At 53.5% G+C, this 288358-nt stretch overlaps 3 protein-coding genes across 3 annotated transcripts; all 3 read left to right on the top strand.

Annotated features, from left to right (window-relative positions):
- Positions 1–19656: 19656 nt before the first annotated feature.
- NSUN2 (NOP2/Sun RNA methyltransferase 2) lies at positions 19657–51427 on the top strand. The gene is made up of 19 exons (XM_078879653.1): positions 19657–19879; positions 23101–23261; positions 23845–23949; positions 25458–25563; positions 27146–27217; positions 28585–28669; positions 29733–29979; positions 31056–31130; positions 31871–32001; positions 33024–33097; positions 34779–34909; positions 35304–35400; positions 36784–37040; positions 37499–37634; positions 39640–39720; positions 42524–42662; positions 43837–43876; positions 45653–45870; positions 50636–51427. The coding sequence occupies exons 1-19, from the start codon at positions 19658–19660 to the stop codon at positions 50800–50802; spliced, it is 2544 nt and encodes an 847-aa protein (XP_078735779.1). The 5' UTR covers position 19657; the 3' UTR covers positions 50803–51427.
- A 31899-nt stretch (positions 51428–83326) lies between these two features.
- On the top strand, positions 83327–274443 carry LOC144949666 (uncharacterized). The gene is made up of 11 exons (XM_078879658.1): positions 83327–84322; positions 158405–158553; positions 183524–185640; positions 192673–192719; positions 224682–224787; positions 249981–250067; positions 250954–251105; positions 256716–256904; positions 262984–263074; positions 263380–269340; positions 271329–274443. Exons 3-11 carry the CDS (start codon positions 183570–183572, stop codon positions 272516–272518), a joined length of 9894 nt encoding a protein of 3297 aa, XP_078735784.1. The 5' UTR covers positions 83327–84322; positions 158405–158553; positions 183524–183569; the 3' UTR covers positions 272519–274443.
- Positions 274444–275638: 1195 nt separating this feature from the next.
- LOC144949667 (uncharacterized) lies at positions 275639–277151 on the top strand. Its single transcript, XM_078879659.1, has 2 exons — positions 275639–276181; positions 276303–277151. The coding sequence occupies exons 1-2, from the start codon at positions 276002–276004 to the stop codon at positions 277098–277100; spliced, it is 978 nt and encodes a 325-aa protein (XP_078735785.1). The 5' UTR covers positions 275639–276001; the 3' UTR covers positions 277101–277151.
- Positions 277152–288358: the final 11207 nt, after the last annotated feature.

Genomic DNA, 288358 nt, shown 5'->3' with positions numbered 1-288358 from the left:
CGGGAAAACACGCATTCTCCAAATATACAGCAGCAGGCGTGAGGCTCGGGATCGAACCCACGACCCCCTGCACACCAGGCGAGGTAGTCAACATCTCGCGAGACATCATCCCTGATCTGACCCTGCCAAGTCAACGTGCAGCGTTGGGCTAACGCCGATCCTCCCTCCCTCTCCCCCTTGTCCAGCAGGCTCCCCGCGGACGAGCAGAAGACGCGAGGCCCCGCACGACCCCGAGGCCCCGGCCGGCCAGCACGGGCGACGGGCGGCCGCCCTGCCGCAACGCAACCGCACGCCGCCGGACACTTCCACCGCCGCCACCGCCGCCACGACAACCGCCGCCCGCCACGTCTCGCGATCGTCCCGTACCAAAGGCCCGGCCGTGACGCAGGCCGCCTCGTCGAGGCCAGGCAGGCAGCGCGGCCGCTCCGTGCCTCTGAGGCCCGTGGGTGTCCAACAGCAGCAGGCGCAGCAGCAGCAGCAGCCGCAGCAGCAGCAGCAGCACAAGAGGCACAGGCAGCGCGGGCGGGAAGGCCGCCTCTCTCCGGGGAGGCCCCCGCACTACCAAGCGCGAGCCGCCGTGCCCGGCGTCCCTGACGCTCAGTGGCTGGAGCAACCTCAGCATCATCATCATCAGCACCTGCAGCAGCAGCAACTGCACCTGCAGCAGCAGCAGCAGCAGCCGGGGGCAATGCAGTCGTCCGTGCTGGTGCCGGTCATGCAACGGCACGAGCACCACCACTACCACGAGCACCATCACCACCACCACTACCACCACTACTATGAGACGTGATGATGCGCGCCGCCCGCCGCCGCTCCGGCTTTTTGATCTCCCGCCTCTCCGCGAGATCGCTCGACCGAGGGCCCCCACCCCACGCCGCCGCCCGACTTAACTCACCCGACCGCACGCACGGCTCCGATCGAAGGCACGGCGGGAGGCGACGACGACGGGGAGGAGCTTCTCCGTTGAGCAAAGCCGCGCGGAAAACCACCGGCCCCCCCCCTCAAGGGGATCGGCTCGGTGACGCGACCGATGACATTGTCGGCGGGCGGGCGCGGCGGTTTGTCAGCGGCAACTTGAAACGACGGAAAGCTCCGGCGGTCCGTTGCAGTGTTTCTTTTTTTGGGCGTCCAAAAGAATAATTTAACATTCATCTGTAAGACGCCTTCCACTAACGTCTGTCGGCTCTCTCACCGCTTACCCCCCCCCCCCCCCGGCGATGATCGTTGAAGGTGCTAACCCTCGGGATTCTCAGAGCCGAAAGGAATTGCTTCCAGCTGTGGTGGATCTCGACAGGGGCGACACCTTCGCCTTGTGGAGATCTATCCGGAGTGAGGGCCCCCGGGTTATTGTCTGGGGCTCGTGCGATAAGACGACCGCACATTTCTCTCTCACCCCCCCCCCCACCTCCCCCACCACCATCACCGCTTTGGATGACCGCTGGACTGTACCTCGCTCATCGTCAGAAATAGTAAATATGTCTCAGGGAGATTGCCAGTGGTCAAGGCCATGAGGGTTGGGCTTGTTCAAAAATATTGCTGAGAGATTTAAAAAAAAATATATATATAGAGAGAGAGGTTACGTGAACATGTCAAGTGCTATTCTAGTGGAACCTGTGCTGCCAGTGTAAGTTTTCTCTTCAGCCACCCTTCGCTCTGCGTCAGCGGCCCCCGAAAACTCAAGACGCTGGGGTCCAACCAGGGAGCAAGAAATACTTTCGGCGCAAAGACCACGGTGGCCTCGGGACATCCGTAGATTAAAAATACGCCCGCAAGAAAAAGCACGAATTCTCTCATTTGTAGCGCGTAATTAAGGATTTTTTTCCCCCCCCAGGGGTTTCTTCTTCTTCTTCTTGAGGGAAATTTTCCTGGGACATCCATCATTCATCCCGGGACGTTCGAAGTCCCGGTTGATGTGTCAGCTGCGCGACGACGCGCCACCCCGGTCACATGCCCTTCAACGAGCCCTTCACGAGCCCTTCACGAGCCCTTCACGAGCCCTTCACGAGCCCTTCACGAGCCCTTCAACGAGCCCTTCACGAGCCCTTCACGAGCCCTTCACGAGCCCTTCACGAGCCCTTCACGAGCCCTTCAACGAGCCCTTCACGAGCCCTTCACGAGCCCTTCACGAGCCCTTCAACGAGCCCTTCAACGAGCCCTTCAACGAGCCCTTCACGAGCCCTTCAACGAGCCCTTCACGAGCCCTTCACGAGCCCTTCAACGAGCCCTTCAACGAGCCCTTCACGAGCCCTTCAACGAGCCCTTCACGAGCCCTTCACGAGCCCTTCACGAGCCCTTCACGAGCCCTTCACGAGCCCTTCAACGAGCCCTTCAACGAGCCCTTCACGAGCCCTTCAACGAGCCCTTCACGAGCCCTTCACGAGCCCTTCAACGAGCCCTTCAACGAGCCCTTCACGAGCCCTTCAACGAGCCCTTCACGAGCCCTTCACGAGCCCTTCACGAGCCCTTCACGAGCCCTTCAACGAGCCCTTCAACGAGCCCTTCAACGAGCCCTTCACGAGCCCTTCACGAGCCCTTCACGAGCCCTTCACGAGCCCTTCACGAGCCCTTCAACGAGCCCTTCACGAGCCCTTCACGAGCCCTTCACGAGCCCTTCAACGAGCCCTTCACGAGCCCTTCACGAGCCCTTCACGAGCCCTTCAACGAGCCCTTCACGAGCCCTTCAACGAGCCCTTCAACGAGCCCTTCAACGAGCCCTTCAACGAGCCCTTCACGAGCCCTTCACGAGCCCTTCACGAACCCTTCACAACCCCTTCACGAGCCCTTCAACGAGCCCTTCACGAGCCCTTCATGAGCCCTCTTCTGGCGTCGAGCGATGATTCTTCTTCCGCCGATACGTCCCGCTTTCTCGCACCGCAGATGTGGCAACACGATGCAGAATACAAGTGTTGGTAGACATAACGGTTGCGTTGTGACCCATAAGGCCCTTACTTGCTTGTGCCTTGCCTAGGGACAGGCTGTAGGTCGCTAATTTTCAAACGTGGCGTTTCATTTGTCAGCGTGCGTGCGTGCGTGAGCTATTTTCCATTTCTGCTTTCCAGATTTATTTTTGTGGAAATCTGACGAAGGTGCCTTCTTGCGGCAAAATGTAGTCGCAGTTACTGCTCGGCGCCCGTCTGTACAGAGATGGCCTGGGGTATTTATTCGCGCGTAACGCTTCGAGCGCCAATTTAATTTCAAGCGCTCCGAGTTCGATTCCCGGCCATGGCCAACACCGGTGGCGATTATTATCCGAACCGGTCCTTGCAGGATCCACCTCTCCCTTCGCCGACCCGCAATGCCCAGCGTGGTGAAGTATGGTCGAAGAAACTCCCAGGTCATTTGGAGGCCGTCATCCAGAGGTGGGTCGACGTTTGGCATTGTAAATTATTATCGTTATTGATTTTTTATTATTATATATTAATCCGCCAAGAGCTACTCTCTGGCTGAAACAGAAAAACATTTTTTTACGTATTTTAGATTCTTTATTGTAACGAAGAACGTAACAAAACTAGAGAAAACATGAATAATGTTCGGGCTTTTTGCGTGTTAATACAAAAAAAAATAGCTGTTGAAATGAATAGGCTGACAACCACTAATGAATATATATTTATAAACTATTGCATAATAATAGATGTATCCTTATTATATTGATAATATATGGCGAAGCAATGAGTGCACGAGACTGAACTCAATGTTTGCCCAGTTAATGAAGAGCCACTGCAATGGGTCCTTGGCCGGGTCCCTTTAAAGTTTAAAGGGACCTGACCATGCCCTGGTTCAAGGAACTTTTGCGACTGCGTGAATTTGCCGGTGAGGAAGACGGTAGAGCATTGATTGCGGCGGGAGTGGTGGCGCAGCGGTCGGCACGCTCCGCTAACAACCCACAGCGGCCTGAGTTCGGTTCGCCATCGGAAGAGAACTTCTTAGAAGCTCAATGGGTTTAACACGTAGGAGGCTTTCACGACCAATATCATCCATAATTCAGGGGTTTTTTGGGGGTTAGATCGCGTAAATATATAAATGTGTCGTTAAACCCGCCAAATCTGGCTGTCGCCTGATGAAGCTGGTTGTAATTACTGGTGAAACGTCGAACTCGGATTGTAAATGTTGCGGCTTGGCTCTCCAACACACCGGTGATGCTGTACTAGTACACTACACTACTATACACTACACTACTATACACTAGACTATACACTACACTGTACACTACACTACTATACACTACACTACTATACACTATACTACTATACACTACACTATACACTACACTGTACACTACACTACTATACACTACACTACTATGCACTACACTACTATACACTACTATACACTACACTACTATACACTACACTACTATACACTACTATACACTACTATACACTACACTACTATACACTACTATACACTATTATACACTACACTACTATACACTACACTACCATACACTACTGTACACTACTGTACACTACTATACACTACACTACTATACACTACTATACACTACACTACTATACACTATACTACTATACACTACACTACTATACACTATACACTACTATACACTACACTATACACTACACTATACACTACACTATACACTACACTATACACTACATTATTATAGACTACACTATACACTACACTATACACTACACTATACACTACACAACTATACACTACACGAAACACTACACTATACACTACACTATACACTACACAACTATACACTACACTATACACTACACAACTATACACTACACTATACACTACACAACTATACACTACACTATACACTACACTATACACTACACAACTATACACTACACTATACACTACACTATACACTACACAACTATACACTACACTATACACTACACAACTATACACTACACTATACACTACACAACTATACACTACACTATACACTACACTATACACTACACTATACACTACATAACTATACACTACACTATACACTACACTATACACTACACTATACACTACACTATACACTACACAACTATACACTACACTATACACTACACAACTATACACTACACTATACACTACACTATACACTACACTATACACTACACTATACACTACACTATACACTACTATACACTACACTATACATTACACTATACACTACACAACTATACACTACACTATACACTACACTATACACTACACAACTATACACTACACTATACACTACACAACTATACACTACACTATACACTACACTATACACTACACTATACACTAGTGACGAATTGGCCACGTTCTGTTTACGTGACAACCCTGACTAGTTGTCTGTGTCGGGTGGTGACGGGTTTAACGACACAACATTTATTTATTGACGCAATCGAAGCTCAATGGGGCTTAAGCGACATAACGCGTCTATCGATTTCCCAGTCGTCGGTGGCGAACGGCTAATATCGGTGGCGAGTGATATCAGAACCGGTCATAGGCCCCCGTCACCAGAACCGGCCCTAGACCTTTGGGGGCCCTAAGCAAAATTTGGTTGGAGGCCCCTTTGATGTATGATTTTTTTCACCCACTAGCTAGCAGTGACTCTAGGGGGCCCTCTGCTGGCCACGGGGCCCTTTGCAATTGCAAGGGTCGCTTAGTGGCTGGGCCGGCTCTGCCCGTCACCCTTCAGCAACCCGCACCGACTAACGTGGACACATCGTTGAACGAGATGTTAACTACCTCGCCACGTACGCAGGAGGTCGTGGGTTCGATTCCCATCCTGACGCCTGCTGCTGTATATTTGGAGTTTGCGTGTCTCTCTCTCATCATCATCACGGTGACTAAGAGATGTTAACTACTCGCCTCTTATACAGGAGGTCGTGGGTTCTATTCCGACCCTGACGCCTGCTGCTGTATATTTGGAGTTTGCGAGTCTCTCTCTCATCATCATCACGGTGACTAAGAGATGTTAACTACTCGCCTCTTATACAGGAGGTCGTGGGTTCTATTCCGATCCTGACGCCTGCTGCTGTATATTTGGAGTTTGCGTGTCTCTCTCTCCCCGTGATGGTCGCGTGGATTTTCCTCCGGGCCCTCTGGTTTCCCCGCCCCCCCCCCCCCCCGCGTTGAGAATCGACATCACGCGTTTCAGAGTATTTGGCTGCAATAAATTTCCACACGATGACGATGAGAAGCCGCTTCGTCGAGCAATCGTTTGTGGCCAAGTCGCTTCCGAAAAGAGCCGTATAGTTCAGTGGGCCTTACCCGGTAAAATAAAAAAGTAGTTCTTTAAGTGGCGCTAACCACTCCACCACCGCTCCCACCTTCCGAGCCAAAAGTATGGTCACAAATATTCTTTGGGTCTTTCGGTAAAGTCGCGTTGATAGGTTCAAAGAAAATAACAAAAAAATTAAAAAACTACGACGTTTCGATCGCTACACAAGCGTTCGTCATCGGGAAGAACGCTTGTGTTGCGATCGAAACGTCGTAGTTTTTTGTTGTTATTTTCTTTTAACCTACCTACGTGACTTTATCGAAAGACCCAAAGAGATGTGAATTCCTGCAGTCATGAAAGCTTCAAGTCAAGATTCATGGTCAAACAGTCACCCCTCACGACTTGACACGGCGTGGGGAGGTCTTCATCCAGCTAGTAAGATCAGAAAAAGGTCTGTAAATGATTTTGTTGCGGTCATGATGAGGTTGATGATTGATGAAGGTGGCGTGAGCCGTGGAGCAGAGGGTGGCTTCTCACAGCGGTGTTTCATATTCAAGGAGCGTTTGGGTGCCCAAGTAGTGTCCTAATACAAGTTCAAGTTAATTTATTTGGTATAGCCCTGTGAGCCATTCGGCTCTTGAATCGGGTGCAACCGCAACAAAAAAAAAACATGAACAAGAAAACATCTTAAAGTAAATATGTGACTAAGTGCAAACAGAAAATCCAAGAAAAGACAGCAAAATATTGCAGAAAAAGCACCGTACACCAACGCTGTGTGCAAAAATCCCAGTGGGATGCAAGTCAAACAACAACAACAACCACCACAAGACAACTTAGATTAAGGCCATTAGTCGTACTCCGTACTACAACAAACAAACATGGCTAAACCAATAAACTTTTCGAAATCACCAAAATAAAGCCATGAAAGCAATGTGGGGATTTAAGAGTTGTGCAGGCTCCTCGTGAAATCGGCGGACTGATCGGATGAAAACGGTGGTGAATTCATTAATTGGTGAAATGAATTGAATGGGCGAATTAATTCATTGGTTAATCAATTGATCGCTCTGCTTCCAAATATTTTACCTTCGCGTGAAATATAAGGTAGCCAGCAAACTTTTCCTTGTTTTCAAGTCGTCCGCGGGAAATGCCTAATTTGAATTGTTTGATCTTGATTTGAAGCTTTCGTGACCGCAGGAATCGACACTCTTTGGTTCTTTCGGTAAAGTCACGTGGGTATAAAATAAAAATAAAAATAAATCGAATTGTTCGGTTGTTTAAACACGTATTTATTAGCGTTAGTGTTTATCTTAACTTGCTAAACATTTCTTTTATAGAAATCGTACTAATTTGCAAAGTTCATCTATATATTATATGCGTCACTAAAGGAATGTGTGTGTGTATGTTTTATAAAGTGTGAACTTGGGCAACTTTTGTACGTTTTTTTTTTTCTAGATTTGAAGCTTTCGTGACTGCAAGGATTCATACTCTTAGGTTTTTTCGGTAAAGTCACGTAGGTAATAAAAAAATAATAAAATTATAATATAAGAAATAATAGATATAAAATAAATATTTTATTTCTATTATTTCTTTTATTATTATTTCAATAATTTTATTATTATGTATTTTTACTATTTATTTTTTTACCTACGTAACTTTTGTACAACTTAAATATTGAAAACGAGGTCACGGTCGCCACGTTGTAACAGTGTTCAGCACTTAAGTCCCCGGTTCACATTACAAACCCGAACAGTATTGTCGACATCTGTACACGTTTTTCCTGCCTTCCTTAAAAATCGAATCAAACAAAATGTGCGGCGGCAGTAGCAGCAAATATTTCCCAGGCCGCGTGTTATTCGTTACGCCTTAAAATCATGAATGAAGAGCGAACGTCGCGAATCACACCCGTGCGTTCGTTAAGCGCGCCGCTCGTGTGTTTTTTAAATTTGTTTGATTGTCGCTGTTACGATCACGTCGCGTTCGACCAGATCAGTATTCTCAGCCGTTGGCGAAAGTTTCGCCGGCGGGGCCCCGTCAAGACGCAAAACACCCCGTCGCAAGCCCCCTTCGCGTAGCCATGGGTCGCGGGCAGGCGGTGCGGCCACCACCCCCGTGCCCACCACCACCCCCCCCCCGTGCCGGCCACCACCCCCGTGCCGGCCACCACAACGGCGGTTGTCTTGTGGGACGCACGCGGTACTGGCTCCTGCCATTGAAATGTGGAATTTACACCGCTGGCTCGAGTCTGCCAGTGGAGGTGTTGCGATAAGCACAACGGCAATGCTAACGAAAGAAGGGCGCCACGGTGGAGAGATGTTAACCGCCTCGCCTGGTACACAGGAGGTCGTGGGTTCGATCCCGAGCCTGACGCCTGCTGCTGTATATTTGGAGTTTACGTGTCTCTCTCTCATCACGGTGGAGAGATGTTAACCGCCTCGCCTGGTACGCAGGTGGTCGTGGGTGCGATCCCGAGCCTGACGCCTGCTGCTGTATATTTGGAGTTTGCGTGTCTCTCTCTCATCACGGTGGAGAGATGTTAACCGCCTCGCCTGGTATACAGGAGGTCGTGGGTTCGATCCCGAGCCTGACGCCTGCTGCTGTATATTTGGAGTTTGCGTGTCTCTCTTTTTCCCCGTGGTCGCGTGGATTTTTTCACCGGGTCTTCCCGTTTTCCCCTCCACATTTGGAACCAACACCACCACCATCACCCGTTTAGAGTATTCGGCTGCTGTAAATTTCCACACGATGAGCCACTTCATTGCGCAAACCATTCGTGGTGGCCAGGTGGTCGCTTCTAAAAAAAGAGCTCTGTATAGCTCAGTGGACCTTACCTGGTGAAATAAAAAAAAAATCGTATTTTTTTTTTACTGAACCTCTTCACCATTCATTTCCTCAAGGGCTGGAAATGCATTCGACCGCTGACCAACAGCGAAGCGTATATGGGGTCGACTCCATCCTCAGCAGGAGAATCACAGGAGGGCAGCCGCAGTTGTGTCCCCATGGGCTGATTTGACAGCGGCATTGAGTCACGGTGGACCACCCTGGACACAGCCGCTTGGCGGTAGCCGCTTTGACGCCAGTGCCGCTCACATGAAACCGTTTCACGCGCAGCCCCATTGCGATGTTTTTTGACCGCCGCGATCTGCGCAGATGTCAGCAGCAGCGGGCGACCGCACTTTGCAAGATGATCACCGGTTCGATCCCATCTCCCGGTGGTGGAGACCGTTTGAAACATTGGTGCCGGTTCTTTCTCAAAGCTCCCCCTCTCGACCCTGTCGACACCGCCTCCCCACACACACAACCCTCCCCCCAAAAAAGCAAGCACACGGGAGAGCGACATTTCCCATGTCATATGCAAATGAATCCACCGCACGTGCCTGATGTTTGGTAGTGGTGGAAACCCGCACCGCGGAGCTTCGTTCTGGGACCATCTCAGGACTCACGTTGTTATCACACAAGGGGCCCCCACACCTCGCGCTGAGATGGCTCCAAGTTTCGATTTAAAGCTTTCGTGACTGTAGGGATTCATCTTCTTGGTTCTTTCGGTAAAGTCACGTAGAAGGGAAGTAATAAAATAATAATAAAAATAATAAAAATAAAATAAAACTTAATAATTTGTTATGTTTTATTTTTATTATTTTATTACTTCCCTTCTACGTGACTTTACCGAAAGAACCAAGAAGATGTCAATCTTGATTTGAAGCTTTCGTGACTGCAGGAAGCCGTACTGTCTGGTTCCTTTCGGTAAAGTCACGTGGGTAGAAGAATAAAAGAACTCGACGTTTCGGTCACAACACAAGGTGATGACGGACGCTTGTGTTGCGACCGAAGCGTCGTATTGTTTTATTATTTTTTTCTATCTACGTGACTTTACCGAAAGAACCAGAGAGTAGACACGATGTGCGTGTATCGCTCGAGTTACTGTTGTTGTTTAATTTACAAACTAATTTGCGCTCGCGTGCCGCGTGCCGCGACATGTCTCAAGGCGCGTAACGTATTCTATATTGACGCTTTAACTTATTCCCTTTGTTCTCACCCCATGCCCGCCCCCCTCTTGTCTCTCTACTCAAGTAACATTGTACACGTGGTAACGAACGAGACCTTGAATTGTCTGTGCAGCTAAATAATAACCGCGTGAGTTGCGCACGGACAAGACTGTGGATTATTCTCTGTGTCCCCCCCCCCCCCCGAGCGCTATCCGACCCCTCCGTGTTCTTTCCGTCGTTTAACCAACGTAGCAGAGCCCCTAACGCCAGGGGCTTGGCATGCCACATCAACGTGGGGACTAATAAACACGATCGTGAAACGCACTTCGCACTCCGCCTGGCTCTCGGATTCTTCGTCCCGTCCGTCGGGATGGGTTACGCGTGGATCTTTTTTTATTCTAATTTTTTTAAACCCCAAACATACAATACTTTTAGGTTTTTTCGGTAAAGTCACGTAGGTAAAAAAATAATAAAATTAAAATTAATAAAAGTAATAATACAAATAAAATAATAAATCACGACGTTTCGGAGGCAACACAAGTCTCCGTCATCAGGTGGGACCGTCACAGCTAGATTTACTGTATCAAGTGAGGCAAAACATTTCAAGATATACGTTCTACAGGGAGGAACAATGTTCCACACTGCCCACCAGGGATTATTTAGCTGTCTGTCTGTCTGACTGTCTGTCTGTCTGTCGTGCATAAATAAATATATAATACACACAGCTCTTTGATTGGTGGAGACCTTACAAACAGCTCTTTGATTGGTGGAGACCTACTGCCGGGTACGGAGAGGGGAGGTGCCTAAGGGAGGAGGGTCAGGGGAGGGGCCTAAGGAAGGGGGGAGTCAGGAGAGGGGCCTAAGGATATGGGGGGGGGGTGCTCAGGGGAGGGGCCTAACACAAGGGGGGTCAGGGGAGGGGCCTAAGGGAAGGGGGGTCAGGGGAGGGGCCTAAGGGAAGGGGGGTCAGGGGAGGGGCCTGAGGATATGGGGGGGGGGGGTGGTCAGGGGAGGGGCCTAAGGGAAGGGGGGTCAGGGGAGGGGCCTAAGGGAAGGGGAGTCAGGGGAGGGGCCTGAGGATATGGGGGGGGGGGTGGTCAGGGGAGGGGCCTAAGGGAAGGGGAGTCAGGGGAGGGGCCTGAGGATATGGGGGGGGGGGGTGGTCAGGGGAGGGGCCTAAGGGAAAGGGGGTCAGGGGAGGGGCCTAAGGGGGGAGGTGCCTAAGGGAGGGGGGGGGGGCGATAGTTAAGGGGGCTGTCTGCCTGGCTACCTAAAGTCAAGTTATCTTGTATACATACAGGTAGGAACAACAGGTTCCACACTGCCCACGAGGGATTATTTGTCTGTTTGTCGTGCACGAATGCGCTGTCCAACCAAGTTCCTACCTGCCCACTCCGAAGGAACGTGTTTAAATACAAGTTAAGGGGGGAGGAGGGGGGGGGAAGGGCTTATCTGAATGTGGTAGCCAATGAATGGAACGTATTGGGGGGGGGGCTAAAAGAGAACACGTGCACATGCTAAAGGTGCACATGCTAAAGGTGCACATGCTAGAAGAGAACGACAATGCAAATGTTGTTTAACCCAGTGTTGGTTGACAATCCAAATACATAAAAAGAGAGTACTGTTAAACGCTGGGGATGTTAACACTCGGTAAAGTAGAATAGTACCTGTCAAATAAGATGGTCCAAAAATGTGAAGTTAAATCTGTTTTGCATGGTTAATAACATCTTTCCAATGATTACTCAGTTTGTACCCATCAGTCATACCCCTTCCCCAGTTATCCGCCCTCCATTGAAATGTTCACCCTCTCCCGGGCGCGATGTCGATCCACTTGCCTAGGGCAGCCGCCTCCCCCCCCCACTACCCCCCCCCCCTCTTAAATGGTTCGGTTTGCGTTTGGGATCGTTTAGGATCGTTTGGGATCGTTTTCCGCAAAGTGCGTCGCCTGGTTGCAACGAGCTCGCGTTCCGTTACAATAAAGCAACAGCAGCAACAACAACCAAACAACCATCCTCTTTGGCTCTTTCGGTAAAGTCACGTAGGTAAAAATAAAATAAAACGAATCACGACGTTTCGATCGCAACACAAGCGATCTTCATCAGGTGGGACAACCACAGCAAGAAAGAAGTGGGAAGCTGAGTGTGGGACACGGGGGGAAAGTTACTCGGAAAAAATTTACCCGTAAAAACAAAGTTTTTCACTATAAATCCTCTATATGCGTGGCGGCTAGAGTCCTCTCGTCCTCTGGCTTCAGATGGCTGCCACCTATGGGTCAGATGATTGCCTGCCACCATTAAGAAATTGGTAATTAAATATAAAAAAAAAATTCCTAAAAAGTGTAAAATTTTGGAAAAAAATTTTCACGAAAATATATTGTCACGCAAAACGAGTCTGTGTGCAAAATGTCAGCTCGATTGGATCACGGGAAGTGGGTTAAAAAACGACCGAAAGATTTGCACGGTCGTAAGCGCGCAATCAAGCAAGCAAGTGAACTTAATATAAAGGATTTAAAAATAGACTAGTAGCCGGCTTTACCTGGTTAATAACATCCTTTCTCCGGGTCTTCCGGTTTTCCCCTCCACATTTAGAATCAACATTGCGCGTTGAAAGTAATTGGCTGCTATAAATGTCCACGCGATAAGCCATTTCGTTGAGCAATCATCTGTGATGACCAGGTCGCTTCTGAAAAAGGCATATAGCTTAATGGGCCTGGCAAAATAAAAAAAGTAGTTAAGTTTATAGTTTAGTTTAAATGTTAAACATTTGCGGTGCGCCTGGTCCGTGAATGTAGAGTCGCTTAGACGCGGGCCAGGAGGCTTAGCGGCCCTTTGCACCACGTTCTAGACATGAGCGGGCACCGCTGAGATCCTTGGCTTCGTGTTCGTGAGTTCGGCCACCCGTGATGGCACGCCGGCTTCTCGCAGTGCATTGGGGTTATATTCACTTGACCGCTGAACTTTTTAAATTGTTTCGCTCTTTGTCAGTTTTGTGACACCCCCCCACCACTTCCCATGGGTGGAAAAAACAGGATTTTTCCAGCGGCAGGCATCGGGTTTTTTCTTTAATACAATTAAACCCGATTTCGGGGAATAAAAAACCTGGTTTAATGAATACGAAACTCTGATCCAAGGCTTAGGCTGCTTCCTCGTCGGTGCTGCTATCGTACTCGGGGGGTCGTCGGGCACGGGGTAGTCGTAGAATGCGGCGGGCAGGTTGGTCTTGATGAACACGAGGAGCTTCTCCTCCACAATCGTGGGCACCGCCAGTGAGTTCCTTCGCTTGGAATGGATGAAGCCCATCGTTGAGAAGTTGGCGAAGTGCGGTTCTGCAATTAGAACCAATTAAACCGGATTTCTCCCAATCTCAGATGATCGGGTTTAATATAAAAAGACAATTAAACCCGATTGTAAAAAACCCGACTGTGCCACCCTTGCCACCTCCACTCAGGATGCTCACCTTTGCAAAGAGACTCATCCTGGTCTCTTGAGTTCTCACCTTAGTTTCACAAAAATCAACTTGCACTAAAAACATTCAACGATGTTTTATTTTTGCCGGGTAAGGCCCGCTGAGCAATATATCTCTTTTTCGGAAGTGAAACATTTTTCGCAGCCAAATACTATAAACGCGTGTTTCTAAATGTGGAGGGGAAAACCGGAGGACCCGGAGAAAAAATCCACGCGACCTCGAGCAGAACATGCAAACTCCAAATATATAGCAGGCATTGGCGGAGCCAGGATTTTCAGGTAGGGGGGAGCAACCCCTCCAGATGTGAAAAGTGATAGCAGTTGTCAGTAAGTAAAGACTTGTCCCTTGCTTTTTATTCGACGCGTGTGCGGCGATGACGCAGCCATCGATCGAGGGTCGAATTCGAACCGCGTCGTGTGATCGGCATCGCGCTCGCTGAAGCTGTTGATGCCTTCAGGGAAGTCGTGTGCTGTGTACGCAACTGCGCACAATTCTGTGAGTCACTGATAACCGCTTTGCCGTTACTTATTGCCAATTATGGACTCAGACTATTGTCCTATCATCTCATAGAGTCCCTGGCACGTAATAATATGCGACACAGTGGCAATGGCGGGCGCAAAATGCCGATTTATCAAAATATATAAAAGGGAAATTTGTGATTATGTGTGATAGCAGGCGTCAGGGTCGAACCCACGACCTCCTGTACACCAGGCGAGGCACTTAACATCTCGCCACCACCGTGGCAAGATGTTAACAGAGTGATGCCCCCCCCCCCTACTGTTGGGTGGTTGATGATTCTGAAATGCCATTACAAGTACGGTACTATTATTTGTTTCATCGTGTTAGCCACCCGTGGATGGCATCGTCTCCTCTGCAGCGTGGCAGTTGCCCCCTCGTGTGGACAAAAGGGAACGTGCTGCAATGTGAGTTCCATTTTAGCAAATCGGCTACACTCAGCAGTCCCCAACCTTCTTGGCACGAGGCACCGGTTTCGTGGAAGACAATTTTTTTCACGGACTGGGGGTGGGGTTCATCATTGGGTCTTTCCCCCTTTTCAAAGAAGCTCTCAAGCGACGTTTGATTTTTACTCAGGTTGGCTACTAGGGGTTAGCAGCTTGTGGGCTCACCACAACTGTGACTGGGACGAGTGCGCAGTGCGGGGAAGAGGCGCGGACAGAAGTGGTGAATAATAAAATAATGGGTGGGTTCCATGCGCGGATTCCTGCGCTACAGGACCAAACTGAGTGAAAGTCTTGGGAACACGCGTGCTCAGCGCGGCTTTGTATGCCCGCGAGACCTGGGCATTGAAAAAGACTGACAGACACAAGATATTGCCACTCGCAATGCGTTGCCATAGAAGGATAATGCGTCTAAGAAAAAGGTTGCGCATAGACGAAGACCTGATGATGCACGCGGGGTTGTGAAGGAAGCTGCCACTGTTTGGACACACGTGTAGGATAGACAACAATAGGACAATTAAAAGTGTGTTAAATTTCGATTTAAAGCTTTCGTGACTGCAGGGATTCATCTTCTTGGTTCTTTCGGTAAAGTCACGTAGAAGGGAAATAATAAAATAATAAAAATAAGACATAATAAAATAAAATGTCTCACGACGTTTCGGCCACAACGCAAGCAGCCGTCCTCAGGTGAAGAACAGGGCTTCACCTGAAGATCAGGGCTTCACCTGAGGACGGCTGCTTGCGTTGTGGCCGAAACGTCGTGAGAATTTTATTTTATTAAGTCTTATTTTTACTATGTTATTACTTCCCTTCTACGTGACTTTACCGAAAGAACCAAGAAGATAAAAGCGTGTTGTTGTTGTTGTGAGAAAAACATGTAAGAAATCAGATGGAGAGGGGAGACCTAACAGAGAATGGTCTCGACGGCGACATCGTCAGAGATCGGTGCCAGCAAGCTGTGGCCACCGCTTAAAGCCACATCGTCGGTCACTTACACAAGACAGACAGAAGCGGACTACTTAAAAATTAACCCGTAAAAACAAAGTGTTTCACTATAAATCCTTTATATGCGTGGCGGCTAGAGTCCTCTCGTCCTCTGGCTTGAGATGGCTGCCACCTATGGGTCAGATGATTGCCTGCCACCATTAAGCAATTGGTAATTCAATATAATTTAAAAACAATTCCTAAAAAGTGTAAAAATTTGGAAAAAAAATTTCACGAAAATTAATTGTCACGCACAACGAGTCTGTGTGCAAAATGTCAGCTCGACTGGATCACGGGAAGTGGGTAAAAAAACGACCAAAAGATTTGCACGGTCGTAAGCACGCAAGCAAGCAAGCAAGTGAACTTAATATAAAGGATTTAAAAATGACGAACTCTTCAGTGGACACCTGCGGCGTGATCTGCCCACGTGGATCGTGGACCCTCGTGACGATCATGGTGGGTGGCTGCGTGGGGCATTTATCTCTGAGCTTTCATCTTTCAAGGGGCCGTTCTATGAAACCGCATCTCGGGTGCGCTCTGCAGAAACGGTAGCCTCGCTCACATTATACAGCAACTGCGTGCAAGTCATGTGTATCTCTCTGGGTCTGCGGGTCTTAGTTGTGGGTATCTATGGGTGATGATGTAAGTATATATTGATGTATTTGAGGCTATGGGTCTCTGTGTTACGTCTGTGGATATCGATGTAAGTAGAGTATATGGGTATCTATGCCAGTCTATGGATCTCTCTGTGTGAGTCTTTGGGTCTCAATCAGTACATTATATGGTTCTATCTGTGTGAATCTTTGGGTCTCAGTCAGTACATTCCATGGTTCTCTCTGAGTGAGTCTTTGGGTCTCAGTCAGCACATTCCATAGATATCTCTGTGTGAGTATTTGGGTCTCAGTACGGTCTATATATGTCTCTGTAAGTCTGTGGGTCTCTGTTAGTATACCCATCTATACGTGAGTCTACGGGTTTCTATGTAAGTTAAAGTTGATTTGATTTGCCACAAGGATTATTCCGTTCAGGTTCCCGGCTATTTTACACGGGGGATACGTGGTGCCTGAGTACATCAACAGCAAAAAAAAGACAAAAAACATCAACATTGTAATGTAAGTATATTTGTCTCTATATGAATCAATCGGTCTCTACGTAAGTCTATGGATCCGTGTGTGAATCAATGGGTCTCCATGTAAGTCTATGGATCTCTATGTAAATCAATGGGTCTCCATGTAGTCTATTAATCTCTTTGCGAATCAATGGGTCTCCATGTAAATCTATGGATCCGTGTGTGAATCAATGGGTCTCCATGTAGTCTATGGATCTCTGTGCGAATCAATGGGTTTCCACGTAAGTCTATGGATCTCTTTGCGAATCAATGGGTCTCCATATAAGTATATTTATCACGATGTGATTCAATGGGTCTCCATGTAAGTCTATGGATCTCTATGCGAATCAATGGCTCTCCATGTAAGTCTATGGATCTCTGTGCGAATCAATGGGTCTCCATGTAAATCTATGGATCTCTATGCGAATCAATGGGTCTCCATGTAGTCTATGGATCTCTGTCCGAATCAATGGGTCTCCATGTAGTCTATGGATCTCTGTCCGAATCAATGGGTCTCCATGTAGTCTATGGATCTCTGTGCGAATCAATGGCTCTCCATGTAAGTCTATGGATATCTGTGCAAATCAATGGGTCTCCATGTAAGTCTATAGATCTCTGTGCGAATCAATGGGTCTCCATGTAAGTCTATGGATCACGATGTGATTCAAAGGATCTCCATGTAAGTCTATGGATCTCTTTGTGAATCAATGGATCTCCATGTAAGTCTATGGAGCTCTGTGCGAATCAATGGGTCCCCATGTAAGTCTATGAATCTCTATGTAAATCAATGGGTCTCCATGTAAGTCTATGGATCTCTGTGCGAATCAATGGGTCTCCATTTAAGTCTATGGATCTCTATGTAAATCAATGGCTCTCCATATAAGTCTATTTATCACGATGTGATTCAATGGATCTCCATGTACGTCTATGGATCTCTGCGCGAATCAATGGGTCTCCATGTAAGTCTATGGATCACGATGTGAATCAATGGCTCTCCATATAAGTCTATTTATCACGATGTGATGCAATGGGTCTCCATGTGAGTCTATGGATCTCTGTGCGAATCAATGGGTCTCCATTTAAGTCTATGGATCTCCATGTAAATCAATGGCTCTCCATATAAGTCTATTTATCACGATGTGATTCAATGGGTCTCCATGTGAGTCTATGGATCTCTGTGCGAATCAATGGGTCTCCATTTAAGTCTATGGATCTCCATGTAAATCAATGGCTCTCCATATAAGTCTATTTATCACGATGTGATTCAATGGGTCTCCATGTAAGTCTATGGATCTCTGTGCGAATCAATGGGTATCCATGTATTCTATGGATCACGATGTGAATCAATGGGTCCTATGCATACTCTTAATGCAGCTGTTGAAACGTCACTGGATTTCGCACCAGTGACGTCACCCGCACGGCCGCACACAAATAATTCGCTTCTTCCAGTGTCAACTCTTCGTCTATACAGATGTAACCACTGGTCATCAAGAAGCACTTACATTCTTTAAAATTCTCATCCGGCCCCACTCTGTCTCTCTATTACTGACCCGTGTGTTATGAAGAAGGGCAATTGCCCGAAACGTCACCAATTAATTATATAGGGTGCTCCAGATGTCTTGTGACCCCCCCCCCCCCCCCATTTCATTATCTGAAGCTTCATATGTTTTGTATGCCACTGGGTGTGAAAACAAAGCTTAGGGGTAAATTCATTTGGGGGTGGGAGGTAAGAAGACATCTGGACCACTCTGTACATTGACTAATGTATTTAGTTCGCAAATATCTCTTTATAGTGATTTGCTTTGCCCTTCCTATCCTGTACTTTTAATTATTTCCTATCTTTGTTATTGTAACTTTACTGACCCGCCCCCTACTGGACAGCTGTGGAAAAAAGCTTTATAGCTCATCGGATTCCTCCAGGATAAATATTCTGATTCTGAATGGAGTGGTTCCCAGTGATGACGTCATAGCAGTTACATACTGACGTCATTTTTAGTTGAGGCCCCCCCCATCCCCGTCACCCTCCTCTACCCCCCCACCCTCTACCCGCCCCCACCCTCCTCTACCCCCCCCCACCCCCCTCTACCCCCCCCCCACCCTCCTCTACCCCCCCACCCCCCTCTACCCTCCCACCCCCCTCTACCCCCCCACCCTCTACACACCCCCACCCTCCTCTACCCCCCCCACCCCCCTCTACCCCCCCCCACCCTCCTCTACCCCTCCACCCCCTTTACCCCCACCCCCTCTACCCCCTCACCCTCCTCTACCCCTCCCCCACCCTCCTCTACCCCCCACCCTCCCCCACCCTCCTCTATCCCCCACCCTCCTCTACCCCCCACCCTCCCCCACCCTCCTCTATCCCCCACCCTCCTCTACCCCCCTCTATACCCCCCCTCTCCCACCTCTACCCTCACCCTCCCCCTACCGCTACCACTACCTCCCCTCCCCCACTACAGTAAATTGGAACCACGTGGATGGGAACCCCCCGCCCCCAGTCTGCATTTCGCAGCACGCATAGGAGGAGGGCGGGGAGGGGTTGGTAACCCCGACCCGCTCATTGGCCAGACCCACCGTCGCACGCGCGTGACCTCGGACCAATGGGTATGCTTCTCCAGCCGGACAAGGGGCGGGGCCTTTGGAGGGGTGGGGGGCGGTGGGAGAGAGGGGGAATGTGGGAGAGGGGGTGTGGGGGGGGAGAGGCGGAAGGGGTGGGGGCCGGAAGGGGTGTGGGGGGGGAGAGGCGGAAGGGGTGGGGGGGAGAGGCGGAAGGGGTGGGGGCCGGAAAGGGTGTGGGGGGGGAGAGGCGGAAGGGGTGGGGGCCGGAAGGGGTGTGGGGGGGAGAGGCGGAAGGGGTGGGGGCCGGAAAGGGTGTGGGGGGGGGAGAGGCGGAAGGGGTGGGGGCCGGAAGGGGTGTGGGGGGGGGAGAGGCGGAAGGGGTGGGGGCCGGAAGGGGTGTAGGGGGGGGGCAATGCAAACGCCGCTGCTGCGCCTCTGGGTCCGCGTGCTCGCACGAGGTGGTGGAGGTGGTGGTGGAGGCGGCGTTTGGACGAGACGCGAATTCGCATCGAGTCTCCAGCTCGCGTCGCCCGCAATCGTCCAGTGCCGGTCCGTCGCCATGACCCGCAGGAAGAGACCCGGGATGAAAAAGCCCGCGGCGGAGAGGCGAGATGGAGGAGACGGAGGCGAAAGAGTTGAGTGGTCGATGGTTATATTCTTTTATTATTTTAAATACAGTTACAGTAGAGAATGCGTGTGCGGTGACGTCATTTAGAACGTTGTGGGTGGGGGGTTTTCGCCGCCATCTTGGTTAGGGGTGGACGGGTGGAGACACGTGGCCGTGTTAACGAGTGGGGGTCGTGAGGGACTGGGGTGGGGGTGGGGGACGTCACGTGGTGCGGTTCCCACAGTGACCCGAGGCGGCGGGTCTCCCCACGTAAGATGGCGGCAAAAAAGTAACAAAATGTTCTCACCTCGGCAGCAGCGTGGCGAGCAAGCAAATTGTGTTGCATGTGTTGCCTTCAGAAGTTGCTCACGCCAGGGGCCCGGGTCTTATTGAGCCACAAGTTGTTCACGGCCTGGGTCTCGGCCCACTCGTGATCTAGCGAGTCTCACATTCGTGGGGTCGTCTCGTGGGGAGACTCAATCCCCCGCCCTCTCTCCCTCCGGCCACAGTAATGTGGAATTTCCACCGATGGCTTTGCAGGGCTGTAAGCGGGAGATGAGCAGCGATATATACTCAATGCTCAGTTGACTAATGATTATAATTCCGCTGATTTACTCAGGAAAGCCTCATTGAGTCTCAAGATTATTTTTCAGCAGGGTCAAGTTTTCACAGTAGGGGAGGGGATGATTGCGGTGTGTTTCCCCAAACATAAATAATTTGTGGATGTAATTTTTCTACTTTGGCCAATTCGGAGGTGCGGGGAAGGACAGCAAACTAAATGCAAAACATGCCGCTTTTTGTTGATTAACTGCGACTAACTCCACCAACATATTCTCAAGATTAACAATCCACTTGATACAGCTATCGTGCTGTGACGGTTCCACCTGAAGACGGAAGCTTGTGTTGCCTCCGAAACGTCGTGATTTTTATTTTATTTTGTATTTTACTTTTACTAATTAAATTGTTTTACCTACGTGACTTTACCGAAAAAAACCTAAGAATATGAATCCTTGCAGTCACGAAAGCTTCAAATCTAGAATCCAAATGACCTCATTCACTCCCCTCTGGTCTTTGATCATGTTCGGGTCACAGCGATGACGTGACCTTTGCCCCCCCCCCTCCCCCCTCTATTTAAGATGGAAACGGGAAGATTTGTGCACAATTCTGGCTCATCGACCTGATGATGCTGGTTTGCAATCACCAGCGAAACGTCACGATACTCGAATTGTGATTTAAAACTTTCGTGACTGCAGGGATTCATATTCTTGCTTCTTTCGGTAAAGTCACGTAGAAGGGAAATACTAAAATACTATAAATATAAACCAATAAAAATTCTCACGACGTTTCGACTGCAACACAAGCAATCATCATCGGGTGTGAAAAACACGGCAAGAAAATTTGAAAAAAGTGTGGATTTTACATCTGATGATGATTGCTTGTGTTGCAGTCGAAACGTCGTAAGAATTTTTTTTGTTTTATATTAATATTATTTTATTATTTCCCTTCTACGTGACTTAACCGAAAGAACCAAGAATATGATACTCAAATTGTAAATGTTGTGGGTTTACTCTCCAACACACCGGTTGTGCTGCGGCAGTGACTAATTGACACGTTTTAATCTAGCTTTGAAGTTTTCGTGACTGCAGGAATTACTATACTCATTGGTTCTTTCGGTAAAGTCACGTAGGTAGAGAAACCTTACTAATTGGCCGTGTCGGGTGGTGGTGTGGCGGCGGGTTTAACGACACATTTTATATTTGCGCGTTCGAACCCAAAAAAAAACGTGAATTTTAAAGTGCCAACAAGATGCCTCCGATGCAGGGCAGCAGCAGAGGGCCGGTGATATGGGAGGATGCGGTGGCACGAGATATGAGGACCGTGTGTTTGACCAGAGAAAGACGCAGAGAACGGAAGCTGGTGGAGAAAGAAAAACCCCGACAAACGACCCCAATGCAATAAATAGTGGGACCTTTTTTTTCTGGCTCAGAAGGGTGGATCGGTGGCGGAGTGCTTAACGCCACTTGAAAAAAACTCCTTTTTATTTTACTCGGTGAGGCCCACTGAGCAATATGGCTCTTTTTTTCATATGCGACCTGGCCACAAATGACCGCTCAACGAAGTGGCTGATCATCGCGTGGAAATGTATGGCGGTTGCCAAATACTCCAGACCCATTTCACTAAATGTGGAGGGAAAAACCGGAGGACCCGGAGAAAAACGCACTTGACCACGGGGAGAGAGGCGGCAGGCGTCCGCGTCGGGATCGAACCCACGATCCTCCTGCATTCCAGGCGTGAAGATCCGAGTTCGATTCCCATCCACGGATCTCAGCGCTACTTGGTTGGACAGTGGAAGGGGGGGGGGGTGTAGGTTTGCTGACTTTGTGCCTCTATGGGACTTTTTTGGCAATATCACAATCGGAGCGCACGTGTGTTTGCATGTTTTGCCGCAGGTATGTGCGGATCGTGCAGATTTGATGCCTTGCAATAGGTATCTATCTTTACTTGATACAGCAATCGTGCTGTGACGGTTCCACTTGAAGACGGAAGCTTGTGTTGCCTCCGAAACGTCGTGATTTTTTATTTTACTTTCATTAATTAATTTTTTTTTTTACCTACGTGACTTTACCGAAAAACCTAAGAGTATAGAGTATCTATTTAGTGTTTGAACATCTTAGCACCTGTTTCATTGTCGGAAAGGTTAAAGCCTTTTCTTATTTTTTCATAATTGTGGCACTGGCAGAAAAGGTCCCATAGATATAACAGCTCAACCCAAGTGGTTCTTACTTTGATATTTGCAAAAGTCGTTGTGGTCTTCGCCTTTTGGCATTGTTTACTGGTCTAACACGGCAATAAAGAAGGCTGTCTCTGGTGTAGGCCAATCCCCTCTGTCTGTCCGTCCGTTCATCTGTTCACCTGTTGTGATTTTCACACCTGATGATGATTGCTTGTGTTGAAACGTCGTGATTTAATGCAGTTTTTTAAATATTTTATTTTATTATTTTTTTATTTTCTTTACCTACGTGACTTTACCGAAAGAACCAAGAGTATAAAATGCAGATATTATCAGAGCATGTTAGCATGTTTTTCCACAAGTATGTGAGGTTAATGCAAACTTCATGCTTTGCAATCGGTGTCTTATTTGTGAACATCTTAACGCCTGCTTTAGTGCCAGAAAGGATAAAGCCTATTCTTATTTTTTCATGACTTTGTCTGCGTGTGTGTGTGTCTGCCTTCCGTCGACCCGGCAGGGTGGCTGGGGAGCTGGTTACGCGGAGATCGTGAAGGAGAACAAGCAGTTTGAGTCGTACTACCAGGAGCAGGCCATCGTGCCCGAGGCCGAGTGGAGCGCCTTCATGGAGGCCCTTCGAGAGCCGCTGCCCGCCACGTTCCGCATCACGGGATACAAGAGGTAGGGGCGCATCGATTCGGCTCCCGTCGCGATTTGGCGAATCATTGCGAGCTCTACCGCGACCCGTTTGCTCGAAGGCTCCCCGATGTGTTTCCAGGGCGCGATGTTAACTGCCTCGCCTGGTATCCAGGAGGTTGTGGGTTCGACCCCGACCCTGACACTTGCTGTATATCTGGAGTTTGCGTGTTCTCCCTGTGGCCATGTGGATTTTTCTTCCAGTCCTCCGGTTTTCCCTGCTTCATTTAGAATCAACGTTGCGTTTAGAGTATTTTGCCGCGATAAATTTTCCACGTGATAAGCCACTTTGTTGAGCTATCATTTGTGGCCAGGTCGCTCCTGAAAAAGAGCTGTATAGCTCTGTGGGCCATTATCTTGTGAAATAAATATAGTTCATAGGGTCATACCGTGCAGTGTTTCGGAATGACGTCGGAATGTTTTGCTACGCACAACACTACCTGCGAGCTTCTTTGAGGATTCGAAGATGCTTGATTCGGTTTTTCTGAAGAAGCTGGCGGCGCGTGGAGTGAAAGGTACTCATTTCCGCGTGGTCAATTGTTGACTCGTGCCGCCCATCGCCTTGCAGCCACGCCGATGAGCTCCTCCGCTGCCTCAAGAGCAAGTTCTTCAGCGAGCTGGTGGGGCTGGAGGTGGACGGGCAGCCCGTGGAGGCTCCAAAACAGCTCGAATGGTACGCTCAACCATCATCCACCTCCCTCCCCTCCGTCCTTCCGTCTGTTCACCTGTTGGTTTGTCTGTTCATTTGTCCGTCCGTTTGTAATAAAGGTCGTGGAAGCGACTTCTGGAATCCGGTCTTTATTTGTCTTTCGTTCACAACCTTCTCATCTTACTCCTTCACGCTGCTGACAGACAGCGTGAGAGGGATAGAGAGAGAGAGGCACGCGCGGCCACGTGGCAGCCTGGACCACGTGGCAGCCTGGACCCCGCTCCAGCGTGGCCTCACCCTCCGTTCGTTCCAGATCTGACCACGTGTTGTCCGTCTCCACCCCTTTTAATACCCGGGTCACGTGGTACCTTTCCACCAATCCTGGTTAACCTCTATGGAATCTTCTTGACTCCATGGTAGGCTCCCGGGACCACGCCCCTGACTCGTCCCCCCATTGGCTGTGGCTAAAGCCAGCAGAACCAATCCTCCACTTACAGATGTCACCTTCCCGTTACGTCAGGGCCACGCCCCTAGACTTCCCCCCATTGGCTATGGGCCAGGACCGGTAGAGCCAATCATCGTAACGAGGTGTGATCCATCAGCAACCCGGGATATATCCTCACATTACACGTTCATCTGTCGCCATATCCGTCCGTTGTTTCGTCTGTGAATCCTTCCAGGTGTCGGTCGGTCCGTTCGTTTGTCCGTTGGTCTTTTCTTCCGTTTGTTCATCCCGAAGTCTATCAGTCCATCCCTCTCGTCCTTGTATCAATCCCTTTGTTCGTCCGTCTAGTCTTATCTGTCCGTCCAGACGTTGTTTTTACACGCTAGGGGGGGTGGTCGGCGACAGAAAATAACAAGAATGATCAATTTCTATTAACTCACTCTGTTGTTGTTGTAGTATCCTCAAATCTTGTAGCCCACTTTCCAATGTGGTATCAACTGCAAACTTGGTATACTTATGTCATACTGATGACAATACTATATTCTATCATACAAAATAATACAAATATTTTTAAACAATCTTTTTTATATGTTATGTTTCGGCTCGGGTCTAATTGTCCACGCTCAACTGACGTTGGCTGTAAATCACCACGGTTCCTTACGTTATGGCAAGCTTCGGGGCCACTTCCTGGAGTCGTGGAGTTCTTCCATTTCTAGTAGGGTACATTTCATTAAAGCGTGTTTAAAAAAATATTTTTTTAAATATTGGGTGATTTGTTTACCTTTCTTGTACGTTGCACTCTTATCATGTTTCTGCAATTGTTTGTTGCGGCAACACTCTTGCCCGTCCCTACCGGACATCCGTGAAAAAGAGCTTTCGTAGCTCATCGGATTTATCCAGTCTGAATAAATTCTCTGATTCTGACAATCATCGTCGTGCGCGTGACCCCGGCTCGTTCCTTGCACGCGACGTCAGCGGCCAACAACCCGGCGCTCTGCCAAGGGCCCCTTTTGGCGCAGCTCGTTTGCGCGGTGGGAGGAAAAAAAAAAATTATTATCGCGATTTCGCCCTCCTCCTCCTCCTCGAGGTACCCCAACGAGTTTGGCTGGCAGGTGAATCTGAGCCGGAAGAGCATCCGCAAGTGCCACCTGCTGGAGGCGTTCCACCAGTTCCTCATCACGGAGACGGAGTCGGTGAGTCCATTTTTGTTATAATTCGGTATACAGGTAGTCCTCTACTTACGATGGAGATGCGTTACGACGACCCCATCGTAAGTCGAAAATATTGTAAGTTGAAGATGGCCTAGCCTACCCAGGAGTCTTAAAGAATGGTGATAATTTAGCAAAATAGAGCAATTTACAGTACCGTACTGTATAAACTATATACTGTATGTATTTATTACTTACAATACTGTATTGCACAGTAAAATGTAAAGTAAAAAAAACCAAGGTGAATTCTTAGCCTACCTATATGAACTGCAATTTAATAGAAAGTTTTTTCAGGAAACAATCCTATCTGCTATAATAACTTTGAACATGCATTGAACGTATCATATCGTATCATATTGTACTGTACTCACCAAGATTCTGTCCGTCGTCTGCATACTTGAACGATGTTAGGTTGTTGATGGCAATTTTGTCGTATCGCCATCGTAAGATCGAAATATCGTAAGTCGGACCATCGTTTCTCGGGGACTACCTATATATATGAAAAAAAAGAATTTCAAGAGCCGCAATGCAACGTGGTGAATACGAGACGGGACGGTGGTCCTTGATGACTAACGTCACGAAGAAAGTTCTTTAAAGGGTCTCGTGCAGCCTCCGGAGCCGCAGGTGGCCGACCCCTGGCTTAGACAAAAAAATATCGATGGTGTATGTTGGCATGAATGTGGAACTTCTCTCGCACTCTAAGGAGCCGACTGCGCTAATCGGAGGTACGGGTGTGGGGGAAGGTGAAGGACAACAAACTAAACAACACAAAGCAGTTCTACAGAAATTAGTTTGTCAAGCTAGATGATGGTTTAAAAGTGCATAGCTCCAGTGGCTTCCTGATATCGTAAGGAAGAGCGTTCCAGACGGCCGCAGAAGTGCATCTGAAAGCGCCGCGATGCGGTGACCATTTGTCTGCTGCTGGTGGTGAAGCGAGCGGCCTGCAATCCGATTGGCACGGTTGGCTACGTGCGCCGCGAAATAAATGCAACGTTCGCGCATACAGTTCAAATCCTCGTCGTGGGTTGACTCGGCTCATCATCCACCCAGGGTCGATACAACGAGTACCACTTTGTGGGGAGGTGAACTGTGGTTCTCAAATGGAGAGACCCCCCCCCCCTCCCCTGTCATAGGAATGTGGAATTTCCACCACTGGCTTTGCAGGAGGTGACCACCGCCTCAATGCTCATTGGAGCAGGAAAACAGAAACGAATTCTTTTGGCTAAGTTTGCACGACGTGTTCGCCAATCTTGAACTCCAAACAAACTATCACCGCTGTACAAAGCACGGACTTGGCCGAAGCCGAGATCCTGTTGCAGTCATATCTGGGGTGGAGTAACCAGGGGCCACCTCACTGCTGCACCGGATAGAATTCTGAGTGAATCGGCAGTCGGGGTGGTAGCAATCATCGCCCCCCTACCCACACCCCCCCTCCCTCTCCTGCGAAAAATTGGCAGAAACCACCCGAGAGAGTCCATGAGACTCACAATTGAGGCCTTCCTGGCTAACCAATCGTAGTCATGATGATGATAATAACAGTGTTGTTTCTCGCCTTTAACCGTAACAGGGAAACATCAGCCGCCAAGAAGCGGTGAGCATGATCCCTCCGCTCCTGCTCAAGGTGGAGCCGCACCACAAGGTAACGCGAGATGGATATGTAATGTGAGGATATATCCGGGTTGCTGACGGATCACACCTCGTCACGATGATTGGCTTTGCCGGTCCTGGCCCATAGCCAATGGGGGGAAGTCTAGGGGCGTGGCCCTGACGTAATGGGAAGGTGACATCTGTAAGTAGAGGATTGGTTCTGCTGGCTTTAGCCACAGCCAATGGGGAGACGAGTCAGAGGCGTGGTCCCGGGAGCCTACGATGGAGTCTAGAAGATTCCATAGAGGTTAACCAGGATTGGTGGAAAGGTACCACGTGACCCGGGTATTAAAAGGGGTGGAGTCGAACAACACGTGGTCAGATCTGGAACGAACGGAGGGTGAGGCCACGTTGGAGCGGGGTCCAGGCTGCCACGTGGTCCAGGCTGCCACGTGGTCCAGGCTGCCACGTGGTCCAGGCTGCCCACGTGGTCCAGGCTGCCCACGTGGTCCAGGCTGCCACGTGGCCACGCGTGTTTCTCTCTCTCTCTCACGCTGTCTGTCAGCAGCGTGAAGGAGTAAGACTGGAGTATTGTGAACGAAAGACAAATAAAGACCGGATTCCAGAAGTCGCTTTCACGACCTTTATTACAGATGGAAGCCTCATCCATAGTAAAGGTTTTATTTTGAATCTTGATTTAAGGCTTTCGTGACTGCAGGAAATCATCCTCTTTGTGTCTTTCAGTAAAGTCACGTAGATACACCTGAGGACGATTGCCTGCGTTGCGATCGAAACGTCGTGATCTGTTATTTTTCTATCTACGTGACTTTCCCGAAAGACCCAAAGAGTTTGTTTTATTTTTAGTTCGATGCCGTAAATATCCAACTCAAAAATACCTCTTTGGATAATATTGGTCACGAAAGCTTACGTGTTAAACGGGAAGCCTCATTGTTCATTCGTCGTCATCATCATCTTTAGTATGTTGCTGCTGATGCTGTTGATACAATGATGCCTGAATAATTTTCAGCCCCCCAGATTCCTGTCGCCCCCCCCCCAGCTACGACCGGGCCTATCCCAACCCCTCCTTATCAACCCATCTTGTTCTGTTGTCATCAAAACTACACCGCCACTCCGCACAAATGATAGCTCAACAAAGTGGCTTATCGCGTGGACATTTATAGCAGCCAAATACTCTAAATGCACATTTCTAGATTTGGAGGGAAACACCGGGATCGAACCCACGACTTATCATGCCGTGTACAATTTGATAATTGCTGTCAAGCCTGTACTGCGTCTGCTGTTGCATTTGCCGCTGCTGCTGCTATTGTTTCCATTGTCACTGCTGTCACTGCTGTCACTGCTGTCACTGCTGTCACTGCTGCTGCTGTTGTCGACGATGACCGTGAAGCTGATCCCCAGGTGCTGGACATGTGCGCAGCGCCGGGCTCGAAGACGGCGCAGCTGATCGAGATGCTGCACTCTGACATGAGCACGCCTCTCCCCGGTATGACGCACAGACACACGCACACACACAAAGACAAAGATCCCTTCCGGTGTAGCCTTAGCAGACTGTTGGCAAGTGCTGTTAGCGAGTAGCACCGATGAAGGACGGCACGGGCACGCGAGGGGGTGGGTGGCCAACACCACGCCCGGCCGCCTTTGTCTCCCCATAGTCGACTCATACGCACGCACACGCACACACACACGTATGCACACAAAAAGACAAAGATCCCCTGTATAGCCTTAAACTATATACGGGGGATCTTTGTCTTTGATCGCAATCGAGTAATTTGCAGGTTACATTCGGCACCTCTGGTTAGCACGGTTGGCTAGGTACCGTGCGAAAAAAGTTCTACAGAACGTAGATTTTTATCTCGCTATGGGAGAAAAACGGAGAACTCTGAATAAGCCCAAGCAGAGCAAGGGGGAGTACCACAAACTCAAACACGGGAAGGTGCCCGAGTCGGGAATCGAACCCAGGTCCTTCCCGCTGTGAGGCACGAGTGTTCACCACCCTGCTGCCCACAAATGTTGCCGGGAATGGGACTCGCGTCACGTTCAGAGTACCGTGGGCTCACCGCTGCTCCACCCGGCAAGAAAATTGCGAGACACTAAGTGGGTTCTGCTGTATGTCGGAAACTGCCCCTGGTCAAGGAGTGACCCGGAGTAGTCTCTCTTACGAATGAGACTCATCCTGATCTCCCCCGAGTTCGCTCCCGGTTCCACAAATAAAACACATTCCTGCGGAGGGAGCTGGTAGGAACGTTGGGCTGCTCGGTCAATGGCCAGGGTCAACGGCGGCGTGGTGTGTTCCGCAAATATGGCCGACTGTGAGGGCGGGCACAAGCCGGCGTGAGTAGGTTAAACGTTGAGTTTTATAAGGGCACCACGGGGTGACCAGCCCTTCCCCACCCAGCAACACCCCTCCCAGCCTCACCCTCCCCACCCAGCCCATCCCGCACGACGGACAGACACAATAATCCCCCGTGGGCTGGTCTAACCAGGAGGTTCCTACCAGTATAAACTTGACGTCCTTTCCACCCGTGTCTCTCCCTGTCTCCTGGCAGACGGCTTCATCATCGCTAACGACTCGGACAACAAGCGCTGCTACCTGCTGGTGCACCAGTCGAAACGCCTGCACAGCCCCTGCGTCATCGTGAGCAACCACGACGCCGGCAGCCTGCCGCTGCTGCAGATGACGCCGCCGACGCCGCCGCCTGCCCCGGCGTCGGCGGTGGGGGAGGCTGCCGCGACCGCCGCCGCGACGCGCCAGTTCCTCCGCTTCGACCGAATCCTCGCCGACGTGCCGTGCAGGTACCGTGCGTCGTGCGCGCCAACGTGAACCGTTCGTGCGTCAGTCGGTCACTTTTAAAAGCTATATGAGACTGCAATTTGCAGGTGGTTTTTCACAATTGGGAATGTGGTTTTGGGACCAATGCCAGTTCCTCTATGGTGGTATGGTGTGTGTCTAAGGGGCACAAGGTGGTGCATCTTGCCAGTCATCTCAGTCTACACTACTATACTAATTTTTATTTTACCAGGTAAAGCCAACTGAGCTATGTAGTTATTTATAGCCCAACGAAGTGGCTCACAATGTGGACATTGAAACGGCAGCCAAATACACAACGTGCACGTTGATTCTAAATGTGGAGGAAAAGTCCACGCAACCACATGGAGAACATGCAAACTCCAAATAATGAACATGAGTCGGGGTCGGGATCGAACTCGCGACCTCCTGGATACCAGGCGAGGTAGTTAACATCTCACCACCGTGGCGGCCCAGTCCCGTCAGTCCATCTGTCCGTCCACCTGGATATCGTCTGTCATGTGTCTTGTCAGTCATCGGTGTGTTGTTCTGTCTGTCGATCGATCGACAAATCGTCCGTGTGTCACATCGGTCGATCTGCCTGAACAGGGAGACCACCCGCACATACGTACGTTCATCATTCGCACACACATCCGTCATTTCTTCCGTCAGTTCATCCGTCCTTCCATTCAATCAATCTTTCCATTCTGTCTGTCCATTCAACCATCCATTCTCTGTTATTCTGTCCATATCTCCATCGATTAACTCTCTCTCGGTCCATCCAACCAACCATCTCTCTGTCTCTACATCTATCCAACCATGCATCCATCCGTCCATCGTTGCAAATCCAGATTCCACTCGCCGCTGATGTTAGCCATGGCCAGGAGTCAAACTCGGGTTGCCAGATTCACGACTCGGTGCGTGAATCACTGGGCCACCTCTCCCCGATGTAACCTAATCCATCATTATAATTACTAGCTCTGGTTTGGGGAATGGGGTAGTGAACACGAGATCGGACACATCGAAAGCCATCTCCTGGACTTGAGATGCCATCGTTTGTTGTTGCTGTTGTTGTTGTTTTTAGCGGCGATGGAACACTTCGCAAAAACATCGACGTGTGGAAGAAATGGACGCCAGGCAACGGCCTCAACATGCACGGGTGGGTGGCACCGCGCCTCCGAGCGTGGCGACGGTCACGTGGGTGGGTGGCACCGCGCCTCCGAGCGTTGCGACGGTCACGTGGGTGGGTGTCACCGTGCCTCCGAGCGTTGCGACGGTCACGTGGGTGGGTGGCACCGCGCCTCCGAGCGTGGCACGGTCACGTGGGTGGGTGGCACCGCGCCTACGAGCGTGGCACGGTCACGTGGGTGGGTGGCACCGCGCCTACGAGCGTGGCACGGTCACGTGGGTGGGTGGCACCGCGCCTACGAGCGTGGCACGGTCACGTGGGTGGGTGGCACCGCGCCTACGAGCGTGGCACGGTCACGTGGGTGGGTGGCACCGCGCCTACGAGCGTGGCACGGTCACGTGGGTGGGTGGCACCGCGAGCGTGGCGACGGTCACGTGGGGGACGACCCGTTGCCCATTTTAGCGCACGTGCGGCAGAGGCGGTTGTTGCTTGGCCCGGAGATTTCCGTCAGGTTTCTGCTCCTGCTTTGCGTTGGTGCCGCCGAGCTGATTGTCGCTGCGTCTGCCCTCGACTTCTCCCACCCTCTACGTACGCGACATTGCCCACCATTAACACCGTTGATGTCGCCCACCCTCGACACCGCTCGGTCCTTCGCGTCTCCCACACGTCACCACGTCTCCCACACGCGACCGCGTCTCCCACACGCGACCACGTCTCCCACACGCGACCGCGTCTCCCACACGCGACCGCGTCTCTCCGTCGCTCCGCAGGCTCCAGCGGAGGATCTCGGTGCGCGGCGCGGAGCTGTTGGCGGTGGGCGGCCGCATGGTCTACTCCACGTGCTCCCTCAACCCCGTGGAGAACGAGGCCGTGGTCGCCTCGCTGCTCCACAGCAGCCAAGGTGCGTCGCTGTCGCCCCCCGCCCGCCCTCGTTCCCGCCCGCTTGTCCCTCCTGCCCGTCGCACCCCTGTCGTCGTCGGCTTCCGTGCCGCCAATTGGAAAGCTTTCCGGGGACGAACGCGAACGGAATCCGCGCGTGCAGGCGTCGTGCTGCGGTGGGCGTTGCTGCCACTCCGCGGTTAGTCTCGACCACGGCCGGCGCTGGTCGTGGTCGTACCTCAAGGGACGTGTCCTGCCCCCAAGCTCGTTTAAAACTATAAAAACTAGAAACTTTTTATTTTACCAGGTAAGGCCCGCTAAGCTGTACAGCTCTTTTTCACAAGCGACCTGGCCGCAAAGTGGCTTATCATCACGTGGAAATGTATAGCAGCCGAATACTCTAAACGCATGTCGATTCTAAATGTGCGGCGAAAAACCAGAGGACCCGGAGATAAATCTACGCAACCACGGGGAGAGAGAGACACGCAAACTCCAAATATACAGCAGCAGGCGTCAGGGTCGGGATCGAACCCACGACCTCCTGTGTACCAGGCAAGGGAGTTAACATCTCATAGCCACCGTGATGATGATGATGAGAGAGAGAGAGACACGCAATCTCCAAATATACTGCAGCAGGCGTTAGGGTCGGGATCGAACGCACGACCTCCTGTACACCAGGCGAGGGAGTTAACATCTCCTAGCCACCGTGATGATGATGAGAGAGAGAGAGACACGCAATCTCCAAATATACAGCAGCAGGCATCAGGGTCGGGATCGAACGCACGACCTCCTGTATACCAGGCGAGGGAGTTAACATCTCCTAGCCACCGTGATGTTAACAGACAAACCAAAAGCTAGACGGATGGACGAGCAAACGAATGATGGTTGAGCGTTCCGTTGTTCTCCGCGGCATGCGTTCCTCTCTTCTGTCTTAACATCAACCATTTCATTGAAACATCGGTACGCTGCATTTCACAATTAAGCTCAGTTCTCTCGTTGATCTCCACGTGACCCCTGACCCCTCCCCCCACCCTCCCCGTGCAGGAGCCCTGGAGTTGGTAGACGTGTCGGAGGAACTCACTCAGCTCAAGCGCATGCCGGGACTCACCGCCTGGAAGGTTTGACTTTTAAAAAAACACTCTTTGGTTCTTACGGTAAAGTCACGTAGGTATAAAATAAAATTAAAATAAATCACGCTGAGGCAGCAGACCACGCTTTCCCACCTGATGACGGACGCTTGTTTTGCGCCCGAAACGTCGTGATTTATTTAATTTTCTACCTACGTGACTTTACCGTAAGAACCAAAGAGTATGGATTCCTGCAGTCACGAAAGCTTCAAATCGAGTTTAAAAAAAAAAAATGTTCCTCACCTCGACCCTTCCGTCCGTACATGCTTCCGTACGTCCATCCGTGTTATGGTTTTAGTGTTTCTTTTAAATCTTCCAATTTCTCACTTTGCCCGTTTGTCCCATGCGTTAAACGGACGCCACCCACGGCCGACGTGAGCCGCGGACAGGACTCAAACTCGGGTTGCCCGGTTTTTACGATGATTGGTGCTGCCGCGTCAAGGGACGGCGCGTCCATTCGGATCTCCTCGGCGAGCCCTTCCACGGCCTGTGGAAGTGGACATGAGAGAGCTGCCTCTGAGATCTCTTCTTCAAGTGACCTCTGGGCCGCACAATAGCGGGGGGGTGGGGGTGCCAGAATTTCTTTATTCAGCCTGCCAGAGTCACGTTTGTCATGTGACTGTCAAAATAATACTTGTAATTCTCACCAGTGGCGAGTGATGTTTGATGTTCGACTAGGCGAGATCTTAACCACCTTTACACTGAGACATCTCCTTTACCAGTGGAAAAATATAGTAATAGGTGTTTACCCTTTCAACTGGTTCAAAAACTGATACCTTTATACAAGGGATCATGTTTGCAATAACCACAACACAACCTTGTATAAAGGTATCAGTTTTTGTACCAGTTGAAAGGGTAAAAACCTATTACTATATTTTGCTACTGGTAAAGGAGATGTCTCATAGTGTAAATGCTTACCCCGAGCTCTCAATACTCTGATAGTGCGCTGTTTTTGAGTTGTACGCCTTTTTGGTGTCATCTGGTCCAACACCAATGGAGACTAGGCTCTAAGAAAAGCTGTCTCGGGTGTGGCCCAATCAACTTCAAGGACAGTGCATATCATTATCAGAGTTGTTTCTATTTGTTTTCACCTTGACTGCTTGTGTTGTGGTTATTGCAAACATGATCCCTTGTATAAAGGTATCAGTTTTTGTACCAGTTGAAAGGGTAAAAACCTATTACTATACTTAACCACCTTGCCTGGTATACAGCAAATCGTGGGTTCCATCCCGACCCTGATGCCTGTATTTTTGGTGTTTGCGTGCCTGTCTTCCCCGTGGTCGCTGGGATTTCTCTCCTTCCACATTTAGAATCGACATGCTTTCGAGAATATTTGGCTACCGCTATAAATGTCCACGTGATGATGATAAGCCACTTGGTTGAGCTATCATTTGTGGCCGGGTCGCTTCTGAAAAAGTGTTAGACGGCTCAGTGCGCCATACCTGGTAAAATAAAATTAAAATTTATAGATTTCGTTCATGAGTACCTGGTGCGCTGTGTCAACGTCAGCACTGTAGGGTGATGCTGCCCACACCCACCCGCTCACGCGTCTGTTCCAGCCTCTGTAAGTCCTCGCTGACAACACTTGCCCCAACGGTGTGTGTAGGCTACGACACGGGGGACCTTTGTAGTTATTGTTGTTGTGTGTGCGTGTGTGTGTGACCACGTTCAGGTCATGACGAAGGACGGGGCGTGGTTCGAGAACCTGGAGTCCGTGCCGCCTGAACGTCGCGCCCAGTTGCGTCAGACTATGTTCCCTCCGCCCGACCCGGCGGTCCTCCAGAATCTCAACCTCCACCGCTGGTACGTGCGTGCGAGCGTGCGTTGAACTTCTTTCGCAGCGCACGGAGCCAACCGTGCTCATCGGAGGTGCGGGTGGAGGACAACAAAGGTGCCCCACCTCTCGTACGTGACCTCCTTCATCCTTAAAAACGAATTATTTGATCGGCTGCCCACCTTTCGTACGTGACCTCCTCCTCCATCCTTAAAAACTAATTATTTGGCCGGCCGGCTGGCCGGTGGTGGCAGCGGTGTGGGGTTGGTGGATCGCCGCGCGCCAATGTCGTGAAACTCGCTCCCCGTGTGGCGCTTCGTGGGGATTAAACGATTGACGGTGATGACGACGACGCTGACGGTGATGACGACGACGCTGACGGTGATGGCGACGACTCTTCCCCCTGCCGTGTGTCTGGGGCAGCGTCCGGATTCTGCCGCACCACCAGAACACCGGCGGGTTTTTCGTGGCCGTGCTGGAGAAGAAGCGAGAGATGCCCTGGAACAAGCGGCAGCGGAACGTGGGTGCCCCACCCCACCCCACCCACCCTACCCTACCCCACTCACCCACCCTACCCCACTCACCCTACCCCATCCACCCACCCTACCCCACCTACCCACCCTACCCTATACCCCACCCACCCACCCTACCCCACTCACCCCACCCTACCCCACCCACCCCACTCACCCCACCCTACCCCACCCTCCCCACCCACCCTACAACACCCACCCACCCTACCCCACCCACCCACCCTACAACACCCACCCCACCCTACCCCACCCACCCTACCCACCCCACCCACCCTACCCCACTCACCCACCCTACCCCACTCACCCACCCTACCCCACTCACCCCACCCACCCTACCCCACCCACCCTACCCCACCCACCCCACCCCACCCACTCACCCTACCCCACCCACCCTACCCCACCCACCCTACCCCACCCTACCCCACCCACCCTACCCCACCCTACCCCACCCACCCTACCCCACCCACCCCCCCTACCCCACCCCACCCACCCTACCCCACCCCACCCTACCCCACCCACCCCACTCACCCCACCCTACCCCACCCTCCCCACCCACCCTACAACACCCACCCACCCTACCCCACCCACCCACCCTACAACACCCACCCCACCCTACCCCACCCACCCTACCCACCCCACCCACCCTACCCCACTCACCCACCCTACCCCACTCACCCACCCTACCCCACTCACCCCACCCACCCTACCCCACCCACCCTACCCCACCCACCCCACCCCACCCACTCACCCTACCCCACCCACCCTACCCCACCCACCCTACCCCACCCTACCCCACCCACCCTACCCCACCCTACTCCACCCACCCTACCCCACCCACCCCCCCTACCCCACCCCACCCACCCTACCCCACCCCACCCTACCCCACCCACCCTACCCCACCCCACCCACCCTACCCTACCCCACCCTACCCCACCCTACCCCACCCACTCTACCCTACCCCACCCTACCCCACCCACCCTACCCCACCCCACCCACCCACCCGATGAGTGTCGGCCGGCCTCGTGAAGTCTCGTCCGCTTAAACAGAATCGCCTCCTCTTGATGACGACCTTGATACGCGATGTTGATTGTTGATTGGTGGCGGCGGTGGAGTATGTCGACTGGGCCTCACGGGGTGCGGCGGATTAGTGCGCTGCGCCACGAACCCAGCTGTCATCCCGGATTTGTGTAAACTTCGCCGCTAGGGAGACAAAGGCGGCCGGGCGTGCTTGCTGGCCTACCCACCCCTTCGTGTGCCGTGCCAGCCTTCATAAGTGCTACTCGCTAGCAGCACTTGCCCCAACAGTCTGTTGAGGCTACACGGGGGAAGGATCTTCGTCTTTGTTTGTCGATGTTTGCCTTGTGACCGTGCAGGTGCAGAACTCTAAAGCGGCCTCCTCCGCGTTGGCCGACGGAGCGGCGATTGCCGACGCGGACGCAGAGGATTCTGGGAAGCCCGCCGCCGATGACGCCGTCGCCGATGCCGACGCGGCCGCCCTCGCCGAGCCGTCGCCCGCGATCCACGACGGCGTCTGCGGCCCCCCGCCGTCGAAGAAGTTTAAGCTGCACGGGTACAAGGAGGACCCGTTCGTGTTCATGCGGGAGGACGACCCCATTTTTCCTTCCATCAAGTAAGGGCCGCGGCGGCAAACCGTGCACCGACCCTCGCCCCTACAGTCTGTTAAGGCTATACGGAGGATCTTTGTCTTTTGTATATCTACGTGCATCTCTGTGTGTGTACCGCTATGTGTACGTGTCTGTGTGTGTACCTCTGTAATGTATCTCTGTGGGGAGCTGTAGTGTCGCGGTTAGCGCGCTGGGGTATGAACCTGGCGACCCGAGTTCAATTCCCGCTCTCGGCCACCAACACCCAGTGACAATTATGGTCTTGGTAGTTTAACCCACTGGGCCTCATACTGCCGCCCACCGCTACGGTCACTACACCCCTGGGCGTCAATCGCTGAGCTTTACCGAAAACACCTAAGAATATGAATCCTTGCAGTCACTAAAGCTTCAAATCTAGAATGAATGGATGGGCCGTTCGCTTTAAAACCCGAGGTTTTGTTGTCGCTGCGCCCCGCTGCTGTAGGGGCTTCTACAAGCTGGCCGCGAACTTCCCGCTGCGCAACCTGCTGACGCGCACGCACGAGGGCAAGAAGCGCCACCTGTACCTGGTGTCGAGCCAGGTCCGCGACATCATGATCCACAACAGCCAGCGCGTCAAGGTGACCTGGTGGGGGTGGGTGGGGTACGGGTGGGTGGGCGGGGTACGTGTTGGTGGGTGGGGTGCGGTTGGGTGGGGTACAAGTGGGTGGGGTACGGGTGGGTGAGTGGTTGGGTGGGGTACGGGTGGGTGGGGTACGTGTTTGTAAGTGGGTGGGGTACGGGTGGGTGAGTGGTTGGGTGGGGTACGGGTGGGGTACGGGTGGGTGGGTGGGTGAGTGGGTGGGGTACAGGTGGGTGGGCGGGTTACGTGTGGGTGGGCGGGGTATATGTTTTTGGGTGGGGTACGGGTGGGTGGGTGAGTGGGTGGGTGGGGTATGGGTGGGGTACGTGTGGGTGGGGTACGGGTGGGTGGGTGAGTGGGTGGGTGGGGTATGGGTGGGGTACGTGTGGGTGGGGTACGGGTGGGTGGGTGAGTGGGTGGGTGGGGTATGGGTGGGGTACGTGTGGGTGGGGTACGTGTGGGTGGGTGAGTGGGTGGGTGGGGTACGTGTGGATGGGGTACGGGTGGGGTACGGGTGGGTGGGTGAGTGGGTGGGTGGGGTACGGGTGGGGTACGGGTGAGTGGGTGGGTGGGGTACGGGTGGGGTACGGGTGAGTGGGTGGGTGGGGTATGGGTGGGGTACGTGTGGATGGGGTACGGGTGGGGTACGGGTGGGTGGGTGAGTGGGTGGGTGGGGTACGGGTGGGGTACGGGTGAGTGGGTGGGTGGGGTACGGGTGGGGTACGGGTGAGTGGGTGGGTGGGGTATGGGTGGGGTACGTGTGGGTGGGGTACGGGTGGGGTACGGGTGGGTGGGTGGGGTACGGGTGGGTGGGTGAGTGGGTGGGTGGGGTATGGGTGGGGTACGTGTGGGTGGGGTACGGGTGGGGTACGGGTGGGTGGGTGGGGTACGGGTGGGGTACGGGTGGGTGGGTGGGGTACGGGTGGGTGGGTGAGTGGGTGGGTGGGGTATGGGTGGGGTACGTGTGGATGGGGTATGGGTGGGGTACGGGTGGGTGAGTGAGTGGGTGGGTGGGGTACGGGTGGGGTACGGGTGGGTGGGTGAGTGGGTGAGGTACGTGTGGGTGGGTGAGTGGGTGGGTGGGGTACGGGTGGGGTACGGGTGAGTGGGTGGGTGGGGTATGGGTGGGGTACGTGTGGGTGGGGTATGGGTGGGGTACGGGTGGGTGGGGTATGGGTGGGGTACGGGTGGGTGGGTGAGTGGGTGGGTGGGGTACGTGTGGGTGGGTGAGTGGGTGGGTGGCTATCGAACATTGACGGTCGCTTGCATCGTGCGCTTTCAGGTGCGCTTCTGCGGCCTTCTGGAATGCTCTTCCGTTATTAGTTAGCCACTGGAGCTGTGAGCTTTTAACTCGTCCAGATTGAAAATGTATTTCTTAACAACAGCTTTTTGTGTTTATTTTGTTGTCTTTCCCCCACACCTCCGATTGGCACGGTTGGCTACGTACGGTGCGAAAGAAGTTCAGTATACACACGTGAATATTTAGGAGTTAATTGTATTCATTGATGATGACGTTGACGACGATTCGGATACGTGCCGAGCGATGAACACAAACGTTACTCTTTGGTTCTTTCGGTAAAGTGACGTATAAAGATTAAAAAAATAATTAAATACTAGCATACGACGTTTCGATTGCAACACATATAAGCAGACAGATAGACATATAGATGTCTGTCTATATGTCTCTGGTTCTGTGTTTTATCTCTCTCTCAAATTTAGCATTCTCGGGAAGAACGTAATCAACCAGGTAGGGTGTTGACTGTTATGTTATCCGACTCTCTGTTGTATTACATTATATTTCTAAGTATGCTAGATTTGTGTTTCTATTTCATTTATACCTGATGATGATTGCTTGTGTTGCAATCGAAACGTCGTATGCTAGTATTTAATTTATTATTTTCTCTTTATACGTCACTTTACCGAAAGAACCAAAGAGTCATTCCTGCAGTCACGAAAGCTCAAAATTAAACACAAACGTTGTTTTGGGATAATTTCTCCTGTAGATCATCAACACGGGCGTCAAGGCGTGGTCGAGGAACGCTGATGGAGAGGAGTTTGGTTGTGCCTTCCGTCTGGGACAAGAGGTGAGCGAGAGAGAGAAGTTCAGGGGCGGGGGGGGGGGGGGTTGGCGCGCAGGGTTCTTCGCTCAGGACCATACTTCGCCACGTCGGGCAGGAGGGCGCGGGTTGACTTAACGGTGTCGCAGATGTCACTCGCGTGGCTCCTGACGTCAAATCCTCTGTTGGGTGAAAGCCTTCCTGCTTGTGCCTCTAGCGGTGGTTTGACCGCAATACCCCACTTCGGTCGGTGCGGTGAAGAGCGGTGGTCCGGGATCCTTTCGCGTATATCGCTCGTCAGCCACGCTAGCCGCGGCCGCCGGGAATCGAACCGAGGTCGCGGGAATTTGTCGCGCGGTGGAGACGCTAACTGCTGCGCCACCACTCTCTGCCTCGATCCTGTGATCAGAAAGAAAAGAGAGGAAAACGCTCCGTCGGAAGCGAACTCGTCGGCGAGTGTTCCACATGCCGTGTCTCTGTCAGCAGAGTCGGGCTTGCTTGAACCAATGGTGGATGTCAGTACCTCACCAGAGTTTGCTTGTGTTGAACCAATGCTGCTGAAACTCTGGCACTCTCCCAGAGAGCCAAATCCCTGATGGGATGTAAAAAAAACTAAGTTTTAATATTTTTTTGTCATGAACTTAGAAGGTCACAAGATCACTTCCCAGTCGGTCGGGGGTCGACTTGGTTCGTCATTGTCGCTCGGCATTCTTCGTTTCACTGTCGCGCCCCTGCTCAGCGATTCGATTCGGAGTTGCGCTTTGATTGAGGAATCAATTCTTTATCATTTCGTTGATATCGCGCACTGCTCCCTTGTCGAGTTACAACCGTCGTGGTCATAACCGTCGTTCATAACCGTCGTCATAACCGTCATCATAACCGTCATCGTCATCACTGTCGTCATAACCGTCGCCGTAACCGTTGTCGTTCGTAACCGTTGTCGTAACCGTCGTCATAACCGTCGTCATCATCACTGTCATCATAATCGTCGTCATAACCGTCATTCGTCATCATCGTCGTTCGTCACCGTCGTCGTAACCGTAGTTTGTCATCGTCACCCTCATCGTAACAGTCGTCCGTCGCGCTCGCCCAGCCTCGCCCGCTCGTTGACAACTTGGGATAACGACGGACACCCTCGCCCGCTAATCTCGTTAGCGGAATTAACGCCGCAGCGCCGCCGATCAATCCGTCTGCCGTGCGTGGTTCACTCGAAGGCCATCGGTCATTTAATTAGCGGTATTGGCCTTGACGGACGCGCGCACTCCAGGAGACCTTCTCCGGTGACTCGTTTGGCTGATTGGGGTCGATTCCAGTTCATGCCGCGCGCCGCAACAATTACAATCGAGCGTCAGGCACGCCCGCCGCTTTCTCCTCTTCTCAGCCACAAGTACCACGGCAACGCGTCGTGTCCGATGTTCGAATTCTCTCGCTCCGTGATATCGTACATTTGGGTAGAGACCCGTAGACTCGCACGCAGACTGATCGACTCGCACTTCTCTTGCTTGCGTAGACTCGCTTGCACTTACGTGATCCGTAGCGGTGAGCGCTAAGCTGCGCTACGAACCCGGCGACCCAGGGTTCGATTGCCGCTCACGGCGAACACCAGTGATGATCATCTGAACCGGTCCTGGGCCTCCCCTAGGTCGACTCAGCCTCAAATGAGTACCTGGTGCGGTGTGTAAAACATCGCCACTGGGGAGACAAAGGCGGCCGAGCGTGGTTGCTGGCCACCCACCCCCTCGTGTGCCGTGCCGGCCTTCATAGGTGCTACCCGCTAGCTAACAGCACTTGCCCCAACAGTCTTGTCAAGGTTTAACACGTCGTAGGCTTTCGCGACCAATATCATCCATAATACAGGTTTTTGTTGGGTTAGATCGCGTATAAAAGTGTCGTTCAATCCGCCACCACCCGACAGCCAAATCTGGCTGTCGCCTGATGAAGCTGGTTGTAATTGCTGGCGAAGCGTCGTACTCAGATTGTAAATGTTGTGGCTTTGCTTTCCAACATACCGGTGTGCTGTACTAGTACACTACACTACTATGCACTACACTATACACTACACAATACACTACACTATACACTACACAATACACTACACTACTATACACTACACAATACACTACACAATACACTACACAATACACTACATTATACACTACACTACTATACACTACACTCCTCACTACACTACTATACACTACAAAATACACTACACTATACACTACACTACCATACACTACACTCTTCACTACACTACTATACACTACACAATACACTACAATATACACTACACTACACTATACACTACACTACTATACATTACACTATACACTACACTACTATACACTACACTATACACTACACTATACACTACACTACTATACACTACACTACTATACACTACACTATACACTACACTATACACTACACTACTATACACTACACTACTATACACTACACTATACACTACTATACACTACACTATACTATACACTACTATACACTACACTACTATACACTACACTACACACCACACACTAGTGCTGTACTAGTGACGAATTGGCCACGTTCTGTTTACGTCACAACCCTTACTAGTTGGCTGTGTCGGGCGGCGACGGGTTTAACGACACGTTTATATATTCACGCGATCTAACCTAAAACAAACCTGTATTAAGTCTGTTAAGGTGACACGAGGGAGCTTTGTCTTTGTACGTTTAACATTTCTCGCGGCGTACGTGGCCAACCGCGCTAATTGGAGGTGCGCGCGTTGGGAGGGGGGTGGCGGCCGAAGGATGTCAAAACTAAAACTCGCTTTGCGTGCGCGACGCAGGCGATCTACACGTTGTTCCCGTACGTGGGCGAGCGCGTGGTGAGCGTGCCCTACACGGACATCGTGGTGCTGCTCACGCAGGAGAACCCCTTCCTGGGCAAGTTCTCCCTCGAGGCGCGCAACCAGGCCAAGCCACTCAGTGAGTTACCGCCGCGCGTCCGGCGAGTTTCGTTCAGCGGCCCCTTGCGAGAGGGGCTCGGAGAGAGAGGGAGAGGACCATCACGGGACCTCCCTTGCCAGTGTAGTGGGTTCGAATTAGGTGCACACACACAGCTTGGAGGCAACACTATTTATTAAACGGTAAGTAATATAACACCGTACATGAGGTGGTGACCACCTTCCTCAACTCACTAACACTCTGGAACACGACACAGAGTGGACCAGGCAGGCTGCGGGCTGCCTGGTCCAGGACGACGACCCGGGACTTGAGGACGAATGATGTCGTCTTCACTTCGGAGTTCAACAGCCCCGTTCTGCGTCCACACCCCGCTTATATCCCCTTCCCAGGCCACGCCTCCCTTCACAGGCCACGCCTCCCTTCACAGGCCACGCCTCCCTTCCCAGGCCACGCCTCCCTTCCCAGGCCACGCCTCCCATCCCAGGCCACGCCTCCCTCCCCAGGCCACGCCTCCCTCCCCAGGCCACGCCTCCCTTCCCAGGCCACGCCTCCCTTCACAGGCCACGCCTCCCTTCCCCCACCTCACGGGAAGGTCTGGGTCCCTCCACCACGTGACCCCTTGGGGCCCCCAGCCCTCGTGCGGGCCGACACAGCAGTGACGTCCTATGTCACTACAGCAGTATAGAAATATAAGAATAGGTTTTACCGTTGCTGGCAATAAAACAGCTGTGTTAAAATACCAAACTGAAATCTTTTACAAGGAATCGTGTCTGCATTAATCGCATATACTTGTGGTGAACATGCAAACTAAAACACTTGCTCTGGTAGCGTGTTCATTGTCTTTGAAACTGATTAAAGAGAGCTTTCTAAGTAAAGCTGTCGAAAGAAAGCTGTCTGGCAAGGGAGGTCCCAAGATGTAGCTGCTCACCCCGAGCTTTCATTACTCTGTTCGCTTTCGGCTTCCTCTAGTCTAACACCGTTTGAGACTAGGCCTTAAAGAAAGCGGCGGTGGTTGCCGCTGTGTGTGTGTGTGTTGTCCTTCCCCCGCACCTCCGATTAGCCAACTGCGCTAATACGGGTGCGATAGAAGTTCACCGTACGTACGTGCAACCCATCGGCATCGCACTGCCTTCTGGGAGTGCGCCGTCCCAGTGGCGGTTCTCCACCGTGACGTTGATTTTGTTTCTCTCGCCAGGTATTGGAAGCGTTGTGCTGAAGTACGAACCAGACCCGGAGTAAGTTTGATGGTCTCGCACACACACACACACAGTTTAACACGTAGTCGGGCTTTCGTTATTAATATGATCCATAATAGAGGTTTGTGGGTTAGATCGCGTAAATATATAAATGTGTCGTTAAACCCGCCACCACCCGACACGGCCAATTAGTAATGTTTGTCGCGTAAGCAAAACGTGCCAATTCGTCACCGGTTGTGTGTTGCAGAGTAAACCCACTACAACATTTACAACTCAAATACCGGTGACGTTTCGCCAGTGATTACAACAACAACAACCGGCATCATCAGCCGACAGCCACAGAGTTGTGGAGAAATCCTCCTCCCGTTTCGGTCTTAAACAGAGGGGACGACATGAGACGTCGTCACTTGTGAGCCATCCAGGTGCGAGGAACAGAGGTGGGGGGCGGGGTGCGGTTAACGTGTGCATATAAAATACAATGGATATCATATTCTTAGGTTTTTTCGGTAAAGTCACGTAGGTAAAAAATTAAAATTAATAAAAATAAAATAAAAATCACGACGTTTCGGAGGCAACACAAGCTTCCGTCTTCAGGTGGAACCGTCACAGCACGCTTGCCGTATCAAGTAAATGAGAAATTCCAAGAGATACTACCCCGTATATATACTGGTTGACGGGGGGGGGGGGGATGGGCCAGGGACGGCCCCCTTATTTTTATTATGGTAAGGTGCGGCTTGAGACTACGGCTAGTCTACATAACAAAGGACTGAGTCTTTGTTATGTAGACTGGCTGAGAGGGGGGGAGGGCGGTGCCAATGAGACCGAGCCTCTGCCATGTAGATGGTAAAAGCACAAAAGCAGGTCAGGAGGAAACAGCCTCCTGCTATGTTTTTACTTTTATTAATTTAAATTTTTTGCCTACGTGACTTTACCGAAAAAACCTAAGAATATGAATACTTGCAGTCACGAAAGCTTCAAATCTAGAAACAATGGATATCCATTGCCGGTTGGGTTATTCATACATAACGGGCACGCACAACGCGCATTTCTCCACAGCTCTGGCTGTCGCCTGATGATGCTGGTTGTTGTTGTAATCACTGGCGAAACGTGACGGTACTTGAGTTGTAAATGTTGTGGTGGGTTTACTCTCCAATACACAACCGGTTAGTGCTGTACTCGTGACTAATTGGCACGTTCTGTTTACGTGACAAACCTTGCTAATAGGCTGTGTCGGGCGGTGGCGGCTTTAACGACATTTATATTTACACAAGCTTAACCCAAAAAACCTCAATTGCACAAACACCCACGGCAAACGCTGCATGCTGGGAAGCTTCTTTCGGGACCGGAACGATTCGATCAACTCTGAGGAAGGTCCCCGACACGTGGCGCGAAACGTCGGACGTGGCGCCGAACGACGCGCGGCACGACTCGTGAGCGCATCGGGAGAGAGACAGGAGAGAGACGTACGGCAGCAGAGCCGCAGAAACGCGCGAGCCCGGTGGCTTTACCGAGCCGCACCGGGAGCATGCCGAGGTGCCGGAGATGGAACAGTGGGGCAGGTTTCTGAAATCTGCCCCAGGATGATTGAGTCCGCGTGTGGTGGGGTAAAGTGTGGGTACGCTCGCCTCTTCCAATGCATCCGGTCAACGTGGAAGAGTAGACCAAATGCCCTTCCGCCGGCAGTGGCGAGAGCCGGCAATTACACGGGGCGCGTTATTCTTTACTTGCTCTGCACGGGGAAGAAAGCTACAACTTGACGGGGGGGTCCGCGATGGTTTTTTTTTTGCCGTTCATTGCTTCCCCCGTCCGTCGCAGGCAGCCAGACTCGCCCCGCTGTCCCATCATCCTTTGCGGCTGGCGCGGGAAGACTTCCCTGCGCTGTTTCGTGGCCAAGAACGAGCGGCTGCACTACCTGCGCATGCTGGGCATCGACGTGGCGCTGCCCAGGCCGGCGGGCGGGGAAGACGCGGACGCGCCGGAGGGCACCGGCAACGGCGGCAATGGCGCCGGCGACAACGGAGACGCGGCCGCAGGCGAGTGAGACGTACGGCAGAGGTCGCAAACGGGTTTTGATTCCTTTCCCGTACCCGTACCCAGCCGCACCAGGGTCGCAAACGGCGACCCGTACCCGGCCAGGTCCTGGTACCCATTCCCTACCCGTACCCGTACCCTACCCGAAATGAGTGACAAACGGTTACTCACCAGTGACTCACGGCCTACCCGTACCCGGCCGCACCAGGGTCGCAAACGGGTACCCGTGTATCGGGTAGGGTACGGGTATCAGGTACCCGATTGCGACCTCTGACGTACGGTGCTGGTGGGCGCCTCGCTTCAGCGGGGGGGGGGGGGCCCCCCCAGCGGGGGAGGGGGGGGGCCCCCCCGTGGTCGGTAGCGATTCCGGTTTGCGGCCGACGGCGTTGGTTAGCCGTGGCGACGGTTACAGTCACATTGTCATTGCCGTTAATTGCAAGTGGTACGCTGACAAGGATCACCGATCCCAGGTCCGCGAAGGCTGCTGGTGCACTCCCCTCTCGGCTAACTCTACCCTAGGAAATGTATTCACGTAAAGCCCACACCGCATTTTATGACTGTCTCTTCTCTGCCTCTCAGATACTAAATAATCACGTGGTTATGGTAATCTCTTCTGGCTCTTTCCTACCTCTCATCTCCCTCCACTCCCCTCCACGCACTCTCCTACCTCTCATCTCCCTCCACTCCCCTCCACGCACTCTCCTACCTCTCATCTCCCTCCACTCCCCTCCACGCACTCTCCTACCTCTCATCTCCCTCCACTCCCCTCCACGCACTCTCCTACCTCTCATCTCCCTCCACTCCCCTCCACGCACTCTCCTACCTCTCATCTCCCTCCACTCCCCTCCACGCACTCTCCTACCTCTCATCTCCCTCCACTCCCCTACACGCACTCTCCTACCTCTCATCTCCCTCCACTCCCCTCCACGCACTCTCCTACCTCTCATCTCCCTCCACTCCCCTCCACGCACTCTCCTACCTCTCATCTCCCTCCACTCCCCTACACGCACTCTCCTACCTCTCATCTCCCTCCACTCCCCTCCACGCACTCTCCTACCTCTCATCTCCCTCCACTCCTCTCCACGCACTCTCCTACCTCTCATCTCCCTCCACTCCCCTCCACGCACTCTCCTACCTCTCATCTCCCTCCACTCCCCTCCACGCACTCTCCTGCCTCTCATCTCCCTCCACTCCCCTCCACGCACTCTCCTACCTCTCCCCTTTCATCTCCCTCCACTCCCCTCCACGCACTCTCCTACCTCTCATCTCCCTCCACTCCCCTCCACGCACTCTCCTACCTCTCATCTCCCTCCACTCCCCTCCACGCACTCTCCTACCTCTCATCTCCCTCCACTCCCCTCCACGCACTCTCCTACCTCTCATCTCCCTCCACTCCCCTCCACGCACTCTCCTACCTCTCATCTCCCTCCACTCCCCTCCACGCACTCTCCTACCTCTCATCTCCCTCCACTCCCCTCCACGCACTCTCCTACCTCTCATCTCCCTCCACTCCCCTCCACGCACTCTCCTACCTCTCATCTCCCTCCACTCCCCTCCACGCACTCTCCTACCTCTCATCTCCCTCCACTCCCCTCCACGCACTCTCCTACCTCTCATCTCCCTCCACTCCCCTCCACGCACTCTCCTACCTCTCATCTCCCTCCACTCCCCTCCACGCACTCTCCTACCTCTCATCTCCCTCCACTCCCCTCCACGCACTCTCCTACTTCTCATCTCACTCTACTCCCCTCCACGCACTCTCCTACCTCTCATCTCCCTCCACTCCCCTCCACCCATTCTCCTACCTCTCATCTCCCTCCACTCCCCTCCACGCACTCTCCTACCTCTCATCTCCCTCCACTCCCCTCCACGCACTCTCCTACCTCTCCCCTCTCATCTTCCTCCACTCCCCTCCACGCACTCTCCTGCCTCTCATCTCCCTCCACTCCCCTCCACGCACTCTCCTACCTCTCCCCTCTCATCTTCCTCCACTCCCCTCCACGCACTCTCCTGCCTCTCATCTCCCTCCACTCCCCTCCACGCACTCTCCTACCTCTCATCTTCCTCCACTCCCCTCCACGCACTATCCTGCCTCTCATCTCCCTCCACTCCCCTCCACGCACTCTCCTACCTCTCATCTCCCTCCACTCCCCTCCACGCACTCTCCTACCTCTCATCTCCCTCCACTCCCCTCCACCCACTCTCCTACCTCTCATCTCCCTCCACTCCCCTCCACCCACTCTTCTACCTCTCATCTCCCTCCACTCCCCTCCACGCACTCTCCTACCTCTCCCCTTTCATCTCCCTTCACTCCCCTCCACGCACTCTCCTACCTCTCATCTCCCTCCACTCCCCTCCACGCACTCTCCTACCTCTCATCTCCCTCCACTCCCCTCCACCCATTCTCCTACCTCTCCCCTCTCATCTTCCTCCACTCCCCTCCACGCACTCTCCTGCCTCTCATCTCCCTCCACTCCCCTCCACGCACTCTCCTACCTCTCCCCTCTCATCTTCCTCCACTCCCCTCCACGCACTCTCCTGCCTCTCATCTCCCTCCACTCCCCTCCACGCACTCTCCTACCTCTCATCTTCCTCCACTCCCCTCCACGCACTATCCTGCCTCTCATCTCCCTCCACTCCCCTCCACGCACTCTCCTACCTCTCATCTCCCTCGACTCCCCTCCACGCACTCTCCTACCTCTCATCTCCCTCCACTCCCCTCCACCCACTCTCCTACCTCTCATCTCCCTCCACTCCCCTCCACCCACTCTTCTACCTCTCATCTCCCTCCACTCCCCTCCACGCACTCTCCTACCTCTCCCCTTTCATCTCCCTTCACTCCCCTCCACGCACTCTCCTACCTCTCATCTCCCTCCACTCCCCTCCACGCACTCTCCTACCTCTCATCTCCCTCCACTCCCCTCCACGCACTCTCCAACCTCTCATCTCCCTCCACTCCCCTCCACCCACTCTCCTACTTCTCATCTCCCTCCACTCCCCTCCACCCACTCTCCTACCTCTCATCTCCCTCCACTCCCCTCCACGCACTCTCCAACCTCTCATCTCCCTCCACTCCCCTCCACCCACTCTCCTACCTCTCATCTCCCTCCACTCCCCTCCACCCACTCTCCTACCTCTCATCTCCCTCCACTCCCCTCCACACACTCTCCTACCTCTCATCTCCCTCCACTCCCCTCCACACACTCTCCTACCTCTCCCCTCTCATCTCCCTCCACTCCCCTCCACGCACTCTCCTACCTCTCATCTCCCTCCACTCCCCTCCACGCACTCTCCTACCTCTCCCCTTTCATCTCACTCTACTCCCCTCCACGCACTCTCCTACCTCTCATCTCCCTCCACTCCCCTCCACGCACTCTCCTATCTCTCATCTCCCTCCACTCCCCTCCACCCACTCTCCTACCTCTCATCTCCCTCCACTCCCCTCCACGCAATCTCCTACCTCTCATCTCCCTCCACTCCCCTCCACACACTCTCCTGCCTCTCATCTCCCTCCACTCCCCTCCACGCACTCTCCTACCTCTCATCTCCCTCCACACCCCTCCACGCACTCTCCTACCTCTCATCTCCCTCCACTCCCCTCCACGCACTCTCCTACCTCTCATCTCCCTCCACTCCCCTCCACCCACTCTCCTACCTCTCATCTCCCTCCACTCCCCTCCACGCACTCTCCTACCTCTCATCTCCCTCCACTCCCCTCCACGCACTCTCCTACCTCTCATCTCCCTCCACGCACTCTCCTACCTCTCCCCTTTCATCTCACTCTACTCCCCTCCACGCACTCTCCTACCTCTCATCTCCCTCCACTCCCCTCCACCCACTCTCCTACCTCTCATCTCCCTCCACTCCCCTCCACGCACTCTCCTACCTCTCATCTCCCTCCACTCCCCTCCACCCACTCTCCTACCTCTCATCTCCCTCCACTCCCCTCCACGCACTCTCCTACCTCTCATCTCCCTCCACTCCCCTCCACGCACTCTCCTACCTCTCCCCTCTCATCTCCCTCCACTCCCCTCTACGCACTCTCCTACCTCTCCCCTCTCATCTCCCTCCACCCCCCTCCACGCACTCTCCTGCTTCTCCCCTCTCATCTCGCTCCACTCCGCTCCACGCACTCTCTGCTCCAGCAACCAAGTCTTGCTGTCGGCCATCTCTCTATATATCTGTGTAGGTAAGAGAAAGGCGGTCCATCATATGCAGAGGAGAAAAATGTATTTAGTCTGGACGTGACGAGTGGCAGGGCGTCTACAGCACGGATGGCTGGGGGAAGGCAGATCCAGACTTACGCGGGGCATCGGGGAATCATGATTGACCTGCAGCACCAGGCCACCCAGAGAAAACTACAACAAACTTAGCACGCAGGTTTTCACGGCCAGTGCGATTCACAATTGCCGTTTGCCGTGAGGGCCACGTAACGATCTGCTGGGCCTGGATGATTTGTGCCGTCAAGATCCCTCCACCACCCGACGCGGCCCAACATTGTAAATCCCGTCGCGTGTCCAAGCGTCTCCACGCGCCAGTTGTTAATATTATTCTTGTTGCTTCGGCTCACCGGTCAGTTGAAGAACAATTTCTCACGCGACCGTATTGAACAATTAGCGACACTTCGTTTGAAAACGCGGCGAACATCATCCGGACAAAGTCGGGAATCCAGGAAGTAAAACTTTTGTTTTTTACTCGCCGCGGCGGGAAATCAATCGCGCACGTGGTCACCAGAACCCTCCCCCCCCCCGCTTCTTGTGCCTTCAGACGCCGGAGCCTCGGAACGTTCCGACACGGGCACCGGCCGCGCGGAGACGGAGCGCGACGGCGCTGGGAGGACGGCGACGACGCTAGCGGCGGACGCGACTCAAGCGGGAAGCGGCGGCGGTGACGCAGCGGGCGAGAGCGGGGCGGCCACGGTGGAGCAGGCGTAGCCGGTGTTGAGTACGCGGCAAGCGGAGCGCCCTGGGGGGGGGGGGATAGAGGGGGGGGGGGGGCGTTTTTGGTTTTTTGCGTCTCGATCGATTTCCCCCGTTGGCTCGTGTCGGAGGAGGCTGGCGTGGAAGCCTCGGGCCTGGCCGGTGCCGGGATGCGCGACCGCCCGCCCACCCGCGTAACGGTTGCTATAGGCGGCGATATGCGTGCCGGTTGGGGGGGGGGTAGAGCGGCGAATGCCGTCGTTGTATTGGTCTTCTATGCTTCCGCGCCTTCACCAACCACCCCCCGCTGACCGGCGTGGTGACGTACGGTCGACTAGCGCCCTGTGTGGCACCGCACGGTGTGGGGCGTGGGCGGTGGATTGACGCAAGGGGCTGTGAGCGAGCGCGTGTAGGTTTGCGTGCCAGTGGAGCGGGGGCACGGTGGTGAGCGCGCCCACAGGACCCGAGTTCGATCCCCAGTCGCGCGGCTGACATCGGCGGCGAGCGATATCTGAACCGATGCGAGGGCACGACGCCTTTCACCAACCAAAACCGCGCGCTCTGACCGGCGTGGTGAAGTACGGTCGAACAAGACCGCCCTTCCCCCCACGACGGACGCAGCATGGGAGGTGTGGGGTGAGGTGCGGGGGCTGTTGGGGGGGGGGGAGGCATTCATCCAGCAGTGGGTTAACGCAGGCCTGCGCACGATTACGTAGGTGCCTATTAATTCGAGGGATTGCCACTCACTTACACGGAGACCCATTACAGCGACACGCAGAGATTCGTTACGGGCTGCCGTTTACTTTTATTAAAACCCATCGCGCCGCCCGACTGATTTACCTCCGTGCATTTAATGTATTTGGCGGAGTGGAAATGTTTTTTTTTTCTTTCCGTCTCGTGGCTCGACGCCTGAGAGCGAGAGAGAGAGCGAGAGGACGTATTCTTCATCGCCAAAACGAGGGAAGTAAGATCGCGCGAGCGAGGGAGCGCATTCCGTAACGCCGTCCGACGCTGCGGCTGTCCGTCGGAAGTTTCGTCGCGAACCCCCCTCCGAGACGCATGGGAACGGCGCGTCGTCGCGCTTTGCGATGTGTCACGGGGCAGGCGGTGCCGCTGGTGCTGCTGGTGCATTTGGACGCTCGTTGCGGAGGGCCGCGGTTCGAACCCAGCGGCCGCCCCACCCTATTCGACGCGGCGGTGCGAGTGGTTAACCGTCCGCTTGCGCGGCGGATGATTGAAAATCCCGTGACGTCATTTCGCAAAGGAGTGGGCCGTCGTGTGCCGGCGTTGTGGTCCAATTTACCAAGTAACAGAAAAAATTACTCATTTGGGATCACACTCACTCAGACAGCTGCAATCATTACCCCCTCCTGCAAAAACCTGGCACGGCCATCCTCAATAAGAGTCGTGATACCGGGCGAAGCTTTGCGGCTAAACCCACGGAATGATTGACACGCTGCCGCCACCTATCCAGGTTAGATGTCCGTGAGCCCCGCCATGAGTTCAACTCCCAGCTCGGGGAGAGATGACACAGCCCCGTTGTCCCGCACAGTTGAGAATAAACTCGCTGCGTTGGGAGCGGTCGGTTTGTTACGCGGCAACACGAGGATCGACGTTGCAGAGGGCAACAGCGGCAGCAGCAGGGGGCAGCAGCAGTAGCAGCAGTAGCAGCAGCAGTAGTAGCAGTAGCAACAGCAGTAGTAGCAGCAGCGGCAGCAGCAGAGGGCACGCAGAAACACTCGTAGCTGTAACCGCTACGTTCCCGCGCAGCGTGGCGAGCGCTGCGGTCGAGCAAAATCCACGCGGCGTGGAGAGACCCCTTATCCAGCAGTGGATTGACAAAGGGGCTGTGTCTGCGTGTGTGTGATAGTGGGGAGCGGTGATGAAGTGGTTAGCGCGCTCCGCAACCGAACCGGCGACCCGAGTTCGATTCCCGCTCACGGGCAAAACGAGTGACGATTGTCTGGACCGGTCCTGGACCTCCTCCCCTAGGCCGACTCGGCCTCAAACGAGTACCTGGTGCGGTGTGTGAACATCGTCACCGGGGAGACAAAGGCGGCCGGGCGTCGTGTTGGCCACCCACCCCCTCCTGTACTGTCCCGGCCTTCACAGGTGCTACTCGCTAACAGCGCTTGCCCAGACAATCTTGTTAAGGCTACACGGGGGTGGGAGGGGGTTGGGGATCTTTATGTTGGGACGGGAGACTGGGGAGCACTCTGCTCTGTGTATAAAAGATCATTTTGGCTCGCGCAATGCTTTCTTTTTTGCGCGTTCCCAGCAGTTTTCATAGACCGGCGGCGGGGGGCACTGCCCCCCCCCCCCCCCCCCCGTTGGTTTGTGCCCAAATTCCTATCGTCGACCCCTCCACCACCCAACCAAACGATGTCACCTTTTTCTTTTAAAATTACAAAGCTCGTTATTCGCAAGTGGCCAATTGCGTGCTGATGAAAATCTCGGACCGGCGAAGCTGCTCCTCTGGCCCGCGGCGTTGGGTGGTGAGGGGCTCGCGGGCGAGGGTTTGTTTGGTGCCGAACTCCTGGCGTGGCGTCGCGCGGCGACGAGCGTCGATCGCCGTGTCGTCGTCGGCGGGGAGGAAAATCGACGTTTTAATTTCCCGCCCCCCGTGGACTCGGGAGTCTCAACGGTTGGATTTTACGTCGGTGGTGTGTGTGTGTGACGAGGCTTTGCAAAAGTGAGCGGCGCTCCCTTGTAAATTGATATCTTTAATTTTAACGAAAGCCTAACTATCCCCCGCCACCCCACCGCACACAAAATAAAGAAGCGGATCAATTATCTATCACGCGTCCCGCCGATGAGCTCGGTTGGCTACACACGATGCGAAAGAAGTTCAACATTACGTGCGTCCCATTTCTCCGTAGAAATTTTGTTTTTTTACGCATCCCAGCGAGCGGCACCACGCGGCCTTCTGCTGCAGCAGCATCCTTCCGAGACGAGCAAAACCCCCGGGGCGACTTACGACACGCTTGAATCGATGCCGGTGAACTGGCGATCCTACGATATCCCTCCAGGCGAGGACTTACGTTATAGGTTCGACGGCAAATCCAAAATGACGACGACGCGTTTTTACGTTTTGGCGTCGACCGTGGCGATGTCACGCCGTGCTTACGCCGGCGCGCGCCGCTTGCGTTCGTGCAGAATTTCTGAAAGTTTCGCATCTCCGCGGATGAAGAGTTGCTTTTTAATTGGTTTTATAATTGTTTCGCGTTGGTCTCTCCGTGTGTGCGCGCGCGCGTCGCTGTATTTAACGCCAAGTCTGTCGTTGTGGAAAGAAATAAAATAAAACGACGGTGCCGTTTGGCATTTATTGCCGATGAGTTCACCGCTTTCAAAACGGTTTTCAATTTCTGATTTTGTAAGTGGGCCCCCCCTCTCCCCCCCCCTCTCCCCCCCCGCCCCCATGACGAGTCTCATCGCGTGTCAACAACAAAAATGCATCATCGTCGTGTCAGCTTCCCTCGTAAACAACCCGCAATTATTCTAACACCAAAAGCACAGCCAATCAACATCTTCGGCACTGTGTGGACATTTTATTTTTTCCCTCCATAAATTCACGACTCCACTGACTTGAGTTGACCCCGTGTCGCTCTGATGTCAGAGCGGCAACCGTTGAGATCCTAGGTTCGAATCCAGGCCGCCCAGCCGCCTGTGATTGAAACCGGGTTCCTCAAGTGCGGCGAGAGGTGATGGTCTCGGGCCGGACACCGCTGACTCGCACAGAGACCCACAGACTCACACAGAGACCCACAGACTCGCACGGAGACCCACAGACTCGCACAGAGACCCACAGACTCACACAGAGACCCACAGACTCGCACAGAGACCCACAAGCCGGCACAGAGACCCACAGACTCGCACAGAGACCCACAAGCCTGCACAGAGACCCACAGACTCGCACAGAGACCCACAAGCCTGCATAGAGACCCACAGACTCGCACAGAGACCCACAAGCCTGCACAGAGACCCACAGACTCGCACAGAGACCCACAAGCCTGCACAGAGACCCATAGACTCGCACAGAGACCCACAAGCCTGCATAGAGACCCACAGACTCGCACAGAGACCCACAAGCCTGCACAGAGACCCACAGACTCGCACAGAGACCCACAAGCCTGCACAGAGACCCACAGACTCGCACAGAGACCCACAAGCCTGCACAGAGACCCACAGACTCGCACAGAAAGGTGATGGTCAAGGCCTGGTCTCCGATAACTCGTACAGAGACCTATAGACTCGCGTAGAGACTCGTAGATTCACACAGAGACCCACAAGCCTGCACAGAGACCCACAGACTCGCACAGAAAGGTGATGGTCAAGGCCTGGTCTCCGATAACTCGCACAGAGACCTATAGACTCGCGTAGAGACTCGTAGATTCACACAGAGACCCACAGACTCGCACAGAAAGGTGATGGTCAAGGCCTGGTCTCCGATAACTCGCACAGAGACCTATAGACTCGCGTAGAGACTCGTAGATTCGCACACAGACACCCATAGACAAGTGTACACTCGTAGATATTCACACACCCATAGATACAGAGACTCAGACTCAAATTTCGATTTAATTTTCGATTTAAAGCTGTCGTGACTGCAGGGATTCATCTTGGTTCTTTCGGTAAAGTCACGTAGAAGGGAAATAATACAATAATAAAAATTAAACAACAAAATACAATTCTCACGACGTTTCGGCCACAACGCAAGCAGCGCTGTCTTTCTGACAGACCTGTTCTTCATCTGAGGACGGCTGCTTGCGTTGTGGCCGAAACGTCGTGAGAATTGTATTTTATTATGTTTTATTTTTATTATTTTATTATTTCCCTTCTACCTGACTTTACCGAAAGAACCAAGAAGAAGACTCAGACTCGCCAAGACTGAGCAGTGATTCCATCTCCACACGTGCAGCGAGTTGATGCTGTCAGCCTGGCCACTGATGACTTGATTTCTTTGTTTGAATCATCGGAATAACTTTGGTTCTGCACCGACACTTTGGCTAAATTCCAGCTCTTGAGATTTGGAATAATGGGGTTGACTTGTCGTGCGACGAACCCCGCTCGCTCTCTCTCGTGTGGCAGGGCGGGTGCGACGGCACTACCCTCTGCTGTGTGTGTGGAGCAGAGTGGCTCACTCCCAAGAAGAAGAATAAGGGGACTCGGGTGGTAGCTCTGATGTCCACTTCCGCGGGCCATTCTCTTTTGCGAAGAGGGGTTCTTGTTTTGCTCTGCCCTGCGAGAGATGTCGGCGGACTCTTCGACTCGTGACGGAAATTTGGCATGACATCCCCCCCCCCCCCATCTGGGGGAGAGTTATGAGAATCGGCGGTGTTTTCCTGGGTGAACGAGCGTAATGAATAAAACATGAAATTTTTTTTTGGTTTAAATAACAGAACAACGTGAAATCGACGCCAGACATGGACAGCTGTTTCGCTCGGGGCAACAACGCAACCATCAACTCTCTTCCCTGCCACCCTCCCGCGCCTTTCTCACGTTACACAGTCACTCGAAGTGTGTCACATTTCACGATGCGACGATTGTCGCGAAATCGGTTTCACCCAACTGCTGCATTTTGCAATTTTCATCGTCTTGTGTTTTGAGCTCCAATTTACCTCCTTAACCTCCTTCTGTTCCTCCCTTAAATGCTCACCTCTTCTCTACTATCGCCCATTCTCTTCGCTCCACACGCCCCTCCACTCCTTCCCGTCCCTCCCCTGCCCTTTCGTGATCCCCTAAATATCCCCCATTGTTTCAGCTGCCGCGCCGAGGTGATGGAATCGAGCCGGCGACCTCTGGCTCGTAAGAAGTCCGATGCGCTAGCCGCAACACCACGGCAGGACCCTTCGTTTCTCGGATCAACATGTTGAAATGATTTTAACAACCCGCGATTTACACAAAACGTGGGCCAAGCTGTCCCGCAGTGGCGTGTGGTGGCATGGTGTGGCATAGGGTGGTGTGGCATGCAATGGGGTGGCATGGTGTGGCATGCAATGGGGTGGCATGGTGTGGCATGCAATGGGGTGGCATGGTGTGGCATGCAATGGGATGGCATGGTGTGGCATAGGGTGGCATGGTGTGGCATAGGGTGGTGTGGCATGCAATGGGATGGCGTGGTGTGGCATAGGGTGGTGTGGCATGCAATGGGATGGCATGGTGTGGCATAGGGTGGCATGGTTTGGCATTGGGTGGCATGAGATGGCGTGGGGTGCTGTGGCGTGGAATGGTGTGCGGGTGGTGTGTCTTGGAATGGGGTGGCACGGCACGGCTTGGCGTGGTGTGGGGTGGCCTGCTGTAGCGTGGGGTGGAATCGCGTGGCCTGGGGCGCCATGGTGTGCTGGTGGTGGTAGGGGTGGTGTGGCCTGACCTGGAGTGGTGTGCTTGCGAGAAACCACCGCGCGTCTCTTGATATGGTGATTAATGTTTAAGGCGCCCCTCTATGTAACCATTACATATTAATGACGGTACATGAATAAAAAAAAAACCTGCTTGCCATTGCATAATTGATTTTCAAATTGACGTTTTCACGTGAAGTAGTTAACAGTCACGGAGAGAGAGAAACAATATAGAATTCCAGGCGCCGTTCGTAAATAATGTATGTGCATCTGCTCATTAAGATGATATTTTGGCGAGCTATAATTGGTTGGCTTTTGTTGTTGTAATTGTTGAAGTATCTGGCCGTTTGCCGCTTGTTACAGAGGTTCGCGGTTCGTGCCCACCCCCCACCTTGGCCGCCCCGGTTAATATTTACGACGAATGCGTGCCGTTTTAAATGTTTGCAGCGGCCGTTCAAAGACCCCGTGGGGTTGTTGGTCGCGTCACGATGCAAATTTGCCAGATTTTAAATATTTATCGCAAATTATTCATTGTTGAAACATTGGAATGTACCGCCACCACTGTGGGTATATACCCTGCCACTCAAGGGGGTGGTGGGTGGGAGGCGACGTTGCCAAGTGTAATCCTCATTGGGTAATTAATTAGCGGTGGAATTTTTTTTTTATTTGACAAAGTTGAATCGTGACCACCAACCCCCCTCCATCCCGTGCCCCGGCAAAGAGCGGCCTGCAAATCGTTGTGACGTCTGGGGGATCTTTCGATTTAAAGCTTTCGTGACTGCAGGGATTCATCTTCTTGGTTCTTTCGGTAAAGTCACGTACAAGGGAAGTAATAAAATAATAAAAATAAAACATAATAAAATAATTATCACGACGTTTCGGCCACAACGCAAGCAGCCGTCCTCAGGTGAGAATTATTTTATTGTTTTAATTTTATAATTTTATTACTTCCTCACCTGAGGACGACTGCTTGCGTTGTGGCCGAAACGTCGTGAGAATTATTTTATTATGTTTTATTTTTATTATTTTATTACTTCCCTTCTACGTGACTTTACCGAAAGAACCAAGAAGATGTCTGGGGGATCTTTAGGCAAAGTTGTCAACCCATCACGGTTCACCCCGTGTTCACGGACAGGGACATTGAGTTTGCATGTCCATACGGCGTGCAGCCGTTTCAATACGGGCAAGACACATTCAATCATTACTTTTTGTTTGTGTGTGTTTCTCCCTTTCGATGGGACTTTGTGGGATGAACGTTGAGATTTATAAGGGCGCGACGTGACCAATACGGTCTGAATTGGTCTGTAGTAAGGTAGGGCATTGATAAGGGGTTGACAGGTATGTAGTAGTGTAGTGTATAGTAGTGTCGTGTATAGTGTATAGTAGTGTATAGTGTAGTAGTGTAGTGCATAGTGTATAGTAGTGTAGTGTATAGTAGTGTAGTGTATAGCAGTGTAGTGTATAGCTGTGTAGTGTATAGTAGTATAGTGTATAGTGTAGTAGTGTATAGTAGTGTAGTGTATAGTAGTGTAGTGTATAGTGTAGTGTATAGTAGTGTAGTGTATAGTAGTGTAGTGTATAGCAGTGTAGTGTATAGTAGTGTATAGTAGTGTAGTGTATAGTGTAGTGTATAGTAGTGTATAGTAGTATATAGTGTAGTGTATAGTAGTGTATAGTGTAGTGTATAGTAGTGTATAGTGTAGTGTATAGTAGTGTAGTGTATAGTAGTGTATAGCGTAGTGTAGCAGCCGCCGCGTATCACGTGGTTAACAATGCACCGCGGGGTGATAGCCAGGCCCCAGCTTGCGATGTCAGCCCATCTCGCTTACGGACAGTAAAAGTCTTGCGCATGCCGGGTTTGATAGTTGTTTTTTTACCCTTCTATCTGGCAACAAAACTGACACCTTTTTTTTACAAGGAGTCATGTTTGCATAGACCACAATACCTGCAGCCATAATGCAAACAAAAAACATAACTCTGATAATGTATGCACTGTCCTTGAAGTTGATTGGTCCACACCCGAGACAGCTTTCCTTAGAGCCTAGTCTCACATGGGTTGGACCAGATGACGCCAAAAGGCGCACAACTCAGAGTTATGTTTTTTGCTTGCATTATGACTGCAGGTATTGTGGTCTATGCAAACATGACTCCTTGTAAAAAAAAAAGTGTCAGTTTTGTTGCCAGATAGAAGGGTAAAATACCAATTATCATATTTTTTACTGGCAAATGAGGTTCCAATGGTGTAAATGCTTACCCGAGCTCTCATACTCTGATGGTGCATTGTCTTTGAGTTGTGCGCCTTTTGGCGTCATCTGGTCCAACACCATGTGAGACTAGGCTCTAAGGAAAGCTGTCTCGAGTGTGGACCAATAAACTTCAAGGACAGTGCATACATTATCAGAGTTGTATTTTTTGTTTGCATTCCGACCGCAGGTATTGTGGTCTATGCAAACATGACTCCTTGTAAAAAAGGTGGCAGTTTTGTTGTCAGATAGAAGGGTTAAAAACCAATTATCATATTTTTTACTGGCAAATGAGGTTCCAATGGTGTAAACATACCGGGTTTATTTCCTTTTATTCACGACGAATTCATTTCGTGTTTGTTTAACACCTTGTGCCGTATCACCATGGTGGCCGTCTCAAGCCACGTCACGAGGTTCTATTCATCCAAGACGAAGGCACCACGATTTGGTTCGAGGATTCCCTCGTTACGCTTTGGTTCTGTCGGTAAAGTCACGTGGGTAGAGAAAATAAAATAAATCACGACGTTTCGGGCGCAACACAAGCGTCCGTCATCAGGTGATGATGATGATCATCAGGTGATGACGATGATCATCAGGTGATGATGATGATCATCAGGTGATGATGATGATCATCAGGTGATGACGATGATCATCAGGTGATGATGATGATCATCAGGTGATGATGATCATCAGGTGATGACGATGATCATCAGGTGATGATGATGATCATCAGGTGATGATGATCATCAGGTGATGACGATGATCATCAGGTGATGATGATCATCAGGTGATGATGATCATCAGGTGATGACGATGATCATCAGGTGATGACGATGATCATCAGGTGATGATGATCATCAGGTGACGATGATCATCAGGTGATGACGATGATCATCAGGTGATGACGATGATCATCAGGTGATGATGATCATCAGGTGATGATGATCATCAGGTGATGATGATGATCATCAGGTGATGATGATCATCAGGTGATGATGATGATCATCAGGTGATGACGATGATCATCAGGTGATGACGATGATCATCAGGTGATGATGATGATCATCAGGTGATGATGATGATCATCAGGTGATGACGATGATCATCAGGTGATGATGATGATCATCAGGTGATGACGATGATCATCAGGTGATGATGATGATCATCAGGTGATGACGATGATCATCAGGTGATGATGATCATCAGGTGATGATGATGATCATCAGGTGATGATGATGATCATCAGGTGATGACGATGATCATCAGGTGATGACGATGATCATCAGGTGATGACGATGATCATCAGGTGATGACGATGATCATCAGGTGATGATGATCATCAGGTGATGATGATCATCAGGTGATGATGATGATCATCAGGTGATGATGATCATCAGGTGATGATGATGATCATCAGGTGATGATGATGATCATCAGGTGATGACGATGATCATCAGGTGATGACGATGATCATCAGGTGATGACGATGATCATCAGGTGATGATGATCATCAGGTGATGATGATCATCAGGTGATGATGATGATCATCAGGTGATGACGATGATCATCAGGTGATGACGATGATCATCAGGTGATGACGATGATCATCAGGTGATGATGATCATCAGGTGATGATGATGATCATCAGGTGATGATGATGATCATCAGGTGATGACGATGATCATCAGCATCAGGTGATGACGATGAGCATCAGGTGATGATGATGATCATCAGGTGATGATGATGAGCATCAGGTGATGATGATGAGCATCAGGTGATGATGATGATCATCAGGTGATGATGATGATCATCAGGTGATGATGATGATCATCAGGTGATGACGATGATCATCAGGTGATGATGATCATCAGGTGATGACGATGATCATCAGGTGATGATGATCATCAGGTGATGATGATGATCATCAGGTGATGATGATCATCAGGTGATGACGATGATCATCAGGTGATGATGATGATCATCAGGTGATGATGATCATCAGGTGATGATGATGATCATCAGGTGATGATGATCATCAAGTGATGATGATGATCATCAGGTGATGATCATCAGGTGATGACGATGATCATCAGGTGATGATGATGATCATCAGGTGATGATGATCATCAGGTGATGATGATGATCATCAGGTGATGATGATCATCAGGTGATGATGATGATCATCAGGTGATGATGATGATCATCAGGTGATGATGATCATCAGGTGATGATGATGATCATCAGGTGATGATGATCATCAGGTGATGACGATGATCATCAGGTGATGATGATGATCATCAGGTGATGATGATCATCAGGTGATGACGATGATCATCAGGTGATGATGATCATCAGGTGATGACGATGATCATCAGGTGATGATGATCATCAGGTGATGATGATGATCATCAGGTGATGATGATCATCAGGTGATGACGATGATCATCAGGTGATGATGATGATCATCAGGTGATGATGATCATCAGGTGATGATGATGATCATCAGGTGATGATGATGATCATCAGGTGATGATGATCATCAGGTGATGACGATGATCATCAGGTGATGACGATGATCATCAGGTGATGATGATCATCAGGTGATGACGATGATCATCAGGTGATGATGATGATCATCAGGTGATGATGATGATCATCAGGTGATGACGATGATCATCAGGTGATGATGATGATCATCAGGTGATGATGATCATCAGGTGATGACGATGATCATCAGGTGATGATGATGATCATCAGGTGATGATGATCATCAGGTGATGACGATGATCATCAGGTGATGATGATGATCATCAGGTGATGATGATGATCATCAGGTGATGACGATGATCATCAGGTGATGATGATCATCAGGTGATGATGATCATCAGGTGATGACGATGATCATCAGGTGATGACGATGATCATCAGGTGATGATGATCATCAGGTGACGATGATCATCAGGTGATGACGATGATCATCAGGTGATGACGATGATCATCAGGTGATGATGATCATCAGGTGATGATGATCATCAGGTGATGATGATGATCATCAGGTGATGATGATCATCAGGTGATGATGATGATCATCAGGTGATGACGATGATCATCAGGTGATGACGATGATCATCAGGTGATGATGATGATCATCAGGTGATGATGATGATCATCAGGTGATGACGATGATCATCAGGTGATGATGATGATCATCAGGTGATGACGATGATCATCAGGTGATGATGATGATCATCAGGTGATGACGATGATCATCAGGTGATGATGATCATCAGGTGATGATGATGATCATCAGGTGATGATGATGATCATCAGGTGATGATGATGATCATCAGGTGATGACGATGATCATCAGGTGATGACGATGATCATCAGGTGATGACGATGATCATCAGGTGATGACGATGATCATCAGGTGATGATGATCATCAGGTGATGATGATCATCAGGTGATGATGATCATCAGGTGATGATGATGATCATCAGGTGATGATGATCATCAGGTGATGATGATGATCATCAGGTGATGATGATGATCATCAGGTGATGACGATGATCATCAGGTGATGACGATGATCATCAGGTGATGACGATGATCATCAGGTGATGACGATGATCATCAGGTGATGATGATGATCATCAGGTGATGACGATGATCATCAGGTGATGACGATGATCATCAGGTGATGATGATCATCAGGTGATGATGATGATCATCAGGTGATGATGATGATCATCAGGTGATGACGATGATCATCAGGTGATGACGATGATCATCAGGTGATGACGATGAGCATCAGGTGATGACGATGAGCATCAGGTGATGACGATGATCATCAGGTGATGATGATGATCATCAGGTGATGATGATGAGCATCAGGTGATGATGATGATCATCAGGTGATGATGATGATCATCAGGTGATGATGATGATCATCAGGTGATGACGATGATCATCAGGTGATGACGATGATCATCAGGTGATGACGATGATCATCAGGTGATGACGATGATCATCAGGTGATGACGATGAGCATCAGGTGATGATGATGATCATCAGGTGATGACGATGATCATCAGGTGATGACGATGATCATCAGGTGATGATGATGAGCATCAGGTGATGATGATGATGAGCATCAGGTGATGATGATGATCAGGTGATGATGATGAGCATCAGGTGATGATGATGAGCATCAGGTGATGATGATGATCATCAGGTGATGATGATCATCAGGTGATGATGATGAGCATCAGGTGATGATGATGATCATCAGGTGATGATGATCATCAGGTGATGATGATGATCATCAGGTGATGATGATGATCATCAGGTGATGATGATGATCATCAGGTGATGATGACGGACGCTTGTGTTGCGCCCGAAACGTCACTTTTTTTTTCTACCCACGTGACTTTACCGAAAGAACCAAAGAGTTATGGATATTCCTGCAGTCACGAAAGCTTCAAATGAAGATTGATTCCCTCGTTATTCGCGAGGCGATGCTGGTGACTAGCAAATGTTCGCGGATGGCGATGATGTTGAATCACCTGAAAGAAATTCCGTAGGCGGAGTTTGACTTTTATATCTGGAGGTGGGCGGGGTGCAGAGGATTGCTTTGTCCCTCACATTGAGAATAGCTGGTGCATGAAATTAATTATTTTTCTTAATTGTAAACTACTGAAAATAAATTAATAAAGGTGTCCAATTTGGGGGGGGGAGGTGTTCCCCTCCCATAAACTCCACCCATGACAAATACATACATAGTCGGTGGGAGAGTGAGTGCGTGAGTGAGCGGGTGGATGAGTGAGTGGATGGGTGAGTGAGTGGATGAGTGAGTGAGTAGATGGGTGAGTGGGCGAGTGAGTAAGTGAGTGAGTGGGTGAGAGAGTGGGTGAGTGGGCGAGTGAGTAAGTGTGTGAGTGGGTGTAAGAGTGGGTGAGTGGGTGAGTGGGCGAGTGGGTGAGTGGGTGAGTGAGTGAGTGAGTGGGTGGATGGCTGAGTAAGTGGGTGAATGGGCAAGTGGGTGGGTGGGTAAGTGAGTGAGTGGGTGAGTAAGTGTGTGAGTGAGTGGGGTGAATAAGTGTGTGGGTGAGTGAGTGAGTGGATGAGCGGGTGGGTGAGTGGGTGAGTGAGTGGGTGAGTAAGTGGGTGAGTGGATGAGTATGTGGGTGAGTGTGTGGGTGAGTGAGTGGATGGCTGAGTGGATGAGCGGGTGGGTGAGTGGGTGAGTGAGTGGGTGAGTAAGTAGGTGAGTGTGTGGGCGAGTGAGTTCAGTTGACTTCATGTAACCATTTGAGAACTCCAGAGACCGGAACGAGTCTCATTCGTAGAGTGACCCGTGTCACCGAAATCACAAAAACAAAACAAGAACGTTAAAGCACTGGAAACAAACGGAAATCGGAACGAAATTTTTTTTTTTTTAACGATCGTACAAGGAATCGGAAATCTTGCAACACATATGTAATAATCCTTCAGGAGACGGCTTCGGAATCAGTCCTTTTATTTCCACTCCACAATACACTTTGCTCACTCACTCTCCGTTGCTGGCAGACAACGGAGAGAGGACAGACCACGCACTAAGTTCCCACCGCGCACGTGGCAACCCGAGCCCCCGTCCGCGCGTGACCCTGCTCTTGTCAGTCTCCAGTCTGCTCCCGATCGTTCCCCTCCACTCGCTCTTAATCCCTTCGTCACGTGGTCCCCCCAGCCAATCGTTCATGGACAGCTTTGACCATTCTCGATGGTTCCCTGTCAATCCCGGGACCACGCCCCTCATCCGGCTCCCCATTAGCTGGGGCCCCGAATGGCTAGGCCAATCACTCCTGATGACATGCCGTGATCACGCCTGGGCCATGGTCCCTATCTCAACCCTTATTGGCTACAAGCAGGACCGGCAAGCCAATCCCCACGTGAACCCTCTGGCTGTTATTACACATACATCAACATCAACTCTTCTTGGTTCTTTCGGTAAAGTCACGTAGAAGGGAAATAATAAAAGAATAAAAATGAAACATAATAAAATATTATTTTATATTATATTATTTGATTATGTTTATTTTTTTATTTCCCTTCTGCGTGACTTTACCGAAAGAACCAAGAAGGGAAATAATAAAATAATAAAAATGAAACATAATAAACTATTATTTTATTATTTTTATTATTTCCCTTCTACGTCACTTTACCGAAAGAAGCAAGAAGATGAATCCCTGCAGTCACGAAAGCTTTACATCGAAATTCAACATCAACTCATTAATTCCCTGTAGCGCCGGTCGGCTCGGGCAAGATTATTTTCAGACCCGACCCTTCGTGCAATCGCATTTACAGTGAAACCCTCCCTCTTCCCCCCGCAACAACGTCCAGTATTACAATGACCCAGCAATCCCGGGATCAAGATACAAATTGGCGAAGGTCCCCGCTCAACGTGACCGTCCGATCACGAGACGGGAAGGCAGAGAGCGCAGTGGCGTTTTAGAACCGAGGGGCCGTGCCGTGATCGCTGCAAAGTATGCAAAGAATGATCTGTGTTTTGATTTAGTGCGCTGATCTTAAAGGTGCATTGGAAAATGTTGACACTCCGACTGATGCTCCTGCTGTTGTGGAGTGACTCATGCAGCCAGCTATGGCTGCAGAGTTTGGTGGTACATGTTGTCGACGTCGTTTATTGTGAAAATTCGGTCACAGTTCCTATGACCTGCACTGTTTCATTGCTTTTATGGCTTTATTTTGGTGATTTTCGAAAAGTTTTTTTGGTTTGGCCATGTTTGTTTGTTGTAGTACAGAGTTAGACTGATGGCCTTAATCTAAGTTGTCTTGTGGTTGTTGTTGTTGTTGTTTGACTTGCATCCCACTGGGATATTTGCACACAGCGTTGGTGTACGGTGATTTTTCTGCAATATTTTCCTGTCTTTTCTTGGATTTTCTGTTTGCACTTAGTCACACAGTCACTCTAAGATGTTTTCTTGTTCATGTTTTTGTTTTTTGTTTGTTGCAGTTGCGCCCGATTCAAGAGCCGAATGGCTCACAGGGCTACACCTAATAAATTAACTTTGAATGTCAACGTTTCGTGGCAAGGGGCTGCGAAGGGAGTCAAGACGGCGGCAGCGCGAAAGCGTCGTGATGAAGGCGGCGCTCGCAAGGAGTCGTACGGGACAGGTCCCCCCCCCCCCCCCCCGTGTGGTTTGGCCGTGCGCGCCGCGACACGAATCAGAGGCCGCCTTTGCTCGGAGCAGCGACGTCACCGCCACGAGTCGCGTCGACTGCGTGGCCTCGCTTCACGCGTGGCGGTAGGAGATGTTGACTACCTCGCCTGGTGTACGGAAGGTCGTGGGTTCGAACCGGACCCTGACGCCTGCTGCTGCTGTATATTTGGAGTTTGCGTGTCTCTCTCTCTCCCATCATCATCATCACGGTGGCTAGGAGATGTTAACTACCTCGCCTGGTGTACGGAAGGTCGTGGGTTCGAACCGGACCCTGACGCCTGCTGCTGCTGTATATTTGGAGTTTGCGTGTCTCTCTCTCTCCCATCATCATCATCACGGTGGCTAGGAGATGTTAACTACCTCGCCTGGTGTACGGAAGGTCGTGGGTTCGATCCCGACCCTGACGCCTGCTGCTGCTGTATATTTGTAGTTTGCGTGTCTCTCTCTCTCCCATCATCATCATCATCACGGTGGCTAGGAGATGTTAACTACCTCGCCTGGTGTACGGAAGGTCGTGGGTTCGAACCGGACCCTGACGCCTGCTGCTGCTGTATATTTGGATTCTAGATTTGAAGCTTTCGTGACTGCAAGGATTCATACTCTTAGGTTTTTTTCGGTAAAGTCACGTAGGTAAAAAATAATAAAATTAAAATTTATAAAAGTAATAACAATAAAAAATGTTATTTTATTTATATTATTACTTTTATTAATTTTAATTGTATTATGTTTTGCCTATGTGACTTTACCGAAAAAAACTAAGAGTATGTATATTTGGAGTTTGCGTGTCTTTCTCTCATCATCATCACGGTGGCTAGGAGATGTTAACTACCTCGCCTGGTGTACGGGAGGTCGTAGGTTCGATCCCGACCTTGACGCCTGCTGCTGTATATTTGGAGTTTGCGCGTCTCTCTCCCCGTGGTCGCGTGGATTTGTCTCCGGGTCCCCCAGGTTTCCCCTCCGACATTGAGAATCACCGTCACGCGTTGAGACTATTTGGCTGCCGCTGTAAATGTCCACACGAGGATGATGATGTTCATGAGCCACCTCCGTTGAGCTTGTCACCTTGTGATGGTCAGGTCGCTACATAGCTCAGCGGGCCTTACCTTGTCAAATAGAAAGTAGAGTTTCGTTGACTTTTTCGCACAACGCCGTTCTAACGTGGAACAACGCGCACCGCCGTTCCAACGCGGTTTCTGGGTGGTCGATGATGACGAACTACTTTCTTGAGCGGCGCGGTGATACGGTACGCGGCGGCGGCGGCCCACCAACTCACTGCGTGTGCGTGCGACGTCGTGCTCACATCGCATCTCGCCAAACGTTATCGTCGCATTTATTTGTAGGGGGGGGTAAATGTTTTCGCTTAGCGCGGCACCTTTCAGGAACGCATCTACCGCGTTAAACGAGGACCTACCTGTATTTATATTTTCGCCTTTTAACTGCCCGCAGTGGCATTGATGGATGTGTCGAGTTATATTATTCTTATTGTGTGTGTGTGTGTGCTTGCGATAGGGGAGCGGTTGGTTCAAGTTCAAGTTCATTTATTAGGTATAGCCCTGTGAGCCATTCGGCTCTTGAATCGGGTGCAACCGCAACAAACAAAAAACAAAAACATGAACAAAAAACATCTTAAAGTGAATATGTGACTGAGTGCAAACAGAAAATCCAAGAAAAGACAGCAAAATATTGCAGCAAAAAATCACCGTACACCAACGCAGTGTGCAAAAATCCCAGTGGGATGCAAGTCAAACAACCAACAACAACCACAAGACAACTTAGATTAAAGCCATCAGTCTAACTCTGTACTAACACAAACGAACATGGCTAAACCAATACACTTTTCGAAATCACCAAAATAAAGCCATGAAAGCAATGAAACAGTGATCATAGTGAAGTATTGGAAATGACGGCAGGAAACTCCTTGACGGGTAACACACTTTTTATTAAATCTTGACTTGTCACGATACAACGTGTGGTCTCTATTCTTCTGACTACTGTCACGATACAACGATACAACGTGTGATCTCTATTCCTCTGACTGCACACTTCACTTAGCTCGTGTAGACTCCGTGCCTCTGGCTACACACTTCACTTAGCTCGTGTAGACTCTATGGCTCTGGCTACACACTTCACTTAGCTCGTGTAGACTCTATGCCTCTGGCTACACACTCATCACTCGTCTCGTGTAGACTCTATGCCTCTGGCTACACACTCTGCATGCTCACACTGCATGCTCACCCTACACTCCGCCTCTGGGTTACACAGAGTCCCGGTCCCCACAGGACAGTGGGACTGGGTACCGCAGGGCCCTATCTCTTCCTCTCCGTCTTCAGTCTTCGCTGGTTACACTCTCCTCGTACGCCTGTGTGCATCACCTTATATAGTCCCTCCTCACGGGAGACGGAGCGGATGCGGACCTCGACGTGAGCATCGCTCCTTAGTTAACCAATCACGACGCGCTATCTCTACGATCCGTTTTTCCCCAGCGCGTGTTTCCACTCGTCAACCAATCACGCCGCGCTGCCACCCGATCACTCCCTCTCAAGCGCGTCACCGGCACACAGCCAATCAGCACCACATAACCCACGACCCCGCGCTGACCCCTGATCCTTCACCGTCAGCGCACGTCACCACACACACAGCCAATCACTACGCGCTGGCACCCGATCCCTACCCCAGCGCGTATCACCACTACATCAGGAACTGTGACGGAATTTTCACAATAAATGGCATAAACAACATGTATACCTGTTAGCGCGCTGCGCTAAGAACTCGGCGACCCGAGTTCGATTCCCGCTCACGGCCACCAACACCAGAAGTGACGATTATCTTGAACCGGTGCTGGGGCCTCCCCTAGGTCGACTCAGCCTCAAATGAGTACCTGGTGCGGTGTGTAGTAAACATCGCCACTGGGGGAGACAAAGGCGTTCGGACGTGGTGCTGGCCACCCACCCCCTCGTGTGCCACAGTGCCGGCCTTCATAGGTGCTGCTACTCGCTAACAGCACTTGCCCCAACAGTCTGTTACAGGCTATAGGGGGGATCTTTGTATTTGTGTTTTTGTGTGTGCCTGTGACGCTGCGTGATGGGCAGGGAGAACCCTCTGACGCAGTGCCGCCTAATTAATGTGTCACGCGATCGCACCAAAACGCTTGCTGCCATTACAATTGATTTGCGATGCGCTGCCCTATTGAGTGATTGGCTCAATACACCCCATCAAGGACAGCGACCAACCGACGCGCGGTTGGGCCTTCATACGTTGCTGCTGGTTTCTTTTTTAGTCTATCAGTCGCTCGCAATTACGCACGCACGCTCGCACGCTCGATCTGTGATTCGCGAAAGGGGTTTGTAGATTCCCGCGCGGATTGACCGGGTGTGGTGAGTTCATCCCGAAGGGAAAAATATAAAATTTGCAAATGTGTTGGGCAATGACCGTTCTTCACATCACATGGGCAATGCCCCTTCATAGCGCACACATTACACACAGGACACAATGTTGTCCCACATCCGAGCGCATATCCGCATGAATATATTAAAACCGCATAATGCAGCTAATTTTGGGTACAAATAGGTTATGTACGTATGTCGAACTTCTTTCACACCCTACGTTACCAACAGTGAAGGGGAAGGACAACAAACTAAGACACAAAAATCAGTTCCTAGAGAAATTACTTTTCAATCTAGATTATTTAAAAGCGCAGAACTCCAGTGGCTTCCTAATGTAATGTCAGCGGAGTCAACCTGCGGTGTGAGTGGACTAGTGGCCATGAGGGGTTATGACAGGGGAGTCAGCCTGCAGTGCGAATGGACTAGTGGCCACGGGAGGTAATGGCAGGGGAGTCAGCCTGCAGTGTGAATGGACTGGTGGCCACGGGAGGTAATGACAGGGGAGTCAGCCTGCAGTGCGAATGGGCTAGTGGCCACGGGAGGTAATGACAGGGGAGTCAGCCTGCAGTGCGAATGGGCTAGTGGCCACGGGAGGTAATGACAGGGGAGTCAGCTTGCAGTACGAGTGGACTGGTGGCTACAAAAATTATCTAGAATAGGAGCGTGGCCAGGTGACGGAAGAGGACGGTGGAGTCTGCTGGTAGAGCGAGCGGTCTAGAACCAGCGAGAAGGTTCGGGAATGGGGGCGTGGCCTCGGACCGTATAAAAGGGAGATGAACGGGACACTCGGGGCTGTCGTAGTGGGGGTCTCCGCCTGTTCGAGTGAACGTGCTTCATCAATTAAAGAAACCATCTGAAGACAAGTGTGTCAAGTCGTCACTACACTGACATCGGAACGGAAAAGCGTTCTGGACGGCCGCATAAGTGCACATCTGTTAAAGTGCCCGCGCTGCGATGCCCGTGAACGACCGTGTTTTATGTTTGATTGGCCGGCCGCATGAACAGCGCGAAGTCACACATACACACACACATCGTCAAGCGAGGGAAACCTGCACCCTCGTTTGTTTAAATGCAAAGGGCCGCTTCGTTAAGAGCAAAGGGTCGTCCAAACGCCTTTGTTTTCAAATCTCAAGCGGGGGGAGGGGGGGGGCGTGGGGGGTGTGTCTTTTGGTCTAGAAACTTCCGAAGGGGGGGGGGGCATGAGAGGGTGGGGGAGGTGGGAGAGGGGGGTTCAAGGGGCGGTGCAGAAGTGTAAAAAATATGGGTCCTGCGGTACATTAATCATTAAGAGATCACTCGATGTAAATAACCATGAGGCACTCCGTCTCCAGGGTTACCAGGGTAGGGCAACTCGCTAGTGTTAGAACTCCTTGTCGTGTGTCTAGTTTGTTGTCTTTCCCCCGCACCGCCGATTAGCACGGCTGGCTACGTACGGTGCGAAAAAAGTTCAACGTACGGCCCTTGTGTTGGCGACCGTAGCGTTTTGCTTACCTTATTTAGGGGTGGCGAGATGTTAACTACCTCGCCTGGTACACAGGAGGTCGTGGGTTCGATCCCGACCCTAACGCCTGCTGCTGTATATTTGGAGTTTGTGTGTCTCTCTCTCTCTCATCATCATCACGGTGGCTAGGAGATGTTAACTACCTCGCCTGGTGTACGGGAGGCCGTCGGTTCGAGCCCGACCCTGACCCTGCTGCTGTATATTTGGAGTTTGTGCGTGTCTCTCTCATCATCATCACGGTGGCTAGGAGATGTTAACTATCTGGCCTGGTGTACAGGAGGTCGTGGGTTCGAGTCCGACCCTGACGATGCCTGCTGCTGTATATTTGGAGTTTGCGTGTCTCTCTCTTCCCGTGGTCGCGTGGATTCTTTTCCGGGTCCTCCGTTTTTTTTCCCCTCCACATTTAGAATTGCCATCAACGCGTTTCTAGTATTAGTTCACTACACATCTCCACGTGATGATGATGAGCCACTTTGTTGAGCTATCATTTGTGGCCAGGTCGCTCAGTGGGCCTCACCTGGTGAAATAGAAAACACTTTTTTGTCTTGACAGACTTGTATATTACAAGCGTCACATTAATTGACTTGATAATTGTTTTTTTACCCTTCTATCTGGCAACAAAATTGACACCTTTTTTACAAGGAGTCATCTTTGCATAGACCACAATACCTGCAGTCATAATGCAAACAAAAAACATAACTCTGATAATGTATGCACTGTCCTTGAAGTTGATTGGTCCACACCCGAGACAGCTCTCCTTAGAGCCTAGTCTCACATGGGTTGGACCAGATGACGCCAAAAGGCGCCAGATAGAAGGGTAAACAACCAATTATCATATTTTTTTACTGGCAAATGAGGTTCCAATGGTATTGATTGCCTTGTCAAGGGGAGTCCAGTGGGCCGTGAGTAGGGCACGTCGAGACTTAACGTCGGAGGGAACGCATCCCTAGGATCACGTCCACCGGCGGAGATGGAGCGTTGAAATCCAGGAACTCGCCCGGATCGTGGTGTCGCGAGACGGGCGACGGTTTGGGGAGGGAGGCCTCCATCCAGCGGTGGATAGATGACCGCTCGTGACACGGCGGCGACGGGCACAAGGCAGTCGATCTTTCGTCAACGCACTTTCAAAGGGGGGCTTCATCCGTCTGAGCGCGGGTCGATTCATCGTCGAACTGCCGCTTCGGCCGGAACGTTCACCCGGGGAAATTGTCACGAAAGATTCGGCTGCGCCGTGAACGCACGCGGCTCTGTCTCTACGCACACACACCCAGCGGCGTCCCGAGGGTCACAGCGAGTTGGGGGGCGGGGGGGGGGGGGCGACCGCCCCGGGCCCCGCATTTTGGGGGGTGGGGGTGACCGCCCCGGGCCTCGCCCTCTTGGGGGGGGGGGGGGAGTGGGGGGCGACCGCCCTGGGCCCCGCGCTTTGGGGGGGTCGCGCTTCGACGTGACGGTGTCAGATGTCATGCTTCCAGTTTAGTTTAAAGTCCCCTGGGTGGGGGGGGGGCACACGCGGTGGGGTTTTCCCCCGGGCCCACGCACCATCATCCCCTTATGGGTCGGCGGTAGTGGATGGATTTCTTGTTGTTGTTTAAAAGCCGAGTTAATGCGTCGATGGGTTTGCCAGATTTTATTTTTCAACTGATGTTCTCAGCGAGAGCATCGCCCGAATGATTTTTCATCACCGACCACTCCTCGCCGTACAGCCTCCCGTGATTGGTTTTGTTTTCCCCCATTAAGCGAAAGTACATTTTTAAATTGACTCGGGAACCAGTGAGTCCATTGCCTTTGAGTTAAAACATCTGTTGACGTTAAAAAAAACCCGATAAGGAGACGCAACTAACATCAACCCCTCCGGGGAACCGCGTTCATGGGCGTTTAGTCTAACGACGCAACGACGAACAGACCGCGCCATGCAATTCAGAGCTGGAATCACCGTTCTGTTTTCAAAACGTTCAATAATGTCACCAAACGAGCACAACACGTGTCTGCCTTGACGCAAATATTCGAGCGCTCTCCACCTTCAACTTGATTCGGAGCTTTCGTGACTACGGCTGCTTGCGTTGTGGCCGAAACGTCGTGAGAATTTCATTTTTTTGTTTTTTTCCCCCCCTTCTACGTGACTTTACCGAAATAACCAAGAAGATGAATCCCTGCAGTCACGAAAGCTTTAAATCGAAAAATGTACTCTTTGGTTATTTCGCAAAAGTCACGTAGAAAGAGGAAATAAGAAATTAAATAATAGCACACGACGTTTCGATCGCAACACAAGCAATCATCATCAGGTGCAAATGAAATAGCAAACAAACCTGTTCGCCGACTCTCTGTGTTGTCTCGCATTATATTTCTAAGTTGGCTAGGGTTGTTTTCTCTTTCATTTGTACCTGATTATGATGATGATTGCCTTGTGTTGCAATCGAAACGTCGCGTGCTATTATTTAATTTCTTATTTTCTCTTTCTACGTGACTTTACCGAAATAACAAAAGAGCTCTCCACATTTTTTTTTAAACAAAATTCACAAGAGGATAACGAAATCTTCCCAATGCGATATCCAATATTGGGACATCTTCGTGCGTGTGTCCCCTCCCCATCCCCTCCCCCTACGCCCGCACCTCCGATTAATTATCATAATTGTCTACGTACGGTGCGAAAGAAGCTCGGCGCTTTGGATAATTAATCACGCGACGCATTCCTCGTTCATTCGTTCATTTGCCCCGGACAGCGAACGCGTATCATCACGACCGCCGCCGTGCGAGCAGAGCAGTCTCCATCTCGATTTGAGGCTTTCGTGACTGCAGGAATCCATAGCCTTTGGTTCTTTCGGAAACCCCCACCCCCCCCCCCCCCCCCCAATTGGACACCTTCATTAATTTATTTTCAGTAGTTTACAATTAAGAAAAATTAATTAATTTCATGCACCAGCTATTCTCAATGTGAGGGACAAAGCGATCCTCTGCACCCCCCCCGCCTCCAGATATAAAAGTCAAACTCCGCCTACGGAATTTCTTTCAGGTGATTCAACATCATCGCCATCCGCGAACATTTGCTAGTCACGAGCATCGCCTCGCGAATAACGAGGGAATCAATCTTCATTTGAAGCTTTCGTGACTGCAGGAATATCCATAACTCTTTGGTTCTGTCGGTAAAGTCACGTGGGTGGAAAATAACCTAAATCACGACGTTTCGGGCGCAACACAAGCGTCCATCATCATCATCACCTGATGACGGTGATGATGATGATGATGACGGACCTGATGACGGACGCTTGCGTTGCGCCCGAAACGTCGTGATTTGATTTATTTTCTACCCACGTGACTTTATCTAAAGAATCAAAGAGTACAGAGTAGTCTCGCCGCATTATTTGTGCAAAGTCAAGGAAGAAGAATCCAGCACGCGCATGGATTCTGCAACGCTTTCCAGCACGTCTTGTGTGTCCTCGGAACGGTTTCGTGGCGATGTCGCGTTTGACCGATCCTCCCTCCCCCCCCATACTCGCCCTCAAGTAAGCCCCTTCACATCAGCACGACCTCTTGCTCAAGTTGAATTCATATCGGATCGGCTTGACGAGAGGTATCGTGACCCCTGCCTGTGTTGCAGACGCACGGACGTAGCCCACGCCGCGTGCGTCTGTGCGTTCAAGCTGACTTGGAAAGCGTCACAGATGTCAATGTGAACTCTGTACTACGGAGTGGCAGCAAAAAAAAGGAGAAAAAAACAAAGAGATGTCCGGCTAGAACCGTTCCACCGCGGAGACGGAGCGATGAAATCCGCTCGTGTGAAATCGGGAGCTGGATATAATCATCAACGAGGGATGACCACACGTAGGGCCGTCCCCTTCAAACTAAACCCAAACTATTACACCTCATACAGTGGCGTCGAAATACGCCCCCCCCCAAAGCACGGGGCCGCGGGCTGCTGCCCACCGATTCGCCGCTCACGGCTTTGGGAAATCTTCCATCCAGCGGTGGATTGATCATGGTCACCGCGTGAAGCCCATTGAAGCCGTTCGACTCGTCGCTGTCAGCGGCAGCCACGCGGTGAAGAGCGCGGCAGCGGCGTCTCAACAGCTCACCTGTGTCACGTTCCGAGACTTCAATCGATGCCGCCTATCGACGAGCCTTCAATCTTCGCTCGTGATGCATTCGGGTCGGTCAGCATCGAGAGCCGAGCGAACAGTATGACTCGCATACGAAATCTCAACTTTGACAAATTAATCTCAACCGTGCGGCGCCCTGGTTAAAAGTAAAGGCCGTCGATCAATAAGTCAATTGACATCACGTCAATATTTACACGTGTCTTTTAAACAACAACAATAACAACAAACCACAGTCCCCTTTAAATCTAAGCGCCGCGAGTTGATTGCCTGAGCCCGAGTCACCATTGCACAGCAAGCACGTGTCATGTTACATGTGTACACATGTCACCGCGTTACATGTGTACACATGTCACCACGTTACATGTGTACACATGTATGTTTCAGCACTCACTTGGGCCAAATCGCAGCTGTGGAAAATTGTAGAATGTATCGTAGTAGGTTTTTACCATTTTAAACTGGTACAAAACTGACACCTTTATTCAAGGCATCATGTTTGCAATAACCACAACACAAGTAGTCAAAAAAGCAAACAAAAAGAAGCAACTCTGATAATGATAATAATATGCACTGTCCTTGAAGTTGATTGGTCCACACCTGAGACGGCTTTCTTTAGAGCCTAGTCCCCATTGGTGTTGGACCAGATGACACCAGAAGGCGTACAACTCAAACACAGTGCAATATCAGAGTATTGAGAGCTCGGGGTAAGCATTTGCACTATGAGATCTCTTTTACCAGTGGCAAAATATAGTAGTAGGTTTTTACCCTTTTAAACTGGTACAAAACTGACACCTTTGTTTCGTGGAGACCAGAGGGGACTTGGAAGTAGGAGCCTTGAGCCGTAGCTCTGTAATGTCCAGTTCCCGCGGGACGTTTTCCAACACGCAGGGGTTGATTGCGCTCAATTGATGCGGTGAACTAAAATAAAACTCAACTTTCGATTTAAAGCTTTCGTGACTGAAAGGGATTCATCTTCTTGGTTCTTTCGGTAAAGTCACGTAGAAGGCAAATAATAAAATAATAAAAATAAAACATCATAAAATATTATGCAGGGATTCATCTTCTTGGTTCTTTCGGTAAAGTCACGTAGAAGGGAAATAATAAAATAATAAAAATAAAACATTATAAAATTACAATTCTCACGACGTTTCGTCCACAACGCAAGCAGCCGTCCTCAGGTGAAGAACAGGTCTGTCGTTTTTTACGTGGTGGTTTGGCTGCTGCAGCTCCTTCCTATTCAAATTCCTTCCCTTGATTACTGCTAACCCTACCTCCTCCCTTTGTTTCTGCTAATCCTACATAATGCACGGGCATAATATGACTTTGAGACCCCCCCCCCACCTCCTACGCATTCCACAAGTAGTGACTAATCCCAATTTCTGCATTTCCCATAAATATGCTAAATTCCTCTTGATATGCAAATTCCTTTGTCAAGGCGCCCTTCCCCCCTCCAACCCAGCTTAAATATACGCTGCCAAGCTTGGTGGTGTTCATACAGAAGCTGTCTTTCCGACAGACCTGTTCTTCACCTGAGGACGGCTGCTTGCGTTGTGGCCGAAACGTCGTGAGAATTGTATTTTATTATGTTTTATTTTTATTATTTTATTTTGTTTTATTTTATTATTTCCTTCTACGTGACTTTACCGAAAGAACCAAGAAGATAAAACTCAACTATTTTTATTTTACCAGTTAAGGCCCACTGAGCTACGCAGATCTTTTTCAGAAGCAATCTGGCCACAAATGATAGCTCAACGAAGTGGCTCATCGTCGTGTGGAAGTGTGTAGCAGCAGCCAAATATTCGAAACGAGCGATGTTGATTCTAAATGTGGAAGGGAAAACCCGGAGGGACCCGCAGAAAAATCCACGCGACCACGGGGAGAGAGACACGCAAACTCCAAATATACAGCAGCAGGCATCGTCAGGGTCGGCATCGAACCCACGACCTCCTGCATACCAGGCGAGGGAGTTAACATCTCCTAGCCACCGTGATGATGATTAGAGAGACACATGCAAACTCCAAATATACAACAGCAGGCATCGTCAGGGTCTGCATCGAACCCACGGCCTCCTGTACACCAGGCGAGGGAGTTAACATCTCCAACCACCGTATCTCGTCTCGTGCCACGGCGTCCACAGCACAGACGGTGTGGGTGGGGGGGCATTGCATGTGGTACCGAGTGACAGCGCCTATACAACCACCGACTCCCTCCCGAGGATCGACAGCCACCCACAGTCTTGTACGGGGTGGGCCTTAGGAGTTATCGGCGCTTAGTTCCAGAGCGCAACACTAAGGGGCAATAGAGGCATGCGTTCGGAGTGTCTCAATTAAGAGTCGTTCAATAAAATACCCAATCAATCAATTGATGGAATGCACCCAGAGGCGCAACAGTCAATCCATCACGCCCCCCCTCCTCCCTGTAGCCCCCTCCAACCTCTATACTGAAGGTGCTGTTGTAAGAGGAGCAAAACATGTGAAACGAAGATGCATCGGAGGGAGCGCGACGCACGCGTTGAGCGTGACGCCGAGAGACACGCGGGAGGAAGAAGAAGGGACACGTGGGTTAGAGACTAACACGTGACTAGAGACTAACACGTGACCAGAGACTAACACGTGGGCTAGAGACTAACACGTGACTAGAGACTAACATGTGGGCTAGAGACTAACACGTGACTAGAGACTAACACGTGACTAGAGACTAACACGTGGGTTAGAGACTAACACGTGACTAGAGACTAACACGTGACTAGAGACTAACACGTGACTAGAGACTAACACGTGGGTTAGAGACTAACACGTGACTAGAAACTAACACGTGACTAGAGACTAACACGTGACTAGAGACTAACACGTGGCTAGAGACTAACACGTGACTAGAGACTAAAACGTGACTAGAGACTAACACGTGACTAAAGATTAACACGTGACTAGAGACTAACACGTGGCTAGAGACTAACACGTGACTAGAGACTAACACGTGGCTAGAGACTAACACGTGACTAGAGACTAACACGTGGCTAGAGACTAACACGTGGGTTAGAGACTAACACGTGACTAGAGACGAACACGTGACTAGAGACTAACACGTGACTAGAGACTAACACGTGACTAGAGACTAACACGTGGGTTAGAGACTAACACGTGACTAAAGATTAACACGTGACTAGAGACTAACACGTGGCTAGAGACTAACACGTGACTAGAGACTAACACGTGGCTAGAGACTAACACGTGACTAGAGACTAACACGTGGCTAGAGACTAACACGTGGGTTAGAGACTAACACGTGACTAGAGACGAACACGTGACTAGAGACTAACACGTGACTAGAGACTAACACGTGACTAGAGACTAACACGTGGGTTAGAGACTAACACGTGACTAGAGACTAACACGTGGCTAGAGACTAACACGTGACTAGAGACTAACACGTGACTAGAGACTAACACGTGGGTTAGAGACTAACACGTGACTAGAGACTAACACGTGGGTTAGAGACTAACACGTGACTAGAGACTAACACGTGGCTAGAGACTAACACGTGGGCTATAGACTAACACGTGACTAGAGACTAACACGTGGCTAGAGACTAACACGTGGGCTATAGACTAACACGTGACTATAGACTAACACGTGACTCGACACTAACACGTGGCTAGAGACTAACACGTGGGCTATAGACTAACACGTGACTAGAGACTAACACGTGGCTAGAGACTAACACGTGACTAGACACTAACACGTGGGCTATAGACTAACACGTGACTAGAGACTAACACGTGGCTAGAGACTAACACGTGGGCTATAGACTAACACGTGACTAGAGACTAACACGTGACTATAGACTAACACGTGACTAGACACTAACACGTGGCTAGAGACTAACACGTGGGCTATAGACTAACACGTGACTAGAGACTAACACGTGACTATAGACTAACACGTGACTAGACACTAACACGTGGCTAGAGACTAACACGTGGGCTATAGACTAACACGTGACTAGAGACTAACACGTGACTAGACACTAACACGTGGGCTATAGACTAACACGTGACTATAGACTAACACGTGACTAGACACTAACACGTGGGCTATAGACTAACACGTGACTAGAGACTAACACGTGACTAGAGACTAACACGTGGGCTATAGACTAACACGTGACTAGAGACTAACACGTGACTAGACACTAACACGTGACTATAGACTAACACGTGACTAGAGACTAACACGTGACTAGAGACTAACACGTGACTAGAGACTAACACGCATTTTGATGTGACGTCACATTTCTAACCCCCCCCCTCGTCACATATCGTCACAAATGTCTCACCCCCTCCCCCTAGGTGCGTGACGTCATTTATGGACGGCCCCTTAGATCGCGTAAATATATAAATGTGTTGTTAAAAACCCGCCACCACCCGACACATCCAACTAGTAAGGGTTGTCACGTAAACAGAACGTGGCCAATTTGTTACTAGTACAGCACTAGTGTGTAGTGTATAGTAGTGTAGTGTATAGTGTAGTGTATTGTGTAGTGTATAGTAGTGTAGTGTATAGTGTAGTGTATAGTAATGTAGTGAGATGGTAGTGTAGTGTATAGTGTAGTGTATAGTAGTGTAGTGTATAGTAGTGTAGTGTATAGTAGTGTAGTGTATAGTAGTGTAGTGTATAGCAGGGGCGGTTTCTTCATTAGGGCGATTGGGCGACGCACCACCAATGTCATTCAACCACAGAGTCACGCTAGCCGTCACTGTGCCTCTGGATATAGTCCAATCAGCGTCATGCTACGTTCTGTGGAGTACCGCCTCTTTTTGGGCGATTTCCCTCCAGCTGAGAATCGCCCCGAGTGGTCCCATAGACTTACATTCAAAGATGTTTTTTTTCGAACGGGGGCGCTGCAATGCATTCTCTATGGCTTCCGGGAGGGCTCGCCCTAACGTGCTTACGTCATCATACGTGCTTTCGTCATCATACGTAAGCACGTTTCATCCAACAATATACTTTGTCGCCACCTAGTGGAATCTTTAATAAAATAAACCTGAGTGGTTTGTTTTAATAGTGAGTATAGAAACAAACAAGATGTATTGTAAGAGTCACTTTATTTTTCATTAATATTAAAGAAGTGAAGTTGCTTTTACATGCTTAAGCTGTTAATTTATCCATTGCATGGGTGGACCTTATCCTTATCAATCATCCAGACATTTGCTCCCCCTGAGAGATTTTGCAGGAGCCGCCACTGGTGTATAGTAGTATAGTGTAGTGTAAAGTAGTGTAGTGTATAGTAGTGTAGTGTATAGTGTAGTGTATTGTGTAGTGTATAGTAGTGTAGTGTATAGTGTAGTGTATAGTAATGTAGTGAGATGGTAGTGTAGTGTATAGTGTAGTGTATAGTAGTGTAGTGTATAGTAGTGTAGTGTAGAGTAGTGTATAGTAGTGTAGTGTATATTGTAGTGTATAGTGTAGTGTAAAGTAGTGTAGTGTATAGTAGTGTAGTGTATTGTGTAGTGTATTGTGTAGTGTATAGTGTAGTGTATAATAGTGTATAATGTAGTGTACTAGTACAGCATCACCGGTGTGTTGAACAGCCCACCACAACATTTACAATCTGAGTTCGACGTTTCGCCAGTAATTACAACCAGCATGTTCTGTTTACGAGACAAGGGCCCGTCCATAAATGACGTCACGCACCTAGGGGGGGGGGGGTCAGACATTTGTGACGATGTGTGTCGAAGGGGGGGGGGTGGTTGAGAAATGTGACGTCACATCAAAATGCGCAACTTTAAATGAATATAGACAACACGTTCTACTTAATTAAATAGACTTTGTAATAAATGTTTTATCCTACAACATCAGAGTGCAGCGCCACATTAAATACGCATTACAATGACAATAGTTGAAAGCGATTTGAAGCACTTTTTATTTTCAAAATTGAAATATGGTTTTGGGGGGAGGAGGGAGAGCTTTGTGACGTCATTTGAGGGGGGGGGGTCTGACTTTTTGTGACGCCGTGTGACGAGGGGGGGTAAAAAATCGTACAAAATCGCGTGACGTCATTTATGGACGGCCCCTAAAGCGTGAGATGATGTCTCATTATTGACAGCGCAGGAAGATTGGGTGGTGGGTGGGGAATCGATTCCATCATCCAGCAGTGGATAGATCACGGCTGACGACGATCACGATCCAGTGGCCGTCTCTGGCTAAAATCAACAAATCTCGCGACTTAGCAAGGAGTGCGGGAGGGGTGGTGGTGGGGAGGGGTGGTGGTGGGGAGGAGTGGTGGTGGGGAGGGGTGGTGGGTGGGGAGGTGGTGGTGGTGGGTAGTGGTGGTGGGCAGGTGGTGGGTGGGGAGGGGTGGTGGTGGGAAGGGGTGGTGGTGGGGAGGGGTGGTGGGCAGGTGGTGGGTGGGGAGGGGTGGTGGTGGGGAGGGGTGGTGGGCAGGTGGTGGGTGGGGAGGGGTGGTGGTGGGGAGGTGGTGGTGGTGGGTAGTGGTGGGGAGGGGTGGTGGTGGGGAGGTGGTGGTGGTGGGGAGGGGTGGTGGTGGGGAGGGGTGGTGGTGGGGAGGGGTGGTGGGCAGGTGGTGGGTGGGGAGGGGTGGTGGTGGGGAGGGGTGGTGGTGGGGTGGTGGTGATGGTGGGGAGGGGTGGTGGTGGGGAGGTGGTGGTGGTGGGTAGTGGTGGGGAGGGGTGGTGGTGGGGAGGTGGTGGTGGTGGGGAGGGGTGGTGGTGGGGAGGGGTGGTGGTGGGGAGGGGTGGTGGGAGGAAGGTGGTGGTGGGGAGGGGTGGTGGTGGTGGTGGTGGGTGGTGGTGGGGAGGGGTGGTGGTGGGGAGGGGTGGTGGTGGGGAGGTGGTGGTGGTGGGGAGGGGTGGTGGTGGGGAGGTGGTGGGTGGGAGGGGTGGTGGTGGGGAGGTGGTGGTGGGTAGTGGTGGGGAGGGGTGGTGGTGGGGAGGTGGTGGTGGTGGGGAGGGGTGGTGGGGGGAAGGTGGTGGTGGGGAGGGGTGGTGGTGGGGAGGTGGTGGGTGGGAGGGGTGGTGGTGGGGAGGGGTGGTGGTGGGGAGGGGTGGTGGGGAGGGGTGGTGGTGGGGAGGGGTGGTGGTGGGGAGGGGTGGTGGGGAGGGGTGGTGGTGGGGAGGGGTGGTGGTGGGGAGGTGGTGGTGGTGGGGAGGGGTGGTGGTGGGGAGGTGGTGGGTGGGAGGAGTGGTGGTGGGGAGGTGGTGGGTGGGGCGGAGGGGTGGTGGTGGGGAGGGGTGGTGGTGGGGGGGTGGTGGGTGGGGGGGAAAAGGGGTTCCCAAGCCAAAGCCGCCCACGTCGCGCGCTGATTGGCCAGCCACTCGACCAATCAGTGACGAGGTGGGTGAGTGGGGGTGGGTGGGGGTTGAAGCAAAAGTGGGCGTGTTGCTCTGTGACGTCCCTCATGACTATCCACCGCCACCCACCCACCCCGGCCACGCCCCCTCATGAATATTCATGAGCGCCTCATGAATAATTAACGAGGCCGTTAATTGCCTTTTCCCGGCGTGCAGCGGGGTTGGTGTGGCGAGGGCGGGTGGTGGTGGGGGGGGGGTTGGCTCCGGCTGCGCATGCGCAGACGCATCACTCAGCCATTTTTTTTTGTTGGAGCAGCTTTCACTTGAAGCTGCTGCTGCTGCCGCTGCTGCTGCCGCTACTACTGCTGCTGCTACTCACACCTCGTGTACAGCAGCCGAAGCAGTTGTGTGTGTGTGGAGGTGTGTGTGTGGTGGGGTGGGGGGGGGAAGGGGTAAGCGAGGCAATTAAAGCAAACGTGGCGTTAATTGGCGGGAGCGAGCGGTGGTTTTACTTGAGTTCGTTGCTACCACCATCATCACCATCATCATCTTCGTCTTATTCTTGCCAAGCAACATCGCCACCGTCGCCTCAACTCACTTCAACATCCCCTCTGCTCGCCGGCCTCGTCACCGTCAGGATCATCTTCAGTTTGGCTCTTTTTTTAATTGCTTTCTCACTTACTTAGGGTAAGCGGCTGTCAAGGAGCCGTGGTCTATTTTATGTGATTCGTTTTTAGCAGCTTTTTGGGGGGGGGTGTCTCTTTTGAAACAAAACTCGGCGAGAGCCACCACCAATCACTTTCCTCTCTGATTTACATCTCGCTGCTGCTGTTGCTGCTGCTGCTGCTGCTGCGACAGCAACTTCCTGTTGCTACAGCAGCAAACGCGACGTGTTCTCCAAAAAGAAAAACCTCAACATCATCAACAACAACAACATCGTCAACCAACAACAACAACAACATCATCTCAACATCACAAAGAGCGAGCGGGTAGAGGAAGCCTCAACAACGCCGCCCGTCCGTCATCGCAGTCGTCCTCGGGCTCGGGCTTTTAACAACAAAAATTAACAACAAATTCTCGCCGGACACTTCGAAGGAGAACAGATAAAAACAGATTCGACTACAAGAGAGAGGGACTTTGAGGAGGAAGGGTGGGGAAGACGACGAGGAGGAGGTTGGTGGTGGTGGTGGTGGAGGCGGCTTGTTGATGGATGTCAGCTCTTGTTGTTAACGGAGGAGAGAGGTCCGAGGACGTTGCTGGCTGGAGTGTCAGATCATCTGGCGATCGTGATCCCACTTCGTCGTTATCGTCTTGGTGAGCGTCTCATCGTCATCATCATCAGCAACAACAACAACAGCAACAACATCAACATCAGCAGCAGCATCGTCGCCGACTACGACCGCGTTCATGTGCGGCCTCGGCGCTTTTGAGTGGAGCGCCTACGGATCTACTGTGAGTTTGATGGGAGGAGGAGGAGGATGTGTGGTGGTGTGTCCATGTGTCTATAACATGTGTAAGGCTAACAGCAGCAGCAGTTTCAGAAGCAGTAGTATCAGCAGCAGTAGCGGTGTCAGTAGTAGCAGTAACAATAGTATCAGCAGCAGTAGGATCAGCATTAGCAGTGGCGGTATTAGCAGCATCATCATCAGCAGCATTAGTATCAGCAGCAGTAGCGGTATCAGTAGTAGCAGTAACAATAGTATCAGCAGTCGCAGTGTCGGTAGTAGCAACAACATCAGCAATAGTATCAGCAGCAGTAGCATCAGCAGCAGTAGCATCAGCAGGAGTAGTGTCGGTATTGACAACATCAGCAGCAGTAGTATCAGCAGCAGTAACAATAGTGTCATCAGCAGTAGCAGTGTTGGTAGTAGCAGCAGTAACAATAGTGTCATCAGCAGTAGCAGTGTGGATAGTAGCAACATCATCAGCAACAGTAGTATCAGCAGCAGTAACAATAGTGTCATCAGCAGTAGCAGTGTCGGTAGTAGCAGCAGTAACAATAGTGTCATCAGCAGTAGCAGTGTGGATAGTAGCAACATCATCAGCAACAGTAGTTTCAGCAGCAGTAACAATAGTATCATCAGCAGTAGCAGTGTTGGTATTAGCAGCAGCAGTAGTATCAGCAGCAGTAACAATAGTGTCATCAGCAGTAGCAGTGTGGATAGTAGCAACATCAGCAGTAGTAGTATCAGCAGCAGTAACAATAGTATCATCAGCAGTAGCAGTGTTGGTATTAGCAGCAGCAGTAGTATCAGCAGCAGTAACAATAGTGTCATCAGCAGTAGCAGTGTTGGTAGTAGCAGCAGTAACAATAGTGTCATCAGCAGTAGCAGTGTCGGTAGTAGCAGCAGTAGTATCAGCAGCAGTAACAATAGTGTCATCAGCAGTAGCAGTGTTGGTAGTAGCAGCAGTAACAATAGTGTCATCAGCAGTAGTATTGTCGGTAGTAGCAGCAGTAGTATCAGCAGCAGTAACAATAGTGTCATCAGCAGTAGCAGTGTTGGTAGTAGCAGTAGTATCAGCAGCAGTAACAATAGTGTCATCAGCAGTAGCAGTGTTGGTAGTAGCAGCACCATCATCGGAAGCATCAGAATGTATGCAAGTACCAGCATCATCATCATCAGCAGCAGTATGATCATCGTCAGCGTCATCATTGTTATTAGCAGAGGTGGGACAAAGTCATTGTTATGCAAGTCCAAGTCGAGTCGCAAGTCATCAAATTCATGACTCGAGTCTGACTCGAGTCCAAGTCACATGACTCGAGTCCACATCTCATAGGTGGGACAAAGTCATTGTTATGCAAGTCCAAGTCGAGTCGCAAGTCATCAAATTCATGACTCGAGTCTGACTCGAGTCCAAGTCACATGACTCGAATCCACACCTCTGGTTATTAGCATCTATCAGCAATTATCAGTAGGAGAGTGGCATGATCAGCAGCATCATCAGCAACATCGTGATCCTCATCAGCGGCAGTATCATCAGCAGAACCATGGTTGCTCTGATGTAGTCATTGTAATCGTTCATCAACAGCAGAATCATCATCACCAATAGTATCATTATAAGCATCGTAAACGCCATCACTGTCGCAATCGGGGCAGCAGAGTGATTCATCATTATCAGCAGCGTCATCATCTTCATCAGCAATTGTATAATCAGCATCATCAGCACCACCATCACTCCCATCATCAATAGTATCATCAGCATCACGACTTACCATCATCATCGCCGTTATTACCGTCATCACTATCATCAGCAGCAGCGTGTGTCACTATCAAAAGGATCATCATCGCAATTAGAATCACCGCTATCATTGTCAGCATCATCAATGTCACTCATAATCATCACCATCGCTATTGTCACAAGCATCACCATCATCAGATACTGTTTAATTATCAGCATCACCATGATAATCGGTTTACTATGCTGGTGGTTTCATAGTTATAGTATCATCATCACGTGTGTATTACTATAGTATACGTTATAGTATCAACATCATTGCCATCATGTGTACTGCAGTAGTGACATCCACAGCATCATCATATGTGTAGTAATGTGCTACACGTCTGTTCACTACAGTAGGCTCGTACCAACAGCATCATCAGCATTGTGTTACTGCAGTGGTATCATACCCTAAAGTATTCTCTGCAGCAGCATTATCAGCTGCTACGTACTGCAGTAATCGTAGTTAATGTAACTTTAGCATCGTGTTAGCTACGTACAGTGACATCATACCTCATGTATCATAATCAGCGGTGTGCTTGAGTTTCATGGCTACGTTACCATCACCATCAGTCAGTATCATATGTTTATGTACAGTGACATACGTCAATCAGTGTCATCATCAGCTGTGTACTCGAGTGGCATGCCAACAGCATCATCAGTTGTGTGACCACAGCATCATACCTAAAGCATTGTGCCGCATGCAAGTGGCATCATGACTAAATTCTCATCGGCATCATCCGTACACCACGTACAGTGGGAGCATGTCCTACAGTAGTGTTCACCATCGTTTAGTATAAGAAGAAGAAAAAGCATCATCTGCAACAGCGACTGCGTTATGCAGGGCCGGGAGACAGGGAAATTAAGTTGAAGTTAAAGATTGACACGCACTCACGCAGACCACGATCGTTGTACTGGGGGCTGATGGGCATCATTGCACGCATTGACGGTACAGTAACGTGTACTGTGTCTCCCGGAGGCAATGTGACACAGATGTTGTTCTTCTTGGTTCTTTCGGTAAAGTCACGTAGAAGGGAAATAATAAAATAATAAAAATAAAACATTAAATATTTCTCACGACGTTTCGGCCACAACGCAAGCAGCCGTCCTCAGGTGAAGACCAGGTCTGTCGGGGAGACAGCGTCACCTGAGGACGGCTGCTTGCGTTGTGGCCGAAACGTCGTAAGAATTATTTGAATGTTTTATTTTTATTATTTTATTATTTCCCTTCTACGTGACTTTACCGAAAGAACCAAGAAGATGAATCCCTGCAGTCACGAAAGCTTTAAATCGAAAAATATGTTGTTGTTGTTTTAAGTGATCAACATCGGCAATTGCTGTCTGAATTCACGTCCGTTTCCCGGACAAAACCAAAACACTATAGCCATGTCTATAGTGCGGTGTTTTTGTTTTCTCTCACACTCGTGTGTGTGTGTGGACATTGTTATACTGTCATCGGGATACGCGTCTTGTACAATTGCACGTCTTACAATCTACAGTACATCTTTACTGCCACCGGCGTCATCATCAGCATGTAATATTGTCAACTGTAAGGGCTTTTTGATTCAGCCAGCGATAGTAGTGTAGCAGCATAATCATCATCATCACCCGTGTACACGTGTGGACGTGTTGTGTGGACACTTTTGTTTAAATGCCATAGGTGGTGGCACAAAGTGGCACTGTCATCACCACCCAATGTCACCTTCACGTGTCAAATTGTGAACTCAATGAGAGCGAGAGAGAGAGATTGCAACATCTTCATGCAAACGCGTGTCACGTCGACATCGTAACACTGGATGTTGTATACACATGCAGGACATGTGTACATACTTTTGTTAAATGCCGTACAATGCGTGTTGTAGTCTGTATGCACAAGTGTGGCGTTATCGCCATGGTCACCACCAGCATTATCATCACCATCATCATCACCATCATTATCATCACCATCAATATCATCACCACCATTATCATCACCATCAATATCACCACCACCATTATCACCATCAATATCATCACCGCCATTATCATCACCATCAATATCACCATCAATATCATCACCATCAATATCATCACCACCATTATCATCACCATCAATATCATCACCATCAATATCATCACCACCATTATCATCACCATCAATATCATCACCATCACGATGACCATCATCACCGCCTTTGTCACCATTATCATCACCACCATTATCATCACCATCAATATCATCACCATCAATATCATCACCATCAATATCATCACCATCAAGATCATCACCATCAATATCATCACCATCAATATCATCATCACCATTATCATCACCACCATTATACTAGCCATCATTATCATCACCACCACCATTATCATCACCATCAATATCATCACCATCAATATCATCACCATCAATATCATCACCATCAATATCTTCACCATCAATATCTTCACCATCAATATCATCATCCCCATTATCACCACCATTATAATAACCATCATTATCATCACCATCATTATCACCACCATTGTCATCCTCACCATTATCATCACCATCAATATCATCACCATCACTATCATCACCATCACGATGACCATCATCACCGCCTTTGTCGTCACCATTATCATCGCCGTGACCATCACCATCGTGGTCACCGCGAGAATCATCACCACCACCAACACCGCTATCATCATCACCACAACCATCATCAATCAAACCGTAGCTTGGGGAACATTTTTTTTAAATGAAAATATAACGACGGGGACGTGAGCTTGAATGTGTGTAGTGTACATTGGAAAAGGTGTGACGACTCATCACCACCACCGCCATCACCACCATCACCACCACCATCACCACCATCGCTGTCATCGGTACTGTCATGTAAATCGGCGTATTGGCTATGAGAGGCCTTCATCCAGCAGTAGACGAAGGGCTTTGCGAGTGCACCAAGCGGACACTGGCCTTCTGATGCGTTCATAGTTGCCGCTTGTTGTGATGATAGTGAGTCCGCCTGTGTGCTGTGTGCTTGTTGTAATCGTAACGGGGAATCGGTAGCGTGGTGGTTAGCGCTACGCTCACGGCCAACAACGGTGGCGATTATCTCAACCCGTCCTGGGCCTCCCCTAGGTCGACTCAGCCACAAATGAGTACCTGGTGCGGTGTGTAAACATCGCCACTAGGGAGACAAAGGCGGTCAGGCGTGGTGCTGTCACATCCACACCCGCTCGTTGTACCGTTGCTCCGGCCTTCACAGGGTTGTTCGCTGACAGCACTTGCCCCACAGTCTGCTCCAGGCTGTACGGGGGATCTTTGTCTTTTGTTGTTAATTGTAATGGGGGAGCGGTAGCGTGGTGGTGAGCGCTACCAACCCGGCGGCCCGAGTTCGATTCCCGCTCGCGGCCAATATCGGTGGCGATTATCTGAAGCGGTCCTGGGCCTCCCCTAGGTCGACTCGGCCTCAAAGGAGTATCTTGGTGTGGCGTGTAACAACATCAACGTTTGGGGGGGTTGCTTGCTGACAGCAACTTGCCCCAACAGTCTGTTGCAGGCAACACGAGCTGGGTTGCTGGTGGTGGTGGTGGGGGGTGTGTAGGAATATGGGCAATCTTTTGTCTTCGTGCGTTGTAATTGCAAAGCGGCGGTAACATTGTGAACAAAACAATCCAACGTTGCAAATGTAAACACCCCCGGGGGGGGGGTGGTGGTGTGAAGAAGATGAAGATTGTTTCGTGAACAAAAAAAATCAGCAACTTGTTGAGGGGGGGGGGGGTGTGGGGTGGTGCGGGCTGCCCATAAAGCTCTTTTTCACACGTCCAGTAGTTTGCACAGAGGTGTCCAGTAGTATATTTGGAGTTTGCGTGTCTCTCTCTCTCCCCCCATGGATTTTTCTCAGGGTACTCCGATTGGGTTTCCCACCCCCCGCCCCCTCCGCATTTAGTTATTGACGTGCACACGTTTGATGGGATGGCGCCATCGGTGAATCCGATTCATCGCCGATGATGGGGGATCATCGCTTGAACGGTAACGCCGTGGAAGGAATCGTTTTGGCAGTCCGCATTTAGTCATCGACGTGCACGCGTTTGATGGGATGGCTCCATCGGTGAATCCGATTCATCGCCGATGATGGGGGATCATCGCTTGAACGGTAACGCCGTGGAAGGAATCGTTTTGGCAGTGCGTGCTAAAGGTGTTGGGGGTAGGGGTACGCGTCATTTACTCGTCCGGCGGTGAGCGAGCGAGCGAGAGAGTCTCAAGACGCAACTTCGAGGAGGGGCCGCGCCTCCTCTGGTGGCCGTGGCTTCAGCGCCGCCGGACTTTCCCACCGAGAGGATTCCGCTGTTCGATCTCCCGGTGCGGCAAGCCACTCCTCCGCACTGAACCCGAGAGAGAGAGAGAGTTCAATATCTGTGCCCAACGGAGACCGCGGGGTCTGTGGCGAATTTGCATCTTGGAACGTGAATCGTGCTGAAAGCGTGGTCGAACAACCTCGCCCCTCACCACACACAGCCGGCACTTTGTGCTGGGAAATCATCCAGCAGTGGATTGGCAAAGGGCTGTAGGCAGTTGCAGCTCTGCATTTGCTTGCTCACAATCCTGCTGGAGAGCTCCTCCTAGAAGGGGGTATTTGGCCTACTCTTTCACGCTGCCCAGACCTCTTAGAAGAGGTGGTGTGAGCGCCCACACTTTGCCCCACCACGCGTGTCCTGTCTGATCGACTGACTGCGCTGTTACTTCTAGATTTGAAGCTTTCGTGACTGCAATGATTCATACTCTTAGGTTTTTTCGGTAAAGTCACGTAGGTAAAAAATTTAAAATTAATAAAAGTAAAATAAAAATCACGACGTTTCGGAGGCAACACAAGCTTCCGTCTTCAGGTGGAACCGTCACAGCACGATTGCTGTATCAAGTAAAGAGAAATTGTAAGAGACCCGACCTTGTATATATACTAGAATTTCTCTTTTACTTGATACAGCAAGCGTGCTGTGACGGTTCCACCTGAAGACGGAAGCTTGTGTTGCCTCCGAAACGTCGTGATTTTTATTTTACTTTTATTAATTTTTATGTTTTACCTACGTGACTTTACCGAAAAAAACCTAAGAGTATGCGCTGGTACTCATTTACATTGCTGGGTGGACGGGAAGCTGTGGGATTTAAGAAACTTGGCCCCCATTGAGATGGAATGGAACCAGCGGCCGCTCGATTTGCAAGTCCAGTGAGCCGCTGACCATTCCTTTGCCCTGGCATATCATCGCCATTGTAATGCACGTGGTTCCGCTGAATATAAAATTACCCCTTGCCGTAATCGCGATTGATAATAATTAGACCTGTTGTGTGCGTGTTGTGTGTGTGTTTTACATTTTAAATAAACACACGGCAGTCCATTTAAACAATAACCACGGCGAGGAAGAATGAAGCCCCCCCCATTTGGTTGCCAATTAAAACGCTCATTGGAAATCAATGGCGTGTTCACAGAGATCCTAGTGCCCTCGGGTTTTTTTTCCCTCCCGATAATTGTTTCGTGAAATGTTATTGGAATGCGATTTGCTGCACAAACCCCCCGCCCCTCCGTTCCACCGCCGCCGCCCTTTCACTTGCACACCAGCTGACTTTAATTTTGGTTTGGTTTCACTGTTAACCGTGTCACCTGGGCGCGCGTGTGGCCGAGAGCCACGTGGACGCCCGGCGTTGGCCTCGAAGCGGTGAACGAATCGCCACCGTGGGCATCCTCCAGGGTGGCTAGGAGATGTTAACTGCCTCGCCTGGTATACAGGAGGTCGTGGGTTCGATTTTCCACCCTGACGATGCCTGCTGCTGTATATTTGGAGTTTGCGTGTCTCCCATCATTATCATCACGGTGGCTAGGAGATGTTTTTTTCCCTCCCGATAATTGTTAACAGCCTCGCCTGGTATACAGGAGGTCGTGAGTTTGATACCGACCCTGACGCCTGCTGCTGTATATTTGGAGTTTGCGTCTCTCCCATCATTATTATCACGGTGGCTAGGAGATGTTAACTCCCTCGCCTTGTATACAGGAGGTCGTGGGTTCGATGCCGACCCTGACAATGCCTGTTGTATATTTGGAGTTTGCGTGTCTCCCATCATTATCATCACGGTGGCTAGGAGATGTTAACTGCCTCGCCTGGTATTACGGAGGTCGTGGGTTCGATGCCGACCCTGACGATGCCTGTTGTATATTTGGAGTTTGCGTGTCTCCCATCATTATCATCACGGTGGCTAGGAGATGTTAACTGCCTCGCCTGGTATTACGGAGGTCGTGGGTTCGATGCCGACCCTGACGATGCCTGTTGTATATTTGGAGTTTGCGTGTCTCCCATCATTATCATCACGGTGGCTAGGAGATGTTAACTGCCTCGCCTGGTATACAGGAGGTCGTGGGTTCGATGCCGACCCTGACGATGCCTGTTTGTATATCTGGAGTTTGCGTCTGTCCCATCATCATCACGGTGGCTAGGAGATGTTAACTCCCTCGCCTGGTGTACAGGAGGGCTATATAGCTCAGTGGGCCTTACCTGGCACAATAAAACGTGTGGTAGTTAGTCAGTAGACGTTGCAACACGCTCTTGGTCCGTTCCGCCAAGTTCGATTCCTGGCGCCCCATTACGTGTGTGGCTATCGTCGTGTGACACGTGTGTGTGTGTGTGTGGCGAGTGGATGCACGTATTTGTGTTGAACTTCTTTCGCACCGTACGTAGCCATCCCGTGCTCCTCGGAGGGTCCGGGGTAAGGACAAGAGACTAAACACACACACACGAGAACAGTTTGTGTGGCGAGCGTGCGAATTTGAGTGTGAGCGTGTGCGGAATTGGTGCACCGTTCCGGCCTTCATAGGCGCTCGCTAACAGCACTTGCCCCAAACAGTTTGTTAAATAAGAACGTAGGGGGGGAGTGGGTGGATATCTTTGTCTCTGTGAAATCTTTTGTCTTTGTAGCGGTGAGCGCGTTGCGCTACGAACCCGGAGACCCGAGTTCGATTCCCGCTCAGGGTCAACACCGGTGACAAATATCTGAACCGGTCCTGGGCCTCCCGTTGATCGACACAGCCTCATCGTGACTAGGAAGACCAAGGCGGTCGGGCGTGATGCTGGCCACCCCACCCCCCCTCGTGTGCTGTGCCGGCCTTCATAAGTGCTCGCTAACAGCCCTTGCCCCGACAGTCTGCGAATGCTATGAGGGAGATCTTTGTCTTTGTGGAATTGGGTTAGCGGAAAATGGAGCGAGTGTGCGAATTTTGAGAGTGCGACTTTGACGGTGCGAGCGAGTGTGTGTGTGTATTGTGTGTGCGAAGACTGAAGCGAGTTTGAGTGTGTGTGTATTGGGCCTCATTTCAGGCTGAGTCGACCTAGGGGAGGCCCAGGACCAGTTGAGATAATCGTCACTGGTGTTGTACCTGGTGCGGTGTGTAAACATCGCCACTGGGGAGACAAAGGCGGTCGGGCGTGGTGCTGGCCACCCACCCCCTCGTGTGTCGTTCCGGCCTTTTCGGTGCTCGCGAACAGCACTTGCCCCTACAGTCTGTTAAGGCTACACGGGGGATCTTTATCCCTAGTTCGACTCTGCTTCAAATTAACACCTGCTGCAGTGTGTGAGTATCGCCACTGGGGAGACAAAGGCGGCCCGGCGTGGTGCTGGCCACCGAACCCCGTGCTTGCCTTAATAGGTGCTCGCTAACAGCACTTGCCCCCCCCCCCCCTCCTCCTCCCACAACTCGGTGAAGGCCATGCGAGTGGGTGGCGGCATATCTTTGTCTTTGTGCTGTGGGTTCGCGAAAAGTGAGCAAATTTTGAGAGCGTGCGGGGTGGGGGGGTTCGCTGGAGTGTGAGAGGAACAGCGTTGTGAGTTCGCGCGGTGCGAAAGCAGTTTATTTAACGCGAGCAGTGGTAATAATGAGCGTGCATTCATATGCTAATGTGCCTGGGTAGTTTCTTGGGCTGAAAGAGGAGGGAAAGGGTGGAGATCTGGGGCCTGCCAACAGCGAGCCCCCCAACCACGTGTGAATGGCTCGCCTCTTTATTTTTTGAGAAAAAAAAATAGAACTTCCCCACCCACCACCACCTCCCCCAACCACCCACCCACCCACCCCCTCGCTCGCCCCCACCCCCTCGCCCCCCACTCACCCACCCACCCCCTCGCCCCCCCCCGCTCACCCACCCGCTCACCCACCCGCCGCCCGCTCACCCACCCACCCCCCTCGCCCCCCACTCACCCACCCATCCACCCACCCCCTCGCCCCCCGCTCACCCGCTCACCCACCCACCCTCGCCCCCCGCTCACCCACTCATCCACCCCCTCGCCCCCCGCTCACCCGCTCACCCCCTCGCCCCCCGACCCACCCACTCGCCCACCCCCTCGCCCACCGCTCACCCACCACCTCGCCCCCCACTCACCCACCCGCCCCCCGCTCACCCACCCACCCCCTCGCCCCCCGCTCACCCACCCACCCCCTCGCCCCCCGCTCACCCACCCACCCCCTCGCCCCCCGCTCACCCACCCACCCCCTCGCCCCCCGCTCACCCACCCACCCCCTCGCCCCCCGCTCACCCACCCACCCCCTTGCCCCCCACTCACCCACCCACCCCCTCGCCCCCCATTCACCCACCCCCTCGCCCATCGCTCGCCCACCTCCTCGCCCCCCGCTCACCCACCCACCCCCCCGCTCACCCACCCACCCCCTCGCCCACCGCTCACCCACCCCCTCGCCCCCCACTCACTCACCCACCCCCCCGCTCACCCACCCACCCCCTCGCCCACCGCTCACCCACCCCCTCGCCCCCCGCTCACCCACCCACCCCCCCGCTCACCCACCCACCCCCTCGCCCACCGCTCACCCACCCCCTCGCCCCCCGCTCACCCACCCACCCCCCCGCTCACCCACCCCCTCGCCCACCGCTCACCCACCCCCTCGCCCCCCACTCACTCACCCACCCCCTCGCCCCCCGCTCACCCACCCACCCCCCCGCTCACCCACCTACCCCCTCGCCCACCGCTCACCCACCCCCTCGCCCCCCACTCCACGCCTCCCCCCACCCACTTATTTATTTAAATGCTTTTTTGTGCCGCCAAACAAAGAGTCAGTTTGTTGTGTTCGTCATCGCGACACACACCACCACCGCCACCACCACCACCACCGCCGCCACCGCCACCACCGTCACCACCACGCACCACCACCGCCGCCACCACCACCACCACGCACCACACGGGGCAGGAGGAGAGGGGGGGGCGGCGAGCTTCTTGGACGGAGCCTCCTTCAACGGTTGCGCAACTTGGAAGTTTTGTCTGTGTCGAAGAAAAAAAGTCGGTGGAAGTTTCTAAAGGGACCTCACGTCTCCATTTCCACCGACCCCCCCCCCCTCTCGAGGCCTGCTCCGTGATAGGCTTAATTAAGCGCGCTTTCTTTTGTCTGGCGGGGCAGGGGGGTTGGTGGGGGGGTGGAAGTTAGGGGGGGGGGGTGGAGCAGTGGGTGGTGTGCGGCTTTTAACAAAAGCGACCGGTTTCTCAGTTGGAAGGTGACAAGTTCAAATCCTGGTTGGTTGGGGGTGGTGTTACTTGGCGTACAACTGTGCCGGGTGGTGGTGGGGGGGGGGTCAGTAAAATTAGTACCACCTCATGGGGTGGGTGGGGGGGGTGCTTTATCGATGGATGATTTTTTTTACTTGTTCCTGTCATGGAAATGTGGAATTCCCAGCGCTGGCTTAGGGCGGCGAACAGAAGATGAAATCGTTGTGCCCCCACCCACTTGTGACTTGACTTTCACTTGATTGGCGATTGTTTAATACCGACTGTGTGTGTTGTGTTGTGGTTAGCCGTGCGTGCGCGGGTTAGAGTCCGCATACACCTACTAGGATTGTCTGTCCTTAACGCTCGTGACGTCACTCCACATCGACCAGCCCCCCACCTCATTCATATTCAAGAGCTGGTGACGTCCTCCAAATGGACCCCGCCCCCCCCCCCATTATTATTAGCTACTGTCTTGTGTGCAACGCTCATGACGTCACTCCGTCATTAATAATCATGAACAGGTGACGCCACTCCACATTCAACAGCTCACCTCATTAATAAGCATAAGGTGACGTCCTCCAAATGGACCCCCCCATTAATAATAATTAGCGGGTGACGTCACTCCACATTGGGGGGCGAGGCGCCTCCTCCCCCCTCCTCGGCGTCAACTCACAACCCTCGCTACAAAGGCAGAAGAACCCTCACGTCACGCGATCTCCGTCACGCTGTTGAGACATCAAAGTAAAAAGGACGTCGTGATGAACAAGGGATTATAACCTTGAAATTAAATGGGGGGTTCACGTAATGTCTAATGGTTTAAATGAACCGCACCGTTTAGGAAGGTGATGATCTGGCTGTCCGCCTGATGATTCTCGTTGCAATTGCTTGCGAAACGTCGTACTCAAATTGTAAATGTTGTGGATTTACTCTCCAACACACCGGTGTGCTAGTAACGAATTGGCCACGTTCTGTTTACGTGACAACCCTTACTAGTTGGCTGTGTTGGGCGGTGGCGGGTTTAACGACACATTTATATATTTACGCGATCTGACCCAAATAATAAAAACCTGCATTATGGATAAGGTGTTGATGTTCGTTGTTAAGTGACATTTCGCGGGTGGTGAACCATAGGACCGTTACGAAAAAAGTCGGGCGCTCGGCCTACACCAGGCGACGGCCCGCTTTATTTTCTCTATCGCCGCCGTTCTTCGCGAGGTGGGTGTGAGCCCACGAGGGGGGAGAGAAATCATGCGGGGGTGGGGGGGGGGTTTCACGTAATGCCCTATGAACCCCGGCGACCGGAGTTCGATTCCCCGGCCAAAGCGAGATGAGAGATGACCCATCCCGCCTTGTATGCAACCATCTCTGTCTAGGGTTGAGTGTGAGTGGCCCATCTATAACCCCCTTCACCGTCCTGCATTGACCAGCTTGGTGAAGTATGGTTACACACCCCCCCCCCCCGCCAACCCACCCACGACTGTAGCGGAGTGGGGGGACCTTCATCCAGCAGTGGATTGACAAATGGGCGCGTAAACTGCGGCGTGTATTGCTTCTGTCGGTTTGTTGACCCGTGTCACTCGCTTAATTATTTTGCAAATGAGAATCCGCTTTGGTCTCTTGAGTTCTCACCCAGGTTAAACAAAATAAACAACCTTGATTTGAAGCTTTCGTGACTGCAGGAATCCATACCCTTTGGTTCTTTCGGTAAAGTCACGTGGGTAGAAAATAAAATAAATCGCGAAGTTTCGATCGCAACACACAAGCGTCCCACCTGATGACGGTCGCTTGTGTTGCGCCCGAAACGTCGTGATTGATTTTAGTTTCTACCCACGTGACTTTACCGAAAGAACCAAAGAGTATAAAATGAACAACAACAAAACCGCTTTCGGAGAGGGAACTTTGCTGTCCATAACGGCTCGCGCCGGATATCCAACTTGTGCCAGGTTGCCTTTCCTGCGCCACGTGCGGTCCACCTGTGTACCTGCGCGTGTGTTACCTGGCATGCGTGGACCTGCACGTGTGTACCTGCACGCCCCGCTTGCCCTGCCCAGGTTCTTTTGCTTGTTTATGGCCGGCGGCTAAGCGCGTTTATTGATACCGCGCGGCAGATGAGAATTAACAGCCGAGTCTTCGATTCAACCCAGGTTGTAGGAAGTTGCAACGATGAATTTTCAAGTTTTATTAAATCCATCCTCTGGCCGCCTCTGACCACCCAGGAGTATAACGTGGGTGCTCCACAGTTGGTCGATCGGCAGTTTAGCCAGTGTGGAAGAGTAGGCCAAAGGTAAGGCAAGCTCTTGCAGGGCTGCGCCTTTACCCCTTTATAGGACTGATGAGAGTAGTGCAGAGTCGCCCTGCGGTTACGGTATTGTACGTACGCATGTTGAACTTATTTGCCACCGTACGTAGCCAACCGCGCTAATCGGAGGTGCGGTGTGACGGTTGGGACAGGAGCACGGGGATTCGTTAGCGCACGAGCTTGCGTTGTCCGGACGCGCACGACGGAGGTCAGAGGTCGCAAACGGGTTTTGATTCCTTACCCGTACCCGTACCCGACCGCACCAGGGTCGCAAATGGGTACCCATACCCGTACCCGGCTGGGTACGGGTACCCGTTCCCTACCCGTACCCGTACCCTACCCGAAATGAGTGACAAACGGTGACTCACCAGTGACTCACGGCCTACTCGTACCCGTACCCGGCCGCACCAGGGTCGCAAACGGCTACCCGTACCCGTGTATCGGGTAGGGTACGGGTATCGGGTACCCGGTTGCGACCTCTGACGGAGGTGCGTTCCAGCCTCGGCAGTCAACCCGAATCGGTTGAACTTCGTTTCGGTCCGTACGTAGCCAACCGCGCTAATCGGAGGTGCGGTGTGGCGGGTTCGTTAGCGCTTGCAATTAGCATCGAATCGGGCTTATTGCAGTTTGTATGTGTAGAGAAGCTCCCACGGACACACTCCGAGACGGAGGTATGTTATGGGCTTTCGCCAAGGGTTTATTAAAGGTTAACAATAACACACAAGGGTACACAACTCCCAGGGGCTAGGGGTCCTACTCTGAGTCCGGGTCCCTGCCGGCTAGCTCCGGTCTCTCTCTCTCGTGTCGGATCGTGGACTCTGCCGACTCCACCGAGCGGAGAGAGAAGCACCTCTACGGCTACCACCGGCTTCTCCCCAGACTCACCACTCAATCCCCTCTCTCTACCCACTGGTTCCCTCTTCACCCTTCTTACTCTACCCGTTCCCACAGTGACCCCGCTTTCGTCACGGGGTCTCCCTTAAGTACCCTGGGAGACGTGACGTCATCGCACTGAACGGCACGCCTGACGTCACGTCCCCATTTTGCTCCTCTACATAAGTATGCTGGGCTTCTTTCGTAACCGTACGAAACCAGCCGCGCGAATCTGAGCCACCCGTGCTGCTGCTGTTAGTGGCCATCGGTACGGCTGCGGTCGCAGCTGTGGAATATCTCCCCGCCGTGTAAATAAGAGACCTATCGTCTCGTCGTCAATCGTTCGTCACCTTTGGCCGTGGTCTATCTACTGCTGGACGAAGGCCTCCCACCCCCCACCCCCCCACCCCCCCACCAAGCCGCCGCTGCCGCACATCTCACGAACCGGGCGACAGTAACGATCCATCTGGCGCCAGCGCACGGGCTTGTTTTGTCACTCGGTGCGCTTCCTCGCGTGGGCTATAAATTAAACGGCGTAATTAACTTACCTGGGCGCGGGGGGAGGGGGGGGAGCGGTGGCGCTGCGGTTGGCGCACTGCGTCGTGACGAACCCGGCGACGCGAGTTTTATTCCCGGCCGCGGCCAGCATCGGTGGCGAGTGATATCTTTCTCATACGGTCCCGCTGTTCCCCCCCGTGGTGAAGTATGGTCAAACAACTTTTATGACCTATAATGCATCGAGGGGGGGGCTTTTATCCGGCCAGTGGGCTGTAAAGAACGATTATTAATTAAAAGTTTTAATAGTTCTTACCTTAATCCTGTGTCTGCGCATGCCTAACGCAAGACTACCAATCGTGGCCTTTTATTGGCATCCAAAAGGCAAAGAGGAAAAGAGGCCTCGCAAGGGGTGTGGGATGGGGGCGAGTGGGTGGGTTCCTTCGTTACGCTGTTCAAAACCAGCAAAGATGCGGCACAACTCGGCAAAGTTGACGCGCCAGCCACCAAGCGAGGACTTGCTGTGATTCTGCTTTATGCAACCGATGCTGCGGGGAAGGCAACCAGCTAGCTACCTGACGGAAGCGAGAATCGTCGGGTCTCTTGCCTATTGACGGCAGACAGTTCACCGGCGCTGGCATTGTCGAGCAAGCCGATGAGACGTTGAATGTCGAAGCCGGTGAGTTTGCCGCTGATAAAGATGCAAAGGCCACGTGGCCGATGTTGGCTTTTAAAAATCTTCCTCTTCTGTATGGCTGATGTAAGAGGCCGAGCACCGACTACAATTTCACATTCAGGTGCGATGTCTCCTTCGCATTTGCGGGTCGGGCATTGCGTCGTACTTACTCTTGTGGGTGATCGCAGCCGCACGCTGGAGAGTTTTTTTACATTTAACATTTTAAATAAACACTGCTGGGGAGTTGACTTCATTTTACTTTGCCAGCCGATGGTTCCCGGTGCGCTCGCCGCACCGAGGGCTTTGCTCACGTGGCAAAGTGGCGTGGCACGCGAAACGGTCATCCCCGCTCGAGTGACCTTCGCCCCCATCCCCCCCCGCCACCCCCCACCCCCAACCTCGGCTTATTTCCAAACCAAATGTGCCGCCGCCGATCCGCTGTTGAGCGGCAGACGGAGGGAGGGAGCCTCGTGCATGTGAACGGTGACGGTTGCGATCCGCGCGCCCGCTGCGGTATGAAGCCGATTTCCGGTCGATCGCTGCACGGTCCGCTGTTGTTATTTAGCGAGGCTCACTTTTGTGGGGATCGTGTCCCATGCGTGGTTAGGAATGTGGAATTTCCACCACTGTCTCCTGCAGGGCTGTAAAGGAGCGATGGGCACCGATGTCTCAATGCTCATTTGAGCAACAGCAAAAATAATTCACTATGTAACACAATTTTTGTTCCTGGGTACTAAGTGTTCTTTTTAAATGCCTAAAAAGTATAGAAAATGGCTATTATTCCCCACAAACTTGTTTTTGCGACCAGGACTTTACGTGAACGAAAGACACAAATGCACACGTTTTCTCATTGAAAATAGATGCATTTCAAACTATCACTGTCCTGGTATAAGCAATAAGGAAATAACACTTACTACCCAGGAACACATTTTTTGTTTGTTACTTCAGTGTTATAATCACTTGGACTTTTTTGACCGATGATGGTTATAATCCCTGCTTGTTTATCCAGGAGAGCTTCAGTTTGGGTCAAGGTTGTTTTTCAGGAGGAGGAGGAGGGTGGGTCCTGCCAAGTTTTCATCGTAAGGGGGGCCCGGGTTGCCCGCTGCGCCTAATCCCAATTGATTAACGTGCAGGTAACTCTTGCAGCATTGGGATCATTTAACCAATACCAGTTACGTGGTGTGTGTGTGTGGTGTGTGTGTGGTGTGTGTGTGGTGTGTGTGTGTGGTGTGTGTGCGGTGTGTGTGGTGTGTGTGGTTTGCATGTGTTTAGCCATTGGAGTAAATCGGAGAAGCCAGAGGAAACTGTTGTGGAACGGGGCGGGCGGCAGAGGGGGGTGGTGGGGGGGTACAACATTACAAACTCCACCCGCAGAAAAGAATCGGGAAGGATTTCAGAATCAGAAAGTATTTTATTCGCCATGAAAGTTCGCACAGACAAGCAATTTACTTTGGCAGGAAGGTGCATACATTCAACATATAGGAATCATAAATCTTAAATAAGTGGTGTACAAGTCTAACTATACTAAAAGGATCCCCAGTTGGGGATCGAACCCAGCTCCTTCTTGCAGAGTGAGGCACAAGCGTCCCCACTGCCGCCACCCCCCGCGCTATGCGAACCCGGCAATCTTGTCCTTTGCTTCTGGGTCACGGTTAACATCAGTGGCGCGTGATATCTGGAACCGATTCCATCTCGACCCCCCGGGGGATTGGGGGCGGCCGGGGGGGGGGGGATGGGGAATCGGTTTCACCCGCACTGACCGTCATCGTAAAGTATGGTCAGGCGGTAACAATCCCCACGGTCGACCAAAGGTGTTGTAAATTATCTTTATTTGTCTCTCTGTCAAACCGTACTGCGATATATAGAAATCTATTTGTTACATGCCAGGTATAGGATAATTTCAATCTCTTAATGATGCCGTACAAGATGTCTTGGCACGGTGGCTTCGGGGCCCACTTAATTGAATGGTCTGAAGTATTCCGTGCGACTTGCCGTCATTATATTGGCGGCGCCCGATGCAGGCTGGAGGCAAAAGGGCCCAGACCGCCACCGTTGGCATTTTGAGTTGGGTCCCTGCCACTGCCGGATATATCTGCAGCCGCTCCGTCATGAACGATGCGTCGGTCCGCGCGCAACGTCGTACTTTTGCGATCCACCACTTGGGAGGCGTCGGTTGGTGGGTCGCCTAGAGATTTAAAAGACTTCCAAGCAACGTTGGGCTGGGAGAGGTTGTGGCCAGGATGATGGCTGTACTGGACGTGGATCGAATCCATCTGTGCGGAGTTTTGAGCGTCACCCCCACTTATGCGTGCCGGCTCTCCACATCCCTCCCTGACGAAGTCAAACATTCGTTGGCCGTATTGGCCAAACGGCCCGGGGCACGGCGATTTAAAAAAAAGTCCAGCCGCCTTCTTGCTGTACTGCAGTTGCACTGGTCGCCTCATGCCCCCCCCCTGTCAGTTGGGAGTCTTGCACACGCAATGATCTTTGTGTGATCTCCTCCAAAACCTCTCGCGTCTAAAGATCCGTGCCGTGAGTCTGTAAACAGTCCTTTTGATGCGTTTTATTTAATGAGCCTGTCATCTTTATACTCTTTGGTTTTTTCGGTAAAGCCACGTAGGTAAAACATTTTAATAAATTAAATCGCGACGTTTCGGGCGCAACACAAGCGTCGTGATTTAATTTATTTTAATATTTTACCTACGTGGCTTTAACGAAAAAAAAAAGAGTATGAATCCTTGCAGTCACGAAAACTTCAAATCTAGAATGAATGTCATCTTATCTCATTTTAATTATATATAGAGCCTTGACTAAGGCGCTGATCAAAGAATCAGCTATTTCTACATCGGAATAGCATGATGAGATGAGATTGGTTGGTGAGAAGGAAGGTAGTAAATGATGGATATGATGGTGCGTGAAATAAACAGTGATGAAAGTGACATTGAGTGGTTAATGATGAGTGAGTATGATGAATGTGTAGGGGGGGGAGTTGGGAAGAGCGATGGTGTTAATGACGGGGAAGGGGAAAGTGCACAGAGCATCACAGAGAGGTATGTTGAAGTTCTTTCGCACCGGACGTAGCCAACCGTGCGAATCGGAGGTGCGGGGGAAAGACAACAACCTATGGGTCTCTGCGTGAGTCTGTGGGTCTCTGTGTAAGTGTATGGGTCTCTGTGTGAGTCTATGGGTCTCTGTGTAAGTGTATGGGTCTCTGTGTGAGTCTGTGGGTTTCTGCGTGAGTCTGTGGGTTTCTGCGTGAGTCTGGGTCTCTGCGTGAGTCTGTGGGTCTCTGGGTGAGTCTGTGGGTTTCTGCGTGAGTCTGTGGGTTTCTGCGTGAGTCTGTGGGTTTCTGCGTGAGTCTGGGTCTCTGCGTGAGTCTACGGGTCTCTGCGTGAGTCTACGGGTCTCCGCGTGCGTCTATGGGTCTCTGTGTGCGTCTATGTGTCTCTGCGTGAGTCTATGGGTCTCTGCGCGAGTCTATGGGTCTCTGCGCGAGTCTATGGGTCTCTGTGTGAGTCTATGGGTCTCTGTGTGAGTCTATGGGTCTCTGTGTGAGTGTATGGGTCTCTGTGTGAGTCTATGGCTCTCTGCGTGAGTCTACGGGTCTCTGCGTGCGTCTATGGGTCTCTGCGTGCGTCTATGTGTCTCTGCGTGAGTCTATGGGTCTCTGTGCGAGTCTATGGGTCTCTGTGTGAGTCTATGGGTCTCTGTGTGAGTCTATGGGTCTCTGTGTGAGTCTATGGGTCTCTGTGTGAGTGTACGTATGTTGAACTTCTTTCGCAACGTACGTAGCCAACCGTGATAATCGGAGGTGTGAGGGAGGAACGACCAACTTAACACAAAGAGCAGTTCTAAAGAAATTCGTTTTCAATCTGGACTTAAAAGTGCATAGCTCCAGTGGCTTCCTAATATCGGAAGGAAAAGCGCTGCGAGGATGACTGGATTTCGCGTGATAGTTGTGATGCTCCTTGACGATATCAGCAACGCATCTTGGTTCATTTGTGACCAGCGCTTTGAGTGTGTGTAGTAACGAGTGCGACCTCGTAAACGTGTTCGTTTGGCAACCGGGAGGCAACGCAGCTCGGCAAGCGCTGGACCGGACACGGGTCGGATCTGATGGCCGTGGTGAGATCTGAGAGCGAGAGAGACAGGAACACACGGCTTGGAGAACGTGCGCACGTCACAGCGACGGCTTCAAGTTTAAACTGCGCCGATTGCGTAGCGAATTCCTCGGTGCGCTAATACGTGCGGCGGCGTTCGAGACGTCGCTTTCACCGTTGGGAAACGCGTGCCGGGCATCGGGCTGGGCACGTCACGCGGCTGCAAGGGGATTCCGCGCCTCCGATGAGCGCGCTTGGCTACGCGCGGCGCGAAAGAAGTTCAGCGTACATGCGTACATTATGGCCGGAGCTCGACTTGACTTGGCAGAGCGTCAGATGGAGGGGTGCGGGCAGTGCTGAGCGGGACGCGTTCTGGAGTGGACATCTCTCTCCGCTCGGGAGATGGAGCAATGAAATTGGCCTGTGCGCAGGAGGTGTATCGATCGATGTTCTTGGCGGGTTAATGTTGTCCTTCATCTAAACTTTGTGGACGACCGTAACCCCGTTGATGCACGCGAAACGGCATTGCCTCTCTGTGCTCGGGCGATCTGGGGCGCGTCGCTGGCACGTGAGCGATGGCGACGAATTTCGCCACGGAGGCCTTCATCCGGCAGCGGATAAGATCACGGCTGACGATGACAACGATACTCATTCCTTGTGCGCGCGAAAAAAACTTAGAACCCTCCGGGCGTACGATGGAAGGTTGGCTTGGCGTGGCTCGTGCCGATGATGTCACGTTTTCTTGGCCGCCCCCCTCCAGTTGGATAAAAAACACGGACGGAAAGGAGCCAAAAGGAGTGATGGGGGGGGAATAACCAATTAATGAACGCGATGCAGAATTTGTTGGCGGGGATGAGTCACGCCAGCGTTAAGCCAAGGTCGAGTTATATCGGCGGAGCTCGACGCGTAAGACGAACTAAAACGGAGCAGTACTAAACTTTGTTTTATTTCACCAGGTAAGACCCACTGAGCTCTTTTTCAGAAGCGACCTGGGCGCAAAGGATAGCCCAACAAAAAGTGGCTTATCACGTGGGAATTTATAGCAGCAGGCAAATACGGGGTGATGGAGAGAGAGAGAGACACGCAGACTCCAAATATACAGCAGCAGGCGTCAGGGTAGGGGTCGAACTCACGACCTCCTGTACACCAGGCGAGGTAGTTAACATCTCCTAGCCATCGTGATGATGAGAGAGAGACGCGCAGACTCCAAATATACAGCAGAAGGCGTCAGGGTCGGGGTCGAACCTACGACCTCCTGTATACCAGGCGAGGTAGTTAACATCTCCTAGGCACCGTGATGAGAGAGAGACACGCAGACTCCAAATATACAGCAGAAGGCGTCAGGGTCGGGGTCGAACCCACGACCTCCTGTACACCAGGCGAGGTAGTTAACACCTCCTAGGCACCGTGATAAGAGAGAGACACGCAGACTCCAAATATACAGCAGCAGGTGTCGGGGTAGGGATCAAACCCATGACCTCCTGTATACCAGGTGAGGTAGTTAACATCTCATAGCCACCATGATGATAAGAGAGACACGTAGACTCCAAACATATATACAGCAGGCGTAAGGGTCACGATCGAACCCACGACCTCCTGTATACCAGGCGAGGCGGTTGACATCTCCTTTCCACAGTGGTGCGGTGGAAAGGAGAGAGGCACGCTGGGGAAGGGTCGCTGCAATCGCCGCCGAGTTTTCCCCATGAGACTTACCGAGGGGGCGGATAATTCGCCTTGTTGGAATCGAAATGTTGTTGGTGTCAAGTCGAGGTGGATTATCTTTTCACCGTTGCAACGGCCACCGCCAGCATCGCCTGTTGCAATTAATAGGTCGTGGTTGTTGTTGTTATTGTACCAGTGTCCTGGTTGTATACGGCTGTCCCGTAATTGGATGGAATCGTTCACGTGTCACATATTTCGAGGTTGCCGCTTGATATTTATATCCGTCTGCAATTGGGTGGAGTCTGCCACATGCAACCTGTTAAAATGGCAGCGTCCCGATGATGACTATCTGTGTCGGTTCCTTTTTTTTTTAAATCGCCGGTCTCCTTCACGGCGTCCGCGATGCTTTATAATTCAACAAAATATATACACGAAGGTCGTACGTTCTCGAAAAAAAATAATCTTTTTGGAACGGACGTGTGCATGTTTTGCCCGTCCTATCGATTTATTTTTTTCAAATAATTTTTATTCGAAGTTATAAACGGAACTTATATTTAAAAAAAGTTTATGGGGGAGGAGGAGGGGTCACCCTCTGAAGGCAGTCACCTAATCATCTGCTGATAGCTTGAAAATCGCATTGTCCGTTACGCTCAGATGTTCGTGTGAGTCACAGGGCGTAGTGACCGAGACCAATTAAAAATTATGCTGCCTTAACGATTAGTAGATTTGTGAGATTCATGGCACGGGATGGAAGGCGGGCGGGGGGGGCGCGGGATTAGGGGTGAAGGTCGCGGCTGCGAATCCGCTCGCCCACGCTCTGCGGCGTTGCCGTGGTTGGCACGGGCCCTGGTGCAATGAATGGAATGGGTTTTCCCACCCCCACCACACCACACCCCCTCTCTGTAGCCCGACACCTAGGCCCCATCCAAACTCTTGGGCACCCTGTCCAGCTACTCTGCCTGCACACTCGATAGCCAGGGCACCAACTCGAACCGCAACTGACCATTCGTTTGCCTCTGTGGACCTCGGGGTTTAACGCTGAACCCGACGGGAGCCTTGGACTCGTTTCATGACCCTCGTGAATTTTCGCCGAACCGTTTGGTTTGCTTTGGTGTGGCTCCGCGAGCTAGCCACGGTGATTGACACCGTGAGCCTTGCGGGGGGCCCGGGTCCTGGATCTATAAACCCAGGGGGGGTAGCGAGGGTGGTCATGAGCTCTGGCGAAAAGGAACGAAACGGCCGCCCCTCCCCGCCCACTTTCCTCTCTCTCTTCGTAGCTCTGTGCTGGGGGCCGCACCCCCCCCTGCACTCTCCGCCCCCCCCCCCCCCTTTGACGGCTGGTGACCGGTTGCAGTTGCAGGGCCTGCACACACTTCGATGGCCGGCGTCGCGAAAGATTCGTTGTCGTTGCTTTGCGCGAATAACTCTCCGTGCTGCGACGTAATTGGGGTGCTTTATTGTCGTGTTTATACCTCGCTCGAGGCCGGCTACTTCTGCGCTGGCATGCGACGGCATCCGACATCATCCTCCTCCTGCCTTTGTAGACGTTGGATGCTAAAAAAATGACGAGAGAGAGGGAATGCGTTCTGACAGGGCCCCGGCTTTGCGTCTAATCGTACCAACCCCCCCTCCCTTCACGCACCATTTACACGAAGCACGGCTCCTCACGTCCTGTACACATTATCTATTTATTTATTCCTGGCTTCTCCGTCTACCAGGCCGACTACTTAGTCTCATCCGCACCGAGTCCAACTGACTGGTGAGTCAGTTGGACGCACTCACTCGCCCGCACACTCGCCACGCCGCAGGTCGCGATTACGCACACTCACTCACCGTGATGCAGATCACAACAACACACTCACTCACTACACTGCAGGTCACAACAACACCACACTCACCACACTGCAGGTCACAACAACACACTCACCACACACCACACTGCAGGTCACAACAACACACTCACTCACTCACCACACTGCAGGTCACTACAACACACTCACTCACCACACTGCAGGTCACAACAACACACTCACTCACCACACTGCAGGTCACAACAACACACTCACTCACCACACTGCAGGTCACAACAACTCACTCACTCACCACACTGCAGGTCACTACAACACACTCACTCACCACACTGCAGGTCACTACAACACACTCACTCACTCACCACACTGCAGGTCACAACAACACACTCACTCACCACACTGCAGGTCACAACAACACACTCACTCACCACACTGCAGGTCACAACAACACACTCACTCACTCACCACACTGCAGGTCACTACAACACACTCACTCACCACACTGCAGGTCACAACAACACACTCACTCACCACACTGCAGGTCACAACAACACACTCACTCACCACACTGCAGGTCACAACAACTCACTCACTCACCACACTGCAGATCACAACAACACACTCACTCACCACACTGCAGGTCACAACAACACACTCACCCACTCACCACACTGCAGGTCACAACAACACACTCACCCACCACACTGCAGGTCACTACAACACACTCACTCACCACACTGCAGATCACAACAACACACTCACTCACCACACTGCAGGTCACAACAACACACTCACCCACTCACCACACTGCAGGTCACAACAACACACTCACCCACTCACCACACTGCAGGTCACAACAACTCACTCACTCACTCACCACACCGCAGGTCACAACAACTCACCCACTCACTCACCACACTGCAGATCACAACAACACACTCACTCACCACACTGCAGGTCACAACAACACACTCACTCACCACACTGCAGGTCACACCAACACACTCACCCATTCACCACACAGCAGGTCACTACAACACACTCACTCACCACACTGCAGGTCACAACAACTCACTCACCCACTCACCACACTGCAGGTCACTATACCACCACACTTACTGCTCTACTTGAGAATTCCCTCCCATCGTTTTTTTCCCCAAGCTCTTGCATGTATGTAAGTATATTTAATTTATTTTGGACCGTGCGTAGCCAACCGTGCTAATCGTAGGTGCGAGGGTAGGACAACAAACTAAGCACAAAAGCAGTTCTAAAGAAATTCGTTTTCAATCTAGATTTAAAAGTCCATAGCTCCAATGGCTTCCTAGAGATATATGTAATGTAAAGTCTCAGAATCTATTTGAACCGTCAATAGTGCTGTTTGTTGCTGACCGCTTGGCACTTTGCGTCCTGTGTTCAGCAACGGTGATATATAAAAAATTAACCCGTAAAAACTAAGTTTTTCACTATAAATCCTTTATATGCGTGGCGGCTAGAGTCCTCTCGTCCTCTGGCTTGAGATGGCTGCCACCTATGGGTCAGATGATTCTCTGCCAGCATTAAGCAATTGGTAATTAAATATTTTTTCCCCCCTAAACAGTGTCAAATTTTGGAAACATTTTTTCATCAAAATTAATTGTCACGCACAACGAGTCTGTGTGGAAAATGTCAGCTCGATTGGATCACGGGAAGTGGGTTAAAAAACGACCGAAAGATTTGCACGGTCGTAAGCAAGCAAGCAAGCACGCAAGCAAGCAAGCACGCAAGCGAACTTAATATAAAGGATTTAAAAAGAGATAGTGTGGCATGTTATGGGTAAGATTGCTAGCCAACCGGTGGTTAGCTGGGCTGGCTAGATTGGCCTGCTGGCTGGGTTGGCTGGCTGGGTTGGCTGGACTGACTGTGCTAGCTGGCTGTATTGACTGTGCAGACCTGGCCTAATCGGCTGGGCTGGCTAGACTGACTGGCTGGGGCTGGCTGAGTTAGCTGGCCGTACTGCCTGGGCATGGCTGGACCCAATGGGCTGGGCTGGCTAGGCTGACTTAGCTAGCCTGCCAGGCTAGACTGATTTAGCTAGCCTGCCTGGCTGGGGCTGCCTGGGTGGGTGGGTGGAGAGAAGGCACAGTGGGCGGTGGGGGAGCGGACTGAGCAAAGTTCGGCCACACCGATTGACGGCCGGCAAGACGGGGAAGAACCGGCCGGACGTCGTTGGGATTTGGTGGGTGCCGAGGGGGGCGTGGGGGGCCGTGGGGGGCATGGGGGGGGCAGGGGGGGGCAGGGGGGGGGGGCAGGGGGGTGGTGGGAGGGGTTAAGAAAACCTGCGACGACATTCACGGCGAAAGAAAGATTTCCTCCCCGGTTTCGCCGGCGTGTCAAGGAAGTTGCCGAATTCTCGCTGGACGTCGGAAAGCGGCGGGGGGCAGGGGCATTGAGCCCAACGAGAGGTGGGGGGGGGTTGGGGGGGGGTGGGGGGGGTGTTGGGGGGGCCGGGGCCGTGTTTCCGTCAGTCTGACCCCTTGTGTGCCAGCGAGACGAACGCGGAAAAAGGAAAAAAAAATTAGGAAGGAGGGAGAGAGACACGTTTTTAGATTGTGCAGATTAGTGAGATTCGTCGTCTTGTTGTTGAATGTGGCCCCTTGACATTAAGAAAATATTGGTTTGTTCATTCTGTTAGTGGTGGTGGTAGTAGCGGTATCTATCCTTTGTTTAACCAGAAGATGAGGTGAACCCATTGAGACAGACGTGAACAACATTGCATCTTTTACAACGGGCTTCCTTTGGTTACGAGCAAGGCACTTTTTGAGCGTGCAATATTCAGACAAAAACACAAGGTAACAAACCTCGACTGAAGTTAACAAAGAAGCGAAGCCCGGATGCGAATACGTCGAAGCGAGAGGGCAAATTGCACTTGGGTAAATGAAATGCGCGAGAGGATAAAAAAAAACCGCATAGAATGTAAACTCTGGAAAGGAAAGTGGACCAGATTTTGTCAATCCGACGAATTAGCGGTGTGGCATTTTGTATTTTATTTAATTGCTTTTAAAAGCGTGCGCCCCCCACCATCGGGGACTGCAAGATTTCACTTTTTTTTTTGAACCTACGACCCATAAAGCTTGGTGGCACCCGAAGCCACTGTGCCAACGCGTGTGCGCATCCACGTCGTGAAGGAACTAAAAAAAAACACGTGGCCACCGCCTGCCTCGTGAAAACAACAGCGCGGCTTGACAAATCGCAAGACGGTTAATAATAATGGTAATAATTAATTGCAAGCACCCCCTTTTTTGCTGGATGGAAGGCCCTTCCATCCCGGTCATTGGTGGGGGGTTAGAGGGGGGGGCGGTGGTTTAGTTTGACCACGCTTGACCATGCTGCTGGTCGATGCGAGTTGGTGAAGTGGAGAGATTGGGCCTGGCACAGGCTTGGGTTTCACCCCGCCCCCCTCCCCCCCGCCACCCTTTCCACCATACAACGCATGTAGTTGCCTCCACTGCTGGATGAGTGCCGCCTCCCCCACGCAGGTGGGAGTGATCCGACCATGCTTCGGCCGCGCACTCACACTAAGACAAAGAACCCCCGTATAGCCTTAACATACTGTTGGGGCAAGTGTTGTTAGCGAGCACCTATGAACGCCGGAGTGGTACACGAGGGGGTGGGTGGCCAGCACTACGCCCGACCGCCTTTGTCTCCCCAGTGGCGATGTTTAAACACCGCACCAGGCACTCATTTGAGGATGAATCGACCTAGGGGAGGCCCAGGACCGGTTCGGATAATCGTCACTGGGTGTTGGCCGTGAGCGGGAATTGAACTGGGGTCACCTGGTTCGTAGCGTAGCTTAGCGCTAACCGCTACACTACACACACGCACGCGTGCGCATGCGGCACGGCGCACGTGGCGTGAGCGTGAAAAAATAATCGATTTTTATTGACGCCGGCGGTGCCCGTGGCGGAGCCTCCTCGCGAAGCTGTCCGGCGCTCGCGCGTCTGATGGCGGGCGCGTGTACCGTCTTTTCTTCCACTCGGCACCCCCCCCCACCTCCACCTCGGTCTATCTCGCGCCAGCGCCCGCATCACTTCCTTCCTCTGCCGTATGAATGAGTTCACGGGCAGCCACGCTTCTGCTGCTTCTGCGGCTGCTGCTGCGGCTGCATCTGCGGCTTCTGCTTCTGCCGCTACTCCTGCTTCTGCTGCTTCTGTGCACGGCGAGAGAGAGAGAGGGGGACGAGAGGGGACAACAGAATGCGAGAGGGCGAAACCGGCGAGGTGTTCCGCCACTGCGAGTGCACTGACCAACGGGGGTTTATGCCGGCCGCTACGACGGCGCTGCAGATTTGTGCTCATTTAAACCGCAAAGCACCTTTTGCGATCGGCTCGAGCGAGTGCGCGTCCCTGCGTTTCATTTTGTAGGCGTGTTTTTTAGTTTGTGTTAGTTTTTTCCGTTCCGCCGAGGTTTGCCGGGCATTTGCCGACATCGTGTAAGAAAACGATGCCGGTTTCACGGCGCGTTTCGTTTGCTGAACGCAGCGGTGGATCGAACATGGCTGCTGACCGTGATGACGACGATGATGTTTGATGATCACGGTGAACAAGGAAAAGGCGTTTGCTCAGACCGGTTTCAATCTCAATGTCTCATCGGCACGGTGCGGCCTATCTGAAGCCAGCACGGCCGCATTACTGTGATGTCAAGGGTTGCGATTGTCTTGCAGGAAACTAACTGGTTTCGGTGCTGTTGAGTGTCATCACCATGGTGCGATCTAATTAAGCCAGCGTAGCCGAGTTCCCCGGTGTAGGGCCAGGAGATCTTGCATGGAACCAGTTTCGGCCTGGTCGAGTCTCATCAGCAAAGTGCAGCCTATATGAAATCAGCGCAGCTGGGGGGTGGGTGGTTCCACTGTGATGTTGCAGGCATAGGGGTTCTTGCAGGGAACCGGTTTCGACAGCGTCGGCCCTCATCAGCAGGGTGCGGCCTCCAATAATTGCCCGGGCGCTTGAGTGTCGGTCGGAATGGCGCGGGGCAGAGCGGGCTGAGGGCAAGCGCGGCACTTTCTGCTCCATTACTCTGACGGTCGTGAAGCTAGACCGAGCGTGAAGCGTGTGACATTTTGGGATTATTTTGCTTTTACCTAAAAGCTTTTAATCCGACTCCCCTTCGCAATGGTGCGGGAGTGTGCGTGCGTGCCTGCACACGAGCACACGTGCACACGTGCGTGCGCGCCTGTTCGTTAGAACAAAGTGGCCTCAAAAGTGCACCTAGCCTGGCACAAGCGCCGCGGTGACGTCATTGACGACTTGGTGGCGCATGGCGGCTACTGTCGTTGTTGTTGTTTATTCGTGAAGCAAGGAAGAAAAAAAACCTAACGTACCGACGTGATTTTTTTTTTTACTCTGGACAAATCAAAGGCATCATTTGCAAATCGTCGATGATCCTGTGTAGCTCCTGACCAAATCACTCGGAATGCTCTCTCAATCTTGTCTTGTCACATCTCGGAAGCTGAGCAGGATCGATGCCTGCATAGCGCTTGCTTTTGGGGCTACCCACCGCAGCAGGGGGCAGTGTGCAAAAGTCCACCTGTGCGTACCGTACTTCTATGCTCCTGCGTTCACGCTCCCCACGCTGCCTTCGCCAACCCGCAACTGACCAGCGAGGTCAGATAACCGCCACGACCCGCTCGGCTCGCAAGGGAGAGACCCTCATCCAGCAGTGGATTGACGGTAGCATACGACAGCAGTGTGCGCGAAATATGTGAAGTTTCAAGCAACGCGCGGACACGTGTGACGAGCTGCACGGCCATTTGTGCGTTGTCCTGGTAAACCATCGGCAGTTCCTGAAGAACTGCAATGTGGTCCTTCTCGTCTGAAGGTCGCCACCAGAAACGAACCTCGGCGAACGTGACCGACTGCTAGAGGGGCAGTGATGAAGCGATAGAAAACGCCGCGTTGGTTTCCCTCTCATTGGTAATAATGGCATTTATAAGGCCCCAGATTTTGCAGACAAGTCAACAACTCAAAGAGGCGCGGAGCCAGGCTCGGGGCAACCCGAAAACCCCTGACCCAACGCAGATAGAGGAGGCCTTTAGATGTTTCTTAAAAGTCAGTGCATGTGATGTTGCGGATGTGCAAAGGGATAGAGAGTTCCACACCGAGGGCATGTCGGTTTGTTGCCCAGGTGGACAAGGCTGTAGGATCCGCGACAAGGATATAGCTCCTCGAACGAGCTAACGCTCACACGCTAAGTCTATCCCAACACGAACACCATCGCTAACGCTAATGCGCTAACGCTCGTAAGCTAAGTCTTTCCCAACACGAACGCCATCGCTAACGTGCTAACACTCACACCCTAAGTCTATCCTAACACGAACGCCATCGCTAACGTGCTAACACTCACACCCTAAGTCTATCCTAACACGAACGCCATCGCTAACGTGCTAACACTCACACCCTAAGTCTATCCTAACACGAACACCATCCCTAACGCTAACGCGCTAACGCTCGTAAGCTAAGTCTATCCTAACACGAACGCCATCGCTAACGTGCTAACACTCACACCCTAAGTCTATCCTAACACGAACGCCATCGCTAACGTGCTAACGCTCACACCCTAAGTCTATCCTAACACAAACGCCATCGCTAACGTGCTAACACTCACACCCTAAGTCTATCCTAACACGAACGCCATCGCTAACGTGCTAACGCTCACACCCTAAGTCTATCCTAACACGAACGCCATCGCTAACGTGCTAACGCTCACACGCTGAGTCTATCCCAACACGAACGCCATCGCTAACGTGCTAACGCTCACACCCTAAGTCTATCCTAACACGAACGCCATCGCTAACGTGCTAACACTCACACCCTAAGTCTATCCTAACACGAACGCCATCGCTAACGTGCTAACGCTCACACGCTGAGTCTATCCCAACACGAACGCCATCGCTAACGCCATCGCTAATGCGAACGCCGACCCCCCCCTTCCCACCCTGCATATACCCTCCGCTAACTCTGGACACGACCACAATCCTTGTTGACAATCCCTCAACGCAAACCACTGACGCTTATCCCCCGTCCCTGACATCAGCGCCGTCTCGAACGCCAACCCTGCCCGTGGCATTAACACCGTGGCCTAACACCGACCCTACCGTGTTACCCTCTCTACCTAACACTCACCCCAATTATAACAGTGACTCTCTCCCTAACCTTGCCTAATTATGCACGGTGTTCGGCTCTGGGAATTATTCGGTGTTAATGGAGCCGTTGGGAGCTGTGCGCTTGGGACGTTTTGAGTTTGGGCTTGGGCCGGGCACGCCACGCCGATGGAGGTGGGGGGGGATGGTGATCGGCGGCTCGAGAAGAAGCACAACAACAACGGAGTGGCAAGCCAAGGAATTGGAAATGCGTGCCGAGAGGACGTCCGCCGGGGAGATGGAGCCGTGAGATTAGTTGATCGTTTAACGTCGCTGGATCGTGAACGCAGACGGCGGTGCTTCGGGGGGGGGGTGGGGGGGGGAGCCATTCGTCCAGCAGTGGATTGACCCTGGCTGCTGATGCTGATGACGACGATTATATACCTGGTTTGATAAAAATGTACAGCTTTCATTAGAACAATATAAAGTTGCAGCGCGTTGTCGATCCATTGCTGGATGAAGGCCTTGCCACGCCGTGTCTGTCACGAGCGTCCTTTGATCATACTTCACCACGCTAACTTGGTGTGGTTTGGCGAAGTTGGTGGTTGGGGGGGCGGGGGTACCGGTGGTGGGGGGAGAGACAGCCGGGACTAGCTGAGACATCACCGATTGCGATCCGTGGCCGAGAATCGAACTCGGCTCTGTCCCCCCTCCGGCTCCGTAGCTCGTGCGCGCGCTTCCCACCGTGCCGGTGTCACCGGGAGACGGGCGCAGGTGGGCACAACGCCATCCGGTGAAATTAGAAACCCGTGTCATGAGCGGGCGTCTGGAAGGCCCCCCCCCCTCCGCCGATGTATCTGTTTGTATTTGTTTTACATTTGTCAACAACGCAACAAAGAAGACAACAGAGCCGGGCTGCGCCTTGCCGACGCAGCCGGAATAATCGGACGGAGCCGCGGGAGCGTCGTTCCCCATCCACTCCCACCACCACAGTCGTGACCTGGTGGGGTTGGGGAGCAGGGGGTGGCTGGGACTCCTCGGAAAATATAGGAAAGGAAAACTCCCGATTTGTTTTTATTTCACGTAAGAGTGCGCGTGTGCGCGTGCGTCACGCCTGCACGTGCGCACGTCTGCGTATGAGCGTACGTGTGTGTGTGTGTTGTGTGCTGTTGTGTGTTCGCTTTGGGGTGGTCCGGTTGTGTGGTGATTCGCACGCTGCAGACTCCGAGACCCGTGTTTGAGCCCCGCTAATTGTCTGCGCATCACACGCAGCAGCAGCAGCAATCTTCACCCCATACTGGCAGACTCATGTCCCAGGTCACTCTTGTGAATGAGACCCATGATGGTCTCTCGAGTTCTCACCCGGTTCAACAAGATCCCCTTGAAAACTTGAAGATGTGAATGAGTCCTGGGCCTCCCCCGGGTCAACTCGGCCTCAAAATGAGTACCTGGTGCGGTGTGCCGCTGGGCAGACGAAGGCGGCCGGACGTGGTGCTGGACACTCCGGGCCCGTGTTTGCTGGCCTTCGTAAGGCGCTCGCTAACACCACTTGCCCCAATCGTCCGTTAAGGCTATACAGGAGGGGTGGAGGGGGGAAATCTTTGTCTTTGTGCGTCAGCGTCACGCGCTCTGGCCGAGCGCAGTTGAACGCCGCTGCCGCCTTAAGAAAATAAAAATCATCATAAAAAAAATTAAACTAATGTGTATATTTTTGAGAGATGGTGGTGTATTCATTGTTCTTATGAGCCGTTTCCTGGAGGGACTGAAATAGCCACCTACTGTTTTGAAGGCTTGTTACAGAGTTGGTGGTGGGGGGGGTGGTGGAAGGGGGGCGGTGGTGGGAGGGGGGGCGGTGTTGGTGGGGGGCGGTTGTGAAAGGGGGGGCGGAGGTGGAATGGGGGGGGGGCGGAGGTGGAATGGGGGAGCAGTGGTGGGAGGGGTGGGCATGCGGGGAGTGGGCAGGAGACAAAGCGGGTTTATTAATATTTTTTATTATTTGAAGCGAGGCGGGGAGGGGTGGGGGTATCTCTTGAGTAGCGTAGAGTGGGGAGCGTAGTAGGGCGAGTGAAAATATTTATCTCTTGCGCATGTGTGTGCGCGTGTGTGTGTGTGCATTTAGCCTTACCGGCCTTCATAGGTGCTCGCTAACAGCACTTGCCCCTCCAGTTTGTTAAGGCTATACGGGGGATCTTTGTCTTTATTTAGCCTTGGTAGCTCTTCGGTGTCTGGTCTGCGTTTGTCGTTTCTGGCTCGTGGCGGGGCGCGAGCGATGAGAATTCGCCTGTCGGGCAAGTTGCTGAGAAAACCTCAATTAGTTTTAACTTAAAATATCAATAATTATCATCGGTAAGTTTTGTTTTCGTTTTTTTTAGAGACACGCATGTCACGTTATCACTGTTCATGCATCTTTCGCAATCGCCAAGGTAACCACAGACATAGAATCAGGATCTTTGTTTAGACTGGAGAAATCCGATGAGCTATGAGGGAGGCAAGCAGCCCCATCGGACACTGAGCGGGCGCTACCAACAATTGCCCAAGCTCCCCGATCCTCCGTGTATTAAGATGTTTCCACCCCAAGTAATGGGCGTTTATACACGTGACAGGAAAGCGGAGCACCTGGACAAAATCCACGCGTGCGAGGGGGAAACACTCTATCCCGTGCAGAAGGTACAGATGGAGATTAGTCCACATCCTGCTGCTAGGCCAGGGTTTATGGCTCCTCGGCGTCAATGGGAAGGGAGCATCGCAACACTTACGCGATCCGCCAACCCTCGATGCCTCCGCAGTTGCTGGATTTAGAAATGTTGTGTCGCCAGCAACGGCCGGCTAAATAGTATTGATAATTTTATATTAGGAAGCCACTATGCACTTTAAAATACAGATTGAAAATTGATTTGTTTGGAACTGCTTTTTGTGTTTTAGTTTGTCTTTACCGAGCACCTCCGATTAACACTGTTGGCTACGTACGGTGCAGAAGAAGTTCAACGTACAGTAAAACCTTGGATTGCGAGCAGAATTCGTTCCGAAAACGTGTTTGTAATCCAAAGCACTCGTATATCAGTTGTGATCACGTGACGCTCGGCAGACAAAGCGTGTACACGTACTGCTCGTATTGCAAGACCTCGCTCGTTTATCAAATTAATATTTATTTAAAAAATTTTGCTCGTCTTGCAAAACACTCGCAGACCAAGTTACTCGCAATCCAAGGTTTTACTGTACATGTCATAAATTTTTGTTTGTCGTATTTTAATAAAATTGCTGTTTTATTTACTTCACCCAATTCTGTCTCCGTTGCACCGTCAGCATTGTGCCAAGAGACAAAAGAGTCCGTTCGGAAACTGCCGGAGAAGCAGCGGCAGCGCCTTCGTGTTGAGAGAACGGCCCGCTGAAGCGGATATTGCAGAGCTAGCGTCTGTGTGGGGGAAGGAAGTCAACGACGGTGGTTGCTCATTGGAGGGGGGAATCGCTGCCCCTCCTCCCCCATCATAAGAATGTAGGATTTCAACCAATGGGCAGGGTGGTCAACAGGAAGTGAGCGACAGTGCCTCCGACATGAGCCGGTAAATTACCTTTTGGCTTCTTTTTTTTTCACCGCGAAAGCAACGCCTCGAGAAGTGAGGGACTTGACGCCTTCAGCTCGCTTACGACTCGTTTTTAATTCTCAGATCACTTCAGGGGTCGCCTCTGGTGGTCTCCACACACAGCGGGGGGCATCCCTTGCCCCCCAACCCGCTCTCCGTATGAGAGTCAAGTTCAGCATGTTAATTGTCAAGAGCTGGAGGTTTGCCCAAATTTAGTTCGAAACGAAATTGCTGTCACCGAGATATCCCTTTGTCACTACAAAGATATGAAATGGTAAAAAAAAAATTCTTTACCGCCTTTCTGGCATGAAAAACAGGTGTTAAGATGTTCAAATAGGCACCTATTACAAGTCTGCATTAAACCACATATTTGGCCTACGTACAGTGCGAAATAAGTTCAACATACTTGTGGTAAAAAATGCAAACAATTATCCTTTGATACTGTATCCACTGTCCTTGAAACCGATTAGCCTGCACCAGTGGGCGTCTTTTTTTTTGGCTTTGTCTCGCCGGTGCTCGAGACCCAAAGGCCCCCACCAAAAGGCGAAACGGCACAAGGGCAATGCAAACACCGATGCAGGAACAACTGAGGTTAAGCAGTTACATTGATGGACGACCCTTTTGCCAGCATCAAGATGCTGAATGACGAAAAAATGCTTGACCCTATTTGGCGTAAATTAACGACTTCTAATCGGTGTCCGTTTGGTGTCTCGTCGATAGATCGTCTGTCTCCTCGTGGTCGCATGGATTTTTCTCCGGGTCCTCCGGCTTTCCCCCGCCGCACTTTAGAATCGACGTCACCACGCGTTTCGAGGTATTCGGCTGCTTTTAGACGTCCACGCGACGATGAAAAGGCCACTTGGGTCGAGCGATCGTTTGTGTTGGCCAGGTCGCTTCTGAAAAAGATGGTGGGCCTTAACCTGGTAGAATAAATAAAATAGTTGAGTTTGAGTTCACGCGATGGGGTTTTGTTTTTTGGACTCGCGTTGGCGACTGGGCCGAGGCCATTCCGCTCGCTCGCCGCACCCGTGGCAGGTGACTGCAACTCGGATTCGAACCCAGCGTCCACGGCGCTCTGACCACCCCGGCCGCCTCTCAAGCCGCGCCGTCAGCTTCCAACTCCGTGACCGCCCCCCCCCCCCCTACATTGTATTGGTCGGGTGCAACTAAAACGTAACGCAAAGCGAGCAGCAGATTTATGGTCGCAAGGGTTCCGGCAGGTCGCGGTGGTCAGCGGAGGGCAGCTCGGCAAACTCCATTGTCGCGCCGTACTCCTCTTGTGTGTTCCTACCACCTATGCGCTCCCCCTGCCTTCAACCCTGGGGGGGCGACGGGGACAGATGGGTGCGCGTTCGCCCGCTCGTTGCAGGGGTTCGCGGGTCGAACCCAGCAGGCCGCCCTGGTTAATACCGCGCGCGCGTAAACCGTTAAACGTGCCGCGCGGTGGACGTCAAGGATCCTGTGACGTACTTTGCAAGGGGTAGGCCATCGTGTGCCAACGAATTTGCCAAATTTCAGAAATGCCACCGCAGTTTGCTCAATTGGGATCATGCAAATGTAACCGGTGTGCCCCCTGCGAAAACCTGGCAGGACTACTGCTGGCATAGATTCGCGAGGCTTTTTTTTCTTGGTCAACAAGCCGAATAATAAATAACAATAAATAACAACAATGACAAATATGAACCCGCTTGGTGTAAGCGCGGCCGGTGGGGGGGGGTGCGGTGAGGCGCAGGACCTGTGGTGAAAATGGAATGCGAGAGACATTTGCGCCGTCCGGAGGATTGTCAAAACATAAAACACATTCCAGAGATGTGCAATTTTGGAGTGGATTTGTTGAAATAAAAAAAATCCATCCGTAAAATAAACCGCTCGTGACTGAAATATTAAAAAATGCTCTTCATTTACCAAAAAAAATACGGCTGCGCCCTGGGGGTGTTCAATAAGAGGTAGTCGAAGCAACGCCTCGGCTTATTTGAGTTAAAAAGTTTATTAGCATAAGTTGAGCGATTTAAGCGTTTATCAAAATGTATCTTTAATGGCGCGCAGAAGTGGGGAGCAGCGGCGCAGCCGTCGTCACCCGAGTTCGATGCCCAACGCCGGTGGCGATTGTCTTAACCGGTCCTGGGCCTCCCCTAGGTCGACTCGGCCTTCAGCGAGTGCCTGGCGTGATGCGTAAACATCGCCGCAAGGGAGACTGACCACCCACCCCCTCGGGTGATGTGCCGGCCTTTGTATCACGCTAATGGCACTTGCCCCAACACTCTATTAAGGCTATATGGTGGGGGGGGGGGGACCCTTTGTTTTTGTGATTTTACACACAGCCCTTTCCTGTTTAAAACTTCCTCCAGCCGGTAAGAATACGTCACTCGTGACACATTTCTAATTGTAACATGCTACTTCAAAAAACTAAAAACAAATTCGCAGCCCTTCATATCCACTGATTGATGAAGGGCCTCCCCTCCCCCCCCCAACGCAAGCACCGGTCGGTCACGGGAGGTGATTTGAGCGTACTTCACCACGCTCGTGCGTACGAGGTTGGCGAAGGAGGGTGGCGTGGCGGTTGTGGGGCGGGCGGGGGGGGGGCAGTGGAGGTGGTTTTTAAATCCTTTATATTAAGTTCACTTGCTTGCTTGCTTAGGACCGTGCAAATCTTTCGGTCGTTTTTTAACCCACTTCCCGTGATCCAATCGAGCTGACATTTTGCACACAGACTCGTTTTGCGTGACAATATATTTTCGTGAAAATTTTTTTCCAAAATTTTACACTTTTTAGGAATTTTTTTTTTATATTTAATTACCAATTTCTTAATGGTGGCAGGCAATCATCTGACCCATAGGTGGCAGCCATCTGAAGCCAGAGGACGAGAGGACTCTAGCTGCCACGCATATAGAGGATTTATAGTGAAAAACTTTGTTTTTACGGGTAAATTTTTTCAGGACTGGTTCAGATTTTACTCGTGGCCAGGAACCAAACCCAGGCGTCGCAGTGCACGAGTCTCACCCCGTTAAGTCTCGTGCCGTTCGCGAGTGCGACGGAGTTTTGTTTTTGTGGAGCCGTGGAGCCAGGTGGCTCGGCAGCAGAGCAATCAGTGAAGGTAGCGAGTTCACATCCTGATTGTTGGGCGTTCACTCAGCCCATCACCTCCTCCAGGGGAAGTCAGCAGTGGGTGATCCTATGGGGAGACCTTGCCCCTACTATCGGAATGTGGACCTTCCATCACCGGCTCAGGGCTTTAAATAGGATTATTAGCACCTATATTGACGGACAGTGAGGCTGTTGTCCTTCCCCCGCCCTTCGCGAGTAGTATCGCGGTTGGCCACGTGCGGTGCGAAAGAAGTTCAACGTACACCGGTACTTTTATCGGTACGTATATTTTAACCATCCCGTCCATGTTTTCCGAGTGACCGCTAAGAGCGTTGACTTGCGAACCCAGTGATTTTATATATTATAACGAGCGCTCGCTGACTTGGAGCGCTACCGCTGCGGACGTACGCTAGCGCCATCGTGTTGCGGCATTTTAATAAGAACGCATTTTCCTTTCCTCGCCTGGCCATGCCGGCGCCCGGCCAGGCGAGAGTAACGAGCGGAGGGAGACGCCGAGAGAAGGAATTCCACTTTGTTTTCCCAGCGGCAGATGGCCGAAGGAAGGAAGGAACGCCGCCTTTCGGCTTGACGATCGCGCCCTTGCCAACTCGCAAAAGAAGGTGGCGGCTGCTGCTGCCGCTGCTGCTGCTGTGCCTCTCGGTGATTAGTGCAGCCTTGCCCGGCAAGCGATGTTTGGAACGGGGTAGGGGTGGGGGGTGGCAGGAGGAGCTTGTGTGGGGGTTGTGGAGGGGGGGGGCTGCCGTAGAATCCCACCCCAAAGCAGCCGCAGCAAATCAGCGCGGGCCGGAGTGGGCGACGAGCTAAACGAGCAAATCGCTCGGTGCGGCGTGTGACGACCGCTGTTTGAGAGTGGTGCGAGAGCCGCCCACCCCCCCCCACCACCATCCCCCACCACCACCACCCTCCACTAGCCCCCACCACCACCACCACCACCTCCCAACCCCGCAACTGTCTCCCTCCTCCACACTCACCCGACCCCCTCCTCCTCCTCTACTTTTTCTCCTCCTCTTCCTCCTCCTCCCTGCCTCTCTTGACTTCTGCCTAAAGCCCCCGCGGACCGATGGGCGTACGTTGTCTTCGCCATTACGGCCCTCTCCTTCCACGGCGCATTTTGGCAAGCGCGATTAGAGAGAGCGGGAGAGAGGGAGAGACAGACAGAGAGAGAGGAGAGAGACGGAGAGAGAGCAGAGGGTGCAAAAAAGGAATTTTAATTGTCGTGGTAGTCTGACCAAGAGCTTTTAAGAGCCATGGATGAGTGGGAATTGATGAGGTGGGGCTGGCGAGGGGCTGATGGGAGGTCTAGTGGTTTTGTTATTATTTTAATAAAAATCACCATCATTGCTTTTGCGCAGTTGCTGCTCATGAGTTCGCGCACCGCCGTCGTGCCTGTGAACGTGGCGCGTGCGTTCCTACCACGGCGCACACCGCACCGCCACTGCCAAACCCGCCTTCGCTTGTGCACCTTTTATTTAATGTTAATTATTTTTTGTCACCGTTTCGTTTAATTTTTTGTTAATCGTCCGCGCAGTACGAATGCGGGGACGGTAATTGTACGCGCGCGATTTTCGCGACGGTGAAACTTCGCCGCGCAAAACGAATGACCAGAGATTCTCCGCGTAGCCCACGCAGGCTGTCGGGGTAAGAGCAGTTAGCGAGCACCAATGGACGTCAACAGGGCACGCGAGGAGAGGGGAGCGTGGCCTGCACCGCGCCCTGCCGCCTTTGTCTCCCCAGCGGTGATATTTGTGCGTCGACCTCGGGGAAGGGGCCCCACGATGTTCGCCACCGACGTTTTTGCCGCGAGCGGGAATTCACTTCGAATCACCGTGTTCGCAGGGAAGCGATTACAGCACACGCAGAGACAAAGATCCTCCGTGTAGCCTTAACGTACTGCGGGAGCAATCGCTGTACGCGAGTAGCGCCGATGAAGGCCGGCATGGCACACGAAAGGGGTGGGTGGCCAGCACCGCACACGCGCGTACATGGACTCCAGGTCTCTAGAACCTGGCTTCTTGAGTTCTCACCCGGCTAAACAAAATAACCTTGAAACTTGACTGCGTACCTACGCGTGCACGCACGTGTGCACGCGCGTGGGAGGGGTCGCGCACCGCCGTAACACTTGACGTGTGTACGTACCGCACGTGGGTACGCGCGTGGTATAGTGGTCGCGCGCGCGCACCTCCTGCTGTTGTGTGGAGGTGAAGCCGTTCTCTCAGCAGCTGCGTCGCACGTGAGGCCTGGATGGAGCGTGGCCGGATTGCGGATTTCTCCGCCCGCCCTTGTGTGTGTGTGTGTTTTTTTTACGAGGCCGAGAATGTTTTTTTTATTTTTTTTTGCGTCCACCGTGCGTTGGCTGTTCCCGCCGCTGCAACGTGCTTTGATAGGGGGGCGATGAGGGCTTGTGCCCAGTTGTGAAAACACGGGTTGAAATCCTGGCCCAGGTCACTGCAGCCATCGTTTGGTCATGATCTTCATGACGTGTTGATGTTTGTGGCGTATTTATCATCGTCATTACGATCTTCATGATGTTGATAATCATCATGGTGATGATATTCACGACTGATGTTTTGAGCCTGATGGCAATCGTAACGATCATCACCATTGTCTAGTTTGACTACAAGCATCCTCAGCACCATTGTCATTCCTGCCAGTGCCACCACCTCGATCATGAGCATCTCCAACATCTTCTCTGTCATCGTCACCACCGCCACCTCCATCATCATCATCATCACCTCGACCATCTTCATCAGCACTACCACCACCTCCATTATCATCTCCACCATCTTCACCAGTATCATCATCATCTCCACCACCATACTCATCTTGCATACAAACACTCCGTTATTCCCATCCTGCGGATAGCACCATCCTCATCGCAGCACTGGAATTCACGCCACCGGCTACGGATGGCTACAGGCCCTGCCAAAATCTCATCTGCCCCCCGCCGCCCGCAGTGACTTCGTTGGGGGAGGCGGACGGTGGCGGCGGCGTCGGCGTCGTCTCGCTGATGAACGCTTCCTCTGACCTTGTTCCCGAGCCTGGGAGACTCGACTCCATATTGAACATTTGTCCATTATCTTTTTTTCGTGAAAAAAAAAATATATAAATGCGAACGGCCCGCTCCACGTCGGCGGCAGCGGAGTCACGCTTCCTTTCGCTGCGGCGCTGCAGCTGTGGAATGTTTCGCCGCGGTTAACTGCCGCGGAGGTGGGGGTCCGGACGCGCACGCACGTAAACGCGCGCGCGCGCACACACGCGCGCGCGTGCGCGATGATGGTATGTGCTGCTCACTGTCCTGTTAAGGCGCCAGCCCGCGCTTCGGCCAGTGTGCTCGGCTTTGTCGGGGTGGTGGTGGTAGTGGTATTAGTGGTTGGGTTGGGGTGGTGAAAGTGGGGGAGGTGGTGATGGTTGTGTTGTGGTAACTGGGCTGGTGAAAGTGGTAGTGGCATTGGGGGGTTTATGGTAGTGGTTGTCGTGTTGGAGTTGTAGTGGCGGTGTTACGCTGGTGGTAATTGTTGTGAGGTTTTACGGTAGTGGGGTGGGTGGTAGTGGGGGGGGTGGTGGTGGGGTGGTGGTTGGGGCGGCGGTAGTGGTGGGGTTGGGGAGGCGATGGTATGTGTGCACGCGTGAAGCTTGCGTGACATGCTGATGAATTACTTTCCAGTGGCCGTGAGAGTCTCCGCCAATTAAATACAGATATATATAGCAGCGTAATGTACGCGGGGCAATTATTGTATGGCTCATGCTTGCGTGCCCACTCGCCTGCCCTACCTCCCACCCGCCTGCCCGCTCGCTCGCCTGCGTGTGCGCGCGCCCCGTGTACACTTGTGCGTGTGGGAGTGCAGCGATGAGCGCCACGGAGGAGCTGCGGTACCACGGCGACCCGCGTTCGATCCGCGGCCACGGCTAACGAGGTTGGGCGAGCGCTGTGCGTCCGAACCCGTCCTGGGCGCACCCCCCCTCCTTCCCCGGCTCGACTGGCCCATTAATTTAGCGGCCGGTGCGAAGTGTGCACGCGGCGCGGCGTGTACACGCCAGCGCTCGGGGAGACTAGGGCCGGCTAGCGCGTGAAGCCGGCCTGTCCCACCCCCACTCGCGCTGTGCCGGCCTGCATAGGTGCTCGCTAACAGACCCAGGTAGCGTCACCCCGGGTGTGCAGAGAGGAGGTGCTGGTGGGGGTGGGGGGGGGGAGGTCCTTTGCGTTGTGTGGCTGAAACGTCCGTTGGCGGAGGGGATATTTTTGTTTTGTTTCTACGATTTGGAGGGGGCGCGCGCGGGGAGAGGAGGGCGACTGGGTGGATGAGGCCTTGATGAACGAACTTGGAGGTGAGGTTTGCGCGAGCAGTCTCCGCCGTTCGCGCGAGTCGATCGTAGCGGAGCATTCTTGTGTTAACCCCCCGGCCTGGTGCTTTGCTTGACTGTAAACAATAGTTTGCGTGTAAGTAAGCATCGGCATCGTCATCAATCAATCGTCGTCGCCGTCGCGGGCTATGATCAATCCACCGCTCGCGCTCCCGCGATGTAACGATCCACCCCCCCCCCCCCCCGTGTAAGTTTACGTCGTCCAAATGGACGCGGAGTGACCGACCTTTCCCATGGGAATGTGGAATCGCCACCGGCCGGCTGAAAGGGCCGCCGGAAGAGACGATCGCACTTTGACCTGTGAAGCGATGAGCGAGAATTTTTGAGCCAATCACTGTATAGAACAGCCACGCGAATTACAGTACAAGCATAATAATAGTAATTATAATTTATAGCCCATTGCTCAATCCACTGTTGGGTGAAGGCCTCCCCAGGGCTTTGGGTTGCCGAGGCTATTTGACCATACTTCACCACGACGGTCAGTGCGGGTTGGTGTGGGTGTTGCCTCAGGGCCGTTTCGGATGTCCGCTCGTCAAACTCTGCGGCCGGGGTTCGTAGCCGCAGTGCGTCGACCGCTGTCCCACCGCTCTCCACCTGCCGAAACGTAAGAAATACAATCCGCGATCGACAGACCCGAGCGACGTTACAATACGGTTACACATCCACGCGCCCCGTGAGCGACTTCCTTTTAATGTACAATGTTCTCTGAAGAAGGGCCACTGCCCGAAACGTCGCCTGTCGTATATTTGGTCCGTGCAGTGGTCACTCGGCACAGGAGGTAGTGTTCAGCGGCGGTAACTAGTCGGAAGCGTGCCGTCTAACAGATTTAACACAACTACTGAAATCCAGTTTTTCCATTTAAGGCCCACAGTGTTATTGCCAAATGTGTTGAGTCCTTTCATTTTTGCTGCATTGGGGGTGGGAGCCGCGGTGGGGGGGGGGGGTGGTTGGTGGGGTGGGGTGGAATTAAATGAAATAATTTAAAAGTGTCCGTCCTGCCCGGCGTGTCATTGCATAAGACCCTCTTTGTTTAATTGCCGCGGAATTAAATTTTTAATAAAATTACGTTAATGGCTAATAGTTGGCGGTGCTTGCTGCGGGCGGGTGGTAGTGGGGAGGGAGGGGGGGGGAAGGGGATTGGGGGGGGGGTAGCGGGGAGGGAGGGGATCGTGGCGCCGGCGGTCGTAGTAGTAGTAGTAGTGGTCGCGCGATGGCTCGTGCGTTTGCGCGTCCCCCCGGGGACGGCCGCCTAATTGCGTTTGCGCGCGCGCGGGAAAGAGACGCCCTCCACCGTTCCCGACGCTTCATCCTTTTGCAGCCAAGAAGCCATTAAAATGCCCCGCGACAGATGGCGGCATCTGTTTTATTGGGAGTGCTGGCGCAGGTGATGGCAGATCCGCTCGCGCGATCGTGTGACCGCGAGCGGATTAACTCCTTCGGGGCCGAGCGTCGGCGCTCGTCCATTGTCGTCCTCTTCGTCCTCGTCGATCGCGGAGGATGGTTTGTGGCGCAGTTGTCCACCCGGTATGACGAGCGGTCCAGTCGGGTCGGAGTTGTTCATTTTCGGACTGGAGGAATGCAGAGAGCTATGAGGCTCGTTTTGTCATGGATCTCCAGGTGGGATCATCGGCACGTTCGCAGCTCGCCCCGTTCTCGTAGCGCGAGGCTTGTCACCGAGGCGGTTGCTGTTTCACAGGCGGGCGTAGTCTGCCAGTAGGGGGCGATGTTGTTACCTCGCTCTCCCATCTCAAGTAATCTTGCTAATCAAATTTTTTTCAAATTTGATTATAATTATTCGGAAACGGTAACGAGGCTGGCACACACGGCCCTACTTTATTTTCCCAACGCCTGCTGCGAAACAGACGGTGCGTAGTATTTAACGGTTAATACACACCCACCGCAAAAAAAAAGTATTGACCAGGGCATCCGTCTGGGCTCCAACCGCGAACATTCTTCAACCAACGGCGGCGGCGGCGGCAAACTTCCTGCCGCTCGGCCAGTGAAGGATTCGGCCGTGTCGCGGGTCAGGGGTTTGGCGTCCCTGCGATTCATCCGGCACGCAGGCCGCACAGTGTGATATCTGAACCGGTCCTGGGATCTATGTACGCTGCGAAAGAGGTTCAACATACCTACGCACAATGGGTCGCTCCGGTGGCAGAGGTTGGCATGGGCGCTGTCCGCAGGCGGGCGATAACCCCCGGCCACCCTTGGCCTATTGCCCGCCCCTCTGCGGGCCCCGGTGCCGCCCCACCGCCTGCAAACTCGATAGCCACGCCGCTGATCCGTCCCCCCCGTCCGTCGCAGGCCATTCGATGAATCGTCGCGATTCGATTGGAGAGTTTTGCGTCGACTTTTTGCCGCCTTCGCTGGAGTCGCTTCCCCGTTGGCTTTTGTCTCGTACGTGCGTCGCTCCGTTTCTCCTTTCTTCTCACCCCTCGGCGCAGACGTAACGTCCGCTCGGCCGCCCGGTGCAATGCATTCATCGCGGGCAAAAAATGAATCTCACCCAAGCGGCACGTGGGCGCGTTAGCACACAAGGTAAAGGTCACCCCCACGGTTTACGCACAGCCGGAATCGTCGCGGGGCCACGCAGGGGCAGCTGCCGCGGTAGGCGGGGGGGGCCGGGGTGCCCCTTGGAATTGTTTGAGATGGCACGTAGGCCGATCTGAGTTGCTGAGGGCATTTAAAGGGGGCGCCGTGTAAAATGCAAAGATTATTACGGCTCCTTGGCTACTGAGGGCGGAACTATTCGTACGCACGTTTAAAAACTGGACGTCGGAAGAAATGTTTTGAATGTAACTCGAACCAGGCCCTGTGGTGTTAGCAAGCGGAGCCTCCAACACTTTAACCACCAATCTATCTCTCTACTTGTCTCTGTTTACGTGCCATGGGGCGGGGTCATTGCCCGAAACGTCGGCAAATTATAAGAATTTTTTCTTTTAAGGCCACCGTGTTATTGACAAATGTGTTGATTTTTCTAAATTCAAATTTTTATGATTATTGTTATTTTCATCGTAGTGTTGACACGGGGCCGGCCGTCGTGGGTCTCAGCTGTCCGACCCTTCGCGAATGGCCGTGCAGCAGGGGTGTTGTCTTGCGCATTGGGGGTCAAGAGTTTGGCATCTGAGCAGTTTACCTTCACTGGCGTCCTCATCATCAACATTGTTGTTTGCCAACTCCCCCATCGCCATCTTACTCGAGTGAAGATGTGTGTGTGCGCGCTGAGTGCATGCGCGCCCGCGCGCGTGTGTGTGTGTGTGTGGGGACCGGTTAGCGCGCTGCGCTACGAACCTAGCGTCCCGAGTTTGATTCCCGCTCACGGCCAACGCCAGTGAGGATTATCTGAACCGATCCTGGGCCTCCCTTAGGTCGACTCAGCAGAGGTGTGGACTCGAGTCATGCGACTTGGACTCGAGTCAGACTCGAGTCATGATTTTGATGACTTCAGACTCGACTTGGACTTGCCTCATCTTTGACTCGACTTGACTCGGGACTCGAGAGCAAAGACTTGAGACTTACTTGTGACTTGCACAACAATGACTTTGTCCCACCTCAGAGGTGTGGACTCGAGTCATGCGACTTGGACGCGAGTCAGACTCGAGTCATGATTTTGATGACTTCAGACTCGACTTGGACTTGCCTCATCTTTGACTCGACTTGACTCGGGACTCGAGAGCAAAGACTTGAGACTTACTTGTGACTTGCATAACAATGACTTTGTCCCACCTCTGCGACTCAGCCTCAAATGAAGTACCTAGTGCTATGTGTAAACATTGCCACGAGGGAGACAAAGGTGGCCGGGCGTGGTGCTCGCCACCCAACCCTCTCTTGTATCGTTCCGGCTTTCGTAGGGGCTCGCTAACAGCACTTGCCCCAACAGTCTGTTAAGGCTTTGCGGGGGATCTTTGTCTTTGTTTGGGGACTGGTTAGAGCGCTGCACTACGACCCCGGCCAACCGAGTTCCAATCCCGCTCGCGGCCACCACCGGTGACGAATATTTGAACCTCTTCTGAGCCTTTCTCTAGGTCGGCTCAGCCCGAAATGAGCACCTGCAATCATCGGAGACGGAGGCGGTCTGGCGTGGCGCCGGCCCTCTCGTGCGCCGTGCCATTAGCGCCTTCACAGGCGCGGCTCGCTGATAGGCATTTGCGTAGGCTGCGCGTGGAATCTCCGTGTTGCTGTGTGAAATGCGAAACGGACGCTGCTGTGCCGAACATCGCTCCTGCTCGCCCCCCCCCCGCTCCCAATTCACCGAATCCAGTTTTGTCTTTGATGTCGGCCTAAAAACCTCGCTCGCAGAGCACCGATAAAATTCCTTCACGCATCCGTTCGTGACCCTTTGTGAGAGGCAACGCTTTATTATTTAATTCATGCAGCAGCAACGGGCGTAAAAACCTCATCGCTGCAAATGTGTTTGTGCTGAATTTTTTAAAATAATGCTCTCCAACCGAGGTTGAAAGCGTTTTTTTATTTTAATGCATGACCCTCGTCTGTCCGTCCGTGACGGCGGGAGGCACGATAACCCTCGTAACGCCGGTGAGAAACGAGCGAACACTTTCGCCTAAAGTGGCATCGCCGTAGGTGACTCGCCCCGGAGAACTCCGGCCCCGCGTCGCTCAAAAGTTTTGCCCGAATTCGCGGGAGACACAAAAAAAAATCCGTGCCAAAAGGAGGACCCATTTTGCAAAAAAGGGCGCAAACACTTTTTGCCCATGACGGATGCCCCCCCCCCCTCGTCGGCTTCCGTACGGCGAATGAAAAAAAAATCTTCCGCCTCCCCGTGACTTCTTTCCCCCCGATTTTATATTAAAAACAAAGATCTCCCCCGTCGCTCGTTTGCTAGCTGCGCATCGTTGGGGGGGGGGGAGCGCGCGTGCCGTGTCACGTGACCGCGGGGGCCGGCGTCCGATTGGCGGAGCGCCGGGCCCCCCCGCGGCAGCGCCCCGTCGGAGGGTTGTAATGCGGCGCAGATTGGACGCCGTCGTACCAGCTGCGTCTCCCTCGGTGTTCCCTCGCCAACAGCGTGTTGGCGGGCGAGACGCGGGCGAGGGGTTGGCGGCGGCGGAGGAGGATGAATGCAGGTTCAGTGCACAGACAGAGAGGGGGGGGGATAGAGACGTGGAGAGAGAGAGAGGGAGGGAGGAGGGGGGGGTGTGGTGAGGCGGTGCGTGTGTAGAAAGTCCAATACCGAAAGACGACCGGATGGGGATGTTTGCTTGTAAGGAGTCGGGTAGAAAATAATATGAAATAAAATCGAATGCAGGCGTTGTCATCGTAGTCGAGTCTAATTTTGTTCCCGTTGATGCATGCTGTGGGGGGCGCCTCTCCTGGCACAAATCTGCCGCTCAAAGCGCAATCGTCGCACGAATTCTCGACAAAGAACAGAAAATTCTATACGGTGAGAAAAAAACCAATGTGCGTTGTATATTTTTAAATTATTCATTGGTATCAGCTGTGACCTATCCGCTGCTGGATGAAGGCCGTGAACCACGTCGTGTTGGCCATGCAGGTCGTGGTTTTGACGATTCTTTACTCGCACCGCTCGCTGGTGGGTTTGGTGAAGGAGCAGTGGATGCAGGACCGGTTCCGTTATCACTTGTCACTGATGATAGCCGTGGCCACGGAATCAAACGTAGATCGCCGGATTTGTAGCGCAGTGCACTAATCATTGTGCCACCGTTCCCCCCCGCCCCCCACTTTAATGCACCAAATTAAGAGCTCGATGAGGTCATCAGACATCCGATCCTGACCGTTAATAATGAACGTGCCGATTGTATCAAAACAAGGAAGAAAAACCACGGCCCCTGGATGGATTCCGCAGTTGATTGGCGGCGATAACGCCACCTTCCGAGCGTCACAACGGCCGCGGGTTTGTGCCTTGCCTACTACCGAGTAGCAGCAGCAGCACACAGCTTGGCGATAAAAAAAAAATGCCCCTTCAGATCGGATCATCTTTACAACAATCATCGTAACACCGTGTTACAAATGGACGGATGGACAGAGCCGAATTGTGCGTTCACGATTTCGACCTTCGTCGGACAGCGTGGAACTCGCCCTCCCGTACCCCCAAAACGCTAAATTAACCCCACGGTGTCGGTTAAACAGAATCCGACCCTTGCTGCAAGCCTGACTCCTAGGCCACGCCACTTCCTAGAAGCGTCGTTTGTGTGTTCACCGAGCTGCGCTGATAGAATTTTCACACCCATCGCCGCCACCGCCCCTCCGATTTGGCCCGGATTGCCCCGCGTTCTGGTCTGCACCGGTTCAGGTTCTCACTTTTGACTTAAAAAATATTTCTTCTCTCTCTCTCTCTCCCCAATACCGAAGGTTGGGTGCCGCATGAACGGGTTGTGATTGGAGCAATTGTGATTGGAGGGGCGGAGTTAACGTGACGGGCGGACCGCCTTAGCGATCCCAGAAAGTGCCCTACTTGCTGCGTCCATGCCGCCGAACCACTGGTCAATCGGTGAATCTTTGACAATTAGCAATTCCCCTTTAGGGTCACGATGACGTGATGCGGACAGTTTGACCCCGGCGATCCTGGGAGTTCAGGTCCCGTCTTACCCGAGCGGTGTACAAACTATAAACGTTGCAGCAAGATGACCAGCAAAGCACCCGGGTCCCATCGGATCTCTGAAGAGAAGCGAGCTTGAGTCTGGTTAGCGACTGCGTGGGAGAAGGCTGCCTTGGAGTGCCAGGTGTTTTAAACTTTTGGTACCAGGTGGCTGAGAGTTGGGCAGTGCAGAGATGCATTATTGTATCCATCCGTGCGAAGGTTGGACCGTTATCACCGTCGTTTTGCGGAGTGTTTCCTTGAGTTCCCCAGTTACCCCCACGCAAAGCCACGCTTGTCATGAATGGGATTGGTCGGACATGCCATTATCGTGACACCCTCTGGAAAATAAGTCTGGGTACATCCAGGGCAGCGTCATTATTATTAAACTAAACTTAAACTATTTTTTTATTTTAGCAGGTAAGGCCCATTGAGCTACACAGCCAACGAGAAGTGGCTTATCGTGTGGAAATGTACAGCAGCCAAATTCTCTGAAACGCGTGATGTTGATTCTAAATGTGGAAGGAAATTCCGGAGGACCCGGAGAAAAATCTGCACGCCCACAGGGAGAGAGGCACGCACACTCTAAATATACAACAGCTGTCGGGATCGAACCCACGCCCTCCTGTATGCCAGGCGAGGTAGTTAACATCTCGCCACCGTGGCACCCCGTTATTAACCACCAGACACGTACAGGTTGCTGTAGGCTGCTGCTGCTGAGCTACGTGGTGGGCAGCAGAGGGGCAGTGCATCAAAACCCATCGTTGTACTCTACTCATCACCCACACGTACGAGACTCCTCGCGAAGTACGATCACACGGTCCGCACGGCCGTCAGGAGGAAGGCCCTCATCCAGCAGCGAATCAGCGAAAAAGGGGGGCCGCACGCGCGCGTGCGATCTTTAATTGCCGTCGCGATCCTGCGGCGTTTCGACGCTGCAATGTATACCTTGGGAGGGAGAGGTTCGACCTTGACGTGCGCGCGCGCATGAAGGATTGTCGGAAGAAGTGGCGAGGGCAGGGATGTTCCAGAAATGGAGCCCGCTTGCCGCATTGATTTCGTTGTTTTGTCTTTAATTGAATTGAATATCGCGCGTCGTCGTTGTCGCCGTCGCTGGAGGGGGGGCTGCAATTATTTTCTCCCAGCCGTCCCCCCCCCCCCCCCCCCCCGAATGCAGCAGCCACTCCCGCTAGGCCGGCGCCCTCGTTCTCATCCCCTTACCCGCGCGCGCAACAATTAAAAAAGTCACGTACAGCCCGCTTTGCCAGTGCGGTATGTACGTTGAACTTCGTTGACAACGTACGTCGCTAACCGTGCTCATCGGAGGTGCGGGGGGGAGGACAACAAACTGTGGGTCTCTGTGTGAGTCTGTGGGTCTCTGTGTGAGTCTATGGGTCTCTGTGTGAGTCTGTGGGTCTCTGTGTGAGTCTATGGGTCTCTGTGTGAGTCTATGGGTCTCTGTGTGAGTCTATGTGTCTGTGTGAGTCTATGGGTCTCTGTGTGAGTCTATGGGTCTCTGTGTGAGTCTGGGTCTCTGTGTGAGCCTATGGGTCTCTGTGTGAGCCTATGGGTCTCTGTGTGAGCCTATGGGTCTCTGTGTGAGTCTGGGTCTCTGTGCGAGTCTATGGGTCTCTGTGCGAGCCTATGGGTCTCTGTGTGAGTCTATGGGTCTCTGTGTGAGTCTATGGGTCTCTGTGTGAGTCTATGGGTCTCTGTGCGAGTCTATGGGTCTCTGTGTGAGTCTGGGTCTCTGTGTGAGCCTATGGGTCTCTGTGTGAGCCTATGGGTCTCTGTGTGAGCCTATGGGTCTCTGTGTGAGTCTGGGTCTCTGTGCGAGTCTATGGGTCTCTGTGCGAGCCTATGGGTCTCTGTGTGAGTCTATGGGTCTCTGTGTGAGTCTATGGGTCTCTGTGTGAGTCTATGGGTCTCTGTGCGAGTCTATGGGTCTCAGTGCGAGCCTATGGGTCTCTGTGCAAGCCTATGGGTCTTTGTGCGAGTCTGTGGGTCTCTGTGTGAACTCGGGTGGCTGGCTTCGTAGGCGCAGTGCGGTAACCACCTCACCACCTTGACCCACGGTGGGTTGACTGCAGGATCATCCAGCAGTGGATTGAGAATTGGCTGTGAATTTTTGTTGTTATGAGCGTTTGGTGGTGCAGGGGGGGGGGTGGGTGCAGAGGGGGGTGGGTGCAGGGGGGGGTGGGTGCAGAGAGGGGTGGATGTAGAGGGGGGGGGGAGCAGAGGAGAGGGGCGCAGAGGGGGGGGGCGCAGAGGTGGGTGGGTGCAGAGGGGGGGGTGCAGGGGGGGGGTGCAGAGGGGGGGGTGCAGAGGGGGGTGGGTGCAGGGGGGGGTGCAGGGGGGGGGTGCAGAGGGGGGTGGGTGCAGGGGGGGGGTGCAGGGGGGGGGGTGCAGAGGGGGGGGTGCAGAGGGGGGGGGGTGCAGGGGGGGGGGTGCAGAGGGGGGTGGGTGCAGGGGGGGGTGCAGGGGGGGGGTGCAGGGGGGGGGTGGTGGCGTTGTTGTAGGCAAGCGAAGGCGGACACTCTGATCCTGACGGAAGACCACCCTGGTGACCCCATCCGTGGGTAGGTGGGCAGGCGAGCTGCTGAGTAATTGGGTCGGTGTGTGCCGCTAGGGCTCTGATTGGGTGCAAGTGGGCAGGTAGCTGTGTGAGTGAGTACTCGTGAGGCGTGCAGGTTGGTGAGTGAGTAGATAGACATTTGGTCGGTAGGTGAGGCTCGTTAATTGGTAGTTACGTGAGTAGGTAGGTGGATAGCTCGGCATTCAAGTGGGTGTTTGGTATGTGGGTAGATGGTGAGTCTGGGTACTCTGTTGGTATGTGAGTAGGTATGTGGCTATTCTGTAGGTGGTACTTGCGTAGGTAGGTGTGTCTCGGTAGGTGAGTATGTAGGTGAGTAGGTAGGTATGTGGGTGGGTACTTGTTAAGTTTGTGGGTAGTTAAGTGATTATCATAACTTGGTAGGTTTGTAGGTGGGTAGGTAGGTGTCTGAATGTCGGTACCGCTTTAGGTAGGTCATTTGTGTTGTAGGCACGGAGGTGGGCGAGTGGGTAGGTGGGTGTGCTGGTAAGCAGGGTAACTCGTTAGGTACTCAGTAGGTAATGAGTGTACTTGATGGGTAAGTGTGTGTGTGTGTGTGTTGGTAATCTGTTGGTGAGTGGGTAGGTAGGCAGTTACTTGTCAAGTACCCAGTATAGGTGAGTGTGTAGGTAGGTGAGTATGTAGGCAGATACTCGTTATATATTCAGCAGGTATGCGAGTGCAATCAGTAGCTCGGTATGTCACTGGGGGGTTGGTGAGTAGGTCGGCAGCTACCTATTAGGTGTTTGGTGGGTATGCGAGTGTCATCACTAGGTAGGCGAGTGAGTAGGTAGGCAGGTCCTGGTCACGCGCTCGTTGCGAGCGAGCGTACCCCGTGGGTAGGTGGCCGGCCGCAGTAAAAGCCCTCTCCTAAAATGGCCGGCACAATTTGCACTTGGCGGCGCGTCCCACTTTCTTGTGTCAGGAGACTGCGTAGTAGTGGTGGTGTTATTATTATTAAACACGGTGCAGGAGGAGGAGGGGGGGGGCTTGCAAATTGAGCCTCCATCCTCCACCCCCTTCTCAGCCCCTCTTACTCCTCGCCGCATTATATATTTATTATATATTTGTGCTTTGAACAAAAGCCCTGCAAATCCCCCCCACAGCCATCCGCAATTGCAGCACAGGCCTATCGCCCACCACCACCACCAACAACCACCGCCACCACCGCTGCCACCACCGCCCGCCTACTCAACGCCACCACCAACCAACCACTCACCCACCAACCACCCACCCACCATCACCTGCACCAACCACTCACCCACCATCACCTTCACCAACCACTCACCCATCATCGCCACCTCCAAACCACCCACCCACCATCACCTCCACCAATCACCCACCCATCATCGCCACCACCACCACCACCTCCACTATCATCCACTGCCACTCACCAACCCACCACCCCAAAACCACCACCACCACCACCACCGCCACAACAACTCTTAGCCATCTTCGGGCTGAGAGAGAGAGAAAAAAAGCTGTCTACACGCTTATTTATTTATTTCCCTAAAGGAATGCGTATCGTAGCCAGTAATTGCAGGTTTGCAGGTCGCCTCTCCGAGTCTCTTTCAGATGAGACCTCCTCCTCCTCCTTTTCAGTTGGTATTAGGGGGTGGTGGTGGTGGTGGGGGGTAAATGGGGAGTAGGAGGGTGGGTGGTAGATGGTGGGGGGGTAGATAGTGGGGGGTGGGTGGTAGATGGTGGGGGGGTGGTAGATGTTTGGGAGGGGGGCTTTTGGTGGGGGGGTGGTAAATGGTGGTGGGGGGGGGTTTGTGGGGGGGGGTGATAGATGGTGGGGGGGGGTAGATGGAGAGTAGGAGGGGGGGGGTAGATGGTGGGGGTAGATGTTGGGGAGGGGGGCTTTTGGTGGGGGGGGTAGATGGTGGGGGGGGTGGTAGATGTTGGAGGGGTGTAGATGGTGGGGGGGGGGGGCTTGTGGTGGGGGGGGTAGATGGGGGGCGGGGGTAGATGGTGGGGGGGGTAGATGGTGGGGGGGGGTAATCTTGGTGGCGGAGAGAAGAAGGATTTCTCTCTCTCTCTCTTTGAGCTGCGTGGTGGTGGTGGCGGCGGCGAGGCGGCTCGCTAACCTGTTCCGTGGCATTCTTGCGCTCTCCCCTCTCTTTGTCCGGCTCTCCGAGATGAACAAAGAGCTTAATGTAGGTGTCCATGGTGACCGTGAATGGAGATGTCTGTTAAGATTAAAGTGTCATTTTCTTTCCTTCGTCTCCTTCCCTCCCTCCCTCCCTCCTGCTCCTCGCTTAGATTTACATTTTTGCATTTTTAGTTTTGACGCCCTTAAACACGCGGCGCTCGTTGAGGCAAAGAAGGCGCCGCTCGCTTTGAGACGAACGGAAGCGCTCGGTGTGGGGGGGGGCGGCGGCGGGGGTGATGGTGCCCGTTAGCGAAGCGCCTATCGAGGCCGGTACGCCGCAGAGAGAGAGGAAGGGGGGGGGTGGGTGTTGCGGCTAGCACCGCGCCCCCGGCCGCCCCGTCTCCCAGGTGCGCGGTTGTCGTTGGACACGGCGCGCCGGGTTACTCGTTGAAGGCCTAGTCGACCTTCGCGCGTCACTTGCCACCACCGTTGTCGGCCCCGGGCCGGGAATCCGAACTCCGGATCACACCTGGGTCGCAGCGCGTGCGGCGCGCCAGCCGCTGTTGCTGCCGCCGCTCCGCCCGGTGATGCGGCGTGGACCGGCGCTTTGTATTCCTCGCGATTCTCGCCACGAGTGACAAAGCGAATGGAATATCATCCATCCTCCGGCCTACTACATCGAACACCAGCAAGCGGCCGGCAGCTCCCCCCTCCCCCCCCGCCCCACGTATCGTCGATGTAAGAACGCGACCCGCTCCGTTCAATCCCTGGGCGGCGGGCTCCCGGAACGTGGCGCGAAACGACGGACATTGCGCAACAGAGCAAACCCCGAAAACGCGCGTCAGAGAAGCCGTACGTTGGTTTTGCTGGCCGAGCGAAATCGGCGCAACGGCAAGAGGCTTTGGCGTCTTTTGACGTTGAACCGAACTGGCGTTTGGCTTTCCTTGATCTCTTTTTAACCCGACCTGCCTCTTTCATTAGGGACCCACCCTCACCCCCCCCCCGCCTCTCGCATCCCAGAAAGCTCGCATCCCAGAAAGCCTAAGAAACTCGGAGGAGGATGGAAAAAGACATTCCACGATACCCCAGGAGCCGTGGGAATCCACGTAGCCCGCTGGCAGGCGAAGGCTCATCTGCCGCGATGTTTTTACAGTATTTCCATCTTTGTTTTGTTTTTTCTTTGCTTTGCTTTCTCATGCCGGTCACATCTTCCCAGTTCTTTTTCGCTAATTGAGTTAACGTTGGCCGCGGCTTGGAAGTCGCCGAGGTAGCTGAGACCGGCAGATTAAGTTTATACGTCGTAAAATAAATATATCTTTCCCCCCCCCCCCCAACTGATGTTTTATCCTGGTGGAGTTTTCGTCACGAGCCAAAGGATCCGATCTTGATTTGAAGTTTTTGTGACTGCAGGGATCCATGCTCTTTGGTTCTTTCGGTAAAGTCACGTAGGCAGGGCCAACACTTTGTGTTGGAGAACAGCTCGCGAAAGCGGATCTCACAGAGCTACCTCTGAAGATTCCTTACCAAGCGACCCCTGGCCCACAGAGAAGGGGGGGGGAAGCACTCTCTCCCGATTTGTCCGCGTCAACGGGGTGGGTAGTTTTTGTCGCGTTGGAACTCGACCCGAAATTTTTATTCTCAGAGCTGTTATTTGACCAGGTTAAGGGAATAACCAAAATGTTACATGATTTGGGTTTTTGTGTGTGTGTGTATTCATTGGTGACCCGGGAAGCCGGTTTGATCACGGATTCGAGCCACTGGTGCTCAGCGGGGCCGGCTCAACCCTCGGACCCTTCTGTGCCAGCCGGCCACCTGATCATGGCAGATTTTTAAGTTTCATCGAAAGTGGCAATGTTTGGAAGCCACTTAAAAAAAAATTAACCCGTAAAAACTAAGTTTTTCACTCTAAATCCTTTATATGCGTGGCTTGAGATGGCTGCCACCTGTGGGTCAGATGATTGCCTGCCACCATTAAGCAATTGGTAATTAAATATAATATTTTTTTCCTAAAAAGTGTAAAATTCTGGAAAAAACTTTTCACGAAAATAAATTGTCACGCACAACGAGTCTGTGTGCAAAATGTCAGCTCGATTGGATCACGGGAAGTGGGTTAAAAAACGACCGAAAGATTTGCACGGTCATAAGCGCGCAAGCAAGCAAGTGAACTTAATATAAAGGATTAAAAAAAACAAGGTCATCGTGATACATTTCTTTATCCATCCAAATAAAGTCACGAGGAGTATTGTTTTATTCACCTCTGCGCAACTAACAGGGTTTACAAATTACTTCCAAGCGCCGTTTATTCGAGCAATAAATAGTTTCGGAAAAAAATCTAGAGGAAGAATAATACAATATACGTTCCCAAAAATAAACTCAGCCGACCCTCGTACAAGATGAGAAAGCCACACGTCCTGCAAATAGTGTTTGTAAACTTACCATTTTACGAGCATAGTTAGGACAAAACTCTGGATTGGGCAGGAAGTAGTGAGAAGTAACGGCTGTCTGGAGGGAGATGATCAGGAAGTAGTGATAAGATAACGGCTGTCTGGAGGGAGATGATCAGGGAGTAGTGAGGAGTAACGGCTGGCTGGAGGGGGATGATCAGGGAGTAGTGAGGAGTAACGGTTGGCTGGAGGGGGATGATCAGGGAGTAGTGAGGAGTAACGGCTGTCTGGAGGGAGATGATCAGGGAGTAGTGAGGAGTAACGGCTGGCTGGAGGGGGATGATCAGGGAGTAGTGAGGAGTAACGGCTGGCTGGAGGGGGATGATCAGGGAGTAGTGAGGAGTAACAGCTGGCTGGAGGGGGATGATCAGGGAGTAGTGAGGAGTAACGGCTGTCTGGAGGGAGATGATCAGGGAGTAGTGAGGAGTAACGGCTGGCTGGAGGGGGATGATCAGGGAGTAGTGAGGAGTCACGGCTGTCTGGAGGGAGATGATCAGGGAGTAGTGAGGAGTAATGGCTGGCTGGAGGGGGATGATCAGGGAGTAGTGAGGAGTAACGGCTGTCTGGAGGGGGATGATCAGGGAGTAGTGAGGAGTAACGGCTGGCTGGAGGGGGATGATCAGGGAGTAGTGAGGAGTAACAGCTGGCTGGAGGGGGATGATCAGGGAGTAGTGAGGAGTAACGGCTGGCTGGAGGGGGATGATCAGGGAGTAGTGAGGAGTCACGGCTGTCTGGAGGGAGATGATCAGGGAGTAGTGAGGAGTAACGGCTGGCTGGAGGGGGATGATCAGGGAGTAGTGAGGAGTAACGGCTGGCTGGAGGGGGATGATCAGGGAGTAGTGAGGAGTAACGGCTGGCTGGAGGGGGATGATCAGGGAGTAGTGAGGAGTAACAGCTGGCTGGAGGGGGATGATCAGGGAGTAGTGAGGAGTAACGGCTGGCTGGAGGGGGATGATCAGGGAGTAGTGAGGAGTCACGGCTGTCTGGAGGGAGATGATCAGGGAGTAGTGAGGAGTAACGGCTGGCTGGAGGGGGATGATCAGGGAGTAGTGAGGAGTAACGGCTGTCTGGAGGGAGATGATCAGGGAGTAGTGGGAAGTAACGGCTGTCTGGAGGGAGATGATCAGGGAGTAGTGAGGAGTCACGGCTGTCTGGAGGGGGATGATCAGGGAGTAGTGAGGAGTAACGGCTGTCTGGAGGGAGATGATCAGGGAGTAGTGAGGAGTAACGGCTGGATGGAGGGAGATGATCAGGGAGTAGTGAGAAGTAACGGCTGGATGGAGGGAGATGATCAGGGAGTAGTGAGGAGTAACGGCTGACTGGAGGGAGATGATCAGGGAGTAGTGAGGAGTAACGGCTGGATGGAGGGAGATGATCAGGGAGTAGTGAGGAGTAACGGCTGTCTGGAGGGAGATGATCAGGGAGTAGTGAGGAGTAACGGCTGTCTGGAGGGGGATGATCAGGGAGTAGTGAGGAGTAACGGCTGGCTGGAGGGAGATGATCAGGGAGTAGTGAGAAGTAACGGCTGTCTCGAGGGAGATGATCAGGGAGTAGTGAGGAGTAACGGCTGGATGGAGGGAGATGATCAGGGAGTAGTGAGGAGTAACGGCTGGCTGGAGGGAGATGATCAGGGAGTAGTGAGAAGTAACGGCTGGTTGGAGGGAGATGATCAGGGAGTAGTGAGGAGTAACGGCTGTCTGGAGGGAGATGATCAGGGAGTAGTGAGAAGTAACGGCTGGATGGAGGGAGATGATCAGGGAGTAGTGAGGAGTAACGGCTGTCTGGAGGGAGATGATCAGGGAGTAGTGAGAAGTAACGGCTGGCTGGAGGGAGATGATCAGGGAGTAGTGAGAAGTAACGGCTGGTTGGAGGGAGATGATCAGGGAGTAGTGAGGAGTAACGGCTGTCTGGAGGGAGATGATCAGGGAGTAGTCAGGAGTAACGGCTGGCTGGAGGGAGATGATCAGGGAGTAGTGAGGAGTAACGGCTGGCTGGAGGGAGATGATCAGGGAGTAGTGAGGAGTAACGGCTGTCTGGAGGGAGATGATCAGGGAGTAGTGAGAAGTAACGGCTGTCTGGAGGGAGATGATCAGGGAGTAGTGAGGAGTAACGGCTGTCTGGAGGGAGATGATCAGGGAGTAGTGAGGAGTAACGGCTGGTTGGAGGGGGATGATCAGGGAGTAGTGAGGAGTAACGGCTGGCTGGAGGGAGATGATCAGGGAGTAGTGAGGAGTAACGGCTGTCTGGAGGGAGATGATCAGGGAGTAGTGAGGAGTAACGGCTGGAGGGGGATGATCAGGGAGTAGTGAGGAGTAACGGCTGGAGGGGGATGATCAGGGAGTAGTGAGGAGTAACGGCTGTCTGGAGGGGGATGATCAGGGAGTAGTGAGGAGTAACGGCTGGATGGAGGGTGATGATCAGGGAGTAGTGGGAAGTAACGGCTGGATGGAGGGAGATGATCAGGGAGTAGTGAGAAGTAACGGCTGTCTGGAGGGAGATGATCAGGGAGTAGTGAGAAGTAACGGCTGGATGGAGGGGGATGATCAGGGAGTAGTGAGGAGTAACGGCTGGATGGAGGGAGATGATCAGGGAGTAGTGAGGAGTAACGGCTGTCTGGAGGGGGATGATCAGGGAGTAGTGAGGAGTAACGGCTGGATGGAGGGGGATGATCAGGGAGTAGTGAGGAGTAACGGCTGTCTGGAGGGGGATGATCAGGGAGTAGTGAGGAGTCACGGCTGGATGGAGGGAGATGATCAGGGAGTAGTGAGGAGTCACGGCTGGATGGAGGGAGATGATCAGGGAGTAGTGAGGAGTAACGGCTGTCTGGAGGGGGATGATCAGGGAGTAGTGAGGAGTAACGGCTGGATGGAGGGGGATGATCAGGGAGTAGTGAGGAGTAACGGCTGTCTGGAGGGAGATGATCAGGGAGTAGTGAGGAGTAACGGCTGGATGGAGGGGGATGATCAGGGAGTAGTGAGGAGTCACGGCTGTCTGGAGGGGGATGATCAGGGAGTAGTGAGGAGTAACGGCTGTCTGGAGGGAGATGATCAGGGAGTAGTGGGAAGTAACGGCTGGCTGGAGGGAGATGATCAGGGAGTAGTGAGGAGTAACGGCTGTCTGGAGGGGGATGATCAGGGAGTAGTGAGGAGTAACGGCTGGCTGGAGGGGGATGATCAGGGAGTAGTGAGGAGTAACGGCTGTCTGGAGGGAGATGATCAGGGAGTAGTGAGGAGTAACGGCTGGCTGGAGGGGGATGATCAGGGAGTAGTGAGGAGTAACGGCTGGATGGAGGGAGATGATCAGGGAGTAGTGAGGAGTAACGGCTGGCTGGAGGGAGATGATCAGGGAGTAGTGAGGAGTAACGGCTGTCTGGAGGGGGATGATCAGGGAGTAGTGAGGAGTAACGGCTGGCTGGAGGGGGATGATCAGGGAGTAGTGAGGAGTAACGGCTGGCTGGAGGGGGATGATCAGGGAGTAGTGAGGAGTAACGGCTGTCTGGAGGGAGATGATCAGGGAGTAGTGAGGAGTAACGGCTGGCTGGAGGGGGATGATCAGGGAGTAGTGAGGAGTAACGGCTGGATGGAGGGAGATGATCAGGGAGTAGTGAGGAGTAACGGCTGTCTGGAGGGAGATGATCAGGGAGTAGTGAGGAGTAACGGCTGTCTGGAGGGGGATGATCAGGGAGTAGTGAGGAGTAACGGCTGTCTGGAGGGAGATGATCAGGGAGTAGTGAGGAGTAACGGCTGTCTGGAGGGGGATGATCAGGGAGTAGTGAGGAGTAACGGCTGGCTGGAGGGAGATGATCAGCGTTGACCGACGGACAGGAAGAGAGATGCAACGAACGGGTACTGTTTGAAGGTGTAATGGATCGGAGTGTAACACGTTTCTTCACTTGAGCAAGGTTGTAATAACTTGGGATGAGAGGTCGCGATGATGGGATGAAGGGAATTCCAGAGAGTGGGGCAGTGAGAGGGAAGACGCAAGAGAGAGGAATGAGGTGACCTGCAGTGTGGTGGGTAGGTCGGTAGGTAGGTGAGTTGGTGGGTGGGTGGGTGAGTTGGTGGGTGGGTGGGTGAGTTGGTAGGTGGGTGGGTGTTAGCATGTATGTACAAATTGCAAAAGTATATAAATTCCTGCCGATTCTTCTACACTAAATTCAAGCTTGGGCAGGGCAGCAAAACAACAGCATCAACAGTCCAAGACCTCCACAGCAAGACAACACACAGGCCCCAAATAAACTTTTTTTCTAAAACGAACCCGGATCACGTAAAAAAAATTGTGTCAGTACTTCATTTGGCTAAATTCCAGCTCTGGGAACGAAAAAATAAATCCATTTGACTGCCGTGCGATGAACCGCACCCTCATATGGCAGAGCGGATGGGAGAGCGCTGCCGCCTACCGTGTGTGGAGTTCAGGGGTCACTTGTAAGGAATCTCAGAGGTAGCTCTGTGATGTTTACTTCCTCGGGCCGTTATCCAACACGAGTGGGGGGGGGGTGGTGGGGGGCGGTCGCGCTGCCCTGAGAAGGATGCCTCGTCTCGTGATGCGATGCGATGCTGATAGCGCATTTTAAATTGAATAAAATTGGAAAGGGAATAGAGAGAGGGCTTTAAGGCGAGAGAGCTTTTGAGCGGCTCACAACATCCAGCGACCGGCCCTGCGATCTGCTGCGTTGTGACGAAGGGGATCTGCTTGTAAAAAGTTTGGTCGCCGCTACCTTCCCGTACACCCCTCCTCCTCCTCCTGCCCGGCGAGGAAAAAAAATCGCCCATTTATGGGCCTCGGTCTTTGTCCCATTTGGGTAGAGAGCAAAGCGTGAGTGTGCATTTCGCAAGCGATGGCTGATTGAGGCGGGCGGGCGTGGGAGTGGTGCGGGGCGCTCCGTTGTGTGGCGCTCACTGGGGGCGGGGGGGGGGAGATTGTAATTCCTTATTTTTATACAGCCTCCCCCTCCCTCCCTCCCCCCTCCCTCCCTCCCCCCTCCCTCCCTCCCTCCCTCCCCCTCCCCTCCCTCCCTCCCCCCTCCCCTCCCTCGCCCCTCCCCCATCCCCCCCATTGCCGGTAATGTTTTCCACCCCCCCCACCTCTCTCTGTTCGGATTGGGTTGTTAACAACCTCGCCTGGCGTACAGGAAGTCGTGGGTTCGATTCCGACTGACGTTGGCTGTATATTTGGAGTTTGTGTGTCTCTCTCTCTCTTATCATCATGGTGCCTAGCAGATGTTAACCACCTCGCCTGGTATACTGGAGGTCGTGGGTTCGATTCTGACTGACGGCTGTATACTTAGATTTTGTGTCTCTCTCCCTCCCTCCCCGTGGTCCCGTGGATTTTTCTCCGAGTCCTCCGGTTTTTTCCCTCCATATTTAGAATTGTTGTGCGTTTAGAGTGTTTGACTGCTATACATTTCCACGTGGTGATGATGAAAAAGATCTACATTGCTCAGTGGGCCTTACCTGGTAAAATAAAATTAGTTTAGTTTAAGTTTAGCTTTGTTGATTTTTCCGTGGTCGTTTCTCTTCCCGAGAGTTGGTTTGGTGGCTTGGCTGTTCAACATCATCAACAACACCCAACATCATCAACAACACCCAACATCATCAACAAAATCCAACATCATCAACAACACCCAACATCATCAATAACATCCAACATCATCAACAACATCCAACATCATCAACAACACCCAACATCATGAACAACACCCAACATCATCAACAACATCCAACATCATCAACAACATCCAACATCATCAACAACACCCAACATCATCAACAACATGATCATGGGCATCGTAGTTGCGGTTGCTGCAGCCCACCAGGCTCGTGTCACACTGAGTGCGAGCTCCCGTCCGGCATTTCCGACGCGTCTTTGCACCGCGCGATGTTCGGCACGAGGTCCGACGTTTCGCTGCACTTGCTGGGATCTTCTTCAGTTCCCCCGTGTAGCTTCAACAGACTGTTGGGGCTAGCGATGTGAGCGAGTAGCACCTATGAAGGCGGCACGGGAAGGGGCGGGTGGCCAGCACCACGCCCGGCCGCCTTTTGTCTCCCCCAGCGGCGATGTTTACACACCGCACCAGGTATTGAGTCGACCTAGGGGAGGCCCAGGACCGATTCAGATCATCGTCACTGTCGTTGGTGGCCATTAAGCTGGAATCAAACTCGGGTCGTTGGGTTTCATAGCCCAGCTCGCTAACTGTTGCACCGACTCCCACACACAGACACACGATGGCAGTACAGCAAGTGGGTTTGTGAACCTGTCTGTTTGGCAGGTAAAATTAGAAACCCATTCTGTGTCTCCACTTACTAAAATATTTGTTTCAGTCCATCAACCTGGCAGCTTTCCAGACCGGTGTTTTTGAAGCATAATTTGTTTAAGAAAGCAAATGATGGACCGGTTTCGACCTTCTGGGTCTCATCAGCCATTGTAATGTCAGGCCTTGTAATGGATCCCCCGCAGGATTTACCGGATGCTGTTGGCAAGAGCGCTCGGTATAAAAACTGAGCGCCGTTTTAACGCGCGAACAAAAATGCAATACCGTGCGCAAACCTATTCCGCGATGGCGTGTGTGGTGCAAGCGGACTTATTGCACCAGGGCCCGTCGCCCTCGTGCTCTCAGAAATTAAACCGCAAATCAAGCAACGGCGGCCGACCTTTAAAATCAAACCACCCGCTCGGCAGCGGCAGCCTCCGCCAACCCGATGTGATCAAGCGAGAAACGCCACTGCCCGCCGTTTCCATGTCCCGGAGGAGCTACCAGCGCTTGGAGCGAAACGTCGGACGTCGTGACGGAACTACGACCGCGACGGAACCCTCCGTGGTGGCGGCAAAGTCTCCTGCGGATCGGCGTGGGTGGAAAGAAGGGGGGGTGGGGGGGGGCGGAAGCTGAATTCCGCCGGAGATTGGCGCTGCCTGTAATGGCAGGGGCCCGTTCTGTTCGTGGCGCTGTGCCTTCTCTCCCTCCGCCCGTGCTCAACCGTTCCCTCCCTCCCTCTCCTCGTCGCTCGGAGAGAAAAAAAACAAAGTTGGCACGTAATAGCGACGAGCCTCTCTTTGCGGGAACCCTCGGAGCCACGGAGTCGGGCTGCTGGCGGCACCGGCGATAGCGCGCCGGGTTCTTGACGGCCGCGTGTGTCAGCCGCCCCCCCCTACCACGGTGACCGTTGAACCAGGTTCTCCCGTGATGCGAATCGGATCGATAGTCTTGGCCACCTGTCACCTATGACCCACACCAAAACAACCCTGATGCCCGCTGCTTCCCCCCTCCCCCCAATTTTTTTTCGCGCTTAATTAGGCTTAAGTTCCTGTTCGGGCATCTCCATATACATAAAAGGCAAAGTTGTGATTATGCAACAAACTTGAAATTTTCCATGTGGGTACTTTCCAGACTGCACACCATGCAAACATTCTAAAAATACACTTATATTTTTTTTGGGGGGGTGGGAGGGAGCTCAATAATGCATATATTTTTTGCACGGCAAGTGAGCTGTGACGTCACATCTGTCACGTGACCCGCGCACGTGGAAGCGTAACGCATTGTCGTGTAGTGGTTAGCGCTACGCTGCGTTACGAACCCGGCGAGCCGAGTTCGATTCCCGCTCACGGCCACCACCGGTGACGATTATTTTTTTAACCGTTCCTGGGCCTCCCCTAAGTCGACTCAGCCTCAAACGAGTAACTGGTGTGGTGTGTGAACATCGCCACTGGGGGGACAAAGGCGGCCGGGCGTGGTGAATCCAAGTCGCGGGCGAAGCCGAGTAGTACAGCTAGTATATATTGAAAAAAACTCCCTTTTGAATGACGTGCACGGCCGTCGTTTTGTATGAAGAGATCTGTTGAAGGGACCTCTTGGCGGTCGTAGTTCTGCGACGTCATCTTCTGGGGATGTGCTTCGTTCCACACAGGGTGTTGGGTGTTGGTGGTGATGACGACGATGATGACGACCACTGCCAGCTGCCACATTCCAATTGTGCCGATAGCACAATTGGAATGTGATTGAGAAATTTTTTTCTTAAATATATTAATAGTCAGAATCTTTATTCCAGAGAAATCCGAGGAGCTATGAAGCTCTTTATGACAGGGGCGGGTCAGAACGTTACAAGAACAAACAATACAAAAACATGATAGAAAAACAACGCCGCTCTGTCAGCAGCCGTCACACGCTGGCATTTCTGCAATGTAGAGGGACAGATACAGATTCGCAGACAGATGAGTGGACAGACAGATCGATGGATGGACAGACGAATAGGCCGACTGGCAAACAGTTGGATGCACAGACAGATCGATGGATGAACAGACGAACAGACAGACAGATAGGCGGACGGACAGACATATCGATGGATGGACGGACAAACAGGCGGAGGGACAAACAGGCGGATGGACAGACAGACCGATCGATCGATGGGCAGACGAACGGGCGGACGATTAGCCGGGCGGACGTAGGTTCATCCCATTCCCGAGTTAAACACTGCCAAGCGCCGCCTCCCAAACCCGACTGGCCCTCCCCACTCACGAACACCTCCCTCCCTTCATCCCCTCCACCCTCCTCCGCCCCACCATCTAATTCTGCGCTAGCCCAGGCCGCGCCTCCCCACCCCCCCGTCCCCGCATCTTCAAAAGAAGGCCGCTGCGGTTCGTTGGGAGACATCTTAAGTTTTGTTGAACAAAACCCCTCCCCGCCACCCCAAGACAAAGACACTCGCACACCACGGCAGCAACGGAGCCGCCCGCCCGCCCGCTCCGTTAGGGCTAACGACCCGAGCGAGAGCTCTGTGATCACGCGACACGCAACCTCGTGTTTTCACGAGCGCGCGCGCACATACGCGCGGCGTGTAAACATCGCCACCGGGGAGACAAAGGCACAGTCTGCACGTTGCGTGTTCTGTTGCTTGCGTTCTACCACGGTGGCGACCACGACACTCGCTGTGTGTTGTGTGCAGCTTCGCGTCGAGCCTAAGCACCCCGTATCGAACTGTGGTTATGGGAGCGAGTGACACACGGGGGCGACCGACGACTTGACACGACGGCTCTGTATCGGCACTTGTGCGGAGCGTCGGTCCAGTGGCTTGGCTCACTTCGCTACGAACCCGGCTATGAGCCGAGCTCACGACCAAAGACAGTGACGATTATCCGAACTGTGCTTGGGACTCCCCTAGGTCGACTTTGCTTCGAATGAGTACCTGGTGTTTTGCGTAAACATCGCCACTAGGAGAGACAAAGCCGGCCGGGGCGTGGTTCTGGCCACCCACCGCCCTTCGTGTGTCGTCCCGGCCTTCATAGGTGCTACTCGCTTAACGGCACTTGTTAGGGCTACACGGAGGGGGGTCTTTGTCCTTGTGTTGCATGCGTGAGATGAGCGGGGAGTGGGAAATGTGTAGCAGTTGGCGCGCTGCGCTTTCAAACCACCAGTCTTGAGCCCGGTTCCTGGCGAACATTGGTGGCGATTGTCTGGACCTGTCATAGACGCACCACCATCTCCACCCCACTATTTCCCTACTCCACAAAGACAAAACGATCCCCCGTATGTATGTTGAACTTCTTTCGCACCTACGTAGCCAACCGTGGTAATCGGAGGTATGTATGTTGAACTTCTTTCGCACCGTACCTAGCCAACCGTGCTAATTGGAGGTGTGGCGGGGTGGGAAGGACACCCAAACTGAACACAAAAGCAGTTCTAAAGAAATGAGTTTTTTCAATCTAGATGGACGCGTCACGACACGTACAAGCACGCCCGCCCGCTCGTTTGGGTCTCACAAGTTCTGAAGTCCATGGAAATTCGTTGCAACAGAGCGGCGAGCGTGCCACCCGCCTGCCCGTGCCGCTGGGTGGCTCCTCCACGCGCTACCCAGAGTGGCACGCCGCTGCCGTGTGTGCCAGTCAACCCGTACACGCGACCGCGTTTACTGGTATAATTTTCTAATTAGCTTAATTAAGTTGAGTTTGCAAGACAAGCTCGTATGGGAGATTAAGTTGTAGCGAACGTGGCTAGGTTGGCAAACCCATTTTTTCAATAATTGCGGTAATTATGTCATTCATTTGTCCAAATAAACTCGCTAGGAGCTCGTTCCGTTAACCTCTGCACCGCTTGCCGCTGCTCTGCACGAGGAATTGTCGATGCGGCCGTTCTCCCTCCTCCGCTGCCCCCCATTGCGTGGAGTTCCCTTTCGCCCAGCCGTCCGTGCTGTTGACTCCCCGCCCCTGCGGTTGTGCCACACGAGGAATTCACGTTGCGTTTGCCACCGAGTGGGAGGTCGCTATTTCTCCTCTGCCAGCCACGCAGCTTTGGATCTGCGCGCGGCGTCTTAACGGATGCAGGTCAGGTTTTTAGACCCCCGTATGAATCCGCGCTGTGTAGCGCCTATCGTATCGATCTTGAGGGGCCTTTGTCCACCGTATAATATTGCGTCGGTGCTCGACACACAACAATTCCTGCCTGCCTCTCGCGGGCGCGTGCTCACTCGCTCGCCCTCTCTCTCTCTCGCAGCACGCACGCGCTCGCGGTCCTTTGTTAGGAGCTGACCTTGGATGTGGCCTCATAATGGGCGAGATAAACGCGGGCACATTTCGCCAGAGTTGTCTCGTTCAAAGAGTGGGTGGTGGTGGGGTGGGGCGGTGGGTGGGTGGTGGAGCGGAGACTTGGTGGGGTGTGGCGTGTCGTGGGTGGGTGTTGCGGATGCTGCTGCTGGTGGTGGTGGCGGTGGCGTGGGTGGCGGTAGAGATGGGCCATGCATGTCCTGCAGCTTGCTAATTATCATCACGTGCACTGGCAGAAATGTAGGGTCAAGGGTAACAAGCTGCGCATGTGTGTGTGTATTTCATATTTTTTTTAACCGATGCCTATCTAAGGTTGAAAGCATTCATGCATGAGCTCCGTCCGTCTGTCCATCTGTCCATCTTGTCCTTGATAACTCTCGTGACAATAATCCACACAACTTCATTGTGAAGTCGTGTTGCTGGTAGGGGCTTGCCCAACGCCGTGAGACGTAAATCAAGCACAAACAAGGAATGCTCGCGAATATCCAAATGCATTGTGACAGGCCCTCCCCCCACCCATCAGCTTGTGATCTACACATGATATAATTAAACACTACCAAGGACATACACGTGTTTTAAAGCGTTGTATAATCCATGCGCATGCGTGGTTTTTCTTGTTTTTTGGGGAATATAAAGCGAACCTGGGGGCTGTGTGTGTATGTATGTACGTGCTTGCGTTTGTGTGTGTACCTTTGTTGGAGGGGAGCGGCGGTGCAGCGGGAATCAAACTTGGGTTCGTAGGGTAGTGCGCTAAACACCGCACCGCCGCTGCACACAAGCACCGATACAGAACCCCGTTGCATCATTCGGGTGCCTCTGTGTGTCTCGAAGCACACAAGTTGTCAGTCGATCCCAGTCACTCACGCCTACACCAACAGTTAGATACGGGCTCTAGGTTAGGGCGGCTGCGCTACGAAACCGGCTATGACCCGAGTTCGATTCCCGCTCAAGGCCAACACCTGTGACGATTATCTGAACAGTTCGTTGGCCTCCCTTAGGTCGACTCGACCGCCAATGAGTACCCGGCGCTGTGTGTAAACATCACCACTGGGGAGACAAAAGCGTGGTGTTGGCCACCCAACCCTTCGTGTGCCGTGCCGGCCTTCATAGGTGCTCGCTAACAGCACTTGCCCCAACAGTCTGTTAAGGCTACACGGTGGCGGGGGATCTTTGTTTTGGGTCTGTCCCGTGACCTCCTTGCCAGCGATCCTTCCACACTTCACGAGACGGCTTCAAAGTTCACCTAGCCCAGCACAGGCTCTGTGGTGACGTCACCGCCACTTAGTGGCGAATGGCGGTCTGGGTATTCGAGTTGTGTGGGCGGGTGCGGTGGTGTTAGTGGGAAGTGGTGCTGCGTGCTGTGCTTTGCAATTGAACCGAGTGACCTGCGTTCGATACCCAACAGCTAACATCAGTGGCGGGGGGGCCTGGGCCTCCTCCCCTAAGTCAACTCAGCCTTAAATGAGTACCTGGTGCGGTGGATAAACATCAGCATGAGAGAGACGAAGGCGTGGTGTTGTTAACCAACACCGCCTCATCGTGTGGCGTGCCAGCCTTAATAGGCGCTCGCAAACAGCGCATGTCCCTCCAGTCTGAAGGTTACACAAGGGGGATCTTTGTCCTTTGTTTTTGTATGTGAACGTGTGTCTGTACGTTAGCACGTGTCTGTGCGTAACCAACCCGTTTGATGAAAACCCTCGGCTCATCCGATAAAGAACCCCCCCCCCCCGCCTTATCCCATGCAGCGATACAAGACAAAGCCAAAGATCCCCCCGTTTAGTCTTAACAAACTCTTGGGGCAAGTGCTGTTTGCAAGCAGCACCTATGAAGGCCGGCATGGCACACCTTTGTCTTCCCAGCGGCGATGTTTACACACTGTACCGGGTACTCGTTTGAAGCCGAGTCGACCTAGGCGAGGCCCAGGACCGGTTGAGATAATCGTCACTGTTTTTTTTTTGTCGTAAGCGGGAATCGAACTCGGGTCGCCCGGTTCGTAGCGAATTGCGCTAACCCACTGCACCGCCGTTCCACACAAGCGCCGATACCGGACCGTTGGATCATTTAGGTGGCTCTGTGTGACTCGTAGCGCACAAGTTGTCAGTCGCTCCAAGTCACTCACTCCTATAACCATCCTTAGATACGAGCTTATAGTTTAACTCAAAGCTGCACAATACATAACTCAAAAGAATAAGTCGTGTCGCTGCAGAGAATGTAAGTAATAGAAAACGTAAAATGCAGACTTGCCTCCATTTTCATATACATTTTTTCAACTTAGAAAGTCGAATTAAAAAACATTTGTTTCAGTTCCTCCATCTATTGAATGTAGTCAATCTCCGCTCGTTGTCATAATAGCCGTGTCGTCAGTAAATCGTAGGGCACTTTTTGTTTCTGCTTCGCTCGAGGAAATCGTCTTTTAGTGAACGCGAATAATTTAGCACTTTGTTATTTTTACGCCGGCTCGGATTTTAATCGCGACCGACGAGCGATCGAAGTCTGTCCCCGCCCGTCGAGCAGCAGCAGCAGCAGCGGCCGCTCCAGATTTGTAATGGACGAACAAACTCCAAAAGTTTAAATTTTAACCCCGTTATCAACTGTCCGCCGTGTGACCCCTGCTAAGGGGGCAACACTCGCGCGTGTGTGTGTGCGCGCGCGTGTGTGTGTGTGCATGTGTGTGCGTGTGTGTGCGCGTGCGTGTGCGTGCGTGTGTGCGTGCGCGTGTGTGTGCGTGCGCGTGTGTGTGTGCGCGCGTGTGCGCGTGTGTGTGCGTGCGCGTGTGTGTGCGCGTGCGCGTGTGCGCGTGTGTGTGCGTGCGCGTGTGTGCGCGTGCGCGTGTGTGTGCGTGCGCGTGTGTGTGCGCGTGCGCGTGTGTGCTCGTGCGCATTTGGTGCAGCGAAAATTGGTCCGCTCGCGAAAAAATACAAATTGCAAAGTCGCCTCCTTAAACAACGGTAACAACAGAAAGCACCCCCAGTGACAAACCAAACGGGGTACGGAATACTCGGCCGCCACTCCCGTGGATTATCCGACTGCTTGCGCCAACTGCGCGTTTCTGTCTAGGGAGGCGTTTCATTAATGAATTGAAGCCGAATGGTAGCCGTCACGGCAAAAGCACGGTTGGGTATATTTGGGTATTAATTCTAGATTTTAAGCTTTCGTGACTGCAAGGATTCATACTCTTAGGTTTTTTCGGTAAAGTCACGTAGGTAAAAAATAAAATTAATGAAAGTAGAATAAAAAATCACGACGTTTCGGAGGCAACACAAGCTTCCGTCTTCAGGTGGAATCGTGCTGTGACGGTTCCAAGTAAGTTCTTTACTTGATACAGCAATCGTGCTGTGACGGTTCAACTTGAAGACGGAAGCTTGTGTTGCCTCCGAAACGTCGTGATTTTTATTTTATTTTTATTTAACTTTTATTAATTTTAATTTTATTTTTTACCTACGTGACTTTACCGAAAAAACCTAAGAGTATATTCGGGTACATGTTTTTTGTTGTTGTGTGTTTTCATATCTTCCTCCCAAAGTTACGTCGAGCAAGTCCCTAATTGCAACACAATCGTGAAAGTTTCGTGTATATTGGCCCTCATATAGAGTGCCCTCCCGCGCCCCCCTCTCCCCACCTCGCTAAATGGACCAGCGTTAATGCTTAAACGCTTTCGACCTCGGTTGGAAAGCGTTAACAACCGGTAAACACAGAAAAAACGTTGCGTACGCGCAATGATTCATGTTTATTATTTGCGTAACGATTAACGACAAAATCGGGTGGGATTTACCCCCCCGCCGCACCCCCAGAACCCAGCTTTGTCTTTCTCGCATTATTGCAACCGCACCACCGGCGGAATGGCATGAGAGGAAGAATCCCTTCGGAAATCTGACAGAGCGGTGGGGGGGGGGGGGGTCCCCCCATGTGTCGAAACAACTGGCAGGGCAGGAATTTCTAGCAGGGACATCTCCCACCAAGAATATCATTCAAGTAGCTTTAAACAAATATTTTTTTTACGCAATAGGGGGCGCACTTTTCCGCACTCTGATATGCGTTCGATGATGGTCGAATCAATAATTACATCGAACGAAAATGTTGGCACGTGTTATTTTTCTAATATCTTGACATTTTTTCTCTCTCTCTAATTATTGTTGTTTTATTATTATATTCTTTATCCCTGCTTCCAATTTTTTTTCCGTTTGCTCTGTCGGCGTTGCGTCGTCACGGGATGGAGAATCCATATTCTTGGTTCTTTCGGTAAAGTCACGTAGAAGGGAAATAATACATAAATAAAAATAAAACGTAATGAGATAAAATTCTCACGACGTTTCGGCCGCAACGCAAGCAGCGTTGTGGCCAAGCAGCGTTGTGGCCGAAACGTCGTGAGAATTGTATTTTATAATTTTTTATTTTTATTATTTTATTATTTCCCTTCTACGTGACTTTACCGAAAGAACCAAGAAGATGAATCCATGCAGTCACGAAAGCTTTAAATCGAAATGGAGAATCCATTCGGAAATCTCGCAGAGCAAACTTTTCGCGTCGGACAACGGCCCAGTGCAGCGGACGTCCCACAGAGCGACCTCCTGAGATTTCTTCACGTGACCTCTGGGCCGCAGAGTAGAGGGCAGGCAGCACTTTCCCCCACCCGCTCTGCACATGAGATCGTCAAGACGACACGCTCCAACCCATATAGCCGAACCGAGTGCAAAACTCTAATTGTAACATGATGGGGTGCGAGTCATGGGTGACCCAGCTTAGACCATCATCCTGCTGCACCTGACGACCTGGTTTAACCGCTTCGGTTGGGCAGCCGAACCCCGGATCCAAACTCCGGATCCGAGCCCTGGATCTTAACCCCCGGATTCGAACCACGGTTTCGAACCCTGGATCCGATAACTGGATCCGAACTCCGGATCCAAATGCCGGAACCAAACCCCGGATCCTGACCCAGGATCTCGTCGGTTTGGCTCGGCGTCTCTGACCCCAGAGCGACGCGTCCACCTCGGTTTCACGTCACGCGTGCGAGATTCAATTATTGACACTCTGTGCAGAGCATTTGCAAAGCGCGCATGCAAACGGTGTGCAAATGTGACGGACGGTTTGAAAGGTGTAGACCAAATAAGATGGAATGTACGAGCGAGACATCGTGGACTAACCATCGACACCACCCCACGTCACCTCGCTTCCTGGTTTTTCGCTCGCCACACTCCGCTCTGGAATTCCCTCTCTCCACCGTCTCTCGTCTCCCCACGTTCTTAGGATGATTATCCGTGATGGAGGGTTTTGTTTGTTGTTGGGTTAAATCGCGCGAATATACATGCATCGTTAAACCCGCCACCACCCGACAGTATTAGTAAGGTTTGTCACGTTAACGAAACGTGCCAATTCGTTACTAGTACAGCACACCAGGTGGGTCTTGGAGTGTACAACCACGACATTTACGATGGTAGTGCGACGTTTCGCCAGCTAATTACAACCAGCCTCATCAGGCTACAGCCAGAGCTGTCAATAACAATTACCTCGCTCACGTCACGGACACCACGAGCAGAACTCCGTCCCTTACAACTCTGGCATTGCCGTTTGTTGCCGGCCGCCTGCCGTTTTGGGCCAACTGCGCTCAGGAACCGTGTTAGTAAAAAAACTAAAACGTATCTCCATGACTCGTAGTGGATTATAACACGACAATAATAATGATCTTAATGACAATCACCGTGAACAACGCTTCGTCAGTCTGCTGCTGGATGACGGCCTCCCCCACGCCGTGTGGTTTGACCGTGCTTCACCACGTTGGTCGGCGTGCGGGTTCGGTGAAGGGGTTAATGTTCGGGGACCGGTTCGCCTATCGCTCGCCACTGATATTAGCCGTGGCCGGCAGTCGAACGGGGGGAGGGGAGGGGAGGGGGGCGGTCGCCGGATGTAGAACCTGGTTGGCTTAACCCGGCTGCGCCACCGCCTCCACCCTCTCGGACGGTAACGTACCTGAACTTCTCATTAATATTCATATTTCTCGTTACAATTAGGTTGCCCGCGACCGACTTGGTAAAAACACGCGATTTTAACACGACAGAGGCATTCCTCCCTATCGCTGTGCGGGCTGTTGGGGGCAAGCGCTGTTCGCGAGCGCCCCGGTTCAAAGACCAGCACGTCGCACGAGGGGGCGGCGTGGCCAACGCTGCACCCGGACGCTTTTGTCTCCCCGGCCGTCCACGTTTTCACAAATCGCGCCGAGTGCTCAAGTCGGCGGAGGGGAGCGTCGCGATCGGTTCAGATAATCGCCGCCGATGTCGGCCGTGTTGAGCGGGAATCGAACACGGGCCGTCGGGTGTTGCGCTGATCGCCGCGCCCCCCCCCCGCTCCCATTTGCGCCTCCCCGGCACGCACGACATGTCGTGTGCTTGCCCCACATCTGCGTGTTGCGGCGTTTCCGAAGTGGCGGCGCGCGTTCGTTGTTTGCGTGGCAGTGCGTGCGTGCGTGTCGTCGCTGTTTGGCGAGAGCCGTTACTGGAGCGTGCATGGCTACGTGGCATCGGAGCGCGCACGCGCTTGCATGTCCGTCCAGTCACGTCGCTAACTAGGGGCGCCACGGTGGAGAGATGTTAACTAGCTCGCCTGGTATACAGGAGGGCGTGGGATGGTACCCGCACCTGACGTCTGCTGTTTTTTTGGAGTTTGCGTGTCTTTCTCTCCTCATCATGATCACGGTGGCTAGGAGATGTTAACTACCTCGCCTGGTATACAGGAGGGCGTGGATTCGATCCTGACCCCGACGCCTGCTATAAATTTGGAGTTTGCATGTCCTCTCTCCCCGTTGTCACGTGGATTTTTTCCAGGTCCTCCGGTTTTTAACTCCACATTTAGAATAAACGTCACGCGTTCAGACCATTTTGCTGCTATAAATTTCCACGTGATGATGAGAACACCTCGTTGAGCTGCTATCATTTGTAATTGCAAAGGTTGCTTCTGAAAAAGAGTCGAAAAGCTCTGTAGTGGGCCTGACCCGGTAAAATAAAAATTAACAAAAATTAAAAATCTCAAATTAGATTGTTGGTCGGTTATTCTGATCGCTATATATATAGCTCATTGGGCCTTACCTGGTAAAAGAAAAAATATAGTTTAACACTTACGCAGCCGTGTTGTGCCACGGACGGTGGTCGCGCCCGCAGCCAAAGCGGCGTTGCTGCGATTGCCGCTTTGGTGGCGGTGCAGAAGCGCAAGCGGCAAACGAAGACTCGACTCAATGCGTTCGGCAATCATTAGAAATAATCTGTAACATGGCCATCTTCTTGGTTCTTTCGGTAAAGTCACGTAGAAGGGAAATAATAAAATAATAAAAATACAACATAATAAAATAATTCTCACGACGTTTCGGCCACAACGCAAGCAGCCGTCCTCAGGTGAAGAGCAGGGCTGTCGGAAAGACAGCGTCTGAATTCAGAATTCAGACAGCTACGCGTTGTGGCCTAAACGTCGTGACAATTATTTTATCATGTTTAATTTTTATTATTTTATTATTTCCCTTCTACGTGACTTTACCGAAAGAACCAGGAAGATGAATCCCTCCAGTCACGAAAGCTTTAAATCGAAATTTAACATGGCCATCGTTTAGGGCAACGCTCCTTCGTGTGCTCTGAAGGAGTGGGGGGTGGGGGGGGGGGGGGTCATTTCCCTCCTGAAACGTCGCCGGTGATTATATATACGGCAAGGTTTCGGAGTACTTGGGCTCAGAATACGCGGACCTGCTCGTACGTGACCCCCCCCCCCCTCCCGCCATCACGCGAACGTGGATTCGACGGCGTGGGACCGTATCGCCCACGCAAGAAACGAGTCCAAACAAATCTGTAGTGTTAATAATCTCGTGTTAATAATAATAATAATATCGTGTTCTATCTGACATGGATGCTACCCATGATTAGTGAATCGTTTACTTTACAGTACTGTACTTTCCTAAACATTTACGTACATATACATTAAAATATATACATTTTATATAAACTCTTCCATTGCATATCAACACTCGTATAGTAATATATAGTCATGTAGTAGTATATAGTGATGTAGTAGTATATAGTAATGTAGAAGTGTATAGTAATGTATATAACTACCATATTCTTAGGTTTTTTTAGGTAAAATCACGTAGGTAAAAAATTAAAATGAATAAAAGTAAAATAAAAATAAAAATCACGACGTTTCGGAGGCAACACAAGCATCCGTCTTCAGGTGGAACAGTCACAGCACGATAGCTGTATCAAGTGCTGTGACTGTTCCACCTGAAGACGGAAGCTTGTGTTGCCTCCGAAACGTCGTGATTTTTATTTTACTTTTATTAATTTTAATTTTTACCTACGTGACTTTTCCGAAAAAACCTAAGAATATGAATCCTTGCAGTCACGAAAGCTTCAAATCTAGAATATATAACTACCGTATCGTGTCGAACTTTAAAAGTCTTGTTTAGCACGTTTTGTGTTCGTTTGTTGTTGTTGTCGTGGATGGACACGACTCTTGTCTCATCGTTACGAATGTGTTCTTTGTTCGGAACAGGAGAGCCTCTCCGAGTCTCAAGACTCCTTTTCCGGAGGGCCCTGCCACCTCGGGATGCTTGGCGTGGTTCCGTGAATGAGCGTTTGGCTTCATGAGGACGGGGAGGAGAGCGGAGGAGCCCGAGAAACCCCCACCAAGCTTGCGAGGAGGTAAGCCTTCGAGAATGCTTCCTCGCAGACTGATTGCATCCGCGGACGGACTCAGCCCAGCGGGGTGGTCCCATCGTTGGTCGCCACGGATGGCTAGGAGATGTTCACTACCTCGCCTGGTATACAGGAGGACGTCGGTTCGATCCCGACCCTGACGCCTGCTGCTGTATATTTGGGGTTTGCGTGTGTCTCTCTCTCATCATCATCACGGTGGCTAGGAGATGTTAACTACCTCGCCTGGTATACAGGAGTACGTCGGTTCGATCCCGACCCTGACGCCTGCTGCTGTATATTTGGGGTTTGCATGTCTCTCTCTCTCTCATCATCATCACGGTGGCTAGGAGATGTTAACTACCTCGCCTGGTATACAGGAGGACGTGGGTTCGATCCCGACCCTGACGCCTGCTGTATATTTGGAGTTTGCGGTGTCTCTCTCCCCGTGGTCACGTGGATTTTTCTTCTGGTCCCTGCAGTTTTTCCCTAGAATCAACATCACGCGTTTAGAGTGTTTGGCTGATATTAATTTTGTTCGACATGGTAAGCCACTTTTGTGGTTTTCGCCGGGCGCTCCGTCACGTCACGTTCAATTTGGCGCGTGTGTCACATCATCGTCGTTGTCGCCATCGTCGCCATCGCCATCATCATCATCACCACCACCGTCATCAGCCATCAGCTGTAGTCAACCCACTGCTGGACGAAGGCCTCCCAAACTCGCCGTCCCCTTCCTTAACCTCCTTCCGTTCGTCTCTCAAAGCCTCACCTCCACCCCCCTTCCTCTTCCTTCCCCTCTCTTCTCCACTCCGTCCAGTCCCTCCCCTACTGCCCTTCCGTGACCCCCCCCCCCCCCCCCCGTGTACCTGTTCCTCGGCCCTTGCACACCCCGTCATCTCATTCTACCGGACATCAGTGCAATAGAGCTTCGTAGCTCATCGGATTCCTCCAGTGTGTCAATAAATATTCCGATGCTGTCATTTGTGGCCGTGTCGCTTCTCAAAAAGAGCCATATGGCTCAGTGGCCCTTAGCTGGTCAAATAAAAAAAAAATTTGTTTTAGTTTTTTGTGCCGCCATCTCCTAGCAACCTCACCGCCCTCGCCGCCTCGATCTGACAACATCCCCCGGCAAGCACCGGCGGGTCGCCCCAACCCATCCACGCGTGCTTACCAGGCTCGAGACGGCTTAGCTTGCGAGATCCGGCTAGACTAGATTGCGTTCGTCATTGGTGGGGGGGGGGGGCGGGGGTGGCAGGTTGGGTGATTTTGTCGTAGGCAACTGACCGATTCTTCGAGTTTTTGGGTTTTTTGTAAGTAATGGGACGCCCATTCGAAGGAAAACTAAGCGCAGGGCTGGTAACAAATAAGATTTATAACGCTCGGCAGAGGTGCGCAAAGGTCACCTTTGTCTCGGGGTCGCTTTTCGCCCGTGTTATTAATCTTCGATGCCGCCGCCGCCGCCGCAGTTGTTGGGGTAATGGTTCGCGTGCTGCACACGCAACCCAGAGGTCGCCGGTGCGGTTCGATCTCTCGGCGGCGGCGGCACGGGCGGCACGGGTGGCCGTGGCAGTTGAATTTCGCCGCCGATGCAAGTTTCTCAAATCGCCCCCACACGCGCCCCCCTCGCCAGTTTCAAAATGGGCACGCCACGGTTAAGTTGATGGGCGGGGTCACGTGCGGTGGGGTCAAGTGCGGGCGCAGCTCCCCCCCACGTTGTGTGTGGCAGGCGTGGAAGAGTAGGCCAAAATAGCCTTGTTAAGAGATGCTCTCTAAAGCTCTCCCCTCCCCCCCCATCTCGGAGTGGAGGAGATGCCTTCCACCCGCAGCCGCCTAAGCGAGCCATTGCAGGGCCCGCACGCTCACCTTGTTAGTATCGTGCATCGAGTGATCAGTTGACAGAATTGAAACATCGTAACAACAATCCCCGGAGCGACGGCGATGACGACGCCGATGACGATGACGACGACGACGTTGATATAGCTTGCGGCCGTGCGCAAGACCCACGAGCCAATGAGATGGTGCCGGGGCGTGGCCCTTCTAGTCCGCACTTCTTGGGTGCAGCTTGAGAAAGTGCGGCGGTGACGGAGTGGGAGGGGGGGGAGAGCTCGCGCGCTGGGAGCTCCCGCGCTGGGAGCTCCCGTTAATAGGTGGCCATTTCACGAAGGGGGCTCAGGAATGTGGGCGTGGGTATGCAACCCGCGACCCACCACCCCCACCCCTCCCGCGTCTTTAGTTCGGAATTAAGAAAAATTTCCCGAAAACCACCCAAAATATTCATAACGTCGATAATTAATGTCCGTGGAACATTTGTTTCACGCCACAAACGTCTGTGTGTGTGTGTGCTTGAAAAAATAACCGGTAAAAAAAAAAATTAGAAATTCCTTCTAAAAATGCCGTGCTGTGATGCAAAGCGTGAGAACACAAAGGAATATTCCGTCGATGGGGTCTCCTGGGAGGTGCGTTTAATAAACCCGATACGCGACTGCAGTAACTCAAGACTCTTATTTTTTTTCCCTTTTGGAAAATTCTCCAAAGTTAACTCGGGGCGTAATTTTATATGTTGAAGTTTACGGGACTTTGGTGTTTAACTCTTGTAACGCACACGCCATTGTGTAGTGAGTTGAATGCAAAGTTAATTGGTAATGTGTGTATGTGTGTGTGCGCGCGTGTGTGTGGAGCTGGGGGTGATAGTGTGGTAGGGTGTGCTGTGGAGGAGCGGTAGTGCAGCGGTTAGCGCACTACGCTACGAACCCGCCTATGGCCCAAGTTAGATTCCCGCTCACGGCCAACACCAGTGGCTATGATCTCAACTAGTCCTGGCACTCCCCTAGGTTGATTCGGCCTCAAATGAGTACCTGGTGCGGCGTGTAAACATCACCAGCGGGGAGACAAAGGCGGCCGGGCGTCGTGCTGGCCACCGACCCCCTCGTGTGCAGCGTCACTCTTCATGCGTGTACGGTATGTAGGTGGAACTTCTTTCACACCATACGTAAGCCAATCTTGCTAATTGCTAATCGTGAGGTGCTCGCTGAACAGCACTTGCCCCAAAAGTCTGTTAAGGCTATACGGGGGGGGGGGGGTGGGGGTGTTGGTCTTGTTTTGAGACCTTCAATATTTCTAAGCGTTGACTCTCTTCAGAAGACCACGACACACAACAGGGGTTGTTATCGGCTGCTGCTGGGGGGGTGGGGCGGCTACGCCGTTGTGGGGAGCAGAGGGCAGCCCGTCAACTTCTCGCGTCGTCCTGTGCTCCTACGCTGCCACGTCTACGCCGACCACCACCACCACCACCACAGACCCGCGTTGTGGGGTGGGTAAACAATTGGGAAGAGGTTGGTGCACCGCCACGCTCCAAACCCACGGATAACATCGGTGGCGAGTGATATCTGAACCAGCTATGAGCACACCCCCTAACTCCCCCTCCCCCCCCCCCATATATGATATAAGCACACTGCGGATATAAGCACAGCTGGCTGTGATCACATCCAGCATTTGCCGCGTGTGTCGCGTCGACCGCCATCGGGGCTGTGAACCCGGCGACCCGAGTTCGGCTCCCGGCCCCTCGCCCCTCCGCCCAACCCACAATTTGAGAGCGGTCGCAGCGCACCGCTCATCCAGCAGTGGATTTGAGAATCTTTTTTGCGATGGACGTGTTATAGGCGCACGTTCATTGCAGCAGCAGCAACAAAAAACTAAAATAAAAACCTCAACTAAAACCCACACGCGGCCACTCAACCTTTTGGCCGACGGATCGCGACGGTCGATATCCCGCTGCTGAAATAATTTACAGTCCCCTGCGCTCGGCGCTTTGTTTGCGCTCGCCACGACTTTTTCTTTTTTGTTGCGCACGTTCCAGTCTCCCGTTTTTCTTATTTCAGCTTTGCTCCCAGGTTGCCTGTGCCAAAGAGAGAAAGAACGCTTTCAGTCGGCTCTCCTACGTACGTACTTTGAACTTCGTTCGCACCGTACGTAGCCAACCGTGCTCATCGGAGGTGCGGGGGAAGGACAACAAACTATGGGTCTCTGTGTGAGTCTATGGGTCTCTGTGTGAGTCTATGGGTCTCTGTGTGAGTCTATGGGTCTCTGTGTGAGTCTACGGGTCTCTGTGTGAGTCTATGGGTCTCTGTGTGAGTCTATGGGTCTCTGTGTGAGTCTATGGGTCTCTGTGTGAGTCTATGGGTCTCTGTGTGAGTCTATGGGTCTCTGTGCGAGTTTATGTGGCGCTGTGTGAGTCTATGTGTCTCTGTGCGAGTCTATGGGTCTCTGTGCGAGTCTATGTGCCTCTGTGTGAGTCGATGTGTCACTGTGTGAGTCTGTGGGTCTCTGTGTGAGTCTATGGGTCTCTGTGTGAGTCTATGGGTCTCTGTGTGAGTCTATGGGTCTCTGTGTGAGTCTATGGGTCTCTGGGTGAGTCTATGGGTCTCCGTGTGAGTCTATGGGTCTCCGTGTGAGTCTATGGGTCTCTGTGTGAGTCTATGGGTCTCTGTGTGAGTCTATGGGTCTCTGTGTGAGTCTATGGGTCTCTGTGTGAGTCTATGGGTCTCTGTGTGAATCTATGGGTCTCTGTGTGAGTCTATGGGTCTCTGTGTTAGTCTATGGATCTCTGTGTGAGTCTGTGTCTCTGTGTGAGTCTATGGGTCTCTGTGTGAGTCTATGGGTCTCTGTGTGAGTCTATGGGTCTCTGTGCGAGTTTATGTGGCGCTGTGTGAGTCTATGGGTCTCTGTGCGAGTCTATGGGTCTCTGTGCGAGTCTGTGCCTCTGTGTGAGTCGATGTGTCACTGTGTGAGTCTGTGGGTCTCTGTGTGAGTCTATGGGTCTCTGTGTGAGTCTATGGGTCTCTGTGTGAGTCTATGGGTCTCTGTGTGAGTCTATGGGTCTCTGTGTGAGTCTATGCGTCTCCGTGTGAGTCTATGGGTCTCTGTGTGAGTCTATGTATGTATGTTGAACTTATTTCGCACAGTACGTAGCCATCCATGCTCATCAGAGGTGGCGGCTGTCTCTGGCTTGAAACTAAAAACAAAACTATTAAAGTTTTTTGTGGCTTATGTCGTGTCAATGTAGACTGTGTCGTACACCCACCTCCACCCACGCGGTGGGCAAAAGGTGCCAATGACTGACTACTTCAGCACCGCCCGTTGTGTTGGAGAGCCAAACCCGCATCGTTTACGATTGAGTTGACGACGTCTTGCTGGCGACAACAACAACAACAACAGCCGGCATCCTCGTGCAATGGACAGAAGTCTCAGGACCCTTTTCAGGAGGGTCCTGCCAAGTTTACGCAGTGGGGGGGGGGGGGGGTGATGTCGCTACGGGTGGTCACACTTGAGTAAATTTGCGGGTACATTTTGCGGCCTTTGGGATGTATATGGACCGGCGGCAGTTTTGTCGCGCTTGCTGTGCGCGATGCGTTCATGGGGGAGCGCCAGTGCACCGGTGAGCGCTACGCTGCGCTACGAACCACCCGGTGACCCGAGTTCGATTCCCGCTCGCGGCCGGCAAATACCGGCGACAGCCATAATCTCAACCGCTCCTGGGGGCCCCCCCCTCCCCCAGGTCGACTCGGCCTCAAACGAGTACCTGGTGCGAAGTGTAAAAACCAGTATATATACGGGGTTGGATCTCTTGGAATTTTTCATTTACTTGATGCAGCAATCGTGCTGTGACGGTTCCACCTGAAGACGGAAGCTTGTGTTGCCTCCGAAACGTCGTGATTTTTATTTAATTTTACTTTTATTAATTTTAATTAAAACAAATGTTACCGACGTGACTTTACCGAAAAAACCCAAGAATATGAATCCTTGCAGTCACGAAAGCTTCAAATCTAGAATGTAAAAACATCGCCACTGGGGAGACCTGACGCGGCCGGGCGTGGTGCTGTCCGCCCACCACCATCTCCCCACCCTCGTCACGTGCCAAGTGCCGGCCTTTGTAGGTGCTTGCCACTCGCTCGCATCGCTTGCCCCCAACAGTCTGATGAGGCTACACGGGGGGGAGGGGGGGGGTTCGTAGCGGCCACGTGGCCAATCGGTCACCTAGCCCCTCTTGCCCGTCGTCGTCGGGCAGGGGGGAGGGGGGGGGTGCTGGGCATTCGTAAAACGGGAAATGCCTGACTCGCAACGTTTTCTTCTTTTTTTTGCGTCACCCTCTTTGTAACCACCCCAACGCCACTTATCTCTTGCGAAACGCGAGGATGGTTGGGGACCGATGCGCGCCCTCCCTCCCTCCTCCTCCTCTTCGTCCTCGTCCTCCTCGTCAGCCGGGGCTATAAATCAAGACGAGCGATCGCGGTGTCACCTTTGACGACGAGCGCAAAGGAAAACATTCCGGCGCCCGCCCGCAACTCACCCCCCCCCTCCGCCCTCCTCCGTCCTGAAATCCTAAACGCTTCCACACATTAGTGCTGTTAGAAACGTAGTCGTTTGTGCAATGTTGCCTGTGAGTGAGCGAGCGAGCGAGCGAGCCGAGAAATAAGTTGTGACGCCGACAGACGGACATAGATACAGATGGAGAGAACGTGCGTGTACACACACGTGCACACACGCACACGCACACGCGCACACACACACACATGCACACACGCACACACGCACACCCACGCAACGCACAAGCCTCGTCAGTAATTGCCAACTATCTTCTCTCTGCCACTCACACCCCCCCCTCTCTCTCCACCACCCTCCTGCACTCTTGCTCCTCCTCCTCCACCTCCTCCACCTCCCCCCTCCGCCTCGGGGTTAAAATGGCTGGTGGGCCATTGTGGTGTCTGCGTTATTAAAGGAAGTAGGGGGGGTGTGGGTAGTGGTGGTGGTTGTGGGGGGGGGGCTTTGCTTGGCCAATGTGGTTTAAACACGAGTACACACACACAAAATCCCACCCCCCCATTGTTTGTTGGCACTCACTGAAAGCTGGGGTCCCATAATTAGCCACTGACCGGTTGCCGGGTAACAGGCGGAGATAATTAGAATCTTGCTGACGGGTGCGTTGGGGTTGGCCTGCCATGGATTGGCAAGACCCGACGTTCGCGTGTGTGTGTGTGGACATAACTTGCCTCCCACCCACCCACCCACCCCTTGCCGTCTTCCAACACACCGCGTGCGTTCACGCACCACACCGCAGCTGCTTCCCCACCCATCCACCCGCACCGCCACGACCACCACCACCCCGTCTCTCTTTAACTCTCTCCCGGTTCTCTGCGCTCTCTCGAACGGCTCTCCCCCCGTCGCCGGATTTGCCGGCGAAGGAGACGAAGTTGGGAGGAAGGGCGCCGCTTGTTCCGAATCAAGAATGCGTGTTCGTCCGTCATGAAGTTTAGGCAACTTTTCCCGTCTTTCTTTTTTCTTCTTCAAAATGGAATCTTGCCACGCGCTGTGTTTTTTTTTTCACGGCAGCTTCGCGATCGCAACCGTCTGTGATTGGCCGGCATCTTTTAATATACACCAGGTCTCCCCTCCCCCCCCACCCATATCTCCCAATATTCCACTATCTCCCCATGTCAACATCTATAACTATCTCCCCATATAAACATCTCTCAATATCTCCCCATGTCCACATCTCTCACCATGCCTTTGCATCTTTCCTGATATCTCTCGCGGTGTCTGGATTTGTCTCCTCCCCAACCCCCACCACCATTGATCCCCTCACCATCCGTGACCCCCACTCACCCACTCACCGTGACCCCCACTCACCCGCTCACCGTGACCCCCACTCACCAACTCTCGCCCTGTTTCACCCCCTCGCCCTCCTTCTCGCACCACCTCACCCTTGCACCCCCCCTCCCCACCTCTCCCTCGTCTTGCCCTCTAACCCCCCCCCCCCGTCATCTCTCACCCATCTCTCTTACGTGTCTGACCCTCTCTCTATCTCCCTCCCCCGCCCTGCCCTCCCATCATCTCTCACCCTCACTGCCCACCCACTCCCCCCCCCCCCGCTCACCCCTGCTCTCCTCCACCCATGTAGCGACGTACGCGTTGGCGTTGGCTTCGTCTCGTTTTAAATTTTTTCCTTCTCTTTTTATATATTTTTTTTATCGTTTTGTTTTCTGCCGGTTCACCCCCCCCCCCCCCCAGCAGCCACCTCGACGCTTCCCCCCCCCCCTTTCTCCCGTTCCGAGCACGCCCGGGGAACTGTCGGGGCGTGCATCCCGGCCCTAATTGAATGTAAATGTGCGTGCGTGGTTTGATTTTCTGGTTGGGCCAGCTTCTTGGTGGGGAGGTGTGAACGCGTCTCAGACGGAGGCGATGCCTCGCCGGACGATGCAAATTTGCGAGGTCTGTTTGGCACCGCTGCCGAAACGGCCACGTGGGTGATTGTCTCTTGCCCCCCCCCCCCCCCCGATTCTTCTCCTGTCCACCGAGGTATCTTGAGGCACACGATCTCCTCCAGACTGTCGCGGGTGGCCAGTCGTGTTAGCGAGCTCCTATCGTCGCGCCGTGCAGTGTGGCTAGCTTCCGCTCCGGCAGGGTCCTGCCCGCACAGCCAAGACCAGGCCTAGCCCCAACCCCCCATCACTACCCCAACCCCCATCACTACCCCAACCCCCATCACTACCCCAACCCCCATCACTACCCCAACCCCTATCACAACCCCTATCACTACCCCTATCACTACCCCTATCACTACCCTAACCCCTATCACTATCTCAACCCCTATCACTACCCCAACCCCCATCGCTACCCAAACCTCATCACTACCCCAAACCCTCCTTAACCACTCCCGCCTGTTCTCGTAACTGTCACCATCACGACACCACCGCTTTTAACAACAGCGACGACAACCCCACTCGTGATCTCAACCCCACTCACCACACGTACAATTTTGTAGTTGCTTGTAAAGCAAGTAAGGGGTGGGGGGCGTGAGCACCCAGCTCCAGCGGGGGGGGGCTCCCTTGGCCCCCCCCGGCGCAGACGCTCGTTACACGCTGCGCCCGGGTGCAGACGTTCGTTACACGCTGCGCCCGGGTGCAGACGCTCGTTACACGCTGCGCCCGGGTGCAGACGCTCGTTACACGCTGCGCCCGGGTGCAGACGTTCGTTACACGCTGCGCCCGGGTGCAGACGCTCGTTACACGCTGCGCCCGGGTGCAGACGTTCGTTACACGCTGCGCCCGGGTGCAGACGTTCGTTACACGCTGCGCCCGGGTGCAGACGTTCGTTACACGCTGCGCCCGGGTGCTCGCGGTTTCTTCATCGGCGGCGCCATCCTCGGGGAGACTTCTGCGTAACCGGACGCGAGAAATTCCGGGCACGGCCTACGAACGTTGCGCAGAGAAGCGGAGGCGGCTGGGAGACGGTTTCCCGTGGGAGGCCTTGCGCAGGGCCGAGTTGACCACGCAGAGGGGGTCTGGGTAAGGATGGGTTCGGGTATCCGCGTAATTTTACAGCGCTTGGTTGATCGGCTCCTGCAATGAGGGCTTCAGCCGCGCCCTCGCCGGGGTCACGGGGGTTGTTTGACCATACTTCACCACGCTGGTCAGTCGGGAGTTGGTGAAGGGAAGGAGGGAGAAGGGGGGAGAGCGCGTTGGGGGGGGCAGCCCATGACCGGTTGGGATATCACTCGCCACTGATGTTGGCCGTTGCCGGGAATCGAATTCAGGTCGCCGGGTTCATCGTGCGGTGCGCTCACCAAGATGCCAGTGTTTGTTGGTGTCCTCCCGCAGCGAGCGTGTAAATATGAAAGCACACAAGGCCACTGACATAAGCACTCGCGCTCGCGCGCGCAGATTTGATAATGTTCGTGCCCTCTCTGTTCATACGAAGTGGAAGATATTCCGCGTAGTCTAACGGCTTTTTGAAACATCATTATCAATCAGCCATGATCACTCCACTGTTAGATGAAGGCCTTCCCAAGTCGTGGCTATATCTCACGGTCCTGCGATGTAACAAAGACAAAGATCCCCCGTGTAGCCTTAATAGACTGTAGCAGCAAGTGCCGTGGGCGAGCTGCACCTATGAAGGCCGGCACGGCACACGAGGCGGGTGGGTGGCCAGCACCACGTCCGTCCGCCTTTGTCTCGTCTGTGGCGATGTTTACTACACACTGCACCAGGTTCTCATTTGGGGCCGAGTCGATCTAGGGGAGGAGGCCCAGGACCGGTTCAGATAATCACCACCGGTGTTGGTGGCCGTGAGCGGGAATCGAACCCGGCTCGCCGGGTTCGTAGCGCGACGTGTAGCGCCACCCGCTCACCACCGCTCACCACCGCTCGCCACCGCTCGCCACCGCTCGCCACCGCTCGCCACCGCTCACCACGCTGCGATGTAACAATCCATCGAGCACCGGCTGATGTTGTCACTGACCCCTCCGTGGTGTGGACCTCCCCTCGATCAGCTAAGCAGGAGTTGAGCCTGGCTCGTGCTTGGATGGGTGACCATGCACAACAGGCTGTTATCAGCTCTGGGGGGGCTACGTGGTGGTGGGCAGCAGAGGGCGTCAGTGAAGCACAATACATTGTTGTGCTGTACCTCTGTGCCCCCTCCCCCCACGACTATGTTTGTTGCATTCGGCCTCCTGCGGCGTGGTGAAGTATGGTCAAATAATCATATAATTCCCATGACCCCCAATGCTGATTGGGGGAAGCTGTCATGCAGCAGTTGATTGACAGCGGGTGAAGTCACTTCCTAGCCCACGGCAAACATCAGTGGTGAGTTACATCCCTACCGGGTCCTGTGCCTCCCCTACCCAACCTTCACCTACCCCACCTTCACAAACCCGCACGGACCAGTGTGGTGAAGTAGGGACAAGAAGAACAACTCCGGAGACCCGACTCAGCGTTTTGGGGGAGGCATGCACACAGAAGCGGATTGACACTGAGAAAAATTAACATTTACAACACAACGTTACTTTAACATTGCGCGTGCGTGCGTACGCGCGCTTGATGCCGCTGTAAAGTTTAGCAACACACTCGTCGGCGGAACGCGCAAGGCCGTTGAGAATCGTGGCGATTCTTTGGGTGATCGCTGGATCGGCGGCGGACGGTTTGGCTCGAACGGGGACCGTACGCGCGCGTAGCAAGGCCGTACGCGGATTGTCACGAATGAAAGGGCGCGTTGAAAGTAGGTCATTGCGGTTTAGCGGGCTCCTATCCTCCTACTCCTCCTCCTCCTCCTCGGTGTCTGGGCCACACACGCTGGGCAGTGCTTATTCAAGGTCGCCCGCACAGCGGTGGCCTCCAATGGTGGGTGGGTGTGTGGGTGGGTGGGTGGGTGTGACGGTGGGTGGGTGGGTTAGGTCTGTGGGTGGGTGGCAGGGGGTCCGGACACCACTCCCCCACCCCCCCCCCCCCAGCATGTTCAGATACGGTTAAGAGGGACGCCCACGACATTTTGGACACAATGTGACATTTTGTGAATCCGTGGTTTTTTTTCCCTCCGTTTGACGAAGCGACGTAAACGCCGATGGTGCCGACGAGGGAACGTTTGCGTACACGGGAGCGCACCAGCAGGAGTCCGTAGGCCTCCCGCTGGCTTTCCAGACCTATATAGCACACTATTTAAATTGACTATCTTTTTTTATTTTGCCAGGTGAGGCCCACTGAGCTATGTAGCTTTTTTTCAGAAGTGACACGACCACTGTAAATGATAGCTCAACAAAAGTGGTGTATCATCGTGTGGACATTTATAGCAGACAAATACTGTGGAGGGAAAAAAATCGGAGGACCCAGAGAAAAATCCACCATACCACGGGGAGAGAAATAGGGCAAACTCCGAAATAAAAACAGGCGTCAGGTTCCGGATCGAACCCACGGCCGCCCTATTTACCAGGCGAGGTAGATAACATCTTGCCACCACAGCGCCCGACAGCGAGCAGACACGTCCACGCGTTTCCCCATAATGCTCGACAACTACGGCTGATGAGTTCCTACACAAATAGTCGGCTCAGTCTTGAGTTGGTAGCCTGGCCGAGCGGGCTAATTATAACTAAACTAAGCTATTTTTATTTTGTTGGGTCTTTACATAAAGTCGCGTAGATAGGTTCAAAGAAAATAACAAAAAAAACTACGACGTTTCGATAGCTACACAAGCAATTCGAACCTATCTACGTGATTTTACCGAAAGACCCAAGATTATTTATTCCTGCAGTCACGAAAGCTTTAAGTCAAGATTTTAACAATTTTATTTTAATCAGGGTAAGACCCACTGAGCGACATCGCTGATTTTCAGAAGCGACCTGGCCTCAAATGATTGCCCAACGAAGTGGCTTACCACCACGTGGAAATTTATAGCAGCCAAATACTCAACATGCATGTTTCTAAATGGACCCGGAAAAAATCCACGCGACCACGGGGGGGAGAGAGACACCGCAAATTCCAAAGATGGAGTCGTCGGGGTCGGTATCGAACCCACGACCTCCGCTGTACCGGGACGAGGTAGTTAACGTCTCGCCACCGCGGGCGCCCCCGGAATGCAGCACTTGACGTCGTTCCGCAGTGGAAAAACAACCGGGGCTGGCTCGGGGTGAACCCATCGCGGCTCGGTCGTCCGCCGGTCAAGGGGTGACCGGCGCGTGACCCCTCTGAGCCACCCGGCCACCTGAGTCGGGTTTGCGGAGGGAGGGTGGGCGATGTGGTTTTAATTGTTCCCGTTTTGTCTTCGTCAGAGCGAACGCCGTGTGTGTGTGTTTGCTCACGCGCGCGTTTGTCTGTGTGTGTGTGTGCGTGGGGAGCTGGGCTACGAACACGGCGATCCGAGTTCGATCCCCGCTCACGGCCACCAAACACCTATGACGATTATCTGAACCGGTCCTGGGCCTCCCCTAGGTCGGCTAAGCCTCAAATCAATCGCTGGCGGAGGTGTGTAGTAAACATCGCTACTGGGGAGATGAAGGCGGCCGGGCGTGGTGCTGGCCACCCACCCCCTCGTGTGCCGGCCTGCGTAGGTGCCACTCGCTAACAGCGCTTGCCCCAACAGTCTGTTCAGGCTTCGAGGGTTTTTTTTTTTAGTCTTTGCGTGTTTGTGTGTTCACATTGACAACCAGAGACACGGGACCACCACCCTTGGGGGGGGGGGGGGAGTCTAGAAGAAAGGAGTCAATCTCAGCTGCCACTCACAATGTATGTTTTGATTCTGGTCCAAGAGTGTGTTTGTTTATGTGTGCAGCGGCAGTGCGGTGGTTAATGCACTCGGAGTCCCGGCCACCCGAGTTCGATTCTTGCTCTCACGGCCAACACCAGTGGCGGATTATCTCGATAGCACCGGTCCTGGGCCTTGCCTAGGTCGACTCGGCCTCAAATGAGTGCCTGGTGCGGTGTGTAGACATCGCCACTGGGAAGACAAAGGCGGCCGGGCGTGGTGCTGGCCACCCGCCCCCATGCCGGCCTTCATAGGTGCTACTCGCTAATAGCCCTTGCCCCAACAGTCTGTTCAGGCGACAGGGGGGTCTTTGTTCACTCGTTATTATTTATATACACGTATATCTGTATATATATGGCTAAGTGGTAGGGCAAGCATAACTTTGCAAGTTCAAATCCTGTTTGAGCGTCAACTTGGCCCATCATCTCCCTGGGATCTATAAATTGAGTACCACTTTGTGGGGAAGTCAACAGTGGTACTGCTGTGGAGATACTCACCCCTGCCCATAGGAATGTGGAATTTCCACAACTGGATAGGAGGGGGGGGATGAGCTTGACCTCTCTGAAGTGTTGAGTGATATCAAAAGCAGTCCTGGTGGTGCCTCATTTCACTGTCGTGCTTTGACCAGCATGGTGAAGTATGGTCAAACAACTGCTATTGCCAATATGGCGTAGGGCATCGTATTCTTCTTATTAAACAGTACCAACGACTTGATACACGAGTCAAGGATGTAATGCGTGGGGAAATAAAGTAACAGGGACGGGAGAAGACAAAGAAATGGGGGAATGATAGGAAGGAGAATGTCAAAGGAACGTTGAAACGTGAGCACCGGGCGAGGAGAGGGAGGAGGAGAAGGAGGAGGCTGCTACGTCAGGGCCTCTGCTGCTGCTTCTGCTGCTGCTGCTGCTGCACGGAGGAGCGGAGTCTGTTTTCACAGTGGGCGGGGAGAGGGGGAGGAGTTCAGAGTGGGGGTGGCCACACAGAAGTCGTGTGATTGACAGGAGACTTGAGCTGATTTAGACACGTGAACCTCATGGCGGAACCCCGGGGTCACATAAGCCCCCGGCTCTCGCATAAACTGCCTTGCGACGTCATTTTACGTCTGTTGAAGGCGAGCTCTACACGATGCGCTAATCAAAGATTAAAAGTTTTGTTTCTTCTGCCAGGTGGGTCGCCGCGTTTATGTGCGCGGTGGGACGGAGTTGCCAAAAATAAGTAAATTAATTACGTATATAGATAATAATAATACTAAAGGGTCAATTGTGCTTGTCCAAACCGAAGCAAAAAAAAAGAAGTGATTTGTTCAACCCATTGTGCGCCGTGGCCCAGATTCGACAAGTCCGATGACGAGCCATCCAGACATTGTAAAAACCCCCGTCTCACCGTAATAATACCGTCCCAGGTCTCCACTTGCATGGGAGAAGATGACTCCCAGTGGCCTCAGCTGATTAAATAAAGATCATTAATCACTGGCGGCGGGGGTGGAGTGACGGGGTCAGACGGGGCGGGGGGGGGTTAATCTTGCACGAGTCACAAGGCTGACACCGCACGACTCGGAGACTTGGTGTCTTCTTCTAGATTTGAAGCTTTCGTGACTGCAAGAATTCATTGCTCTTAGGCTTTTTCGGTAAAGTCACGTAGGTAAAATTAACCCGTAAAAACAAAGTTTTTCACTATAAATCCTTTATATGCGTGGCGGCTAGAGTCCTCTCGTCCTCTGGCTTGAGATGGCTTCCACCTATGGGTCAGATGATTGCCTGCCACCATTAAGCAATTGGTAATTAAATATAATTAATTTTTTCCTAAAAAGTGTAAAATTTTGGGGAAAAAATTTCACGAAATCACGCACAACGAGTCTGTGTGCAAAATGTCAGCTCGATTGGATCACGCGAAGTGGGTTAAAAAACGACAGAAAGATTTGCACGGTCGTAAGCGCGCAAGCAAGTGAACTTAATATAAAGGATTAAAAAAAATGAAAATAAAATTACTAGAAGTAATAATAGAAATAAAAAAATAAACGACACGTCATCTTCTTGGTTCTTTCGGTAAAGTCACGTAGAGGGGAAGTAATAAAATAATAAAAATAAAACATAATAAAATAATTCTCACCTGAGGACGGCTGCTTTCGTTGTGGCCGAAACGTCGTGAGAATTATTTTATTATGTTAAATTTTTCTTATTTTATTACTTCCCTTCTACGTGACTTTACCGAAAGAACCAAGAAGATGAATCCCTGCAGTCAAGAAAGCTTTAAATCGAAACGACACGTCGTGATTTATTATTTTATTTTTATTATTTCTTCTATTAATTCTAGATGTGAAGCTTTCGTGACTGCAAGGATTCATACTCTTCGTTTTTTCGGTAAAGTCACGTAGGAAAATTTTTTAATAAAAATTAAATAATAAAAATCACGACGTTTCGGAGGCAACACAAGTCTCCGTCATCAGGTGGGACCGTCACAGCCAGATTTGCTGTATTACTTCTATTAATTAAACTTTTTTGCCTACGTGACTTTTCTGAAAAGCCTAAGAGTTTGGCGTCTTCTCTCCGCCCGTAGAGAGAACGTCTCCTCGTTGTTTACCCGTTCGCCCTCCGCCCCCCCCCCCACTTTTTTATATTCACGGCTTGGGCCTCTGAAAATGGGACAGTGTGCGGGAGCGCACACCCCGCGTGTGTCTTTTGTCTGGAGCGCATTACGAGCAACACAGCTGCGTTTCATAACCGCGCGCAACTGTCCTCCCTCCGTTCGGGGCGATCGTCGAGAAATGGAGGTGGTGGTGTTGGGGGGGGGAGCGCGGCTGGGTGCGGTAGCCGCGCTGGCGGATATGGTCGTTGTCTTATTCTTGGTTCTTTCGGGAAAGTCGCGTAGAAGGGAAATAATAAAATAATAATAAAGCAATTTAATTCTCACGAAGTTTCGATTCGCAACACAAGCAGTCGTCATCACGCATTTCCTCCGTGGTCTGCGGCGAAATAGCAAATTACATTTAAGTGCGAGATGATAATTAATGTTTGTCGCGCCCGCAACGGTTTTCCACGCGTGGCGAGCGGACTCGTCGCCGAGAGAGCGGCACAACAAGTTTTAATAAACAATAAATCTCTTAACGATGTACGGTACGTTGAACTTCTTTCGCGCCGTGCGTAGCCAACCGTGCCAATCGGAGGCTCGTGATGTTGACGAAGCGTTTGCTGCCCGCGTCGTTCTCGCCAAGGAGCTGCGCGTGCACGCACGCCGGGCAGGGTCTGCGGTGAGGGCAGAGTCGGTGGTGAGCGATCCTGCCATCTGGTTTTCTGAAATTTCGGTCAATTTGTGGACCATGACGCCTGCTGCTTCGCCTACCCCCGCCGAGCTCTCGTTCGACGATCCTCACGGGAACTTTATTGACGCCCGCCGTGAAACGGACGGCACGTAACGTTTTTTTCGGTTGGCACGCGCGTGCGCCCGCACCCACCTCCCTTCCCCCGTCACTTCCCCCCCACCCCCGCCGTATTAACCAGCGCTGGCCGCTGGGTTAGAACCGCCAAGCCCCCCTAGCAACAAGTGGCGAACGCCCACCGGCCGTCCGTCGCGACGTTCCTGTCGCTCTCGTTATCATTGATGAAGTCTCCCGCGGGTCGACGACAACAACAACAACAACAAACAACAACAACAAACAACAACACGAAGGCCTCTTTCTTTGCGCGGGTATCCAGAGTGATCCGGTTGTAGACACCCCACCGCCCTCTAATGGCCCTCTTCTCCACACCCGAGCGAACACGGCGAAAGCGGCCGGTGCCCCAAATCTTAACGGAAGGAGAGTCTTAAAATAACTAGACGGGTGAATTGAAATTTGGTGGGGGGGAGACCTGTTGAGCGTTTGGTTTTTTTTCATTCCCCTCCCCCCCCAATATAATTGTTGTCTTCTGAATATATCACAAAAAAAACGTTCTCTACATTTTCTTTCGGTGGCAATGGTCAAGTTGCAGCCCCGAAACTTCCTGCTCATGCCGCTGCTGCTGGAAGGGGACTCCGCTTGCGGCGGAGGTGGCGAGGGGGGGTGATGGTGATGGGGGGGGCGGGCGGAACTCTCTAAGGAGGAGGGGGGGTTTTGGCCTACCATGCCCCGCTGATCTGACGTCTTGTCGTAAGTGGTGGGAAGCAGACCCTCACTTCTACCCCCACCTCTAGTGGGGTGTCTATTAAAGGATCACCCCGTGTACATTCCCCCCCCCCCACCCGTTTTGTTTCCCAGGAGGCTCGGCGGTAGAGCAAGCGGCTTGCCGTGTGGGGGTGTCGACTCAACCCCCACCCCCCACAATCCCTCCGTGGGTCGGTAAAATTTCTTTCAAATTTGTGTACGCATTAACGACGGTCGCCCTGTGGTTATACTTGCCCGCCCCCCCGCCATAGCAACGTGGAACTTCCGCCACTGCCGCAGGGAGGTGAGCGGCCGTGCGTCCGCTGCCTCTAGAAGTTCGGTTGATGGAGGCGATCGGCCTCCCATCACTTTTTCCTCTCTTCACTCGTTTCCTCCCGAAAGCGCCGCCCGCGCCCGTGTCCAAACATGGTACAGTTGGTGTTAATGGACGCGCGTGATTCCATCCGCCTCTCGTTCAGATCGCCAACTCTTACGCAAAACCCTTCGCGGGCGGGCGGGCGGGTGGACGCGGGCGGCCAGGCTGACGCGAGCGAGCGTTTATATAACATCTGGGCAGAGTGTCGGAATGGTTTTGTTTTTTTGCGCAGACTCAGGTTTGTTTTCAATTAGAGGGCCGTTGAGCCGCGGTCCGCCTAGCAGGAAACACACTGATAATGAATTACACGGAGAAGTTGGAAAGTTTTTTTTTCTCTATTTTTCTCTCCCCTCCCTCTCTTTTTTTTTCCTCCCCGCAAAGTTCGCTCCCACCACCCAATCGCATTTCTGCTCCCACCCTTAGCTCCCCACTCGGCTCCCTCCACCTCCCAGAAAACCCCAAACTCCCTGATCCGAGCACAAATTTAGCAGCTCCCATGGGGGGGCAGGGGCAGTGGGGAACGGGGGGGGTGGGGCGGGGGTTGGGGGGCTTTGGGTTTTGAGGGGGGGGGGAGCGAGGGGGTGCGGGGTTAGTCGCTGGCACTGAGATTGGGAGCCGCTTTCCGAGGCCTTATTTGACGGCAGATTTCTGGAAGGCTCGCTCGTTCCAACAACCGCTCGCAATCACTCGCAACCGCTCGCGACCAGTCGCAGCTACGTTCAACCACACGACCGCCCAAAATGTGTAACCACTCGCAACGGCTCTGCAACCACTCGAACGTTGCAACTTTTTTCAGCCACGTGCGACCACAAATGCACAAGCCGGTCGCATCTCCCTCGCCTCCTCCCCTAACCCCCCATCCCCAATCTCCATCACCCCCCCACCCCACCCACCCCCGTCTTCCTGTTGTTGATGGCGTGAGAAACTGGGTCCAGCGGTGAACGGGTTCAGATGCTGCTGCCGCCGCCGCCGCCGCTGCTGCTGCTGCACGTCTCATTGGGGCAGTTCCGGGGCTGGTGGCTCGGAGCGGTGGGGAGGGGGGAGGCGGTTGGGCAATTGGTGGTGGGGGGGAGGGGGGGCCGGTGGGAGAGAGGAGGGGTGAGAGAGAGGAAGATGGGGTCGGTCGTTTGTGGAATGGAAGCAAAGAGGCGTGATTGCGCGCCCGTCGGAGGGGGAGGCCTTGCGATTGGGGCTGGTGGGATGCGAGACGGACGGGGCATTAAGTGGGCGGACGGGCGGACGGCGGGGTAGGGCCGAGAGAAACGGCGGTGGACAGAACTGCTTGGCCGGCGTGCGGGGCCCTTGTGTGTGTGTGCGTGTGTGTGTGCGTGCGTGCGTCCGCTTTTTTTAACACGTACTTTAACGCCGGTACGTACGAGGCTAGCGGGGGGATTTGCGCGAGAACTGGTATTTGTTTATACGCGTTCCCGGCGAGTCCGGCGACCAGTGGCAAGAGACGACCCCAGAGAAGCGAGCCGATGGTGGGGCGCCGTCGGGGCAGATCTTTGCAGGTCGCTCGCGTGTCTCCGCGGAGACGGAGGCTGCGTCGGTGCTGCAGCCGCGGGAAGCTAGCGCAGGGTAGCGAGCTTTGGCGGCCTTGGCATTCAACGGCCTCGGCTTGAACGGCACCTTGATGTGGCGTTGTTTCAACAACGCGCGAGCTCGACACGGCCCCGTGGTGTCGCGAGGACGCGGTTCGTCTGTTGAACCGTTGCGCTGGAACCCGAGCTGGGAAGAGCCGGCGCTTTGTTCAAATTTGTGATTGTGCGGGTGTCGCGGTGGCGAGATGTTATCTCCCTCGCCTGGTATGCAGGAGGTCGTGGGTTTGATCCCGACCCTTGCGATGCCTGCTGCTGTAAATTTGGAGTTTTTGTGTCTCTCTCTCTCCGGGGTCACGTGGATTTTTCTCGGGGTCCTCCGGTTTTTCCCTCCACGTTTTGAATCGACGGGAGTTTAGATTTTTTGTCCGCTATAAATTTCCACGTGACGATAAGCCGCTTCGTTGAGCTATCATTTGTGGCGAGGTCGCTTCTGAAAAAAAGTGCCATTAGCTCAGTGGGAGACACGCGCGAGGTCGGTGACGTCGTGTTTGACCGTTGGAAGAGAAGTGAAGCGGGGGCCCCAGGCAGGGCAGACGCGTCGTTGGATGAGACGGTGGCCGGCGACGACGGCGACGGTGATGACGGCGGTGACGACCACAGCCGTGGCGGCGGATGTGGAGCGATGGAATCGCAGCTCGAGCGACGAGGACAACGTGCTTGGCGGGGGAGGGGCCTTCGTCCAGCAGTGGATAGATGTCGCGTGAAGGCGACGACAATGACGACAATGACGACGATGATGATGATGATGGGGATGGTGCACTGCGCCACAAGGTTCACCTTGGAGAAATCCGATGAGCTACGAAGCTTTTATTTTTTTACAGTTGTCCATGTCAACCGGCACGCAGTGTATTTTCACCGGGCGGGCACTTTGACCCCTCTGTAGGCGGACGGACAGACAAGCGCCGGGGCGGTGTAGGGCGGTGGTGGGGAGGGGTGATGGTCACGCCTGGGCAGGGCAAGGGTTCCGCGCTTTCTGCCGACTCGGCGTTGTTGAGGAGGCCAATTAGCAGCCGGTCCGGGGCGTAAATTGGCGGCGCCCTCGTTTTGCGATTAGGCATTCCGTGCGCGCGTGCCGGTGGCAGCGCGCTTTCTGTCTGCGGTGAGAAAACCCGGCGCGACCGGGACGACGCGCATGCCCTGGGAACGCCCGTAATTTTTCAAGCTCCCCGACTCTCGGCCGCCTGAATTTCAACGGGCGACGGTCGCACGTTCGACTCTCGAGCCCCGGCGGTCCGGGCCAGGCCGAGAGCATCGTGCACGTGCCCACGTGGTGATCGCGCGTGACGCCCGTGCAAGGCATGATGGGAGTCGGGCCCCTGCTGCCGATTTGTGATCGGTGCTCCATGTTGACGCCTTGGAAGACCGTCGGTGAGCGGTGATTGGGTTCGGCGACCTCTGGAGTGCGAGTCCGGCGTTGCTAACTTTCACGCGCCGCGGTATCGCCGCCCAGCAGGCCTCTCTTGATAACGAGTCTCGCGATTATTTTTTTATTTTTACCGCTCGCCATGCCGACGCGTTGTCTGCGCTCGCCCGCACGCATTGCCTGTCGCACGTGCGGGCGCAGGAGGCAACAAAAGCAGCGGCTCGTTTGTTTTCCGCGATCGTTTCTCAGTCAGCCATCCACGGGGGGACCCTCCTTGACATCTTGAACGTTGCCGATTCCCGGCTCGGATGACGAACGCGCGCAGAGAGAAGGCTTTGCGGGGATCCCTGCCGCCTGACTTTGACCACGCCCTCCGCCCACAATGCCTCGCTGTCACCTCTGCACTGCGGAAGGGTGCAGCGCTGTCTGCAAGCCACCCGACTGTCAATTGGAATTGAAGAGTGATTTTGACCATCAGGAGAGTGTGGGACAGCAGGGGGAGCCACGATAGAGACCCCACAGGTGGTGACGCAAGGCCGCACCGTTGGCCCAGGGCAGGGCAGGGCCCCTTCAGCGTTCATCGCGTGGACCAAAGCGGGGTGCCGCACGCAAGGCCGCCGATCGCAACCACGGACGCTCGATTAGTTCCCACGACGCCTTAAGACCGGGAATCGGCACGCGAATCAAATGCGGTTCCGGGCATCGGCGAGTAGACGCCATTTGGCTGTCGGATACGGCTCGGGTCAAAGGGGTCGACGTTTGATGAAAGCTAGCGGGAACCCCAGTGACACCTGCGAAAGTTTTTTTTTTCTCACAGGTTGTTCAGCTCCGTGGCTGTCGACCAGATTGTTGGACAGATTACAGGGGACGTTACACGGGTGGACAAATGGATGAATTGTGCGCAAACTCGGTCGTACGCAAAACTTTAACAAAGCGCCAATGTATAAACAAAAATAACCGCGACAGTTAAACATTGTACAAGGTACGGATGAATCGCAAATTATTATGAACAATTGCAAATTATTGTCGTTTGTTAAGGCTTTCCCAACTCGTCTTGTTCCGGAGATTTGTCCCTCCGTCCGTATGTAACTTGGGGGTGGAGGGGGGTTCACGATGACTCGTACTGATGAACCAATGTGAGCGAACTTTCAGGGTAAAGTTGCATCGCCATTAGGGAAGCACCCGAGAGAAAACCGGCCACGTTGATTGGAGCGTTATCGCTCCCAGAACATGGAAACTGAAAACACGCAAAGTGATTATTTAAAAATGCACACACGCACGTCGGAAAGCATTATGTACTCAATACCTCTGCACCAATTTTTTTTTACAATTTTATCCCAGTTGCACCATTGCATTGCACCATCATGTCGCGAAAATTAATTCGGACCTCTGAGTAGCACGGTTGGCTATGTATGGTGCAAAAGAAGTTCGACATACATACATGCGAGAGAATGGCCCACGAAAGCAGATAACACAGAGCTGCCTCTGAGGTCCTTTCAAGTGGCCTCTGCTCCACAGAATAGGGGGGGGGGGGGGCAGCACTTTCCCACCAGCAAATAACGGGACACAAAATTGGGGCTCTTCACTCAACGCTCGTCAGTTCTCATCGTCGGTCTGACCATCACGTGACCGTCAAGTCGTGTGATGGTCACGTGTCAAGGAGCATTCAACCATCGCGCAAACTCCGGTCATCCTCGCAGCAGCGGCTTTTGGCTGGCCGTCGAACCAAGACGGTCACCGTCTTGGTTCGACGGCGCTTTTGGATGCGCTTCTGCGGCCGTCTGGAACGCTCTTCCTTCCGATGTTAGAAAGCCCCTGGGAGCGATGCACTTTTACATCCAGAATGAAAACGAACCGCTTTTTTCTGTTTAGTCCGTTGTCCTTCCCCCCGCACCTCCGATTCGCGCACGGTTGGCTACGTACGGTGCGAAAGAGGCGCATCTGGAAAGCGTGTGATAGATAACTAAGTCGTCGTTTGGCGTTGTTGGAGGCGTCCCGGTGGCTTGCGCACGTTGGCCCGCGCCCCGCCCCCTTCCACCGTCCTCCACGAGTCGTTCGGCCCACCTTTTGTCAGCTGCGACCGATGGCGCATTAGCCGCGTCATCGATTTTCAATCATTAACCCTCGGCCGCGCGTTCCCCCGCCAAAGCTAAAGCGCCCGCCGGAATTGTCCTTTGGCGTGCGGCGTTTTTTAAAATTTGCTTGCCGAAACCGCCAACGCGGGCTCCTCCGTGTCGACGCGGCTGCACCGCGGATCCGGTGAAATTGACCGCCGAGGTTTATTTCCAAGTTCGACGGGGGAAGAGATTTTTTTTCTTTCTCTGCAACGGCGCGGATGAGCGAGGGGGGGTGGAGAGGAGAGGAAGGGGTTAACGCCGATCGACTCCTCAAAAAATGAACTGGCGGTGCGGGGTTCGCGTGCGCTTCCGCGCGGCCCTCTTGTACCGCGCCGCGCCAATATCGACGCCACGCTCTCTCGCCTCTCCCCCTCGCCTCTCTCTGTGCGTGTGTGTGTGCGCGTGTGCGCGCGCGTCAGAGGCCCTCGTTAGCGGCCGCCCTAAGTGCCGGCTCGATACTTCCTAAGCGGTTTGTTTTGCACAATATCAATGGTGACATGGAAGAGCGTATCAATTTACGGGGGCCGTGTTGCCAAATGTTATTAAGTCAACTCCGATAATAAGTGTGAGCTTACGCCCCCCCCCACTCTTTGTCGGGGAGTTGTGGGCGGGTTAGGGGTTGGGGGGGACAGTGGGAGGTGTGTGTGTGTGTGTGCGCACTACGAACCTGGAGACACAAGTTTGATTCCCTCTCACGGACAACACCAGCGACGATTATCTGAATCGCTCCTGGGCCTCCGCTAGGTCGTGGGTTCAATTCCGACCCTGACGCCTGCTGTGTATTTGGAGTTTGCGTGTCTCTCTCTCTCTCTCCGTGTGGTATTTTTCTCCGGGTCCCCATCCACACTGAGAATCAACGTCACGCTTTTAGAGTGTTTGGCTGCTGTGCATTTCCACGTGGTGATGATGAGCCACTTTGTTGGGCTATCATGTGGTCGCTGCGGAAAAAAGCTACATAGCTCGGTGGGCCTTACTTGGTCAAATGAAATGAATTTAGTTTAAGTTTAGCTTCGTTGATTTTCCGCGGTCGTTTCTCTTCCCAAGAATTGGTTTGGTGGCTTGGCCGTTGAACGTTCACGCCGCCACGCTCCCGGGAGAGAGCGGGCGGCCTTGGTGCCCCCGTCGCGTGCGCGCGACTTGAGTTCGTCTTGAAATTTGTCCCCGTCGGTCGTGATCAGTCCGCTGCTGGATGAAGGCCTCCCCCTCCAAGTCGCTCGCCTTCCTTTGATTGCACTGGTCAACACACTTTTTCTGGCATAAGGTATTCCAACGGTTTTAAGGTAATTTTGGGGTGCTGTTTCCAAATCGGGCATCAGATATCAAATATTGCATTTTCAATAAAAACTGCAGAAGAAAAATATTAAATAAATGTGGATATCTACATAAAATTATATTATAAACACACTAGACTAAAAATACAGCACTACATTTTAACACAGTCACCGACTCGCAACAACTTGCAATCATAAGTGACAGAGTTAATTTCGGGTAAAATCAATGAAAATGGGGTATGCCGATCGCATAAAAATGAGATGTGATAGAGCAAATTTGAGATCAGATTTGGAATCGGCACCCTGAAATTAGTTGACCAGTGTTATTTTACGGTCCCCTCAAACCTGCCACTCAGGAGTTAATCTCATGAAGTGTACCGTCCTAGCGACTTAGCATCATCATCCATCATCATCATCATTGGTCATGTTTATCCACTGCTGGATGGAAGCTTTCCCACGCCATCCGCCAACCGGTCCATCTCGCCTCCTTGCGTCTCGAGCCAACTTCACCGCTCCGTCTCCACGGCGGTCGGATGCGTTCCGTTCTTTGGCTGCCGTTGGCTCGCCGGCCTCGTCCCGTCGATCGGCATCATCATTATCCCTGTTTCGCGATGGTGTTCCGTCAAAGCCCGGAGTCGATCAGCATAGTGTTTGATATGTTTCTTCACGGTCACAATTGTCTCTGCCCCTGTGTGTGTGTTCTGTTAATCATCTGATCGTTATCTGAAATATGGTTGATGTTTTTTTAAAACAAATAACAACGTGTTCTTGGTTCTTTCGGTAAAGTCACGTAGAAGGGAAGTAATAAAATAATAAAAATAAAACATAATAAAATAAAATAATTCTCACGACGTTTCGGCTACAACGCAAGCAAGACGGCTGCTTGCGTTGTAGCCGAAACGTCGTGAGAATTATTTTATTTTATTATGTTTTATTTTTATTATTTTATTACTTCCCTTCTACGTGACTTTACCGAAAGAACCAAGAAGATGAATCTCTGCAGTCACGAAAGCTTTAAATCGAAAAATAACAACGTGCACGTTGTCTTCTCTTGTCGGTCGTGCCGCAGGTCCTCTGGGCATTTTCTGAAATGAGAATCCTCTTTGCCGGTCTCCATGGATGCCCACGATTCGCTCAGCAGCGGAGAGGGCGGCCCTAGGAAGCCAATCGCGGAACTCCCTCGCGGTCACGTGACCTCAGACGACGACGACGATGATGCCATCGCCATGGAGGGCGGTGGCGCCGCCGCCCCGGTCGCCCCGGTGGTGATGTCATCCGAAGAGGAAGAAGAAGAGGAGGAAGAGGAGGTGGAGGAGGAGGAAGACGACGAAGACGACGACGACGACGACGACGACGTCAACGAAAATGGAAATGGCGACGGGGACAAACCGGCTACCGACGCTCGAAATCCGGAACGCCCGGAAACTCCGAAATCCGTATCCGGCGATCACCTGGAAGCTGCTTGCGCCGCGCCCTCGGACGCCGCCCGCCGCGCCCACTCGCCGAGGGAAACGAGGAGCGGCGGCTCGGACGCCGACAGCGCCCCAGACGAGACGGGCGCTTCCGGCCCCGCGGACTCCGTCGTAAGAGACCGGCGCTCGGAACTTTCCAGAGAGAACGCGGCGGCGGCGTCCTCGTCCTCGTCGTCCTCGTCGTCGTCGTCGGCCGCTTCCGTCGCGGCGCCGGCATCGGACGATCCTGGCGGCGCGACGGCGGCGGCGGCGCCGAACTCGGACGCCGAACCGTACACGCAGGTGCTGGACTCTTCGCAATTCGCGTCGCTGCTGCGCGCGTGGCAGGGCCAGAGCTGGGCCTACCGGGGCAGCCCCCTGGCGCAGCTGCTGAGCCCCGTGTGCAACGCGTACGAGCTCTACAGCGTGCGGCCGGTGCGCGCCGACGGTAGCGGCGCCGGCGCCGCCGAGCCGCTGGACCTGTCGGAGTTTGACGACGTGGGAGTGGCGGACGTGAAGAGCCGCCCCGTGCTCATGTGCTTCCCGTGCGAGCTCACGTTCGGGCACACGCGCTCCTTCGTGTCGCACGCCGCCCACGACCACGCCGTGGCGCTCAACGCCGAGGAGCGCCGGCTGCTGACCGACAAGCGCACGTCCGCCATCGTGCAGATGCGCGACGACGGCGGCGGGGAGGGGCGGCACCAGCAGAGGCCGCTCGTCAGCTTCCTGCGGCCCCGGCGGAGGGCGGCGGCCAAGGAAGGCTGCGACGTCGCGGGCCGGGAGGTGCCGTCGCCGGCGTCCGAGTCGGCGGCGCCGGCGCCGGCCGCGTCGGAGGACGGCCGGCTCTCCCCGGACGCCGGTTCCCGCTTGTCGGAGCTGGTGCCTCGGCTGGGCGCCGTGTACGGGGGCGACTCGACGGACCAGTCGGATGCGGAGCTGAGCGAGCCAGACGTGGAGCTCGTGGAGCCGGGCGATCACCAAAGAGGCGGCGGCGCCGCGACGCGGTGCGGTCGGGACGCCGAGCCGGGGCGGGCCACGGCGGAGCGAGTCGACTCGCCTGACTCCACGAGCGTGAGCAGCGCGGAGAGCGCCGGTTCGGCCGCGGAGATGGAGCCGGGCGACGAGGCGGCTTCCAAAGCCGGCGAGGCTGACGCAGCGGCGGGAGGGGGAAGTACCGATCCGGCGGTGGCAACGGCGGCATCGGCGGTTTTCCCCTTGCGCGAAGCACGCGACTATTCCAAAGATGACGACGAGAAGGATGACGAGGAGGAGGAGGAGGACGAGGAGGAGGAGGATGCGGCGATGAATTCAGGCGTTGCGCCCCCAGCGCCGGACATCGGCGAGGGAGCCGGCGGGTCGCGCGTCTGCGCCGACGAACCGAACGCGAAGGAGAGCGCCGACCGCCCGGGGTTCGGCTTCCACGGTGCGGCGCGGCCACCGAAGGCCGGCAGGTCGCTGGTGGCAGGTGGCGTCGGCGCCGGTGCTGCTGCTGCTGCCGGTGGTGTTACCGTGGCTGCCGGTGGCTGCGGCGGGCGCTACTCCTGCAAGGTTTGCTCGTTCTCAGCCGCGTCCAAAGAGGCGCTCATCGCCCACATGCAGTCGGACGAGCACCTGCTGAGCCTGCGCCAGCAGCAGGCGGCACAGCCGAGGGGCGGCGGCGGCGGCGGCGCCAACGAGGAGGGGGAGCAGCGAGGTGCCGGACCGGGGAACGTCGCACGGCCAAACGCCAGGACAGGTGAGAGCCGCTAACAGTCGTTCATTCATTTGTGTATTCATTCGCTCATTCAATAGAGATCATATGCAGGTTTCGCTCGCTGTATGCGGGATCGGTTCGTGCGATTCCGTGCTGTATACGCAGCTGCTAACCTCTTTTTTTTTTCCCCCCAGAATTCACTGTGTTACGTGGTTTTAATTCACTCTACATGCGGATATGCAGTCGGACATGGGACAGCTTTGTCTACTGTGTGTGCACTGTGTGTACTATGTCTACCGCACGTGTATTGCTCATGTACTGTGTGTGTGCTGCGTGTGTACTGTGTACTTTACGTGTACTGCGTGTGTGTTGTGTGGACTGTGTACAGTGTTGTATGTTTATATCGTAGTCTCGTGGTAATTAATTGATGGTGGAGGGATTATCGCACCCGTCCAGAGCCCCCGTTTAGCCACTGTGGTGGTCACAGACGCCATGAGGGGAGAGGCCAATGGGCATTGGCACTCCCCCCATAGCAATGTCCACGACAGTGTTGCCCGTCCGGCACCGCAAGTAGGTAGGGGGTCATTCGACCCATGGCACCTGGGTCTGCCCCGTGACCTCCTGCCAGCGGGCGTTCGACACTTCACGTGGCCTCAAAGTGCACTTGGCCTGGCACAAACGTCGTGGTGACGTCACCGCCACTTAGTGGCGAATGGCGGTTGTTGTTGTTGTGTACAGTGTGCGTACCGCGTGCACTCAGTGTGTACCGCACTACTCGGCAGGCAGCGTTTTGCTTTGTGCGCCTTTTTTTTTGAATGCATCTACCACTCCTACTCTGACCTCACAGCGAGGGTGTTTACATTGCGTCTGTCAAATCGGTCGTCTGGTAACCACGAGTCTCCAACGACCAGCGCAGTGTCAACCCCCCCCCCCTGTCCCCCCTCGCCCCCCCTGCAAAGGCTTCCTGAGGGCCGTGCAGATGTCGTGGCCTTCAATCGTCAGGGCAAGCGAGAGCCAGCTTAACGCAACCAGCGGTGTGGGTGTCCCAATTAGCACGGCCTCCGTCTAATCCACGTCCGTCGGTCGGAGGGTTGTGGGGCTTGCGTGACCACGATTTTTATTTACTTGTCGTAGTCTCGCTTATTTATTATGACATTTCCCGCCCGCCCATCCCCCCCCCCCCCCACAACCGGCGATAGCGACGGGGAAAGTTGCGCAGGCGGATGGCGTCGGCTCGCAGAGCTCGGAAGCAAGCGACGTCGTAGACGGATTTCGGTGTCGTCTGCGTGGCGGCGATATTGAAGCGCTTGGACCGAGGCGGTGACGAGTGGGGCTCTAACCGGGGGGGTGGGGGGGAGGGACATTGATGCCGAACAGGACAGGGTCCGACACTGGGCAATCCTGCAGGACACCCAAACCGACCAGGCAAATGTCAGATTTGCAGGGCATCCTTCGCGACGGACTGTTTACGCTTCTCCAAATAAGATCTGAACAGGTGCATTCGTTTCATGTCCGGTGTATTCGTGGGGTTTTTTCCCCCGCATGTTTGATCGGTGCGTTGGCACACTCTTTCACTTTCGCCGATTAACTAATTGGGCCCATTCACACATCAATTGCTTCATTCATTGACGCGGTAATTAACTTGCCCTTCATTCATTTCACTCTTTGATTACATCATGCGTGCATCGAATAATCCATTGGAACAATCATAACCGAGCCATTCATTGATACACGAATTAGTGAATTGAGCACATTCATCAATTAATTAGCTCATCAATTGAGAAACGTGAGCATTCATTCAAACAGTCATTAACGCGCCCGTCCCGTTCATTCACGCCCGTTTTTGTGCAACTTCGCCCAACTTCCTTCACCCCTCCATGAGCATCGATCCGTCAACTCTTAATCAGCTGATTTTATTCATTAAGTCACCCCAGCCCGCTCGTTCATTCATTCGTGGGCCCATTCACGCGTTGTCGATCGCGCACCCACCCAGCTGCATTGTTTACGTTATTTATGAATGTGTCGTAACCCTCCACCACCCGACACGGCCAATCAGTAAAAAAGTGTCACGTTGACAAAAGACAAATAGTTCACTGCTTTAGCCCACCGGTGTGTTGAAGCGTGAAACCACAACATTTAACAATTTTTGAGTAGGAGGGTTACGACACATTTATAAATAACGCGATCTAAACACAAAAACGTTGATTATGGATAATATTGGTCGCGAAAGCCTACGTGTTAAACTGCATTGTTTACCTCGCACGTCCTCCGCACCCGCGGGGAACTTGGCCGGCGGGTTACGATGGCTCGCGGCGATCGGTGGGCGCGTGGCGACGCGTCGTCGCGACCAGGAGGAAAGGCGCGACAGGCTGCGTGCGCGCTCGGAGCAATGGGCGCAGCGGTGGTCTGTATCGGCGCAGAGAGCGGTTGGTGGTGGAGGGGGCGGTGGTGGGAAGAGATTAAAGGGCAGAATGTGGCCTCGTCGATTTGCCGGGCGCAGACAACAAGTGGAGTCGTCTTCTGCTCTCCCAAACGCCTCGTGTTTATTCTTAACGTAGAGGGACAGACCGGAGCGTCGCGTCGGCTCGGTTTGCAGCGACGTCTCTCCACTAGGAACTGTTTTTATTTTGCCAGGCAAGGCCCAACTGACCTGGCCGCAAGTGATATCCCAACAAAGTGGCTTATCACGTGAAAATGCACAGCGGCCGAATACTCTCGGCGCGCGACGTCGATTCTGAATGTGGAGGGAAAAAGTGGAGGACCCGGAGAAAAATCCACGCGACCAAGGGGAGAGAGAGAGAGAGACACCGCAAACTCCAAATATCTAACGGGAATTAGCGTCGGGATCAAACCCACGACCTCCGCTAGACCAGGCGAGGTAGTTAACATCTCCTGGCCACCGTCTCGATCCGGTAAACCACACTTGGGAGCATATTTTACTCGCAAAATATTTAACGAAAATAAAACAACCCCGTTAACGGTTAAGGAATTCTGCGGCTGTTTTTTTTTTCCGGGGGGTTATGTAATTTGTGGAGGTTTTTTTTGACTAGCGGAGGGGAAACGACCGCGGCGTCGTTTGGCCGCTTTGTGTTTTGTTTGCCCGCCCGCCCCGTATAAATCATCGGGGCCGCTCCCGGGTGGACGATTGCCGCGTTTTTAAATCCGCACATCGCGTTCCCGAGTTTTTTTTTTCCACGCAAGTGGAATTTAATTACGCGTGCTTACGATTTGCATAATAGAGAACTAAATGGTGAAGTAGTAGTGGGGGTAACGATGTTAACGATGTTAACGGCGGTGAAGCAATCCCGCGTGAGTGCAGCGTTTGGTTTCGAGGTACTCGAAACGAGGCCGTGCCGCCGATTAGGCCGCCCGACGAAACGGTTTTTATGCCGTAAATAAATTAATTTAATCTGTCCTCTTTTTCGCGGTCCCCACCCCGCCCCCCGCCGGCCTTCCACACAATACACCCCAAGGATCTTCTCTCCCGATCATCTGGCCGAAAATAGCGCGGCGGCGGCGGGCAGTCGCCGCGTAACATTAAAAAAAAGAAACCACCCCGTTGATTAATTGCGTTTAAATACTTTTGTAACCCGAGTCACGGAGAGCCGAGCCGACGGCGGGGCACGAGCGGCTGGCCCCCGCGTCCGCGTGGCCTGGCTCGAATTAAAGCGACGAACGGCGACGCCGGGATCGCAATCAGGGATCGTAATCAGGGCTCTCTCCGCCCGTTCCCCCGACCCCCCCCCCCCACGCCGATCCTTGGACGGCCGTCTTTTTTTCCCCAATCGCCGCCTTCCTGCGGTTGCCGTCGCGTCCCGCGTCCGCTTGTCTGCTCTCTCCACGCTGGCGGAAGGCCGCCACCACCCCCCCCCCCATCTCGCTCTAATCTGCAGGATATTTGGTCAACTCTCTTCCACACTTGCCGAAGCTCCTCAAAGACGTTGGGAGTGCTCGCTTCTGACCCGGCCGCCCATCGGTGCCGCTGGACGGACAGAGCCGGGAGGAATTTAAGAAACGGGAGATGGAATGGAACCGGCGACCTCTTAGATTGCAAAAACTCCAGTGTGCTGCTAACCATTACAGCGCTGTGGCAGTTACTTATTATTATAATCTTGCAACAGCTGAGAGGGTCTCCGTTTACCGCGCTATAATTGACCGCGGCACCTTGGCTCTAGCCAGCGCCGGGGTTAATTTTGAAGAGGGCTAAAGCCCCCCCCACCCCCTGCCATCCGCTCCCCCCCACTTTTCTACCCCTCCCACACCCGTTCAATCCTGTCCCCATTCGTTCACCTTTTTCGGTTTTGTCGCGCAGAAATGAAACTAGATCTGCGGCCGTGGGTTCGCGCGCGGAACATCGATCGCCCTGCCCCGTTATCGCTTCGCCTGAGCGCGTGCGTGCGTGCACGTGCGCGCGTGCCCGTCTTATTTTGCGCCGTACCAAGCCAGCCGAGCTCGCCGGGAACTAAGCCACGGGTTGAGATGGGGCTGGGGGGGGCGGTCAGAGACGTCGCTCGCCGTCGCTCGCGTGGAGGCCGGGATACCTGACGTGCGTCGTTTGAAAATGAGCGCGTCCGTAAAAAAATCTTAATTCTTGAGAGTTGGGCATGACTCACCCGATGAAACCCCCCCCACCGCGCACCCCCCAACGATTGTGAGGAGCCGTATAACAACACTGAGATTTTTGCTTGGCGTTCCAAAGTGGAGTGGCTCACTGATGAGGCCTCAAGCTGCCTCTCGTAATGGCTTTTTCCTGGAGGCTTTCTGAGCAAATAATAATGATGACGATAATTCATCTGCGCGGGGAATGAAAACGACCTCGCTAAAACCTTCTTTTAATCAATGTTTTAATACAATTTCAATTTCTGAAATGTCCGAGTGGATGTCGTTACGCAACGAGGCGCGCGTTCTTTTTCAGACGACGCTTCCCACGCGCGACGCCGCCGCCGCCGCCTTTCCAATTCGTTTAAAAAAAAAAAACGTAATTTGCCAGCGACCCACATTCCTTGCAATAATATCGGCTGTCCTTTATGATGATGCCGGAGCATTTTTTTTTTTCAAATAAATATTGGAAGACCTCGTTAAGAGAGTCGTCCAAGTCAATTAGCGGAGGTTGGGGGGTAGTGGTGGGGGGGGGTGAGGGCTGTGGGTCGATGTAGCGTCGTGCGGTCAATCGCGCTCTCCCCGTGTTTTCGATCACCCGGTCGTTTTTTTTCTGTCCCCTATCTTTCTTTTCTCCCCGAAACCGATAAACCGTCGCGGCAATAATAAACCAAAACTAATCGCTTTCTCCATTGCGGTAATGGGAGGTCATGCGGCTGGGGGATCACGGAGCGGTGGCGGTGGGCTTAACGGCCGTATCCCGCACGCAAAATAATAAAGAAGTGTTCCAGTCGCAAATTAAAAACGACATACAGACCCCCACCCCCCCCTCCCCCCGTCGCTAATGGGGTTTGATTAATCGTCCCTTTCCGTGAAAAAAAAAACAATTTCTATCTCACCGAAACGAAGCCAATTACGCAAAAATTAGCAATTTCCATTGTGTGTCTCAGTCGAGTGTTGATTAAAGCCGCCGCCGCGAACTCGGCTCGTCACACCGATGCCCCCTCCTCCGCCTCGACCGCGTTCGGCAAAGCTTGTCGCCGCGCTCGGCGCCCGTGGGGGAGGTCGCGCTCTCAGGGTGTGTGAGCACTTTGAGCGTCTGGTTTCCACGCGTTGATTCGCGGCGACGGAACGAGGGTCGCTGTCCGGAAACTGGATTGGGGTGTGGCAGAGGAGTCGTCGTCGTTGTTGTTGTTTGTTGTTGTTTGTTTGTTGTTGTTTGTCATTGTGGTTGTTGTCGTCGCGGTTGTCATTGTTGTTTGTTGTTTGTTTGTTGTTGTCGTGGTTGTTGTCGTTGTCGCGATTGTCATTGTTGTTTTTTGTTGTTTGTCATTGCGGTTGTTGTCGTTGCGGTTGTTGTTGTCGTTGTTGCGGTTGTTGTTGTCGTCATCGTTGTTGTTGTCGTCGTTGTCGTTGCTGCTGTTGTCGTCGCCATTGTTGCGGTTGGTGTCGTCCCCGCGGTTGTCGTCGTCATTGTTGTCGTTGTCAACCTGCTGGGCAGAGAAGGCCGCCGCAATTCTCTTCCACTCCTTAGTTTCCTGCCCCGTTCCTGTCCGGTGAACCCTGTGACGTCGTCCCTCCGCTGCCGCCTCTTAACGCAGTTTTCTTTCACCTGCCCAAAAATAGAACCCAGTAAACATGGAGCGTTCGGGTCAACGTCGGGCCGGTCAACGTCGTCGGTCTGACGTTGGATCAACGTTGGGTCCGTCAATGTTGGTCCGGCGTTGGGTCGACGTTGGTTCGATGTTGGTCTGACGTTGGCTCGACGTTGGGTCGACGTTGGGTTCGACGTTGGGTTCGACATTGGGTCAACATTGCGTCAACGTTGGTCCGATGTTAGGTTAACGTTGGGCCAACGGTTCCAACCACCTACCAACGTTGGCCCTCTATTGGTATGTTTACTGGGTTTTCTGTCTCCGCTCCGTAGCGGAGTCTCCCGCTATCGTGATGTGGCCTGCGCATTCTTACCCGGAGAAGCCTCTGCTGAAATCGTGGAGGCCTTTACTTTCGCCACATTTCTCCTCCGAGCCCTATGAATATAATTGGAGAAAATATTTCGCCGTCTCAAATTGGCGGACGGCAATCGTCGTCGGTATGACTTCGGGTGGCAAGGAGCGAACGCAAATGCTGGGATGTACAGCAAAGTCGGGTTCAAGATAAATATCACGGCCTTCATCCCTTGACGAATGGGTACATAACGCACAATAATCATGAGCGCCGTTGTGGAGAATGCAACTATGCGATGGGTCAATTGTGTGTTTATACCGCAAATAACAATTGACGAACGTGTTGAGTTTTATAATTTAAAAAAATTCTAACAGATAGGTCGTTGCCGACGACGACGAGGCTGCTGCGGTTGCCGCCGCCGACGAGGTCGCGCGCGAAGCCTCCGCGTCCTGACGCGCGTTGTGTTTGTGCGCGTGTGCGTGCGCGTGCGTGTGTGTGTGTGCGTGTGTGTCCGTTGTCGCTCCGCAGACTCTCCCAGTCCCGTCGACGGCGCCGCCCACCAAAGCCTGCTGCTGGTGAGTCTCTCGCTCGCACCCGCGGTGGTGACACCACAGTGACACCACGGGGGTCGCCGGTCCTCCAATGAACCCCCATCCACCCCCCCCCTACGATCGCGACCCAAGGCGTTAATCCCCCCCCCCGACTCCCGCGTGAAAAGAATCGACGTTCTAAGTTTGTCGTCGCGTACTTTGCGGCGGGTGGCGGACTGTGGCCCCAGCAGCCTTCACCGTGTCGTGATGGAACAAGGAAAAGCGTTAGGTAGCTATTCGGTAGGTGAAGCACGACTGAGTAGGTAACGACTCAGTAGGTAGCTACTCGGTAGGTGAAGCACGACTGAGTAGGTAACGACTCAGTAGGTAGCTATTCGGTAGGTGAAGCACGACTGAGTAGGTAACGACTCGGTAGGTAGCTACTCGGTAGGTGAAGCACGACTGAGTAGGTAACGACTCGGTAGGTAACGGCTTGCCGCAATTCCAAAAATTGTTGTCGAGGTTGGGGGTAAACATTTTTTCTTACTTCCTAACTATTTCAAAAAAACGATGAATATCGTATCGCCTGTACGTATCTGTCCCGTACGTTTATTCTGGTCCTCTCTCGCCCGTCCCATTAGGCCCCGAACGTGAGATTTGTGCGTGATCACGCTCGCTAGTTGCCTGCATTATCCATTCCTATCGACTTCTGCGTGCGCACGCGTGTGCGGGTCCCCACGCGTGCGTGGTAACACGCGGGTCTCGAGCATCCCAATTTGATCCATTAATCATTGCTCGTGCCGAGCACAATCCGCTTCTCGCCGTGAGAGGTGGAGAGGTGGGCGCAGGGAACGGGCGAAAAAGCATGCTCGCAGATAAAATCGACGAACCACTGCACGATCAAACGACGGATGAGCCGGGGGGGGGGGGTCCTCTTTGGCTCACCCCCGCGGGCTGCGCCGAATGAGAATCGAAATATTGATTGGATCCTGGGAGGAATCCGATGAGCTGTGAAGCGCTTTTTCACCAATACCGTGACGCTTTCAGGAGCTCACCGGCGTCGCTTGTTGTCGTTTAGTATTTTATCTTTTTAAGCGAAAGAGGCAAAGGCGCAGCCCTGCAATTGCTCGCTCACGTCGAGAGAGGTGGGAGTTACCCACACTTTACCCCGCCACACGCAACCTGACGGATTGTATTTGTTTTACGCGTACGTGCGGTGTGCAGTATCCCTCCGATTAGCACGGTTGGCTACGTACGGTGCGACAAGAAGTTCAACGTGCATACTAAAGCTATAAACTATTTTTATTTTATCGGGTGAGACTCACTGAGCTGTATAGCTCTTTTTCAGAAGTCACAAATGATAGCTCAACGAAGTGGCTTATGACGTGGAAATTTATAGCGGTCAAATGCTCTCTAAACGCGTGAAGTTGATTCTAAGTGTGAAGGGAAAAACCGGAGGACCCGGAGAAAAAATCCACATGGCCACGGGGAGAACAAGCAAAACCAACTATTGCCGGCGGGGCGGAGCGGTGGCGCAGCGGTTAACGCACTTGCCACTACGCTAAATGAAATGATTTTTGTATTTTTGTCCAGGTAAGGCCCACTGAGCTGTATAGCTCCTGTTTCAGAAGCGACCTGGCCACAAATGATAGCTCAACAATGTCGCTCATCATCAGGTGGAAATTTATAGCGGTGGTCCAATATTCTAAACGAGTGAGGTTGTCTTCTTGGTTCTTTCGGTAAAGTCACGTAGAAGGGAAATAATAAAATAATAAAAAATAAAACATAATAACGTAAAAATTCTCACGACGTTTCGGCCACAACACAAGCAGCCGTCCTCAGGTGAAGTAACAGAGCTGTCGGAAAGACGGCTGTTTTTGTCGCTCATCATGATCGTGAGAATTTTTATTTTACTATTTCCCTTCTACGTGACTTTACCGAAAGAACCAAGAAGATGAGAATCCCTGCAGTCACGAAAGCTCTAAACGAGTGATGTTGATTCTAAATGTGGAGGGAAAAACCTGATGACCCGGGGAGAAATTAACGCGACCGCGTGGAGAGAGACACGCAAACTCCAAATATACAGACATCGTCAGGCTCCAGTCGAACCCACGACCTCCTGTATACGAGGCGAGATGGTTAACATCACACCTCCGTGGCTTCCCAAAAAAAAAACGTTTCAGCCCTGAGATGATTAACAACAATGTCCAGCGTAGGACCTCGGTAAAAAATAACAGGAAGTTACAGCAGCAATTAAATCATGAATAATGAGTAGCAAACACATTGGAGGAAAACAATAATGTGGGGGTGGGTGGTGGTGGTTGGGGGGGGAATCTAAGAAACCTGCCCCCCCCGTTTTTTCAGCTGCCGCGCCGGGAGATTGAATTGAACCGGCTACCTCCGCACATCGGAGTCCAGTGGCGCCGCTAACCGTTTCGTCACCGCGGCGGCGACGGCGGCCGTGTTATTTCTAGATTTGAAGCTTTCGTGACTGCAAGGATTCATACTCGTAGTTCTTTCGGTAAAGTCACGTAGGTAAAAAATGAAATAAAAATGAATAAAGAATAAAATAATAAAAATCACGACGTTTCGGAGGCAATTCAAGTCTCCGTCATCAGGTGGGACCGTCACAGCCAGATTTGATGATCGTCACAGCCAGATTTGATGACCGTCACAGCCAGATTTGATGACCGTCACAGCCAGATTTGATGCAGCAAAGTTGGCTGTGATGGTCCCACCTGATGACGGAGACTTGTGTTGCCTCCGAAACGTCATGATTTTTATTATTTTATTTTTATTAATTTTAATTTCATGTTTTACCTACGTGACTTTACCGAAAGAACTAAGAGTATGAGGCCTTGTTATTATTCATCGTCGGTTGAAGGGAACGCATCGTTGCCCTGTTTTGTTTAGGCGTCGTGATTTATTCATCTCTCGACATCGTTCCCGTTGCAAAATTTAGGGCGACGCCATCCTCGACGAAGAATATGAAGAAAAACGAAAATTCCCCCCTGCATTATTAAGTCGAGACGCTGAAAGTTTGATGGATCCCGAACGATTTCCTTGCGCCGGCGCCTGCGTTCCATCGCCTCTCGATCGGCGCTATGTGAATGTTTTAAGGACCGGCCACATCGATCCCGAAGCCGCCCTTCGCACCCTTATCGCGCTGATTATTGGGCCGCCTTTGAAGTCGGCCCGTCGACGGACGCTTGGGTTTGCCGCGCGTGGGTTTGCCGCGCGTGGGTTTGCCGCGCGTGCGTCTGTGTGTGCGCGCGAGCGTGCGTGCGTGCGTTTTCATCGTTTGGGGGCGTTTGACGTCGCCGTTACAAAAATGTCGTCGCCCTCCTGAGCGATCGCTGCCCCCTCCTCTTCGCGATCCGCCAACCCCCGCGGTGTTATTTTAGACCAGCGGTTTGTTGTTTACTGCAGCCTGTACCTCTTTGGTACTCGATCATTAAAAAATGTAGAATGTTAATAGATACATCGGGTTTGATGAGGTGAATCAAGTTGTTACGCGACCGTGCTTAATTCGTGTTTTTGATGATTTAGCGTCGAAAACAATCCGGCCATGTCTCGCACCCCCCGAAAGGGCATCTCGCACCCCCTTGGGGGAGTGCGGCGTTTGCATCCCAGGTTCAGAAGAAGGACCACTCTTTTAGACGCTCAACTTTTACGAGTGGGTCGAAAAGAAACACGAGCCTCGTTCAGAAAGACAGAAACGCCGAGTCTGGAAAAGGACGCGCTTGGGACTTGGGAGGTTTTCGGAATTCTTCCTTTTCGGGCCCGAAATCTCTTGCCCGACTCGTTCCGATTTGGAGCTTGACGCCGTGGAGAAATGATGCGCAATGCAACGCAACGCGCAGCGCAACAGACACAACGCAACGCGCCAGGGACAGATATCGGTGTCTGCCGATTCCCGATGGGTATAGATCCCACCAGGAGAGGCGCGCGTGCTGTTCGCGATGTCCGCGCCTGCGTACCTGTGTGCGCGCGCTCGTGCGTTCGTATTCGAGAGCGGTGGCGCCGCAGTTAGCATGACGGACTACGGAACCGGTGACGTGGGTTCGAATCCCGCCCCCTCCCCCCCCCCAGCTCACATCGGTTTTTTCGGGGGAATTTTTTTTTTTACAGCGTCCTGGAAAATGACATTGCAGGGCGCTAGTTCTTCGTCTGTTTTTTCTTTTATTGATTTTAATAGTTCCCAGTTATGTTCCACTGTCGGCAAACCATCTCGTGCGATTAAGATGCAACAAAAAAGAATGGCCATTCAGATTGATTCCCACAGCGAGGGATTCGCCACCAAGTGTCCGAGAAACAGCCCTGGAAGATGATGTCATGCAAATTTTTTTAAAAAATTGGAAACCAGTTCAACATCCATCTTGATCCACACTCGGAGCCACCCACGTTGCACACGCCCTGACAAAGTGTACGGGCCACGTGTCTCAAACCCACACCGGGTAAATTCTCAGTGCCCGGCTAATTCTCAATTAATTGAATGTGAAAGTTTTTGTCGTTTTTGCAGTCATCGGTGGCAAGGGCTGGAAAAGTTGCATGCGGGGGTGGGGGGTCCGAAGACTGGATCGGAATGACCGGGGAATCGAACTCAATCGGGCCGCGGGTTCATAGCGTCGCAGTGGCGAGGAGGTGTTAACTATACTCTTAGGTTTTTTCGGTAAAGTCACGTCGGTAAAATAATAATAATAAATGAAAATAACTCCATTAAATCACGATGTTTCGGAGGCAACACAAGTCTCCATCTTCAGGTGGGACCGTCACAGCTACATTTACTGTATCAAGTGATTAGTTGTGACGGTCCCACCTGAAGTCGGAGACTTGTGTTGCCTCTGAAACGTCGTGATTTAATTGAGTTATTTTCATTTATTATTATTTTATTTGATTATAAAAAATGTTACCTACGTGACTTTAACCGAAAAAACCTACGAGTATGAATCCTTGCAGTCACGAAAGCTTCAAATCTAGAAAGAGATGTTAACTAACTCGCCTGGTATACAGGAGATCGTGGGTTCGATCCTGACCCTGAGGATGCTTGTATATTTGGAGTTGGCATGTTCTCTCTCTCTCTCTGGGCGTGTAGATTTTTGTCCGGGTCCTCTGGTTTTTCCCTCCACGTTTAGAAACCTGCATTTAGGTTATTCGGGTGCTATAAATTTCCACGTGATAAGCCGCTTGGTTGAGTGATCATTCGTCATAGCCAGGACACGTCTGAACAAGAGCTATACATTTCAGTGGGCCTTACCTGGTAAAATAAAAAAACATTGTTTAGTTTGGCGCAATAGCGAGTGCGTTAATCGCTGCGCCACCGCTCCCCCCCCCCCCGGCAATCGTTGGATAATGGAAAATAAATTGTTTTTAAGATGACGAAAGGAGAGAGGGGGGGAAAAAAAGTAACAAAATGCAAGAATACCTTCCTCTCCTTCGGCCGCCCGGCGCGCTGTCGCATATTTGCGGAGTGAGATACACTGTCCAGCGATCGGGGATTATGCATCTCGCGCAGGAATGTCGTTCGCTCTGATGCGCCCTCTTCTCCGGAGTTTCTGGGTAAGCAAGAAAATCCATGCATGGGGGGGGCCCTTACTTTTGAAACGTATTCATCATTATCACAATCATCACAATCATCACCATCAGCCGTGATCAGTCCACTGCTGGATGAAGGCCTCCCTCCCCACCAAGTTGCGTTGGTTGCCAGTTGCGGTCCCGCCATGCGACGATCGACCCCCAGCGTCCTGTCATCTTGCCCATAGCGACGTGTCCTGCCCACTACCCGCTTTTTTTGTTGTTCAGAGTCACGACGTCTTGAAAGCGCGTGGGTTTTTCTCCAATGAAACTAAAACTATGCCGTTCTTTTTTATTTGATCAGTTAAAGCCCACTGGGCAATTTAGCTCTTCTTTTTTTGTCAAAAGGCACCCGGCCACAAATGAAAGGTCAACGAAGTGGCTTATCACGTGGACATTTACAGCAGCCAAGTATTGTAAACGCGTGTCAATTCTAAATGTGGAGGGAAAACCTGGAGGGCCAGGTGAAAAATCCACGTGACCACGCGTGGATGGGTGGATGGATGGGTGGGTGGATGGGTGGGTGGATGGGTGAATGGGTGGGTGGGTGGGTGGATGGGTGGATGGGTGGGTGGGTGGATGGGTGGGTGGGTGGATGGATGGGTGGGTGGATGGGTGGATGGGTGGATGGGTGGGTGGGTGGATGGTTGTGTGGTGGGGAGGGGATTTAAGAATCGTGCTTCGTGGCTACGACTGCCACACACCAGGAGGTGTGGATCGCAAGTCCAGCGCTCCGACCGTCACCCCAACCACGGCGGCCGTGCCCACGTGCTCGTTCGTGCTAAAGCCGTGACGGGCGCTGGAGAGGAGATCACCGCCAACGCCCCCCCCCCACCCCCCCAGTGTGAGGTTTCCCTCGTTTCACGCTGCCCTCGCCGCACGTGGGGCACCACCCTCACGGGCGTTGGGCGTGCGGCCGTGTAGAGAGTTTGGCTGGCCGCTATAAATGCCTGCGCCATGGTAAGCCGCCACTCTTTAGAGCTGTGACTTGCGTTGGCCACGTCGCTTCTACTTGGTAAAATAAACAAATATATATAATGTACATTTATGCAGGTTGAACTTCTTCCGTACCGTACGTAACCAGTCGTGCTTATTGGAGGTGCGGGGGGAGGACAGTTTCTATAAATGTAGTATTTTTTAAATAAAATATAACATAGGGTGGGTGGGCGGGCGGGTGGGCGGGCGGGAGGGTGGGCAGGATGGTGGACGTGGGGGCAGGGGGTGCGCTGTGGGGTGGGAGCGAGAGAGACAGGAGGGGGGGTTTTGTGGTGTGTGTAAAGAGGGGCGATTGGGGAGAGGGTGAGTAGGGAGAGGCTGTGGGGGGGGGGGGGAGTTGCGCTGTATGGGGGATGGAGAGCGCGAGATTGAGGGGCTGGTGATCAGTGTGGTGTGGAGAGGGTGGATGTGGGCCTAGAGAGAAGGACGGAGAGGTGTTGTGATCTGGTCTAAGAGTTTTTAGGGGAGGAGGGGGTGTGAAGGAAGGAGGGAGTGATTTGGGGAGGGGTATGGAGGGGGGGGGATGTAGGGGGTGGTGGTGTAGGGTGGGAGAAAAGGGGTGATCTAGGTGGGGAGGGGGGGAAAGGGGGGGGTGTAGTGGGGGGGGGAGATGTTGGGGGGAGAGGGGGATGTAGGGGGCGGGGAGGTAGGGTGGGGATGAGGACGGGGAGGGATCGTCAGCGTGGTTGCGATGCAAGTGTGCGTGCCACGTGTCCGCATGGACATGTTGTGCGCTGGCAACGTTTTCTTGGAAAGGAAGTTAATTCCAGTCAAATGGAAGATAGCACTCGAAGCGGTTTTTTAAATAGTACAACTCGTAGTAGCAATGACAACAATAACAATGATGATGATCCGAGTCGGCAGCCCCTCAATCCACCGCTGGATTGGGGTCCTCCAGTACACCGTGTCGGTCGCGGCCGGCGTTTGACCGTACTTCACCGCGCTCGTCCGTGCCGGTTGGCGAAGGGCGGTAGGTAGCCCAGGATGGGTTCACATTTCACTCGCCAGATTCCTCCAGGATTAATAAATGTTCTGATTCTAGCCGTGGCCGGGAGTTGTCCGCATGTCACCGGGTTCATATGGTGCGGCGCGGTAACATTTTTGCCGCTGCGCCATGGTGACGAGATGTTAACTACCTCGCCTGGTGTACAGGAACCGTGGGTTCGATCCCAACTCCCACAATGCCTGGATATTTGGAGTTTGCGGTGTCTCTCTCACCGTGGTCGCGTGGATTTTTCTCCGGGTCCTCCGGTTTTTCCCGCCACAATTTAGAATCAACGTCACCACGCGTCCAGCGTATTTGGCCACCGCTATAAATACTTGTCCACGCGACGATGATCCACCTCGTTTAGCTATCGTTTGTGACCAGGTTGCTTCTGAAAAAAGAGCCTTACCTGGTAACATTTTTTATTATTTTAGTTTGATCCTTGCCCTTTAATTGCCTACGAAGGCCCCGCCGCGTCTCGAGACTTCTTTACAAGAGGGTCCTGCATGGGGATGTTTGGCCTGTTCCCATTTTATGAAAAAAAACATGAATAGGTTTTACCCTTTCTGGCAATTAAACAGGAGTTGTGTTGGGATGTTCAAACACCAAATAGAAACCTCTCGCAAGGAATCGAGTTACTGCAATAATCACACACACACGCTACTTGCTGTGAACATGCAAACAAACATGCTCTGATAATAATATTGAATGGGCATTGTCTTTGAAGCTGATTGGCCTTCACCAGAAACGGCAGCCTTCTTTAGGGCCTAGTCTCTCACCAGTGTCAGACTAGAGAACAACGCCAACAAGCGAAGCAGGTACAAAGGCAATGCACTAGCAGAGCATTTATAGCTTGGGGTGAGCAGCGACAAAAAAGGGACCTTTTTTCCCCCATTATCAAAGTGTGAAAAAATAAGAATTTGTTTTACCCGTTCTGGCAATAAAACAGGAGGTGCTACGATGTTCAAACACCAAATAGAAAGATTTTTGTATTCCCCATTTATCGTCGCTTTATTTTTTGCTTGTGGTGTATCGGCCAAGGGTAAGGCCCCGGAGAAAACCCATCGCTCTCCACATTGACCCACTTTGATCCCCGTGTTTTAAAGTAGTGATGAAGGGGGTGTGCGTCTCATAATCCAGGAGGCGTGCGTGCGTGCGTGCGTGCGTGCGCGGTAGTGTAGCGGTTAGCGCTACTCTGCGCCACGAACCCGGCGGCCCGAGTTCGATTTCAGCTCACAGCCAACACAAGTGCTGATTATCTGAAATGGTACTGGGCCTCCCCTAGGTCGACTCAGCCTCAAATGAGTACCTGGTGCGGTGTGTAAACGTCGCCACTGGGGAGACAAAGGCGGCTCGGACGTGGTGCTGGCCCACCCCACCCTCTGGTGTTTTTGCCACCCACCCTCTGATGTACCGTGCCGGCCTTCGTAGGTGCTCGCTAACAGCACTTGCCCCAGCAGTCTGTGAGAGGCTGTAAGGAGAATCTTTGTGTGTGGCTAGATTTGTGTAACTTTAGTGATAACCGAGGCACAAGGTTAGGGTGGGTCTCACTTTGCAGAGCATCTTAGTTTCCAGACGACACGGTACATATGATGCAGGACCGTTTCAGACACGGTAATAAACGCGCGTAAACAATTTGGGCTCTCGACTGGCCTAAATAGTGGCTTATTCTGAAGTGGAGACGTTAACTACGGCTTACTGAAATGTGCTTAATCGCGTTGACTCGGATGGAATTGGCGACGCCTCTTTCGGCCGTACTTGTTCCTTCCAAACGGACGGCAAGTAAAAATCGGACACAATTTCGTCGTCAACTCTCTTTGCAATTTTTTCTCCAGAGCCGCGGATGTCTCCCACGTACGGTGCGACGAAAAAGTTCCACGTCCGTACATACTTTCAGAGTGTAAACAAAACTTGCTGAAACGCGCGTACGTAAGCACCCCCGCGGCCTAAACCCGTGCCGAACCGCGGGTTTAGCGACGATGAACGTCGGCAGGCGTTTTCTTTCTTTCTTTCTCCCCCCACTTCCCGGCGATATGCGTCTCGCAATCATCGTGCCTCCCATCCGCTCGGAGACAATTATGGCCAATCGTTGATGGGATTCGTTAGCTAATTGCTCTCCCGGAGGTGTAATTACGGAGGCGAGCTCGCGACGCGCTGCGGGGATAATCGCACGAGACGGGGACGCGGGCGGGCGGGCGGGCAACGGCCTCCGAGGCTGTCGTTACGTCGGCGTCGCCAAGCGCGCACGTCCCCGCCGCGTCTGCTCCGCTCCGGCACGCCAATGTTGGCGCTGCCCTGCGGCGCCAGCGGTCGGCGTTGATCGCTGCCGCCGCCGCGCGGAGACGTCCCGGGGAGTTTTGGCGGAGAGTGTCGCGCAGGCGGGCGCGTGATTCGTAGCGACGTCGCTCCACCCCACTTCAAAACTATCACTGGAAGCTATTTTTTATTTTACTAGCTCAGGCCCACCGAGCTATATAGCTCTTTTTCAGAAGCGACCTGGCCACACATTATATCCCAGTGAGAAGTGGCTTATCGTGTGGAAATTTATAGCAGCCAAACACTCTAAGCACACGTTGATTCTAAACGTGCGTTTTAGAGTATTTGGAGGAGCCAGAGAAAAATCCACGCGGCCACGGGGAGAGAGACGCAAACTCCAAATATACAGCAGGCGTCATGGTCGGGATCAAACCCACGACCTCCTGTGTACAAGGCGAGGTAGTTAACATCTTGCCACTGCACGCCCCTCTGCGTTGTGTTCGGCGCGACGATGTCCGACGTTTCGCTCCACATGCCTGCTCTGGGAGCTTCTTCGGGAAGTGGATTATTCATCGTGCGAATTAGCCGCTTTTGGCCTCCGCTCTGGCCGAGGCGACCCTGGGGGGTGGGAGACGGTGGCATCGTGAAAGCGCACCTCGTCGACTATCTGAATTTCGTCGTCTCTAACGTTTTCCGACGTCGGCCCTTCGCCTCCCTGCCTGCCTGCCTGCCTCCCTCCCTTCCCTCCTTCCCTCCCTGCCTCCCTCCCATGCCTCCCTCCCATGCCTCCCTCCCTCCCTTATCCCACGTGCTAATCCCGCACGCGCGCGTTCACCGCAGCCGTCTCGTTGCACGCACCGTCAACACCTCGGGGTGGGGGGGGGGGCGGCGGGGGGTGGCCTGGGCGGAGTGGGAGGAGGAAGGGGACCGATTCGTTGCTGTCATAGCGGGGAAGGACGCGGGAGCGTGGAAGTTCAGTACGGCGACGGCTCGCGTTGCAACCGGTGTATTTGCACCACGCTTTGCCACAACCACCCCCTCCATCCCGGCTCTCGCAGCCTGCGACAAGCCAATTATCGTGCGTGGTGGTCACTCGTCCAAGCGCTAATCCAGGCTCGAGCCCTGCTTGGCTTAAGGTAAGGAGTTGGGGAGCTGTGGAGAAACGGGCGGCTGTGTGGTGTCCCTTAGGCGCCCGCGTCGCCGGCCCCGTCGTCACCACTCGTTAATCGCCGCGTAGACCCCTACCGGCGGACACCGGTCGCGTAATGAGTGTCCCCCCCCCCCCCCACCCTCCCTGTACAACATTATAAGCTAAGCAGCGTTGGCCCTGGTTACTACTCGGATGGGGAGATTGCCTGGGTATGCCACAGTTTATGGATTCTTCTAGGCGTTGCTGTGCTAGAGGACTCCGGTGTCCCCCCCCCCGCCACGTGCCTGGTTGCTTGTGCACTCCCGCTCGCTGCCAGGAGATGGCGGCGCAGCAATGGATTTGTTCCACGGATGGATTTGCCCCAACTGCTGCTGGGGTTGAGTCTTGCCCGGCTATGGAGTCCGCCTCCGCTGAGCTCTTGAGCTTTCTCCCCTCGTGCGCGTACGGCGTTGTCTCCAGCTTCTCCGGTTTTTCTCCCTCCCACGCGACGCCAAACTCTCACTCGTCGAATTGGCCAAACGTCCCGACGTAGCAGCAACCTCGTGATTCGGCGAGGCCGTCACTGTTACACAAACGGGTTGCATTATTTCACTGCTCCCAGCCATAGGAATGTGGAACTTCCACCCATGGCTCGGCACAGCCAATGGAGAGGAGCGCCGACCCACGGTTGTCTAAGCTGGCAGATATTCTGATGATTCCATCTTGATTTGAAGCTTTCGTGACTGCAGGAATCCATACTCTTTGGTTCTTTCGGTAAAGTCAAGTAGGTAGAAAATTAATAGATCACGACGTTTCGATCGCAACACAAATTAATAGATCACGATCGAAACGTCGTGATCTATTAATTTTCTATCTACGTGACTTTACCGAAAGAACTGAAGAGTATGGATTCTGATGATTAGCAACAACAACAAAAAATCAGTAGGTGAGTGGATGAGTGAGTGGATGAGTGAGTGGGTGGGTGAGTGAGTGGGTGGGTGAATGGGTGAGTCAACGAGCGAGTAGGTAGGTGGGTGGGTGAGTGAGTGAGCAAGTGGGTGAGTGAGTAGGTGGGTGGGTGGGTAATTGAGCAGGTGGGTGAGTGAGTGGGTGGGTGGGTGGGTGAATGGGTGAGTCAACGAGCGAGTAGGTAGGTGGGTGGGTGAGTGAGTGAGCATGTGGGTGGGTGAGTAGGTGGGTGAGTGAGTGAGTGGGTGGGTGAATGGGTGAGTGAACGAGTGAGTAGGTGGGTGAGTGGGTGAGTGAGCAGATGGGCCACCTTTTCCACAGATCAAGCCCAGGCAGTCAGCACTCACTTGGGCCATCAAAGCGGTGCACGTCACTGGAATGAAGTCCAGCACAACGCCGGTGCCACATCTGGGTACAACTCGATACCTGCCACCCGAGCACAGATACCCAAGTCCGTGACTCTCCGTGTCAAACCCCAGACAGGTGGCCAACCCCAGGTGTTTGCGGATGGGGTCGAGGGTCGAGCGAAGGTGGGGGGGGGGGGCGGTGGGATGGGAAGCCCCCCCCACCACCGGGGTCATCGCGGCTCCCACGCAGTCGGGATGTGCGCGGCGTCCCGGCGGCGGGCCTTGCCGTGCGGTGCAGGTGGCACATTTCACACACGGCGCTGGAATTTCGTGGGGTCAGGTCGATGTGTGACTCGAGAAACGTGGGGGGGGGGGGCGGGCGGTAGGGGGGTACTGTGATCGACGGTGTTAGTGGCTTGCGCTCGTGCGTAGGTCGGTGTGTGCGTGCGGTGCGAGTGTGTAGGTGGGTGTGTGCGTGCGGTGCGGTGCGAGTGTGTGCGCGCTTTCATGTGTGCGGTGTGTGTGTTAGCGTGTTGTTGGCCACCCACCCCCTCCTGTGCCGTGCCGACCTTCATAGGTGCTCGCTAACAGCACTTGCCCCAACAGTCTGTTGGAGGCTATACGGGGGATCTTTATCTTTGGATATCACACACATGGGATCTCACGTTCCCCCCTTAAATTATTCAAATTGTTAGATGCAAAATATAATTCTAAGGTTTATAGCAATTTGCATAGAGCTCTTGTCACAGCAAAAAAACTTGTACTCATCGATTGACACGGGAGTTTTTATTTTTATTTTCATGTCATCTGTCAGCGTAAACCACAAAACATGCAATTTGTGTGCAAGGGGAAGGCCCTGACACGCTCGAGACAGATGTCCCCATGTGTAGCCTTTAAGCAGGCTGTTGGGCCCAAGTGCTGTTGGCGAGTATCAACCTACGAAGGCTGGCACGGCGCACGAGGGGGGTGCTGTGGATGTTTACGCATCGCACCAGGTACTCGCCGAGTCCATCTCCAGGGGAGGCCCGGGAACGGTTTCGATACTCTTCAACGATGTTTTAGCCATCGCTGGGAATGAAACTCTGATCGCCGGGGTTCATAGGGCAATGTGCTAACCACTGCACGGCCGGTCTCTCCCAACAGGCACACACGCGGAGACAAATAATCCCCCGTACAGCCTTGAACAAACTGTTGGGGCAAGTGCTGTTAGCGAGCACCTATTAAGACCAATGCGGCACGCAACGGGGTGGGTGGCCGGCACCACTCCTGCTGATGTTTTTCACACCGCGCCAGGTACTCATTTGAGGCCGAGTCGACCGAGGTGGGGGCCCAAGAAACGGTTCAAATATTCAGCGATGTTTGTTGGCCGTTGGCAGGTATCGAACTCGGGTCGTCGCGTTTCGTAGCGCGCCGAATGCAGTCTCGTGGCTTGCGATACCATGTGGGTGTTACACCTTCGGACCGGGATTTTTTTGGAATCGGTGAGTAGTGGCGAGCGGTGAGCCCGCTCACGCCCATCCCCTCGGGTTCGGCGAGGCGAGCGGCGGGGACCATCGGCGGGGACCATCGGCGATGCCGTGGGCGGCCGGGAGAAGCAGGGGGACGCATGGTGCCCCTGGCTCCCGAGCCGCCTACAATTTTAATATCGCTGCCTGTTTCACATTCGGTGGATTTTCTGTGGGCGTAGTGCGTGCGTGCGTGAGTGCGCGAGTGCGTGAGTGCGGGCGTTTTTTTTTTATACCTCTCCCGGAAAGCAAAAAAAATTGGGCTCGTCACAGACACGCTGGTCAGACATCGCGGGAGGAGGAGGAGGAGGACGGCGGAACATCCGCAGCAGCGGCCATGCCTATCTTGTCGGCTCAGAATTCGGATCCGTTGGACGAGCTCACGGTAAAGCCCTGCGGCTAATCTGCTTCGCGGCCGGCGGCGCGGTGTTTTGCTTGGTGGTGGCGAGGCCCCGGCGTTGTGAAACCGGAGGGGGGGGGGGCCTCATCTCTCCGTAGCCACCTTGTCATTTTTTTCGTGCGTGCGAGCGGAGCGACGCCGCGTAGAGGCATCGCCGCGCTCCCCCGCGGCCCCCACCACCCGTCCGTGATGGGGGGGGGGGCTTGGCCGCGAGGGGTGGGTGGGCGGGAGGGAGCGTGTGCTCGGCGAGCAGGGACGGGGAGGTGGGTGGGGGATGGATTTTGAGGGACGGAGGAAGGCAAGGGAGGAGGGAGCACACCGTCGAGATGGGGTTCATATGTCGGCTGTGCGTTGGAGAGGGAAGTGGGGAATTGGAGGGGGAGCGGGGTGGGAGCGGGCAGGGTGGAAATGGAGGTGAGGCGCTGGGAGTGAACGCGGCGCAGGTGGGCAGGTGGCAGTTGTACGAGTTGGGGGGAGGGTTAAAGATGCAGGATGTAATAAATAATAAATCGTAAAAAGCCCGAGTTAATTAAACCAAAAAAGCTTCAGGGACTGCGTTGGCAGTGCTGTGTTTACGCTCGCAGACCAAATAAACACCCATTGATGAGGTGCTCATATCCTGTTTAAATCGGGGCCAGCGGTGGTAATTCCACATTCCCATGGCGGGGCGGGGGAGGGACGGTGGACGGGGGGGAGGGGCCCGGTCTATCCATAGGACAACCGCTGTTGGCTTTCCCACAAAGTGGTGCTTGTTTTTTTTACCAACCCCAGAGGAATGATGGGCTGAGTTAACCCCACCACTCAGGATCTTGAACTCGCAACCATCCGAGTGTGATCCACTCGCTCTGCCCGCCGTGAGCGCTTATTTAAATGTGAGCGAGCCGGCCCTTTTTGGGGCAATCGACCGCTTTTTCATTCCCGAACACTCGAAGGGCATTTCTCCAAAGATGTTTCACGAGCCCCGCTCTCTTACCACCTTCCTCTGTCGTATGCCAGCGGTAACCATGACGGTCGGCCAGGTTGGGTTATTGGTTTTTCTTCCAGTTTACTGGAACAAGAAGGGTGGCGGGGGCGGGCGGGCGGGCGGGCGGGGGGTGGAAATTACTGCCGCTGAAATAGTCTTGCCGGAGCCCTGTGGCAGCACAGAGGCTGTCACACCGTGCCTGCTCGGAGCTGCCGCAGCGGTGAAATTGGCTCGTGCGCGCGCGTGTGCACGCACGCGCGCGTGTGCGCGCGTGCGTGCGTGCGTGCGTGTGTGCGCGTGCCAGTTTTTTTTTTTGAGACCCCGCGAAATGGTTTCATCCTCGGGTCCGTCCAAGCCGTGGACGCGAACAAAAAAAAATCGCTCGCGACCTTGGCCACCGGGTTCCGAATCGGCCGGTTCGCCCTGCTGGAAGTCGCCTCGGGGGATGCCAGGCGCGTTTGCCCGGTTTTCTGGGCGACGAGGCGGCGCGGTAGGTGGACGCTCGTGCAGTCGGGCAGCAGCAGGGATTCTCCAAGGGTGTATCTGCGGGGAGATTTGAGCGCCGCCGCCGCCGCTTGCGTGTAACCGTGGGTTTTGGCTGACGGTCGGCGTCTCCGGTTTTCTCCCGCACGACGCCAAACTCTCATCCGTGGCATTCGTTGCAAAAAAAAAAAAAACACATCGAAACGTACCAGGGGAACCTCCCCCCCACCCCCCCCCCCTCGTGGTCTCGACGCTCCGCCATGCTTTCCCGCGTTAAAGGGCGTTATTAGTTTGAATCTTGCGATCGCTCATATTGTCAATTTTTGTTCTTGCGTTAGCCTGCACCTCTGGCGCATTCTGTTCCGTTGCTACCTGTTCCTCCGTACGGATCACTTTGATGTTGTTGTTCCTATTCTGTGCTGATAGCACCATGGACTCCCCCCCCCCCCTCCGCAACTGGCTACACGGAATTTTCCGTATAATAAATAATGATTGATTGATAGGGGGCAGGTGAGAGAGAGTTTGGAATTTATCCGAACAGCTGAGCCGAATACTGAAAAAGCCACATGACTGTGTGTGTATGTGTGTAAAATAAGAGCGTCTTCAATGAGAGCATAGCACCCGCACAGTGCAAATTACAGAAACGTGGGCGTCGACACACCTCCGATTATCACGGTCGGCTGCGCACGGTTCGAGAAAGCGGTTCTGCTTACGAGCGTACATGCGACAATGTAAAAGCCGCGTAAACAAAGTCTCGGTTTTCAGCGATCCTTTTACGGATAAACGAAAGGGACATCGTCCTTGCCAGGTCGGGCTGCCTGTCGACCGTCTCCACGGTCGTCTTCAGGAGTTGCGTTGCGTGTGGGTTAACGCCCCGGCGAGAGGAGGTGCGCTCAACACACCGTGGCCCAAGCCCGGGAACGGGTGGTGGGGGGGGCGAAACTGCACGCTGAACTCCGATTGCAAGCGGCCGCGAAAGCTCGCGCGGTAAAAGAGGGGCACCCGTGCGATGAGCGCGTTGACCGCGTCCCGCCGCCGTGCCCCGTGTTGTCGTTGTCCCTGAGGGTGGGGCCCTTGTAGCCGGAACACACGGTGAGATAAGGGGGGCGATCGTGCCGGAACACACGGTGAGAGGGGGGGCGATCGTGCTGGAACACGGCGAGAGGGGGGGCGATCGTGCCGGAACACACTGCGAGAGGGGGGGGGGGGCGATCGTGCCGGAACACATGGTGAGAGAGGATGCGATTGTGCCGGAACACACGGTGAGAGAGAGGGGGCGATTGTGCCGGAACACGCAGTGGCTGAGGAGTTCTTCCGCCAATTAACGAGAGGGAGGAGGGATGCCTCGCTAGACTATCATCCAGCCCAGCAAGGGGGTCCCTCGAGGGCTCGTGGGGGAACGATGTCCAACGTTTCCGCTCCACGTTCGCGGGAAGCGTCGTTCTCAAACGAGGCGGAACTCGAAATGAAGCGGCCCCCGGCGCGCGGAGTGAAACGGCGGTGACGGCGGTGACGGCGGTGACGGCGCGAGAGCAATTCCGGCGAGTCTTGGCGACGCTCGCACGCGAATCAATTTGCGCTCGGTATGACGGGCGGGCGCGTAATCTTTATGAATATGACGCGATTTAGGGGCTTAGCGTGCAATCACTGCCGTATTGACCTCCCCCCCCTCCCCTCGCCTCCCATGCAAAGCCAGATTTAAAGCGCTTTAAGATTAAGGTCAAATTTGCGGAGGGGAAGGAGACGATGGGATGGAGAGCGAGGGGATGGAGGAGGGCGGCTCGGAGGCAGGAGGCGCGGGATCGACGGAGGGCCCGCGGCCGTTGTTGTTGCGACGCGGGCCAGGTGGCACGCTGAGGCCCACCGCTGAACCACAGCGAACAACAACAAAAAGTCCGAATTCTACGAAGAATTAAATCGGAGAGAGAGGATTATCACCGCGGAGTTGCGTGTGTGCGTGCTCGCTTACAAGGAGCGGCAGTGTCGCGGTGAGTGCGCTGCGCAACGAACTCGGGTGACCAGAGTTCGATGCCCGCTCGTGGCCAACACCAGTGACAACACCAGCCTCAAATGAGTACCTGGTGCGGTGTGAAAAACATCGCCACTGGGGAGACAAAGGCGGCCGGGCGTGGTTGCTGGCCAACTACACCCTGGTGTGCCGTGCCGGCCTTCATAGGTGCTCGTAAACAGCACTTGCCCCAACAGTCTGTTAAGGCTATACTCGGCATTTTGTCTTTATCTTTGTGTGTCTTTGTGGGGAGCGGTAGTGTAGCGGTTAGCGCGCTGCGCTACGAACCTGGCAACCCGAGTTCGATTCCAGCTCATGGCCTCATGGCCAACACCGGTGACGATTATCTGAACCGGTCCTGGGCCTCCCCTAGGTCGACTTGGCCTCAAATGAGTACCTGGTGCGGTGTGTAAACATCGCCACTGGGGCGACGAAGACAGCTCGGCCGTGGTGTTTTTGCCACCCACCCTCTGATGTACCGTGCCGGCCTTCGTAGGTGCTCGCTAACAGCACTTGCCCCGGCAGTCTGTAAGAGGCTGTAAGGAGATTCTTTGTCTTTGTGTGTGGCCATATTTGTGTGACTTTATTTGCCTCCAATGAGTACTCGGCACGGTGTGAAAAACATTGCCACTGGGGAGACAAAGGCGGTCGGGCGTGGTGCTGGCCACCCCCCACCCCCTCGTGGTTCCGTTCAGGCCTTCATAGGTGCTGAAAGCACTTGCCCCCACAGTCTGTTAAGGCTATACGGGGGTGGGGATCTTTGTCTTTGCTCACAACACTTGCCCCCAGACGTCTCAAGGCTATAGAGGTGGGGGGGGGGAGGATTGGATCGTTGTCTTTGTTTCGTGTGTCTTTGGATTAGTGGCCAATTGTATCAGAGCCAGTCATGGAGGAGGGGGGGCCCTCTCTCGTCGGTTGTCCGACGCGACCATGGCTTAGTAAGTGATGCAGCGTGTAAACAACCAGCGCGGGGCAGGCGCTGGGTGTTGGCCAAACCACCCCGTCGTGCGTGCCGTGCCGGCCTTCCTCGCTGCTCACTAACCCCACTCGCCCCAACAGTCAGTGACACGCTAAGAGGTGGCGGGCACTTTGTGCGTTGTGTGCGAGAACCTTCATGGACACGATGTCTACGTAGCTTACACGTGCCCCCCCCTCCCCCCCTGACCACCATCTATGTATAGGCTACGTGGGAGATCTTTGTTTTTGCGCGACGGGGTGGGTTAGAGGCTGTGTCGTGGCTGTGGGGGGGCGGGGGGGCATGGGAGGGAGAGATGGACAAGACTCCGTCTCCATCACCTAGTTGACGCGTCGCTGTGCGCAAACGCTTCGCGGGCCCCCCCTCTCCCCGCCGTCTTCTAAAGTTTGAAAGGGGGGGGAGGGCGGTGAGGGGGGGGGGGCCTTTGCCACCGTCCCATTTGTGCCTGGCACGTCACCCGCTGCCCGTCCGCGGCGGCTGGCTCGTCGCCCTCCGTTGGGTTGGTGGCGGAGAGCGAGGTTGCCAGGGGGCTCTCGCGGTGGGGGTCCAGGGGGTTTGGTTTAGTTTGGTTGGGTTGGGGGTTGGGGGTTGGGTTTTGGGTTTGGTTTGGTTGGGTTGGCTTTGGTTGGGTTTGGTTGGGTTTTGGTTTGGTTGGCTTTGGTTGGGTTTTGGTTTGGTTGGGTTTTGGTTTGGTTGGGTTTGGTTGGGTTTTGGTTTGGTTGGGTTTTGGTTTGGTTGGGGTTTGGTTTGGTTTGGTTGGGTTGGGGTTGGGTTTTGGTTTGGTTTGGTTGGGTTTTGGTTTGGTTGGGTTGGGTTGGTTGGGTTTTGGTTTGGTTGGGTTGGTTGGGTTTTGGTTTGGTTGGGTTTTGGTTTGGTTGGCTTTGGTTTGGTTGACTTTGGTTTGGTTTGGTTGGGTTGGGTTGGTTGGGTTTTGGTTTGGTTAGCTTTGATTGGATTTTGGGTTGGTTGGGGTTTGGTTGGGTTTTGGTTTGGTTGGGTTTTGTTTTGGTTGGGTTGTTTGGGTTGGCTATGGTTGGGTTTTGTCTGGGTTGTGTTTGGTTCGTGCCGTTGCTCCGCGCCGATGAGATGGTTCCCACCGTTGACACAGATGCTCTCGCCAAAGTTGGGAGCAGTCCGGACGAACCGTCTCGAGTTCCTTCATTGAATGATTGGCTCCTTTGTTCCTTCATTCATTCATCCATTGTGAGACGTGGTCTCTCCGCTGCTGGATGAAGGCCGCTCTCCTCCCTCTCCCCCTCATGCCGTCACCGTCATTCTGCAATGCCACGACTCGCTTCGAGCGTGCACTTGAGCCGATCTCATCGCTGCGCTGTGGAAGCTGGATATAAGCACGCCTTTATGTGAGCACGGTTCTGATATAAGCAACACGCCCTTGCACTGGTGTGGTGGAAGGTGAAGGGCAACTTCTGATACAAGCACACTTGGGATATAAGCACACAGCCTCTCTTCACACAGCTGTCTTTGAAAGAACCAAGAAGATGAATCCCTGCAGTCACGAAAGCTTTAAATCGAAACTTGTCCTCGTTGTATTCGGTGTCAGCTGCGTATCGTACGTCTGTCACATCGCTCCCAGTTTATTCATTTCACCAGGTAAGGCCCACTGAGCTACGTAGCTCTTTTTCAGAAGTCACCTGGCCACAAATGATAGCTCAACGAAGTGGCTTATCATCGCGTGGAAATGTATAGCAGCCAAATACTCTTAAACGCGTGGTGACGTTGATTCTAAATGTGGAGGGAAAAACAGGAGGACCCGGAGAAAAGTCCACGCGACCACGGGGAGAGAGAGACACGCAAACTCCAAATATACAGCAGCAGGCGTCAGGGTCGGGATCGAACCCACGACCTTCTGCACACCAGGCGAGGTAGTTAACATCTCCTAGCCACCGTGATGATGATGATGAGAGAGAGAGACACGCAAACTCCAAATATACAGCACCAGGCATCAGGGTCGGAATCGAACCCACGACCTCCTGTATACCAGGCGAGGTAGTCAACATCTCCGAGGCACCGTGATGATGAGATCGAGAAAGAGAGACACGCAAACTCCAAATATCCAGCAGACATCGGCGTCTGGATCAAACTCACGGCCTCCCGTATACCAGGCAAGGCAGTTAACATCTCATAGCCACCGTGGCGCCCTTCGAAAACCTTGGCAAGACCCTCCTCATCACCGAGTCTCGAGACTCTGTTCGGCTTTCCTGTGTGAACAAGCGTCGTTGTCGTCGTAGTCATAATGAGGCACTTAGTCATTACACCCTAACGGGTGGGAAGGTGACATGAGATTGTTCACTAATTGGATCTCGTCTTATCTCTGATGGACTTACAGACGGACACTCATCCCCCCCCCCCCATCCATCGCTGCCCGCGTCGCTAATTGAAATGTTAATTAGGCTTCTCGATCCGCGCGGCAGGAAAACCGGGACAAGTGCTGCTTTGACCCCCTCGCACGCAGGAGCCGCTGTTGCCTTGGCGGCGGCGGCGGCGATGATGATGATGGTGGTGGTAGTGGTTTGGAAAAGTATGATTCTTGTTTTTGATGTTGCAATTGGTTGCGGTGGTGGTTGTGGCGGCGGTGGTTGTAGTGGTGGTGGTAGTGGTGGTTGTGGTGGTGACCGTTGTGGTGGTGACCGTAGTGGTGGTGGTTGTAGTAGTGGTGGTAGTGGTAACGGTGGTTGTAGTTGTGGTGGTGGTTGTAGTGGTGGTGGTAACGGTGGTTGTAGTTGTGGTGGGAGTGGTGGTCGTAGTGGTGGTTGTAGTGGTGGTGCTGGTGGTAGTGGTAACGGTGGTTGTAGTGGTGGTGGTGGTAGTAGTGGTGATGGTTGTAGTAGGTGGTGGTGATGGTTGTAGTGGTGGTGGTGGTAGTGGTGGTTGTAGTGGTGGTGGTGGTAGTGGTGGTTGTAGTGGTGGTGGTTGTAGTGGTGGTGGTGGTTGTAGTGGTGGTGGTGGTTGTAGTGGTGGTGGTCGTGGCGGCGGTCGTTGGGGCCATTGGCTGGGAGTGATGAGTGCCGTACAGTACGGTACAGTAGATGCAGCGAGACAGCTCGGCCAAAATTTCACAACCGGGTCTCGGCGCCCCTCCCCCCTTCCCATTACCACCCCCTCCCTATTACCCCCACCCCTCCTCCCAACTGCCCCCTCCTCCCAACTGCCCCCCCTCCCAACTGCCCCCCCCCCTCCCAACTGCCCCCCCCCCTCCCAACTGCCCCCTCCACCCAACTGCCCCCCCCTCCCAACTTCCCCCCCCCCTCCCAACCGCCCCCCCCCTCCCAACTGCCCCCCCTCCCAACCGCCCCCCCCTCCCAACTGCCCTCCCCACCCAACTATCCCCCCTCCCTATTTACCCCCCTCCGCTCCTCCCCCCCCCTAACCCCCACCGCCTGTTGCGTGTGCAGCGATGGCTCCCAAGCCCCCCCCCTCCTTTCATCGCACCCCTCCCTCCCACCCACCCCTCCCACCCTCCCACCCCTCCCACCCCTCCCACCCACCCTAGCAAACCTCTGCCCCTCCCGTGCGCTAACATCTCATATCTTTCCCCCCTCCCTCCTCGTCCCTCCTCCTCCTCTCTCTCTGCCACCTCCTCCCAGTATCCTCGTAGCGCCACCTGCCTGGATCGCACTGCAGCGTCGTTGTCTGTGTGTGTGTCGTCCTCGTACATGCTGTGTGGCACATAGCCTGGCACAAGCGCCGTGGTGACATCACCGCGACTTAGTGGCGAATGGCGGTTGTAGTTGTTGTGTCTCTCTGTCGATGTGTGTGCGTGTGTCTGTCTGCCTGTGTGTCTCTCTGTCGGTTTGTGTGTGTGTGTGTGTCTGTCTGCCTGTGTCTCTCTGTCGATGCGTGCGTGTGTCTGTCTGCCTGTGTGTCTCTCTGTCAGTGTGTGTGTTGTGGCCAGACGTGATGCTGACCACCCACCCCCTCGTGTGCCATTCCTGCCTTCATAGGTGCTCGCTAGCAGCATTTGCCCCAACAGTCTGTTAAGGCTATAAGGAGGCTCTGTGTCTGCCTATCTGTCTGTATCTGTTTGTCAGTGTGTGTGTGTGGGTCTTCAAATGTCTGCCTGTCTGTGTGTTTGTCTGCCATTCTCTCCGTCCTTCTGTGTCTCTGTACGTACGTATGCCCATATGTCTGTGTGTCTGTCCATCGCTCTTATTATTTGTCCATCCATCTTTCCGTCCGTCTGTCCTCTGCCTGTTTCCCAAGTTGTACTTGTCCGTCCATTCGCCTGCCTCTTCATCCATCTGTTAGTTTGTCTCTCCGTCCGTCCGTCCATCTATAATGACCCAACTACGCCCGTCTATCCGTCTGTCTGGCCCAGCCCGCCGTGACCAAGGCGGTTCCTGCCAAGCCAGCGATGCGGCGTTCCTAATCCCACTAGCATCTGTTGCCTATCGGTTATGCAGGCGGGCTGGGCGCGTTATAGAGTAGGCGTCGTGCAAAACCAGAGCCAGGGATTTTGCCGCTTTGGACCAATTCAAAATTTAGAAACGCTGACACCCCCCCCCCACGCATGTTTGTCTTTTCACTTCGCGAGGTGGCCCAGAAAATTGAAACGGAAATGAAACCGAGAAAGAAAACAAGTATTGAGTTGGACGAGAAAATGTAGTGCAAATAATAACGATGATGTTTAATACCACCGTGTGAATTATTTTAAGCGAGAAAGTTGATTTTCGGAGATTGCAAATCGCCGGTGTGTAGGCCTCGTCGTGAGCGGCGCCAAGGAATGCATTTCAGCCGAGTCTGTGTCGGTGACCAAGAAGATATTTCCACGCCCGGCACACCGCGTCCAGGCTACCTCTCCGGCTGTGGGGCTGCGGTTACCACCTGTCGCGGTGTCGCTGCCCCCTCCTCTAGTTCGTCGCACAGCAACAACGGAGGTTGTCCGGTGAGATGCGAAGCCCTGAGTGGCCGCCGTCGGCTGTTACTTGTGAGACCGGTCGATTCGCTGACGAAAAGTTGGTGGCCGGCGCTTGTTGTGCGGGGTTGTGCTTTTGATTGTGGAATGCATTGCGCATTCCCTTAGACACGGAGTCAGCTTGTAGTCGACCTTAAAGCATCACTCTGTCCGTCTGTCTGTCGATATCTCTCTCTCTGCGTCTGTCTTTTCGTTTGTACGTCCGTCTGTCCATCTGTAAAATAATTGTAACGTTTTTATATGAAAAAAAGCCTTTTTTTATCCTAATGTGTAATTTTTTACGAGCATGATGATAACTGGCCAGTGTTTGAAACATTTCAGTACAGTTTAATAATATTTGTGACTTGGCCAATTCAGTGCTGTATGAAGGCCTTTCCATGGGGGTTAATTGACCATACTTCACCACACCGGTCAGTACAGCTCCCAGGTCACGGGGTTCAGGTATCACTCATCCCTGATGTTTGCCGTGACGACGAAAGGAGCTCGGGTAACAGAGTTTGCACCGCACTGTATTTCAAACCACAGCGCCACCGTTGTATATTTTTGCGATTGTATTTGACCAGGTAAGGCCCACTGAACGACACAGTTCTTTCTCAGAAGCGACCTGGCCACATATTCTTAGGTTTTTTCGGTAAAGTCACGTAGGTAAAACATTAAAATTAATGAAAGTAAAATAAAACAAAACGAAAATAAAATTCACGACGTTTCGGAGGCAACACAAGTCTCCGTCATCAGGTGGGACCGTCACAGCCGAATTAGCTGCTCTTGATGCAGCTAATTCGGCTGTGACGGTCCCACTTGTGTTGCCTCCGAAACGTCGTGAATTTTATTTTTGTTTTGTTTTATTTTACTTTCATTAATTTTAATGTTTTACCTACGTGACTTTACCGAAAAAACCTAAGAATATGAATCATTGCAGTCACGAAAGCTTCAAATCTAGACCTGGCCACAATTGATAGCTCAACGATAAGTGGCTTATCTTGTGTACATTTATAGCAACCAAATGCTCTAAACGCACGTTGATTCTAAATGTGGAGAGAAAAACCCGAGGACCGGGAGAAAAATCCACGCCGCCACGGGGAGAGAGACACCGCAAACTCCAAATTTTTCAGCAGCAGGCGTCAGGGTCGGGATCGAACCCACGACCTCCTGCATACCAGGCGAGGGTGTTAACATCTCGCAACCATGGTGCCCGTTCACCAACCGCACAACATTTCTAAGAACAACACGTGACCCCCCCCCCCCCCCCCAAAAAAAAAAGATTGTTCTAACCCCATTACATAATAAATCAGAGCTTTGTTTTCTTCGTAACAAAAACAATCAACGTCGCTGTAAAAGAACAGCAATTATGTGCTCCTATTATATATCTCGATATATTTTTCTTTTAGTTGCACGTCGGATTTGTTTTCGAAATGCTTCCCGGCACGTTAATGGAAAAGGGCACCGCGATTTCCTCATCCGGGCACCCCCGCGGCAGAAGCCGGAGAACAGAAATCCCGGCGGCGGCAGCGGCTCGCGTAGCCACGAGTCGATTTTTGCGCCACTGATAATCGCCGCTCCTTTGATGATGTCCGAAGGTCTTTTCGCGCCTTTGTTTATTGACTACTTTGCCATTCCCCCCCGCTCCCCCGTGTGAGTGCGTTTTGATTGACCCACTCCCTCGAGAAGTGTTGGGGGTGGATGGTGGAGTGCGGGCGGGCGGGGGGTGGGGGCATTAGAGAAAATAATGTTTGAAAAAATCCGGCTGGCCCCCAACCGCGAGTTCCTTCCCTGGCCGCCTCGGCTACAACGAGTGGCTTTAAGACGGCCTCCACGGTCAACACACACACTAACCGCCCTTCGTCTTGGCTGCTCTCGCTCCCTCTCGCTCCCTCGCTCGCTCGCCCATTCTGCCACTGCTCTTCTCCCGCACGTACGTGTACGCGCGTACACACACACGCACATGCACGCCCAGGGTAAAATCGGAGGATTCGTGAGGGGTGGAGGGGCGGCGGTGGTGGTGGGGGTCTGCCACGGCTGCTTGCCACTCTGCCGCGCGGCTGCTCGAAACAGCTGCGATTTGCATTTAATATGCGCTGCGATGGGAAGGAGGTGGATGGGGGGGGGGGTGCTTTTGCGTCGAACAAAAATATCACGGGATTCTGAGCGCAGGCCCGAGACGCCACATGGCCGGCGACAAACGGGGCGCTCTTGAAGGTTGAAAACGACGAGGTTTTTTTTTTAATACGCCTTCTCGGATTGAGCGAGCGTGGAGGGTGGGGGGGAGGTGACGAGAGGAGAGGAATTACAAAGCGTGCGAGCTGGTGGAGGGCTCGCTGGCGGGTTTTTAATTTCGAATCGTTATTATAATATCGAGACCAGGGCCCTGGAGGTGAGGCTTCGCTCAGTCCACGCTCGTTTTGCCGCCCGCTCTCTCTCTCTCTGTTCTTTTTTGTTTTTGCGGAGAGGGCTTCCCGCGCGGCCGCGAGCGTGAGGTGCGCGCCCTGTGTTGTCGTTGGGCCTCGCCCCCCCCCCCTGCCACCGCTACAAGGTATAGACCGTAACTTTTATGAAATGTTTGTGTGGTCTTTTTTTTTATTTTTGAGGTCCGTTTGGTTGTTTTTTTCCCTCCCCTTTGCGCGCGGCTTTTTAGCCGCTGCTTTTGAATGGGCACTCTTGTGTCGGTGGAATTCACAGCCATCCTCGGCAAGTCCCGGGCACACTGGCCTATTAATAGAGTTCTGAAGTTTTTTTTCCCCCTCCCCGTGAGTTAAATGAAACGAAGAGAAAAAGTCGCGGGGAAAAAAAAAATGTGCCTCGCAGTTTGCGCCTCCCTTACGTTTTTTTAAAATCCAGCTGCGTAAACGCAACAACACAAAACTCGGACTGTGCCCGGCGGGTGTTGGTTCGTCTACTGAGGGGGGATGTGTGGGATGGGCCCTGTGGCTCCACCGACTTTGCCAAATCCGTGGGCTGGGGCAAGGCTCCCCCCCTCCCCCCTCCTCTTCCCCGTGGAAATGTGCGGCTGGAATCACGCACGCACACAAGCTCCGTAAAATATTAAGAAAAACAAAAACTCAAAAACATTCCTGCGATGGTTGTTTTTTCCCTCTCTCTCTCTTCAGCTTTTGACAGTAACCGCTTTCATATTCGGAGCCGGCGGTGTCGTGTTTGTGTATTTCTGAAGGTTGCTTCTGCGGCCGCTACTTAATTTCTCTCGGCTTTTTCCCCCCCGGTTCGCCACCCCCGCCACTTAATTTGTCCCCGTGGCGCGAGACAAATATTTACGTTCGGGGAAAACTCTGAGCGATATTTGTTTTTATATTGTCCGCGTGTCGGAGATGTAATTCGCGCGTCGGCGTCCCATTGATTATCGGCGCTCGTGGAGAGAGAGAGAGAGAGAGGGAGGGAGGGAGAGAGAAAGAGAGAGAGACTAAGCGAGGGATTAATGGGACAACGATCGTCTAAAAAAATGTGACATCGCTTGCTCCTTTCCTCATTTGTCGTGGGCCTCTGTGTGGCCTCGTGTCTCGCTTGTCCACTCAATGCCGTCTCTCGCTCCGCCCTCATATCATTGTTCGCCATCAACGATGATGATGATGATGACGCTTACGCAGGGAAACCTCACCAGTTCTCTTCTTCGGGGGGGGGGGTGGCTCCTGGTTGATTGGAATGTTTGACCAAATGCCAGGTTATACGGGAGGAAGCCAGGTTTTCCGAGCATAGAAACCCAGCGCAAAAGAAAACCGCGTGACGTTACTAACCGTTGCTGTCAACCAGCACCGCAATCACCGCTAACCTCCACCACAATCACCACTAACAAGCGCCACGCCGTATTTGTTCGTTTGAATGACCGCTATCGCGATGCCGTGGGTCAAAGGCCGGCGACAGGCAACGATGATGGCGTGGTGGCATTTGATTAATTTACTCATTCGGCTGTTTTGCTCTTTGGTGCGTGTTGTCACCGTGACCACGAGTGTCAGCCGCGGCCGTCTCGTCGGGGGCGAGTCGGCTGTCGGCGGCGGCTTGTCCCGGCGACGGCGATTGACGTTCGGTGAAGACGCGACGACGTTATCAGCGGGCGCGGGTCGCCCCGTAAGGCGACGCATCTTGTGTTGCCCTCCCTCACAGAAGCCGTCGAATCGTTTTATGCGTTTGTAATTAAATATGTATACGCGTGCGCTCGTCGCCGCCTAATTTCCAGCTGCAACCTTTGTTGAGACACGGTGAGCATCAACACGCTTCGTCCGAAGCGCATACGAAAATAAAAAGAATGTCCGTCCCCGTGGCGGGCACCCAGAAATGTACAACTAATTCGCCGCCACCGCCACCGAATGAATGACCCCCGGGGGCTTTTGTCGCTCCCTTGCCCTCCGGGTCTGCCAGCGGCGTCGGGGAAAATATTCAGGGAGAAATTAAGCCTCTGCCCCCCCCCCCCCCCCTGCGTGTACTCGCACTGGTACGGGACACGCGCGGTTGCGTGTGCAAACATGCGCCGCGAGGGACTGTGAATTATTTAAGCAGAACACATCGGCCGTTCACGGTTACGTCACGGGGTGAGAAGGTTTAATGAAATATTGTTTCTTCGTCTCCCCAATAAACCTGCGCATGGTACGGCTCTGTTGCCACATATCCGCTGCTGGATGAGGGCCCCTCCCGCTCAAGGTGCGGGTCGTGGGAGGGGGGGGGTTGGAGGGGGGGTTATTTTGACCGTACTTCACCTCGCCGGCCGGTGCGGGTTTGGTGGAGGTGGGGAGCGCAGACGTTGGAGCTTTGTAGTGCGTCCTGTATTTTGATGTAGGCCCTGCTGAAAATGTCGCCCTACAGCCAGCCTACAACACCTGTTATGCATGGAGTCGGTCACCCATCGAAGCGCCATCCAGGCATAATTTACATCAATCTATATACATTTCATAAGAACCCATTTTTAAATTGAGCAAAAGCGCGCTACGTTCTTTATTTCGGCGGATTGCAGATGCCGTCTGGCCATTGGTCGCTTGCGTGAAATCAGAACCAGTGAGCGGAGCGCATCAGAACGTGTCCCGTCGAACCTCAGAAGCTCAGCAGGGTTTGAGCCTGGAAGGTCACCGGTTGGGCACAGGGAGGGGTGTTGCAGGGCCACGGGACGGGCAGTGGAGGGCAGCGCCGTGCCGCACTGCTGCGCTCCCGCGTCCACGCTCCGCACATTCACCAACACGGCACTGGCCAGCGTGGTGAAGTATGGTCAGATAAATCCCGCACGGCTTGGGGGAGGGCCTTGTCCAGCGGGGGATTGACAGAAGGGCGGCAGGCGTGGCCACCGTGTCACACACACGGTGCTTGCTGCAACCGTGTGTAGATCCCTTGAACTAACACTATCCATCCGACCATCATCTATGCATGTTGAACTTCTCTCGCACCGTACTGGTACACACACACACGCACACAGCAGTCTGCGTAGAGAGTGAACAAGCAGCAGTCTGCGTAGAGGGTGAACAAACAGCAGTTTGCGTAGAGGGTGAACAAGCATCAGTCTGCGTAGAGAGTGAACAAGCAGCAGTCTGCGTAGAGGGTGAACAAGCATCAGTCTGCGTAGAGAGTGAACAAGCAGCAGTCTGCGTAGAGAGTGAACAAGCAGCAGTCTGCGTAGAGGGTGAACAAGCATCAGTTTGCGTAGAGAGTGAACAAGCAGCAGTCTGCGTAGAGAGTGAACAAGCAGCAGTCTGCGCAGAGAGTGAACAAGCAGCAGTCTGCGTAGAGGGTGAACAAGCATCAGTTTGCGTAGAGAGTGAACAAGCAGCAGTCTGCATAGAGGGTGAACAAGCAGCAGTCTGCGTAGAGGGTGAACAAGCAGCAGTCTGCGTAGAGAGTGAACAAGCAGCAGTCTGCGTAGAGAGTGAACAAGCAGCAGTCTGCGTAGAGAGTGAACAAGCAGCAGTCTGCGTAGAGAGTGAACAAGCAGCAGTCTGCGTAGAGAGTGAACAAGCAGCAGTCTGCGTAGAGAGTGAACAAGCAGCAGTCTGCGTAGAGAGTGAACAAGCAGCAGTCTGCGTAGAGAGTGAACAAGCAGCAGTCTGCGTAGAGAGTGAACAAGCAGCAGTCTGCGTAGAGAGTGAACAAGCAGCAGTCTGCGTAGAGAGTGAACAAGCAGCAGTCTGCGTAGAGAGTGAACAAGCAGCAGTCTGCGTAGAGAGTGAACAAGCAGCAGTCTGCGTAGAGAGTGAACAAGCAGCAGTCTGCGTAGAGAGTGAACAAGCAGCAGTCTGCGTAGAGAGTGAACAAGCAGCAGTCTGCGTAGAGAGTGAACAAGCAGCAGTCTGCGTAGAGAGTGAACAAGCAGCAGTCTGCGTAGAGAGTGAACAAGCAGCAGTCTGCGTAGAGAGTGAACAAGCAGCAGTCTGCGTAGAGAGTGAACAAGCAGCAGTCTGCGCAGAGGGTGAACAAGCAGCAGTCTGCGTAGAGAGTGAACAAGCAGCAGTCTGCGTAGAGAGTGAACAAGCAGCAGTCTGCGCAGAGGGTGAACAAGCAGCAGTCTGCGTAGAGAGTGAACAAGCAGCAGTCTGCGTAGAGAGTGAACAAGCAGCAGTCTGCGTAGAGGGTGAACAAGCAACAGTCTGCGTAGAGAGTGAACAAGCAGCAGTCTGCGTAGAGAGTGAACAAGCAGCAGTCTGCGTAGAGAGTGAACAAGCAGCAGTCTGCGCAGAGGGTGAACAAGCAGCAGTCTGCGTAGAGAGTGAACAAGCAGCAGTCTGCGTAGAGAGTGAACAAGCAGCAGTCTGCGGTAGAGGGTGAGCAAGCATCAGCAGCAGCGCTGTGCAGATTGACCAGCTGGTACAGCCGCAAGGGAGACGAGGATTGGGCTTAAATGTCGGGGGGTCCTTCGGTCGCCGTTGGTAGGGAAGCTCCAGCTCTTATTTTTTTCCCCCCGTTTCCCCCCCCCCAATTTTTGTTTGTTATCGCGGTTGTGCCATGGACGTCGCACTGCTGTTACCGTCGGAAATCTCGCAGAGCAGCGTTGGAGTTAGTGGGCCCACAGAAGCGGACATTGCAGAGCTACCGCTGAGATGCTTTCTTCTTTTTTAAATCCTTTATATTAAGTTCACTTGCGTGCTTGCTTGCTTGCTTACGACCGTGCAAATCTTTCGGTCGTTTTTTAACCCACTTCCCGTAATCCAATCGAGCTGACATTTTCCACACAGACTCGTTGTGCGTGACAATTTCTTTTCGTGAAATTTTTTCCCCAAAATTTTACACTTTTTTGAAAAAAAAAAATTATATTTAATTACCAATTGCTTAATGGTGGCAGGCAATCATCTGACCCATAGGTGGCAACCATCTCAAGCCAGAGGACGAGAGGACTCTAGCCGCCACGCATATAAAGGATTTATAGTGAAAAACTTTGTTTTTACGGGTTAATTTTTCTTCAACTGATCTCCGGTCACCACACGCAGTGGAGGGGGCAGCACTTTCCCACCCGTTTTTTGAGAGTGAGGGTCTTCGCATGATGATCAAACGGATATTTTGAATTCTCAAGAGCTGGAATTTAGCCAAGTTGAGTGCAAAACCAAATTTTATCCGATGGGGAGGTTTTTTTTTAGTCTGCTCGTTGGTCACTGGGCTGAGGCCATCGACGTCGCTACACCTGAGAACCCAGTTTAATCACAACTCTCTGGGTCTCCTATGCGAGTCTATGAGTCTCTGTTTTATTCAGTGTGGGGAGCGGTAGTGTATTGGTCAGCGCGTTGCCGACTCGGCCTCAAATGAGTACCTGGTGCGGTGTGTAGTAAACATCGCCACTCGGGAGACGAAAGTCGGCCAGGCGTGGTGCTGGCCACCCACACCCCCCTCATGTGCTGTGACGGCCTTCATAGGTGCTCGTTAACAGCACTTGCCCCAACAGTCTATTAAGACTATATGGGAATTTTTTGTCTTTTGCACAAGTTGGTGGTGACCAGGCTGAGTCACGGGCAGCTGCCTGCATTTGAACCCTGGGCGTCGGCAGTCTGACCTCCGAGCCTGCATGTCGCCTTGCCTTTGTGAACCTCCCTAGGTGGACTCGGCCCTAAATTATAGTTCCAATGGAGACAAAGGTGGCCGGGCACATTTCTCACGACACCATCCCCCAGTTAAGCTCAAGTAAAACGAAGCAATTTTTTTTTTCTCCAGGTAGCAGCGACCTGTCCATCCATAAATGGTAGCTCAACGAAGTGGCTCATCGTCGGCACGTGGAAATGTTTCGCAGCCGAGAACTCTGAACGTGCGTGACGTTGATTCAAAATGTGGAGAGAAAAACCGGAGGACCCGGAGAAAAAACATCCACGCGGCCACAAATACGCAGCAGGCTTCAGGGTCCGGATCGAACCTACGGACCTCCCTGTATGCCAGGCGAGAGGTGGTTAACATCCCGCCACCGTGGCGTGCCGGCCATAATCGGCGCTCGCTTACATTACCGTCTTTAACGCGGAGGTGTCCCCCCCCCCTCCCCCGTGCCCTCTTTCGTGTGTGTCTCGTGTTGCTGGTGCAGAAGCTGCAGCAGTTCGACGTGCCCAGCCTGGCCAAGCTGGCGCCGCAGCTGGCGCCGCTGCTGCCCAACGGACTGGTGAAGCGGGACTGCGTCGCTCGCCCAGCAGGTGGGCGACTGCTCGCACCGGCGTGCGGGCACACACCCCCCCCCCCCGCCGCCGCTCTCTTCCTGTCCGCACGGGCTTCTCGTCTGATGCGTCGTGTCCGTCTTGGTTTCGTCTGTCCGCGTGTCGTGTCTGTCGCGCGCGCTCGTACGCCACACACCAGGGAAGGGGGGGGGGCGGGGTCGTGGTGCACGACTCCCATTCGATCGCGGATTTCGTCCACGTCGCGATGGAGCTTGAGCCGATTTGATTCGTTGCACGGACGACGGGGTCCCTCCTCGCAGCCGGTTGCACGGCTGTTTTACGCGGGAGATCCGCGATGTCGCGTCTGAGCAAAGCGGTGAGAGACACGAACGTCAGCGTTGCAGAGGACGACTGCGGGGTTTCTTCAGGGAATACTGCACGACGGACAAACGAGGTGCGTCACGGTCGCGATCGAAACGCGCGCCGAGCGTAGGTGAGAGGCACAAGAGTAGTCCAGAAGGAACACGGTGCTCTCAGGCCCGTGCGCGGGTGATGTTTGCGAGCCCACCTCATCATCCACCCGGTCACGTTCCTGTCGCCAGGTGAACGTTGTTGCCCGAGCGAACGGGTGCCTTGCCCAACAACACCAAAGGCGGTGGTGATGAAGGCCTGCGATAAGGCAGCCGCAGAAATTACTTTCCGTTAACCGAGGGGGATGTGGCGAACCTACGACCCCTCCGCCCTCCCCCCCCCGTGGGCGGCCAGATACGGGCCACGGCCCCGTTCCACGCGACCGTACGAGGAGGTCCCACGGCCGCTTGGAAAATGACGGGCGAGAGAGCGGTGCTTAATTCTACATTTGAAGCTTTCGTGACTGCAAGGATTCATATTCTTAGGTTTTTTCGGTAAAGTCACGTAGGTAAAAAAATTTAATTAATAAAAGTTAAATAAAAATAAAATAAAAATCACGACGTTTCGGAGGCAACACAAGCTTCCGTCTTCAGGTGGAACCGTCACAGCATGAAGAGCGGTGCTTGTCCGTCGCCCACAGTGTCTTGGGCGCACTAATCGGGTACCGGAGGAGTGGCGGTTTGTCACCCGGCCGATAAGACCGCGGTTCTAATTTTTAGCGTGGCAGTTGGTGTGTTAGTTTAACACGTAGTAGTAGTCGTAGGCTTTCACGACCAATATTATCCATAATGGAGTTTTTTTTAGTCAGATCGCGTGAACATAAATGTGTCGTTAAACCCGCCACCACCCGACGCAGCCAATTAGTAAGGATTGTCACATAAACCAAACGTGCCAATTCGTTACTCGTTCAGCACACAACGGTGTGTTGGAGAGTTAAACCCACTACATTTACAATTCGACTTAACGACGTCTCGCTGGCGATTGCAACAACCAGCTCCATTGGGTCGATTAGCCAGAATTGTGAAGAAGTCCTCCTGTTTCGGTCTTGAACAGAGGAGTAAACGGGCCTGTTTGTGCGTGGCAGATGCGCACATTCGGTTGGCCGATCTGTTGCCGTGAAGATAATGGATCGGGATTGTCTCATATTCTTTGGGTCTTTCGGTAAAGCCATTTTCCTGACGACGACCGCTTGTGTTGCGATCGAAACGTCGATATTTTTAGTCATTTTTTCTGTCTACGTGGCTTTACCGTTCGACCCAAAGAATATGAATTCCTGCGTTCGCGAAAGCTTTAAGTCAAGCATCGTCTCCTCGACACGTCCGCCCCCCCCCATCCTTTACACTTCCCGTCCGCCACAAGGCCTTCTGGGAGTGCACCATTGTGTGCGCCATCGAATTCTGCACGAGCAAAACTCTGGCCCGCTTTCGACATCCAGCGATTCGTGAGCAGAGTCGTGGCTCGCTTGAACCAGCCAACGCTTGTGGGAACTGCCAGATGTGGATCCTGGTACGACGCACAATTCTGCAGGAATACAGAACGCACAACAAGCATGTGGGTCGTCGTCGTCGTCGTGGAGATTTAACGCAGTTCTTCGCGACGACGATTCGTTTGCATTGTTATTTACGCGTCGAATTATTATTGCTGCTGCTGCTGCTGCTGCCGCCGTGCGCTACGAAAACCCGGCAGCGACCCCGAGGTTCGATTCCCGTTCACACCCACGGACACCGGTGACGATTGTCCGAACCGATCCTGGGCCACCTCCCCTAGGGTCGACTCAGCCTCGAATAAGTAGACCGGCGTGCGGTGTGTGAAAACGTCGCCACTGGGGAGACGGTGGCGGCCGGAGGTTGCGCTGGCCATACCCAACCCGCTCGCGTGCCGGCCGGCATCCGGTCTCGTGGTGCCTCGCAAGCTAAGCAGACTTTTGTGGACGTGTCTGCGCTCGGACGTGCGACCGCCGTGGAATAGCGGGCGTTTGCAGGCCGTCGTGGGGCCTACGCTGCGGGCTGTGCGGCTAAATCCGTTGTCACTCTGTACTCCGACGCCTCCACCAACACGGCGCAGCCAAGCGTGGTCGGGCAACCCCCCCCCCTACACGAACCTCATCCAGCAGCGGATTGATTGGCAAGGCGGCTGTTGGTCTATTGGCGCGTACGCGGCAAGGCAACCACTGTCGCCCCCCGCGGGCTTTTGCTACAAGAGCCTGGGAGAAGTATTTGAGAGCTAATCATTAAACTAGTTTGGCTTTAGCCACAACTCCCTGCTCTCCCATCCTCCTCCTCCTGCTCGCTCACTCTGTGCCTCCTCCTCCTCCTCGTCTGTCTTGTTTGAGATGCTAACTGTAATAAACAGCTGCCCTCGTGTAAGCCCCGGAGGCCGCTGGCACGGCTGTGAGTAATGTGGGAGAAGGCTTTCGGGCCTGGGAGAGTGGCGTCGTGTAAAGAAGAGACGCTCTGCTCGGTGGAGCGGCTGGCTTGCTGGCATGCTGGCATTTGGTCGGCCTTAGAGGCGTCTGCATAATTATCTCCGAATCTAGATCATTAATGCAGCAAATGGCTCTTTGGTTGTGTAAGTTGGAGTTGTTGGTGGTCGCTTAGTTTAACTTTTAGTTGTTCTCGTCTCTCCGGGATAAATAAATCCCCCGCAGTTTTAACTTTGCTATTTTCCCCCCGATTTGTTAAATCGTTATCCCGATCGCACCGTGAGCGTCGCTTCGTGACACGGGGAATCGGTGTCGCGCCTTCGTGTTGGGGGACGGCCCGGGGTAAGCGGATATCGTAGGGCTACCTCGAGGAGACGAGACCCCCCTTCTTCATGTGACCACCAGTCCACGTGATTCCCACACGCCCCGCTGCAGAGGAGCAGCGTCCGTCGCACGGCAGTCAAACCGCGATACGTCCCTGGAATTTGGCCTATTAAAGGCAGGATCAATTTGAATGCGATGTTTTTGTTGTTGTTTTTTTTCTTCTTTCTGTGCAGTCATTCGTGACGGGGCCTAGTCAATCAACTCGCCGCGCTTGAGAACGCGGTTTAATCGCAGGCGGTTGAAATGTGGAATTCGAAGCGCGGGATCTCAGCGCTGCCAGCTCGGCGCTCTGACCTCGGAGATAGCGCGTGCCCCGGGCGAAACGCTCCCCCGTGTACGCGCCAATGCCAGGCACGGCCACTGCGGCACAAAGCTTGGCGGGTCCAACCTCGTGAGCGCGTGTCGCCAACCTCGGGAACGGCCACGTTTGGTTTCCTCTACCGGCACTCGCTCGCACCACCTCCACCCACACTCAACCACACCACCTCCACCCACACTCAACCACACCACCTCCACCCACACCACCTCCACCCACACCACCTCCATCCACACCACCTCCACCCACACTCAACCACACCACCTCCACCCACACCACCTCCACCCACACTCAACCACACCACCTCCACCCACACTCAACCACACCACCTCCACCCACACTCAACCACACCACCTCCACCCACACTCAACCACACCACCTCCACCCACACCACCTCCACCCACGCCACCTCCATCCACGCCACCTCCACCCACACTCAACCACACCACCTCCACCCACACCACCTCCACCCACACCACCTCCACCCACACTCAACCACACCACCTCCACCCACACTCAACCACACCACCTCCACCAACACTCACCCACATCACCACCTCCACCCACACCACCCACACTCACCCACACCACCTCCACCCACACTACGTCCATCCACGCCACCTCCACCCACACTCACCCACACCACCTCCGCCCACACTCACCCACAGCACCTCCACCAACACTCACCCACACCACCTCCACCCACACCACCTCCACCCACACTCACCCACACCACCTCCACCCACACCCACGGCTACCCCACCCTGGCCGCCGCGCCGATGACACGCAACCCCCGGCGTGTAAACGCCATTAACCTGGCGGTTGTGGCGCTGCTGCAACGCGGTTTTATGAGTTTACTCTACGAGGGCAATTAGCGCAGATTAATAAACTGCGCGCCTCCGCCCCTTCAACTCTCCGCTTCGAGCCTCTCTCACCCTCCCTCGGCCCCTCCCCCCACCTCTCCTCCCCAAGGGCTCCTTCCAAAGAATTATTGAGCATTCCCCTATGAGCAATTGCGCGCCTACTCACGAAAAACAGAAACGCTTTCCGTTTATTGCCGTGGCGAGCGCTGATTGTTATTAATCGCCATTAAATGGGGGGGGGGGGGGGAAGATTTTAAGCGGTTTTATGAATTAATCATTACGCGTGCGTATGTGTGCGCACATTAATATTGCGAGCCGCGACAAGCGCCCTGCTGCTGCTGCTGCCGCTGCTGCTGCTGCTGCTGCTACTGCTGCTGCGCGGGAGGTTAGCGCGCCGCACTGGCGGCACGAACCCATTGGGGTGCGTTGTGGCCGAAACGTCGTGAGAATTGTTTTATTATGTTTTATTTTTATTATTTTATTACTTCCCTTCTACGTGACTTTACCGAAAGAACCAAGAAGATAAATCCCTGCAGTCACGAAAGCTTTAAATCGAAATAGAATGAAATAAACTAAACTAATGTCTTCACTACACTCATTGAACCCCGCGGCACCCGAGTTCGATTCCAGGGGCAGCGGCCGACATCGGCGGCGGTTTTCCCGCACGGGTCTTGGGCCTCCTCCCCCCCCCCCCCCTTCTTTGGTCGATTCAACCTTAAACGCGTACGCTGTGTGCCGTGTGTAATGTAAAAGTAATTTATTTTAATTTTAAATCAGCGGTCGGGAGACAAAGGCTGCCCCCCCACCCCCACCCGCTCGTGTGTCATACCGGCCGTCGTAGGTGCTCGCTTAATAGCACTTTCCCCGAAAGCCTGTACGGGGGATCTTTGTCTTTATATTACGTTGTTGCTTGGGTTGGGGGAATGGTGGCACGGTGGTGAGCGCACCGCTGTTTGAACGTGACGACGCTCGTTTGATTTGCGGCCAGGGCTCGCACCAGTGGCGGGCGATGACTGAACCGGTGTTTGCCCCATGCCTTCCATCGTAAATAAAAGTATTAATGATATTTTTGTATTTAAGTAGACTTGTAGACTTAATGGGTCCTCACTGGCAGCATTTTCGCCCGGTCTGCAAAGCTAAACAGGAGATGGTTAAACGTCGTGGCGTGTGTGCGTATGTGTGTATGCACTTTCCCCAACAGTCTGTTATGGCGATACGGGGGATTTTTGTCTTTGTGTGCAAGTATCCTAAGTGTATGGCCACATCACCTTCTTGTATACTTGAGTGACGTATGTACGCGAGCCGGGAATAGTTTTAGAGAGTTAAGCTGTAAACTATTTTTAATTTTACCAGGTCAGGCCCACTGAGCTAATTTTTCAGAAGCGACCCTTTGCTATCACAAATGGGAGCTCAACGAAGTGGCTTATCATCACGTGGACATTTCTAGCAGCCAAATCATCTGAACGTTGAGTCTCAATGTGGAGGGAAAAATCGGCGGACCCAGATGAAAAATCCACGCGACCACGGGGAGAGAGAGAGAGACACGCAAACTCCGAATATACAGCAGGAGTCAATGGCGGGATCGAATCCACGACCTCCTGCATACCAGGCGAGGGAGTTAACATCTCCTCGCCACCATGTGGCATACGTTGCAGTTGAGTCGTAGCGTCGTGTTGTGATGCGGAATCTCGTTGTCGCTTGCTAAATCGGCGACTGCGCGTACAAAAACTCAAAACTCAGAAGGGGACATTTCTCCACGCTAGAATTAAACGAGAGAGAGCGAGAGAGAGTGAAAAATAAGGCGGCCAGAATTTTTACGATTTTGGTTTTTTTTGTTGACCAGAAAAAATGTAACGGATTCCAGCTGATGTTATTCACTGTTTGAATTAGCATCTCGATGGTCGCGCCTACTCCTTGAGTCTTGCATATATTTTCATGATTTTAGTTTTGAGACCAACCGAGCGGGCAGGCAGACGGACAGGCGTACGTGCGTGTGCGTGTCGTGACGTGTAAATCTAGATTGAAAACTAATTTCTTTAGAACTGTTTTTTTTTCGTGTTTAGTTTTGGTGTCCACCCCCCCTCCCACACACACACCTCAGATTAGAACGGTTAGCTACGTACGGTGTGAAAGAAGTTCAACATACAAAGCGCCGTAATAAAGGTGTTTTGGGGTTAGATTTACACGATCCAACCCCCAAAAAAGCCCGTATTATACATAGCTCCGATCAGTACGGTTGGCTACGTGCGGTGCTAAAGAAGTTCAACATGCATGCAAAGCGTCCGATTAGCACGCGGATGTCCCAGCTGCCGCTGCTTATCCTCCGCATGGGGAGGGGGGGATGTGCGTCCGCTAATCCGGGGCTTTGGAAGCAGGGGTTGGTGGATGACGCAGAGATCGGTGATAGTCGTGTGTTAGGCCTGCGCAGGTTTTCGCATTCCGCGTGTTCGGGTTGTGCCGGCGTGCAAGTTCGGCACGGCGTCCGACGTTTCACTGCACGCAATGAGAGCTTATTCAGAAACTGATCATTAAATTTGTTTCTTTTCCTGACTAAGCTCTCTATCACTTACAGGGAAACGTTTAAAGATGCCATTCGCCTCTGATGTTAGCCTCGGCCGGGAATCAAACTGGGATATCCTCGTTTAAAAGCGCAGTGCACTAACCGCTGCACTGCCGCTCCCTCCGTTCTGATCATTGTCGTCGGGACATTGTTACATCTCAAGCCAATTTGCACGGGGGACACGGGGGCCTCCCTGCAGTTTGATGTCGCAACAGTTCCATCACCGCTGGTGATGCGTCGCTTAAGAAAACAAAACACAGAAAAATACAGATTTATTTTTTTACCATTAGCATATTGGTCGCCCGTGCCATTTCGTCAAACCCAATCATGCAAATTTCACCAAACGACGCCCTTCCCCGTTGTTGGCACGTTGAAGCGGCGGCCGGCACTCAAACCGGGGGGGGGGGGGGGGGTGGGTGCTGTTTTTATTTAAATCCTAAACAAACTCTTTAACTTAAACCGACGACCCGTGATGCAGAATCAGAATATTTGTCTCGCCTGCAGGAATCCGATGAGCTGCAAAGCTCTTTATTTTCCACAGACTTCCGCCACTGTCGCCGGTCCGTCCCTTCGGCGGCCGCAGGCTCGCGGTCATCGTCACAGCTCGCCGATTTATTTTTCGTCCGATCGTCGGCGGCGCCGATTGAGAACTAGATCGCGGGACTGCCCTTACTGCCGGCGCCCTACGAACCCAGTGACGTCCACGAAGGCTGGGCGAGAGCGAGAGAGAGAGCGACGAGAGGGCGCTTGGCACGGAGCCGCGGATGCGTTGTGTCGCCGCGGACCGAAACAATGCCGACGCGCGGCGGCGGCATAAATTAGTGAGCGAGCGAGTAAATTAATAACGAAGGCGGCGGTTTGGGTTTGTTTGTTTATTTTGATTTAAAACAGACGCACGCCAGAGGGACGTTTTTCGCCGCCCGCCCGACGACGTGGTTAAACGGCGCAGCTTGAGCCTCGGATAAACACAAAAACAAAATCGAAGATCGGCGCAAGGGCAGCTCAACTCCTTTGCCGCTGCGGCCCGAGTTGAATTCTCTGCCACGGCCAGCGTCAGTGGCGGAAGGGAGGTAGGAGGTTAGGAAGTAAGGTGGGATGGAAGGGTAGGAAGTAACGAAGGGTTGGTAGGAAGTAAGGAAGGGTAGGTAGGAAGGAAGTTAGGAAGGAACGAAGGAAAGGAAGGTCTTCTTCATCCAGAATTGGATTGACACAGAGGGCTGCGTGAATTATTATCAGAGTCGGATTGTTTATTTAGACTGGAGGAATCTAGCAGTGGATGAATCATGGCTTGACCCCGTCCCGTTTCGAGACGTCTGCAAGTCGCAGGGTGTGGGCTGTTCCCGTTCACCGCCGGAATGTGCAAGCGGTTCGACGTTAATTTTTTTCAGAGGCGTAGTAGCGGCGTTGTTTATAAAGTCCTTGTACTCCACGCAGAGAACTAGCGGCACGACCGCACTGTACGATAGCTTGCGCCAAACTTTGCCACACGCCCCCCCCCCTCCCGCGTGGCCTTGTGGGAGCCTCGGGACCCAAAATGTTATTTTATTTTTTCCTTACGATTCCGTTGCGATTCCGTGCCGATGACGTACGTGCAGAGAAACTGACGACGTACACGTACGTCGTCGTAATGGGAAGGGCGTTAATTGATAGGATTACGATGGCTGCAGAGAAGCGTCAACGCGCGCATTGCATTGTGGGTGGTTTACGTGGCGTCTCGGTGGAGAAAAGCGACCCGGTCGGGATCTGCGCGGGGAAGCGATCATCGTGCCCCCCCCCCCACTCCTCCTGCTGCAAAAACTTGGCAGCAACCTCCTGAAAGAGTCATGAGACGCTTTGCTGGGGGTAAACAGCCGTGTGGATATTAGTAGTAGTAATAAAAAAATAGTCATGATGATAACATGAAAGGGGAGAGGAAGTGGCTTTGAAGGGCGGTGTGTTTCGAGGTGGGGGCGGGGAGCGGTAGTGTCGTGGCGGTTAGCGCTACGCTGCGCAATGAACCCGGTGACCCGAGTTCGATTCCTGCTCACGGCCAACACCGGTGACGATCATCTGAACTGGTCCTGGGCCTCCACTAGGTCGACACAGCCTGAAATGAGTACCTAGTGCGGTGTGTAAACACAGCTACTGGGAAGACAAAGGCGACCGGGCGTGGTGCTGGCCACCCCACCCCCTCGTGTGCCGTGTTGACCATTAAGGTGCTCGCTAACAGCACTTGCCCCTACAGTCTGTTAAGGCTACACGGCGGGATCTTTGTCTTTGGGGGGCGGTGGTGGTGTTTGCGCCCAGCGTCCCACTGACGCCGACATTCTCAGCGCGATGATGACCTCCCCCCGTGTGAGCCGGTGGCCGGGGTCGGCTCCCGGCAGCTTCCCCTCCCGACCGTCGCCGTTCGTTCTTCGGTGGCGGCTGCAGCCGTCGGTAACACCGCGGCGGCAGCCCCCCCCCCCTCCCCCGTGAAGGTTTTCGCGACCCCCGGCTCGTCCGTCGCGAGTTAGCGAACGGCGCGGGCGCGGTAATCGTCGCCGCCGGCGCGAGAACTCATTACGGAGCCGCGCGACGAGATCCCTCTCGCGGAGAGAGCGAGGGAGAGGTGGCGGGGGGACGAGAGAAGAAACCGTTTCAGTTTTTAGCGCCGCTCGCTGATTTTTCACGGCATTATGAAATGGCGCTAATCACGTCGGGCGACATTTAAGGCCGCGTGTTTTGCAAGCGTCTTCCGATACCGCCGCGCGTCTTTCGGCGATGTCTTCGAGTAAGGATGTCTTCGAGCACACGTGTGCGATGGTCGCTCAGCTCCAATTTGTATCCGTCGACGCGGCGACGGCAAACATTCAAACTTTTTCCCCGCGCCGCCAAGAGAAAGCGGCGTTCGCCCGCATTGGGGGGGTGGGGGGGGTCACGTCGAGCCCCCAAAGCTGCCGCCCTCCTGTCGAATTAGGCAACTTGGGGGTGTGGCGGGAGTGGTGGGGGGGGGGGGGCGCGGGAAAAAAACCAAACCCACGCGACGACAATGAGAGCTGTGAAGGAATTTGCGATGAGGAGGAGGTGGTGGTGGTGGTGGTTGGTGGGAGCGGGCGAGTGGAGAGCGACTGCGCGCATGCAAAGTCGCCCCCCGACTTGATTTCCCATCGCGGCGGCGTCTGCAAATGTAATTAGCGACAGCCAACAGAGAGGGCGGCGGCCGTGGTGCTGCTGGTGGTGGTGGTGGTGAGATTCCTCCCGTGACCCAACAACCCCTCCCCTTCTTCTCGCCTGCCCCCCTGCCCACCCGCCCTGCCCCCCTGCCCACCCGCCCTGCCCCCCTGCCCCTCGCCCCGCCCACAACGCACCCCACACTCGACTGAGACTCCAAAGACAAAAGGTTTCTCGCCCCCATTATAGCCTTTTACAGGCTGTTGGGGCAAGTGCTGTTAGCAAGCACCTATTAAGGCCGGAACAGCACACGGGGGGGGGGGCAGGGAGGTGTGGCCGACATCCACGCTCGACCACCTTTGTCTCCCCAATGCTGATGTGTACACACTGCAGCAAGATACTAATTCAAGGCTGAGTCGACCTAGGGCAGATCAAGGACCGTATTCAGATTTTTTTCGCCACTGTTATCGGCCGTGAGCGGGAATCGAACTCGGGTCGCCAGGTTCGTGGTGTAGTGCGCTCACCATTGACACGAGCACTCACCACTCACCAACTACACTACCCCGACCCCTCCTTTCGTCGGCCAGCGACCCAATCTCCGCCATTCCCTTCCCCCTTTGCAGCGTCAACCCACAAACCCGGAGCCATAACGCAACGCAAAGTTGACGAACGGACAAAGGCAGCGATCCCCCGTGTAGCCTTCACGGACTTTTGGGGCAAGTGCCGTTGGCGAGCAGCACCTCCGTTTAGCTCGGCTGGCTACGTACGGTGCGAAATACGTCCAACGTACATACGTTCAACATACGTGAAGGCTGGCACGACACACGACGGGGTTTGTTGGCCAGCACCACGCCCAACCGCCTTTGTCTCCCCAGCGGCGATGTTTTACACACCGCACCAGGTACTCATTTGAGGCTGAGTCGACCTCGTTACGAACACACACGCACGTACTGGAAAGTGTGTGCATGCTACACGTGCTGCACAGGCGTACGTGTGCGGTGCACGACGTACTCCTGTCACGCATGCGTGAAGACGCACAGACACACGTCCCCCACACGTGTGTAGCCTCCTCTAGCGGGCTGTAGGGGGCACGTGCTGTTTGCCGCCACCCTTTGAAGGCCGGAGCGGCGCGCATGGGGGGGGAGGTGTTGTGGCCAGCGGTAAAGACAAAGCTCCCCCGTATAGCCATAACAGACTGCTAGGGGCAAGTGCTGCTAGCGAGTTGCAGCGATGAAGGCCGGAGCGGCACACGAGGGGGGTTGGTGGCGAGGACCACGCCCGAGCCGGCCGGCCGCCTTTGTCTCCCTCGTTTACACACCGCACCAGGTAACAGTACTCATTTGAGGCTGAGTCGAACTAGAGGAGGCTCAGGACCAGTTCACTGGTGCTGGTGGTGGCCGTGAGCGGGAATCGAACTCGGGTCGCCGGCATCGTAGCGCAGCGTGCTCACCACTACACGACGCATACATACACACTGCCACATGCACACGCACACTTGTTTTTGGGGGGGGTAGCTCCCCCTTTTGCCCCCCTCCACCTATCTGGGTGTGCCTGTGACCATAACTACATTACCCCCACCATCGCCCGCACAACTGTGCTCCGCTCCCTCCCTCGCTCGCTCCCCTCCCGCTAACGCTCACTGGCTCAAATTGACCTTTGTGCTGAGACCCCCGCGCCCCACGCACGCACGCACGCACATGTGCGTGCGTGCGTGTGTGCGGGCGCGGGAGGCAAGGAGAGAGGGGGAGGGAGGCACGGCAAGAGAAATTGATGTTTCGCTTGCGCTAGGCTCGGCCCGTCACCCACTCCCACTCGCCGGATAACACGCAGCTGTCCCCTGCTGGGCGTTGTGGGGGTGGCGGTGTGGTGCGGCGGTGCGGATGGGTCAGGATGTTGGTGGGGTGGCGGTGTGTAGGAGTGCGCGATGGGGGGTGGGGTGGTGGTGTGTGGTGCTGGGGGGGGGGTAGGAGGGTTGTCGGAATGGGGGTGTGGATGTTAGCCGGGTGGTGCTGTGATGTTTTGGGCCACGTTGCGATGGGGTAGGTGATGTGTTGGTGTGGGTGGGTGGTGGTCATGTGATGGTGTCGGTGATGCAGTGGTATGGGTGGTGGTGATGTGATGGTGTCGGTGAATTTATGGTGTTGTAGGTGATGCGATTGTCAACCGTCAATGCGTAAAGTCTCTCTCTACGTACGCGGGCATCGGGCAGCACTTGCCTCCATCAGCAGATCCTCAGCCAGCAGTGGAAACTCCACATTCCTATGGTGGGGAGGGGCGGGGGGCGTGTCGCCAGGAAAAGCCGGTGAGGCGTAGCTTGGGTCTGTGGTGGAGTCTACAGGAGGGTGGAGGGGAAAGGAATTTTTATTATTCATATGGTTTTAAAATATGTTATTTTATTATTATTAATATTATTACGTCTTCCAGTTGCTGAGAAAGAGCAAAACCTGCCGCTAATTGGAAACAGCGGGGAGAGAGAGAGAGAGATGCCTGTGCGTGTGCCGCCCTTAAGAACTCGCAAACCCTGGCGCAAATCTCTCGTTGGGAGGGGCACGTGGATTGGGGAACGTACGTTTGCAACACCCTCATGGAACCGTTAAGATGAAGCAGGTGGGACGGGGCTGAACGCGTCGCGGCTCGGAGGGTCGAGACCGACGACGGAGCGCTAGTCGAGGTAGGGGGAGCCCGCCCGAGAGGGGACGTCCCCGTCGCGGAGACGGAACGACGCGGCTGCTCGACGGAATTGTTGCGTCGTGGGGGTGGTGGAACCCCGTGAGAGTTGCGATTGACGGCATTCATCCAGCAGTGGATTGACCGTGGCTGAGGAAGACGACGACGACGACGATGAAGCCCGAGCGAATAACTTGTTCCCGTCGTCCGGTGCAAAGCAGGCCATTGTGTCGTACGTGACATGCGCACGCACGCGCAATAAACGCGTAAACAAAACAAAAACAGTCACTTCCAACCCCCGCCCCTCATCCACAGCCCGCGTTCATTTTTCCCCACTCCTTTGCTCGAGCAATAAAATAAATAGCTGCGCTCCGTGACGCGTTCCAGAGAGCGAGCGAGCGAGAGGGAGCAGCCGCTGCGCTCCCTGACTTCGGCGGAGGATGGGTTTGGCGGATGGGTTGGCTGCGCCGTGCACTTTGACCGAGTGCGGTGGAGGCGTAGACAGGGTGGGGGAGGGGGGTGGTTGCTCTTTACCGCTTTGATGATTGACAGCGCCAATTTACTCTGGCGCGTGCGTTGTGCGTCCTTCGACGCTCTTCACCACGTGGCCTCAAGGTGCACCTAGCCTGGCACAAGTGACGTGGTGACGTCTCACCATCTGCTTTGCGGCTAATGGCTGCCGTCGCCGTTGTTGTTGCAAGTCCCGGCCGGTCCTGGGCCTCTCAGCGGTCGGCTCGGCCTGGTGAGTCGACTGATTGAGTATCGGGGGGCTGCGGTGTTGTGAACCTCAACACCCGGGAGATACAAAGGCAGCCTGGAGTGGTACTGCCTCCCCCCCCCCCCCCGCGTTTATCATAGCGGCTGTAATAAGCGCTCTCTAACAGCACGCACTCCGCTGTGAAACTACGGCGGAGGCGGGTTGGATGTTTGTCTCTTTAATAATTGAAAGAGCTCGTTTGGTTAAGGTAATGCATTTTTTAGCAAGTGTGTTGCGGCGTGTTCCTAATGTATGTTGGGTACGTGATGGTGGGGGGGGGGGGTGACCCTGTGGGGGAGAGACAGAGAGATGTGTACATTAATTGGAAAGTGTGAAATTGTTGTGACACACCTTCCAATTTTACACCTACCAGCTCCTCCTCCTCCCACATATTCCTTTGCTTTTCCACCCTCCACCCCCCCACCTTCTGCACCTCCTCCTCCTCCTGTCTCCCTCCTCCTGCTCCCACTCTTCCTCCGCCCCTTAGCCATCCTCCTCCTTCCTCACCACCACCACCTCCTCCACCTCCCCCCTGCTCCTTCAATTTGCCACCCACCATCTCCTTCCTCTTCCTCCACCACCTCCTCCCAACCGAGCTCTCCCTCCCCTTGCACTCTCCCAGCTCTGTGTGCATCTCTCCCTCTCTGCCGCTCCCTCGCTCGCTCTCTCTCTCTCTCCAGGCAGTCGACAGAAACAGAAGGCCTTATTAATCTGCCGAGTCTGCCCAAGTTGACAGAAGTGCCTTTATTAAATGAAAAACAAGCGCCGCGAGATTCCTTTTTTATTTTTCCCAGCGCGAAGAGCCACGGGCGCGCGGTGCGTCCGCGTTTCCCACGCTCGTCCCGGCTCGGCAGCCACTTTCCGCCGCGAAAACGGGGGGCGGGGAGGGGGGTTAGTGGGTAGGGGGGGGGGCTAGGAGGGGGGGGGGGCTCGATAAATAAATTTGGCGCGAGGCGCCGTTTTAGGATCACGGTGACTCTCTCAGGGAATAATTCTGCTGGTACCAGATGAAGATCCTTAGTGGTTTCCCTATCCCCCCTCCTCCTCCTCCAACCATCCTCCCAACCGTGTCCCTCTCGTCTCTGTGTGCCCCACCGGTAACGACAGTAACGTATAGGGCAGCCACTCCTGGCGTTGTTCTATCACGACCACTCCTGGCGTTGTTCTGTCACGACCACTCCTGGCGTTGTTCTGTCATGGCTACTCCTGGTGTTGTTCTGTCACGGCCACTCCTGGCGTTGTTCTGTCACGACCACTCCTGGTGTTGTTCTGTCACGACCACTCCTGGCGTTGTTCTGTCATGACCACTCCTGGTGTTGTTCTGTCATGACCACTCCTGGTGTTGTTTTGTCATGACCACTCCTGGTGTTGTTCTGTCACGACCACTCCTGGCGTTGTTCTGTCATGACCACTCCTGGTGTTGTTCTGTCACGGCCACTCCTGGCGTTGTTCTGTCACGACCACTCCTGGTGTTGTTCTGTCACGACCACTCCTGGCGTTGTTCTGTCATGACCACTCCTGGTGTTGTTCTGTCATGACCACTCCTGGTGTTGTTTTGTCATGACCACTCCTGGCGTTGTTCTGTCATGGCCACTCCTGGTGTTGTTCTGTCATGACCACTCCTGGCGTTGTTCTGTCACGGCCACTCCTGGTGTTGTTCTATCATGACCACTCCTGGTGTTGTTCTATCATGACCACTCCTGGTGTTGTTCTATCATGACCACTCCTGGTGTTGTTCTGTCATGACCACTCCTGGCGTTGTTCTGTCATGACCACTCCTGGTGTTCTATCATGACCACTCCTGGCGTTGTTCTGTCACGGCCACTCCTGGTGTTGTTCTATCATGACCACTCCTGGCGTTGTTCTGTCACGGCCACTCCTGGTGTTGTTCTGTCACGGCCACTCCTGGTGTTGTTCTATCATGACCACTCCTGGCGTTGTTCTGTCACGACCACTCCTGGTGTTGTTCTGTCATGACCACTCCTGGTGTTGTTCTATCATGACCACTCCTGGCGTTGTTCTGTCACGGCCACTCCTGGTGTTGTTCTATCATGACCACTCCTGGTGTTGTTCTATCATGACCACTCCTGGTGTTGTTCTGTCATGGCCACTCCTGGCGTTGTTCTGTCACGGCCACTCCTGGTGTTGTTCTATCATGACCACTCCTGGTGTTGTTCTGTCACGGCCACTCCTGGTGTTGTTCTGTCACGACCACTCCTGGTGTTGTTCTATCATGACCACTCCTGGTGTTGTTCTGTCATGACCACTCCTGGTGTTGTTCTGTCACGACCACTCCTGGTGTTGTTCTATCATGACCACTCCTGGTGTTGTTCTGTCATGACCACTCCTGGTGTTGTTCTGTCACGACCACTCCTGGTGTTGTTCTGTCATGACCACTCCTGGTGTTGTTCTGTCATGACCACTCCTGGTGTTGTTCTGTCACGACCACTCCTGGTGTTGTTCTGTCACGACCACTCCTGGCGTTGTTCTGTCATGACCACTCCTGGTGTTGTTCTGTCACGACCACTCCTGGCATTGTTCTGTCATGACCACTCCTGGTGTTGTTCTGTCATGGCCACTCCTGGTGTTGTTCTGTCATGACCACTCCTGGCGTTGTTCTGTCATGGCCACTCCTGGTGTTGTTCTGTCATGACCACTCCTGGCGTTGTTCTGTCACGGCCACTCCTGGCGTTCTGCTGTGTAATGGCCACTCCTCCTGGCGTGCGTCATGCACCGTGATTTACGCGTTGTTTTTACATTAGTCCTCCTAATTATAGCCATCTGTAGTGAGATATAATCTGACACCTGTGAACTATTTTGTCTTGCAAATGTGTGAATGTATTCGTTGCGTCCAAAATGTATCTTGTCTGATGCAACAAAAAGGCCGTACATAAAAGTTTTTTTTCGCGAACGGGATTAATTATTTCGGCGGGACGTAACGCTTTTCTTGCAATCGGTGCGCGGGCTACCCAGTTCAGATGCACGCTTGGAATCATACCGGGAGACACAACGAGAGGAGCATGTGGATGAGAGGACATGACTCGGGTTACAGACGCCCTCCCAACCCGTTCAAGCTGTGGCTGGGAGTGTGAGTGCGCTCCCCTACGGGACACATCACGGCTAGGGGGGACGGTGGTGACCGATGGTCGAGGATTGTGACGGAGCGGTGGCCACGGTTTGACCGCCTTGGAGACGGAGCGATGAAATCGGTAGATTCTTTCATAGCGACGGGGTTGGAGAGGAGAGCCTTGATCCAGCAGCGGATCGAACGTGGCTGTTGACTGCGCTACATTAGCATCCATCGTTATGGATTTTTTTTTGTTTTTACATGAGCGGCTTTCAATGAAATAACCGCCACTTATTCAGAAACCATCGAGAGTGAATCGGAGACCCGGTAATTGAGACCCAAGAGTATTTTTGTCGAGAGAGACGTGGGTTTTAATATAGCCTGTTATTTTGATTTGCAGGACTCTGCCGCTCATCGTGGTAATGTGCAATTTCCGACGTCAGGTCGGCGATTGAGCGCTGCCTTACATGGAGACGCACGCGGTCAGAGTCCTTTCTGTCAGTCCACTGCTGGATGAGGGCCTCCCCACGCCACGGTGGCTAGGAGATGTTAACTACCTCGCCTGGAATGCAGGAGGTCGTGGGTTTGATCCTGACCCTGACGCCTGCTGTATCGTTGGGAGTTTGCGTGTCTCTCTCTCTCTCTCTCCCGGTGGTTGTGTGCGTCTTTCTCCAGGTCCTCCAGTGTTTCCCCTCCACATTTATAAACATTTTCACACTGTAAGCCACTTCGTTGAGCTATCATTTGTGATAGCTCGGTCGCTTCTGAAAAAAGAGCCACGTCGCTCAGTGTGGGGCCTTACCTGGTAAAATAAAAAAGTATTTAGTCTAGCCAGCGGCGGTCGTGGTGGTTATTTGACCATACTTGACCACGCATCGTCAATCTGGCTGTCAAATCTGGCTGTCGCCTGATGAAGCTGGTTGTAATTACTGGCGAAACGTCGTACTCGGATTGTAAATGTTGTGGCTTGGCTCTCCAACACACCGGTGTGCTGTACTAGTACACTACACTATACACTACACTATACACTACACTACTATACACTACACTACTATACACTACACTACTATACACTACACTACTATACACTACACTACTATACACTACACTACTATACACTACACTACTATACACTACACTACTATACACTACACTATACACTACACACTAGTGCTGTACTAGTGACGAATTGGCACGTTCTGTTTACGTGACAACCCTTACTAGTTGGCTGTGTCGGGTGGTGGCGGGTTTAACGACATTTATATATTCACGCGATCTAACCCAAAAAGCTTCATTATGAATACTTATGCTGTATGACGCACTTCTTTCACACCGTACGTAGCCAAACGTGCTCATCAGAGGTGCGCGGGGAAGGACAACAAACTAAACACACACAAAGCAGTTCTAAAGAAATCAGTTTGTGTGTGTTTGTACATTTTATCTTCAGAATAATATTATTATTACGAACATTTTTTTTTTTAACATCCCTTTGCTGGATGAGAGCCTCCCCCCACACTGTGACCAATTGTGGGAGTTGTTTGACCATACTTCAGCGCGCTGGTCAGTGCCCGTCGGAACAGTGAGAAGGTGATGGGTTGAGTGGCCCGGAACCCGTTTTGATATTGCAACCACTTCCTTAATCGCGTCGTAATCATACGAGCGCAATTGTTTTAGTGGTTCGTGCACAGGATGTTAGCACCCGTGCCCTGTGCGTACGCGCGTGTTTTTTTGTGTGTAGGCCCAGGCTTTCCTTACTTAAAGAGGGTTATTGTCTCCGCGTGGCCCCACCTGGTCAAATAGAGGCGCCGACGTGGAATGGAAGTGGGCATAAAGGGGAGGCATTGTACCTGAAAAAAAGCCCTACTCCACCTTTGTGCAGTTGATCCTCATAGCCTGTCCGTCGCGTTTACACGGCGCCCTCGTGTTGGCATGCAAGGGGCTTGGGTTGTGATGACGACGTCGCCCCTAACAATGTTGTTGTTGTTGTTGTTGATTTTGTGTCACCGGTGTGAAAACTCAAGGCACCCTGGGATGCGAGAGACTCGGGTAATGAGCGTAATTTGCGACAGTCACGAAAAAATGGTGAAAGCGTGACGAAATAAAAAGAGAACTTGTCGCAATGGAGCGTACAGAAAAAACGGAGCAAAAACAAACTGCGTGGACGCGTGAGAAATATTGCACTGGACATAAATCTGTGGTAAATAATCGATTTCCTGTCGCACAAGTCTGCCCGTGCTGCGTATTTTTAGACTGATCCTAGGACAAATTATGAATTGAATTACAGAAACATGAAATTACCGTGGAACTCGTGCGCCGACACTGAGTGGCTTGCCGCGAGATCCGGTCGATGCCACGATATTATTGCACGATGTAAAGAAGCCCGCCAATTACCGTTTCGTCCGCTTGGAAAGATATCGCCGGATCGTGATTATCGTTGTTTCATTTTTCTTGGGCGATTTAATTTCCTGATTATTTTTTTTTTAAATACGTAACAATAATTACAAAACAACAAATATCTCAAGTTCACAATAATCGCCAATAAAGTTCTAGAGAAATTCTAGATTTGAAGCTTTCGTGACTGCAAGGATTCATATTCTTGGGTTTTTTCGGTAAAGTCACGTAGGTAAAAAATTAAAATTAATAAAAGTAAAATAAAAATCACGACGTTTCGGAGGCAACACAAGCTTCCGTCTTCAGGTGGAACCGTCACAGCACGATTGCTGTGTCAAGTAAATGGCCATCACCCATCAAGTCAGTGCTCTGTGGCAACGTTGTCCTGAGAGGCGGATGGCTCCACGGCTATTTGTCATCATCGTGTCGTGGCGGCGTGTGCGCTTATAACAGAGGTCGCAACCGGGCACCCGATACCCGTACCCTACCCGATACCCGGCTACCCGTACCCATACGGGTACGGGTAGCCGTTTGCGACCCTGGTGCGGCCGGGTACGGGTAAGGAATCAAAACCCGTTTGCGACCTCTGGTTTATAAGCGTTGCAGGTTGTGCCGTCGCGATGGTTCAGAAGGCCCCGCGGGGGCAGACTTGCGCGTCGAGCAAACTGCGCTCGGGAGAATGTCCGAGTCGCCTTTTTAGCCGCGCTGGAGTCACGGCAGAGCATTTCTGGAGGCAAAGACGATCTTACAACGGCCGGGGGGGGAGGACACTCGCGATTGTGGCAACCGTCACGATCGCGCAACGTGATATCGCGTCATGTCGTACGGTTACAAAGGATATCGGATCGACCCCTCCCCCCCCCCCATAGCTTAGTCAAAGAAGCTTGATATGGTCATCACGACGTTTCAGGCGGGGTCCCTACTTCGTGACACATTAAGAAGAGCAAATGCCACCTAGAATGTTTTCGTTCAATGCCCAGTGTTGTTAAGAAACGTGTTGAGATGAGATATTTGTTGTTCGCTGTGTTGCACCACTGCCAACGCAGTAGCAGCGTCGCCAGATCACCGGTTAGATCTCACCGGCGGCAATGTGGACGCTGAGTACTTGAACTTTCCAGCGCGCGACAGTTGCACAGGCGAGCCACAGAGTGGGCCAGCGGTACAACTGAAGGAACGACCACGGCATCGTGGTGGGTTCGTCTACTCTCTCGCTATTTGCGTTGAACGAGGGGCACGCCTCCCATCGTGTAGACGGAGGGCGCCAATAAAATGACATACCGGGGGGAAAAAAACCGGGCAGCGTTTGCGTTAAGCAAGACTCTGCCGATGAGACCCCATGAGGTGGAAGCCGGTGCAAGCGGTTGTTCGCTTGAACAAACGCCGCTGCAATTGGATAGTAATGATTACGGTGGGGCAAAGGCAATCGTCGGTCGATGTTTTGTGTACGTGTGTGCGTTGAGACGGAGAACGTGGGGTCTGTTGATGTATGTGTTTTACGTGTGTCAGCACAAGTTGATAGATGTGGGCGTGTGTGCAACCCTGCCTGTGCAGTTGTCAGTGGCAAGTCCAGCGAGTGCAGTAACCCTCCCCCTCTCTCTCTCCCCCCCTTCCTTCTTTGTCCCAGGCTCCCATTGGGCCGGGAGTCTTTAAATCAGAAATTGATCGCGTTAAGTGATTTGCCAATAGTAAGGCTTGTTGCTATCCGTCGCGGGCTAAGAGATTTACAGATAATTCCATTGGCTGGGCCAGTTACATGACCCTCGGTGTGACCTGGAAATCTGCGACATCAATCCCACCCACCCGACCAGCACCCCCACCGCACCCCAAGTTTGGCTCAGAGTCAAGGCAAGCCGCAGTAGCGGGCGGTGGTGGCAGTGGGAGATGATGGGGGTGTGGGGGGGGTGGGAGATTTGGTGGGGTTGGGTTCGGGTGACGGCCAGGGGGGGGGGTAGGCGCAGCCATTATCTGACTTTCCACGCCCGGCTCCCCGTTTTTTTTTGTGTGTGTGGCTTCGTGCGTCCGCACTTATCGGTCGAGAAACTTAGCGCATTCACGTCTTTTACTCCTTCTCTCACCCCCCCCCCTGCTTCCCGCGCCCCCGACCGAACAACTGGAACGCGTTTGTTGCGGGTGAACGGGGGAGCGGTTGCCGCTCGTGTGAGAGACGGGTGGGGGGGGGGCAGGCAAACGTCTTGGAAGGAAAGCGACGGCACGAAGAGACGCTGTAGCTCGCGCGGGGAAGGGGTGGGGGGGGGCCTTAGTCCGCACGGCGAAGTCGCCGTCTTGTTTTGTCGAGAACTTGGAAGGGGGTGCTGGGGGGGGGTTCTCCTCTTTCCTGCCGAGCCAATTAAAGCGTTGTGCCAATCGCCAAGGTATGTGGGGTTTCGGAGTGGAGACGCGCCGAGGTGGGGTGGTGGTTTTGCGTGCGGGACGCCGCGGCGGTGTTTATTCCTCTCCGGCTTTAAAAAAACAAGAAAAACCATGTTCCGTGAAAATGTGTTGTCGTCGATGCCTGCACGGAGTTGCTGGGAGTGGGCGAGTTGGGGTTGTTTGTTTAGCGGCTGAAGACAATTAGCATGTCCAAGTTTGAGGTCCCTAAGTAGGACGCTGTTTGACAGCAAGATGTTTCGGCAGCAACAGTAAAAACATCTTGCCTCTCCCCCCCCCCTCGCTTTCTTTTCAAAACGTTGGCAGAATTCGATCGGCAGCGCGTTTTAGATCATCATGATCATTCTTATTATTTGTAATTCCACGTCCGTATATTAAGAGAGAATCGACGACACATCGTTTGCGGTCGCTTGCCTCTGTCTCGTGAGTGCGGGGGGGTGGGTGGGGGAACACGTGGGCTAATGGAAGAGTATTTTTTGAAAAAAATGTAAAAAAAAACCCACACCCCTATAAAAGCAACAGAAAGGAGACGAACAAAGGCAGCACTCGCTCACAGCTGCAACAGAAATTCGGGGCGGTGTTTTGATAATTTCCCCCCCGCCCGCGTCACCCTCCCACACACACACAAGCCCGGCAGGTATCACATGAAAGCCAGCCACTTTTCGCGTCTGTGTTTGTTTTTCTGTCTGGCCCCTCAGAACTCTGAGCTCGCTCTCCCCCCCCCCCCAACTCCGTCTCCCCCCCCCTGGTGCATTTTGCCCTCAGACAAAACCTCTCTGCCCAGCCTCAGAATGGACACGTTTAAAAAAATATATAAAAATTGATTGATTGCCCGCAATTTCATCGCGATTTTGCTACCGGCATGAGTCTTCGTTTCCAGGGCAAAAACTCCATCCGGGGCCCATATTCCCAGCCGTGGTATATACGTACGTAGGACTTCTTTCGCACCGTACATAGCCAACCGAGCTCATCGGAGGTGCGGGGGAAGGGTCAACAGCGTGACGACGTTTGTAGCTCTCCGCACGGAATGTAGCGCACGCTCAAGCGACGGTTGACTTGACACGTGTTTATCGGTGTCGGGGAAAATGGCCGGCGGTAGATATTTTACGGGGCTGTCCCTCGCCCCTTTGTGGCATAATTACGGGAGGCGTTTCGGTGGCCGGACACCAACGAGAGGCCGAAACTACGAGGCATCAAGTCTGCGCTAACCCACACATGCTTGTGGTTAAACGTTCAAACAAATATGCTTTGATAATGTGTACGCTATCCTTGAAACTGAGTGACCTGCACCTATTTTTTCACGGCCTTGTCTCACCGGTGCTGTCGAGCAAAGAACGTCAAAAAGATGAACAGCTGAAGGACGATGCCAACTGCAGAGCATCGATAGCTCGGGTTCAGCCGTTCTATCTGTGGGACCCTGTTTATGCCAGAAAGGTAATGGCTTCATACTCTTTGTTTTTTTTTTGGTAAAGTCATGTAGGTAAAAAATAAAATAAATGAAAACAACTAAATTAAATCACGACGTTTCGGGCGCAACACAAGTGTCCTTAATTTTTCTTAGGTTTTTTCGTTAAAGTCACGTAGGTAAAACCGTGCTGTGACGGTTCCACCTGAAGACGGAAGCTTGTGTTGCCTCCGAAACGTCGTGATTTTTATTTTATTTTTATTTTACTTTTATTAATTTTACATTTATTTTTTTACCTACGTGACTTTATCGAAAAAACCTAAGAATATGAATCCTTGCAGTCACGAAAGCTTCAAATCTAGAATGTCCTTCTTCAGTTGGGGACTACGTAGCGAAAGCACAACCGCTTAAGTGTGTGGCTTTCCTGTTTTTTTATCATCTTGATAAATGGCAAAAGGGTCGGTTCCACGGATAGGGACCGTCCTTGTTTTGAATTCGATTTTTTGTATTTTTTGTACATATTGGTGGACATGAGATTTCCGCATGGCAGGCACACTGATGCAGTTCAGTGCGGAACTACGTTTAATGTGTCTTTTTCGCCGGTATCAAAATTATCAACAAATAAGAATAGGTTTTCCCCTTTCTGGCAATTAAACATGAGGTGTGACGATGGTCAAGCACCAAATAGATATACTTTTTTCAAGGAATCAAGTCCTGCAATAACCACACACACGTGTTCGCCTTTTGCCGCTGTTCTCTCTGGTGTAAGACTGGTGAGACAATGCCGTGAAGAAGGCTGTCTCTGGTGAAGGCCAATCGGTTTCAAAGACGATGCAAATATAATTATTATCAGAGCATGTTTGTTTTCATCTTTTGACACAATTATGTGAGGTTAATGCAGACGTGATGCCTTGCAATAGGTATACCTATTTTTGTGTTTGAACATCTTTAATGCCCGTTTTGAAATGGGTATAGGCTATTCTTACATTTAATGTGTTGGTTTTTTGGTTCAATCATCTTTGACTGGGCTTTGGACTCCCTCGCCACGCCACCCTCTCTCTGCCTGCAAATCAATCTGCCCGACCCAACTCGGCAGCAAACTCATCGCCAGTCACAAACGGAGTTCACCTGCGTAAGGAATTCCTTCAATTGGCTCTGCACACGGTCGCAGAGACTCGGCAGATTTTGTCAACAACACCAGTGCGTGCGTGGGTGCGTGTGTGCGTGCGTGCGTGTGTGTGCGTGTGTGTGCGTGTGGGGCCTTATGACAACTGTCACTCCCAGGCAGTCCCCCATCCAAAGGGGCAGAACATTGGCCCACACCTACTTGCTGTACTGTGTCTCTTACAGGCACATTGTTTGTCAAAGCAAGGGACGTGATAATTCGCACCGTCGCCACACTGCGCTCCGTTCAACCGCGGATGCCCTTCCCTGTCCCCGAATGTTTTGCGGCAAATGCCATCGCATCTTCACATCTCACATCGGTTGTCGAGTCAACGCAGCCAATCGTCATCGTCGTCATCAGCCATTGTCTGTCCACCGCTTGGATGAAGGCCCCCGCACGCCATCATCATCCCATCACGGCCCAGTGCCTCCACCGTCCGCCCGTGTCACTCGTGCACTTGAACCGGCGATCTCGTCGCTCCACCTACGCGACGTTCGTCCGCTCGGACGCACGCATTTCTCTCGTTTGCTTAAGTAAGGAAGTTGGCCAATTATTTAATCAAAAGCACACGGCGGTTTTGGGAAAATAAACAAAATCGCGTGGGTGCGCGTTCGTTCTTTTACACGCCCGCAAGAACAACGTTCATTTGTTTAGAATCGCTCGAGGTTAATAAAAAATAACACGCATCTTTTTGCATATTTTTTAAACGGCAAAAGCAATATTGCGGAGGACGTGCCACGGTCGCTGTGGTGGCAGCGGCGGCGGCGTTGTGAATATGAATTTCGCCTGCAGGGCTGCGAAAGTGCACGGCGCGACGCGCGCATTAATGCATGAAGCTAACTCGGAGGCATAGTTAATTCCGCGAGGCTGCCAAGTGCCGTGACATCTTACGCCGATCCCCGGCCCGTTTTTTTTCTTGTGCGAGAAGAAATCCATTTGCGTTATTGCACTTTTCAATTCGTGCTCAACCGCGCTTGGAATCACCTGTGACATCGCATCCCAGATTTACAAATCTTCCAGACTGCTCGCCATTCTCCAAACGCGATCGGGGGGGGGGGGAAGGAGTGGGGGGGGGGCGCCGTATAAATGTGCGCGCTCGCCGTCGCGCTGCCTGTTATTGCAGCCACTCCGAGCGTACCGAAAAGAAAAGAAATCGTTGGTCTTCAAATTTTAATTGTGCGGATGTACGGAATTTGTTTTATTGTTGCATTTTTCATATTATTTACATTGATTTGTTTTAATTTTTTATACGTGTTTAAATTTTTCGAACTCCACCCGTGCCTGCCCGTGTGTTGCATTTGCAGACGATTCGCAGCAGCGCGCGGACGTCACGCCAGGCGCCCTGTCTGGCCAGCTGCACCATGCCGACGTGGGGAGTCTGCCGGACGGCGGTGAGAACACGTGTTTATTATTTTATTTTTTGTTTTAGACTCGCCTTGGTTTTCCGTGCAGCCCACAACCCCATTTCGTTGCGGTGAAAAAAAAAAATATGTAACGGTAATATGTTAACGGAACCCTAAATAGCGAGCCTCTTAACGACGCGCGCACGGGATAACCCGTCGCTCTCCTCTCCCCGTACTTGGATGATTTTTCACGATGTAAACTTATTTGCTCTTGGTGGTAAATTGTTTCTCGTTTGTTCTGTGTCAATTTGTCCATGTTTGTTTGGCCCCCGTTGGGTCCAAACTTGGCATTCGCTTTTCATCGTCGTCGTGATGGGCTGGCATCTATCCACTGCTAGGTTAAGGCCTCCCAAAGCTGAATATATTTATTCGGTGTGAATTGTCAGTCATGGATTGCTGCGTGCTGATCTCAGCGTGTGCTGCGTCGTGATCTCAGGAGTGGATTTTAAACCGACGGGTGACCGCATCGCCGCCCCGCGATTCTTCTGCGAACTTCCAGCGTCTGTGTCTTCTCCTTGCGATTGTTTCCGCCGTTCATTACCCCAAGTAATTTTCCCAGAGCAATCTTTTGTTGCAAGGAATTTTATTTCGTGCAACGCTGATTCGTTTGTACACCGTTTGCCCGATTTTATTCTTTTACTTGGTCATCTTTGCCCCAATTTATATCTCCACTTTCGAGCTCCTTCACTGCTTATTAGTTTGTGTGCGCAGCTTTTCGCGTGATTGCTTCTGTCATTTTGGTGACCCGGGCCGCTCTTGAAGATGAGACTCGTCCCGGGTCTCTTTGAGTTCCTCATCCGGTTAAGCGACTTCAACTTGAAACCTCCTGAGTGTGCCGCCTCGTCTCCCCGTGGCCGTCTCTCTCTCCTTGCAGGGGCCAGTGACCTCGCGTCCCAGCGGCAGCACCAGCAGCTAAGCCGAGCCAAGCGCTTGCTGGAGGGAGGCAGGGGCAGCCCTCAGTCCGACGCGGCGCTACCCACCAAGAGGCCGAGGGCGTCGCAGAACGGCGAGGGGAGGCTCGTGCAGGTGACGAAACCCGCGGGGCTTGCGCTCGGCGGTCGCGCCGGCGCAGCCGACGTATCGACCTCGGGCGCCGACGACGCTGAACCCTTATGACCCCTTTCCCGTTCGGAGACGGCTGCAAGTTGCGGGGTGGGGTGTCCCGTTCACCCCGACCCTCGGAACGCGCGAGCGGCTGGGCGTTGATTTTATTTCGAGAGGCGTGGCGCCGTCGTTTTCCGAGACATCGAACTCACCGCAGAGAACCGTAGCGACACGACCCGCGCACTACGATAGCTGGCGCCTAACCGTGCCACAGGCCCTCCCGTGCGCTGCCCTGTGGGGGAGCCTCTGTACCGATAACGTTGTTTTATTTTAGTCCTGTGTGAGCCATTCACCTGGTTCTCTGGAACTCTAGGCATTAACAATGAACCCCAAGGATCTTCTCGGTGTCGGGCCTAGTGCTCTGAGCCTCGGGTGTTCGCGACGAAGCCTTTTGAATCCTAAAGGCGCCTGATTCTGATCGCAATAACTGATTTTGAATACGAAGAATCGTAAGGGTTGTGCCAAAACTGGCTCTGTGAACCAGAGGAACTAACGATGCACGCTGAGATCCCTAAAGCAGCAGGTGCCTTTGGCTGTCAGCCTCAGACAGAGAGTGAAGCCTGAGAGTGATTCAGGTGCCCTGCGTCTGTAGCTCCGTAAGCCTCAGCCATTCATAGAGGGCCCTAAGAAGCCCAGCTTGCCTTGAACGGCCATCATCGTCGTCACCCATCACCTCTGCCCTCCCGTGGGTAGGACTGCTGGAGCTGCAGGGACGCTACTCGTGATAATTATCATCCCACGTCGCAGGACGCACGCTTACGTTAGAATATTTTTTTTTCTCATTCAAATACTTTAATTCCCTCTGTCAATAGACCGCTGGATAAAGGCCTGCCGATGGCACGTCGGTCGTGGGGGTTGTTTGACCATACTTCACCATGATGGTCGGTTCAGATGTCACTCTCCACTGCTTCTAGTCATGGCCCGGAATAAAACTCGGGCCGCCGGGTTCATAGTGCGGCGCGCGCTAACCCAGTCGCCACCATTCCACCACACGGTACTTTACCTTACGACGGGATCCAGGGATCCCTAAAGCCCCCGGGGGCTCTCGCATGAACTGCGTTGCGACGTCATTTAATGTCCGTTGAAGGCGAACGATACGGCAATCTGTTCCTCTAGACGAGCTCTACACGTTGCGCTAATCAATTTTTTTTGTGACTACGGCAATTTTGGCAACGACGGGTGCTTGGTGAAGAACTAGAGGTTTGATTTCTGGTGGGTCGCGGCGTTTACGTGCGCGGTGGGACGGAGTCGCCAAAAATAAGTAAATACGATATATATATTTTTTTTACTCGCGTTTATTCGAGACCCCGGGGTCCCGCCATGAGGTTCAGTTGTCGCAGACAGAGCCATTGAGGCGCACGAGTTCATCATCACCGAGATGATCAGCAGCCGTGATCTATCCGCTGCTAAACGGTGGCCTCCCTAAGCTGTCCTGCCATCTCTCAGGGTCCTGCGGGATATAACGAGCCATGGAAACGAGTTGGGATCATGTAAAGAAAATATGCGCAGAGTGGCAGATTGAACGGGGGGAGGGCGGGGAGCGGCAGGGGTGGGGTGGGTGGCAGTCGGGTTTGGTGGGGGGGGGGGAGACATTAAATTTCCTTTTAAAGCGGCTTCAAATAATTTCATCGGTTCCTGATGGATAAGTGGAGTGTGTAGAGGCGAGCGCCCATCTACAAAGGGGAATCTTAATTAGTCGGCGATGAAAGCGTCCGGCGGATCGCACCAGACGGCGGGCGTCTGGCGCGGGATCATTTCGTTCGTCGCCCTGCGACGGGTTTATTCCGTCTCTCTCCGCGCCCTCTCGTCGCCACGCGGTCACTCGCCATGAGACGGGGGGGGGGGGAGATGACGCGCAGCCATCGCCGCCGCCACCGCCGCACTCGGATCCGTCGCGGACGTTCGACGGCGCGCCGGTTTCTGCCCGGACGACGGACAAATCTGGCAGTGGAGTTGAGCGCGGACGTGCGGGCGCGGAGGGAAGCCTCAGGAAAGATTTCGATCGATGGCGCTTTGATTGCCGCGTCCGCCGTTAAGTGCCTGCAAACGGGGCAAGCGGCACGGACCGGACGGTACGGGCAGCACCGGGAGAGACGGACAAAGCAGACTGGATGGTACAGACGATAGTCGATCCTTGAAGCAAATCGTGACCTTCCCCTGTGTTTACTATTATCCCTTCACAGGCGGGGGGGGCAGTGAGTCTGTACATGCCTGTAGACAGCGGCAGCAATTAGTCTTAATTGGTCGTTTCCAGGAGCTTCCGCGTGCACCTGCGCCCCAGAGCGCAGTCTTAGCGGTGACATCATTTGTATTTTTATGTCAACGCAACCCACACTAAGGGGGGAACGGGGAACGGTGGCACAGAGGTTAGCGCACTGCAACATGAATAATCAGCATCAGAATATTTTATTTATCCGGGAGGTATCCGACCAGCTCTTTTTCCACGGATGTCCAGGTAGGGGCGCTGGGTCAGAACGTTACAGCGACAAACAATCGGAGCGCAAGGTAGAGAGGAAAGGAAAAAAAAAATCACTTAAAAATATCTCCTATTCGTGACAACGTGATAAAAATGATCATTTCATCTTGTGACGGAGCATTCGATCACAAGGAGGCATCCCCGGAATATCCACAGGCGAGCGAGCGGGGAAGGCCCGGGCGCTGAGTCGGCGCCAAATTCTCCGGCCCTCCTCACCAAGCTCTGCGGTCCTCTATATATGAAGGCGCTCGCAGCCAATTACCGAGCGTTTTGCATGCAGGAGTATCTGGAGCGCCCAGTCAAGCGAGCAATCACAGTTTAGTTTAACACGCAGTAGTAGTAGCGATAGTAGGGCTTTTGTGGCCAATAGTATCCATAATAGTGGTTTATTTGGGTTAGATCGCGTGAATATATAAATGTGTAGTTAAACCCGCCACCACCCGACACAGCCAATTAGTAAGGTTTGTCACGTAAACTAAACGTGCCAATCTGTTACTAGCACAGCACGCCGGTTGTGTGCGGTTGGAGCGTAAACCCACATTTACAATTAAGAGTACCGTGACCTTTTGCCGGTAATTATGACCAGCATCATCGGGCGATAGCCAGGGTTGTGGAGACATCCCCCTGTTTCGGTCTTGAATCACAGTTTCCGCTAACATTGGCAGCCTTAGAAATATCGCTGCAGCCACCCGTGACCACTGATAACAACAATAATTATTATTGGTATTCATAGTACGCCCATAACGTAACGGAATATCTCGGAGCCACGCAGGGCCACGTGATAGGGACCTCCAGTTGCAATGTGAGTTATAATAAGAATATGGTAATCTAATAACAATAATATGATTAACTTACCGCTCTCTGTCACTAATGCTGGACAAATGCCCCCCCATTCTAGATCTGAAGAAAAGGCCCCCCCCCCCCACTGTGAATCAAACTGTGCTCACCGCCGGGGTTTTAGCGCCGTGGCGTTGGCGGCGCTGATCATTGCGCCACCACTCCCCAGCCCTTGCTGTGTTTTGTCGGGAAGCGTTGTCTGAGGTGGGGGGGGGAGTGGTGGTGGTGGTGGTGGTGGGGGTTGGCTGTATCTGTCTCGTCGTGTCTGCCTGCCTGCCCGGTGAAATTAAATAAGTCGGAAGGCAGGAAGGTTAATGCATCATTAGGGGGCCCCGAACGACGAGCGCCGTTTAAAATGTGCAATTAGAATATAACTGGGACATTCGGCTCCGGAATCAATAAGTAATAAATGAGAGCGCTTTTAATTCGAATAAAAATGTGCAAATCATTTCACGAGCAGCCGCTCTTTGTCGCTGTCGTCGGAGGTAAAAAATACATGGGCTCGTGGACGCGTGCCCGTGCGTGCGTGCGTGCGCTCCGTGTGTGCGACCACGCTCTCGCGAACGGTAATGAAAAGCTACGGCCGCGGCCTGCCCCGACGGCGGAGACGATGGCAGAATTCGTGATTTTCCCAAATGCCGGCGCTCCGCTTAAACTCTAAACATGTTGTGGAAGTGCGCGGTGTTTTTTTTCTCTGTAATATATATATCTCGTGTTCGCTTCGAACTTGAATCTATATTCATTAGAAAAATACGTCTCTGGCGGGCAATGGAACGTGCGAGCCACCTGGTCGATGTTAGAGATAAATGCAAACACAAAGGCGGTGTGGAGAGACAAACCGGGAGGGGGGCGGTGGGGGGAGGCCCCCCCACCTTCCCCCCAACCGCCCCTCCCCCCCCCACGAGAATATTTTAGACAGCCACTATATGTCATCGACCATTTGTGCGATTTTTTTTTTTTACGACGGTAAAACGAAACGTGCCAGCGACTCGAGGCTTGCCGTGCCGAACGCAACATTCCAATCCGGCACTGCTGCAGTGTGTAACGGTGAGCACGCAATCCGATTCGACTCCATCACCCGGCGAGGCCGTGAAAATCACCTGGTGGGTTTACGTGTGGTGGCGTACAGTGTGGGTACTCCCCAACCCCCCCCCCCTCCCCAAGACGTCTGACCAGCGCGGAAGAGTAGGCCAAGCACCCCGTCTTCGCAGCGCTCCCTCTGGCAAGAGGCCCTCCTTCCGGCAGCGGCGGCGCAAGCGACACGTGGCAGAGCTGCTCCCTTCAGTTGCCTTTCACACGGGGGGCTGGAAACCAAATTTGGCCCCCCTGCGGGGACGCTCGCTTGCCAAGCAGACGCCGTCGAGTAAACAACTTTTGGCGATGGTCGCGCGTACGCAAGGGTCTTTACGTAACGCTTTCCAGCGCCCGTCCGTCTCCGGAGTTTGTAGGACGAGCGATTCCACAACGGGGAATTGCTCTGTTGGCTCCGCGTTTTCTTTTGGTTCGCGGTTCTGAATGGATCGCACTTAGGGGAGTTATCGCGCGTCCCACAGCCTCCCCGTTACAGACGGCCCCGACGGAGTGTAAAGGCTCTCTAAGCCTCGTGTTGGCAAAGTGTGACTAAAAGATACGGGGGGTGATTAAAGTGGCGCTGATGCCACCGTGGCCATTTATGCCAGGTGCAGATGAACTCTGAAATCCATCTCGTGACCTAGCAAACTCCTTGGCGCCGTGCCCACAGGCACTCGGGGGTTTAGCGGTAGATATTAGCCGTGTCTCCCGGCGCCGACTTCCTGGGCTCAGAATCTGCGTTTGGAATGCCCCCTCAGATGCACTGGCCGTGTCACTCGGAGAGCCGGGCACCCGAGTTTCAGAGGTTGAACAGCGGGGCTTGGACGCCCGTGGCTTCTCAAGTGCCGACGTTAATTCGGTGGGGAAAAAAAACATTTGCGGAGGCGACCGCGTGGTTCAGAGGTCGGATGATGCCGAGTTCCTACTGCTGCGCACCTCGGTGTCAACTGCCCGTAGTGAAGCTGGGTCCTCAAGGTAGTAGAGCTGATGGTCTCGGCTCAGTGTCAGCAATGACTGCACAAAGAAAGAGAAGCTTAATCAAGTGTGGTTAATCGGTTATAATGAATTATCCCAGCCTTGAAGACAATAACGTTTTCTTTCTTTTCTTACCAGCACCGTTGCTTTATCTTTACCTTCCCTCTCCGCAGGTTGACGGCGACAGCAAGGAGGCTCCGGTGACGGTAGCGGCGGTGGCGGTAGTGGCCGGGCCCGCGGAAGCGAGGTCGCTGAGATGTCCCCTGTGCCAGGACTCGCTGGGCAGCGAGAGCCGCCTGGAGGCACACCTGTCACGCAAGCACAGCGTCGCACGCGGCTGCATCGCCGGCATCATCGCCGCGGTGAGAAAGCGAGCCGGCCGATTGGGCGGGCGGGCGGGCGGGCTGGCGAGCGGGCAGGAGGGAGGGCGGCGGGCGAGCCAGCGGTCGGGCGAGCGTCCGCTGGGATCGGCGTGTGGTTAGAGGCCGTGGCGGATGGGGAACTGTGCAGAGGGGGGAAGTGGCCAGAGTGGAGAGAGTCACTCGCCACACGTGGTGTAGCAGCCGCTAGGAGTCGTGGCGATGAACGGCGATGGCGACGATGATGGCTACGATGATGGCGACGATGATGGCGACGATGATGGCAACCGTGAGCAAGACAGCCTTTCTGTCTTACCGCTGCTGGCTTTAGATTCTCTCCACGCCGCGCGGGCAACACACGCTGTAGACTGTGCTTGAGATTTGTCTGTTGCTTGAGGTTGTTTTGCCAACGCCGGTCAGTGCGGGTTGGTGAATGTAGGGAGCGCAGGTCTGTGAGCGTGTAGTGCCACGACTTACATTGCTGCCCACTGCGTATGCTCCGCAGCTCTGGGAGGTAAACAATATTGCTTTGACAGGCACACAACGGATATTTTATGATTACATAACAGGGTGGGTGGGAGTGTACGGCACCCCTGGTGTGTATTGGAGGTATGAATCTTGATTTGAAGCTTTCGTGACTGCAGGAATTCATACTCTTTGGGTCTTTCGGTAAAGTCACGTAGATAAAAAATAATAATAAATCATGACGTTTCGATCGCAACACAGGTGTAACGGCGTAAGTAGCGCAGGAGACGTTTGACGGAGGCAACACGTATTTATTAACAAATGGGTACTATACGGCACGTAGCGCATCCTAACACAGGAAGGGGTAACGGCCCCTTCACCCGGTCTATCCGAGGCAGTGTCCCTCGGCTAACGTTTCCCCGTCAGCTCCTACTACACTCCTCTAACCCCGACCATCCTATAGAGGCTAACTCACCTGGCCCAGCTTCGGCTCAGGTCCGACCCTCAGCCACACGAGCCTGGCCCTCACAAGGACACAGACCTCGCTGCCTTGAGGTCGCCCCTGGCTTGCCCTGCTCGGCTCTTACAAGAGCAGCGAGTCAGGGTAGTAGTCCCAGGGCTGGCTAGCTGGTACTCTTAGTAGGTGAGTGAGTGGTGAGTGACTGAGTAAGTGAGTGAGTGGTGAGTGACTGAGTGAGTGAGTGGTGAGCTAGCTGGTCTTCAGTCTTCACTGGCTCTTCTGCTCCAACGACTTCCCCGAGCTCTCTCGCGCACCGCCTTATATACCCAACTGCCCCCCGAGGGGCAGGGCTGTATGCGGACGTTGATGTAGACACCCCACGCACGGACCGTGATGTAGACACCGCAACGTAATGGCTTGCTACACCCCGGTACGTAAAACCTCTGCACAGGCAATCGTCTTCAGGTGAGAGAGAGAGAGAAATCTACTGAAACAAGGTCTTGTATAGGCCTGAGATGGGTGCAGCCTCAGGGTAAGAGGGCGGGGAGATTAGCATGTCAATGATGCTTCGGTGGCAGATCGAGTAGGACATCCAGCCTGTCAATACAAAGACATCCAACCTCGTGATGCAACTCAAGAGAGTCCGCTAACATCGGCAGGAAGGATGGAAACATCACAGTAGGTTCAGACTTTACCCGGTTAATCACGTCCTTCCAATGATTGCTCAATTTGTTACCCATCTTCTCGATTGAAGCTGTGTCTGTGTTTATATATCTGGATGGCTTCATGGACAAATCTTTGATGATAGTGGGTTTGCAAAGTACCTTCGTCTTGGAAAAATTTCTTATTTTTTTCCAGACGAAGGTACTATGCAAACCCACTGGCTGTCTTTGTATTGACAGGCTGGATGTCCTTCTCTATCTGCCACCGAAGCATCATTGACATGCTATCTCCCCGCCCTCTATATAAGACCTTGTTTCAGTAACTTTCGCTCTCTCACTTGAAGACGATCGCCTGTGTTGCGATCGAAACGTCCTGATCTGTTATTTTTCTATCTACGTGACTTTTACCGAAAGACCCACAGAGTATTCGAGGTATCTTAATGCGATATCAGAAGTAGTTATGTGATCTCGGCTTCAGCGGGCCGTTGCTCTTGCACGGGGGTGATTGCCGTATCTCAGTAACGTGATGCCGATATTCGAATTGGAGATAAACACTCGGTGAGGCTTTCCTGTCGTTGACCTTCACGTGAATTGAACGTGACAGCCGCTTGCAAGTTGGCCTGCACCAGAGAACGTGTGACGGAATTCAATAGCGCCGAGAAGAGTTTCGCAACGCAGCGCGTGGCGAATGTATAAGCACGTGCATGGACACCCGGAGGAATAAGAATAAAGAAAATAATCTAAATGATCAAATGAACATAAACTAAACTAACGAACGAAAACTCAAGCAGGGCAAAATTGAGAACGCAACTTTCAATGCGTAGATGCGGTCTTGGCTATTCCGAAAGAAGGCACCGTGTTGCCAAAACTATGTCCGGCGTTTCGCTCCCGGCTGGTGGCGGAGCGAAAACCGTCGGGACGTCGTGCCGATGAACGGTGGGGGGGGGGGGGCGGCGAGTCTCGACTGTTCGGCGCGACCGCGAAACCCCACGCGGCCGCAGCGACATCTTTCCTTCTGCCGCTCTTGTGACCGCCCGCCCGCTCGTTAGCGCGCAACCACGACGACTTTGCCCCGTCGGTGATCCGGCAATAGCAACGCGAGGCAGTGGCGGTGGCGGTGGCGGCCCCGCTCCGCCTGTTCCGTCGACGGCGCCGCTCAACGTCCCGAGACGTCGGCCGCTACGGAGAGAGAGGCTCCTCGGAGCCCCGCACAGAACGGCCCAACCTCGTAGCCAATTAGCGATCGTCCTTAGCCAGGGACAATTTCCCCCTGCGCAGAGAACCAACGGGGGGGGGGGGGGGGGGGGATGCTGGTCACTTTGCCCCGCACGCGCCGTGAGCGAGTACACACATTATGCATTGTTAACGCGCGGTAATTAGCTAATTGGCGTATTTGCCGGAATAAATTAGAAAGATGCTTAATTGTGTTTTCCTTCGCGAAGCTTAATTATTTTTCCGTTAGGTGCTGTAGTTTTATTTTTATTTCGCTCTCGCCGCCGCCGGCCGCTGCCCGCTATTTGCCCGCCTGTTTAAGATTCTCGCCGTCTCGCTCGCATTCCTTTCATCTTTATCCGGAAGAAAATATGGGCCCATTAAGTCGGAACGTTTGAGTGCCTCTTAATTGGATAAAATCGGTTCATTATTTCTTGGGAGCCGACGCACTTGCCTGCTTCTTGTTCGTCATTAGCGGCGTGATTGTGGGGCGCTGAAAAAAACCCGCAGAGGCGGGAGGAGGCAGATTCTGGCACACGGCGGCAGTGGTGGGGGGGGGGGGGCAGAGGTGACTTTTGATGTTCAGATTCGGAAGGAAAACGGGAAATCTAATTTTCAGGAGAGGCTTCGCGAGTAAAATGCCCCAGCCCCGTTGCCAATCCGAGTTAGCGGTAAGCGAGCATCCCCACAGACAAAACCAAAGACTCTTCTTCTATCTTTGGGACATTTTCTTTTTGCCGGTGTCAAGATGATGAACAAAAAAAAGTAAAATGCTTGATGCTAGCAAATAGGATCCCGTAGATATAACTGCTTAACCCGAGCGTATTAATGCTGTGGCGTTTGCATTGTCCTTGTACTGTGTTCGCCTTTTGCTCGATAGCAATGGCGAGACAAAGCCGTAAAAAGCCGCCGTCTCTGGCACTGCAGGCCAATCAGTTTCAAGGGCAGTGCGTTGATTATCAAAGCATGTTTTACCGCAAGCATGTGCAGTGAATGCAGACCTGATGACTTGTCATCATAGGTGTCTGTTTGGTGTTTGAACATCTTATGCCTGCCTGTAATTATTCGGAATCAAAATCAGAATATTTATACTGGAGGAATCCAATGAGCTATGAAGCTCCTCTTCACAGATGTCCAGTAGAGACGGGTTAAGAACGTTACCACAACAAACAGAACGAAAACACGGTAGGAGTGCAGAGTACAAGAAAGGTAAACAAATCACACAAACACAGATACAATGCTAAACCATCCCCATCCTACCAGGCAAAGCCCACTGAGGTATTAATTTATCTTTCAGAAGCGAGGGTAAAGCCTTTTCTCTTTCTTATCAACTCTTGAGCAGCATCATCATCACCATCATCGGTATCAGCCGCAATCAATTGCACTGCTGGATTAAAGGTCTCCTCCCCCCAAAGTCTCGGGAGATACGGGGGATTGGGGACCGTCTGGACCGTCGGGAAAAAGTTTGCGAGTGGCCTTGGGCAGGCCCGCGCCGTGGCTCGAAGGGGATGGCGACGACGGTGGGCGGAGGGCGGCGCTGCCGACGAGGGCGGCGCTGCCGACGAGGGCGGCGCTGCCGACGAGGGCGGCACTGCCGACGAGGGCGGCACTGCCGACGAGGGCGGCACTGCCGACGAGGGCGGCACTGCCGACGAGGGCGGCACTGCCGACGGAGGTGACGTCCGCCGCGGATTTGGGAGCGGTCAGGATTGTCTCGCGCACGGACGGACGGACGTACGGGTTCTTTCATCACGAGACCGCGAGAGTTGGCGGTGGCTTGCGGGGGTGGAGGGTGGGTTGGGATAGACCACGGCTGGCGGTTATGATGACGACGACGACGATGTCTGTATTTCAATTTACAAAGTGAGTTTTTTTGCCCAACACTACCCACAGCTGATATGGACTCGGCACGCGTGCATCTTGTTGTTTTCATTGTATTTCAATGAGAGGCCCGGTGCAGAGCACACACCGCGACGTGGGGAGAAGGGGGTACAGAAACTCCGCGGACAAAGGTCCCTGAACTCCTGGGTTTAGAGAAGGGGAGGAGAATGGGCTCTCTGACCCACCCAAGTTCGGACCACGAGCGACTATCCGTACTTTTATGTGGGGAAGATACGAAACCCACTGAGCTACGGTATATAGCCATTTTTCAGAAACGACCTGGCCACACCAACGATAGCTAGACGAAGTGGCTCATCATCATCATCACGTGGAAATGTACAGCTGCCAAATGCTCTGAACGCGTGGACGTTGATTCCAAATGTGTAGGGAAAGACCGGAGGACCCGGAGAAAAATCCACGCGACCACGGGGAGAGAGAGAGACACGCAAACTCCAAATATACAGGCGTCAGGGTCGGGATCGAACCCACGACCTCCTGTACACCAGGCGAGGTAGTTAACTTCTCCTAGCCACCGTGATGATGATGATGAGAGAGAGACACACAAACTCCAAATATACAGCAGCAGGCGTCAGGGTCGGGATCGAACCCACGACCTCCTGCACACCAGGCGAGGTAGGATAGAGGGAGCAGGGAGAAGGAGGCGGCGGGGGGAAAGGGGGGTGGGAGAAGGAAGGGGTGGGGGAGGGATGCACCTTTAGTTTTTATTTTGCAGCTGCGCCCGCCGCTACGGCAGCACCTGCAGGGCCGCCACGCGTCCGCGCTAATTACCGACGAAGCCGCCCTGTACCCACACGTGCCGGGGATGCGTTGTTGGCCCTAACGAGGCCTCGCGTAATCAGCGGAACGTCGGGGATAAATTGCCGCGGAGGGTTGCGGTGCGTGCCGAACCATTCGCTGGCAGAGGGGGGGGTGAAAACCGCCGGTGACTGTAAGCGAGCGCTCAATCTGCCGGAGTTGTTAATCGACGGCGAGCATTAACGCGCGGCGGCACTGCGCTACGCGTGTCTGTGTGCGCAAGTGTGCGCGTTTGTGTTCGCACACTGTGCCACGCGTGTCTGTGTGTGCGCGCGCGAGTGTGCGGGCGTCCGTGTTTGCACACTGGGGCGACAAACCTGGCGAACCCGATCCCCGCTCACGAACGACGATAAGTGGCGAATGTTTGAACCCATCCCGTAGGTCTCCTCTAGGTCAGCTCAGTATTAAGCGACCACCTAACGTGGTGTGTAACCATCAATGGCGGGGCGTGCTGTTGGCCGCATCCTCGTGCGCTGCGCCGACCTTGATAGGTGCTCGCAAACAGCACCACTGCGTGTCTAAACAGGAGATCTGCGTGTGTGTGTGCGTGTGTGTGTGCGTGTGTCTCTTTGCTTGCGCTCTGCAGCTGTCTATGGCTGAGACGTCCTCAACAGACTCCACTCCCACAAATCCGTGCGAGGCGAGTGTGGCCGACGGCAAGACACCATCCTCTCGTGGTACGTGTGCCACATTTTTGTTCAGTATGTATTTTGACCGTGAATGTTCGCAGGCGCAGAATGCCAAGCGGGCAGCCGCAAACAGCGCTGTTGAGGATGTGATGGATTATAGAGTGAATATACATGTTCCGAATTGAGACCTTGAAAAAGGAAGAGACCATTTGGAGGGAATTACAAACTTGTCGGGCGATGCGAGGAAATAAGCAGAAAGATAATGAACGTTTTAAAAATACTGAAAATATCACGGGGAAAAATATATACACGCATGGCTTAACTCTCATCCGGTGTCGCCTGCGGAATCGCAGACTCTGAGCGAAGCTGCACGACGGCGCCGGAGCCCGTCCAGACCCTCGGCGATCGTCTCAGCGGCGACGCTGGCTCCGGCGGCAGCTCCCAGCAGCGGGCACCGTGCGCCGACCAGAGGCACGGCCCCTCCCCGTCTCCATCTCCTTCCCCGCCGCCACCGCCGGAGCTCGGCGACCTCGGCGGCAGCGGCGGCGTCGGCATCGTCGTCGTCGGCGGCGCCGTCGACAAACGCGACAAGATCCTGTGCACGTTGTGCGCGCAGGGAACCTTCCGCACGTTCGCTTCGCTGCGCTCGCACCTGCAGGCGTGCCACCCGGAGGTGTACCGGCAGGCGCAGGCGAGCGACGCGGGGCTGCCGTGCCGCGTGGTGCGCGCCGGCACCGCGGGCGCCGCAGGCGCCGCCGAGAACGGCGTGGAGCGGCGGCGCAGCCCCGGGGAGGTGCACAAGAGCTCGCAGGTGCTGCTCATGAAGTTCCTGGACCCGGCGCGGCCGTACAAGTGCAACGTGTGCGTCGAGTCGTTCACGCAGCAGAGCATCCTCGACTGCCACCTCAACTCGGTGTCGCACCTGCACAAGGTGAAGAAGGCGGCGGCCGAGTCGGCCGGCGACGGCGCGCAAGCCGACGCGGCGGCGCTGGCGGCGGCACCACCGCCGCCGGCACCCCCGGCCGCCGCCGCCGTGAAGCAGGAGGGGCGGCACTCGGCCAGGGAGGGCGGCGGCCGCTTGCCGGGGTACGGCGACGATCAGGACGTCGTGGAGGTGATGGACCTTTCGCTCAAGTCGAGGAAGCCTCGCGAGTCAGACGCCAAGAGGAAAACGGAGCGCGTGAGTCAGCAGCTTCAGTACCACCACTACCAACAGCAGCTGCTGCAGCAGCAGCAGCAGCAACAACAGCAGCAGCAACAACAGCAGCAGCAACAACAGCAGCAGCAGCAACAACAGCAACAGCAGCAACAGCAGCAGCAACAACAGCAGCAACAACAACAGCAGCAACAACAACAGCAGCAGCAACAGCAGCAGCAACAGCAGCACCAGTCGACGTCGCAGGAATTCTCGCAGGGCCGCTCGTCGAAGTCGTCGCGTGGGGGCGGCGACCCGCACGCCCGCCAGGACGCGTGGCCCGAGCCGTCGAGCTCGCGGCTCAAGGCGGAGGCCGAGGCTCACGCCCACGCCCAGGCCGAGGCGGAGGCCCAGGCTCAGGCCTGGCTGCAGGCCCAGGTGCAGACGCAGCAGGAGCTGCAGCAGGCGGCCATGCTGCAGCAGCAGCTGCTGCAGCAGGCATACATCTCGCACCTGCTGCTGTCGCCCGAGGCGCTCGTGCAGTACCAGCAGCAGCAGCAGCTCTTGCTGCAGTACTACTACCCGGGGCTCGAGTTCCAGTTCAGCCCGACGATGGCGAGCGGAAGCGGCGGTGGCGGCGGCGGCGCGGCGCAGGCGTCCGCGCTGTCCCCGTCGACCGGCCGTGCGGAGGCTCCGTCGCAAAAGCAGCCGTCGGTCGGACAAGCGGCCGAACACAGCCACAAGGCGGTAGTTGCGGCGGCGGCAACAGAAAAATACAAGCTGGTGCCGGATACGTCGAGCGACCCCGGCACGGACGAGGCGTCGAGGAGGACCGGCGCCGCCCCCACCGCCTCCGGCGTGGTGCCCGAACCCACGGACGCGGGCAAAGCGTCAAACGAGGCTGGCGCCACGTGGAAGAGCGGCGCCGGCGGAGAGGACGGCCTGCTGCCGGCACGCGTCCCCTTCGGCTACACGGGAAACGCGTCGAAGGCGCTGCTCGCGAACGTCGGCTTCGAGCTGGTGGTGCAGTTCATCGAGGGGCGCAAGCGGCCGCCTCGGCACGGCGACACCCGGGAGCGCAGCATCGGCGACAAGCTGGAGTGCGGCGCGTGCCGGCGCCTCTTTTCCAACGCGCTCATCCTGAAGTGCCACCAGGAGCACGCGCACAAGCAGATCCTGCCCTTCGACGAGCTCGCCAAGTACGCCAAGCGCTACCGCGAGGTCTACGACCGCATCTACCCGCTCGAGGAGGTGCCGGTGAGCGCCGTTGAGCAGCGAGCGCCCGAGCCGCCGCCGCAGCCGCCGCCGGCGGCGACGCCGGCGGCCGCGGCTGCGGCGTCGTCGCAGGCGGCGCCGGCCGCGTCGGCGAGCGGCGGGCAGCAGGGCGAGGCCAAGCAGGGCCGCACGGCCGAGTCCGCCGCTGCGAACGCTGCGGTTCCGGTGACGACGTCGGCGCCGTCTTCCACGATGGTGTCGTCGACTACCATGGTTATGCAACAGCAGCAGCATCATCATCATCAGCAGCAGCAACAGGCAGCGCAGCAGGCAGCGCAGCAGGCAGCGCAGCAGGCAGCGCAGCAGCAGCACGAGTCTGTGGCGGGCATGGACATGGCGGCGTTCGCTCACCTGATGCTGCAGGTGCCGTTCGCAACACTTCCCCAGCAGCTTTTGCAGCAGTTTTCGCTCGCTCCAGAACCGCTCGCACCCCTCGATCTCACGAAGCTCCAAAAGCAACAGCAGCAGCAGCAGCAACAGCAGCAGCAGCAACAGCAACAACATCACCAGCAACAACATCACCAGCACCACCAACACCACCACCAGCACCAGCAGCAGCATCGTCACGCCGATCCCAATGGGCCGGCGCGCTTGGAGGGGAAGCGTTCTGGGAGCTCCGCTCAAGAAACCAGGACGAAGGCGAGGTCGGGCGACAGGGACGCGGCGGCGGACTCGCCGCACGCACGAGAGGTGAAGAAACTCGAACACTCGAACAGAAGCGAGCATCTCTCAAAATCCACACCACATCACCATCAGCACCAGCAGCAGCAGCAACAGCAGCACCAGCAGCACCAGCAGCAGCAGCAACAGCAGCAGCAGCAGCAGCAACAGCAGCAGCAGCCAGCGACAGAGAGGCGAAGTCAGAAGGCGGATAAGACAGGCGGCACACCGCGGGCGGAGAGTGGCGGCGGGGGGGGCGGCACCAACTCGAGGGGCCGGGAGACGCCCCGGGCCGAGCCGCCGGGCGTCGCGGTGTGCAAGAGCGAGGCCCTCCTCGACGACAGCGCCCTCGAGTCGTCGGGCTCCTCCAAGTCGGAGGAGCCGGCGCCGTACAAGCGCTCGAAGCGCACCACGTTCAAGGACTACCAGGTGCGCGCCATGCGCGAGTCTTTTCAGCTCAACGCCTACCCGAAGGAGGACGAGATCAAGCGGCTGTCCGGCCTGCTGGGCCTACCGGCGTGCACCATCGTGCTGTGGTTCCAGAACGCGCGGCAGCGCTACCGCAAGCAGCGCGAGCTCGGCAAGGACTCGGACTGGCGCGACTCGGGCTCGGGCGACCGCGGCTGGGCCCGGCTCGACTCGGTGAAGGCCGAGTCGCCCGCGGCGGCGTCGGCGTCGTCGTCGTCGTCGACCGCGACGACGGTGTCGTCGGCGGCGGCGCTGGCGGCGGTGGCGGCCGTGGACATCTCGGCGGCCGCAGCCGCCGCCGCCGCCGCGGTCGCCGCAGCGGAGTCTGAGCACCTGGCGTCGGCCGAGGCGCTGGACCAGAAGTCGAAGCAGCTAAACCGGACGCGCTTCTCGGACGAGCAGCTGCGCGTGCTCATGCACTGCTTCAACGCCAACCCCTACCCCAAGGACAAGGAACTGCAGCAGCTGTCGACGTACCTCAACCACCCGCGCGTCGCCCTCAAGTACTGGTTCCAGCACATGCGGCAGAAGGCGCGGCGCCACTCGGACGGGCAGCCCGGAAGCGCCGGCCAGGGTTCGCCGCCGCCGCCAGGGCTGCAGCCGCCGCCGCCGCCTCCTCCGCCGCTTTCGCCGTCGCCGTCGTCGTCGTCGCAGACGGCGGGAGCCACGCAGAGGCACGGCTCGGGCGCCGACGCGGCGAAGGACAAGGGCGGCGAGCAAGCGGCGGCGGCGGCGGCGACGCACAGGAAGGGCTCCCTGAAGTGCGAGGAGAGGGCGGACGTTGCCGGCGAGCGGCTGATGCAGATCCTGAGCGCGCAGAACACATCGGCGCTCGGGCCCATGCTGCTGCCGTCCATCCAGGCCCCGGCGGCCGCGGCGGTGGCGGCGGCCGCGGCGGGGATGGGGGCGGCGTGCGTGCCGTCGTCGAAGAGAGACGGTGCCAAGGAGGTGGTGATCAAGACCAAGATCAAAACGGAGCGCGTGGAGGAGGCGGCCACGGCCACGGCGGCGGCCGAGGGCGGCGATCGCAGGCTCGAACCGAGGACCGACAAGAGGCCCAAGTCGGAGGCCCCCGGAGCGGCGTCCGCGGCGGCGCTCGCGGCGGCCACCGCCGGCGCTTACCAGTGCGACTCGTGCAAGCTGAGCTTCGTCAACTTCGAGCGCTGGCAGGAGCACCAGCGCTGCCACCTGCTCAAGCTGCAGAGCCTGGCGTCGGAGGGAAAGCAGCTGGCGTCGGAGGGAAAGCAGCTGGCGCGGAGCGACAAGCACCCGGTGAGGGCGGCGACGCAGCCAGCGGCGACGGCGGCTGCGCAAGCCCCGCTCGACGGCGTGGACCTGACGGCGAAGGCTGCCGGCTCGGACGAGCTGGAGCGGGTGAAGTTCCCCAACACGTCGCTGTCGCTGGAGGAACTCAAGACGCTGTACCAGAAGTACTCCCTGGACGCCGTGCAGCCGGGTCAGGCGTCGGAGGACGAGTCGGCCAAGAGGCACGCGCTCCTGCAGGCCTGGTTCCAGAGCGTGCGCGGCGAGCCCAAGGCGGCGGTGCCGCTGCCGCAGCCCTCCGCCGCCGCCCACGCCCAGCCGTCGGCGCCTCACGGACAGTGGCGGCCCCTCCTTAAGCGCCGTTGCCCCTTCTGCCACATCCTGTTCAAGGACCAGGCCCTGCTGGACGATCACGTGCAGACGCAGCACGGCGCCGAGTCGACGGCGGCGGCGGCGCCACCGGCACCCGACAACGGCAGCCTGGCCTCGCCGCCCGACGAGACGGCGGCCGCGACGGCGGCGGCGACGGCGGTCGCGGCGTCGAAGGCGCCGTCGGGCCACCGCGGCACCTACTCCCCGCCGCCGCAGCTCAGCCCGTCCATGCTGAAGGTGGAGGGCATCATCGCCGACATCGAGAACCCGGCCGTCCCGGCCGCCGCGTCGGCCACCGGCGCAGAGAGGCGGCCGCCCGCGTCGCCTCCCGCCGCTCCCCCTCCTCGCGCCGCGGCAGAGGCGGCCGCCGCTGCGGCGGCGGCGGCGGCGCTGGCGGCCCTCCCGTCGGCGTCGGCGTCGGAAGCGAAGCACGGCGGGGTGTCGCGCGTCGAGGAGTCGTCGGAGGGCGCGTCGGAGGACCCCTGCTCGCTGAGCCCCGTGTCGGGCGGCGGCGGCGACTGGGGCTCGGGCGACCACCCCAGCGGGCGGCGGCGGCGCACGCACATCAGCAGCATGCAGCTGGCGGTGATGCGCGCCTGCTACGGCGAGTGGCGCACGCCCTCGGTGCACGAGTGCAGCTCGCTGGGCAAGGAGATCGGCCTGGAGAAGCGCGTCGTGCAGATCTGGTTCCAGAATGCGCGCGCCAAGGAGAAGAAGGCCCAGCGCAACGTGCCGGATTCCGCCTCGCCGGCGGCCGGCGGCGGCGGCGGCAGCTCCGGCGGCGCAAGCACGCCGACCGGCGCCACCTCGCCCGTCGTGGGCTCGCCCGGGTCGGACAGCGGGCCCAAGACGGCGTGCGGCCTGTGCTGCGTGCGCTACAGCGCCAAGCTGTCGGTGCAGGAGCACGTGTTCTCGCTGCAGCACATCGCACGCCTCCGCGAGGGCTTCCGCCAGCAGATGGAGGCCGAGAAGGAGACGCGCGAGAAGGCCAAGAGGCTGTGCCTGCCGACCGCCGGCCCGCACCTGCCCGAGATCCGGCCCAAGCAGGCGCCGGCCGATGGCGGCGGCGGGGAGACGGAGGTGGCGGTGAATGCCGGCGTGCTCCCCTTTGCCGTGAGCGGGCAGGAGATGGCAGCGTCCGGTAGGTTTGCGTTATTTGGCGACGACGTCTTTTGGTAATTTCGGCCGGAGTCGTCTGCGCGTGGCGCTGCCTGGGCACATCCTGCGTACGTTAGTCAGTCGCTGCTCGGTTTTTGCGTAGCGCACTACGCATCGATTTGCGGGCGTCCCACGACGCTTTACCGGTGAAATCAAATTAAGACTGATGTCCAACTTTTGGAACGTGTGGGGGAGTGGTTGTGCGGCGTTTTCTATTTCTCGTTTTGGTTACCCAGGTTACTCACTCTTGCAAATGAGACTGGTCTCTAGGGTTCCCACCTGGCTGAGCAAAGATTAACTTGAAACTGGAGCATATCAAACACGTACTCTTAGTTTAACACGTAGGCTTTCGCGACCAACATCATCCATAATACAGGTTTTTTGGGTTAGATCGCGTAAATATATAAATGTGTCGTTAAACGTGCCACCACCCGACACGGCCAACTAGTAAGGGTTGTCACGTAAACAGAACGTGGCCAATTCGTCGTGGTACAGCACTAACCGGTGTGTTGGAGAGCCAAGCCACAACATTTACAATCCGAGTACGACGTTTCGCCAGTAATTACAACCAGCTTCATCAGGCGACAGCCAGATTTGTGGAGAAGTCCACCTGTTTCGTTCCTTATGTAGAGGCGTAGATGTGACGACAACACTCGTGCGCTCTTCTTGCGAGGAGTGGGGGCGGGATTAATGAATGCATATAAATGACTATGGGTATCCATAGTCAATGCTTACTTTGAATAACAAATCAACGTGTACCGTTGACCCGTCTGCGCTACGTTACGGGCGCACCGTGAAGGGGTGAGTTTGCGCGCGATGGCAGGCGAGAGGCGACGACGCGTACGGACGTACACCTGTGAAAAAGAGCTTCATAGCTCATCAGATTCCTCCAGTCCGATTCTAATTGAGGTGCCGCCCTCCGCCGTCAGTCGCTCCTCCCCCCGGCCCCTCCCCCTGGCCCCTCGCCGTGGTCGGTTACCCCGCACACACCAGCAGCGGAGAGAGGCTCACTTGAAGGAGGGGTCTAGGCGGGGGAGGGAGCTCTCTGCAGATTTTTCGGCGGCGGGCTGTTCTCCCGTCGGCCAAGGGTCGTCGTCGTCGTCGCACGCTGCTCTCGTGACTTCGCGACGCTGGTCGCGCGACCGGCGTAACAAAAATTGTGTGGTGGTGGTGGAGTTACAAAATCGTGGCGGTCAAACGGTGACGTGCGCCAAGGGGCCTTGCGCCCCGTCGCGTTATCAGCAAAGGTTTCTTTGGATGGATCACGGCAACGACACGTTTGTATTTACGCGAGGCTGGTTGTTGTAATTACCGGCGTAACATCGAACTCGAATTGTAAATGTTGTGGGTTTACTCTCCAACACACCGGTGTTGCTGAACCAGCAACTAATTGGCACGTTTTGTTTACGTGACAAACCTTACCAATTGGTGGTGGCGGGTTTAGCGACGCATTCATATTTACGCGATCTAATCCAAAAAAAACTTTAATTATGGATAATGTTCGCAAGAGCCTACTACTACTATCTGTTAAACCCACGTCACGTTGCCTCCCGGTGGACCATTCCTGGCACGAACACATGATACGCTCGGGCAGTTTTGAGGCAATAGTTGCAGTTGCTCTTATTGCTTCTGCTGCCGCTGCTGTTGTTGTTGTTGTTGCTGCTGCTGTTGCTGCTGCTGTTGTTGTTGCTGCTGCTGTTATGACTCATGCCGCTGCTGTTGTTGTTGCTGCTGCTGCTGTTGCTGCTGCTGCTGTTGTTGCTGCTGTTGGTGTTGCGCCTGCTGTTATGACTCATGCCGCTGCTGTTGTTGTTGCTGCTGCTGCTGTTGCTGCTGCTGTTGTTGTTGCTGCTGCTGCTGCTGTTGGTGTTGCGCCTGCTGTTATGACTCATGCCGCTGCTGCCGTGGTCAACCGTGCCCTCGCCGCTCCTCTCACTCGTCTCCGTCTTCTCCCTTCGCCCCTTGCCGCAGCCGTCCCGGCAAAGTCATCGCCGGCGTCCGAGTCGGCGCCCAAGACCGCGAGCCTCCCCAAGCTCGTCCGCTCGGCCACCACCTCTCCCAAGGCGACGGCGCCCGGCGGCACCGCCGCCGCCACCGCCGTCACCTCGTCGTCCACGTCCTCGTCCTCCTCGCCGTGGCTCCGGGTCGGCGCCGCCCCGGGTCCCCCGGCCGTCGCTCCGGTCCCCGTGCGCCTCGTCACGCCGGTCCCCGACGCCGCTGCGCCGCCACCCAAGCTCGTGACGCCGACCTCCTCTTCTTCCTCGCCGGCGGCGTTGCCGCGGCCAAAGCACGGTCCGTCGTCGTCTTCGCTGACGTCGCCGACGGGCGGCGGCAGCTCGGCGAAGAACGCCGCCGCCGCGTCCCCCTCCCCTTCCTCGTCCAAGTCGACCGCCCTCAACGCTTTCCCGCTGTCGGCGAAGATGGCGTCGGCGTCGCTGTCGGAGCTGTCTCCCACGTCGTCGTCGTCGCTGCTGCTTCAACAGCACCAGCTGCAGCTGCAGCAGCACCACCACCACCAGCAGCAGCAGCAGCAGCACCAGCCCCGAGACCGCAAGGAGAGGTCGGAGAGGAGCTCTGAATCCAGCAAAAAGGAAAAGGCGGCAGAGAGGGCGGCGGCCGCGGCGGCCGCGGCGGCGGCGGCGCTGGGCTCGTCGCTCGGCGAGGCCGCGGCCGGCGGCAGCAGCGGCGCCGGCCCCGAACCGGCGGACGCCAACGCGGCGGCGACGGCGGCCGCCCTGCTCGCCGGGCAGTACCTGCCCTACCTGATGCCGGGCTACGGCGCGTACTACACGTCGCAGCTGCCGCTGGCGTACTTCGGAGGAGGCGGCGGCGGCGGCGGCAACGCGGACGCTCTGCGCTACGGTGCCAACACGAGCGCCGCCCTCATGCAGTGGCAGCGCCAGTACCAGCAGGCGCTGCAGGAGGTCCTAGGCGGGCAGCAGCTTCAGCAGCAGCAGGAGCAGCAGCAGCTCCAGCTCCAGCAGCACCAGCAGCAGCAACAGCAGCAGCAGCCAAGTCCGTCGGAGGGCGGCCGGGAGGGCGGGCGGAGGCAGCGCAACCATCACGCGCGGCGTGGGGACGAGCGGATGGAGGTGGAGGGGGAGGCCTCGCGGCCCAGCAAGGTGGCCAAGACGACTGAGAGCAAGACGTCGGACGCTTAGGCGCAACAATGCGACCCCTCGTCTGCCCCGCCGAAGAGCGTCTGACCCGGTGACCCGGTGACCGCATTTCGTCTCGGCCGCCGAGTTGCTTTGCTCTCCACTCTCCTGTTTTTGTTGTTGTTGGCGCAAGGAACGTCTGCGTTCTCCTTGAGAGAAGCGAGCGCCGAATGTAGTCAAACTTTTTTTTCTTGCCAATGAAGGAAGAGGGAGGGTGGGCGTGGGGCGGTCAGTCGATTGTTCGATCTTCCTTGGGCCCTGAACTACTGGGGCGCGTTGGCGATGGAGATGAAACGATTCCCGTCGTTGATCTTCGTCCGTGTCCCCCTCCCGCCTTTCGCGAGTCGGATGTTTGGTCGTGGGCGAGGAGGGATGGCGGCGGGGTGGGGGGGGCGGCGCGTCGGGCGTGTGAACGCGCGACGGGGAGGGAGTGAAGGAGACGCTGCTCGCAGGGGCATTAATACCCTCGCCGGGACGAACCACGGCCCGCGACGGCAAACCTCGACGTGGACGAGCGGACTTGTGAACGACGCGAAATCTACGGGAGGGGAGAAACACAAGTGATCGAACGACGTCGGGGGCACGACGTCAAAAACGGAACCGCCGACCCGTTTAGAACGTACAGCTAAAAACACTCGGCGCAAAGAGCAAACGACGAATCGATACTAATAACGGCAAACGATAGCGTTGGAGAGCACGTCACGAAACTTAGATGCCCCTACGGATACTGACGACTCACTCGGCAGTTGGTGAAGGTTCCTGCTCGTCGGCGAGGATTTCCACGCCAATGGGTTTGTCGGAGCGGAATGCCAAAGAGCTTCCTTTCTTTGACAGTCGGGCTATGCCACTTACCTCGGACACGCTTTGCTTGGTCTGCTACCTCACCTTCTTTCCCCTTGGCGTGAGACACAAAACAAAAAAACACTTCTCGTGTCCTCCCTTCTCTTCTCCCCCTCCCGACTCTCTCTCTCTCTTTCTCTCTCTGTCCGTCTCTTCGTCTCTCTCCCCCTCTCTGCGTTCCTCACCTGCTACCAAAAAAATGAAACGACAAAAAAAAAAACCGAGAGAGAGAAATGACTGACGATAAAACAAAAAAAATGACTTTATTATGAATCACGTTTTACGTATAACTGCCCAACTTTTGCTTTGTATGTATTTGAATGACGCCGCACTGCGGCGTGTGCAGTTGTGTACATTATATATATATTTTGTGCAGGCTGTGGCTGTCGCGTGGCTTTATTGAAGCACAGGGCATGGCGGCACTAAACTAAGAAAAGAAGGGTGCGAGAAATCGTTTCTTTAATTTTCTCTTCCCCTGCGTTTGACTCGCCGTTCGTCTCCACCGTCGTTGTTTGAACTCGGTTTAAAAACCACAAAGCAATGACTCTTCTCACTATCTCCACGTGTTCAGCGCTTTCTGCCAAAGATCCGTGGTTTGTTTAATAAAAGGAAAAGAAGGGGGAGAGACCTATGTAATGTAGGAAGTCGATAAAAAATAAAAAAAATAATCATGAAATGAAGGATCAGTATTGCTGTGCCGGGAGGTGACCGTTAATGATGTTTAAGCCGTCTCTATGAGGGTCGTTAACAAAACAAATCTGAACCAAATATGAAATGAGGTCGGTGCCAGTCGCGAACGTCTCGTTATGTATGTATGTTACACGCGTGTGCGCGCGTGTGCGCGCGCGTTGCCGTCGTAGCGCTAAGCGCTCCTCGGGCTCCGGTGCGAGGAGGGAAACTGGGTGTGTGTGTGTGGTGGGGGGGGGGATCGGGCTTTCAAAGCCGCTGTTTTAAGATCGTGAAGGGCGATGCGCAGATATGGACGCTTTGTTTTTCTCTTTTTACGGCTCGTCAATTGCTTTAACATCGGGGTTTAAAAAAAAAAGAAATAAACCCGCCTCCCCTTTTTATCGCGTAAAGCCGGTGGTGGGGGGGTGGTGGTGGGGGGGGGGTGGTGGTGGGGGGGTGGTGGTGGTGGGGGGGTGGTGGTGGTGGTGGGGGTCCACTTTGATGGCTCCCCCCCCCCCCCTCAAAACATTTGTCATGGTGCCATTTATATAACCGTCGTCGTCGTCGTTATCATCATCGTCTTCTTTTACTTATTCTTTATTCTTATATTATCATCATTATCGGTATTAGTTTCGTTATGAATTGTGTGAGGCTGCGCGCACCATAGAGCCACTTCGCTTACCGATTGACGCTAAATGAAGTTATTTTTTTACCCCCCCGTGCAAGGGGTGGTGGTGGTGGTGGTGGAAGAGGAGGAGGAGTGCTGTTGAGGGGGGCAGCAGCAGCAGCCTGATTACAATATTATTCTTTTTTTTTACGGAGCCGGGAAATCGCCGTTGGCCAAGTGCATTCGCCGAAAAATGCCGGGGGAGTTGGGGAAGACGTTCCGTTTGGTTTCTCACGGCCGAGAGACAGGAGAGACAGGAGAGAGACGGGAGGGAGATGAATCCGGCTGCGTATTTTTTTCTTTTTTCCCGAGATGTGTACTTCGAGCAGCACATAGCTTTTTTGTTGTTGTTGCAAACTGTGGCGCCAAATAATAAATAAATAAAACGAACACTTGTGGGGTGAAAACTAAAATAATAATAGACGATATGAATTATTATTGTTAGAAAAAAATATAAAATGACGAAAAAAAAAGCTCATTTTGGGGGATAATAATGAATTGTGGGGGGGGTGGTGGGGAAGGGGTGGGAGGATGTTGGAAAGAGGAATACGATGATGACAAAAATACAACGCAATTGCAAATCACTCGCTCTGAAACCAAAGAAGATGACAAACGTGAAAGACAAAAGAAAACTCGGTGGGGAAGGACTATTCGATGGAGAGAAAGAAAGAAAGAGAGAGAGAAAAAAAGCCAAGAACAACTTCCGACGGATTTTTGTTTGAACACAGTCACAGGAAGAAGGTTACTCGGGCGACTCCGACTGGCCCACAAGAGTATCAGCTTTTAAAATACAAAAACAATGAGCGCCCGCCCGCCCGCCCGTTTGCAGTATTTTACCGATGCTCGTTCACGCCGCGTGACCCCCGTGCGGTGCACGCCATCGCAGACCTGTGTCACGTTCATCGCCGCGCCGGCGTCTTCGTTTTTGTCATTTTTTTTTTATTTGTTACGCCACTCACGTGTAAAAGAGGAACCCGATTAACATTGAGACAAAAAAATATATCTTTTTATTCTCTCTCTCCCCCGTTCTTTTATCACTGCAGCAATACAATTAAGATAGCCACAGCATGAGTAATTGCTTGTATAAGTTGCGATATACCACGTTGTTTAAATGCAGGCGCTGTACGCATATTTTTAGCGGTTTTTTTTTGTTGTAAAATAAAACAGTCGTTACCATTTATAATAGACGATCCATCGCCGCCGAAATTCCGTGGCGCACGAAACATTAAAATGTGTTCTCATTTAATCGCATTTTTATAACTATTAACCGTTATTTAATTTCACATCGTTTCTTTTATCTCTTCAATGCCATGAAGCGCGGCAGGCTGTGTCGCGACGAGTTGCCAGGATTTTGCACGTCGGCTAAGCCCTCCCCGCTGTCTTTGGCACCGCTCCCGCGACTGCTTCGGAGTGTGCGGCCGCTACCAGCGTCGCCACCGTCGCCCCTCGATCAACGTGACCCCTGCCACCATAACCGCTACCACCGTCGCTCCCTATCAACGTCACCGCCACCACCGTCGCCCCTATCAACGTCACCGCCACCACCGTCGCCCCTATCAACGTCACCGCCACCACCGTCGCCCCTATCAACGTCACCGCCACCACCGTCGCCCCTATCAACGTCACCGCTACCACCGTCGCCCCTATCAACGTCACCACTACCAGCGTCACCCCGATCAACGTCACCTCTACCACCGTCGCCCCTATCAACGTCACCTCTACCACCGTCGCCCCTATCAACGTCACCTCTACCACCGTCGCCCCTATCAACGTCACCTCTACCACCGTCGCCCCTATCAACGTCACCACTACCACCGTCGCCCCTATCAACGTCACCACTACCGCAGTCGCCCCTATCAACGTCACCTCTACCACCGTCGCCCCTATCAACGTCACCACTACCACCGTCGCCCCTATCAACGTCACCTCTACCACCGTCGCCCCTATCAACGTCACCACTACCGCAGTCGCCCCTATCAACGTCACCGCTACCACCGTCACCCCTATCAACGTCACCGCTACCACCGTCGCCCCTATCAACGTCACCGCTACCACCGTCACCCCCATCAACGTCACCGCTACCACCGTCGCCCCTATCAACGTCACCTACACCACCGTCACCCCTATCAACGTCACCGCCTCCTACCGCCATCGCCGTCACAACCATCTTTTGCCGCTGTCACCACCAGCACAATCTGCCACCACTCCCATCACGACTATGATCGCCACCAGATCGTGCACTCCGCAGTAGCACTATCATGCGGCAAAGATGTCAAAGGCTTGCACCACCAATCACCCCACCGTCATCGCAGGCGTATCGCACGTTCAATAAAAGCCCGCCACTTGCTATTCACAAGCGTGTGCCGAAACAAACAAAAAATGGTCCGCGCGAACCGGTGCTTTAATTGACCAATTAAGCCAAGTCAAGACGTGGAATCGCAGAACAAACGTTTGCAGAAGTTGGGGAAATTTGATGGGGGGGGTGGGATGGGGTAGAGTTGGGGGGGGGGGAGATGCAATTGGGACAAGGTCGGAAAAGCTTCGTTGTGACGCCGCCGTTGTGACTCTGCTCGCGTGCCCGCCTTGCACCGGCACCGTGGTGGCCGCACAGCTCCCTCTGTGCCTCCTCCGTGCTTTGTCGAGTCCTCGTGTCACCGACTTGCCCTCGTTCTTTTGTACAAATATAGCCGAGTGCTACGAGGCAGTAATCAACCAAAGCTGAACGTTTTAGGCGCTCGCCCTCTCCGGACGACAAGTTTCTAGGGTTGAATGTTGCCCGTTAAGGCGCCCCCCCCCCTTCCTCCCTTGCCCGTCACTTTGTTCCTCCGGCATCATTGTACCACGTCGCTCGGGCGGGTTTACTGCTCCGCGCATCGATTACCTCCACCCATCGTCATCGTCCCATCGCCATGTGGCTACGCAGAGGCAACCGCAGCTTGTCACACCACTACCACCACGACACTGCTGGCTACCATCCCACCACTCCACCTGCCCACTGCCACCGTCTGGGCGTCTGCGAAGAAGAGATTCGTGGTTACCAACTTGCCCTCGTTTTAAGTCAAGATTTAGAGCTTCATAGCTCATCGGATTTCTGCAGGATAAATACAGATTTCGATTTCTCATCTCCAACCCCAACACACTTGTCCATCTCGCCAACTATCAACTCACCAGCCAGCCCTTGCACCACAACCGCTGTTCAGCACATCACCCCCACTCTTGCACTCCCCACCCATCTCACACCACATCACACCACATCACACCATCACCCTACAACCGCAACCCTTCCATCTACCACCTCGCCAGCCCCCCCCCCCTTCACCAAACCCACCACATCACCTCCACACCCCACCACACACCGCTACCTACAACCCTTCCATCTATCATTTACCACCTACCAAATCACCTGCCCCCCCCCACCCTCCTTGCAGCACACTCCATCCACCACGTCGCCACAACCATCAACGCCACCCCTTCCATCTCATCATCTCGCCACCGAGGGCCCCACTGATCGCCATTCTTGCCGAAGGTGGAGGGGGGGGGGGTGGAGGTGATTGGGGTGTTGCACGGAATTATGAACTTGTTTTATTGTTGTTGTCGTCGCTGCTGCTGTTGTTGTTGCTTTTCAATCGCGGCAGCCACCAAGCGCCACAACTGCACAACTTTGGATGTCGCCACCACCAGCTTCCCCCTTTGGAAAAAAAAATCCGAAAACCTTGCGAGCGGTGACCTCCGTTTCTGCATAACACACACACTTACCTTTGTGTCACATGGTTTGTTTAGTTTGTATACGTATTATTAACATCTTACTGTATCTCCGTTCATTATTATTATATTATTATATATAATTCGTTAGGAATTATTTGAACGAATTCCACTGGAAGTTATGTTATTATAAATACTGTCTTGCTTCACAGTTTTTGTACATGTTACAAAAGTGAATACATTTGTCATTGTAAAATCTTGCACGTCTTAGGCTGTTGTCTGCCCGGTGCTTGGTGTTGGTGATGGTGAATCTGGTGGTCGTGATAACTGGCGGTGGTGATGAGGTTTTTGATGATAGTGGTGGAGGTTTGCCGGGTGAATGTTGGCGATGATGGATGTGGTGGTAATAATTACGGTGAGGGTGAGGTTTTTGATGATGATGATGGTAGTGATGATATTAGTGGCTGGTTATGATGGTGAGATGGTGGTGTGTTGGTTTCGATAGAGGTGACGTGGTGGTGGTGATGGTAATGAAGGTGGTGGTGGATGATGGTGACGATAAAGGTGACTTGCGGTAATTGTGGTGGTGGAGGTACTCATCGTGATGGTGATAATTGTGGTGTGTGTTGTGCGTGTGGTAATGATGATGGTGGTGTAATGCTGATGTCTGTGCAGACGGCGGGGTTGCCTGTGAAGGTGTTGGCGATGGTGAAAGAGGTGGCGATGTCGACGGCGGTGGTTGATGATGATCGTGATGGCGGTGTGTGAAAGCCTGCGCACGCTTACGAGTGAAACGCGTGAATGAGTCGAGCAGTGCAAACACACGCGCGGGCCTTGGACGTGACGAAGAGCTCCAAGCACGCGTGGAACTCGCTCCTGGCAAGCGATGGATCAGTCTGACCGTCCAGACTTGCGTGACGCCACCAATTAACGTACAGGGCCACCAAACAGCAGCACAATCACAGATCACATTGCGCTGGGCATGCCGCTGCGGGTGTCATGGTCACATGACTGGACTGCAGAGATCGCCGTAGTAGCTGCAACAATGGGCAACTGTATTCAATCCCCACCGTCTGTCCGCTCGGCAGTGTCGGCATGATAAATGGGTTTCGTCGACAGTTTATGATTGACGGTGGGTCGCGTGTGCTTGGGTAAAGTGTGGGTACACCCACACTTTCTTCCGAGACGTCTTGGCCAGCGTGGCAGATGTAGGCTAGGCTAGAGTTGAGTTGGGGCCCTCGAGAGAGAAACCCATCTACAGAGGAGCTCCCACAGAGGTCGGCTAGGGTAGAGTTTAGTTGGGGCCCTCTAGAGAGAAACCCATCTACAGAGGAGCTCCCACAGAGGGAGGCTAGGCTAGAGTTGAGTTGGGGCCCTCGAGAGAGAAACCCATCTACAGAGGAGCTCCCACAGAGGTCGGCTAGGGTAGAGTTTAGTTGGGGCCCTCTAGAGAGAAACCCATCTACAGAGGAGCTCCCACAGAGGTAGGGTAGAGTTTAGTTGGGGCCCTTCATTAGAGAAACCCATCTACAGAGGGACTCCCACAGAGGGAGGCTAGGCTAGAGTTGAGTTGGGGCCCTCTAGAGAGAAACTCATCTACAGAGGGGCTCCCACAGAGGTAGGCTAGGGTAGAGTTTAGTTGGGGCCCTCTAGAGAGAAACCCATCTACAGAGGGGCTCCCACAGATGTAGGCTAGGGTAGAGTTTAGTTTGGGCCCTTTCGAGAGAAACCCATCTACAGAGGGGCTCCCACAGAGGTAGGCTAGGGTAGAGTTTAGTTGGGGCCCTCTAGAGAGAAACCCATCTACAGAGGGGCTCCCACAGAGGTAGGCTAGGGTAGAGTTTAGTTGGGGCCCTCTAGAGAGAAACCCATCTACAGAGGGGCTCCCACAGAGGTAGGCTAGGGTAGAGTTTAGTTGGGGCCCTCTAGAGAGAAACCCATCTACAGAGGGGCTCCCACAGATGTAGGCTAGGGTAGAGTTTAGTTGGGGCCCTCTAGAGAGAAACCCATCTACAGAGGGGCTCCCACAGAGGTAGGCTAGGGTAGAGTTGAGTTGGGGCCCTCTAGAGAGAAACCCATCTACAGAGGGGCTCCCACAGAGGTAGGCTAGGGTAGAGTTTAGTTGGGGCCCTCTAGAGAGAAACCCATCTACAGAGGGGTTCCCACAGAGGTAGGCTAGGGTAGAGTTTAGTTGGGGCCCTCTAGGGAGAGACCCATTTACAGAGGGACGCCGAGTGACGATGGGGGGGGGGTCAAAAATCGTCCAAAATCACGTGACGTCATTTATGGACGGTCCCCCTCGTTCAGCACACACGGGTTGTGTGATGGAGACTAACCCCACCACAACATTTACAACTCCAGTACCGGTGAGGTTTCGCCAGTGATTACAACAACAACAACCGGCAGGCATCACGAGGCGACAGCCACAGAGTCGTGAAGATATGCTTCTCCTGTGTCGGTCTTAAATCACAGTTCCGCTCACAATGACGGCCCTATAAATACAGCCGTAGCCGCAGTGACCACTCATTACCGACCGTTATTATTATTGGGATTGATAGCACGCCCATAAAATAACGGATGGCGAGGTGAGGTATCATCATAATATGGTGATCTAACCCCCAAAAAACCTCGCTATTATGGGCAATATTTGTCGCGAAAGCCGAAGTGTTAAACCAGCGATACAGAAGTCTACGAAGAGCTGAAGGCGCAGCTCTGCAATTGCTCGCTCACGCCACTGCTGTCGGAAGAGAGCCCACGACGGACGGAGCTTGAGGAAGAACTTGGAGAGGTTATCTTAGACGACTCTGCCACGCGTGCCGGGGAGACGTCTTGGCAGATGGGGCCGTCCATAAATGACGTCACGCGATTTTGGACGATTTTTCACCCTCCCCCCCCCCCCTTCGTCACACGGCGTCACAAAAAGTCAGACCCCCCCCCCCCCTTAAATATGACGTCACAAAGCTTTCCCCCCCCCCCCAAATATATAACATGCTTCACTATTGTCATTGTAGTGCGTATTTAATGTGGCGCTGCACTCTGATGTTGTAGGAGAAAACGTATTAAAAAGTCTATTTAATTAAGTAGAACGTGTTGCCTATATTTAGTTAAAGTTGCGCATTTTGATGTGACGTCACAGTTCTCACCCCCCCCCCCCCCCCCGCGTCACACATCGTCACAAATGTCTGACCCCCCCCCCCACTAGGTGCGTGACGTCATTTATGGACGGCCCCGAAAGAGGGCGGGGGGGGGGGGCTACCCACACTTTACCCCACCAACCTACCGTGCCACGCGTACCCATTTCTACAGCTTGGGGGAGTCAAGGCGAGAAATGGAAACTCAGTTTAGCACGTGGGAGGCTTTCGCGACCAATATTATTCACAATCAACGTTTTTGGGTTTAGATCGCGTTATTTATAAATGTGTCGTAACCCTCCACCACCCGACACGGCCAATCAGCAACAAAAGTGTCACGTTGACAAAAGACAAAATAGTTCACTGCTTTAGCCCACCGGTGTGTTGAAGTGTGAAACCACAACATTTACAATGTTTTGAGTAGTACGACGTTTCGCTGGTAATTGCATCCAGCATCATCGGGCGAATTGCGGGTGGTGGAGGGTTACGACCCATTTATAAATAACGCGATCTAAACCCAAAAACGTTGATTATGAAATGGAAACTCGCCCGCCCTTTAAAACGCCGCGGCGGGAGATGAGAATCGCGCATTGAAAGTCGTCTTCAAATGCCGCTTGGATTCGTACTAGGGGCCGTCCATAAATGACGTCACGCACCTCGGGGTGAGGGGGGGGGGGTGAAAAATGTGACGTCACATCAAAATGCGCAACTTTAAATAAATATAGACAACACGTTCTACTTAATTAAATAGACTTTTTAATCAATGTTTTCTCCAACAACATCAGAATGCAGCGCCACATTAAATACGCACGACAATGACAATAGTTTAAAGCGATTTTGAAGCATTTTGTGGGGGGGGGGGGGGGGGCAGAGCTTTGTGATGTAATTTAAGGGGGGGGGTCTGACTTTTTGTGACGCCGTGTGACAATGGGGGGGGGGGTAAAAAATCGTCCAAAATCGCGTGACGTCATTTATGGACGGCCCCCTAGGCGCACGATTTAAGATGTTGAAGAAGGTAAAAAAACCCGCTGAGTTTCATCAATGGGGGGGGGGGGGGGCTTAAGCGATGTTAATGGGGGTAGGGGGGGGTGAGGGTGGCTCGTAACGCATACGGGGACCCCTTAAACGCGACGGGCTAATTAATGTGGGGGGCTAATGAGGCGCGCGATGGGGTCGCGCGCGTGCGTGAGCTGCTTAATTAAGCAGGGGTGGGGGCTGGGTTAGCCGTGTCTCTGCCGCTTAATTGGTTTTGACTCTTAAGATGTAAATTGCCGAGAGCAGGTGACCGGGTTTTCGCATTCATAATGTTATTGCGACCACCATGCATGGCTTGTTACCGCATGAACTATCGACATCTCTATCAACATCACCACCACCACCATCGTCATCATTCAGTAACATCGTGCGGTCACGTGACATGCCACTTTACGCACCACCATCACGACCATCTCGAACATCTTCTCGAGAACTTATCACCAAAGACAAAGGTTCCCCCCCCCCATATAGCCTCAACAGACTGTTGGAGCAAGTGCTGTCAGCGAGGTTGGATGGACAGCAACCACGCGTGGTCAACCTTGATGCTGACACACCGCGCCAGGTACTCGTTTGAGGCCGAGTCGACCTAGGGGAAGCCCAGGACCGGCTCAGAGATAATCGTCGTTGATGTCGGTGGCCGTGAGCTGGACTCGAACTCGGCGGCGCTGCCCACGCCACCCACACCAAAGCTCCCCCGTGTAGCCTTCGCAGATTCTCGGAGCAAGTGCTGTTAGCGAGCACCCATGAAGGTCGGCACGGCACACGAGGTGGGAGATGGGTGGCCAGCAACCACGCCCGGACGCCTTTGTCTCTCCCTCGTGGCGATGTTTACTACACACCGCACCAGGTACTCGTTCGAGGCCGAGTCGACCTAGGGGAGGCCCAGGACCGGTTCGGATAATCGTCGTTGATGTTGGTGGCTGCGGAGCGAGGAATCGAACTGGAGCTTGCGAGTTAACGGATTCGCCGCGCGCTAACCACTAGCGCCACCGCTCCCCACATCCCACCACCACCACCACTTCCTATGAGCAATCACAACCACGTCTGCCCTCCCCCACCACCCATCCACCCACCACGCGTTCCGCCACCCTCCCCCCCACCAACTCATCCTTTGCTTTCCTGGCGAGGTTGGTGGTGGGTGGGGGGGGGTGACAGATGGACGTGGGGGGAAGAGGGAGCTGCCATCACGGGGGATCGAGGCGCAGCTGCTGCTGCTGCTGAATCACAGCCGATGCCCCCCCCACCACCACTCACGGAACGCGTTTCGGTTTAAAAAAAAAATCAAATCGTTTGGTGATGTGATTCGCCCGCGTCTCTTTTTCGCCGCAGGCTCCTGGCGCTGCGTTCTCCGGCCACGGAGGGGCGCTAACCCCCCCCAAAAAACCACACATCACAGGTCGCAACCGGGTACCCGATACCCGTACCCTGCCCGATACCCGGCTACCCGTACCCGGTCGGGTACGGGTACGGGTAGGCCGTGAGTCACTGGTGAGTCACCGTTTGTCACTCATTTCGGTAGGGTACGGGTAGGGAACGGGTACCCGTACCCCGTTTGCGACCCTGGTGCGGCCGGGTACGGGTACGGGTAAGGAATCAAAACCCGTTTGCGACCTCTGCCACACATGGCCTGGAAACTGACGATGCTTTTTGGTTCTTTCGGTAAAGTCACGTAGGTATAACATTAAATTAATTAAATCACGACCTTTCGGGCGCAACACAAGCGTTCGTCATTAAGGTGGGACAACCACAGCACGAAACAATCGCTGAACTTCAAATCTAGATGGAAACAGACTGTTGGGACAAGTGCTGTTAGCGAGCACCTGTTAAAGCCGACACGGCAACACGAGGGGGTGGGAGGCCAGCACCACGCCCGACCGCCTTTGTCTCCCCAAGTGAAAAATTTTACAACGCACCGGGTCCTCATTTGAGGCTGAGTCGACCTAGCGGAGGCCCAACAATGGTTCAGATAATCGTCACCGGTGTTGGCCGTGAGCGGAAGTCGAAGCCGGGTCGCCGGGTTGGTAGCGTGGTGCGCTCACCGCTACACCACCGCTCCCCACCACCGCTACCACCACTCCAGCACCACTACCACCACTACCACCACCGCTACCACCACCGCTACCCACCACCACTACCACCACCACTACCACCACCGCTCCCCACCACCGCTCCCCACGACCACCACCACTACCACCACCACCGCTCCAGTAGCACCGCCACTGTGGTCACTCAAAGCCCCTCTTTGTGGTCACGCACGACCTCTTGGACCCGTGCGCTTAACTTTAAACAATGCGAATTGAACCCCGGTGAAGCTTGGGAGGGCTGAACGCGAGTTCAAAAGAACTCCCAAACACTTTGCCGTGAAAGACGCAACGCAGCAGATCCATGGGGTTTGATCTTCCACGGAGCTCACGGTCCACCCGAAACCACATCCCCTGTACAACCCATGGCAGATGCGGTTGACCTGATGCACAAATGGAAAATCTAAATCTCTCCAGGAGCGTGCGACCGTTGACATCCAGAACGGACCGCACCTACGTACAACGATCCGATAACCGACCCACAAACGCGAAGGAGACACTGCGGCTTGTCTGGCCTGATCCACCGGAATGTTAAATTGTCGATGACGCTCTGCGTCTACATCAGACGAGCGACACAAGAAGACTCAGAACACACCGCTGGACGTACAGCGAACGACTCAATGCCCCCTCCCATTGACAAATACGGAGGAGGCACGATCCTGGCGATTCACCGCTCCACTTCTCCGGGACGCAATCAGCTCGCTACCTCCATGTAGTATTACAGTAAGGTGCATTGAAAAATGTTGACACTCCGACTGATGCTCCTGCTGTTGTGGAGTGACTCATGCAGCCAGCTATGGCTGCAGAGTTTGGTGGTACATGTTGTTGACGTCGTTTATTGTGAAAATTCGGTCACAGTTCCTATGACCTGCACTGTTTCATTGCTTTTATGGCTTTATTTTGGTGATTTTGGAAAAAGTTTTTTGGTTTGGCCATGTTTGTTTGTTGTAGTACAGAGTAAGACTGATGGCCTTAATCTAAGTTGTCTTGTGGTTGTTGTTGTTTGACTTGCATCCCACTGGGATTTTTGCACACAGTGTTGGTGTACGGTGCTTTTTCTGCAATATTTTGCTGTCTTTTCTTGGATTTTCTGTTTGCACTCAGTCACTTTAAGATGTTTTCTTGTTCATGTTTTTGTTTTTTGTTTGTTGCGGTTGCACCCTATTCAAGAGCCGAATGGCTCACAGGGCTATACCTAATAAATTAACTTGAACTTGAACAGTTGTTACTATCGAACGTCTGCCATACGAGAAGAGATATCTGTAGCTTCACACTGAGACCGACTGAGACCCACAGACTCACACGGGGATCTACATGGAGGAGACATCATAACAGTGAATCACCACTCCACTTATAAAAAAATCACCACCAATGCCACCACTGTCATCACCACCAACACTATCATCACCACCAACACTACAACCACCATCAGTATACTGTTACTGCCGCCGCTATCATCACTTCCACCTCGCCACTAAACGACTAAACTGCTATATTCTTGGTTCTTTCGGTAAAGTCACGTAGAAGGGAAATAAGAAAATAATACAAATATAAAACAATAAAACATTCTCACGACGTTTCGACTGCAACACAAGCAATCATCATCAGGTGTGAAATCCAGTTTTATTATTTTATTCTATTATTTCCCTTCTACGTGACTTTACCGAAAGAACCAAGAATATGAATCCCTGCAGCTTTAAATCTAAATTTAACTAAACTGCTACTACAGCGGCCGGGTGACCTCAGCAAGAAGAGGGCCTGGGTTCGATTCCCAAACTCGGACGTCTTTCTGTAAATGTTCTCCCCCTGTTCTGCTCGAGTTTCTCCCGGATTCTCTGGCTTTTCCCCCGTAGCTAAACACACACGCCTACAATATCATCGGTGCTAGCCAAACATCCCAATATAGCAAGACCCTCCTGAAAATCAGTCCGCAGACTCAGTGTGGCCTTATAATTCTCTAACACCACAACCATTAACACACCACCATAAACACCACCACCAAGTTATACACAACGACCACGGAATAACCATCACCACTACCAATACGTAACACACCATATACCATTACGAATACCATCACTATCAATACACCATATGCCATCATTGCTACTACCAATACCAGAGTGTACACCACCACTATCAATACCACACCATTATGCCACCACTACCAATATCACAGCGTGTGCCATCGCCACCACTGCCAATACAGCATCATATACCATCACTGCTACTACCAATAACCACACATCATCACTCATACTATCACAAAAATACCACACCGTTTACCACCACTACCAATATCAAAGGATATGCCATCACCACCACTGCCAATACAGCATCATATACCATCACTGCTACTACCAAAAACCACACATCATCTCTCATACTACCACTACCACATCACCACTACAAATACCACACCATATATACCATCACTACCAAAACAGCATCTCACTTAATTTGTCAACGCAAAAATTCCCAACGTGCTGTATTAGACCGCCCTCTGTTGGCTAATAGAGTTATACAAATACTGTAATTGTAAAACAACAAACTCCACCACCACCACAACATTCGCACATTAGCGTGTTTCTTGTTGTTGTAACGCTTTACAAAAAGGCGCTGTTTAATTCTCGACAATAACGTTTAAACAACACTCGGCTGTAAGGTGATGGTGTACGGGCCTAGGCCGCGGGGAGACGACGGCGCTCGGATAGTTGGCCCTGCCGGAGACGACGCGCCTCGGCCCGGTATGGCAGGGAGTGTGTGTGGGGGGGGTACACGGTGTCCTAGAAATGTTTGGGAAACCTTTTTGTTTTGCAATCGATGTTGTTGCCGTTTTATTTTTAATCGAAATGATAGCCGCCGGAATAGTAACGCAAACTTTATTGCGACGTTGTCATCGTATCGGGACACATTCACTCGAACCTGATGCCTAAGAAAAAAACAACTTAAAACCTTGTAATGCCTTAAATAATGATGATTATGATGAACAAACTTACATAATAATAAGCCTTTCTGGCACTGAAACATGTGTGAAGATATTCAAACACCAAACAGACACATTTTATTGGCAAGGCATCCAGTCTGCATTAACCACATTGTACTTTTTGGCAAAATATGCAAACAAACATGCTCTGTTTAATACGTAAGAGGTTTTCGCGACCACTATCATCCATAAATACGAGTTGTTTGTGTTGGGTTCACAAGCGATGCCGTCACATCTACGCCTCGACTTTAGGAACGAAACAGGAGGGTTTCTCCACAAATCTGTCCGTCGCCTGATGAAGCTGGTTGTAATTACCGGGGAAACGTCGAACTCGGATTGTAAATGTTGTGGCTTGGCTCTTCAACACACCGGTGATGCTGTACTAGTACACTACACTATACACTACACTATACACTACACAATACACTACACTACTATACACTACACAATACACTACACTATACACTACACTACTATACACTACACTACTATACACTACACTATACACTATACAATACACTACACTACTATACACTACACTGTAGACTACACTACTATACACTACACTATACACTACACAATACACTACACTATACACTACACCACTATACACTACACTGTAGACTACACTACTATACACTACACTATAGTACACTACACTATACACTACACTACTATACACTACACTATACACTATACAATACACTACACTACTATACACTACACTGTAGT

The sequence above is a fragment of the Lampetra fluviatilis genome, chromosome 54 (assembly GCF_964198595.1).
Source record: "Lampetra fluviatilis chromosome 54, kcLamFluv1.1, whole genome shotgun sequence".
Classification (NCBI taxonomy): Eukaryota; Metazoa; Chordata; class Hyperoartia; order Petromyzontiformes; family Petromyzontidae; genus Lampetra; species Lampetra fluviatilis.
The sequence above is the reverse complement of the archived record's forward strand: the minus strand, read 5'-3'. Positions and strand labels throughout refer to the sequence as shown.

Coding starts and splice junctions, on each gene's coding strand:
- NSUN2 (XM_078879653.1), top strand. CDS start 19,658: ATGCAAACGCCGCTGCTGCGCCTCTGGGTCCGCGTGCTCGCACGAGGT. Junction 23,950..25,457: donor GCTCCAAAACAGCTCGAATG/GTACGCTCAACC, acceptor CTCCTCCTCGAG/GTACCCCAACGAGTTTGGCT. Junction 29,980..31,055: donor CTCGCCGACGTGCCGTGCAG/GTACCGTGCGTC, acceptor TGTTGTTTTTAG/CGGCGATGGAACACTTCGCA.
- LOC144949666 (XM_078879658.1), top strand. CDS start 183,570: ATGGATGCCCACGATTCGCTCAGCAGCGGAGAGGGCGGCCCTAGGAAG. Junction 224,788..249,980: donor CTGCGTCGCTCGCCCAGCAG/GTGGGCGACTGC, acceptor TTGCATTTGCAG/ACGATTCGCAGCAGCGCGCG. Junction 269,341..271,328: donor GCAGGAGATGGCAGCGTCCG/GTAGGTTTGCGT, acceptor CCCTTGCCGCAG/CCGTCCCGGCAAAGTCATCG.
- LOC144949667 (XM_078879659.1), top strand. CDS start 276,002: ATGAAGCGCGGCAGGCTGTGTCGCGACGAGTTGCCAGGATTTTGCACG. Junction 276,182..276,302: donor ATAACCGCTACCACCGTCGC/TCCCTATCAACG, acceptor CACCACCGTCGC/CCCTATCAACGTCACCGCTA.